The sequence below is a fragment of the Cupressus sempervirens genome, chromosome 5, assembly GCF_028749045.1.
Source record: "Cupressus sempervirens isolate cs-2001-9-10 chromosome 5, ASM2874904v1, whole genome shotgun sequence".
In the NCBI taxonomy this organism is placed as follows: Eukaryota; Viridiplantae; Streptophyta; class Pinopsida; order Cupressales; family Cupressaceae; genus Cupressus; species Cupressus sempervirens.
In genome coordinates, this window is record NC_143122.1 from 841,791,113 (window position 1) to 842,079,470 (window position 288,358).

The 288,358-nt window shown below is 37.3% G+C and overlaps 1 protein-coding gene across 5 annotated transcripts; it reads left to right on the plus strand.

The window, feature by feature from the left end:
* The first annotated feature begins 7,282 nt into the window (after nt 1-7,282).
* LOC149558498 (ureide permease 4-like) lies at nt 7,283-232,036 on the plus strand. Of its 5 annotated transcripts, none has more exons than XM_089832729.1 (9): nt 7,283-7,452; nt 7,745-8,726; nt 74,219-74,465; nt 114,715-114,853; nt 173,221-173,380; nt 201,673-201,743; nt 230,521-230,651; nt 230,778-231,152; nt 231,388-232,036. In XM_089832729.1, exons 3-9 carry the CDS (start codon nt 74,229-74,231, stop codon nt 231,541-231,543), a joined length of 1,269 nt encoding a protein of 422 aa, XP_089688855.1. In that variant the 5' UTR covers nt 7,283-7,452; nt 7,745-8,726; nt 74,219-74,228; the 3' UTR covers nt 231,544-232,036. The 5 variants fall into 5 exon arrangements, with proteins under 5 accessions (XP_089688855.1, XP_089688854.1, XP_089688852.1 ...); XM_089832728.1 differs by having other exon boundaries at nt 7,745-7,825; XM_089832730.1 differs by having other exon boundaries at nt 7,334-7,452; nt 7,703-7,825.
* Nucleotides 232,037-288,358: the final 56,322 nt, after the last annotated feature.

Consider the following 288,358-nt stretch of genomic DNA (forward strand, 5'->3'; position numbering starts at 1 on the left):
AATTGATTTAGGTTTTAGTTTTTAAATTGCTTTAAATTTTTTTTTTTTTTATATTAGTTTAATTTTTTCTTTAAATATTATTTTTTTAGTTTGTATAATTTATTTAGTCAATAGAATATTTGTTAGAGATGTCACTATTTTTCATTTTTTTTTTTTTGTATTTCTCTTATTAATTTTTCGTAATAAATTTTTTGATGGGTTTTTTTAAAAATGATTATTTTCTCATATGTGATAAATTGAAATTATTGAATATGTTTCTTAAGCAATATTCAAATTTCTTAAATATTGTAAATTTTATATCTATGTTTTCATCTTCAACTTTTTTATTTTTGTATTTTTATTTTAAGAAAACTTATATTTACATTATTTAATGTTCATTCTGCATTTTCCTATTAAATCTCATCTCCTATTGGCGCACTCGTTGCATATACAAAACCATGCGACTGCTAGCTTAAGTATTCTCTATAATAAATGGTACAATTGTCAAAAAATAAACAGGTACAATTGAGTATTTTTCACTTTTTTTATTACATAATTACAACCTAATTCATATGGTCACAAAGATTAAAAAATTATTAATTTTTACTAATTTGTTCATGTAAGGTACAAAAAAAATATTATTCTCCTTAATAAATTTTGAAGTAGCTTAGCTAAAAAATAAAAAAGTATTCAAGTAGATGAATATTATATATTATGTTGTAATTATTTATTCTAATTAGAACTAAATTTAATGATAAAAGTCAATATTATTTTTTATTAGTTAATCCACTCTTAAATGTTGAATATTTTAGCCATTAGGCTATTTGTGGGAACTTTGTTTCTAAAAATTAAATTTTTGACGAAAAATTTGTATGAGTTTGATTGGAAAATTGAAAATCCTTCCCGTTAATTATTTACCGACTAGTTTTTATCTCCCTCCACTTTTAACTCTTGTTTTGATATTTATTAGTTGTTATCTCCACTTTTAACTCTCTCTCTCTTTTTTTTTTTTTTTTTCTATTTATTAGTTTGATCTCCACATTAGATCATATTGTGATTATTCAGTTAATTGTTGATTTAGATTTTAGTTTTTAAATTATTTTAATTTATTTTTTTATATTAGTTTAATTTTTTATTTAAATATTATTTTTTAGTTTCTATAATTTATTTAGTCAATAGAATATTTCTCATATTAATTTTTCATAATAGAGTTTTTGATGAAATTTTTTAAATGATTATTTTTTTCATATTTGATAAATTTAATTTAAATAAATAATATTTGTTAATTTATTTAAAATATTTTAGTAAATATTATGTTATTTAAATTAAAAATTATTAATAATCTAATTTGTTCACATAAGATTATAATTTAAATATCCACTTTTAACTATTATTTTTCTTTTCTTATTTATTTAAAAAATAATTACTTGTGATCTCAACATTAAATTATGTTGTGATATCTATTTATTAAACTTTTGATTTTTTAAATTGATTTAGGTTTTAGTTTTTAAATTGCTTTAAATTTTTTTTTTTTTTATATTAGTTTAATTTTTTCTTTAAATATTATTTTTTTAGTTTGTATAATTTATTTAGTCAATAGAATATTTGTTAGAGATGTCACTATTTTTCATTTTTTTTTTTTTGTATTTCTCTTATTAATTTTTCGTAATAAATTTTTTGATGGGTTTTTTTTAAAATGATTATTTTCTCATATGTGATAAATTGAAATTATTGAATATGTTTCTTAAGCAATATTCAAATTTCTTAAATATTGTAAATTTTATATCTATGTTTTCATCTTCAACTTTTTTATTTTTGTATTTTTATTTTAAGAAAACTTATATTTACATTATTTAATGTTCATTCTGCATTTTCCTATTAAATCTCATCTCCTATTGGCGCACTCGTTGCATATACAAAACCATGCGACTGCTAGCTTAAGTATTCTCTATAATAAATGGTACAATTGAGTATTTTTCACTTTTTTTATTACATAATTACAACCTAATTCATATGGTCACAAAGATTAAAAAATTATTAATTTTTACTAATTTGTTCATGTAAGGTACAAAAAAAATATTATTCTCCTTAATAAATTTTGAAGTAGCTTAGCTAAAAAATAAAAAAGTATTCAAGTAGATGAATATTATATATTATGTTGTAATTATTTATTTTAATTAGAACTAAATTTAATGATAAAAGTCAATATTATTTTTTATTAGTTAATCCACTCTTAAATGTTGAATATTTTAGCCATTAGGCTATTTGTGGGAACTTTGTTTCTAAAAATTAAATTTTTGACGAAAAATTTGTAGGAGTTTGATTGGAAAATTGAAAATCCTTCCCGTTAATTATTTACCGACTAGTTTTTATCTCCCTCCACTTTTAACTCTTGTTTTGATATTTATTAGTTGTTATCTCCACTTTTAACTCTCTCTCTTTTTTTTTTTTTTTTCTATTTATTAGTTTGATTTCCACATTAGATCATATTGTGATTATTCAGTTAACTGTTGATTTAAATTTTAGTTTTTAAATTATTTTAATTTATTTTTTATATTAGTTTAATTTTTTATTTAAATATTATTTTTTAGTTTCTATAATTTATTTAGTCAATAGAATATTTCTCATATTAATTTTTCATAATAGAGTTTTTGATGAAATTTTTTAAATGATTATTTTTTTCATATTTGATAAATTTAATTTAAATAAATAATATTTGCTAATTTATTTAAAATATTTTAGTAAATATTATGTTATTTAAATTAAAAATTATTAATAATCTAATTTGTTCACATAAGATTATAATTTAAATATCCACTTTTAACTATTATTTTTCTTTTCTTATTTATTTAAAAAATAATTACTTGTGATCTTAACATTAAATTATGTTGTGATATCTATTTATTAAACTTTTGATTTTTTAAATTGATTTAGGTTTTAGTTTTTAAATTGCTTTAAATTTTTTTTTTTTTTTTATATTAGTTTAATTTTTTCTTTAAATATTATTTTTTTAGTTTGTATAATTTATTTAGTCAATAGAATATTTGTTAGAGATGTCACTATTTTTTTTTTTTTTTTTTTTTGTATTTCTCTTATTAATTTTTCGTAATAAATTTTTTGATGGGTTTTTTTTAAAATGATTATTTTCTCATATGTGATAAATTGAAATTATTGAATATGTTTCTTAAGCAATATTCAAATTTCCTAAATATTGTAAATTTTATATCTATGTTTTCATCTTCAACTTTTTTATTTTTGTATTTTTATTTTAAGAAAACTTATATTTACATTATTTAATGTTCATTCTGCATTTTCCTATTAAATCTCATCTCCTATTGGCGCACTCGTTGCATATACAAAAGCATGCGACTGCTAGCTTAAGTATTCTTTATAATAAATGGTACAATTGTAAAAAAATAAACAGGTACAATTGAGTATTTTTCACTTTTTTTATTACATAATTACAACCTAATTCATATGGTCACAAAGATTTAAAAACTATTAATTTTTACTAATTTGTTCATGTAAGGTAGAGTGAAATGATTTAAAATAATAAGAAGATTATTATCTTATATAAATTAACTTATAATCAAATGTAAATATTTAAATTAGGAATAAGATTAGATTGCGATCTCCATTATAGCATGTAATCATTATGAACATGAACAAAAGCAATTCATTATTTTCGAAAAAGTGGAAAGTTACAAAATTAAAATGGTAGAGGTTGTGTGGTATATTGCAATTCACAATGCAAATTAAAAATATTACAAATATTATAAAATATTCCAATTTTTTACTATTGCACTTCTTTTTGATGCGAATGGTAGTATTTAAAGTTAAGCTATATTAAGACTTCGTTGGTTTTAAAATCAAATTACAGTCACACTCGATTCAGCGCGCAATGAATGATGTTTCCTTTTAAATCAATATATTCAGCGGGGTAAATTCCCGTTACAAGTCAAATGCAAATCTAAATGCGTTGTCCGTCAAATGAATTTCCAACTTATGCAGGATATATACATAAAGTAGATATTGTTTGCAACTTGCCGTCAAATGCATAGAGTGTTCTTTGTATCTTTCCACCACTTGTGCCCTACACACGCCACAGTTTTGTCGTCTCGCTGTTTTAACCCTTTTCTTTTGTTCCATGCTAGATATTTCCGTTTTATGGATTGAAAATTTTAAATTATACTCAATATTATATGTTTTTTTACATTACAATAGGAAAAATTACTCCAAGCTGACTTTAAAAGTAGTATTTTTATGTATTAATTATTATTTTATTAACCACAGGTAGATTCAAACTCAAGACCTCTTCGACTTACAATTTACCATTGTTTTGTAAGCTCTTGCCTAAAATCAACCACTTTTTTATGGCTTGCTAATTTTTCAAATATAAAATTTAAAGAAAATAAAAATTTAATATATATATTTTATAATAAACGTTTAGATTTTTTCAAAGTGTAATGTAAAATAAATAATAATAATTACATATTATTAATAAAAACAAAAATATTTAGAAAAATATGTTGAATTTAAGAAATTTTTTTAGAAATGTTATTTCATAGACATATGGTTTCCAAGTTCATGATATTGTTATACTAAACCTTTCAGTGCGTGAGTTCCAAGAAGCTTCTAGAGTTAATTCAAGAAGCATTCTAATTTCACTTCATATTCATTTTTTGTTTCATTTTCCTACATAGTCATATGTAAATAATGATATTATTCTTGATCTTTTCTAATGGATTAGATTATGTACAAATTTTAATTATCAACATTTGAGATCACATTACATGATCTATCATTAAGATGCAAGAGATTCACGAGGTGAAAACTTTTCTAATGGCCCACAAATGTTATCCTCTTTCATTGTTTTTGTCCTATGCAATAAGAGTGTTTTTTGAATGATATCTTTTTATAAGATATAGCCACAAATATTACACTTTCTTTGTTATGTCCTATGTTACTAGTACACTATGAAACAATAAAATTAATGAGAATAAATCAATTATAAAGATATTTAGATTGTACAATTTCATATATAAACATAATTTAAATTTTATATGAATTTTATTTTTATTTAAATTAAAAAATAAAATACCCTCAAAATATTTTTTTTTTGATATTAATAGAAGCTATAAACAAGGGTGATGTTCCTTAATTACAACACCCAAAGGGTGGACAAAGCAAGATTATTAGTGTCAGCACATTGACAACACTAACCCAAAACTAAATAGAGCATATAGTTACTTAATATCAAAAATAAAAACCAATTAACACACCATATATAAACCGAGGATACTAATCCACAACATAAGTCACGGTCATCATAATATAGTTTAGTTTGTCTGCCACATAGGGCTAAACCAATATAAATTAAATAGAACCATAATTCCTATAAAAGGAACGACAAAAAAGACTACGACTGTAGAAACCGAGTATAAAAATATAGGGAACAAAGGCTCAAGCTAGGCCTTCTTTGTTAACACACTGGACTTTGACAAAGAGTTCCTTGAAATCATCACAAACTTTTCCTCTTGCAATAGACAAAGGGTGGTGGCTAAAGAGTGCATCACCTTGAGGGTGAACTTAGACAACTTCATGAACCTATTCTCCAAATTTTTAATAACATTTATGATATTACCAATTTCGCTCCACACAATCCCATAATTACTACATTCACCACTCATCACGCAATCTTGTCTCCTTTAGGCAACCTTTAGTATTGGCAAGTGGTGTCAATTGGGAGTTGGCTTTACTACCTGGACTTTGTTAGTCTACTAAGTCTCCTTATCATGGGTATTCTTTTCATGGTTCGTAGACTCACTAGTATCTTCCTCTTCAACATAATCCTCCTTAAGGGTCCGTTTGGTTCGTGGAATTTAAAAAACCCGGATTTGTACAAACCTTGGTTTAGCCAAATCAAGGTTTTGTATATCTTCATTCCGATTTTTGGGATTTTCTTGAAACCGTTTATTTCACACGGAAGATGCGTGTGAAGACACATTTTTATGCATAAGCTTGGAGTTGAAGGCAAATTTCAAAAAAGTAGTCCAATCTATTGTTTTTACACTCCTTAAAAAACAAAACCAGGTTTTGATTTTCAATTCCAACTTTTTTTAGGAAGTCGGAAAACTTGGTTTTGAGACAAAATTGGAAGTCTCGTATGCTAATTCCATTTTGCAAATTTTGAAACAAACGCACAAATTTTCAAATCCGGATTTTGAAAAAGCCAATTCCTGTCATCTTCTAGGAACCAAACGGAATTGACAAGAATTGGCTTTTTCAAAATTCGGATTTGAAAATTTGTGCATTTGTTTCAAAATTTGCAAAATGGAATTAGCATACGAGACTTCCAATTTTGTCTCAAAACCAGGTTTTTCGACTTCCTAAAAAAAGTTGGAATTGAAAATCAAAACCTGGGTTTGTTTTTTAAGGAGTGTAAAAACAATAGATTGGACTACTTTTTTGAAATTTGCCTTCAACTCCAAGCTTACACATAAAAATGTGTCTTCACATCTTCCGTGTGAAACAAAGGGTTTTAGGAAAATTCCAAAAATCGGAATGAAGATGTACAAAACCTTGATTTGGCTAAACCAAAGTATGTACAAATCCAAATTTTTTAAATTCCACGAACCAAACAGACCCTAAATGTCTTACCTTTCTCATGGAGTTTGGTAGCAAGTCTAGTAGAATGACGAGAGGTACTTGTTTCTTTACACTTTCCACATCAAATTAAACTTGGCCTTTTTGGTAGTTTTGACATTCAATTGTACATATGTATGACTTTTTTTTATCATTAGACTTCACAAAATACGCAAGTTTAAGAAAATTGTTAGAAGAATTCATAAGAATCGTAGTCTCTTGATATATATTGAACCGGAGACGTCCATAATACTTGTAATAGAGGGAGGGGTTCAAGAAGGTGGGTTTCTCGAACAATAATTTGACCTTAAAAAATAAATGTTATTTTTCTTAATGAGATATGCAACGCCTAGTCATATTAGAATCCGGATTTTTAAAATTTGGATTATCTTAGAGTAAAAAATGGAACTAGCACTGTCACGCTGTTTAAAAGACACTTTTTAAATTGGAAGCGCCAGAATAATCGATTCGGCGCGCATGCATCGAGGCCAATGAACTTGCTTTTCTCTTTTAGCTTCCTAAACGTGTAAGTCAATATATTTTGACGGGGAAAATTCCCGTTAGAAGTCAAATGCAAATCAAAATGCGTTGTCCGTCAAAAGATTCCCGACATATTCATGATATATACATAAAATATCTACTGTTTGCAACGTGCAGAAAAATACATAGAATGCGAGGTCAATATTTGTTTCAGAACTTTATTGCATTGATTTGCTTTCATAAATGACGTTTCCAAAAAGCCCCGGAATAAATTGGAACTGTTTATAGTGTAGAGTTATCTTTTATGTTGCTCAGATCCACTTAGAGGAGGCGGCGGAAGAATTTCAGGTGAATATTTGGTTTTGTTTACTGTTCATTGTTAGGATGTTATTTGGTTTGTGCATTTAATGCTGAGATAGTTCAGGATAAATTTATACAATACGGAATGTAACGGTGCACAGTCCAAGAATCCGAATCTTTTATATTTGCTTGTTTTAGTGCTGTTTGCTTTTTTTTGAATTGTGAATAGCAATTTCGTTCGACTGAGCAGTTCTTCAAAGTTTGCATTAAAGTCATACGACGCTTAGTGTTTTTCAAGCTGGAACTGCTTCTAAGAAATAAATTCGGATGGCGATCGCAGCTTGAAGAATGGGCTTGGAAGTCATCTTCAGATTAGAATTATAGCAGCAGTGTTAGTGACTAACCGCAGCAATTATTGAAGGTTAGCATATTTGCTTGACATATTTCTCCACCCAGCCCTGACGCCCAATCAAGATTTGAATCTATTTCTCGTTGCAGTGAGCCTCTCGGCCTTTTGATCCCCACAGCCTTTACACCCGCCAAGGTTTGATTCAAGGTCTCCTTGCACTAGTTAGACGTACTTTTCACTCCGCTCAGCCTGAAACTCAACAAGATTTGAATCTAGGACTCAATGCAGTAAGCATCCTGATTTTTGGTTCCACCCAGCCGTCACAGTCACCAAGGTTTGAATCTAGGTCTCGCTGCAGTCAGCCCTCTGACTTTCACTTCATCCAGACTTAGACAGTCACCAAGGCTTGAATTAAGGTCTCATTAGTATTCGGTTATTCTCCACTCAAAACAGCACCCTCGTACATGTATGTAGAGAACCAATTTTGCATATCGTAATGAGTTTTTTCTCAATTGTCACTGGTTTGATCCTCATATTTTGCCTCCACAATACTAGAAAAGTGTAAAAAACTGATAAAAATGCATTGAGATGTGCCAATTTATAGTTTTACAGCCATGTCATTTTGTATGGAAAATAGCTGGAGCTCTCATTGCAGGAAGTACCCCGACATTTCGCTGATCCCAGCCTTGACACACACCAAGGTTTGAATCTAGTTCTCGTTGCAGCAAGCAGTCTGACTTGATGCTCCATCCAGCCCCAGTGGATCAAGAGCCAGCAGCCATGGAGGAAGAGCTTGTTTTTGACGTAGGAATTCAGCTTTTAAATGAGACCATAAAGCAATATGTAATTCTTTTCCCTTTTTGGGTAATAACTCATTTTGTTCCATGGAGGAAGCGAAGAGGTTTCAGTTGAGGTTGAACAACATTTTTCTTTTTAGCACGTGGTTGAACCTACTCGTATACAGTTAATCAGGGTATGAGCTTCTACGTGCCCGGATTTGTATTCTCAGGTTTTGTTTCTACTTATTTTGTTGGAACTTTTGGTATTCAATTTGAATCCTAAGAGTCTCTGTAAGACTGTTTCAGCTGGAACCGGGCTTTAAGCCATTATGCACTAGAAGTCGATAGCTTTTAGATGATTTCAGTGTCTTTTGTAAAATGATAGGCCTCTTGGATTAATCCGTATAAATGGTTTTAGGTACTCTTAGGAGATTATCGCAATTTTTACTCATATTGTATGGTTGGCTTTGATCACAGTTGGCAAAATCGCAGTTCAATCTGTGATTAGATACAGATCGCCGAGTTTATTTGCTGGGCCATTTTTTCGTGGAAAAAATTGCGGATTCAAGAAATCGTCCGACCCTAAAAACACTCAAAGTAATCGGCGAGTTTTTCCTAAAAACTCACAATTTTTTACTAAAAACTCAACCGCGTGTGAGTTCCAGCTATATAGGCCAAAAACATTCTTTTTTTCAACACCAGTTTTGATTTGTGCATTTGGAGAATGCAATTTTGTACCCAGAACACATTATATATAGCTAAACTTTGCTTGTTTCTTTTGTGTTCTCTTTAATTAATTCATTGAATGCATCTTCTCATTGAAAATTTGCAGAAAAAATATATTTTAAATTAAATTTTAGTGGTTTTTTTAGGTTCCCAAGGTTTCCCGAGTTTTTTAACAAAATTGGCCAATTTTTTCCCGATAAAACTTTTAGGGGCTTGGTGAGTTGTTGGCTTTGGTGAGTTCTCCAACTATAACTTTGATTATTCCTTCTAGAGCAGTTAATTTATATAATGCATTGTGCATTATATGTAGGTCTCACTACTGAAGTCATGCCATGCTCTTCTAGCATTTCTCTCATTATTCATGTGTTTTCTTGTCATTTCTAAGCTGGCATTGATGATAAAAAGTTTCTGCCTTTTTTAGGCCTTTTGCCTACTTTAAATGGTCAAAAGTAGTTCTGTCGATTTAAAACAAATATTTTACACTTGCATGGCATGATTTTCCTAATAAATATCTGATTTTCCTAATCAAATATCTCTGCGAGACTTGGTGTGCCAGTTCATACTGTATCCTTATTTCTCCCTCTGATTCGCTAAGTGCTGGTGGAATACATAACCTACTGAGAATATGGGTGATTTTTGAAAATGTATATGTATGTAAATTCTGTTTCTTATATGCAACCTCGAAATATCTCATTTCTCATCACGTTGTGGTTGCGGTTGCAATTTCCATTTCTTGTTTCTTGTTTTTGGTAACATAGGTTCTAAGTAGCCCTCACCAATGAAATTGTTTCCTTCCCTTCATATCAAATCCTCTATTTCATTCTCGATTTTTTAAATTTTGAGCTGGTGAGGCTCAAGTATTGAAAATACATCCATTCTTTTGAGCTTGACAGGTGGATTTCTCCAAGGACATGCAAGACAATTTACCTTAGCCTTATGAATATTTATAGCTCATTTGTCTTACCTTTTCCTACCTGGCAACAATTTATGCCCTACTAAAATGGTTGCTTGATCAATATTTCAAACAATGTCTTTCCACACATTTTTCTTTCTTTCATAAGGTTTTTGAAAAGTAAATTTTCATAGCTTGTAATTTTTCTTACGATTCCATTACTACATGTATAATCTTAAAATGGACACACTTGTCTTTTAAAACCTTTTAGCACCCGCTCCATAGTGACTTCATGGACCATGGATAGATCTGTACTCGGTGCTCCCTATTTCCTATTTTCTTCCACTTTCTTCTTGAATCTTTCTACATCTCTCTTGAGCTTTATGTGGCTCGTCTCCCACCCTTGGGAACAGGTTGACCTAGGTCTACCTAGTCTTAGGAGGTTGACCTAGGTTGACTTCTTCCCCAGGGATTGTGGGGCCCGAAGTCTAAAAAGCCTCGAGGTTTTAATTAGTTTACTCCCACTCTCTAGTCGGCTTGTATTGTTTTCCTGCCTGAAAACTATTATATAAGGAGACTGGGAGGAGACTCGGAGGCTTCATTTCACACCTAAACCAAGACACTTGCCAAATACTTCAAGAGCTGCACTTATACTTTGCATTTGAGAAGTTCAAGCATTCAAGGAGTTCAAGCCTTTCAAGCATTCATGGAGTTCAAGCATTTCAAAAATTCAAGCCAGGGAGATTTTATCAAGCATTGAAGGATCCTTTGTGAGCATTTCCTCTTCAAGATCTAGCATATTTTTGGCCATCAAGAGAGGAGATCTACATTGAGGCATTCATCATCTTCTTCACTGATGCACGTTTACATCCATGGCTCCATGATGTTGTTATTGTAGATTCATTGCAACTTGCGGAGATAGACTACATTCATATATTGAATTCAACATCTACAACATACAACAAGACAAAATCCTTAAACTAACAAGGGTTTTCACAAGCAAGGTGAATATTTACATTTTTCTTGTTTCAATCATTTACATTGATATTTTTCAAGGAAGGTTGATTCCTCAATCTAGGGTTTTACCAAGCCAAATAACATAAACCTTTATTTTTTGTGTGTAGGACCAAGATAGTGTAATTGTGATCGCATATCTTAAAATAACTTCCCGAGAGCTTTCTGGAGATCTTGGTTCGACTTCATTGCAGTGCCCATGGAACACTGCGACCTTGTGGGAATTGTTCTGCACAATTACCACTGGGTCGACATGCTCCCTGCTGCTTTTCCAAAAAATCGGTTTCCGTGTTTTTCATTTTGTTCGGAGATCTGCAGTCAGATTCGCATTTGTAGATTCAGATCCACGCTTTTTGGAGCTAAAATACATCTTTTCCTATGCATTTCAAGGTGAGTCTTTCATATTGTATTTTCCTTCATAATCTTATCTTAGATCTATATCTTAATCGAGTTGATTGTATACACTCCACATCTAGATCTACATTCTTTAATCTATTAGTTCAATTTTGCATTCACATTATCACACATGGGCCAAAGAGCGTATTTCTCCTTTACAATTCAAATTGAGCATTAGTGTAACAAGCACTTTTCCTGGGTCTTAACTAACAACTATCATATTAAAGAAATACAATTATTACTTCATATGAATAGGAAGACTGTTATATTAGTTATGTTCATGTGAATGAGATTAATGTTTACAATTATTTAAACGAAAGTCTCATAACTAACAATTGAAGATATCATCAATGAATTTACCAAAGACTTTAAAATTTACATACTGTAGAATTCAAAACCGAAAAATGTATAGGAATGCTTCTACAAAACCCAGGTTAGTCCATAAAATACCTCCTAAGGAACAAATAGCTATATTGCTTTATCGTAATGACAAATACCAATATATCATCTAGGGCATCAAATACCACTGTATGAATTAGGGCATCAATTACCGTTGGATCATTTAGAGCATCACATATCATTGTATCAATTAGGACATCAATTACCATTGGATCATTTAGAGCATTACATACCACTGTTATCAATTAGGGCAATAACATTCAGTTAGGAAAATACATTCATATTCATTATTCAAATAAATGGAAGACTGAAATATCAATCCATCAGATAAACCTATCTCTTGCATATAGATATATTCCAGGTCCAGTTGGAAGATCAACCGATCTAATTGGTTGCCAATTACATTGACGATAAAATTGCTTCCATTTAAAGAAATAACTGAAAATGATGATATAACTCAATCCATCTTATCTTCTACTTGAATAGATATCATAAAAGTAAAATACCTGTTACCAATAAATGTTTGAATGCTTAACTTATCTTAGTCTGATGCACGTCTTGACATCTTGTGGAGAAGGGAAACATTGTTAGGGGCTTAACCACCCAACCACGAAACTTAAACTTATCCCTACACTTTCTCTAACTAGAAATGCCCTCCCTACCTAGAATAGACATGAAACATCTTGTTAGCCACTGAGCATCTTGGTACTTAATCCCACCGCTCGACTTAAAAACATAATAAATTAAGTGGACATGTATGAGCTATTTAATAATTCTTTAAAAGTAATAAATTTATTGAATCAAATTCTGATTCTGTTTTACTTGTTCTTGCAGAACTTTCTCTCACCTCTTCACCCTCTTTCTTGGCCATCCGACCGGGTGATTCCGAGGTGTCAAATTTTAGAGTAATCCAACTCTCTTGCTGAACCTCAGCTGGTATAAAGAATAATATATTTTTAGAACTATCATAATATAGTTTTTATGACTTGAGAACTTCTCTTTAAAGAGTTCAAGGAAATAGTTTGATTCTGCAATCCAATTGTAACAGAGACGTCTGTGCATAACATATACAACTGATCTCGATTTAACATGGAAATAATGGACTCATCGAATGTCTATTCGATTTTGCAATTCAACAATGATTCATGGAATTTATTGACACATCTTACTATTGTAAATTCGATTGCAAATATTTATATAACAAAATACAACTTGGAAAGGCTGACCACATAACCTGATCAGAAAGACGTGAGTTTGGCTTGACTCTATGCAGCCAACTCCTCTTGACGTGAGTAATCCAAAGTGCAGAGGTCAGAGTAAACAGTCACTACGATTTGTCCTCAATCATTTGCAGAAAACAATCATAAAAGAAAACATAAGAGAGAGAGGTATAAAATGTAGAACCATTGTTATTGGTTCTCCCAACCTATATATAAAAAAGGAGGCATTCGAAAATAATAAAAACCTCCAAGAAGCCATGACTCTTGAGCAGTTATAAAAAGAAGAATCGTCTTCTTGAGTCACTGATAAAAATGCCAAGTGTACATTCTCGCCTCTTATAAGGAAGTAAATAAATATGGAAGAGAACTAGAAGGTTATTAATTCAAAGGGATAATTTATAAAGTTATATAAATATATATATTTGCACAGACACACACACACACACATATATATATTATGATGACATCATATTTAATATTTATCCAAGGTTGTACCTACTAAGGTATGCATATTTAAATACGTGTATCACCTAGAAGATTATTTATCTCCGTATCTTCTCCAGGTGTACGCATATTTAGATATACGTATTTTAATAGATATAAGCTTGTATAAATTAATACTACGGTGTCACTTTATTTTTATATCTATGTGCACGTACATATATATGTATTATATTGAAGTGATGAGAATGTCAATCATAAACCATTAAAGTTATGTACTTTGATTAAGTTAAAATATTAAAATGTTTTAAAGATTATCCAATAGCTCATGCGTGTCCAATGATTGTATCCTGTTATACAAGTCGCGAGGTCCTCAACTATGGTGATTCAAGATTCATACCCATTTGCCCAGTGACGGTGATGCCCCTGTGCCCAATTCTTTTCTGACAATGCTTCCACCCCTTTGATGTGTTCCCTACAAGAAAATTCTCCATTGTTAAATCATATTACTATAACAAGTTATTATTAATAAATGATCATAACGACTAACAACCTTTTCAATTCCCTTGAATTCATGATAAATAACCAACTATCCTGAATAGCTTTAAAATATAATCATAACAATTAACTAGCATGTCATCTTTATATGAAATTATAACGATTAACCATCTTACCATTTCACATGATTATAGCAAATTTCATCTGTCAACTAACTTCACGTGAAACCTCAACGGCTATATGAAGATTTTAAATTGGGGCAAAAATTGGGATGTAACAATTAGCATACCTTTTCTTTTGGCCTTGCTAATCGTGATCTCTTTCCTTTTGTTTACTGTACGGGGTAAACGGTTTATTAATGCATGCATACAATGAACAAGAACTTGTAACACAGAAGTATTCCTTTTATTATTCGCATGTATGTAGAAGATACTACAATATTTGATATGCTTCAATACAATGATGATTACAAAATCCATCTCGGAGGTGTACATATACCTTTCCGAAGGGGTGACTCAACCGTCACGTGTCCATTTGGATACTATTCTACCCGTTGGCTACAATATAGATTTTATCGACAACACCTCTCACATATCCTTTGAATGGTTTAGTGACAAAAAATGGAGGTCTACATCCTATTAAAGCGTCTCCCTTTTTCCCCTAAGCACTATATTCACATTGATCACGGATTTATGATTAGGGCAATTATTGTGATTGTGTTATGGTTCTTACTACCTACACATTCACAATATGTTTCCTTGCAACTTGTTTGAAGAGTCGCAAAAAACATTCTATATCAAGAATGACAAACAAAACTAATCATATGTTTGTCCTCTCTTTATCGTTTATGCTTGTATTTCATATCTATATGCTATTTTCTGTTTTATATTAGTTATTTGGACTTTAAATTTGAGTATGGTATATTTTCCCTGCACTTTTATGAAACTGATGTGAATCAAACATACAACCTTCTGATTCTTTTTTTTGCTTAGTGGTCCCAATTTACTGATTCTGTCCACCTATTTGTCAGATCTGGAATCTATGAGCTTTATTTGCCTTTTTATCTTCTTTAGTCAATCACATAGTAGCACTGTATGCTAAACATACTCATTAGGCATAGTCCTATACTTAACCCTTTTGTTGCCATTGATCACTTTGAAGTTTGTATCTATAAATTTCAATATATCTATATACCTCAACGAGGAGGAACTCATTGATGTCATGTCCCTTCCAAAATGACACAGATTGCAGCATAGTAAAATCATTGACTTGTTGATTAAAGTAGTGCCCATACCATAAAAGCTGATGCAGTCAATGCTCTTAGTTGCCAAATCAGGTATGAGTACCAGGATACTGTATCCTGATATTGAAAAGATTGTGTGAGGGGCTGGCTACGTACATATTAAAAAAAAATTATATACGTTAAAATAAAATATATTAATTAAAATTTAAAAATAATAGTTAATAATGCTTATTGCATATTCAAGTTTTAGTTTATATTTTATAATTTTATGTTATTAGTAATTTATAATTTTATTTATTGATTTATAGTCATAGGAGACAACTCCCTGTATTGTCTAAAGAAAGTAACATATCCCAAATCACATTGACCAGTAATCAGGAGGCAAAATGTTTTTTCTTGGTTCTCGTAGGGTAGGAGGACACAAAATATTACATCATCTAAGTGTATTTGGATTGCTGCTTGATTTGTCTCACCAAATGTTTCTCCTCTTGGTTCTCATAGTGCGCAAGAACAGAAAATATTAGATTATATGAGTTTATTTGGCTTAATGTTTTATTTGTGTTGGCTCGAACTTACTCAGATAGCTGATTTGAGGAGGTGCAGAGAAAAACAAACCGCAATTGCAGAGACTTGACAACTATTCTTTGTGTCAATTCTACTTTCATCCTATTCGCAGTGAGCCTTTTCCTATAGACAATGAGCCTTATTATATTTCTGGGGCATGGCCATCCAGACAGTGAAGCCTAACGATAGTACCCTTTTTCATATTACAGTGAACATTTTCAGGCAATTAGCCTTCTTGTACAAAATCACCTGAACTGGTGTTCTTCATTTCATGAGAATTAGCTACTCTGTGGGTTTTCACCATTTGGGTTTTCCCCGTAAACCTTGGTGTTGATTGTGGTGGTGTTTTTATGCTTCCATGCTTGTCTATAGTACATTGGTGATTTGCTGTGCTATAATCGACAGATCTTAAGTGGTGATTGTTGATTCTTAAGTATTAACCTACAAATCAATTTTTTTCATAAGTGTTTGGGAATAACTTATTCACCCCCTCTCATTTATTCAACCTGTTTAACAATAACAATATCAATTTACCATAACATGGTATCAGTGTGGGTCGATGGGGTTTCATAAAATTTGGCAATTTTTTAAAGAAAAAATCAAGCCTCTTTTTTTTTCGAGTTTTTGAAATAAAAATCATTGGAGGTACTTTATGAAAATTTTGTGGTTTGTCTTTGAATATTTTTGCTGAATATTGCAACCCTGGTTGAGAGTTTTGATTGCATAATTTCTTGGTTTGAGCAAATTTCTTTGATTTTTGAGGGTTGCATGTAGTTGCATGTTGCTTGCATATGCTTTTTGTGAGTTGCATGTTCTTGCATGTTCTATTTTACCATGCGAAGTCTTGTGTTTTGTCGCATGAAGGTTTCTTTGTTGGGTTTATAAATTTTCCCTCAATAATTACTTGGTTAGATGAGTTTTCATTATTTTTCCCTCAAAAATTTCTGATGGGTTTTAATAATTTTTTCCTCAAGAATTGTCTATTACCTTTTTCCTCAAAAATAAAGTTTTGTATTCTGTTATACGTATCTCAGATTCTAATGTCTACTTTTGATCGAATTTTCACCTCAAAAATTGTCTAGTTTTTCTAATTTTTCTCCTAGAAAAATAGTGGCTTTTTTTAGTCTATTTTGGGGCATCGTGCTCATCTGCAGAGTTTGGAGGGCTTGCTGATTTTTTCTCAAAATTGTGCTAGTTGTTCTCAGTGTTCGTCTTTGTCTCTAGGGAAGAGCATCTTCGTTAACCAACATCAGGTTGGATGTCTTGTGATGATTTCTGGTCAGATGTTTTGCTGCTCTGGGAGTGTTAGTGGTAGCCTCATCTCAGTGGTTGAGTTAGTGGTAGACTCTTGTCTTTTTTCGCAAAGCCTTCTATAGGAGGAGGCACCCTTCTTTGTTCTTTTTTGGATGGAATTTGGCTTCTTGGTCATTAATATTTTGCAGATCCAGGGAGGGTCTCAACAATAGCATAATGTTTTAAATAATTTGTAACCAAAAGACAATAGTTAGACGACGACCATTAAGGGAGGGTATTAGAATATTATAATGTTCATCTTAGGTAGTCTTTAGTTTATTAAGTAGTTTCAATTTTTGTCTTTAGTTCACGATTGTTTTTTTAGAAACATCATCTTTGTAAATCTATATAAGGAGCTTTCATCTCCTTTGTTTAACAACAACAATATCAATTTACCTTAACAAGTTCAAAGTCATGTCAATTAGAGGGTTGCAAAGTGAAGAACTTCAAAGGATGAAAGACTATTTGAGGACAAAGTAATTTGGGAATATGAGCCATCACAATCAATTGAAGACTTAATAATGTTGAGTATCAAGAGATATTTCATTATCTCCAAGGAATTGATGAACTATACAAGATAAGGATGTTGAGCTGGTGCCCACTCATCTTTAACTTATTAGAAAATTCCAATTCCATGTTTCCAAGATCAACCAATCAAATCATGCCAAGTGTACATGTACAGTCCACCTAATGTTTCTAACCAACCTATTTTTTCATAAGTCCGTAAAACAAATGCAATTTTTGTATTGGCTTACAAGATTATGCATTTATATAATTGGTTAGCATTTAATTCTTGTAGCTGGTAGCCCCATTAGGGTTGTGTTGGTGCAATCTTGGCCATTGATCTTGAATCAATTTGGGCTATTTGTTGTACTTGGAGCCTTTATAAGGGGCCAACTTGAATCCTTTGTAAGGTGAAAGGTTTGTTAGAGAATTGTTGCTAATATACAACCATATTTGCTCTATATTCATTGTTGTCTTTGTATGGTGAAATGAGTGTCCATACCTACATTCCACATAATTGCCTAAGTTGAAGTAAAATAGTTGAATAGATTGGGTGATGAAAGATTTTGTTTTTGTGGAATGTATGGTGAAACAAGTGTCCATACCTTTGGTGTTTGTTGATTGCAAACAACATTGCAAGGTTAATCTGTGCCTAAATGTACAAATTTCGCTTCATTTACTTGATGATCATTGATTTGCATTTCTTATGGATTTGATGAACATTGGTTTAGTGAACGTCATACTCTTGCATCCTTTCAAGATTTCAGTCTTCTAAGTGTAGATGCTAGGAGCGGTTCATTCTCACCACAATATCAATGTAGTCTTGGATTAGTAGAAGTAGAAGTAGTCTAGCCTTCTAAACCCATAACACATTCATGCTTTATTTTTAATAGTAGTTGGAATTAGTTTGTGCACTTACATCACCATATCGTTTACAAATTAGATTGACAAGTCTTAGTGAACTAGCATATGATCCCTTGCATAGGCAACATGCATCAAGACAAGTGAGCTCATCTCAACATTAAAGTCGCTAGTTCATAGTTTGAGCCTTGGAGTTGCCTCTATGATCTTCTATGCAATCTTAGCATATGTGGTGAATTTGATCAAGAGAGGATACAACATTTTGACACTTTATTCTGTGGTGGTGTGGTCAATAAATACTCACCAACAGGATTTGGGGATTAAAAAGATTGTATCCTTATACAAAATAAAGACATTTGTTATTACATACTTGTTATCCTTCATACTTCCACCTAAGATTAACAATACCGTTCCTTTGAAATTTGCCCTAGAATAACAATTTGCAACAATTTAGGGTTAGGATTACATCTTTACCAAAGAAAAATAAATCCTTAAAATAATGTGGTCCTATATTTAGATACAACCAAGGGAACATATACATATATACATACACACATATCCGTCCAACTGTTAGTGTTAGATAATAACACATAATATTCGTACAATATTTATATTACTATTCAAACACATTAAGATTTGAAGGAAGAAGCACGATGGGTCCACTCGAAGCCATCTCAACAAGCCCAAGAATACTCACCCTCTTGGCTCCAATGCCAAGCAACACAAACATCCACTCGGGGTTGCCTACTTAGTGGGGTGCTTGTATCTGCTTTCCATATCCATGCCTCATCCCCCTAACTTTAGTAGCCATCATTGTCGAGTCGAAGAGGAGATAATAATGAGAACTCTTAATTGTCCTATCTAAGCCCATGAGCAAACCTTTGCCCTCTTGATCTCAATGGCAGGTAACATGCACATCTACTCCATAGTGACCTTTTAAGATGGAAACCTCATAATTTCCCTCTTCCTTGCACTTCCTTTCATGCAAAAAGGAGGTTTACAAACATATTGCTTGCTAACATATGCATACTAAATCTCATATAGATAAAAGATAATTTCTGATAGATAACGTACAAGCATTATTTATACCACAATAGTAATTATTAGGATTATTAGATGCTTGCAATAACAATCTTGAATTGATTAGATGCCTGTTGCCATTTTGTTCTTGATTTGGAAGTAATCTTCTTTCTGTGAATGTCGTTCTTCCTTCTATTCGATGATGCCAATTCTTGGAGGCTGATCTTGGTTATTTATACCTTCTATCTTGAAGAGGCATGGCTCTTACAAAGGTGAAATTTCTTGCATTGCTTACATAGAAAGCTAGATAGATAAATAGACAAATGTCATCAGGAAATAGTGTATCGGGTGCATCCCGTTAGTGTGTCGGGAGCATCCCGTTAGTGTATCAGGTGTATCCCATTAGTGTGTCAGGAGCATCCTGTTAGTGTATCGGGTGTATCCCGTTAGTGTGTCAGGAGCATCCCGTTAGTGTATTGGGTGCATCCCGTTAGTGTATCAGGATGTATCTCGTTAGTGTGTCAGGAGCATCCTGTTAGTGTATCGCATGTATCCCGTTAGTGTATCAGGATGCATCCCGTCAGTGTATCAGGATGTACTCCGTCTGTATTGGGATGTATGTCGTCGGTATCGGCCGACAGGGTGTGTATTGGGAATGTTCTATTATTGTAGCCGACATGTTGTATGTGGCCGACAGATACCTTCGGGAAGGTTCCTCGGATAGTATTTATATCCCCCTTCGGGATCATTGTAATCATCTGATTTGATAGCATCTGAAGCATAATGTAATATCTTGGCGTATGCAAATATAATTCTGCTATTTTGTTCTATTATTTGTATGCATTATTTTCTTTACCCAGTATAGTAAACATTTGGCACCGTTGCCCAATGGACCTGGAACGGTAGGCGAATGAAGAGTAATGCCGAATCAGCTAAACAAGAATAAGAACAAGCTGAAGGAAAAGGACGAAATACGCACAACACATAGAGATCTAATTTTGGCGCAGCAAGTCGAACGTAGGAGGTTCCAGAAGATTGCTGCTGACGGACGCAGAAGCATTGTTGGAGGAGACTCGACAGCGGGTAGAGTTGGTGGAAGAGGCAAGGGAGGAGTTTTTGAATTGGTGTTTGCCGAGGGAAGACAATCCAGACGAAAGAGAATCGACTCGCATGGCTCGAAGTGCCGAAGGAGCAAGAGCGTGGAGTGAACTCTTCATCCAGGATCCACTTCCAAAAGGAACAGATTCGCTTAACGGAGACCCTTCTTCACCAAACAGCACAACTGCCGAGATACCAAGTGTGAGCATCGGGATACCAAGTGTGAGCGTCGAGATACCAAGTGTCGGGATGGTGGGACCAAAGGAGAAGTTACCTAAATTTGATGGTGATGGAGCAACTGATCCCATCCGACATTGTAAAACCTGTGAAACGATTTGGAGGGCCAATGGCATAACAGATACAAACGAATGGACGAGGCAATTTCTGGCAACCCTATGGGGTGTTGCAATTGATTGGTTTACTGATACCGATCCACAAAAGTTAAACAGTTGGGATAACATTAAAAAGGAGTTCATCGCAGAATTTCAACTCTTGAGCGACGATAATGAAATTGTAGCAGAGATATTCAATACTAAGTAGGGGAAGAATGAAACAGTCCGAGTCTTCACGAGGAAGTTGAAGGACTTGATCAATAAGATGGAGAATAAGCCGGCTGATGGGTTACAGAAAAGATGGTTCATTGAAGGCCTTCACCCGAAGCTACGAAAGAAGATAAAGATCGTGCCACCATCGACATACACTGAAGCGTACAATCGGGCAATGAACTTCGAAAGTGAGCAGAAGACAAAGAAGAAGAAGAATAGTTCATCCGATTTAGATGACGACACGTCTTCAGGAGAAGATAGTAGCGATGATGAGGGCAGTAGCAAGAAGGTTTGTGCCCTTCAGAAGGACATGATTCAGATGATGAAGGAATTCAAGAACATGAACAAGGAGATTAAGGGCAGTGAGCTATGGTGCACGGCAAGAAAGAAGGCCATATGAAGGGATCTTGCCCGAAAGATCAATTTTGTGAAATTTGCCAGATTATGGGACATTTGATAAAGGAATGCCCTTTCAACCTGAAAATGAGAACATCGCAACAAGTGTTCTTGACACAGGAAGCGTCCGCGTCTGGAGGGAGCGGGAACAACAGTATGGAGGGTGCCACGTCGCGAGGATACAAAAATAATCAGCGCGGTCAAAACAACAACAACAACAATAGTGGCAACAACAATAATGGCGGGAGGAGTCAAATCCAGTATGATGCGAATGGCCGGCCGATAGTTCAATGTCGCGCATGCAATCTGTCGGGTCACTTCGCCTGTGAGTGCACAACGGCGAACACACCGAAGTTGTTATGCAGATGGTGTGGACCTGGCGATCATGACGATGCTAAATGCCCGAAGTCTGGAGTAAACTTGATTACCGTCGGGACGAACAAGGAAGAAGTTATGGCAATCACTCGGAAGCAGGCGAAGCTATACCTCGATCCGACGGAGTAAAAGAAGAGACTGGAGGAAGCATGGGTAGAGATCCAGAGAGCAACGCAGGCAGAAACGACACACTTGAAGGACATGCCTGGTACCTCCGTACGTAATTGTGCAGAACAAAACATTATACGAAAAATATTGCAAGTTGAGTGTTAGTGCCCAATGTGGACATGGTTTTAAAACTTTCAGTTTTAGGTTTTGAACCTCTTTGAAGTACTTTGAACTCAGTACAAAGCAGTTCAAAGTGGTTCGATAGTTCAAAGTGGTTCGAGATGTAGATTTGTTAGTCCAAAAGGGTTCAAAATCCTGCCTCAGTCCATACTTCAGTTCCAGATTCTGTCAGTTTAATGATTCCAAGAAAGTGCAGAATGGTTCATTTAGAAGAGTTCATAATCAGATACCATCAGTTCAAAGTAGTTCAAAACGGTTCAGCAGTTCAAATGAATCATTATGTAGGTTCAACATAAGCAGAATTCAAAATGATCCTAAGAGTTCAAAGTGTAATAATTCAGATGCTCGAAGTTGAACACCAAAACAGCTCCCAGTTGAAAGGTATGAAGTTTCAAAGTCGTAGTTTCGAATTCGTGCTTCGAGTTTTATTAGGCCAAACATCATTCCCAATGTTCAAGATAGAATTTGAAGCTCAATGTTGAAAATTTGAATCAATTTGAAAGTAAAGGTTCGACAAGTTCAGAATTTAAGATGCAGGTTCAAGAGTTCATTCATACCCCAAGTTCATAGTACGGATTGATGATTCAGCTATTAAGAATATATATAACATTTAATAAGTGTGGAGCTTTAGAACTTGATCATCTAACGACATTTCAAAGTGTACTAGTTTTCAAAGGTGACATTATGCTGAATCCTGTGGATGGGCCGAGACATATCTTTGAATCTGGACCCATAAATGTGCAAGAGGTGTTTGCATTTTTCGTTATAATCAATTCTTATCCTTGCAGAAGGATGATGTTTTCCCATTCATGATTCTAGTGAGTTGGAGGAAAATGAACAATGGTGGCATTAAACACACATTCCACTGTGAGAGTAAAGGAACAGGGTGTTCACTATGAGCAAATTGGTGAAAACATATCAAAGCAACAAAAGTGGAAGTTGTGTATTTATAGGTCACGATACCTTCATCAAATAAAAATATGTAAATGTAGTCAAAGTTACTCCTGTCACCAATCTACTTGGTAGTCCGTGACTCTTCATTAAGGCCATATATCAATATTGTTTGGGGTTGCCGTAAATCAGTGATATGTATACGCATGATAAATGCAGTGGTCATAAATCCAGAAGTTCGCCATCTATTCGACATAGCGGTGATGTACAAAGAGGGAAGATCGAAATGGAGGTCGCGGGTATAGCCTCCAACTCTCAGTTGGATATGCGAAAGCACATGTAAGCTTTCTAATTGTTTGATAAATGTCTCTGCACACATAAATGTCTAAGGCGGATTATCAATGAGGATAGCCGCGGGGATATATCTCCATTGCCCAAACTTCTTGAGGTTGACGCTTCAAGAATTATGCAACTGAGATTTCTATCATTTAAGCATGTGATGAAACACAGTCATGCGAAACATCCAATTGATTAGTATGATGAAATAGTAGTCTAGCCAATCGGAGGAGTCCTGGTACCTCTGTCCAAGGAAAATTAGTTTGGTGTGACGTCCCCAATTTGCAAGGTGTCATTAAACTAGAAATATGAAAATGAACATCGTGCCTAAAGGGAAGGGATGATACTCAGAGTGTTGGGAAGAATCGCATGGAATCACATGTGCGCAGGCCAGTACGTGGCAAAGGGCACTGAATGTAAAACCTTTTCGCAGATTGTTCTATGAAAGTGCCGCAGATGAATAGTCGGATCACAGACCCGCAATCTCTCTTGCAACAACAGTTTTTCATTAGAATATTGATCAAGTACATCTACATGCTTGGGTTTGTCAACATTCTAAGCCTCAAAGTCAGGAAACGACATCAGCTGTGAGATAAGTTGCCTGACCGAACTCGATAAAAGAATAGAGAGCCACAAGTTTCACAACTCATGGCATTCTCCATATGCAGAAATATAATAACCAACGGGTACCAGTGGAAATAATTTGTTCTTCATGAATGACATAGAGGTCAGCACTGGCAAAGCACATGAACTATTTGATAAATTGCCTATCCGAGTTTGTTTCCTATTAAGCTTTAAACAGAGGAATGACAGTAGGATTATCCAGAAATTCCACGGGAAGATAAGGGGTCGATATATGTTAACCTGTCAAGTGAAAATAGTGGGACCTGCGGCAACTTGAGGAAGTTATTATTGTAGGGATCCCTTGTGCTTAGTTTTCTTTTCATCGTAATGAGAAAAGGCTTCAACATTTCTCATAGCACTAGGGATATGAATTTAATATTGATGCTCACTTCCAAAGTTATAAACACCATGTGGATTTTTATGAAAAGTTTGAGTAACTTTTATAAATATTGAACTCCCAAGAATCAGTTATTTAAACTGTCAGGAAACCGAAAAGGCAGAGGGAAGCTTATTTATTGAAGATTTTCACATTACTTGGGGGTTCGAGTTTTCTAAGTTTTGGCTGGGAGACTTTGGGCTACAACAGAACAGAGGCTGTGAATACAGTGATAAGGGGAAGATTGGATTTCTCTGAGACTTTGTGCTACAGGGGGTCCCATTCTTTTTCCTGTTCCATTCGGGCTTCTTCCAGGTTGCAGACTTTGGGCTTCAGGCAGGGAGGAGACCTTCCAAAAAACCATTCTATTTCCTTGGGAGACAGGGAAAGGCAGAGTAGGAGACCTTCCAAAAAACCATTCTATTTCCTTGGGAGACAGGGAAAGGCAGAGTAGGAGAAATTTTCTTTCTTTTCAGAACTGTGTGTTTGAAATGAAGATTAAATTTTGGTGTTTAAAGTAATATTGTAGGAAAATTTTCTGTTTCCTTTGAATAATGACCAGATTGTAATGCGTGAAGGAGGCTTTGTAATCTTTTACAGTCAGGGAAGGGAGGCTGAAGGTTAAACATATTATACTTTGGTGATAATGTATTTTTCCTTCCACTGAATTTGGACTTTGAGTCAATTCCAGTTTTCTCTGAAATTGCAGTCTGTTGTCATTGTTTCTTTATTACACTGACATTCCAAATATTCTGCAAGGTTCTGATTTTAATTCTCTCAGGGAGATAAATGACAGCGTTTCATCCTTATCACATAATGCAATGACCAGCAAATGAACTTTGCGTCATCTGCTGTTCTTTGCTTTCTTTTCATGCTGTAGTATAGATTTCCGCATCTACATTGTATTTACAGGTAGATGTTTGATATTCTTTTGTGCTTTTTGGTTAAAAGCATCCACATTTGATTCATTGAATATCTTATACGGGGAGTTGTACTCGATAAAAATTCAGAGGAAGGTTATCAATCCCATGATAACCTATCCAACTGTTGGTGTTAGCTTGTCCTTCCACTTGGGCATTTAGGGTCAGATTTGCACATATTCTCTCGAAGGACAATCTGTTCACTAACACTGAGGTACCTGTCAGGATAAATGATCTGTTGCTCACTATGCCTCAACTTGTACGACACTCATGAATATAGCTCTGATTGCTAAGCAACCAATAGATCAAGAAAAGGAGAAACAAGGGATTGCAAGTGCGGAAGACCCGATGCTATTAGCTCTTTCATCCAGACGCTATCCAGCGGTTGTTGAAATGGGCATTCTCAGGACTGTGCTAACAGACACAATTGTAGACAGAGGGTCCAGTGTCAATGTGCTGCCAGAGGATACCTAAAAAAAGTTGGGACAGCAGACATTGTGGCCACCTACCTTCCAGTTGCTAACAGCCGATCAACATGGAATCAAGCCATTGGGAGTACTCACAGCGCAACCAGTGACGATTGGAACACAACCATTCCTGTTGGACTTTGTCGTATCCCACTAAAGCGGAAAGGATACGATGCTATTCTAGGTCGGGGGTGGTTGATACAAGCCAAGGCAAAGCATGATTGGAAGAAAAATACTTTATCACTTGAAAGCAAAGGCCGGAAGTATGTCATCGATCTACATGCTCAAATGATCGGGGAAGAAGCTCTATTGTCAGATTTCGAAGGAGAAGAGGATGAGAGGAGGCAGAGTATGGAACCAGATGAGGAGGGAGTCCTATGATTGGAAGGAGATGACGATTTGGATTCAGTAAATGGTCTTTACCATTGGCAGATAGAGGACTATGAACTGTTTCAGAGTTGCAACGTATTGACGATAGAAGGACACAGTGCTGATGAATTTCCAAAGGAATTCACCAAGATGAAGGAAGGAGATGCGCCACTACATGTGACACCTGCACATAAGTTCATTGAAGGGGAACCCATCAAATATAATGAAGCCACACTGCAGACCATGAATTTAGGAGATGAAACCGAACCACGGAACATACTGGTGGGAGATAACTGGGACCCAGTACTGAAGGCAGTAGCATTCAAGATATTTTTGGAGTATAATGATGTGTTTACATGGACATACAAGGACCTGAAAGGAGTACCCCCAGAACTGTGTGTGCACCGCATCCCATTGATCGAAGGCGCAGTACCTGTACGGAAGCGGCCCTACAGGATGAACAAGAACTATGCGGCACGAGTTACGGAGGAAATCAACCGGATGCTGGAGGCTGGCATTATCTTCAAGGTGCAGACCAACGAATGGGTGTCCCTGATAGTAATTTCACTAAAGAAGGATATCACTCAGATCCAGATATGCGTCGATTTTAGATGCTTGAATGCAGTCACCATCAAGGATCCATTCCCAATCCCATTTACGGACAACATCTTGGAGGAGGTGGCAGGACACGAGATCTACCCATTTATGGATGGTTTTTCCCGATACAATCAAATTTCAATTGCAGAGGAGGATAAGCTGAAGACGACCTTTGTCGTAGAAGATGGGGTGTACGCCTATAATCGGAGGCCATTCAGTCTGTGCAATGTGCCTGCGACATTCCAGCAGATCATACTGCACATCTTTGATAAGAGGTCCGTCGGAAACTTCAAGGCATTTTTGGATGATTGGTCGGTGTTCAATGCGGAGGAAAAACATCTAGCAGCATTGGGCGAATGTATGGAGAGATGTTGACGCGAGTGAACCTGAAGAAGTGCAGGTTTATGGTTCCCCAGGGAAGGTTGTTCGGACACATAGTCTGTAAGGAGGGGTTGAAGACAGATCCGAATAAGGTGAGAGTGATATTGGAGATGCAGCCGTCTACCAATGTAACGGAGGTAAAATCTTTCCTCGGACATATAGGCTATTACAGACGCTTCATCAAAATATTTGCCAAGGTAGCATATCCGCTGGACAGGTTAACGTGCAAGGGAGAATCGTTCTGATGGCAAAAGGATCAAGATGAAGCATTTGAAGGGCTCAAAGTACGGTTGGCTACGACACCCATCTTGGCGTACCCGGATTGGAGTAAAGAATTTCATGTACATGTCGACGCGTCTAACTATCGAATTGGAGCAACCTTGGAGCAAACAGGTACCCACGGGCTGGATCTACTTTGCTAGTCGACTACTATCAAAAGCCGAACAAAATTACAGTACAATTGAATGGGAGGCTTTGGGGATGGTCTACGTAGTATAGAAATTTCGTCATTACTTGCTGGCGACACCGTTCGTCTTCTATGTCGACCATCAGGCTCTTTTGTATATGATAAATAAACCTGTCATTCAAGGAAGGATCAGCCGCTGGTTACTCCTATTGTAGGAGTTTACCTTCAAGATCATCGTACGGTCGGGGAAGAAACACGTAAGCGCAGATCATCTGTCACGTATTAGAACAGGAGAACCGGTAGAAAGTGTGAATGATGACTTCCCTGATCCACAGTTGTTTCAGATTGCTGTACTATCGAAGTGGTACACGAGCATCGGCGAGTACCTGTCGATGGGACAGATTCCAAATAGCATGTCATCGAATGAAAGACGGAAGTTGGTGATACAGAGCCGAACGTTTTAGTTGATTAATGGGCTATTGTATAAAATGGGACCTGATCAGATCCTAAGACAATGCGTCCTAGAGGAAGGGATCCCACGGGTACTGAAGGAAGCACATGAAGGACTGGCAAGACGACACATGGGGCCGGAGACAATTGCACGGAAGATACTCCTGGCAGGACTATGGTGGCCGACGGTATACAACGACGCCAGGAGTGGGTCGGTTCCTGCGATACATGTCAGCGAGCTGGGAAACCTTTGAAGAGAGACTTCATGCCTTAGAATCCCTCTCATGCTCAGGAACTCTTTGAACGATGGGGATTGGACTTCATCAGACTTCTGAAGGCGAGCAAGACCAGAAGGTGCCGATACATTGTCGTAGCGACAGAGTACTTGACCAAATGGGTGGAGGCATGTGCACTACTAGATAACTTGGCGGTAAGCACAACAAAGTTTATTTATGAGCAAATTATTCATAGGTACGGGATTCCATTGCAGGTAACGAGTGATCGAGGAGGACATTTTGTAAACCATGTTATCCACCTACTCACCACGGAGTTTAAAATTTATCATTCGTTATCAAGTCCGTACTACCCAAGAGCAAATGGACAGGTCGAGGCTACCAATAAAATTTTGGTATCGATTATCTACAAATCCTACGCAGTCGAAGGTGAGGACTGAGAGAAAAGATTACCTTCCGCCCTTTGGGCTTATCGCACGGCATATAAAGTCACAATGGGGCACACTCCGTTTCAACTGATGTTCGGACAGGAGGTTGTAGTACCAGCGGAATTCATGATACCAAGCCTGTGGATAGCGTTGGAAACAAGTTGGGCAACATGGAAAGCTTAAGGGAGCGGCTGTACAAATTGAACAGGTTGGAGGAGAAGCGATTAATAGCGCAGTGGTCGACTGAGGTGACACAGAACAGGCGGAAGGCATGGCACGATAAACACCTGAAACTGAACAAGTTTCAACCCGGACAGTGGGTATTGAAGTATGACGGCTGCAATGAGATCAAGCCGGGCAAGTTCAAAGTTAAGTGGGTCAGGCCGTATCAGATTCGCGAGGTAGGTGACAATGGAGCAATCAAATTATGGATGTTGGATGGACAGGAAGTCCCCGACACAGTGAACGGATGCAAGTTAAAAATTTATTGTGTGCTCGGTAAGTCGACGCCATTCATGAATGTGAAGGATCAGTACAATTTTTCCTGCTTTATGTAAAAAAAAATAAAAAAATTTGAAAAGAGAGAATGGAAAAAGCACCATACGGTCTTTTGGTTGTACGACATTAAAAAAGTAGATAATGGGAAAAAGCGTCGTACAGCCTGTTGGCTGTACGGCATGGTGGTAGCATCTTGAAAATAGATGCCTTACGGACTTGGCTTGTTCGGTCTTTTGGGAGAAGGCGAATATAAAAAGGGCAAGGTTTGAAATGTGCGAGGGAAGATTGCAAGGAGGACAAAGATGAAGGGAAGACTGTGAGGAAGACAAGCATTTGCTGTGTGAGAGGGAAGATTTGCAGTAACGACAAACAATTGGGTGGAGGTATCAGAAGAAAGCCGTATGGCTTCCCCTCTAACAACAAACACCGTCCACTTCCAGTATATCACGCCTGTATGGCCCTTGCATTAAGCCATTCCTTATTTTTCATTGAAGACTTTGAAGGCACATTTTTGCACAATAAAATACCGTACAGCTTCCACTAAATTGTTCTCAGCGCAGAAGCAACTGCCATTGTATGGACGAGCAGGAGTGCAAATTGTTACCGTATCGTATGGCCTTTCACTGTACGACATTGCTATATATCATCGTACGGGAGCCTGGTGAAAATTTTTAAGTAGGGGTTGCTGCCAAGCCGTTTTCCACTTTAGCGTACGGACAGGAGCAAGAAGAAGAAAAGGTTTTGAAGGGCATTCAACATTTGTGATCCCAGAGGCATGGGTTGTTGAAGGCATTAGCTGTAGGCAAGACATGGTGGATACGTACGTGGAGGCATCGAGTCAGGCATTTACTCCAAGTTGTAGGAAGACAATAAGGAGAATATATAAGTCAATTCCGAAGGCATTTTTAGGCATTAGAAGCAGTGATCGTACGCTTTCAACCAAGGGCACTGTACGGCTTGGAGATAGGATTCTAGGCAGCGTTTTGGACATCCGTACGACGTATAGAAGGGAAAAGTAAAAAGGCCAACATCCGTACACATGTCTGGAAGGGATTTTTGCTACCGTACACACAAATAACTGACCTAACGGCTTTATTTCCAGCAAAATTGATATGCAATCAGCCGATAAGAGGGCTTGGAGGAAGCAATTGGAGCAGGATTCAGTTATGAACCAAGATGTGTAGGCAGGACCCTCTCAGGCATGACCACGGGGAAAGGACAAAGGCAAGCACAGGGCAAAAGTGCAGAATCATCTAGATGTGCAGACAATGCCACGAACTATAGTTTTCGAAGGGTTGAATGGATGGGACTGTCGGAAATGGTGGGATGAACATTCGAATACTCACCTGGTTAAAGCAAGTATCAGAAAGGCGTAGGTGAAGTGGGCTATCCGGATGCCACTTTTTTGTATTCGAGACTTCAAGGGTGTCCTGCATCCCATTATTGAGGCTTAGGACAGGCATTCTCGGAAGTGTTCAATTCCGTATCTAGGGTATGACATCGTGGTATCTTTTCGGCTAGCTGATTTTACAAGAGTATTTGGTATGCCAGGAGCTGTGCAAGGTGGAGCCAAGATTGATGGTAAACCCAAAAAGATGAGCAAGGAGACAAAGTTGCAGCTGATACGGATGGTGTGTAACGACGAGGTACAGTAGCAGCTGGATACCCTTATGGACACTTAAAGGGAAGAGGGCTGCGGAAGTCTGATATTCAAGAGGGTCATTGGAAGTGCTTGATGGATGTGGTAAAAAGCAGACTTACAAGATCCAGCAGGGCGTCCGACATTTCCTTCCCATTGGTCAGTATGATGAACGGGATCATGAACGAGAAGGTGTATGACTGGGCTTCACTATTAGCTACGCGTATGGATGAATTCATGACCCTGCAGCACAAAAAATTCTATATGCCGCACTACGCAATCAGACTCTTTTTGGAAGCTATGACCAGGACGATACCCCATGAGCAGCTGGAAGTTAAGCCAAGTTCGGCGGTACCTGGCGAGCCTCCGATAATGCAATGGAAGCATTTGGACTCACCTACAGGTCAGAAGAGTGTGGGCCAGAAGAGGGCACGACAGGAGATGGAGGAATTGGGTAATACAGATAGTGGCCGTTAGGACACATCTTGCGAGGAGGATGATGACTCTGAGGGTATAGAGGTGGAGCAGGATGAGGAGGAAGATGATGCGGATGGCAGGGTAATTTCAGCAATTCCACTTCGCTTTCCACGATAGTTGACGGATGCACCAGTGACTACTACTTCAGTTCCAGTATGTTCAACACCGTACGTACATAACATGGCAGACGTTCACATCCCAGGCTTTGGACAGTTTCGGCGTCCAGTGGTGATGACCCCGGTCACTCTCCATCCTGTATCACGGACAATAGTAGTGTCTGCACAACCTTCAGTGAGCCAGCAGGCAACATCACCAACGGCCACAACTATGGGTACGCAACTAGCAAGATTGTAGCCTCAGCCGACAGTTCAGGAACCGGTCCCCATACCTATAGTAGAGAGTGTGCCTCAGCCACTTTGTGTGGCGGAACCAGTAGCAGAGGGAGGAGTCAGTTAGCGAAAAATGCAAGAGCCGGTTCATCTGGAGGTGATTGGGACAGATGCAGTAGTTACCATAGCGGACACTCTGTTGGATGACGATCAGAATGCTGATTTCAGTATTCCGGAAGCGGAACCCCAGGTGCCGGCAGTGGACCGGATGAGTATAGCGAGTCGAGCGAGTACTTGAAACGATAGCTGCTTGCCCTTGTTGCTAGAGGCCCTTCCATTCAGTCTCCTATGAGAGAGCACACTTAGTTGGAAGCCATTTGTTCGAGCAACGAGGTAGTCGAGATACCGACATCACCAGGGGTAGAGGATTAGAGTCCAACAGCAGCAGAGAAAGTAGATGAAGGGGTACAGGTGACGGGCCCTCTACCCATAGCGGAGGAGAAGGATAAGGATGTTCATTCTAGCCTTGCTGTTATCACAGAGCAAAAAAAGTTCTTGGCAGAGTTGGTGCTTACAGAAAGAAGACGGGCGGAGGCTAGGTAGGAAGCTCAGGAGACGGCTGAGAAGGCTTGGGAGGAGATGGTCGACCGACTTGCCACCCAACAGAGTACGTGGGAAGCAGAGCGGATAACATTGTTAGTACAGCTCGAGGAAAGTGCACGAGGGAAGCAAAAGGTGGAACAGTAGCTAGCAGTAGTGGAGCAACGGTTGGTAGAAGCTCTTCAATAGAAGGACTCAGCGAAGAAGGCTCATGATAAAAAAGAAGTTGAGTACCAGGAGGTTGCATTGATGCTGAAGGAAGTAGCATAAGAGAACTCTCAGATCAAAGCGGATTTGAAGGTCCGAACAGATCAGGCGTACCAGCTTCGACGCAGCCGGTCTTCGCAGTCGGAGACTCAACCTTCAGGTTCATGATGTATAAGTCCATGTTGTTTTGCTTTATGAATAATGTAGTTAGTTGTTGGGTTTTTTGTTGTGTAGTCGTCGGGAGACGACTTTTCTTTTTGGGGGGGATGATGTCATCAGGAAATAGTGTATCGGGTGCATCTCGTTAGTGTGTCGGGAGCATCCCGTTAGTGTATCGGGTGTATCCCATTAGTGTGTCGAGAGCATCCCGTTAGTGTATCGGGTGTATCCCGTCAGTGTGTCAGGAGCATCCCGTTAGTGTATCGGGTGCATCACGTTAGTGTATCAGGATGTATTCCGTTAGAGTGTTAGGAGCATCCCGTTAGTGTATCGCATGTATCTCATTAGTGTATCAGGATGCATCCCGTCAGTGTATCAGGATGTACTCTGTCTGTATCGGTATGTATGTCGTCGGTATCGGCCTACAGGGTGTGTATCGGGAATGTTCTATTATTGTAGCCGACATGTTGTATGTGGTCGACGGATACCTTCGGGAAGTTTCCTTGGATAGTATTTATATCCCCCTTTGGGATCATTGTAATCATCTAATCTGATAGCATCTGAAGCATAATGTAATATCTTGGCGTATGCGAATATAATTCTGCTATTCTGTTCTATTAGTTGTATGCATTATTTTCATTACCCAGTACGGTAAACAACAAAGAAACAGATAGACGGACAGACGGACAAACAAACATACAGACAAATAGATAGATAGACAAATAGATAGATAATTAGACAAAGAGATAGACAAATAGACTGATATATAATCAGATAGATAGGTAGACAGACAAATAGATAGATAGTTGCTTACAATTAATGTACATGCAGTATTTATACCATGAGCAATTATTAGGATAAATAGATGCTGGTAATAAAGTACTGGACTGATCAAATGTCTACTGTCATTCTATGCTTGATCTTGATGTTATCTTCTTGCTTTGAATGCCATTCTTCCTTCTATTTGAAGATGCCCTTTCTTGGAGACCGATCTTGGTTATTTATACTTATTCTAGTGTATACTTATTCTAGTGAAGAGACACATCTCTTACAAAGGGGGAATTGCTTGCATCACTTGATACTTGTCTAGATAGATAGATAGTTGCTTACAATTAATGTAAAAGCAATATTTATACCACAAGAGCAATTATTAGGATTTATTAGTTGCTTGTAACTACAGTCCTGAATTGATCAAATCTGTGCTGCTGCCATCCTATGCTTGATATTGAAGTTATCTTCTTGCTTTTAATGCCATTCTTCTTTCCATTTGATGATGCCCGTTCTTGGAGACCGAACTTGATTATTTATACCTTTCATATTCTAGAGGTATGTCTCTTCCAAAGGGAAAATTGCTTGCATTGTTTGTTACTTGTTCTCCTACCTTTTGACTCATAAGGAATCACACCTTTCGGAACTAATCTTTTCCCTAACTGATCTCTTATTGAACTAATTTTTCGTTCATTCTTTTGCTATATGATAGACTGTGGCTGATCACTGGTATATACTATAACATATGTATGTTAATAATGATTGCTGACATAACAAATGTATCATTGCCTTTGCTATAACAATTGCATTTAAATAATGATCGCTACTATTGTTTGTTTGCTGGTGTTACTATAAAATCCGATCTTATAGAATCACTGCTGTCTTTAATTTGTCTTAATGCATTGTTGATTATTGTTATCATAGGTGTTCATTAGTCACTCCTTGTTATCATTATGTTACCTTTGTGAAGACTTAGCCACTTCTACTTATTAATTAAATTGCTGTTTAATATAGAAGACCTTCCTTGCTCACTCATCATATTATTTCTGAACAAACTCTCGAAATCCTATGTCTAAGATGATTTTCTCAAAACAATGATATTCTCATTATGTCGGGGGCATTATATTAAAAGAAAATGTGTTCTTGGTCTAAGTGCCATGATAGAAATCTTCCGATCACTAGAATTGTTAGAAACAAAATAAAGAGTGGGCCATTTGGAAGAGACATCATCAACTACATATTTTTCGCCTTCATATATAGGTAGTGAAACTTCTTCCTATGCTGATCTTGAAATGAGGGCTGTGCAAAATTTTTTTTGATCTTTATAACATGTACATAAACTAAATAGTAATAAACATAAATATCATTCAAACCACGACCTAGTGATTCATGTGGGGAAAACCCTTTTGGTAAAAAAACCCCACACTCCAAAAGCTGTCAATATATTATTCGGATATCAAATAGATAACAATATGCTTGCTGGGCAAGATTATCATGTAAGTATCATCAAATGAAGATTTGAAGGTGACTCAACAACTAACAAATTCTCATAATATATCACAATACCTAGCCACCATTCGAATCCCTCATAAAATAGGTTTACTTTGTAGGTCAAATAAAGCTAACATAATCAGTACTGCCATGTTTGTGGCCCAATGATAAATGGTCAAAATTTACAATGATAAAAAAAACATAAAATTTGGCTTCTGGGGGTGCTTTCGCTTTTGTAGGGATCATTACCTCTAGACCTTGCAAGGGGGGTATCATCCTATTGATGTTAGTTTTTTTACCACTACATAACATATTAGTAATTGAATATCTGATACAGAGTATCAAACACACAATTCCTCTCTTGAAAAGTTAATACTCATGGGACATGAGAATAACTCCAATGTTCCTTACACCTATGGATACTCAGTTTATCGATGTGATTTGTTGGTAATCACGTTACACCTATGGATACTCAGTTTATCGATGTGATTTGTTGGTAATCACGTAGGCGGCCTTACGTTGTTTGTTTGAGGATGACTTGGACTTTGATGGAATGATGGTGACGGTGATTCGGTGTGAATGCTAGATGATGTTGATGGAGAAGCTGATGATGATGGAGGGTGAATGGTCTTATGACTTGTGTCTTTCTAACTCTCTTCTTCAAGATTCTAACTCCTAAACTACTTGCTATTTTGCTCCCACTCCTATGAATGGAAGGTTAGCAAATGGACTGGGATTGAATCTAATGAAAGTTAACCAGTGGCTCCACCTCCATAGATGCAATGATTCAAAGGAAAATAAACTAGTTTACCACACAAGGCTTCCCAACAAGCCGCTCGGATGCTAGTGGTCTAGTATTGATCCCTATCAAACATCTTCTAATGCTACCATGCAACTATTCATCTACTTTACTCTTACTTAACAACTTGAAATGCAGCCAACTTTAACAACTTGAAACGAAATTTTACTCTTAACTATTTGGAAGTAGAAACCATGCAATAATACCAAAGGCTCTTAATCACCATGCAAGTCACAACAATGAGAAAGAAATAGCAAATTTTGGCATTATCTTTGCAACAATTTTCTCCGACCCTTACAAATGTGAGCAAATGGCCTTATATAGGGGCCAAAATGTACAACCGACGGTAGAGATAAAGAGGCAAAATCGATGATCCAGATTGAATCCTAGAAACCCTAATTAGGGTTGCTACCCCATCGGCCAATGAGAAGACGCCACCTCATCAATGGACCAATGAAAAAAATGGAAAAGTGGCAACCAATGAGAAGGCACCAAAATGGTGGCCAATTAGAATTGGACACTTGTCCTACCCTAGAAGAAAGAGAAATTACCACTTGGGCTTATATCAAATGGTCTTCTAATATAAATCTCCCTTTTTCTTCCATTCTTTTAGTTAAGGCGATGAACCTAGCTAGCCTTTCGTTGACTTCCTCCATCGGAGGGCAAGGTGTATGCTTTATCTTGAGCTCAACCAATTTCATCATGCTACTTGCTGCTTGCAGTGTCTTCTCATGGTCCTTCTCATACTCTTTTGCAAATCTAATAAATGCATTGAGGGAGGAAAGGGTGCCCAAATGTTTCTTCTTGATAGCAACCTTTCCTAACTCATCCAATCTTGATCCAAGTCTTGTCTCATCAATGTCCTCTTCTCTAATATCTTCAAAATCAGGTGCCACCCCAATGTCGCTCATCATGGGTGGAATGGAAGTGTTGACGCTTGGGCTGTGTTGTGCAACTGCATTCTGTATCTCCTCAAGTGTTCTTAACCTAGTAGTCCAGGCAACAAACCAAGACTCAACTGTACTCAATCCTCTTTCATCAACCAACTTAACCCTTTCCAAATATGCCTCTGGCAGTCCAATGAACACCTGTAGCTTGGGAATAGCCAAATCCTTGACTGTAAGGAAATCCTTCCACTCCTCTTCAAATATTTTGAACTTGTTTCTAACAGTCACTAATGACCGGAATGTCGAGATGAAGGAAGGCAAGAAATTTTGCCCATCTTGGATTGTATCATGGATCCAATTCTTGACTTCATGTAGCTGAGCTGATATTTCTTCTAGGTTGCTCCCGTTGTCTTGAGGAAGGGCTGCCTGGTGCAACTGTTGGATAGGCTGGGAATCTCTCCAATATTTGTTCTTGGCCTCCAACTTTACAACCCTTTCATTTGCCTTCCTCAACCTTTCTTTGATTGAAGCTATACCCTCTTGGATCTCTTCACACTTCATATCATCCGTGTTTCTTTCCAAGTTGTGTTCCACTATCTCATATTCTTGGGCCGCAATCTCATCCACTGCCTTATTGACTGTTGATATAGCAATCTGAACCTTTCGGTGACCATCATTGTTGCTCCCGATTACCTTTGCCACTGTCTTCGCCATTTGTTTTTGGTTCTCGCTATCACCCTTTCTATTAATCCTTGGATGTCTTCCACTGTTCAGGCAGTTACTACCTCGCCTCTTGGCATGAGTATTTGCCTTAACCATAGTGGTGCGGTGCATCTCCCGAAATCTGGATTCAGTTCGACTAACAAAGCATCACCAACGGCCTCGGCTGCTTGACTTATTGCCTCAATGTCAATCGGCCCATATTCTTCTCCACTAGTAACTGCCATATCATCTCCTTGTTGGTTTTCTGAGAGAGGGGAGTACTCGGTGCTCTCATTGTAACCACTTGATTTTGAATCAGAGCTTACCTCTACCACGACCCCTTTATCACTTGAATTGACCTCTTGGCTTCTAGCCTCAATTATGCTTTCTCTTGATGGTGTCGCATGCTGTCTCTTGGCTAGAGATTCTAGATGTTCTTTGCTCTTCTCAACCTCCAAAGCCCTCTTCTTGCTTCTAACTGTTTCCTGTTGCCGGCTACTTCCTTCACCCTTCTGTCCGACTGATTCTACTGGACCTTCTTTCGTCTTCATCTTCTCACAAGTAAGGGGTATCCTTTGACTTTGTAGCTTCCTTAATCTTTCATTATACCACGACTCGATATGCAAATCAAATGCCCTTGTGACTGCTTCCAAGGAAGGATCTTGATGGCCATACCAATCTATTGGATTCAACTTTGTTCCTTCTACTGTATTATAATCTCCTCTCAACACATTACCATCATCTTCCAATTGATTGGGAATATCAAGGCCTCTCCATTTGATATCTCTCATCATGTTTACCAACAATCTTGAGAAAGCTAGCTTTCTCACATGAAAGTCAACCTTGGCATTGGCCCAAAAGTCCTCTATAGTGGGAACATGTTTAAATGCATTTCCATGAGATACCTTGATAAGACCATTAGGATCGAATCCTTGCCTTGCTCTGTACCATCCTAGATGATACCATTCTAATTCCTTCTTCGTAGCTGCAAAGGTGACCTGATTGGGGCAACTATCATTGCCAATTTCGAATGAGAAAGTAATCCCTGTCTTACCTTCATTTCTTATTATTCTATCATAATGCTCAAGCTGCCTAGCCAATTCCATCAAAACTACCTTGTCAAGTGGTTATCTTGGAAGCCTCTTGGGACAAACTATACTCCCTGAACCAACTCCCATACTTATTTATCTTTGCTTCTGCTTCTGATGATAGTCTGCTAGCAGGTGTCCTTTGTAATACCCTTATTGTCTTCATGGCGAAGGCATCACAAAACATTTTGTAATCCTTATTGTTGTGCAAATGAAGTTGTAGATAGCATTCATGCACCAAATATTACCTCGGCCCATTGCCAACTTCTCGTAAGGCCTAAAGTCCCGGACTTTTATACAATCTAGCAAGTAGGTGAAACATATAGGACCCCATGTAGAATTGCTTTTGGTTTTGTACAGTTCTAAGTTGCAACTCTAGGTTCTCGCTTATGATTCTAGCCCAATCAAATCTTTTTTTTCTTTTTTCAATCTCATCAATAAAGAAGTACATCCAGCTTTCGAATTGCATACCTTGAGCTAGGCACATGGATTCGGCTGAGAAGCACAATGAGATCTCCATATTCTGATTTGAAGTCCGCCACTGTAAGCCTTGATGATCTGGTTATGCCTTTCTTTCCCTCGTGTAGCCAATCTTGTTTTAGATCTGTGAAATAAGCTTCTTGGTTATCTTGAAATGATTTGGCTGCCTGGTCCATCATCACCACTGTCATGCTCTTGTACTGGGGAATGTTAAATGCTTCTTCAATCGCTTGTTTGCCAATATTGGCCAACACCCTCTTTCCTTCATAAAAAATGATGGATTTACTGATTAGATCAAACCTGGATGCGCATTCTATAACCAGTTCTGGACAAGGCAATGTGGGAGGAAAAACTGTTGCGTGTACAATTCCGCTCCTGTATATCTTCTTTGCCAAGAGGGATTGTCCTTCCTTTAGTTTGCCCTTTACTTGTAGCATATTTACTGTTCCGATATTGGTATCGGTTATTCACCTCATTTTCGAGAAGAAAGTTGTTTTGGGCATCATATCCTCTTTGTCTTTCTTAGTGTTTGTTCCCTTAGGGTTCTTATGTGCACTAACATCTACCATCCTAAACACTTATTTCTGCCCCTTTGTTCTAAGTGATATGGACTACCCTTATCGATCTCCAAACTTCTTTCTATCGATGGATTCTACACTTATTTCTGCCTCGCCAAATGTCCTATCACCACACTTATCAATCTCCAATCTTTAACCTAGGGGTGGGACTACCACTTATTTTTGCCTCGCCTTTGCCTTAGGATGGACTACACTTATATCTCCCTCTCCAAAACCTAGGGTGGTCTAGCTTATTTGTGCCTCTTCAAATGTCTTATCATGGATTCTACCCTTATCAATATCCAGACTTCAACCTATGATGGGATGATGAAGTGGTGGATGATGAATGCAAGAAGAACCAAGGGAAACAAAACTAGACAAGAACGAAAGAGAGAAATCCGCTTAAGGACCCCGTTCAAGTCTAAATGATTTGAAGTTACCTTTACCAATAGCCGGGTCTTCTTTTGGAATTTAGGATCAGACTTGAGAATTTCTAATCCCTTGCAAATCTTGATGCCCTAGCTGGAAAAATCAGAATTTTAATCCCTTGAAATTGTCCACCATTTGCCCAAAATCAGATCTTTATCATGTGTTTCCTCCTCCAAGGAAAATCGCCCAAAATGAAGGTGCCCAAATTTGATGGATCTTGCTGCCTTTGAATATTGGAAATGATGCCAAGGATCATATCTGAAAATGAAGTAAATACTGCCCATAACAATCCATAATGAGGCGCCAAAACCCTAGATGCTTGCAAAATTGCCAAGTAGAGAAATCTGCCTTAAGCAAGGAAAATTGCCAAGAAAAAGTGCAGATCTGCCCTAAAAAAATTGCCAAACATGGAGAGTTCTGCCCTAGCAACAAAGAAATCTGCCTTAAGAAAAAAAAAACGCCAAGGAATGGAAGAGCTGCTCCAAGATAAAAATCGCCAAAGACAAGAGAAGACTGCCCCTTGCCAAAAATCGCCAAACACCAAAGAGGAGTGAGGAATGAGGAGAAAAGGGGGAAGGACTTCCTCTTATACCCAACTCTCTTGCTCTCCATAGCTGGCCAACTAGGACCCTGGGAGCAAAAAATAAATTAACTAGAACACAAAATTGGCCCCCAATTAAATGCTTTGCCCAAAATTAATTTTGCCAACATGAAATTTACTTTTTTAATTTGTCAATTAGACCAAGATTGCAAAAATAAAGTAAATAGAGCGTTGGAGATGCTAAATTTTCCGTTAATGATGATTTAGTAATTAATATATCATTAAAATCAGATTTTGGCTATCCAAAATAAATAAATTTCAAGGCAAATTTAATCCATCTAATGTCGATTTTGGCAATTCAATTCAAATCGATTTTGCTAAGCAATTTTAATTTTTTGACAAAAATAAATCATCTCTAGAGTCTAAAATCGATTTTGCAATTTGATTTCATCTTCACAAAAGATTTTTTTTTTCACCAAAGAAATTCAAGATTTTCCAAAAACCTAAATCTAACAAAATTTCATTTTTTGAAAATTATCTAAATTTACAGAATTACATACAATTTTTCAAACAAATTGTCTAAGTACAAAATTTACAATTTTATCTTGCCAAGTGTTGCTCTTTGAATTTTGTTTGGCCTAAGGATGAAATTGGTTGTTCTGGAAAATCAAGTTGAAACCTGGGTGAAAATAAATCTAACCATCTCCCCTCCGGCCTGAAGGTGTCCAAGACTCAAAATTTTCAAAAAAATCAAATCAAATTTTTTGGACAACTTCTAAAAAATTTGCCAAGGCGACCGAAAAAGAGGGGGTTCCCAAAATTTTGGGGCAATGGTGTGAGAACCTCACAACACATCCCCTGGCCCTACCTCCCTACAACCACTTGCACTCAATGTATTGTTAAAGTTGTAAGGTTGAGACATCATTTCCCTAACAACGTTCTGTTCAAAATTATAAGCTTGAAACTATTATGATATGTTTTCAACCAGGAATCTTCAACATGCGAAATAAAATTTGAATTTTTCCAAAACAAGTATGGTAGAAAACATCTCCGTGTCATAGGTAGAATATCCCTGTTCTTTCTACTTTTTCCTCCCAAATACTATGGTTGCTCCTCCCACAATATCAAAGCCCCAAATCCCTCTCCCAAAAACATTAGATTGTATAGCAAATGGTGTAAGAAGTCTAGAATGGCCACTTTAGGGCATTGAATTATTACCTCTTTAAGCTTGTTAAGGATAGTTTGTGCATGTTCTTTGTTTGCAATTTGTTTGAGTCTAAGAATTGAAAACAATTGTTCCTTTTCATCTTTCTTTTTCTATAGATCTAGCATATTGCACTAGGTGTTAGCCAAGGTCTTTGTTTTGATATGCTATATTCATTCTCTTGGAGGAGGGGTTTTTTTGGAGTTGAATTGGATTACGCATATTGATTTCTAATGAAGGAGATGAGAGGTTACCTTCTTAAGCTAGCCATCAGACAACACCCATGTATTACAAACTTCTGCTTCATCTACCACTAAGTATATTGAGGACTCCTCTAGGTGGGCCTTGTGCCTAGATTAATTGTTTATAACTTTGATACATTCGTAAGCAATTAGCTTTAGGAAGTTAGTCATCATTTGTCATTGAACAATAGTAGTCTATGAGTGTGATTTTGATCCTCCATAATTTATTGTTTCAGATGTTGTGTATGACCAAGTTTGTTATATTAGTGGGCTCACAAGGAAAACACACCCACTTGAATGATTTAGGCAGTGGTTGTGCCTTCATTATTTTTCCCTTTGTTCTAACCTTGTTCAAAAATATGGGTCAATGAGTTTGACTCAAAAAATAGAGCAATATCACAATTTGATTTGCTGAGAAAAATATCTCCAACTCATCAAAAATTAAATTATATATGCCATGCACAATAGAAGTCAAGAAACACTTGACATGAAATTCAATGAAGAGTGTCTTTTTCTCTAAGAACAACAAAACACGCAAAATCTTTATTTTGGGGGCCCCTCTGAAAATCTGCATGGAAACAAAGAGATAATGATAGTTGTTAGGATAGTTGACATCAAGCTTGGATTCCTTAGTTGTTTTCATGTGTCTCTATGTTCTATGGAAAGTGTTATAGGGAACATGAGAGCCAAAATATTTGATATTTATGCTATAATTGTAGTATCATTCCATAGAGGTGGACACATGTTGGTGGTTGTTAACTTGTTATAAAGCACAATGAAGGAATATTCTTCTTAGCCTCCACTTTGGGAGTGGGAGCATCTTTTCTTGCATGTCAATGCATGTTGACTATTGTCATTTGCATATTCTCTTGAGCGTGGTGCCAAAAATATGCATGCTGTTGCAAGATCTATTTCTGGAGGCAATGTAGCTATTGGTGAGTTATGATGTGCCAAGGAATTACAATTTTGATTGACCACAGGTTGGGTGTCCATGTGACAGCTGGGTGAAGTTAATTGTTTATTGACTGCGCATTATGCTAGGCATGGGTTGTTGCAGGTGGTTTTTGCCTCTCATTTCAGGTTATCACACTAGTTTTCCCTCCCACAAATTTCTATAACTTTGGAGCTATAAGATAGTAGCTTCATATGAGTTGTATGTATCCTAGTGTTACTGGATTTCTTAAAGAAGTGAAGTGTATTGTTGTGTAGTCTTTGTTGAAGATTAATAATATACTTGACCCTTTCATTTGTGGAGTTTTTTTCCAAAAAGGTTTCTCCACGTACATTTGGCATCAGTTAGGGCATTGCTGATATTATGTTTTTGTTCAATTTTAGATCACATATCATCTTATTGGTTAATCTTGTTTTCAAAATTTCAATCAATTCTAATTTTAATATTGCAGTTTAGTTTCACCTTGTTTTTCAACCATAGTGATAGTTGCAGGCTAGCTTCCAAAGTGATCCTATGACCACCATGATTTCCTAAACTTTAGAAAAGGGCATGCCATGATAGAATGACACATACTTCAAACAATTAAAAAAAAAAAAAAAACTTAAGTCCAAAACTCTCAAATAAAGATCATATTGTCACTAAAAACAAGGTTGACCATGATAATGATGACTAAAACAAAAACAAGAAGAAAAACCTCAGAGAATAACACAATAAAACCTATCAACACCATCAACCCAATTCCTTATACCACCAAAACTGCGTCTGGATATTCTACTTGACCAAGATTTTGAAGCTATGAAAGACAAAAAGACCTACAAGCAGGATCACAAAATAAAATAGAAGATACAAGTTTGAAGTTTTATGTCCATTTTGTTTTTGTAAAAATCCCGACTGGTTCTAACTTTGACAACCACCAATTTCCTTTACTATTCAGTTGTTTGACATTTTGTCAAACACTTTGTATGCATGCTTTATCTCACTGTACTTTATTTTCAGATTGTGTTCTTTAAGTTTGTAAGTTGCAAATAAAGTTATTGAATGCTTTTGACAATTCAAGGTTGTTATGGAAATGATATATTAGCTGTTTCAGATCTTTGACAAACATATACATGACTGACATTAACTATTACAGCTAAGAGACGTTAAGACAAACACTTGTCGCACATCCCAATGAGCACCTACAACCACTAGGCATATCTACAAACAGTTATAGTGCAATCTTGCGACCATTTACAATGACAGTACAATGCCAATATAGAACTAAAGATTTGCAATTACAAACTTGCAATTTATTACAATCTATTATCATGTAATTGCAATTAAAATTCAGGAATCTGATAATGATTGGCATTCATATTAGTTGCAGCAGACTCAAGGAGTTGTGATGCCCAACTTGGAGCTGAATGATCAAGAATGTGCCGTTGTTTGCAGGAGTATTTTGGCACCCAATCAAGACAATAAATCGCGAACACTTCCCAGTGCAGCCTTCCCCACTTCAGACATTTTTACACATAGGTGACAGAAGCCTTATTAAAACGTCCAACAGTGGCGTCTAATATCAGCAGGCTATGGACAGCTGAATATGGCAGCCAAATGCCTCTGCTAAACGCCAATTTCTGGCCGCCCAAGATCAATGTAAACACGGGCCAATAGACACCCAAAAACAACAGTCAATTAATCTCCAAGAACCACAGTTTGCAACAAACTCGGAGGGCAGATGAAATGCCAAGAAACCTTGGTCAACTTGCAGCAAATAATGAACAATTTTGGTATACAATAACATAAAATTTGTGATCAGAATAATCAAAATTGGTCACCAGATAATCAGAGCACAATTCACCACAATATTTCAGTGATTCAAAGTGCAATCAGAGAGTAATCAGTCCGTAAGAAACCCAAGAGACTGAATTCTTTTCTCCATGAAGTCTCTTTATAACCCAAAATGAAGTTTGGCTTCCCCAATACATTTTTTACTTAAGATGCTTCTTGCACACACTTATAAATTATAACACTTAAATGATAAATTTATTTATTAAGAGTGACTTAATAAACAACTTAGAACATGAACTCCATAAATTTACCCCATGAATTGCTAATGAAGCCAAACACTAGGTGCCTCTACTGCACTGTTAAAAATAGTAAATGCCCATAATTGACCCTCAAATCAATAGAGACCCTCAAATCAATTAGTCAGCTCACGAGGGTCACAATGATGAATTAACACAGCCCTATTTACCACATGGGGTAAATAGATTAATGCACATAGACAATGAACAAGAACAACAACCAGCAGTTCTCCTTTTATTATTCGCATATGCCAAAGACATTACATTATGCTTATGATGATGATTACAATGATCCCAAAGGGTGTATATATACTTTTCGAAGAACCTTCCCGAAGGCCCGTCAGTTACATAACAAGAACTTTCCTAAAGGGCCCGTCGGCTACACAATATTTACTGACGACATACATCTTGACACACACCTTGTCGGCTACACAATATTTACTGATGACATACATCTTGACACACGCCTTGTCGGCTACACAATATTTACCGATGACATCATCCCCCCCAAAAGAAAAAGTCGTCTTTGGACGACAATTACAAAATATCCAAGACAGATTAACAAAACGGAATACATTAACTGATTGACTACAACAAAATAGATTTGTATAGTGGTGAGTATTCCCGCCTGTCACATGGGTGACCCAGGTTCGATCCCCGACAATGGCGCCAAATGTTTACCGCATGGGATAAATAGATTAATGCACACGGACAATCAACAAGAACAGCAACCAGCAATACTCCTTTTATTATTCGCATATGCCAAAGACATTACATTATGCTTATGATAATGATTACAATGATCCCAAAGGGTGTATATATATTTTCCGAAGAACCTTCTTGAAGGCCCGTCGGCTACATAACAAGAACCTTCCTGAAGGGCCTGTTGGCTACACAATATTTATTGACGACATACATCCTGACACACGTTGTCCGCTACACAATATTTACCGACGACATACATCCTAACACACACCCTGTAGGCTACACTATTTACCGACGATAAGCTCGGCTATCGGGACTTGTTAAAATGGTTTCATTACAGTCCTCCCTCCTTGAGATTGCTTGTTCTCAAGCAATTGCTGGAACCAAAGGCAAATATCGATCCACCAGGATCCCGACGAAAAGTATGTGTAATGTCCCTAACATAATTTACAAATGCTTGCGACAGTAACTTGATCCATAGAGCTATCCTGAATATCCTATCACCATTGGAACGATCGACTAAACCAATTTGCAGTGTTAAACCTATCTCCACCTAGATCTCAATAGAGATGTAACTCACATCCATCCACGACAACGAAAAATGGATATCTAGTATCACTCGCTAGATCAAAACTCCTTCAACACCCTACCAATCTACCATGGGTATGTAGTCTATTTGTGCTACAGGAACTAGTATTCCCAAAAGCATTGGTACCATAACCTTGATACCCATCCTCCACAAAACTATCATGGATATGTTGACTATGCAAGTAGCTTGCTATTGACTTGCAACGACCAATCCCATCAATTGTAGATGGTGCAAACCCATCCCATAAAGGATGGTATGGCAATGTAGCCAACCCATACCTGCGTAAAACCAAATCTTCTACTTGTGGGTCAAAAGAGAAAAGATGAGCACTCCTCATTGTGTAATGGAGGTAAAATGCTCCAATCTCTGTCAGAGGCTTATCAATACCAAATAAGGAATCAGGAGGTGGCTTCAATCTATGACTACGAATAATTGGTTGGGTGGGATCTTGGGTAACCCTCTAAGCAAAACCCAATCACAAAATCCCTGTTGCAGCCAAATTCTCTACAATCTTTCCCACCAAATGTTGAATACTTTGAGAACCTCAGATGAGAGTACCCTTAGAAGCTTTGTATGGTTCCTCCTGTAACTTTGGACTCTCAAGTAGATACTCCATAAATGACTTTGTGTAGTAGAAATTATATGAAGCATCAATCTTCTCCCTTGCAATCCACAACAAATCCCTCTGAAACTATGGCACTACCATCTATTGCTCCTAGTTGTATGAAATGAAGAAATAGATTTGCTTCCAATAGAAGGAAACAAATCCTCATGAGAGCTCGTCTCCAAATCAGATGATACCCTGTCCAAGTCCTCTAGGGAACTTGATACAACAAGAAGCTCTTTGCAATCCTCCACTAATGCACTCATCCCATGTGTAGCTATTGCACTCAGAACAAGGATAGACGTAAGTGCATCCTCATTACATCCAACATCCCTATCCGTAGAAGCCAACTCACCACCAACCACCATTATATGTAGCTGAATTGGATTTGGGGTTGGTGTGGATTGTACACACTCCAACTCCACGGTAACCTCATTCAAACGTGGCCATGAGTCCTGGAGGGCCAACCAAGTACACTGCAAAGATTCCACAGTCACCTCAAGCTCATGCTTGTCAACCTCCTTTCCTATCAAGGTATCTATACTTGATCTCTCTCTCGAGAAGGAAATCTCAATCTGCTAACAACTGTAAATAATTATGTCTCGTAATCTTGACAACCTCTTGGAGAACATGAAACTCCTCAAGGGAAAGACCATCGTCATAGTGCTCATTTGTCACAGGAGTGCTCCAACCATAGATAGCCAACATCTATCAGGCAACATCAAAGTGCTCTAACATTGTGGCAATCATGCTATCGCTAACCTTTAACTACCTAATCAAATTGTAAGGAACCTGTAACAGCTGACTCTTGTACATGTCCTCTAACCCTAACTCGACATTGTGATAGGAAATTGTATCGGCACTACTGACCACATGATCACTAACATCATATGTGCTATGATCCTCACACACATCAACAACTGAGGCACTGCTACTGGGTACCTCTACCAATACCTCCTCCTTTGAAGTGGAAACCATTGCTGTGTTGAACTCCTCACATATTTTTGCTTCCCTCTCATCAATAGGTCCCTGTAAATCATGATCTTGGGACTTATTACCATCCAATAAATACTTTGAATCATCACCAACCATCTGATATGATAAACTAGACTCGCCACATGAAACATCATAGGCCCCACAACACTAGTATCAATATAGTCCAACTGAGACTCCTCTACTGTCGTTCGTTGCAGTATATATGACTCAGTGTTATGTGAATCAACAACATTAGGGCATAAATCTACATCACCTGATTCCTTTGTAATACTCAAATCATGAGTGTCATAATTGGGTAGCTCCATGCCTTCATCCAACCCACTTGAGAAGATTGTTGTTTCTTGCACTAACTCAACACTATAACAGTTGCCATTCAAATTAGAACTGTCAGTGCTTATATCCTTCGCATAGTCTTAAAAAACAACACCCTCATCACGAGAGTCTAAACTAACAGTGATGACCACAAGATCTTCTACACTCGTACTATCCACAACATCATCAACATACTCACATAAGGTACTACTATCGTAAAAATCAGACCCTTTATTACTCATATCCACACTGCTACTAATTGATGCAAGACTACCATTAGAGGTAGTTAGCATGTCCTTGGCATTTCCCGAAGCACCAACTCTGGAATCCTTAGACTGTTGTAACTCAATAGTGTTGTCCTCTACTGAAGCACACACATGCACATGTCCCTATGTAAAATCTCCAACATCATAACTTCAGATAGGACTATTCCCTCACTAAGAACAGGATCATCTTCATCATGATCACCAACTGCTGAAAACTCATGGTGAAGACTTTTGAATGTATAAGAATTTGCCTTAGGGTAAAATTCACCCAAGATCGAAGAACTCGAACACAAGCACAACTGTAAACCAAAAAGAGTATGATCAATATATCATAGCATGTCCTGATACATCACTATGTGTTCAGATAAGTGTACACACTAGGAGTGCCTGTATATAAAGGCCTCTAAGATGCATCTAGAATGTCTCTAGAAGGTGCCAGGACATAAGCTTGACAACTAAGCATGCGTCCTCCATTGTGCATGAATATACGCGCATCATTGAAAGGATAAGTATGATGAGGTGTCTCACGTGTAGAGATGTAGACACCATGTGCTCAAATGAGGTGCAAACTCCTATGTTGTCAACATGACAACTCACAAGAGTGTGCATACTCCTAGGTAACTAATAAATAAATATTAAAATAATGCATTAACCTAAGTAAACATAAGTGTAAATAATGAATAATTATTTACACCAACACCCCCCCTTAAGTGTGACTTAAGGGAATGCACTTAAGTTCATAAAAACTAGGATGAAATGCATAATGGGTCCCGGCTACTAGGCCATGTTAGGTACCTATGTACATAATTAAGTGTAATCTCCCATAAAATAGAGAAAGAGGGAAAACCTCATGGGAAAAACCCTCCCCCAAAAAGAGAGATGAAAAGAAAAGATGCATGGATGGATGGAGTAATCAAGATCCCCCCATTACAACATACATCAAGTATATACAAAAGAGAAGTAGAAGGACAAAACCCCATAAGAGGAAAAAGTTCCCCCCATGAAAAAGAAGAAGGAGACAAGGAAGTCCCCCCCCCCCCCCCCCCCTCTAAAAGTAGTGTGCCGATCAGTGAGAAATGCTCCAATGTAGAAGCTGATCCATGAGCATTGAATAATGTTCCTCCCCTTTGGAAGAAATAATGGCAGATGTATAGATGAGATGCTTCCCCTATGTGTAGAAAGAATCTCAATGATGAAAGGTGTCTCTGAAACTTGCTCAGCTGTCCCTGTTTTGATATTGATAGTGGCTCCTTCCAATATTGCTGAGAAGAAGTGCAGATCTAACAAAGATGGATGTAGAACCTGTTCCAAAGAACAAACTGTCTCCTCAAATGACAAAGAGACCTCTTGCAATTGCTCTACGTAAGAACCCACAATCACATCAGCTTGCAAAGATTGATCAAAGAGAATGGACATGAGGGTTAGAGCGAGCCCTCATAACAATTGTAGAAGGAACGTCCTCATCAAAGAGAAGCGGTATATCATCAAAGAAGTCTCCTAGATCGGCTATGTGTGACTCCACAAACAAACCTGAAATGTTAGTCAAGAAGTCATCACCTGAGGCTGGAACTAGAAGACAAAGTGTACCTTGCTATGCTGAAGTACATGAATCGGTCATTGTGGCAATAGAAGAAGAATTCGCCTCAAAGAGATGACGAATATCATCAAGGATGTCTCCCACATCTTCAATGTGAGACTCCAGTAATAGCACTGCAATGTCTAGAAGGAAGCCGTCACATGAAGGTAAAGTAGGAAGACATGAAGGTTCCTGTTGCACTGAATCCAAAGCATCTATTGCTAGAACAGGATCAGTAGGTGCAATAGGAGCATCTGGAGGTGTGATCTCATCTAGAGAGGATGCAGCTGCAACTGGAGGTAAAAGATCTATGGGCAATGGAGGAATGTGTGGATCTCCATACGTCTCCCAAAGATGAATCCAATAAACATATGGATCAGATGACTTAATGTCCTCAAGTGAATCCATAACCTCCATATCCATAAATAGAAAGAGAGTACGCCAAATGAGAAAAATTGTGTCCTCATTGTAGGTAAGTCCTCTCGCATATGGTAATGCATTGTGCTGACTAAGATATGGGATAACCAATTGACTCCATTCCTGATAGTTGTTTGGTGTCAAGATAATTAAATCTTTCTCTTCCATGATGTACTAATCAATGTAACCCCCAAAGATGCAAGAAAAATGAAAGAACCCCCCCTAATGTGAGATTTGGTGCTTGATAGGTGGTGCGTGTGCAATAGGCCACTTGTCAAAATGTACAAGATGGACTTTTGATTTTACTGGTTACAATTTCCTTTTGAGGCCTAAATCTAGAACTAAGCACTATAGCTCAGATATACAACAATTCTGGAAAGTAATCAAAGCAATACAATCTAGAAAAGGCCTTAATGCTGAAAGTGATATTTTTGTCCACACAACCCTATAACCCGACTGCATAATTGGAAAGTAGACAAAAAATAACGCACTTTCAAAAAAGCAAAACTTGAAAAGGAGTCCAGATGAGCCTGTACGGAGCGTTTCAAGTTGCAAAATGCAAAATTGGACAAGTATAGTCACCAAAAGATGCAAATTCTGACAAATCCTTGCACCAAAACCAAAAAAGAACACCACCACTGAAAAGTTCAAGAAATTCTACCCAAAATAAAAAAAAGCCACCTAATTTGGAGTCCGAATGACCAAGTTATGGCCTCTCAAACTTAGACTGCCAAATCAAAATTGCATCTGAAGAGGGGTTTGGGTAGAGAATTGCGAGCTTAAATTTGATGGTCAAACGACCGTTGCTGCAATTGGAAAATGCCTGGAAATGATGGTCAGATAGTCGTCAAATTTAAACCCGTGTCTGGCTAACATCAGTGAAGAATAGTTGCCTGGGTGATGTGGCAGTACGTATTGCTGATGTGGTGGTGGTATGGACGTACAGGTAGTTTACATGTCAATCCACGTGTCTGATGACTGGGACCTACATGGCATTGCTGACGTGTCAGTACAGTCACTGGAGTGTAGACTGGGTCGGCTTATGTGGTAGGGTCGGCAGCAGATTGAGTACCAAGTCACAGTTGTGGATTGTACAACTTGTCCACGTGTCTTCCTGATTGGGTGACGCGTGACCTACGGGTGAGTGGCTTGCATGTCAAATGGTCTGTGGAGGACGGTCCTTTTGGCGCCAACATGGACTTTGTCGCTGTTGGCGTTGGAACTTCGGAAAGTTGGAAAGTTAGGTCGGCGGCATCGGAAATGAAAAATGGCATCGGAGATTAGTCGGTTTTATCCCACCTTCGTGCAGAAAAGGATGTGCAATGTGTTTAAAGCCTTCTGCAGTGGGAGGTAAAACAAAAGCCGCCAGTGGAGTTTGTTCTACTGCTGTGAATAAGTATGAAGTTGGTTTTGGTTGTGACCGGAATATAAATTCTGCCGAGTAGATTGTAATCGCTGGTGGTAGGAAATTCGATCGTCGGTAATGGTGCAGGCTAGATTTAGATGCTCGGCTAGACTGTAACAATGCCACCGTATTGTAATAAAGCCTTGCCAAAAATACTTGTAGGGGCCAGGGTTTCACTACCTGATTCTTGCAAAAAAGTTTTCTTTGCAGAGTCGACTGGCTGCGAAAATATTTCGAAAAAGCTATCCAAAAAAGTAGAGAAAAAATCAGATCCGAAAAACAATTAAATAGATTGTAATGACCCTTGCCAATAGGCCACTAATAACCACTAATACTGAACTGTGTAATTTTGTCAAACACTTGGCATGCAAACCAAATATACTACTGAAAGTGAAATGCTGAACAAAGGAAATTGTTGTGCAATAAATCTACTCAAATAAGTAATGTAAAATAGTGCCAATATATTCATTCAATGATAACCAAATGCTTTTACATATGATATGCAATTTTCATCACAAGGCATTACAATTTGGCACATTACAAATAAACCCTTACTGGCTGAATACAACTGAGAATTTCTTACAATTACGAACTAAAATGAAAGAACCTAGATTGTGCAAATGCTGAAGGTGAATTAATGAAAATGCAACTCCAAATTGCGCTTTCGATTTGCTGACTGTACGACCTGCAGGTACAACCGTACATGTATGGATTGGTACGACAACCAACAAAAATAAATGTTGGGATGAAGGATGCCGAAATTGGTATTGAAATAATCGCCAAGCTCCAAGGAAAATTCTCCCAGAAAATAAAAATCAAACTCCTAGCCAATAGTGAGATATGAGCAAAAATGTATGTCTAGGTTGAAAATCAAACCCTGCTAGAACTGTCCAAATAAGCCCAACTTGAAGTAGCTGAATACCACTTCCAAAGTGCAACCCTTCAAAGGATAATTCACCTCCTCAGTTATGCAAATTCTTAGGAGACTCCGTTCTCAAAGATCAAATGACAATCTGCAGACCAAGATGGCACCACAAATGCCCAAAGAGAAAAATAGTGTAAACTCAAAACTCGGGATGTCCAAATGAGAGGCCAAGCACTCTATTTATGCACTTTTCTAAGAAGCCTCTAAGAACTTCTAGAAGTATCCATAATTTTTTTTTTATGAAATCCCTTTATAATGCACTTTTATATTAAAGTAAATAAAATAAAAAGTGCAACTCAATTCAAAATTATAATATTTTGGCCCCGCATAACACAAAAATATGATAAACCCCATCTCTCCAAGAGCAAATAAGACCATCCAATCCCCAAATAATCATCAAAATGACTCTCTCACCAAAACCATTTTCCTACGAGAGTCCATGATAGACAAATTCACTAAAAAATAACATGTCACTAAAAAGGGGACATGACAATCCGCCCCTCCTGAAATTGCTTGCCCTCAAGCAATCTCAAAGCTGGATGTTGCAAAATATCTTCTCCCTCCCATGTAGCATCCTCCTCGGTTAAATCTCTCCAGTTTACCAAGTACTCTCTGATAGTCCTCTTATGGAGCTGTCTCTCTTTGCTATCAATGATGCACTCGGGAACAAGAACCAATTTCCCTTCATCATCCAATGAAGGGAGAATTGTTAAGGCACAACATGCTGACCCAACGCCTTTTTGAGTCGTGACACATGGAAAACATTGTGCACCCTGTTGTCTGTTGGAAGCTCAAGCTCATAAGCCATCTCACCTATCCACTTGATAATTCTGAAAGGGCCATAGTATCTAGGCTTAAGCTTTTCTGACCCCCTCTTCTTGAGAGTAGACTGTTGGTAAGGCTGCAGCATAAGGTAAACCATGTCACCAACCTCAAAACTCCTCTCTGTCCTCTTCTGATTTGTATACTAATCATGCTGATATTATGCTTTGGCAATATTATCTCTAAGAGCATCAACAATGTCCTTGCTCTCCTGAAGCAAATCCCCAGCACGAGGAACTTTAACATCACTCATAAGTAAATCAACAAAGCTTGGTGCATTATAGCCATATAGTTCTTTGAAAGGAGTCATCTGAATAGACATGTGATAGGTAGTATTATAGCAATACTCACATAAATAAATCCATTTAACCCATGCTTTCTGCTGCCTGTGATTGAGATCTCTCTGTCCAAGGAAATGTCTCAAACTATTGTTGTCAGTCTTAATGCAAAACTTACCACCCACCAGATATTGCCTGAATTTAGCCAATGCATGCATAATAGGCAACATCTCCTTGTTATATATACTAAATGATCTCTCTGGCCCACGAAGCTTCTTGCTCTCAAATGCAATGGGGTGCTTGTCCTGCATCAAAACGGCACCAATACCCTCTCCAAATGCATCACATTGAAGCTCAAATGGCTTCGAGAAGTCGAGTAATGCTAACATAGGGCACGTAGTCATGATCTCCTTGAATCTTTGAAAGCACGCTTGTGCCTCAGGTGTCCAAACAAAGGCTCACTTTGTCAGCAAATCTGTCATAGGAGCTACATGACGTGAATACCCACTGACAAATCTGCGGTAGAAACCACACAACCCAAGAAACCCTCTCAACTGTGTCAGGTTCTCTGGAGTAGGCCATTCCACAATGGCACAGATCTTATTAGGATCCACCCTTACTCCCTCTGCACTAATGATGTGACCCAAATACAATAGCTCTGTCATGCCCAAATCACATTTGGACTCCTTGGTATACAAGGACTGTCGTTAGTAGAAACTGTGTCAGTCGACTTGATTGTTGTCGGTGTTTTTGTATTCTGTAGCTGACGTCGTCAATAAAGATTTTGTAGCCGACGGGTAAATAGTTTGTAATGGACATAATGTTTGTGGCCGACAGACTCCTTCGAGAAGGTTCGGCGGATAGTATTTATATTCCGTTTGGGATCATTGTAAATCACCATTCATCTTATCTTATGAAGCATAATGAAATGTTTTGGCATATGCGAATAATCTAATGAGTTCTGCTGTTCGTATTTTCATTGTTTGTATGCATTGATTTATTTTACCCGTACAGTAAACATTTGGTGCCGTTGCCTTATGAACCTGGAAAGTGGGAGGAATGAAGATTAATGCCAAATCAGCTTAACAAGGATCGAAATAAGGCCAAGAGAAAAGATGGAATCCGTATTGCGCAAGAGAATTTAATTTTGGCACAGCAAGCCGAACGCCGACAGAGATTTCAAAAGATTGCCAACGGAAACCGGAGCAAGGAAGAATTGTTGGAGGAAACTCGGTAGCGGGTGGAATTGGTGGAAGAAGCACGGGAGGAGTTTTTGAATTTGTGTTCGCCGAGGGAAGAGAATCCAGACGGAAGAGCATCGACTCGCACAATTCGGAGTGCCAACGGAGCAAGAGCGTGGAGTGAACTCTTCGTCCGGGATATAGTTCCGAAGGGGACAACTTCAGAACAGCCTTCTTCACCAAGGTTCGTAGCTATTGAGTCTGACGGTGTGGGAAAAGTCCGCCAGTGTGGGAGAACAGTCTGCCGGTGTGGGAGTGCAGTTCGCCAATGTGGGAGACTAGTTCGTCGGTGTGGGAGTGCAGTCTGCCGGTGTGGGAGACCAGTCCGCCGGTGTGGGAGTGCAGACCGCTGGTGTGGGAGTGTAGTCCATCGGTGTGGGAGACTAGTTTGCCGGTGTGGGAGTGCAGTCCGTCGGTGTGGGAGATCAGTCCGCCGGTGTGGGAGTGTAGACCGCTGGTGTGGGAGTGAAGAGTGCCAGTGTTGCAAGACCGAGCAACGCTTGTTTACAAAAACCAATCATGATGGAGGGACCAAAAGAGAAATTGCCAAAGTTCGATGGCAATGGTACGGCCGATCCCATTCGACACTGCAAAACATGTGAAATGATCTGGAGGGCAAATGGCATAATTGATGAAGACGATTGGATGAGACAATTTCCGGCAACCCTACGGGGTGTGGCAATTGACTAGTTTACTAGTACAGATGTGCAGAAGCTAGACAGTTGGAATAATATTAAAAATGAGTTTCTGGCCGAATTTCAGCTGTTGTGCGATGATAATGAAATTGTTGGTGAGATCTTCAATACTAAGCAAGGGAAGAATGAAACTGTTTGCGTCTATGCCAGGAGATTAAAAGACTTGATAAACAAAATGGAAAATAAGTCGGCAGACGAACTTCAAAAAAGATGGTTTGTGGAAGCTCTACGCCCAAAGTTGTGGAAAAAAAAGAAAATCGTGCCGTCGTCGTCATACACAGAAGCTTAGAACAGAGCATTGAACTTGGAAAGCGAGCAGAAGACGAAGACGAAGAAGAAGACTAGCTACTCTGATTCTGATGAGGACGAGCCTTCCGGAGAAGATAGCAGCGACGATGAAGGCAGTAGCAAGAAGGTCCGCGCCCTATAGAAGGACATGATTTGCATGATGAAGCAGTTTAAAAATATGCAGAAGGAGACAAAGAGTAGTGAGTTGAGGTGCATAGAGTGTAAAACCGACGGTCATACTAAAGGATCCTGTCCAAAGAACCAATTCTGTGACATTTGTCAGATCATGGGCCATTTGACAAAGGAATGCCCCTTTAACATGAAAATTATAGGATCTCCGCAGGTGCTTCTTACACAGGCAGCTTCCACTTCAGGAGGGAACGGAAATGCAAACATTGATGGTGCCACTCTAGGTGGGTACAAGAATAATAGCAGAGGGCAAAATAACAATAACAATGCAAACAATAATAATAATAATGGCAACCGAAGTTGAATTCAGTATGATGCAAATGGATGGCCGATCGTTCAATGCCGAACATGTAATTTGTGGGGTCATTTTGTGCGGGATTGTACAATGGAAAACACATCGAAATTATTATGCAGATGGTGCGGACCCAGTGACCATGAAGATGCTAAGTGCCCAAAGTCTGGAGTAAATTTGATCACTGTCGGCACGGATGAAGAGGAGGTTCTGGCAATTACACGGAGGCAAGCGACAGTGTACCCGGACCCGGTGGAAGAAGAGAGAAAACGGGGGGAAGCACGGGCGGAAATTGAGAAGGCATCGTCCGCGGAGACATCTCAGTTAAAAGACATCATTGGCACCTTGGCAAGGAACTACGCAGAACAAAACATCGTACGAGAGATCTTACAAACGGAGGTACCGGTCAAGATAAGTGATCTTCTCACAATGACCCAGTTACGAACAGCCATTTTGAATCATACACCGTTTTCGAAAGCAACGGAGGACATAGGAAGGGACAGTAGGGAAGTAACGACAACAGACCCAATGCTGCTAGCACTCACAACTGGAAGGCATTCGGCGGTTGTCGAGATGGGGATTTTGGGACATGTTCTGATTGACACAATTGTCGACAGAGGGTCCGGTGTGAATGTGTTACCGGAGGATACCTGGAAGTTGGGAAAGCCGACGTTGTGGCCACCTACATTCTAGTTGCTCACGGCAGACCAGCACGGGATCAAATCGTTGGGAACCTTAAGGGCGCAACCGGTAACTATTGGAACATAGCCATTTTTATTGGACTTTGTGGTCATTCCATTGAAAAGAAAAGGATATGATGCTATTCTGGGACGAACTTGGTTGGTGCAAGCAAAAGTAAAACATGATTGGAAATGAAATACCCTATCAATGGAGCGCGGAGGCAAAAGATTCATAATTGACCTGCACACACAAATGGTAGGTGACGAGGTAGCATTGTCAGATTCAGAAGGTGAAGGCGAAATTGACGACGAAGGAAAGAGGAGAATGGAACCGGACGAAGGAGTATTGACACTAGGAGGATCGAATGACGACGACCTAGACTTCGGTGAATGGCCTTTACCACTGGCAAATAGAAGACTACGAACTCTTTTCGTGTTGTAATATGCTAAGGGTTGATGAAGGTGAGAAAAAAGAGGAAAATGAGTGTCCGAAGGAATATAGAGAAGCAGATGACGCAAAGGAGGTTACGGCTGAAGAAGGGAAGGACATACAATACAAACCAAGAAAAAAAGAAAAATTCCACTGTTCGGTACACGGTGAACGGACCGCACAGGAAGAAAAGAATGCATCGCACCATAAAATTACTTGAAGGGTGCTGGCAGCAAGGAAATAAGCTAGATGCGCGATGACCGCAGGCACAATGGGCGATGGAGGTGACACAGAACAAACACAAGGCGTGGCATGACAAATGCAACAGGTTTCAACTGGGGCAGTTGGTACTCAATTATGACGGTCGAAATGAAATTAAATAGGAAAGGTTTAAGGCAAGATGGGTTGGACCATATCAGATTCGGGAGGTCGATGACAATCGAGTGATAAAGTTGGGGACGTTGGATGGGCAAGAGGTACCTCACGCAGTCAACGGATCCTACCATGCCAGGAAGATGCTGTCGCCATCACCGTCGCAGAATGATCAGATGATTCCCTCGTCGTTGTCATTGCAGAATGGCAACGCCTCAAGGCAAAATTAAGGTGCTGCAATTTTTTAATTGTTAATTTTTATTTTTTAAAAATAAAAAAATTTAAAAATTAAAAATAAAAATTGAGAAGTCCTGCAGATAGCTTGTTCGCAGACTGTTTCCCGCAGGTTGACTATCCCGTGGACACATGTTCCGCGGCCAGACTATCCGCGGAAGGCTTTTCTCCGCGGGGTCTTGCCTTTCCGCGGAGCTTTTTGTTCGCGGAGCCTTTATCTCTTCATGACTTCATTTTTTTCGCGTGTTTGGTCTTACTTTCCGAGGGTTACCTTCACTTTTCTGCAGATTTTTGCTCTCTCGCGGACTCTTTCTTCTCCGGGGATAATTCCATTCTACAGGCTTATTCCCTTCCCGCGCGTGATCTTCCTCTTTTCCCTGGGGCGTAGCAGACTTGTATGCATGAAGTAAGTGCGCCACTATTTTCTGGTGCAGGGTTGTGGTAGTAACATTGGCATTCATCCGCATTGCCTTCGGAAAAGCTGCGAAAAGTCAGTTGCAAATCAACGGCCTGAGACGGTAGAGAGGCTCCTTGGTCTTGCTTTCCACAGGTGTAACTGGTGCCGTTTTTCCTTGCGTGAGTATCCCTTGCTCCTCGGAAGCTTCCTGTTCTCACGTGGTCGAGCGGTTGTATGAAACGAGTGAAGAGTGGTTGCCATTCCATCTGAAGAGTGCTTCACTACCGGAGATCAAATCACATAGAGGAAAGGCTTTGATTGTTTGAATTCTGGTTGTTATTTCCGGTGGAGGTATTTCCAAAGAAAGGCTTGTTTGTGTATTGTTTCTCATTGCCGGAGGAGACGTTCCAGCGAAAGATTGTTGGAAATCTGTTTCTCATTTGCGGAGGAGAGATTGTTTGAGTTTTGTATCTTGTTTCCAGTGGGAAAACGTGTAGGTGTGTGTGAGGGGTTTAAAAAAAAAAAAAACTGACGAAAGATTGAAGTAGCTCGGAATGAGTAATGCAGGTGCCAAAAGGAAGGGGAAACATCAGCAGTTGCCAGAAAGAGTATCAAATCAGAAGAAAGTGACAGAACTAGTGTGTTCCATGCAGTTTTGTGTGGGTTTCAGAGTGCTAATTTGGTCCCAGGACCCCACGAGGGCTCTACTCCTCGAACCTGCTGGGGGCGTTGCCCTCTGGACCCCCAGTCGTTGCGGATATCAGTCGTGGGAAGTGTGACAAGTTGAGAAGACTTTAAGCTGCTGCAGGCATGGAGTGTTTGTGTACCAGAGGCACTGGGAGTAGGTGTCTTCTGCAACTTTGGGCGTAGGTCTTGGTGGATGCATAGAGAGCTCGGGAGGAGCTGATCATCCAGTTGGAGGCAGTGCAGTGACACTTGGCTCAGGGTATCGAGGAGTTGAAAACAGAAAAAGCAGCACAGGTGGCTATCAAGGTCAGCTTTATTAAGGAGGCAGTATTGTGTTAGCAGAGGCTATAGGCATGGGATGAAGGTGAAAGTGATGTGTCAGAAGCAGATTTATCTTGTTGTAATCAGTCCATTAATATATTTTGACTCAGATATTTTGTAATTGTCGTCCGGAGACGACTTTTTCTTTTGGGGGGGATGATGTCGTCGGTAGAAACTGTGTCAGCCGACTTGATTGTCGTCAGTGTTTTTGTATTTTGTAGCTGACGTCATCGATAAAGATTTTGTAGCCGACGGGTAAATAGTTTGTAGCGGACATAATGTTTGTGGCCGATGAACTCCTTCGAGAAGGTTTGGCTGATAGTATTTATATCCCGTCTGGGATCATTGTAAATCATCATTCATCTTATCTTATGAAGCATAATGTAATGTTCTAGCATATGCGAATAATCTAAGGAGTTATGCTGTTCGTATTTCCATTGTCTGTATGCATTGATTTATTTTACCCGTACGGTAAACAAGGACTTCGATTGCAGGATCCCCAAAACTGTCTCCAAGTGCTCCATGTGCTCCTGCCAAGTCCGACTATATATCAGAATATCATCTGATGGAAGACCCTGTTCATGGTGGACTAAAAAGTAGCTGGCGCATTGGTTAGCCCAAATGGCATGACCACAAACTCAAAGTGCCCACAATGACATCTAAAAGTAGTCTTCTCAATATCCTGCTCTCTAACTTTGATCTGATGGTAGCTGGATCTCAAATCAATCTTCGTGAAGTGACATGCACCATGATGCTCATCAATCAACTCATCAATTCGTGGAATGGGGTACCTGTTCTTGATGGTCCTCTTGTTTAGCACCTTGTAATCAATGCACGTCCTCAATGTACCATCCTTTTTCTTCACCATCACAACTGAAGAAGCAACAGGAGATTTGCTAGGCCTGATGTGACCCATCGCAAGAAGCTCCTTGGTAGTTTTCTTGGTCTCATCCTTCAGCCTCTTAGGATACTTGTATGGTGTAATCATCACGGGTTTAGCACCCTCCTCCAACTCAATGATGTGCTCAATTCCTCTGTCTGGTGCTCTGCCAGGGGGAATGTCACTAAAGACTTTGTCATACTTCACTCTCAACCTCTGTATGTTTGGATGATACTCTGTCTTATGCTGTCCCTCCTGTGTAGGAATGAGAGTACATACGGCTGCCCACTTAATGCCATCATGTCTGGTTAACCTCTCCAGCTGTCTGAAGGAAATAGTCCTGATGTCTCCATTCCTGATAGCTCTCAAAATGTGTTGCTTCCCATCCACTTCAAACTTAATCTCCATGTCCTTCAATCTGAAGGTGACCTCTCACAATGAGCGCAACCACTCCATCCCAAGAACAATATCTAGATCACCCATGTTGACAACATGGTAGTCCGCCTTGAACTCAATTGTTTAGGCGTAAGGGCAAATTTTTAACCGTCCTGTTACACTTAAGAGTGTAACCATTAGCAACTTGTACTCGTAGTCCCTCAAACTCCTCACTCATAATTCCACAACATTCAACAAAACATGCATCAATGAAATTGTGCGTAGCACTTGTATCAACCAAAGTAATAACTCTCTGCCCTGCTAGAACACCACGCAGTCTAAAAGATCCTTCCTGTTGAATGCTAGACAAGCATGCCTCATGTAAGTACAACTCGGGCTCCTCCTTAGCCTTTGGAGCTTCTACTTCTTCCTCGAGCTCTGCATCACTATGATCAACCTCATGTCCAGAATTATTTGAATTTGAACCCTTGTAGTGAGCCCACATAACCCTGTTGGCCTTCCCCTTAGGCCTCATAGGAAAATCATGATCTCTGTCGTAGGGACCCTTGCAGAAGAAACATAACTTCTTCCTGCGCAAGTCATTTAGTGTCTCCATATCCAAAGGTGGAGTAGACTTACCCTTGGTGTCACCTTTTTTGCCCTTGTTTTTATCAAACTTCTTATTGTCTTGAATTGAAGAAGTGTTCCTGGAGGTGAACCTGCTGGAGGGTGCTGTGAGCTCCATGCTCCGTGCCTTCCTCATAGCCTCCTGCAGTGAAGGGGGATCGAATGCATTTATCCACCCCTTTAGAGGTTTAGACAACCCCTCTATGAATAGTATAACCAACCTCCTCTCAGACACATCCTGCACCATCATTGATAATCTCTTAAACTCACTGATGTAGACCTCCAAACTGTCTGTCTGTCTTAGCTGTTCGAGATCACGGAAGAAGACCTCCAGGTCTTTCTTATCAAAACGCGCTACCAATCTATCTACAAAATTTTGATAGGATGTCACCTGATTATGTTGTAATGTAACCATACCATGTGACCACCAATCATGTGCTGTACCCTCTAAATGCAAAGTGGCATACTTGATAGCATCCGTCTCTGACATAGGCCTCAATGCTAGTAATGTATCTAACTTATGGATCCAGGCTTGTGTTGTCATCTGTCCATTGCCATCAAAGATGGTAAGGTGAGCTTGCTAGCAGCTCGCTGCAACTCACTGTCTTGACCTCCTCTAGGCCTGCAGTTCTGCCTACAACTCCTCATGTCCTCTCTTCTCTGACTTAGGTAGTGATCAAAATTCAACAACTCACGAACATGTGGAGGTAGTGCTTGCCATTCTACATCTGCAACCCGAAGTTCATCCTGAAAGTCCTTTGGCATATCATCCTCTACTGCCTCCTGGGTCGCCTCTCTAAGGAATGTAGGACGTGAAGGTCTGTTTGGAGTCCATGACCTGTGCCTAAGAGCACCCTGTGAACTTGCTACACTCTTGTTATCCTGCTCTGGTGTCCCCCTATCCTGTTTCTGATTACGTCTGTCCTGTGGGTTCATGCGCTCAACCATGGTGATGAGTACCTGCAAAGCCTGAGTCATCCGTTCTTGTCCTATAACCATTGCTCTGAAAAATTCCCTCGTTTCCTGATCCTCATTCCTATAGTCTCTTAGTGGTCTACGCTCATCTGTCACCCATGGTGTCTAGATGCCTATCAAAATCTTGTTCTCTGTCAAACAAAGTTTGCCTGCGAGTGTAAAATTTGTGAGAGCCAACCCCAGGTGGCTGCATGTGATTGCTAAACCCTCAAGATGGCAAGATTTAGCTCTGATACCACTTTAATGACCCTTGCTAATAGGCCACTAATAACCACTAATACTGAACTGTGTAATTTCATCAACACTTGGCATGCAAACCAAATATACTTCTGAAAGTGAAATGCTGAATAAAGGAAATTGTTGTGCAACAAATCTACTCAACTAACTAATGTAAAATAGTGCCAATATATTCATTTAATGATAACCAAATGCTTTTACATATGATATGCAATTTTCATCACAAGGCATTACAACTTGGCACATTACAAATAAACCCTTACTGGTTGAATACAACTGAGAATTTCTAGCAATTACAAATTGAAATGAAAGAACTTGGATTGCGCAAATGTTGGAGACTTGTTGCCCGGTTATAAAATTGTTTCAATTTTATAGGCCATGGTTAATATTTGAAACTTGCCTGGTTTTAAGCCTTAAATTGGCCATTCTATATTTGAATTTTGTGAGTCTTTAAGCCTCCATGTCTCCTGCTCGTTAGCAGCTCCGCGCAACACTTGAAATTGTTGAAATCCGACTTCTGAGCCTCAAGTTATAAAAGGTTAATGGTCGCCACCCAAACACGTGTTTCTTAACCTTTAACTTCTCAATAGGTTAATGTTAACCACTAAAAATACGTTTTTCTTAACCTCTTCAATAGGTTAATGATAGTGTTCAAAAATATGTTTTTCTTAACCTCCAAAGAAAAGGTTAATGATAACCCCCAAAAACACGTTTTTCCTAACCATTAACCTCTCAAAAGGTTAATGATAGCGTCCAAAACATGTTTTTCTTAACCTCTTTGAGACAATCATTAACCTTCTTTGTTTAGCTGATTAAGGTTAAGAACTGGAAGTAAGATCATCTAAAAGACAAGTGCGGATATTGCACCTGGTTGATCTTAAGGTGGAGGAAATGGAAAAAGATGGCCGGAAAACAGTTGTGTTCACAAATAATTTCGAAATGGTTGGAGATTTTGGTGTTGAGAGTGAAAATTTTCAATCTGTTTACCAACAGTGTCTAAATTGGGCTTCAAGTAAACATGAATGTGTCCACCGTTAAGTGCAGAGGTAACGGACAAAATGTACTTATCATCAAAATAGCCTGACCACCGCCAATGTATGGATAGAAATTATCCACAGAGTAAGAACGAGATTGGGATTCAGGGTACATATGAATCGGAGGGACAATCACTTGGGTCTTCTGGATCGAATCAGATCCGTCGTGTTTCGAAGCCAGACACGAATCGGGAACCTCACTATGGGGATTCAAACACCAGTTCATGTTGGGGACGGAGAATTCCTGATGTCTCTTGCAGTAGCAACACCGGGAGTGAGAATGAAGGCCATAATTGACACAGGCAACGATCTGATCTGGACACAATGCAAACCCTGCCGGATATGCATGAAACAGAGGAGGTCACTTTTCAATCCGAGGAAATCAATCACATACAAACGTCTCCCCTAGTTTTGGTCTTAGTACACCTGGTGGCGGTAATGAGACTCAAGGCCCAAGTTCAGGAAATGGAACTAATATAGTTTCAACAGGTTCCAAATCTAAATCTAATATCGGTACATAGCTAGAGCGTGGTTGGTGTAGTTGCTGCTATATGCATAGTTGGTATAATCTGTTGGTTTGTTATGAAGCATTGCCGCAAGGATTCAAACCGTGTACAAAGCCCCAATACGGTGGTAATCCACCGACCCTACACAAAGTCCTCTAACCGGGAGCTGCTAAAAATCACCATTGCTCCAAATGGGACAAGCACATGTGCAGGAAGTGAGGTTCTTAGCCGGACGAGCAACGGTCCCAGTGGAAGTGACTTGCATGTTGTAGAGGCTGGTAGCATGGTCATATCAATCCAAGTGCTTTGTTATGAGACCGAAAATTTAAGTGAAGACAATGTCTTAGGCCACGGCAGGTTTGGAGTCATTTATAAAGTAATCTGCAATTTATGCACTTCACATAAAACAAGCAAAACTTTGGAGAAAACATGAAATTCAGAAATGATGGCATAGACCAATCTAATTGGAATTGTACAAACTTTGAAATAGCAACCGAAGCACTACGAGTCGGTAGTTCACATTCAAGGACCCAATTCATAGTCAAGAGCAAAATGAGCCATAGGAAAATCATCCTTCCCGTGTGCTACATGAAGACACATAAACATATTTTTAATAGAATTCCATATAGACCCGGGTAGGCAGTGGCACTGAGTGCACATGTGTTGATGAAAAGTGGACAAATTATGCCCTGATTATATGTAGAGATCAATCATTGTCTAAACTCTACAAATAAGCTTGCATCATATTCATATGGTGTATTGGTGACACTTCAAATGTTTGATAGAATGTTGCAAAGAGATGTCACTTCATAATCATGCCAAGAAGTACTCAAACAAGAATATGGATATTGGGAAAGTCACTTGGTACCCGCAAGACAAGGAAATTCATAATGAGGCATGTCACAAACTATTTGACTAAATGCCCAATCCGGAATGCAAGGTGCATAACCTACAGATGACATGATATTGATTCTATGGAATTACTTAAAGTTTCATCAAGTTACATATTTGAATGCATCGAGCAGATCAACCAAGAAGAAATGACATGCAGCATGGCGTGGAGAGTTGTTCTTTGCCTATGAAACATTGCAATGTATATGAATCTGTGCCATGTGTGGGGAATGTCAATGTTTATCAATTGACATTCCTTGGGAAAGAAATTGAGGCTGAAATGATAGATATAACATGTCAGACTGACTGTCAAGCAAGAAGTGTTGTCTTGCATTAGAATGATGAAGAATATGAGAAAGTGCCAAATAGATGTTAGTGTCTGAGTAGAAGATGCAATATAACGAGATGTAATCTCGAACTCCACAAATTGAACATTCCCTCCATATTGACAACCTCATGCTCTTGATCTCTTAATGAAAAGTGGGATATGTTTTCATCAATAAAGTGATGTAACTTGTATGAATCATTGAAATATCAAGAGGAGATCAGCAAAGATTAATTATTCAATCTTCCTCTCAGAAGGTGTGAGGTCTAAGTTTCAAGTCATTCTTGGTTAATTTTGTAGAGGTTAATTAACCTCACCCAAATCACGTATTTGGGAGGTAGTTACTAACCACAGAGGGGTAGTTATTAACCTCTGTGTCTATATAAGGGCTCTTTTGGGTTTTGTAAAGGGACTTTTTGGTTGGAAAAATAAGGGAACACTATGCTGAAATTTTGATCTAGGGATAAATTTTGGAAAGTATGTACACTTTTTATCTCTGAATTGAAAAATCTCTATTGCTTTCTTGGTGCAAGAAAAAGAAACGAGATGTGCTTTGGGTTTCTTATTTTAAAATCCAAATTGTTATACGTCGTGGTAGACATTCTCATGGTGCTATGCGAGTGTTTACAAATGATAATGAATATGCTTAATAACATTGGTTGCTTTCAAGTGTAGTTCTTGGACACCACCGTTATCGATCTTGTTAATCACAGAGGGTTGTGAGGGCGTGTGGTGCATTCGTCTTCCATGACTCTCTCTCCTTGAACTTTGAAGTTTGAATTCTTTATTTGAAAATCTGTTAAAAATTATATCATACGAGGGAGCTGCCCCTCAAAACGCAGAGGAAGGCCGGATATCAAGGGCCTATCCAACTGTTGTGAACGATTTGCCGCATACACTCCATTGGGCAAATTTTTCTGTGACAAATCTGTTTACCAACAAGACTGAATGCTGAAGGTGAATTAATGAAAATGCAACTCCAAACTGCCCTCCGATTTGCTGACTGTATGACCAATAGGTACAATCGTACATGTACGGACTGGTACGATAGCCAACAAAAATAAATGCTGAGATGAAGGATGTCGAAATTGGTATTGAAATAATCGCCAAGCTCCAAGGAAAATTCTCCTAGAAAATAAAAATCAAACTCTCAGCCAATAGTGAGATATGAGCAAAAATGTATGTCTAGGTTGAAAATCAAACCCTGCTGGAAATGTCCAAATAAGCCCAACTTGAAGTAGCTGAATACCACTTCCAAAGTGCAACCCTTCAAAGGATATTTCACCTCCTCAGTTATGCAGATCCTTAGGAGACTCCGTTGCCAAAGATCAAATGACAATCTTTTGACCAAGATGGTGCCACAAATGCCCAAAGAGAAAAATAGTGTAAACTCAAAACTCGGGATGTCCAAATGAGAGGCCAAGCACTCTATTTATGCACTTTTCTAAGAAGCCTCTAAGAACTTCTAGAAGTATCCATAAAATATTTTTTATGAAATCCCTTTTTAATGCACTTTTATATTAAAGTAAATAAAATAAAAAGTGCAACTCAATTCAAAATTATAATATTTTGGCCCCGCATAACACATAAAAATATGATAAACCCCATCTTTCCAAGAGCAAATAAGACCATCCAATCCCCAAATAATCATCAGAATGACTCTCTCACCAAAACCATCTGCCTACGAGAGTCTATGATAGACAAATTCACTGAAAACTAACATGTTACTAAAAAGGGGACATGACATAGATTTGAAAAATGACCATACTCGAGTTGCAAATTGGGTCTCTAAGTGCCAGTTTGTAAATTTTTTTTACCTCACGATTGACTTTGGCTGAGGGTAGCCGAATTTATAGCCGATTTTCACCGAATCGACGTTCCGCAATGGCAAGGTCAGATCTGGCTCTAGACGCTCCCAGTGATAGCGATACTTCGGATTTTAGCCAAAGTGCTGAAGCATGAATGGTCTTGAATGGCTATGTGAAGAGAATTTCCTCGAGCTTTGATACCATGTAAGAATTTGCCTTAGGCAAAATTCACCCAAGATCGAAGAACTCGAAAAAAAACACAACTATAGACCAAAAAGAGTATGATTAATATATCATAGCATGTCCTGATACATCACTATGTGTTCAGATGAGTGTACACACTAGGAGTGCTTGTATATAAAGGCCTCTAAGATGCATCTAGAATGTCTCTAGAAGGTGCCAGGAGATAAGCTTGACAACTAAGCACATGTCCTCTATTGTGCATAAATATACGTGCATCATTGAGAGGATAAGTATGATGAGGTGTCTCACGTGTAGAGATGTTGTAGACACCATGTGCTCAAATAAATATTAAAATAATGCATGTAGAGACGTACGAACTCCTGTGTTGTCAACATGACAACTCACAAGAGTGCGCATACTCCTAGGTGACTAATAAATAAATATTAAAATAATGCATTAACTTAAGTAAACATAAGTAAGTGTAAATTATGAATAATTATTTACACCAATAGGATGTCTCACTTAAACTCTACTTTATTTTCGTGCATTCTTGGTAAAGACCTTTGAAAATGGAAACAATACACCTAGCTGCCCTGTCAACTATCGCTTGAAATGAAAGTCTCGCTTTCATCTTTTTCTGATTTTGTTTAAGCTTTTCCATACTTCTCATCAGGGCATTTGTTTGCATCTTGAGATTACCCTTGTTATTCAATTGGTTTCTGCATTTATTAGATTTCCTGTATTTGTCCATAATTGAAATGAGTACAAGAGTGCTGGTCACACAAATAACATACAACAAAACCAAGATAATAAATCTTTGCCTAACGCATAGGACGAGATGAAACCGCCTTGATACCAGTGTAAAGACCCTTGCTGGTTCTAACTTTGACAAACACTAATTTTCTTTACTATTCAGACGTTTGACATTTCATCAAACACTTTGTATGCAAGCTTTATCTCACTGTACTTTATTTTCAGATTGTGTTCTTTAAGTTTGTAGGTGTTAGGAATAAACCACAGACAGAAATAACAATTACATGTAAATATAACCAATATCAGAAAATAATAGTGTTGATGCAAGTTTTGTATCACTTACATAACATATTAGGATTTGAATATTCAATATGGGATATCAAACATGCAACTCCTCTCTTGAAAAGTTATTACTTATGAAGACATAAGCAATAGCTCCAATGTTCCTTACACCATTGGATACTCGCTCAGTTTTATCGATGTGATTCGCTGGTAATCACGTAGGCGGCCTTACGCTATTCATTCGAGGATGACTTGGACTTTGGTGGAATGATGGAGATGACGACTTGGTTTGTGAAATGTGCGGAGGCAGATAATGTTGATGGTGGTGGTGATGGGGGATGTGTCTGCCAGTAATGATGTTGATGGGATAGCGATAGTTGTGAAAGGTGAATGGATGTGTTCTAATACTTAACTTACTCCTCTAACTTGCTTCTCTAAGCTTCGACTACCCAACTACTCACTATTCTACTCCTACTCCTATGAATGGAAGGTTAGCAAATGGACGGGGATCGAACCTAATGAGAGCTGACCGGTGGCCTCACTTCCACAGGTGTAATGATTCGAAGGAAAAATAAACTAGTTTACCACACAAAGCTTCCAAACCAGCCGCTAGGATGCTAGTGGCCTAGTATTCATCCCTATTAAACATTTACCAATGCTACCATACAACTATCCACCTACTTTACTTTCACTTGAACAACTTAAACAACTTGAAATGAAATCTAACTAAGTGGAAGTAGAAAACATGCAATAACACCCAATGTTCTTGATCAACATGCCAATCGCAACAATGAAAAAGAGAGCATTTTGGTATTATCTTCGCAACAATTTCTCCGACCCTTTACAAATGAGAGCAAATGGCCTTTTATAGGGGCCAGAAATACAATGGACGGTGGAGATCAAAACAAGATCAACAATCCAGATTGGATCCTCAAAACCCTAATTAGGGTTGCCACCCCATTGGCCAATGAGAAGATGCCACCTCATCAATGGACCAATGAAAAAAGTGCAAAAAGTGGCAACCAATGAGAAGGCACCAAAATGGTGGCCAATCAGAAATAGACACTTGTCCTATTCTAGAAGAAAGGGAAATTGCCACTTGGGCTTACATCAAATGATCTTCTAATATAAATCTTCCCTTTTCTTTCATTTTCTTAGCTAAGGCAATGAACTTAGCTAGCCTTTCATTAACTTCTCCCATAGGAGGACAGGATGTGTGCTTTGCCCTAAGTTCCGCTGACTTCGCCATGCAATTTGTTGCTTGTAGTATCCTTTCGTGATCCTTCTCATATTCTTTCTCAAGTCCAATAAAAGCATTGAGAGAGGAAAGGGTGCCCAATGCTTTTTCTTGATAGCAACCTTTCCCAACTCATCCAATCTCGATCCAAAATCTGTTTCACTGACATCCTCTTCTCTAATATCCTCAAAATCAAGTGCCACTGTAAGCCTTGATGATCTGTTAACTCCTTTTCTTCCCCTGCATATCTAGTTCTGCTTTAGATGCGTGTAATAGGCCTCTTGGTTATCTTGAAATGATTTAGTTGCTTGATCTATCATTACAATCGTCGTGCCCTTGTACTAGGGAATGTTAAATGTTTCTTCAATTGCTTGTTCGCCAATGCTGGCCAACACTCTCTTCCCTTCATCAAAAATGATGGAATTACTGTTTAGATCAAATCTGGATGCACATTCCATAATCAATTCTGGACAAGGCAATGTGGGAGGAAAGGCCGTTGCGTATACAATTCCACTCTTGTAAATCCTTTTTGCCAAAGGGGATTGTCCTTCCTTCAGTCTGTCCCTCATCCGTATCATGTTCACTATACAGATATTGGTGTCAATTATTCTCTTCATTTTCAAGAAGGAAGTATTGGGCATCATATTCTCTTTGTCTTTCTTAGTGTTCGCCCGCTTGGGATTCTTATTTGCACTATCATCCTCCATGCTCGTCGCCCTATTATGGGATGGTAGAGTGGTGGATCAAAAGGCAAGAAGAACCAAGCGGAGCAATCCTTAGACTAGAACGAAAGATGGATGTCAGCTTAAGCACTCTTTGCAACTTTAGATGATGAAAATTCACCTTAACCGATAAACTTACAACGACTGTTCGGAACCTAGGATATGACTTTCAAGTAGTTCAAATCCCTTTGCAAATAGAAATTTACACTCCTAAAACTATCCAACACTTGCCTTCTATGCAAAAATCAAGCTTTCATATGTATCTCTTCTCCCAACAAAATTGCCAAAATCTGGTATAAAAATGTAGTCCTAAGTAGAAAAAAATCAGACCTTCACCATGAATTGCTCATAAATCATAATCAGATCTGTCTCAATAAAATGCTAAGAATGGAAGATTTTGCCTTTGTCTCAAATTCGCCCATGCATGAAGTTTGAAATCTGCCTAAAATGCTACCTAGGGCACAAATCACAGCCCACAAATGGAGGAGAAAACCACCAAAATATGCAAAAATCTGCCCACAAGAAAAATCGCCAAGGTCTGAAAATGGAGAAATGCAAGCAAAAATTGCCCAAGCATGCAAAAAACTGCCCTCCACTAAATTCGCCTCCACAAAATTTGCCCAAATCTAGAAAAAATCCGCCCCTCCACAAAATTCGCCCACATGGAGAGGAAGAAATGATTTGTGAAAATGAAATGGGGAGGAGACTACCTTTATAGCCAATTTTCTTTCTCCATAAAGCTGGCCTACATGGTCTAGGAGAAAACAAAAAACAAAAATTAAATTCAAGGCCCACAATTAAATACTTAGCTAAAAAAAAATTAATTTTGCCAAAAGAAAATTGCACTTTTAAATTTACCAATTAGCTCCAATTGCAAAACGAAATTAAATGGCCTTGAGGTTGTTAAATATTTCCATTTAATGAGGGTTTAGTAATTAATACGTCATTAAATTTGGATTTTGGCTAACCAAAAGCCATTTTTCAATATTAAATTACTAAATTCATTAAAAATTTAAAAGTTTTCAAGGCAAATTAATCCAATTAAAGTCAATTTTTGCAATTTTCTACCAAATCAATTTTGCCAAGGTAAAAAAAAATAAAAATAAAATTAAAATTGCATTTAGAACTAAAAAATCAATTTTTTGCAATTTTCCTCATTTCAACAAAATTAAAAAAATTTCACCAAAGAATTGAGATTTTCCAAAAACTTAAGTTTAAAAAATTTCTCTTTTGAAAATTATCCAAATTTACAGAGTTAAAACCAAAATTTCAAAAGAAAACGTCTAAGTACAAAATTCACAACTTTATCTTGCCAAGTTGAAATTAAATTAGAAAATTATTCGGCCTAAGGACAAAATTGATAGCTCTAGAAGATCAAGTTGAAACCGGGTGAAAATAAATCTAACCTTCTCCCCACTGGCCCTGAAGGTGTCCAAGGCTCAAAATTTTCAAAATTCAAAATTGTTGGACAATCCAAAAATTTGCCCAGGCGATTAGGAAAAAGGGGGTCCCCAAAAATTTTGGGGCGATGGTGTGAAAACCTCACAACAAATAGATCACATAGAAAAGAACACAAGAGCCCAAGATTTAACGTGGTTCACCCAGTCCCTAGGCTACGTCCACCAAACAACAAGTCCAATATTATTATGATCCAGTGATTACAACCTGATTACAATCTGTAATCTCTTACAGCTCAATACCGCAGCAAGAACCAATTTTCGCATCACTTTATGAAACAATCCCTAACCCTAAGCCCTTTTATACAAGTATTTTTACCGCTTTAGGATTATAATTAATAATTACATGTCGGCCCAAAATCCTGATAAAATAGGGCCCAATTTCTTTTTCCTAGGGCGATGCCCCGAGTTGCAAAGAATTTATGAAGTATGTATAGTACTTTCTTGATCAGTCACCACAAACCAACAGTAGGCTGCAAATAAAGTTAGTGAATGCTTTTGATAATGCAAGGTTGTTATAAAAATGATACACTGGCTGTTTCAGACCTTTCACAAACATATACATGACTGAAATTAACTATTAAAACTAAGAGATTGAGACAAACACTTGCCACGCATCCCAACGAGCACCTACAACCACTAGGCATTTCTACAAACACTTATAGTGCAATCTTGCAACCATTTACAATGACAGTACAATGTCAGTATAGAACTAAAGACTTGCAATTTATTACCATCTATTATCATGTAATTGCAATAAAAACTCAGGAACCTGAAAATTATTGGCATCCATATTAGCTGCAGCAGACTCAAGGAGTTGTGACTCCAAACTAGGAGCTGAATTAACAAGAATGTGCCATTGTTTGTAGAGGTATTTAGGCACCCAATCAAGACAATAAATGCCAGCACATTCCCACTTCAGATGCTACTACATATAGGTGACGACAACCTTATTAAAACGCCCAACAATGGCGTCTAATAGCAGCAGGCTATGGATGCCTGAATATGGCAACCAAACACCTCTGTCATACATCAATTTCTGGCCACCTAAGATGAATGTAAATGCAGGCCAATAGACACCCAAAAACAACAGCCAATCAACCTCCAAAAACCACAGTTTGCAGCAGACTTGGAGGGCAAATGAAGCGCCAAGAAACCTTCATCGACTTGCAGCAAATAATGAACAACTTTGGTATACAACACCAAAATTGTGATCAGATTAATTAGAAATGATTACCAGATAATCGGAGCACACTTCACCACAATATTTCAGTGATTCAAAGTGCAATCATAGAGCAATCAGTCCTCAAGAAACCCTTGTTGAAACCCTTCAACAACCTCACAAAGTAATAAAATCAATAGCCAAGAGAATGAATTTTTTTTTCTCTATGAAGTCTCTTTTATAACACAAAATGAAGTGTGGCTTATTTAATACAGTTTTCACTTAAGATGCTTCTTGCACACACTCTTAAATGATAAAGTTATTTATTAAGAGTGACTTAATAAACAACTTATAACATGAACTCCATAAATTGACCCCATGAAATGCCGATGAAGCCAAACACTAGGTGCCTCCATTGTACTGCTAAAAATAGTAAATGCCCATAATTGACTTGCTATAAATAGCAAGTCTATTAACTGAGACCCTCAAGTCAATCAGTCATCTCACGAGCATTGCAATGAAGAGCTGACCAAGCCCTGCTACTGGGACCTGCTAAAGTGGGGACATTATAGTTTTGATATATTAATGCCACATATACCTTTTCCTTCGTATTTTGAAATGCCCAAATTTGATTAGTATCATACTTTATGCAAGACTTGTTGTTATGTATCTTACTTTATGCAAGATTTGCACTTGCTGCAGGATTCTGAAACAAAGTGGGTTGGGGGGCTCTGTTTATTGTGGAACCATTTGAAGATATTCATATTCATAAAACATGGTCTGTTTCGTGATACTATTGGTTAATCTGGTTTCATTCTTGGCTATTGCAATCAAGTTAGGAGGACTTGTTTTTAAGTGACATATCTGCAAAAAGTTTGTCTTTTTTCTCAACTAGACCATTTCTTCAATACAACACAAATCTCCCATTTTTTTTGCGTGAATAACAAGATTTGCAAATTATTTATAATATATGGTTTTATTCATACTGTGTTTTGGTTTTCCTTTCCTCCCATGGCTATATTTAGGAATATGAAATGTGGTGAATGAAAAATTTGCTTCACTTCCTAGCTCATATATCACTCTGAAGTCATCATAATATATGCTTCAAGGGCACTGATGCTCAGTTTATATGATTGGTATGGCAGGTTTAGCAAGATGATTATAGTTGAAGACATGCCTTTGGCAATCATACTGATGCTTCTATCTCTATTTTGCCTGGGCTCATGGCCTGTATATTTTAATATCTTGGAGCGACGGGGAAGGCTGCCACAACACACATACCTTGATTATGCTGTGATGAATTTCATTGTTGGGTCTGTGTTTGCATTATTCCTAGGACAATTTGGAGAGGAAACTCCAGACATGCCTAACTTCATCACCCAGTTACAACAAGTACGGAAATACATTCTTCTTTGTTGTTCAGCTAAGCTTATCTCTCTATTGACTTTGTGGAATTCCCTTTTTATGTTGATTTTGATTTTCCATAGAAAGTTATGCATTTAGTTTGGGAACAGGGCTTAAGAGTTGCATAATTTGACAAACTCTTCTTTCAATATCTACACATTTACATATTAAGCCATGTGACTGTGGTTCACATCAAAGAGAGAAAACTTTTATTTAGATACCTCTAGGTCTAATAATGCTTGAGTTTTCAGTTTATTTTTTACTGGAACAACATAGGACATCGGTGCATTTCACTTGTTATTGATAGTAGAATGCAGAAAATGGAGATTTGGCTCTACAAGAAATGACTTGGAAGCCAAGTGAAGTTAATAAACATGTTTTCTCTTGCAACTCAATTATGAGAGAGGAGGACAATTTAAAACATACACTAAAGAGAAATGGCTTCCTAAGCCAGCTGACAGGTAACAAGAGCAGCATAAGGATTTATTTACAACAGGCTAAAATGTCTTTGTGCCATAGTTTGCTGTATCTGAAAAATTAAAATTAACCCTCTGGAATTAAATAACAGGTATCCAACATAATCAACTCTGTTCCAAGAGTTGTTACTGCTTCAGGACTGGATTATGATTCTTTTCCTAGACAAACAGTCATCATAATCACAACCAATATGAATACCTTGGTTTTGGGATTGAAATTGAATTTCTTCAAATGGTAAATAGATTGATCTAGTCCGAGTTCTCATCAAGCTCCTCTAATTCTGCTAAAAGAGTTTTAAGAAAATCATCATCCTTTGGTTCTTTGTCAGAAGTTGCTGCACAAAAAACTTCCACCTTCTAACTCATTAGGATCTAATTAGGGACCTTGGATCACCTTATTATCATCTCCCGTGTTGACATTTGTTTGGTTTTACACCCCAAACTTGCATGCACTTTAGTAGTGGTGTTTGCTTCACTTCTTTGCATAATACTTCTTTAGAGTGGATGCAATTTTTCTGAGCTGATTTGCCACCACCAAAACTTGTAAGCAAATCATCTAAACAGCTTGTAGATCAATATCTCAATCCTTTGTCTCTACCTCTTGTTATGGTTGGTCGTCGTCTAATTTCTGGGGCATATTGTGTTGTACCTTCAATCCAAGGTGCTTAAGTCTAATAATGTGGAATATCCATCATCATCCTGAACATCAAATAATTGATGATTACATAATCTCAATTGCTCTAAAGTGGCCTAGCTTGACTTTCAAACTTGAAATCACATCTGTTGATTTTGTGAATGAACCTCTTCCCATAATGGGCAACTCATATCCTTTGCTTCTTTCATTGACTTTCCTCATTACAAAGAGACTTGGAATAACTGTCTTCTTAAGTACCAGGGTGTTTTTACCTTGCATGCAGTGAAAGTGGCAATGGTCATTATTGACCTTGTAGGACATTGTATAAAAACTCCAATATTTTGTTCACTCAATCCTCAATTTCAGTTCCATATTTGATGCAAGATATTCACTAAGACCTTATCAAATAACTTTTATAGTTGGCTAGCTTTTGATCGATATGAAATTTTGTTTTAGTGATTGATCCGTGGACTTATATTAAATGTTAGAGCTCGTTGTCTCTGATTGTTTGAGAGAGACAACCAAACCTAGTAATTATATGCTTATAGATTGATAGAGAGACCTAGTTGTCATTGGTGCTGAATTACCTGAAAATGCTCTAAATACTCTCTTTTTCAAATGCCTGGTAGCCACAATGATATAGCGATATCTTCTTATTGTGCATTAGAATGTTCTAATGCAGACTGATTCCCTTGATTTCACCGATTTTGGAGGTAACATTACTAGCATCAAATGTAGAGACATGATATCCTTTTGCTATAGTTTTTCATCGTCTGTCAATAATTTTCCTTGCATTGTGAAGTGGTGTAAGCCACATACAGCTACTAAAAGCCTTTCCTAAATGATCCCTTTATGCTTGAATGGTGTTTATTATCTTCCTTTGTAAAGTTTTGGAACTATGTGAAGGGCATACTCAATCATCACATTGAGTCTCAAAATATGGTGAGGTCTTTAGTTGCATCATTCTTGTTTTCTAACTTAAACTTTCATATTCCTCAATGGAAATTTTATATGAAGACTCCTTACAGGCATTTCACAAAGAATTTCATGGTGGCATTTGGGTGGTGTGACTCAAAAAAGACTAGTATCTTGAAATTTATTGTATGATTCCAATCATTGCTTCTCCTAATGTGACTTGTGACAAGTGATCGGTTGTTGAGTGAGACTTTCTAGGTTTACCATGACTTGAATGCTGAACTCTTATACAAATGTCAACTACTACTTTACCTTTTGTTAAATGATAAGCTTGTTCACACTAGACGTAGTCATGTGGTAATGCAATATAATTGACAATCAAACTATTGTAAATTATCACATCACTATGCAAGTGGATAGATACCTTTAGTCTTTGTGGATCTGTACCTACTAATAAAAAAATTGGTGGCTAGATGGTTGACATGCCTAGACCCTTTTTTGGTTTCTTTAGGGGGTGTGTTCATATTGAATTCTTTGCCAATGATTGTATTTGTGAAGTTTGAATCTCCATATGCACCATTGCGGGTTTCTTCTCTAAGTTCATAAATAGTAGCATAGGATTTATCACTTGGTCACCATGTACTTGAGGTTCTTCTATTATATTTGCTCCTTCTCTTGGACTATCTTTTCTTCTCTTACAATCACAATCCTTCGTTCTAGGATCCTTACAATAAACCAACCATCTTGACTGGTATGGTAGCTTCTAGCTCCTTTCTTGTAATGTTTTTATTCAGTCATGACCTTGTGGAAATACTTTCTTGCTAGTTACAACATTGCCATTTCTTTGGCATAAATTGTTCTAGTTCTTCTCTAGTTTCCAAAGATTTTTATTTTTGTATGAGGGTTCGGGTATATTACTACCTTTTGTGGTTGGGTATTGGCTAATGCTGTAATAACCCCAATAGGTTATAACTGCTTCAAACACCAAAAATCTTTATACTTCAGTTGTTTGACATTTCGTCGAACACTTTGCAAGCAAGCTCTGATACCACTGTAATAACTCCAATAGGTTATAACTGCTTCAAACACCAAAAACCTTTATACTTCAGTTGTTTGACATTTCGTCAAACACTTTGCAAGCAAGCTCTGATACCACTGTAATGACCCTCCTCAAATCTGCCCTCAAAAAATGCTGATGAAAGCTCAAGGAATTTCATCAAACAATTCACATGCAAGGGACGTATGACTGATATAGTATTTCAGCTAGCTTCAAATGACTTTTTCTTCAATTTGCATCAATGAGAATCTTGTGCTAGAAGACTACAATGGACTACACAATGACCTAACATGAGTGTGCTACTAATTTTGACAATATTCAGTGCATATATATGATCTAAGCATGAGAAATGAACGCCTACAGCCAACTGGCATTTTTACAAACAGTTGGTATGCAAACTAACTAGCTGATAAATAATGATATTAAATTGTTTAAATTGCACCAGCAACTATTATCTTCTTAATTGCAATGAAAATTACAATGCTCATGAAATATGGCCAAGACTTTGGCATTTACATGGATTACAAAATGATAATGCTGGTATAATGCACACTTACAGCTGAAAGCTTATAACACCCTAAAAAACAATACTAACAAAGAACCTGGTTGTAGATGGCTGTAATAATTTTCTTCTATGTTGGCCCTTTTACTTTGCTTTTTTCGAACTGCTTTTTCGGCCTGCTTTTTCGTACCCGCTTTTTCAGTGTGCTTTTTCGGTTCCGCTTTTTTCGGACAACTTTTTCGTACCCGCTTTTTTCAGCCTGCTTTTTCGGTTCCGCTTTTTCGGACTGCTACTATGTTGAATCTCAAGACCATATCTTTCAATGGCGTCAAGATTTCTAGCTTGAAGGGATTTCGTCCTCCAAACTATTGAGACATAATCTCCAACAAATTTCCCAATTTCTTTGATATTTCCAAGCATACTAAAAAGAAGCCCTTCCCTTTCTTTTATAGTGTTCTCACAAGAGCTCAATCCTTCATTTTCTCAATGTGGGATAAAACATCACTCCCTTTATGTAACTTATGTCTCCAATGTGTTATAAAATAAAGGGGACTCTTTTAATTTAAATATTTCCCACAAACTATAGTCTATGCATTAATAAAGTTAAATATTTAAATTTAACTTTATAAAATAGCTTTATCAATGCATAACAAATCTTATCAATGATAAACAAGTCTTCTTGCCGATTTTAAACAATTACCATCGACATACCGTTGCCACTGGATGTCCGACCATATCCAAGATGACTTACTATAAATAGTAAGTATGCCCAAAGTTGCCTCAAAACCCCTCAGAAAGACCTGCAACTGGAATTGTCTAGGCCAAATGGCCTCTAAGTCCCTTTAATGTCCTGGTTAGCCTACGGGACCATGGGAAATAGGCTAACGACAACATCATTCTATGAATGCTAGAAAGGGGACATTATAAATGCTTCATTCTTTAGCCCTACATCAATCATGTTGATATTGGCTTTTTGCTTCTAGCAATTGATGTCTTTGTGATATCTTGGTCCACATTATGTACTACATAATCTTTTTTTATTTTGGTAAATTTTTAACATTCTCCTGCAAAATGGCTCAATTCATTATATTGTTATCATTATATGATTGTTTGCCCATTGGATTCCTTTTATATTCAACTTGATGGAGGGCCCCTCCGCCAAGCTTTCACATATCACAACAACATAGGTTCACACAAAATACCTCAGGAGGATAAATCATTCATTTCTATTTTTTTAAAGAAAATAAAACTAGCATTTGCATCAAAAGATGATGCAACAATTACGCTGATAGTAGTATATCTATACAGTAAGTATAAATGAGCATAGTAATTAAAATTTATAAAATCATAAAAATACTATTCCAAACCTAATGGTTTATTAGAAGTAATTTTTTAGTATCAAATTGCTCATGGACAATTTTAGCTTTTTAATAAATTGTTACTGCTTTAATTCAATATCCATGACAAGAAAAAATCATAGTTTACTTTTAACTGTTTATAATATTAATAAATATTTAAATTGATTTATTAACTATAAATTTATTATTCTTGTTTAGATTTTATTTTATTTTCAAATGTGAAATTACTATCTTTGAGATATTTCCATTTTTCACAATAAAATTTTACAATTATCTTTTTTTTTTCTTGTTGACTCAATGTTTTGATTTGATTTAACATTAAAACAAGAAAATTCAAATTAATCTTATCATTGCTCATAAATGCTTTACATGATTTGTTGGGCAACAAACTACCAATATTTCTCTAAATAGAATCACAGGAAAATAATAATATTACCAATTAAAACATTTCAATTTTTTTTGTAAAAGAGATTGTAAAATATCAAACAATATACTCCACAAAAACCGATTTAATACTATAAACCAAACAGCTCACTCCTAACTCATCGACCTACTGAACGATTAAATAATCACAATTTAATATTGAAGATTTATACATTTTGCACATTTATATATTTCGTAATGTCTATATAGTTAGGCTAGTTCATGTTTTTCCCAGTCAAAGTATTATTGTATGCTTTGAATATTAGTCCGTACACCCGACGTATACTTTTGACTTTTAAATTATTTTTTTAGTTGCTTACTTGTTCAATGAAACCCCTTAATCAGATTTACACTTACCGTCTTGTTGAAGTTAGGAGGTCAATTCCCTTGAAGAATTGTCGTTTGTTCTTCCTCGGACCAATAGGTGCTGCAACATTATACTATTTTTGAGGTTAATAAAATTGTAGTTTTTACTTTTTTCATAAGATACCTATTGTTCTCTAGTTTCACCATTAAATTGCTTGCGGCGCGTTATTTCAAGATGTAATACTGATGGATTTTAAAGTTTTGCCCCAATCAAAAAATTGGGAATTGATTAGGAAAGGACATGATGTTCATGAATTCCAACAATTTAAAGATCAACTTCCACTCTCTTTCGACAGCAATTCCAATGCTCACTCGGAATTCATCTCTTGAGAGAAATGGAAGTGATCAGGGTAAGGAGGATTCTTTAGAGAATGGGGATTATTTTGGGAGTCCAAAGAAGAGTTTATGAAGGATGGAAATTAAGAAGGGGCTCAAAGAAAAGTGTAGACAAATGAGGGGGATTTGGGGAGTAGGATAGAGCGCATGAACCTGTGGAACAAAGGGATGTAGGTTTCGGAAGCATCAAAAGAATATGTTAATGGACAAGTTGGTTGATGTTCCTCATCCAGGAGAAGCTTTGGAGAATGCTCGCCAACCAGTCGAAATGATCAAAAAAGTCATGATCCATGCTGCAATATATTTTCTGCATCTAGGACATGAATTGCTTTTATTTTGCATCCTAAATTTGGTTACAAACATATTTTCTTTCCGTATCTCATCCAATTGAGCTAAGATTTCAACTAGAGTTTGTAAATCCCATAAATTTTTCTTAAGAACCTAAATACTTTGGGCGGAATCATAATGAAAGGGCTTTCAAAAAATCATCTGGCAAGAGATGTACTTGAAAATTTGGCGTTAGATGGTCCTTAGTTGAAATCCATCGCCTATTTTACCAATCTAAGCAGGAGATGCATTGCAAGTGAGCTGTCCAATAGACCAAGCATGAGTGAAATTTCATTGATCGACTGGCCTTTGTCAAACTTACCTCCAGAGTTCCTGACAGTTTCCATGCTACCTTTGTCCCATATCATGAGCTTCACCCAAAAGTGCTCTCCCTAGATCTGATTGCCTTAAGATTTGTAGAAAAGAAGACAATATAAATGATAAAGTGGGTCAAACTTATAACCTAGTTTCATATCTATTTTTCTTGGGCTGACAAGTTTCTACCATGTTTTTTTCGTGAGCGAGACATTACATTTTATAGTTAGAATTTGTTGTATAATAACCTATTGGCTAAAAATACAATATTCAGAAATTATAGTACAACAACAAGATGGGCTTCTCTCATTACAATGAAATTCTACTCTATCAAAAAATCTGCAATTCAAATCCACAATCTGCACTATTGGAATTGTCCTCTCCACTTATATAATATGACGCCAATATCTCCCACCATGTTCCTCCACCGTGGAATGTTTTGGGAAGACAAACTCCCCTTTTTGGGTGCTAAGAAGTCTAGCCATTTTGTTTTTCATCCAAGAAGATATTTATGCTAAAGGCATTTATTATTTGAAAGTGAGGAGCTGATCGTTTCATCCAATGCCAGACAATCTTACATAGAGAAGCAAGACTATCAAAATAATCCAAGATTCCGGAGCATTCATTCTTCAATTTTTTTTCCATTTAGTTTTTTCTATACCCATAGTTCTTATGGCTGGTTTGACTAGGCTTCTACCAGTTCCATTGAAAGTGGTAGAAACGTGTTCCCCCTTCACTACTTTAGTGAAAAGAAATGACAGAAAATAAAAATATTAAAACTAATGCCGATGATAATGTTAAATAACAATATTTTAGGAGAGGAGACCGTAGCATTGGTGGATTCAATTTTCGCCTCTGCAAGTTGCAAGCAATGATTATCCCTAATCCTCATAAAAGATAGCTATATACAATGGTAATCAATTAATATTTAAAACATTTTAACCACTTTTGGTGAAGCCTTGCAGGATGGGTCATTTTGTTTAGCGATCCATGAAATATTCGAAATGGATATTTGCTTTGTTGCTGCTATAATGTTTAATTATATAAATTATATTTTCTTGTAGATTTTTCTTTGATCTTATAGAGCTAGACAAAAGTTGAAGAAGAATGTTGATTCTTTTTGTATTTTTCAGAATATAGGTATTACAATGAATAAATAATAGTAACTGATAAAATAAAAGTGATATAAATTATATGCAACAATACATACTAATCTGGAAATGATTCTAAAACCATACCGACAGAGTCTAATTTATTTCAGAATAGTACCTATTATGTACTTCAAACAACGTTGACACCAGCTGAAAATGGAATCCAGCTACAGCCAAACAAGTTCAAATGATAAAGCCCAAAATGTTGCAATAAAACAACTCCAATTTGCAGCAAATAAACACTCCAGAATTCCTCATGTGAGCTGCTATAAAGAAATGCCAGGCTAAACCAAAGTGGCCGCCTTTCTCAAAAATCCACTACCTGCAAAGTGTGATTGCAATACTAGAAATCGATCCCTTGCCTTGATCAAACTGTATGCATAAGAACCTTCGAATCTGATCTTGTTGAGGGTTACGTCCCAACAAATTTGCTCTTAGCATTAGGTTTTTCTCTAGAAGAGCATTCCTCACGGAGGATGCAAACCGTAGTGCTGAGAGCAGATTTGTTGGGACTTAGCTCGTGCACTCGAATCACTAGTCCCATCATAAGTAGCCAATGAAATCTTCCTAGTAGCTCTACTAAGATCGTTGTTCTTCTGTGGCCTATTGCCTTTGTCTCCTCTGAACCTGGCAGTATCCCTGTGCTGTGAACAATACTGGGGAAGAGGGAAAACATCCCTAACCTCTAGGGGTAGATCTCTCCACTCAACTGTGGCTGCCACGAGGGATTTCTGGAATCCCATCTCGAGTGGATCAATTTCTGCTGGCCACTCACCAGGTAAAAACTGTGGAAGCAAGGCTCTATTTGTAGCAGGTATATGAGGTCGTTCCTATCTTTGGGAATGAAGGGAGCTCCCAATTGATGCATGAAATCTATGACTTCCAGCAATTGACACAGATCTGTTGCATCCCTGCTCGCCTCTTCGCCTATCCAACTCCATCCGCTTCAAATTTCCCTGTAACCTCTCAAGTGTCTAGACTATTATAGGCTGAGTATTGATGATAGTCCTCATCAATTCTATTTCATCCTCGTCAGTGGTGTTCTGTCTATTTCCTCTTTGTTTATTTGCCATAGTATTGATGAGAGTCCTTATCAATTCTATTTTATCCTCGTCAGTGATGTTCTGTCTATTTCCAAAAATCAAGGAACTGCCTCCTAAAATCAAGGAACTGCTCTCAATTGATCTTCTACTACCTGAAATACCAAATACGGACACTGAAAATCCTGATTGAGTCCCTGATCACCACTGCTAGTCTAAGAGGCTTCATAATAGGCTAACTCTCATGTCATTACTAGATAGAGCTTAAGAGGGGACATGACAATTCATGGGTGTAGGTATTGATTTAAAGATTCTCAAAACCTTCATTTCTATTAAAACTCGTTTTATCCTTTCCATGTGCCGAATATTTTGCCATTAAAATATTTCTTCTTTTAGGATAAGTTTTGCTTGGTCAAAGTTGTTTTATTGAAGGAATCAATATAAATTATTTTTTATTCTATTTAGGTTGAGGTGTCATGTATGAAATGTGAGTTGAATTAATAGGTTAAACATAAATTGGATTCTATTTTAAAAATATTTCAAATTAAATAAAATTAAAAAATATTTCATTTTAGGTAAAGATATATATCATAGTTTCTAAATATTGATTTTAATATTGAAAATTTAGGTGCATAAAGATTGTATTTTTAAATACTTTTTTGACATAGATTTATAGAATACATTAATATAAATTTATTCAAATTTAATATCGGTTACAATGATATGAAACAATTTACATATTTGTGTATTCGATTATAAATGTGGCAAATATTTAAAATAAACTATTATTAAATATTGGAGTAATTTAAAAAATAAATAAATTATTTTAACTATTTTATATAATAAATTTTGAAGCTGGCATTGGCATGTTTGACGATTAACTTGTGGTTTTTGCTCTCACCACTAAAGTTGAGTTCTATTAACTTGTGGTTTTTGCTCTTACCACGAAGGTTGGGTTCTATCATTTAATATTTAAATATGGATAAGGTTCACCACAGATGTAATGCCCCACTGAGAAACCCTTGGTGTAAAGTCAAATACTTCACAACTATGGGATTTTTTTTTACAATGAGAATATCTAAATGTATGTTCATTAACAAATAACCAATGGCTCCTATAAAACTTACCAATGTTAAATCGACCAAGACTTAAATTCATTGTAAAACTTGAGTCATACTTCATCTACTTTGCTTGGTACTCTCCATGATACATTCCTTGTAACTTGTACACCTATCTGTAGGACTACAAGCATGCCAAAAATGTCATTAAACATTAAATACATGATTGTGATAATATTTTTTTTGTTAAGATTAGAACATTATATAGACAACAACAAAACAATGCTAGGACTCTCTCCGGTTAATCTTGCATCGCCTTTGGTCTCTCATGAATAATCTTATAGCCATGTTGTTTATCTTAGATCTCTAATGATTTTAAAATGGGTGCTTGTGTCCTATATTCTTGTGAATTTATGATTGTTTATCGGTCCAAGATTGCGACTTCACCTGTTCAAAAGTGTTTATCCCTCTTTAAGAAAAACATAATGAAGTATGAAATTATTTTACTTGCATGATTGTTAATCATTTAATATTTGAATAAAATAATCAAATTATTTCAAAAGAGCAAAAAATATCTAGTAATTCAACTTAAAAATATTAATAATAGTTATTAAAAAATATTTAGCCAACATCCATTTTATAAAATTTGAAAACTACTTATTTCATAATTATTTAGCTGACAACTATGTTATAATATTTGAGAACCCGCTTATTTTATGATTATTTAAACAAAATAAGACAAGATCTATCATATTTGTGAATATTAGAGTTAAGGCATAATCTTAACATTGTGAGGTCTCACTCTTATGTTCCACAATTGTGAGGAGTGCAATAATCATCATGATATACCTTTACTTATTATTGTATATTCATTTATATTTTTTGCTTAATTATATATTTATTTTGTATCTCTCTCTCTCTCCCTCTCTATGTCTCGCTTTCTCCCCTATAGCTTTCTATATCTACCTTTTTACTTTTATACCTGTTGGTTATCAAAATCACTGGTTAGAAACCTATGAGCCTTGCCTGCTCGATGCTGGGTATCTAACTGATTTTGGCCAACGTGACAGGATTAAATCCTCTGTGCTTTTGGTTCCACTAGACCAAGGCCTATTTACCTAAATCTTAGATGGCAAAACTCAATTCCAAGATGATTTATAGCGGATTACAGCAATCAAATAAACTCCTTAATTGGCAAGCATCAAGGAAGACTTCAAATTGCGATTAATAACTTCAAAATTTACAAGAATTGTATGCTGAAATAAGAAAGTTAAAACAAATTACTATATGAAATCAAATCTTCAAAGAAAAAGGATAAAGATATGCCAACATTGAATTCAAGATTAATGAGCAAGTTTATGATCAGTGTTGAATTCTAATTGGGTGATAGAGTCAAACATATATTCCTTATATACAACTTTATAGTATTTGATGATAAAGTATTTGTTAATAACTTAATCAATTTGATGTCACAAATTGCCACATTGTAACATATTCAGACTAGTCTATTATGATTTAATCATTATGCGGACACAATAGCTACAAACAATAGGATTGAAATTATATCCTACACTATTTGTATTGATCAAATTTGAATAACAACAAACAATTTAATGTACTTATCAAATTGATAAATTAGAAACAAACGGATAGCAAAACCATAAAGGCCGAGTTCTATATATTCCAACTCCAAAATAAAAAGAATTTCTTATTGATTTAATTGTTGAACAAATTGTGCTGAAGACACTCAATCATCTGATGCTCTATTCAGCACAGTTTGATCTACAAAATGCTAAATTTTTTTACAATCTTCTTTGCCCAGTTCGTAACTTTAGCTTCTCCTTAAAAAGATAAGAACTTCAGTAATGCATCTGCCGAATAATGACAAGTTTCTTTTTTATTTTATATGAAACTTTACTTGATTGACATTTCACATATATATAGACTACAAAGAGTCATATTTTGAAAGGTTATGTCTTTTTATGAAGATTCATACTTAACTGACACAACTCTTCATAACTAATGACTGATCGACCATTTTTAAATTTAAAAAAAAAAAATACTGACTTCTCACAATAACCGAGTGCTAATCAAACCATTAAAATTCGAGCAAAGGCATTCCGTCCAAGCTAATAAACTCCGGCGTTTGTTTTTTCCTCATGATTACATCTTCACAGGCCTTGATATTTCGCCTTAATCTCCTGATCCATCCATCATTTCGTGAACATCTGCTAGAACATGTTTTTGGCAGCTTGTGCGAATGCCATGCGTCCATTACTCCACACGAATCCTCATCTACCTGCAACAAAAATGAACAAACATTAGATATGTATCACAAATAATCCGTTTGATATGAATCCCTGCGGGCGTCTTCTCTGTGCATGAGGACCTCTAGACTTCCACAGCAAAGAAAACACTTCCGGCATGCGCCCGATTTCCTTCTCTATTCTCAAACAATATTTAATATATATCCCTCAAATGTGCCCAACTCTCATCCTGTATGCTCGATAAATTTTCATCCCATTGCGCACATCCCCAGACCTTCAAATGTTCTCTACTCCTTATTGGTGTTCTATTGACATGCTTATACGATTGTTTTGGATTCAGATCTCGATCATTTTCTGCTAGTAGCCCTGGGATTGAGTCATAGTGACCCCTCCAACAGTCATGATATCCAGGCTCCTTCAATTCACATTAATATGATGCTGCTAATTTCATCAGGTAACAATAATTCCAATGATCAAAAGGTTATAGAAGATGATTATCATTATTTCTGTAGTCGCTGAAGACACTACTATCATACTTGTTCAATATCTATACTCTCTCATTGATGAGATATATATATTAAATTAGTCACATTCCAACCCGATTGTATGCCATTGTTGTGATGGAAATCTCTCTTATACTCTCAAGCAATTGCCATCTTTAGTTTTGTCTGCGGTGATTGGATTCTGTGTGATTATCGCTGCATATTACTGCACCCAATAACTTCAATATTCGGTGTCATTGTCAACTCTTAATTCCCAGGAACATCGTATTTCTTCCAGATGTCAACACTTACATGTTTAATTATATTTTTGCTGAATGTCAATTTCTGAAACCTGTAAGATTCTGATTGATACATCTGCCTAAACTTCATATTATACCTGTGACAAATCCACTTCATCTGATAAAAAACTTTTTCCTATTAATATTCCACTGTCATACTTATCGTAATTTCATGTAGTAGGACTGCTATCTCAAACAGGGGCTGTAGAATGTTTACAAGTATTTGTAGAACAGCCTTTAATGATGATAGTATATCTCTTTGATTGACTGTCTTTTCTTCACTGTTTTCGAAACAAACATCGCTTCATTAAATAAAGCTTTGCCTTTAAAGGTAATCACTCTTTGGATATTGAGAATGAAAACCAATTAGGAAGATGATCGACAGGAAAATGTAAGGAAACTTTGAGTTTAGATTTGATTTCCCATGCCTCTTGTTGCCATGTAAGTCATGTACAAACATTATTAAGCATGAGTTGTCTATTCATTTTAGGCATCATTAATTTTAGTATGAATAAAATACATCTGAGATCTATTTTGAAAGCCATGGTATACTTGACTTTTAGACTGCAGAACAATACATATAGACCCCTGCTAATCATGTAAAATCCAGTTGATATGTAGTTTCCTTGTATACTCTTGTTGCACAGTGAAGATTCAAATTACTTCGATCATTATTGTTAATTTTTTAGGTAGATAGCTCCATCAGGTCAGATATACGCTCATTGGAAGCTCTGTCCAAGACTATTTCAAAGTCCTCTGAAAAAATGATTTGTACATTTTTTGTACACTGCCTTGACCACAAGGGTTCAAATACAAGATTGAAAAACTTTAGAAAAGATTTTCAGCAAGTTCATTCGTCGGATAATGATCAATCCGATAAATCTGTTCCTCGAACAAGTATTATTTTAGAACTTTTTGTAAGTTCAACAGATAACTCGGAGTGTCGACCAAAAGATTTTTTCAAAGATTACTCGAGTCCATCCATTAACAGAAGATGAAGAACGACTAACACACCTTGCCACATCCACAAAACATTTGGAAGAATGAACAAGTAAAATAATCTATTTGCCACTCTCCTTGCCTCATGATTTTTATTACTTGAAACATACTGGTTGAGTACAAGTAGTGAATAAGAATTGGAAATTCTATTTTGTCCATGGTATTTGGATTTCTAAAGTTTTCCAAATTTTAGAGTCCCATCAATGGCTCTTGCTGGGGACGTATACCCCTTGTGGGTATAGCGAGATTTCAGTTGTCTCTGGAGGAGCAGACCGTGCTTTCCTTTGTCCTGATCCTTAGCGTTCCATTTCAAGACCCAATCACCTGCCTTAAAAGATCGCTTAGAAGATTTCTTGTCGTGAAGGAACTTGACCTGTTGCTGTTTACTTATATTTTGCTCCTGTGCTAACCTTCTGACCTCATCTAGCTCAATCAAAGCATTTAGCCTATTTTCCATAAAATTGAAATCTTCTAATTGTTCTTCGGTAACAAATTTGTAAACAGGTAACAAGTTATTCAAGGGAAGTTTGGCCTCTTTTCCGTATACTAGATTAAAAGGAGAGAAACCTGTTGATTTCTTTACCGTGATTCTGTCCGCCCATAACACCAAATTCAGCTTTGAATCCCGGGTGCGTTTGTTATTATCTAGCATTCTTCTGATGGTCTTCAGGATGTTTTTGTTGCTAAACTCCGCTTGTCCATTACCCTGGGGGTGATATGGAAATGAATATGAAACTACAATGCCATATTTTCTGCAAAACTCAGCAAATTCATTAGACCTAAAACACATACCATTATCTGCTATGATTTTTTGAGGAACTCCTAATCTAGTCAAGATGTTTTCAGTAAGAAACTTAATAACCACTTGTTGACTGTCGATTAGGTATAGCTTCTACCCATTTGGTAAAGTAATCGGTGGCTACTAAAATCCAGCTATGTCCACCACTTGACTTTTCACTAATTTCTCCTAGAAAATCAATCCCCCACATTTGGAAAGGTTCTTCCGCTTGCATTGTCTTTAGTGGGAGAGCGCCATCATACTTTAATTTACCGGAGAATTTCTGACAATCTTTGCATTTTCGAATATAGGCATGGCAATCCTTGAAAAGTTGAGGCCAATAGTAACTTGCTCGCAATGTCTTATGTGCTGTAGTCCTTGCTGAAAAATGACCCTTGCAAACCCCTTCATGCATTTCCTTGAGAATAACCTCTGATTGCGCAATATCTAAACAAAACAATAGAATCCCATCTTGATTTTTCCAATACAAATCACTCTGAATTAAAACATATTTTGCAGCTTATAACTTAATAGTCCTTTTCTGATTTTCATTCAAATTATCTCTACATTTAGTATGCTGCAAATAATACACTATATCTGAATACCAAGGGCACATCTCAATGCTAACATTTTGATCACCATCAACTTGGTTAACTTGTACAGCTTCCAAATTTGACTCTGCCATAAGCTTAGCCAATCCCTGCCCTCTAACTAATTTTGTAATCTGAATATCTATATTGAATTCTTGGATTTGATTTATCCAACGACATCCTCTCCCAGTAGTTTTAGATTGTCTAAATATGTCCTTAATGGCAGTATTTGGCACATAGGCAATAACTTCAGCTCCTACTAAATAAGGTCGGAAAGATTTCACCGCCTTAACAAGAGCATAAGCCTGTTTTTCATTTGTGTCATAATTTAATTCAGTGGCTTGTAAGCTCTTGCTAAAGAACGCAATTGGTTGTTCATATCCCTCATCGTTCTTTTGTAACATAACTACGGCTATGGTATGGTAAGAAGCAAATGAAAATAATTGGAATGGCTTCTTAAAGTCAGGAGATTTCAGAACCGGGGCTTCTTTTATAGTTTTCTTTATCTTAGCGAATGCCCCTACAGCCTCACTATCCCAAGCAATTTTAGCACCTTTCTTAAGCATCTTAGAAATAGGTTTAACAATTTCAGCAAAATTAGAAATGAACCTTCTCACAAAATTGATTTGCTTGAAGAAAGACTGGATTACCTTAGTTGTTTTAGGTATCTGAATATTATCAATGGCCGCTACCCTTTCAGGATCAATTCTTACCCCTTCCTTAGAGACGATATGACCTAACAATTTTCCTTTAGTTACCCCGAATTGACATTTTTTAGGATTCAAAGAGATTCCAAATTCAAGGGCCCTTACAAAAATCTTCTCTAAGTGCTTACAAAGGTCTTCTGCTTTCTTTGAATAAGCGGTAAGGTCATCCTGGTAAACAACCATGATTAAGTCAATTAATCCATCAAAAGCAATATCCACCGCCCTTCGAAAGGTAGGTCCCGCATTTGTTAGCCCAAAAGGTATCCTAGCATAGACATAGATACCCCAAGGTGTCGTAAAAGCAGTCTTATATTGTTCAAATTCTTTAACTTTGACTTGATTATAACCTGAGAATCTGTCCATCATAGATAGTAATTCATTACCGGTTACCTTTTGTAATAAAATTTCCATGTTAGGTAATGCATAATTGTTTGTAAGGGAAGATATATTCAAGTTTCTGAAATCTATGCATAACCGTATATCTCCATTCTTTTTTCTTACTGGGACTAAATTCGAAACCCATGTGGAGTGCCTTATAGGTTTTATAATTCCAGCATCTCTTAATTTAATGAGTTTGTCTTTCATCTTTGGAGCTAAGGTAGGATTAATTGGACGTTGTCTTTGTCTAAATGGTTTGGCATCAGGTTTTAAAGGTATTTCATGCTGAAACAAATCTTCTCTATATGCTTTAAGCTCGTCATAACTCCAAGTGAAGATGTGCCTATATTTTCTTAAAGAAATTAGGTCAGCCCTTATTTTTTATGACAATTTCTTCCCTATGTAAACCCTTTTGGGAGAATTTTCACTTCCCAAATTTATTTCGTCAATTTCATTCTGGATCTTAGTAGATTTGCTATTCTTTGGACTTTCCTTTTCATGAAAAATTTGTTCTAAAGCAACTAGACCCTTTGGTATTTTATTAGTTTTTCATTGCATTATTTCCTTTCCAAACAATGTTTCCTTACTGTCTTTTTCTTCTATGCACCCATTCCAATCAATGAATTGATTTTCATAATCTTCCTGACAAGTCAAAAATTTAATGATATCCTTATCGTCCTCCAAAACTTGCCAGTTTTGAACATTGTCTGGTATTGAAGGTCTGCTTTTCATTTCAACCTGAATAACCTCATCAAATGGGATATCTATTTGCCTAACAGCTAAGTTAGCCATTATATCAGCTAGGTAATTAATTGATCTATCGATCCATTTAATCGAAAAAGCATCAAAAAAATCTAGTAAATCCCATACATAATTTTGGTATTGTTTTAACCTTGGGTTCCTAGTTGAAAATTTATGCCTAATCTGTGAAACAATTAAATCCGAATCCCCTAAGATAGCGAGCATTTTAATCCCATATGCTTTTGCAATATCAACACCAATAATTAACGCCTCGTATTCAGCAATGTTATTAGTACATTCAAAATTTAGTAAGAAAGAAAATTTAAAAGTCTTACCTGACGGCGAAACAAAAACAACGCTAGCCCCATTCCCTTCCTTACTACATGCGCCATCAAAAAACATTTTCCAAATATCATTACAATTTTCTTTTACATAAATTGAAACTGGACCCACAATCTTGGAAGTAGGTTTAGTTATGCTTACCTGGAAGTTGTCCATGTCTGAATGGCAAAAGTTAACCTCGTGATCCGGAATGTAATCTTCAACCAAATAGTATGACTGGGGTTCCCTTTTGATTTGGATTTCTTTACCTCCCACAGGTATGGTAGCATAAGATAGATCTAATTGCACATGACCTCCAACCAAATTTGACCATTGCCTAGATAACAACATACCATAACTTGCTGATATTTCAACTACTATAATGTCAGTTTTGTATGATATATGCAGAAATGATGGAAAACGAAATTCAACATTTTTAATGATTCCAACTACAGGTACAGATCTATTATCCATGGCATAACATTTTCCAAAAGGAGTATCAACTTTAAGACCTATTTCCTTCATTACATCAGCAGACATAATATTGACTGCTGTGCCAGAATCAATCATACAATTTTTTACCAATTTATTGTTTATCAATAGGGTTGAATAGAACGGGTCCACTTGATTTGACCTTTTATTTAATGCTGTTCTTAAATACACAATAGGTGTTTCTTCATTATTTTTAACATCATCCTTATTGTTTATATCTTGCACACTAGACAATATCTTCACAGTCTCGTCCATGTAATCAGAAAATTTCATCATCTCCATTAGCGGCACATCAATTTTTAACTGAGATAAAGCACGACTCATAAAACTATGACAATCAAATATTTTCTTACGATTAGTTTGCACGACTGGTTGCTTGGTCATCCTATAAGATTGATTACCTTCCTTTTGTTTCGCTTGGGTTTGATTACCAAGTTTCTTAGATGCTTCAGTTTGTTGTTCATTTCTCGCAAATATATCAGCGGGACTTCCTTGATCAACATTATTATCTTTATTCCTTCTTTGGTACGTATGCATAGCGTGCTCAACTACTGCAATAGTATAGGATCTTCTTTCTTCTGGTGTTAATCTGCGAAAGGTAGGATTATCTTCCCCTCTGAAAAGACTTGTTGGGTGCCTCGTTGCTGGTTAGAGCCCCTGTAATAACAATCAGCCTTTTGGTCTTCATCCGCAGAGTCGTCTTCATCTCTTCTCCATAGTGGCTCAGATGTTATTGTGTTGACTATTGGTTTTTCTTCACTTTCCTGATTTTCTTCTTCAAAAATAGCTTGTGCAACAATACAATGATTAGGATCGTGGGGCAGCCTGCAAGCATCACACCATGGTCCATCATCAACAATATTCACTTTCTTCAAAGGATCAGGTGTATCTTTAGCATGACTCGGTCTTTCTGGTTTTCCATCTTTCCAGTTTGTATTGTAAGGCATATCATGCAATCTTACTCTGTCATTTCTATTAAAGGATGGCCTCTCATTTCGGCTTTGTTTGACTTTTATCTCCTTCAGCATATCCATTATTTCTTTAAGTTCGTCCTTCTTAGGGTTTTTTGGATTATACAGTTTTGGATCATCCCTCTTATTAACTCTTCCTGCTACCTTCCTATCATTTTCAATAGTCATGGCAACTTTGAAAGCTTGGGGCAGCGAAGAAGGTCTATGAGATCTAATTTCATAGTGAGTTTTACTATCGAAGACATTTAAGTAAAAATCAACTAGGAATGAATCCACTAGCCTAGTTTCCTTTGGAATTCTGTTGAGGACTTTATTAAACCTTTTGTTGAACTTTGACACTAATTCATTTGAGTTCTTTTTAATGCTTGTTAATTCATCTGACGCGAAAGATGTATCATTGTGATCCTCGAATTGCTCAATAAATTGATTTGCAAAATTACACCAGCCAAAAATTGATCTATTTGGCAAACTTCTATACCATTCCGCAGCGTCATCGGTTAACGATTGAACAAACAATTTCATGAACACATCTTCATGATCTTCTTCAAAATCTTCAATCACATTTTTTAGGTTAATAACATGTCTTTCAGCTGATTTAGTTCCATTTCCTAAAAATTTTGGGATGGCATTCCTTAAATCATTTGAAATAGGATTCGGATATCCTTGAATCCCATTGAAATCAAGTTGTCTATAGCGTTCAATTGCCATAGGTTGCCTCATCACTTGATTTTTATTGCCTTGATTTTGCGCCGCATATCCTTGGATGTTTTGATTATTTTTATTCTGATTTACCCCATGAGGTTGCCTAGTATTCCCACCATTTTGCTGAATTCCTCTATTATTTTGTCCATTGCTCCATGCTTGCTGATTATTATGTCGATTAAAATTATTATCTTGATTTCTCTCTCTTTTGTTCTCATAGAGCGGATTATCATGACTAGTAGCATATTGTGCTTCCAAATTCTTTCTGTGAGGTGGGTTGTACTTAGGTGGGTATTTTGTTCCGATTTTTCTTACCTCCATCTATTTGACCTTTGTTCATTACAAGCTTTAGGCGGGGAAGTAATAAGGTCTTTTGATATTCCTATTTTTGCTAGGATATCATCTGGCTGTATTTTTAATGTTTTTGCTAATATTGCGCTATTACCATTCGTAGTTTAAGCCATTTTCTTTATTATCATGTCCCACTGCATTATTTGTTCCTGTTCATCATCATCTTCTATACGGGTTATTTCACATTGAGGCTCTTCATCAATCCTAGGAATGTGGAAGAATGGATTTTCTTCTTCCTTTTCTGGGCTATTATGACTTGATTCACATACTTCAGGTTGTTTGTTGGCTCTTTCCTGAAAATTTCTATGCCTTGTATAAAACATGTTTGCCTTTTTATTTTTTCCTTTCTTATTTATTGGTTTCTTATCAAAAGTTAATTGTTTAAGTATCTTAGGTTGGGGATTAACTGATCTTCTACCCCACATACACTTTAAAATTAAACAAATGTTGATCAAAATATAGAGTCGCCACTTTCTTTTAAACAAAAAGAAATAAAGTTATAGGTTCTTTATCCAGCAGAGTTTATGCCAATAACTTGAAAACAATATTCACAAGGGTTATGCTTGAATGAAACTCTAAATTGGTCCTGGAGTAAATAAACCTTACTTTCAATTCCTCAGCAGAGTCGCCAATCTGTTGGTTATCAAAATCATTGGTTAGAAACTTACGAGCCTTGCCTGCTCGATGCTGGGTATCTAATTGATTTTGGCCAACGTGACAGGATTAAATCCTCTGCACTTTTGGTTCCGCTAGACCAAGGCCTGTTTACCTAAATCTTGGATGGCAAAACTCAATTCCAAGATGATTTATAGTGGATTACAGCAATCAAATAAACTCCTCAATTGGCAAGCATCAAGGAAGACTTCAAATTGTGATTAATAACTTCAAAATTTACAAGAATTGTATTCTGAAATAAGAAAGTTAAAACAAATTACTATATGAAATCAAATCTTCAAAGAAAAAGGATAACGATATGCCAACATTGAATTCAAAATTAATGAGCAGGTTTATGATCAGTGCTGAATTCTAATTAAGTGATAGAGTCAAACATATATTCCTTACATACAACTTTATAGTATCTAATGATAAAGTATTTGTTAATAACTTAATCAATTTGATGCCACAAATTGCCACATTGTAATGTATTCAGACTTGAATCATAACGATCCAACTCAGCTTGTGTTATCCATGAACTATCTTTAGCTGGTTTGTTCTTCCACTGAACAAGGTACTCCAAGTAGTCCTTTCCTCTAGTGCTCTTACTTACTCTATTGTCCAAAACCTTCTCAATACTTTCAGTCTTTCTAGTGGGATAATCTAGGTTATCTTTTAATTCCTCATCTGATTCAAAGTACTCAAAGATGTCTGTAATATTGAATATTTGTGAAATATCCATGTCCTCTGGTAATTCAACTTCAAAAGCATTTCCACTGTCAAATTTCTTCACGATCTTACAAGGATCAAACTTCTTCATCTTCAACTTACTATAGTTATCAACTGGAATCTATTCTTCTTCAAGTGAACCATAACTTCATCTCCAACCTCAAAAGATTCGTCTTCTTCCTTTATCTTCCCTCTGTTTATATTCTTGATTCCTAGTCTTCAGGTTCTGCTTCACTTCTTCATGAAAATTCTTCATGAAATCTACAAATTCCTCAACTTCAACACTCCTCTTTATTTCAGTACTCAAATCCCTCAACTTAGTAGTTCCTTTAGGATGCATTCCATTTACTATCTCAAAAGGTGTCTTTTTAGTACTCGTGTTTATAGAATTATTATATGCAAACTCTGTTTATGCTAAAATCAAGTCCCAATTAGCAAGCTTATCGCCAATCAAACATCTCAGTAAGTTACCCAAACTCCTATTCACAACTTCATTTTTTTCTTCTATTTGTGGTTGAAGTGTAGAACTAAATTTAAGCTCAGTATGCAATTTCTTCCAGTGTCCTCCAAAGATAACCAGTAAACTTATTATGCCTACTTGAAACAATAGTCTTTGGTAACCCATGCAATCTTACTACTTCCTTAAAGAATAATTCAGCCACATTTACTGCATTAGATGTCTTCTTACAAGGTATGAAATGAGCCATTTTTGAAAATCTGTCAATCACTACTGGAATAGAATAATTACCTCTCTAAGTTCTAGGTAAGCCAAGCACAAAGTCCATACTAATATCTTCCCAAGGTTTATTTGGAATAGGCAATGGTGAATTCAAACTCAAATTTTGGCGAGTTGTCTTTGCTGTTTGACAAGTGTTGCAACTCTTAACCATTTTCTGAACATCTTTATATATCTGAGTTCAATAATATCTATCAGAGATCATCTTCATTGTTTTGTCAATTCCATAATGTCCAAAAAGTCCTCCACTATGTTTCTCCTTCATGATGTTATCCCTCATAGATCCTCTAGGTATGTACAATTGAATTCCCTTAAACAACAGGTCTTCTTGAATGAAATACTTAGTCCACTTATTTTTCTCACTTATCATTTGATTCTTATAAGCCTTCCAAGGTTATGCAAATTAGTATCAGTTTCTTAAAAATTCTTTAAATGATCAAAACCAAGTACCTCAACTCTCATATTTGTTAACAAATTCCTTCTTCTGCTCAAAGCATCAACTACTTTGTTTGATTGTCCACTTTTATGTTTCAACACAAAAGAAAAGTTCTGCAAATACTTTACCCACTTTATGTGTCTTTGATTCAACTTATTCTTGACTTCCCAAATACTGTAAAGCTTTGTGATTAGTGTACAACACAAAATCCTTAGGCATCAAATAATGTCTCCATTTCTTCAAAGCTTGAACAATAGCATAGAATTCCTGATCATAAACCAAATGGCTTTTCTTAGTATCATTCATCTTCTCACTAAAGAAAGCTACAGGTCTTTCCTCTTGACTCAAAACAACTCCAATGACACTTCTGCTAGCATCACAATCAAACTAAAAGGAATTAATAAAATCAGGGAAAGCAAGTGTGGGTAATTTTGCCTTGCTTTTGTTTCAATGTTTCAAAACTCTTATGTGCTCCATGTGTCCATTTGAAATCCTTTTTATTCCCTCTCATATTCTATGTCATGGCATTACATACTGAATTGCAATTTCTGATGAACTTCCTACAACTTCCCCAACATTATTGGTAATAGCCCAATCAAGGATAACTTTTACCTTTTCAGGATCCATCTTCAAACCATCAGTAGAAATCACAAAACCAAGGTACACAATTTCTTCCTTCATGAATGAACATTTCTTCAAGTTAATCAACAACCTCTCTTCTTTCAATCTCTGTAACCCTTGTCTAATATGCTCAAGGTTGTTGAATTTAGAGGATTGCTGCAAATGTACTAAGCACTGCCATATTGATATGTGTTTTCCAAATGGCAGGGACCTCTAATTTAAATTGAGAATAATCCATGAAGAGAGATGTCCAATAAACTTATTTTTATATATATCATATATAATTATATATAAGTTTATCTGATAGAAGCTACAAAATATCAACACTCCCTCTTAGCTAGGGAGGATAAACACGCGTATTACCTCAAAGTAATATCAAGCTAGCAAGGTTAAGGATACATTTTGATATCACATTTCATATCAAGAGTATTAGTTTCCTAGAATATCAACATATGATATTCACAAAATACTCAATAAGGTTTGATATCACATTTGATATCATGTGTATTGTTCTCCCAAAATATATGATATTCCCCAATAATTCAAAAATGTTGATTACACATCTGATATCACGAGTATTGGCCTCGCAAATTATCAATGATATTCACCAAGAACTCAAAAGGTTTTGATATCACATTCGATATCAAGAGTATTGGTCTGCCTAAATATCAATGATATTTACCAAGTGCTCAAAAGGTTTTGATATCACATTTGATATTGAGGGTATTGGTCTCCCATAATATCAATGATATTCACCAAGTACCGAAAAGGTTTTGATATCACCTCTAATGTCAAGAGTATTGGTCTCTTAGAATGTTGAGAGGCAAGAGATTCACCATATACTCAATTTGTTTGATCTTATAATAGAAGTTACTTTAAGATCGTCACCTTACAGTAACTTCTACAAATACAAGTCACATCATTTGGAAGTCGTCACTTCCTCATGATGTACACAGGAGATAGGCCCATTAGAATCATAGTCATACATGGACTTTCGAACTCCCTCTGAATATCAATCATTTGAGCTCCTTATCTAATGATGCTTTTGATGGAGCGTCAACCTCCCTCTTTTTCCTGGAAGAGCATTCTCAGAGGAAAAGATCAAGACAAATAGCTCTTTTGATGTTAATAAGAATATTAAAATTAGTTAAGATGTTAGTAATTCAACTCATTATTATTATTAACAATAACATAAATAACTCTTTATTTTATATTTTCAATAATTGAAATAAGATAACATAATACATCTTACCTTTGATACTCTCATAATGAATCTCTTTCTATATATATATATATATCTTTATACCAAGAAATTTACCTTGCTTTTACCTTTCTCTACCCACATATATGTTAGTGGACTTCTTAATATCATTTACTTCCCGTTGAGTTAGCGGAGAGACCCTTGTACTAGCATGCCATGGTGTCGAGCGGAGGAGGGATCTTATTTAATTCCGTTGCCTGTACTGTATTCTGTCCAAACTTGCTACCTTACCTGTAATGTATTCTGTCCAAACTTGTGACGTGGAAGGATGGGTTTATTACTTCTTTGCTACCTTCGATGGTTTTATACATACTCAAATTGCATAGTTTCGTGCATTGTTAGGTTTGATGCTCTTTAATAACTATTTGTTATTCACTTTTCCATATACTTATTTTTAATTTTTTTTTACTTTACCCAGCGATGTGGGCACTTCATATGCCAATTGTTGGTATTTTGATATGCAAGGCTTGTGCTTCCTTACCTTGATCAAATGACAATACCTTATTCTCCTCAACTTAATGTGCGGTGCACACACAATTTTTTTTTTTTTACATTGTATTAAAGACCATTCAAATGTTTTTGTGTGCTCTGCTCCTTATCGATATCAAGATAAATTGTGGCGATTGAAAAATGAAGGATTTTTGTTATCGTATCGATCCAAATACTAGATGTGGGCGCAAAATAACACCAATGTTTGAGTATATGTAATCTTAAAACTAATTACTTGAGAATATATCAGCATTGATTGATATTCCCCTTTCTTCTATAAGGTTGTCTCCATTGCCTTTATCTGAAAACTCTATACTCCCCATTCTATGTTATTCTAAGTCGTCCGACCTTAGTGAGGAATATATTTTACAATGTCAAATTCTTATCCATTACCCCTCAATATCAATATTGTTCTCTTTGTATTTGGCAGATTATCAATATTAGATATCTATTCCTTCTATTCAATACGTCCATCCTCTATGTCTAGCTATTCTACTGTATATGTATTTTGTCTCTTGTTTCTCATTGCTATACCAACAACACTTACGATGATTTGTATTATATATTTAAGGAGGTATATTTCTTGTCTAAGAGATGCATGACACTACTGATACACTCATTTGGCAATAGAAATTTCCTTCCATATATAGTCGACGTCCTCTTTGTTGTTTATCATTTTCTCTAAATTGTGTGTACCATTGGTCTAAGAATCCTTGTTGTATTCTGAGTTCCATATTTCCTCCACCCACTCCTTTACTAGCAAGGAGGGTATTTTGATATTGCTATTGGGATTTAACTGTGTAGCTTTTGAGTCAAACTCATTGACCCATGCTTCATGAGTAGTGATTCAACACGAATCCATCTCTCATGAGAATAAATGGAACACTTAGCACTCATTGGATCTAGGTGATGCTCACAGAGGTGAAGCACCGGGCTATCACAATTTGACTTTATGTGGAAATATCTACTACTTATCAAAGGAGGGTATTGCTAAATAGGCATATAAAAAAGACTTGCCAGTGATATTGCTCTCAGTAATGACTTGGTGGTATACGCAGATTACATATTATTGCTATAAATTATGTGAGATACCTCCTGTCAAATTATGTATTGTCACTGCATATTTTCAAACCCTTTTCGTTAATCAGTTTTCACAGTCTCGTTCCATTTCATAGGGATATTGACTCTTTCAAAGATTTTTTACATCGCAGAGTCGAATATTTGTTCATATCTTTCATCACAAACACAAAATCTTTCTATTATGTATTTGACCACTAGATCACATATGCAGTTTGGCTCTTATACCATGGTGAATTTAGAGGATCACTGTAAATGTACTAAGCACTGTCATATTGGTATGTGTTTTCCAAATGACAGTGACCTCTTATTTAAATTGAGAATAACCCATGAAGAGACCTGTTCCATTCACGTCTATTCGTTAATTAGATAATTAATATAATAAACATTTAATCATTGTTATATATATTATATTAATTTCTCTCATATAGCAATAAATTTATATATATAAATTATATCTCATATATAATTATATATAGGTTTATCCGACAGAAGCTACCCAACATCAACAAAGGTGCTCTTCCTTAGTCATACTGAATATTAGGATGTCATCAAGATATATGATCACAAACTTACCTAAGAATTTCTTCAAAAGCTCATTCATTAGCCGCATGAAAGTACTAGGTGCATTTGTTAAACCAAAAGGCATAACCAACCATTCATACAAACCTTCATTTGTCTTGAAAGCATTTTTCCATTCATCTCCTTTTTCGATTCTGATATGATGATACACACTTTTCAAATCAATCTTTTTGAAATTTATTGCTCCACTCGAACAATCCATTATGTCATCCATCCTAGTTAATGGAAATCTATACTTCATTGTGATCTTGTTTATAGATCTAGAATCAGTGCACATTCACCATTCTCCATTCTTTTTAGGTGCCAATATTGCAAGTACAACAATAGGACTCAAACTTCCTCTGATCAGACCCTTATCAAGTAATTCTTGCACTTGTCTATTCAATTCTTCATTTTCAGTAGGTGTCAGCCTATGTGGTGCTTTATTAGGCAAACTAGCTGTAGGTATTAAATCCATACAATGACTAATACTTCTTATAGGAGGCAAGCCATCAGGTACACTATCATAAATAATATCTTGAAATTCAGTCAACAAAGATTCAATCTTAGGTTCATGCTCAAGTTCCTCTTGTTTCTTAGTCTTCCTCAGAATCAAGGGAAAACAAACATTTTGTTCTTTCACATCCTTAACAAATTGATTTCCTTCCACCAAATATACTCTAATTGTGGTAAATGATTCTCATTAGGTTTCTCTGCCAAAGGCAACAATACTTGTTTCTTCCCATCAAACCAAATAGTATACTGATTCAATCTACCATCATGCAAAGTTGTCTATCATACTGCCAAGGTCGACCCAATAGAATATGACAACAATCCGTAGGCATAATATCACACAAAATTCATCATAATAATTTCCAATCTTGAATTTAACAAGGCATTGTTCTCTTACTAGTAACTTATGCTCCTTCTGGATCCAAGCAACATGGTAAGTCTTAGGGTGTCTCAATCTTTGTAACTGCAATTTGCTAACTAGCTCCTCTGAAGCCAATTTATCCGAACCACCACTGTCAATGATTACATTTTCCTGCAATCTTACATCTGTTCTTGAATAAACATTTTCTCATAACACGTCCTTTATTAGTTTCCTCATTCCATAGGATTCTTCTTAACATCAAGTTCTCATCAAGCTCATTAGTTGATTCAACCACTTCTTCACATGCTAAAGCATTTCTGTTGCTACCTCCAATCTTCTTTCCATGATACATTCGAAGGGTCTATCTCCTTCTCCGCACTTGAAACAAGTGCCCTTAAACCAAGATCTCTCTTCCCTTTTACCATCATCATCATTATTATTATTATTCTTAGAGTAACCAACATAGTTACCATTAATGCAATTACCTCTCTTACCAGCAGGTTCCTCTTTCTTTTCTGCTTTACCCTTGTCTTGGATTTTATTGTTAGATCTGCTACTTTCCCCATAGGTTCTGCCTCTGCTTCTTTGAAATCTTTTATCTCTTCCTCTTTGTCTTTGATCATGATTCTTTGCCAATAACTCCTCAGCCTTTAGGGCGCACTGTTATGCTTCATCCACACTATCCATCTTAACAAAGCTAATCTCATCTTGAATTGATGTCCTCAAACCATTCAAGTATCTAGTCATTTTCTCAACCTTGTCATCCTCATGTCCAAATCTGATGTCCAATTTGTAAAATTCCTTGGTATATTCTTTCACTGTCATATCCTTTTGTCTTAAATTTTGCATTCTTCTCGATAGATTAACTTGGTAATATGTAGGAAGGAACTTCTTCTTCAACTTGCCAATCATCTTTGCCCATGTCTTGATCTTTTCTATTCCTCTTTTCTGTCTTTCAATTTGCAAATGATCCCACCAAAGTCAAGCATGACCCTTCAACTTGGTGACTACTATCTTTACCTTTCTATTCTCAGGGGTACTTTCATTCTCAAAGAATTTATCCATTTCAAAGATTCAATCCAACACAATATTAGTCTTAAACCTTCCATCATAACAAGCAACTTCAACAACAGGTATGGTGTTTGCCCTAAACAAAACACTTAGAATCCTCTCCTCATCTTATTCCACTTCAAGTTCATGATTAGGATTAGGTACCACTTCTTCATCATCACTAACATCCTTAAGATGTACACCTCTTCTCTGGGCTGTCTCAACAGCTTCATGTCTTGCTGCAATCTGTTTTAACATATCCATAATAGCATTATTTGCATTTCCTCTACCTCGAACCATCTTGACAATAGTTCTTGCAAGAATCGTAACCTTTTGCATGTCAATGGTCAGAATTCAGATCTCCCAACCTACAAGCAATCCAGTTAAGGTTCTCCATGATCCCAAACTCACAAGGAAAGAAAACTTTGGTCTGATACCACCTTGTTACATCCCAATTTTTGACCTAATATAAAATATAGCCATTGAGGTTCATATGAAGTCAGTGGACAGTTTAATTTGTTATAATCTTGCGGAATGGTAAGATGGTTAGTTGTTATAATTCAAGTGAAGATAACATGCTAGGTGATTATTTATCACGAATTCATGGAATTGAAAAGGCAGTTAGCTGTTATGATTATTTATATCTTATTATGATAATATGATTTAATTGCGGAGAATTTCCTTGCAGGAAACACGTCGAAAGGGTGGAAGCATTGTCAGAAAAGAATTAGGCACAGGAGTATCATCATCGCTGGGCAGATGGGTTGAGGACCTAGCGACTTGAAACAGTATACATCTGTGGGACCCCCATGAACTATTTAAATAAATAATTTGAGAAACATAAATAATTGAGTTAAAATATAAAACGTACCTCAAAGGATTTTAATTGATCTTTCATCATATTATTATAATAAATATTTATATACGTGCATATAAATATAAAAATGAAATGGCACCATTATATTATAATAACTTAATATAATGATGTCACCCCATTGATATACTTACATGAACGTATGCAAGTATATATTATAATAATAATACTCAAGATATTATAACATTCAAATTATAATAATATTCAAATTATAATCTTCCAACTCTTTTTCCATCTTTTATTCTTTTCCTTGTTTGTAATTGATTTAATACTTGGAAATTCGAATTGGCTTATAATCTTTTTAAACCGATTAACACTTGGCATGAAAAATCAATTTAATATTTGGCAATTGGAATTGTCTTATAATCTTTAATTGGTGGAAGCCAAGAAGTTATGGCATATCCCTTTATATGGAAGTCGTGAGAGGAGTCGAGGACCATAATACATATTTCTGATTTCATTATGCTGCTACGTTTTCAAGATAGCTTTGCCTTTATAGACCCAACTACCTTCTGCTACGTTCTAGTCTCTTTTTGCCCATCATACACCCGTTTTCTACTTATTGCAAGAGCCGGATTTACTGTTAATTCAATCAGTATTTCCATTTTTTAGTAGTGTTCACTGTAATTCTAATCTGTAGTTTCTTTTCACAAGTAGCGCCTTAGAACCTTGTTGTGTGTGAATTGATCATCACAGAAGACAGAGTATCTCAATATTCTTTCGATAAATTCTTAGCAACTGAAGAAGAGATGGATTATCAAGTCGTTTTTGCAGATACATCAGCAAAGACTTAAAATTATATCAGGTTATGTGTTAATCATCTCCATTTAATGTTACTCCAATATTTTTTATTCCAATCAATTTCTATATCTACAACTGTATATTATCTTCATTTGTAACTATATAACTCTAGGGAGTTGCTTACCAATAATACTTGTGAAGTGTCCATAACATGGAATGATAAGTTATTTTTGCCAATAGACTTTGGAATCGGATGATATTTAATTCTACAAGTTTTAAAGAATAAATTCTCTCAATCATAGATTGTGAAATGCTCAAAGTATATAATCAATCTTGCTCCAAGCATTGCTGAATATTTCTTATCAATTTCTGCTGGGTTCCGTTCTCCATAACAACTAAACTGTAGATGTAATCATCGGATAGAACCTCTTGAGAAAGAGTTATTTAAGATGCAATAGAATCATGATTTAAATATACAATATGGAAATCATAATTAATGATATTTTTGCCTGTTTTAAAGAACATATTCTTTCAAGTCACAGTTTGTGATAAGCTGGAAACATATAATATTTTTTTACCAGTTAAGGAACAACAGAAAGAGCGGGTTGCTCTGAGCTTCAAACACCTATGATTCACTCGACTATATAGCCAAGGAAAAGGGTGAAGAGGTGAGAGAAAGAGATTTGCAATTAACAAAAAAACAAAATCGATTGTGACCTAACAATCTTTATCATTTTTAATATGAATTATTTAATAGCTCATGCATGATTCTGTTTATTGTATTTTCTTGCTGTCAAGTCGAGTGGTGAGAATACATACTAGTATGGTCAGTGGATCACAAGATGTTCCTTGTCTATTTCGGTTAGGGAGGGCCTTTCTCGTTATAGATTGTGTGGGGATAAGTTATGGTCCGAGGTTGGGTGGTTAAGCCCTTGACAATGTTTCACCGTTCCACAAGTTGTCGGAAGTGCAATAGACAAAGATAAGCTATGCATTCAAACGTTTGCTGGAAATGGGTAAATTTGCTTTTATGATGTATAGGCAAGACTAAGGTAAGATTAATTGAGTTATGTCATCGTTACAATTATTTTTACATTCAGTTGCGAGAGACATTTATCTAATGAATTGTTATATCAACCTTTTATTTATATGAATAATAAATAGGAACATATCTTCTAATATTATGTTACACCACAGAAGGCAATTAGAAGGAAAGGAATAATACAGTGATATTTGAAGCCCCAATTGATATAGTGGTATTTGATGCCCTAAATGATCCAATGGTAATTAAAACCCTAAGTGATACAGTGGTATCTGATGCCCTAAATGATCCAATGGTAATCAATTACTTAATTGATACAGTGGTATGTGATGCCCTAATTTTATATAGTGGTATTTAATGGTAATTGTCATTTGAGTTTTTTTGATATAGTGGTATTGGATGGAAGTCGTTATATGATATTGTTATAGTAGTATTGAAGCATCCCTACAATGATTTCTTGGTTCAAATTTCATGGTATGTGGATTTTAATTTCTACAATTCATTGATGGCATTTTAAGTTCTTAGTTAAGAAATTTTGTCTAACTAATTTTAACGGTAAATCTCATTCACATGAACATGACTGATATAATTGTCTTCATATGAAAATGAAGTAATAACTGTATTTCGTTGAGTATGTTAGTTGTTAATTAAGACCCCGGAAAAAGTGGTTGTTACACACCTGACGCAAGGTAGATAGGAGGAGGGAACCAATTCCAGTCTCCTTACACCTTGCAAAGAGTACACACGAAAGCAAACACATATTAGGTAGCAAAGAACCAACTTTATCCATGAATAGTTACTGATTAATTAGACAACTCGCATGATAAAATATATATGCCAAGTTGTAAAGTCTTCATGGTTGCGACCAATACAAAGAATTACAATATCAGAGCTCAAAGCTCGTTATCTATCTACCAACTTATTTCCCTAAATCTAATACAAGTCCTTAAATAGCCAGCAAGGCCTGCCAGGCAATTAATTACAAAATAGGTTCTACCTTGGAGGAGAAAACAAAACAACCAACAAATAACTAAAAGAGAATTCACACACTTTAGGATAGGTTCACACGTGATCCAAGAGACGTTCCTCAACTATGCAAGATGCCATGTCATCATAGGAGATTGCATAGAAAGCAACTCCACGGTACACTGGATGAAACAAGCAGTGAAAAGTGAGCGGGGGAAGAGTCATGGAAATCCAAGCACAAAAAACACTAGATTTTGCACACTTAGGGTAAGGATCAACAATGGGTCCAGATTAAGATTCGAACCGTGCACAACTTGAACCTACGAGTAGCAACCACTACTCACGAACAAGAAACTGGTATAGAATAGAAAGCAATATTTTGGCTACTACAAGATTGCTCATTGACCCAAGATGCTCCTACATCAATTCCCTTGTAGATGTCACTGACATACTGTTGTGAGGTTCTCACACTATCGCCCCAAATCCTTTAGGGACCCCCTTTTTGATTGCCTCGGCAAATTTTTGGATTGTCCAAAAAAAATTTTGAGTTTTGAAAATTTCACGCCTTGGTAGCTTTGGACCAAATGTGGGGAGACTTAGCTTATTTTCACTTGGCTTCGCTTGATTTTCTAGAGCCACCAATTTCATCCTTAGGCCAGACAAAATTTTAAAGAGAAATATTTGGCAAGATAAAATTGTAAATTTGTACTTAGACATTTTCTTTTGAAAATTCGGATATAATTGTGTAAATTTGAATAATCTTTCAAACTAAATTTTTTTGCTAGACTTAAGTTTTGGAAAATCTCAAATTTTTCTTTGGTGAAAGTTTTAATTTTGTAGAAATGGGGGGCTAAATTGCAAAAATCGATTTTGGACTCTAGGAGCAATTTTATTTTATTTTTGTCAAAAATTTCTAATTGGCATAACAAAATCAATTTGGAGAAAAAATTGCAAAAAATTGGCTTTAATAGATTTAAATTGCCTTGATAACTTTTTGCCTTTAATGAAATTGGTAATTTAATATTGAAAAATGACTTTTGGATTAGCCAAAATCCAATATTAATGACATATTAATTACTAAATCCTCATTAAATGGAAATATTTAACATCTCCAAGGAATCATTTAATTTCTTTTTGAAATTTGAAGCTAAATGGCAATTTAAAAGTGCAATTTTCCTTTTGGCAAAATACATTTTTGAGCTAAGTATTTAATTGTGGGCCTTAATTTTGTTTTAATTTTATTTTTTCTCTCCTCTAGGGCCAAGTCGGCTGGCTTAGAGGGAGAGGGAAGTTGGGGGTATAAAAGGAGGCCTCTCTCCCATTTCTTCCTCACATTTCATTTCTTCCTCTCCATGCTTAGGCGAATTTTTATTGAGGAGCAGATTTTTGGTGATTGGGGATTTAGTTTAAAGGCAGATTTCTCCACTCCTTGGTGATTTTTCTCTTGGGACAGAATTCTCATTTTTAGGAGACTTTGCAAAGGGGCAGATCTCTTCCATTATTTGGCGATTTCTGCTAGAGCAGACCTGATTTGTATGCCATGAGCAATTTGTGTGAAGGTCTGATTTTCTCCATTTAAAGACTGCACTTTTCATATCAGACTTAGGCGATTTTTTTTGGGAGAAAGGATACATGAGAAAGTCTGATTTTTGCTTTATGAACAAGTGGTGGATAGCTTTAGATGTTTAAATTTCTGATTTGCAAAGGATTTGAAGTTCTTGAGGTCTAGTCCTAATTCCAAAAAGTTGCTGTACGATTATTGGTTAAGGTGAATTTTCATCATTTAGAGTTGCAAGGGTTCCTTAAGTTGACATCCTTCTTTCGTTCTAGTCTAAGGATTGCTTCCTTTGGTTCTACTTGCCTTCTGGTCCACCACTCTACCATCTCGTAATAGGGTGACGAGTATGGAGGATGTTAGTGCAAGTAAGAATCCCAAGCGGACAAACATGAAGAAAGACAAAGAGGATATGAAGCTCAAAATGCCCTTCTTCTCGAAAATGAAGAGAATAACCGACACCAATATCGGTACAGTGGACATGATATGGATGAAGAAAAGATTGAAGGAAGGACAATCCCCCTTGGCAAAGAGGATAAACAAAAGTGAAATTGTACATGCGGCAACTTTTTCTCCTATATTGCTGTGTTCAGAATTGATCATGGAATGTGCATCCAGATTTGATCTAAATAGTAAATCCATCATTTTTGGTGAAGGGAAGAGAGTGTTGGCCAACATTGGCGAACAGGCAATCGAAGAAACATTCAACATTGCCTAGTACAAAGGCATGACGCTTGTGATAATGGATTAGGCAACCAAATCATTTCAAGATAACCAAGAGGCCTATTTCACGCATCTAAAGCAGAATTGGATTCACGAGGGAAAGAAAGGTGTTAGCAGATCATCAAGGTTCACAGTGGCAGATTTCAAACTAGGATAAGTGATCTTGTTGTTCTTCTCAACTGGATCATGGGCCTAGCTCAAGGGATGCAATTTGAAAATTGGATGTACTTCTTCATTGATGAGATTGAAAAGGGGAAAGGAAGGTTTGATTGGGCTAAGATCATAAGCGAGAACTTAGAATTGCAACTCAGAACCATACAAAACCAAAGGCAATTCTACATGGGCTCCTATCTGTTCTACCTAATTGCTAGATTGTACAAGAGTTCGGGACTAAAGGCCCTAGGAGAAGTTGGTAGTGGGTTGGGGCAATATTTGGTACCTGAATGCTATCCGCGACTCCATTTGCATAACAAGGATTACAAGATATTTTGTGATACCTTCGCCATGAAGACAGTAAAGGTATTACAAGGGACACTCGCTAAGAGACTTTCACCGGAAGCAGAAGCAAGAATTAGGAAGTATGGGAGTTGGTTCATCCAATTTCCATAGTTTACATACATTAGAGTGGCAGGAAGTACAATTTGTCCCAAGAGGCTTCCAAGATACCCACCCGACAAGGTAGTTTTAATAGAATTGGCTAGGCAACTTGAGCACTATGATAGAATGATGAGAAATGAAGGGAAAATAGACGTTACATTCTCAATCATAATTGGCAATGATAGTTGCCCAAATCGAGCCTCCTTTGAAGCTGCGGAGAATGAATTGGAATGGTATCATCTAGGATGGTACAGAGCAAGGCAAGGACTTGATCGTAATGGTCTTATCAAGGTATCTCATGGCAATGAATTAAAGCATGTCCCCACCATAGAAGACTTTTGGGCCAATAACAAGGATGACTTTCATGTGAGAAAGCTAGCTTTCTCAAGGTTGTCGGTGAACATGATGAGAGCTATCAAATGGAGAGGCCTTGATATTCCGGATCAACTAGAGGATGATGGAAATGTGCTGAGAGAAGACTATGATACGGTAGAAGGAACAAAATTGATTCTAGTGGATTGGGATGACCATCAAGATCCTTCCTTGGAGGTAGTTACGAGGGCCATAGATTTACATATAGAGTTGTAGTATAATGAAAGACTAAGGAAGCTGCAAAGGCAAAGGATTCCCTCTACCTATGAGATGATGAGGCCAAAGGAGAGACAAATAGAATCGGTCGGACAGAGGAATGAAGGAAGTGGTCGGCAATAGGAAATGGTTAGAAACGGCAAGAAGTAAGTTTTGGAGGTAGAGAAGGGCAAAGAACATCCGGAACCTCCAGCCAAAGATAGCACGCAACGCCATCAAGAGAGTATAATTGAGGCTAGAAGCCATGAGGTCAATTCAAGCGATAAAGGGGCCGCGGTGGAGGTGAGCTCTGATTCGGAATCAAGTGGCTATAGTGAGAGCACCGAGTACTCCCCTCTCGGAGAACCAACAAGGAAATGATATGGCAGAAACTAGTAGAAAAGAAGATGGACCAATCGACATTGAGGCAACAAGTTAGGCACTCGAGGCCGTTGGTGATGCTTTGTTAGTCGAACCAAATCTAGATTTGGGGAGATGCATTGCACCACTATGGTTAAGGAAAATGCTTATGCCAAGAGGCAAGGTGGTAACGACCCATACAGTTGAGGACATCCAAGGGTTAATGGAAAAGGGTGATAGTGAGAACCAAAAGAAAATGGTAAAAATGGTGGCAAGGGTAATCAGGAGCGACAGTGATGGTTACCGAAAGGTTTAGATTGCTATTCCAATAGTCAACAAAGCAGTAGATGAGATTGTGGCCTAGGAATATGAGATAGTGGAACATAACTTGGGAAGGAATACTGATGATATGGAGTGTGAGGAGGTCCAAGAAGGTATAGCATCAATCAAAGAAAGATTGAGGAAGGCAAATGAAAGAATAGTAAAGTTGGAGGCTGAGAACAAATATTGGAGAGATTGCCAACCCATCCAACAGCTGCACTACGCAGCCCTTTCTCAAGATAGCAGGAGCAATTCAGAAGAGATATCAGCTCAGCTACATGAAGTCAGGGATTGGATCCATGATACAATCCAAGATGGGAGAAATTTCTTGCCTTCCTTCATCTCGACATTCCAGTCATTAATGGTTGTTAGAGATAGGTTTAGATTATTCGAAGAGGAGTGGAAATATTTCCTTCCCATCAAAGATTTGGCTATTTGTAGGCTACAGGGATTCATTGGGCTACCAAAGGCATATCTACAAAGGGCCAGGTTGGTTGATGAGAGAGTATTGAGTATAGTTGAATCTTGGTTTGTTGCATTGACTATCAGATTTAGAACACTTGAAGAAATACATAATGAGATTGCACAACACAGCCCAAGCGTCGATTCTTCTATTTCAACCATGATGAGCGACGTTGGGGTGGCACTCGATTTTGAGGATATCAGAGAAGAGGATGTCAACAAGACAAATTTTGGATCGCGGTTGGATGAGTTGGGAAAGGTTGCTATCAAGAAAAGGCATTTGGGCACCCTTTCCTCTCTTGGTGTTTTTATTGGATTTGCGAAGGAATATGAGAAGGACCACGAAAAGATACTACAAGCAACAAGCAGCGTGGCGAAGTCAGTGGAATTCAAGGCGAAGCACACACCTTGTCCTCCTATGGAAGAAATTAACGAAAGGCTAGCTAAGTTCATTGCCTTAGCTAAGAAAATGAAAGAAAAGGGAAGACTTATATTAGAAGATCATTTGATGTAAGCCCAAGTGGCAAATTTCTCCCTTTTTTCTAGAATAAGACAAGCGTCTATATTTGATTGGCCACAATTTTGGTGCCTTCTCATTGGTTGCCACTTTTTGCACTTTTTTCATTGGTCCATTGATGAGGTGGCGTCTTCTCATTGGTCGATGGGGTGGCAACCCTAATTAGGGTTTTGAGGATCCAATTTGGATAGTTGATCTTGTTTTCATCTCCACCGTCCATTGTATTTTTGGCCCCTATATATGGCCATTTGCTCTCATTTGTAATGTGGTTGGAGAAATTGTTGCGAAGATAATACCAAAATTGCTCTCTTTTTCATTGTTGTGACTTGCATGGTGATTAAGAACATTGGGTATTACTATTATTGCATGTTTTCTACTTCCACATAGTTAGATTTCCTTTCAAGTTGTTAAAGTTGGTTGTATTTGAAGTTGTTTAAGTGAGGTTAAAGTAGATGAATAGTTGTATGGTAGCATTGTTAAATGTTTGATAGGGATCAATACTAGACCACTAGCATCGTAGCGGCTGGTTGGGAAGCCTTGTGTGGTAAACTAGTTTATTATTCCTTTGAATCAGTGCACTTGTGGAAGTGAGGCCGTTGGTCAGCTCTCATTAGGTTCGATCCCTATCCATTCGCTAACCTTCCATCCATAGGAGTAGGAGTAGAATAGTGAGTAGTTGGATTGTTGAAGTTAGAAAGAGAAGTTAGAGAAGTAAGTTAAATATCGATGCACATCCATTCACCTTCCATTACCATCGCTTTCCCATCGACATCATCATTGGTAGACACATTCTCCATCATCACCACCATCAACATTACCTGCCTCCGCACATTTCACAAACCGAGCCACCATCATCTTCACCCATCAAAGTCCAAGTCATCCTCAACAATTTGCATAAGGCCGCCTACATGATTACCAGCGAATCACATCGATAAAATTGAGCGAGTATCCAACAGTGTAAGGAACATTGGAGTTATCACTTATGTCTTCATAAGTATTAACTTTTCAAGAGAGGAGTTGCATGTTTGATATCCCATGTCGAATATTCAAATCCTAATATGTTATGTAAGTGATACAAAACTTGCATCAACACATACTTGTATCTATCTATCCTCCATCAACCATACATAAAAGAGATAGAATTGAGACAAGGAAATGTACTGCTATAATAAAAAATATGCCAACTTTTTCTATAGATGTTACACTTTGGGGTCGTCATTGTGAAATTGAAGGCAAACAAATCTTTGATATGTTCTTGCACCCAAAACCTGTTATTCTTCTAATCAAGTTTGGTCTTTTAATCTCATGGCATGGAAGATCACTTGATACAACCTTTTCCACTATAATTTTGATCAATCCACATTTGTTTGAACCGTCAAAATTATAGACATAAAATCTTTCCTGCTACAAACACTATATGTGCAAAGGCAACAATAAAAAACTCCACTTGAAATTTTTTATTACCTTTCTTGTCTACAATTAATAGACAACAAAAAATGTAAGAAAAACATTGTTCAAAGTTAAGCCAACACATTTTGATGCCCAAAATGTTCTACTGATCTCTTTGGATGTGATTTATGTCATTATTGATACTAGTTTGCATTTGCACTATTGTTTATTCATTTTTACAATTCAGGGATAGGAGAATTTGTACATATATAGCATTTAAGTTTAAGTTTCTTAAACTTTAAGTTATATTTGTATAACTAGTGTTAGGATGTTTGGGATAGGTTTTAACTTCATAGAAGTTGAAATGTAGTTTCTAGATTTTGGGGGTTTTCAAAAAATTCCAGGGTAAGCCAAATTTCAGGATTCAACACAGCTTTAGTAATGTTGTCTCCCATAACTTGTTCTGACTATTTGAGGTCAAATTGAAGCTGGAACAATGATTTTCTAATGATTCTAACTCATTTTCTCACAAATCACTTGGTTTCAATTCTATATGCTTGAGTCTTGACAGACTTAGCTTACTTCCTCACACCCAAGACAAGCATTACTTTCCAAGAAGCTAAAATTGCTCAAACTCACACTTAGACTATTTTGTTATGATGTGTTTACTTCTAGTTTTAAGGAAACTATTTACTATGATGTATTTACTTCTAGTTTTATCGAAACTAACTACAATGATGTATTTACTTCTAGTTTTATAGAAACTATTTACTATTTTGCTTCCTGCCATCAACATTTCACATGAGAATCCGATTTTGTACCAACTTTGCATTTATATATATCTAAACTTTGCTTGTTTCTTTTGTGTTCTCATTAATTAACTCATTGGATGCATCTTCTTATTGAACTTTGTAAAAAAAATTACTTTTAATTAAATTTAAGTTGTTTTTTAGGTTCCTGAGTTTTTCCGTAGTTTTTTTTTGGGCTTGGTGAGTTTTTGTCGAGTGAGAGTTTTCCAATTATGATTTCAACAACATGCATAAAATGGACTTGCAAGATGAAACAAGTGAACTATATATTTCTTTGCTGAGTGAAGGGGAATGTCTAGAAGTGATATTTTCTTATCTAGATTTGCCCATCATAAATTATATTAGTCACAAGCAGCTTGTCACTACATGGAAGGCATTGTAAATGCGTTTACAGCCATTTTATCTAGCTTTAGTATGTAGTTTTCTTATAATTCAAGATGAATTCTTTGCAAATATGATTGTGGATGTATAAACCTAGAGGGCCATTTCTTATGTTCTTGAATTTGCATTGGTGTGCTTCTCCTTTACATGATTTTATGTTTAGGATAAATAACTAATAGATTATAAAATGATACTTCCCTCATTTGCGCAGTCCTAACTATGTTATATTTCTTTTCAATTGTTGGAAGTCTAGATTGAAATTAACATCTTTCGACAAATGCTTGTAATTGTTCTGTACACTGTCATTAGCCTTAAGGAACATGACCTACAATATATGACAATCTTTATGATAATGTTTGTTAAGGAGATGAGATTTATGCAGAGTCCCATTATTTATTTTCTGATGCAGGAGAATTGGCCTGCTGTTGCTTTGGCCATGACTGGTGGATTTGCATTATGCTTAGGAAATATATTGATGCAATACTCTCTTGCCTTTTGCGGTATTTCATTAACGGAGGTGGTATCTGCAAGTTTGGCAGTGGTTGGTGGTAATTATATATTTTTCCTTTTCCTTACTGGTTTTCTCTTTCACATTTACTTTGACTTCATGTGCCTATCTTTCTAGTGCCATCAATCTCTACATTTGTTACACATTCCAGTTTTTGATTTACAACTATTTGAATGACTCATTGGTTGTGTGCTCTTTCTTATATTGATTAGTTGCACTTTTATTTAACCAGCTCTTTTATATTTGAATATGATGCTTACTTGAACTTATTGGTTTATGTGCTGGCAACAACAAAAAGGCTGATTTGGGTAGCCATAAAGTAGAGTGATATTGTCACGTCCCCTTCTTGGGAATGAAATTGTTAAATTTGTATCCTTCTCTATTTCTAGTAGAGAAGGGACAAAAGAAGAGATCATTTAGTAATAGCATTTTAAGTTGCACCCAAACATCTTTCTGAAAGTGCAACCTAAATATTATTATTAGTCACCATCTAAATGAGGCATTATAAGGTCCATGCAATATTTTATTAAAAAATATTCTGAAACCCATAATGAGAACAGTGAATTCAATTAAGGACCCAAAAGGAAAGGCAGGCATTCAAAGAAAATTGTCCATTCAGTCATTGTATTGAATGCTATCTTCATATTTTAGCATTCAAGAATGAAAATCTTGGGGTGTCAGTTTTGGAGAACAAAAGTCCTTTTGCTCTCCATGATGGATTTGAAGATAAAATCCTCGTCTAATGGTGGGATTCCATTTGGGGATCTCACTTGAGGTTATAGTTGCAATAATGCAGTTCATATCAGTCGAGCAATTTATGCTTCAAGAAAATTGTAAAATCAACAATATTATTGAGGGTTTGAGGTCACATATAGATGCACCCAACTTACCTTTGGTTATCTAGCTTTTTGTATATATTGTAAATGCAGTTTGGGAAAGAATTTCATGGCATATTAATACCTCCCAGCCATTGTTTTACAACAATGAACCAAGTACTAGCTTGTTTTACCTCTCCTGTGCATTTTTGTACTTTTTCTGGGTTGTTCCCTGCTTGTTACCAGTGCAGGCTGACATTTTATCAGTAGTTTGATTATCATTGAGTTGATTCCAACCAATGTGCCTCCTATTTTAGATTGTACCACATTATTAAGAGGTATTATACAAGGGATTTCTAATTACCATATAGGCTGTGTAATGATTCTTGATTGACTGCTATTTTAAGTTGGACTAGGTTATTATTGAGTTATAATTGTTATAAACTCTGGATTGTCCATGGTTATATCCTTCTGTGACTGATTTCTTTGTACCAAGGAAGGATCCTTAGTCCTTACCTTGGCTTCTCTGGCTTCGTGTCTTGTTTTGTTTCTTCTTAGACACCGTTTGGTGCTCCTGCTTTGGGCAGCTCTTTTGTTTGTATACCAAATTTTACAAGCTGTGAGAATGAATGCAGGGCATCATTCATTTCTTAATCACATGCTTACATCTGAGATATAATAACAACATTACATATTTGCATACCAGTTACAAGGGTCTGATTTCTGATCCTCACTGATGAGGAAAGCATACTCTCTACCTTATTTCTGATATCTACAAGCCAAAATAGACGACAGAAAACTTAGACTTCTGAAAGCAGATTCGAGTCTGGACTCTCTAAAACCTGTCTTGAGTGTGAGCACTTGTTTCCCTTTTATAGGCAAAGCATTGCTCAAGGCAACTCAAAAAAGTTTAGTTCTGTTTGAAATCTGTCCATACGAGATAGACACCTGTCTCTCTTCTTGAAGCCTTATCAAGAAAGCATCTCGCACAATAACCATATGACAAAAAGTGGTGTGAATAGTAATGTGAGAGGGACACAAACATTATTACAAAGCATCTTTTTTGACATGAAAAGAGTAACTCGTAGTTACTTATGAGGGGTAACTTGACCTTCTTTAAACTATGGTGTGATTCATATCCAATTTTTTGCTAACCAAGTTTTGGATGACTTGGATATGTGGCAACCCCACTTATTAGGTTAATAAACTCTGCGTTTTGGTGAATGAGCTTCTCAATCAAATCCTTCCTTAGTAGAGGATGATGATGAAGATCTGAAGCATAATGTTTTCTCCAGGCTCTCCTCCATTGATTCTTCTTTTCACAAAATACTTTGATCAAGAAGAATGTATGCATATCGTGTACCAGTGTGAGGATCAAAGGGTGAAAGATGGGTTTGGTACTTAATGAAGATCTAGACAAGTTTTCGGGTGTGTGGATGAGCAAAATGATGCAGATTCTGTAATTCCATTGTATTTTCCATTACTTGTGTAGGTCCATAATGGTCAAAGAAGAATTGATTAATAGGATTTGATAAAAAGGAGTGAAAGGTCACTTTATGTAAATAGCCAAAATTGTAGGTAGTGGGCATGAGTGCATATGAATGAGGATATAATCCCTTGAAACAATCTTCAATGGGGTTGACATGAATCAACCAATGATTTTGTTGAGGAATGTGTGTACTACCAAGGATGTGAACTGGCCATTCAAACGTTGTTGCGCTAGTAACAGTATGTTGCATATATTGTTTGATTTCTTCATCAACAGGTTGATAGGGTTCCTTTTGAATGATAGAATCTGACAAAAACTTCCTTGAAGAAACAAAATGTTGATCTCTTTGTTCTTGATAAACCTTTTGGCTGAGGTCAAAAAGGTTATCATTCCATTGAATATTACTGGCAAAATTATATTCTCCCTTCTTTTCCCATATCATCTTGACATTATTGGGTGGAGGTTGAATATTGTTGAATTCTTCAACAAGAATCCTTCTTCGTTCATCATATAACTCCTCATCAGTCCATGTGTCTCCGGAGAGATCATTGAAAACCAAGGTCACCGGGAGACGGGGAGACTTTGAGGTCTCCGGTACTGGTACTGGTACCGGTACGGCAATTTTTCAAATAGGAGACGGGGGTACTTGGAGACGGCAATTTTTTTTTTTTTTTAAAATAAAGTTTTAATAGTTTAAACTTAAAGAGTCTAATACTAAAAGTAAATACAAAATTTCAAAATAGTAATACCGTAAGACTAAAAGACTAAAGTAAATAATAAATTAATAATACTAGTGTTGTTACATTAAAAATTAAAATAGATTCATAGAGTCAAACTGTCAAAGATTATAATAATAATAAGCGGTCAGATACAGAAGTACATTATTGAAATAGATTTTAAAACCTGACAAATTGGCATTGCTACAAAAAATTTGTGAAAATTATTGAATTATTCAACATCAATGCATGCATAGAGACACACTTAGGACTTCTATTTTCTAACTAAGAGTTAGGATTGCTTAGTTTAAAAGGGAGTAAATCATTTTGTAATAGTGTTTTTTTTCCAGTTACACAGATTCAACTAACAAAGATTCCTATATTGGTACTAGGATATTGCCAACAGCAGATAAACAGGTACGAATAACAAATACAACTTATACATCAAACTGAAACATGATATCCTCTTGAAAAAACAGAAATATGGGACCAAATACATTCATGTTAACATACATAAAACCTCTAGTCCATCACTGTTATCGCTGAGTCTTTATCAGCAAATAGATGCTTGGTTTTCATGAGGAATAATACTATTATCAAGCATTTGCATATCAGATTTCTGTAACATACGTAATACTATCTTCTAATGCACTAACAATAGTTTTTGCACCCTAATTCCTCAGCCGCATAAATTTATGTGATTTGGGATCTTTACTGCAATCCTGTACAGCTTCCAATATGTTGTCTGAGACTTGTATTGTGTTCCTATAGGTCACGTACATCACCAAGCAGTTGTTACGGAATTCATATAGTACCTTAGATTTTTGCATTAAAAACACTTAAATGAGGGCTAAAATATATAAAATTATTTAATATTATATTTTACATTTATATTTTATCAGGAGACTTCGGGGAGACTTCACTTTTTGGATTAGGAGACGGGGAGACTTCAGGAGACTTCGTCATGAAGTCTCCAACCTTTTTTGAGGTCTCCGGAGACGCGAAAAGTCTCCGAGACGCGTCTCGGTCTCCGAGACGCCACTTTTAGGGGGGAGACGGGTCTCCTGGTAACCATGTTGAAAACCCAATTGAGGTTATGTATTACATCTTCTTGTGATTGTTCGTGTTCTGTAGGGAGATTGGGTTGTAGCACAACTTGTCTCTCGTTTTCTCCTTGAATAATTTCATTGACCCCAAACATGTTGCAGCATTTGTTGCTGATGCCTTTTGGCAAGGTCTCCGCGAACTTCTTCATGAAGAATGACTTGTTGTTGAAGATATGCCTCCATAGAAGTAGGCTGATTGTAGCAGGTAAGATGGATATGCTGTAGAACATTGAGTTGACTATATTCTTCATTGCTGCGAAGATGAGGCTGTAGAAGCTCTGGCCTAGAGCTTGTATCCACCATTTCACTCAAACTATTCACAGTGTGAGAGGATTCCTGACATCCTTCACGGCTAAGAAAATTTGCAACAACATTTTTAGCACCTTCGATGTGTTCTGTTTCAAACTCAAAAGTGTCAAGGACCTGTGCCCACCTGAGAAGGCATGCTCAAACAACTTTATTTTTTCTTCCTTTTTAAAGCAGTGTAACCCGGAGACTCGCACCCTCTCCCAAACCTTGAAGTACCCGTCTCCGAGATGTCCTCGCACCGGGTACTTGAGTACTTAAGCACCCCCACCTTCGCCATTCGGCAACCATGCCGCTGCTAGGATGTGTACTTGAATTTCTATTTGAATTTTGATTTTTGAATGTTACTATTGGGTATGTAATACGTTACCATGTTGAATGTCAACGGTTCTAATTCATGTTATAATTTTGCTATGTTCAAGTATTTTAATTTGGTATGTTCTAGTGAACTACTGAAACATCATTTCATAACTAGCATTTCAAGTTCTATATGTATACTATACAACACCCCTCTTTGGCTCGTCCTCCCCTTGCCACCGTCCCTTGGCCGTCCCCCCGCCATCCCAAAAATGAGGTCCATTTTCCTAGCATCTTGGAAACTCGCTCCGACATCCCGCCGTTCGGAAGTACCCTCGTATTGGTGTAACACTGTTTTAAAGAAACCAAGAAGGTGTTGTAAATCAGTTTGAAGAACAAATTTCTGGTAACCAATAAATAATTGGAATTTCCAAAATGCATTTACCACTGCCAGCAGTTCTTTATGAGTTGAGTGATAATTTACCTCAAATCCTTTGAATGTGCCCGATTCAAATCTAACAATTTCTTCCTTACTTTGTCTATTGGTAATTACCACTTTGAAGAGAATTGCACCCCAAGCATCTTGGCTTGCATCTGTTTGTACAATTTTCTTGCCATTACGTGGTATTCGAAGAGGTGGCAACTTCTGACATTGTTGCTTGATTTGTTCAATTGCATGGTTATGTTGTTCTCACCATGGTGGAGCATAAGTAATTTATTCAACTCCTTTCGTGCCTCTGCAATATTCTGAAAATAACCAGCAATGTAGTTAACCAATTCTAGAAACCTTTGCAGGCTTCTTTTATCTTTCACTTCTTCTTTCTGAATGGCTTGGAGCAAATGAGCTTGTGGCTATAGCTTGCTATTAGGTTCAATTCTGGTTCCGATAAATACAAGATTTTTTGTACACTGAGTTTGGTAGGATTGAGACAAAGACCATGTGTTTGACATAAAGACAAGAACTTCTTCAAGTGTTCAAGATGAGATTTATGATCCTGGCTAAAGATCAGGATATCATCAACATATGGTTGAATGAATTTGGCATAGGGAGAAGATATCCCGTCCATAATTCCTTGAAATATTGATGGTTCAGTTTTGATGCCGAAAGGTAATACTATCCATTCAAACAGACCTTGGGGACTGAAGGGGCTGTTTTATATCGATCATTTTCTTGAACACGAACTTGCCAAAACCCTTTAGTTAAATCAAATTTACTGAACACATTGCATCCTTGAATTCTTTGCCAAATATAGTCTTTGTTTGGCAGGGGATGCTGATTGCTTTCTAAGCATGTTTTGAGAGGTTTATAATTTACAACAAGTCTCTTTTTTGGAAGTTCTTCTCTGTTTTCATCCTTTTTTGGAACATACATTGCATGATAGGAGAAGAGACTAGTACTAGGCCGGTTTAATTGTTTGGCAAAGAGTTCTGAGATTTCTTTTTCACACAGCTTGTCAATCCTGGATAACATAAGGTAATTGTCTTTTCTTTTTGGAAGAGTCCCTTTGCCATTTGAATTGCATTTGAGTCTAAGAGAGCACTCAAAGTTGTGAATATATTTATCTAGATCTTTGGTTAAGACTGTATTTGCAAATGTGGCTTGAATTTGGGCGAGCTTCCCCTGAGTGGAAAGAGCCTGGTTGGCAAACCAGACATGTTGACCAGGCAAAACAAGTTCGGGTGGTGGAGGAAACGCCAACTAAGGAGAATAGGCACGAGTTTGATTAATTTGAGGGACTGAACCAAACTTGAAAGTGATGTTGGAACCATGGAGGGCAACGGTGTAAGGACTACAAGCTTGGAGTGTAGAATTGCCATTGATACAGTCATAGTGTTTAATAGGAAATTAGAGAAATGTAACAAGAAAAGTTGCACTAGAGAATTGGATAGGATAATTAGCTTTGAAACGAATATGATTACCATTATGCGTGACAAAGCTAATACTAGTATTGGTAGGAATCCAACAATCATTAGGAAAGCACTAAGATCTAGCAATATTGTAGTCGGCACCAGAATCAAGTAGAGCGCAGAGTTCATATGACTTGATTCCTGGGAGTTTAATGGTAAGTAAAAATGCTGGGCAAGGATTAGAGAATCCTTTTAAATAAGCAAAAACTTGGCTATTGCTAGATTTTGGTTTCATAGATTGAGGTTGGGTAGCAACTGGCTGAGAGTGTTCTTCATGGTATGGAGAACTAGCAAGCTCTTTTTGTTCAGCTTTGTCTTTGTCAAGCTATGGCTGTTCCATTTCTAGCCAAAATTTATCGAAAGAGCTGAGGGAGCTTGACCTAGGTTGAAATTCTTTTAGTTCATTGAAAGATCCTTGATGGATCTCTTCTGCTGATTTGCTGTAAATTTATATTTTTAAATCTGTTTTCCCTGTTTATTAAAATTTTCTTGCAGAGCTAGATAGAAGTTGTAGAAGAGTTTGATTGTTTTGTAACTTTGATGAATGAGTTTTGAAAATGTATTCCAAATATATTTAAATCAAAGTTGGTTCAAGCAGATTTTCCTGAATATACACCTAATAAGTAACCAGATGAAGATTTATAATCATCTCCAGATGAATACAACCAAGGACAAAGCCAACTTGAAGGCATGAATGAGAAAAAAGGGCCTAGAAAGAAGTTACGGTCAGATTCCAGCTCTTTCAAGTGCTGCACGTGGGAAAGAATATGGCTGCCAGGCACAACCGTACAGCTGGAAAATGCCCACACGTGGACAAAATGTCCAAACCCTAGCTAAAACTCTGACTCAATATGCGTTCCCTTGAAGAAACAATGCACAATCTCCAAGATGCTTTTGACTGCTAAGAATTCAAACCACTGTTTTGGGGGCTACGTCCCAAATAGGCAAAACAAGTGGGTTTGGCATCCCAAATGCTGAAAGCTTAATCAGAGCCCCAAAACCCAAAGCCAAAATGTAATATCTCAATAATGCCCTTGAACTTTGTCTTTACCTCCTTATAACCCATCAAACTTAGCTCGAACCCTAAAAGTGTCTCCATGTGGCGTTGGGTCATAAAATAATATATTTCTCATTTTTAAAGTGGTCAAGTATCCAGAAAAAAACCTTTTTCCCAATAAAAAGAAATCCGTTCACCGAAATGCTCTGAGTCAAAAGAGAAATATTTAGAAAAGTTCAAGACCTTTCCAACGAACTATTACCAAGGGATAAGCGATCCAGATGAGGCAAAAAAGCCCTTATTACCCCAAAATGGCTATAACTTAGCCTTATTTAAATCATTAAAATGCTAACTTAGGAGAATATTTAAATATATTAAAATATTTACCAAATAGCAAACTGATAGCCAAAACACCTCTACAAGGTGAAACCGAACTTGGCACCTCCTATGACTGATGCCAAATAATCTGAGATAACTGATAGTCTCATTCCTTAAAATTAGGGATACTCCTAAAAAATAGGAACGTCTCCGAATCTCCCGAAATTGAAAGCATAGACTGATCTCGTAGAGACTCAAGACTATAAACCATCTCCACCTCATAAAATGTAGGAAACTCCTACAATTAAGGAACTGCTCTCCTACTGTTTGAAACTCCAGATCCGAACACTGTGTACCTTGACTGAGTCCCTAAACACCATTGCCAACCTACGAGACTCTAATGATAGGCCAACTCTATCGTCTTTGATGTCCACTCTAGAAAGGAGACATCACAATCCTCCCTTCTCGGAGATTGCTTGTCCACAAGCAATGAACAAACTCCTGTTGAGCCACTCTGATATACACTCCTAGGTGTGTGAAATGAAGCAGCACATCAAGGATCGCCCAATCAAATGCACTGCATAGGATAATACCAGGATCCCACACCGGATGAGAGTGTTCCCACAACCAAGGTGGTAACATACTGGAATCCCTATGAGACAAGGCATCAAACAAAACAACACCCGGATTCCAACACCATCTAAACCAACACCCATCCATCGGGTATAAACAGGGATAACTGGAAACCTCTATCATGCCATATCTCTTTGCAACCACTGTGATACCACCATGAAAGTAATAATCGTGCAAAGCATCATGTCTGCTAATACCCACATCATCCTGTAACCATGATCTCGGATGAAGTCTCTGTAATATAGATGTGATAGTCCATGTCGGGAACTGCTTGACATAATGTTGGATCGTTTGTTGGTCCCACCAACCAATCCTCCCAAACTGCTAAGTCAGGTGCCTACAATCAATAACTCTATTCTTTGAAGATGGGAGCGCACTATTACAACACAGATAGTATAAGTCCTGCTCCAATATCCCCATAGCCTTATGAAGAGCATGAAAATCTGCCATGGAAAATCCTCCACTATCTTGCTCATTAGTCATAAGAGCACTCCAACTGAGTGTAGATAACATCTGTCGAGTGACATCAAAGTGCTCAACCACTATGTCTACCCTCTTGTCATCAACCTTGAGTTGTCTAATCAAGCGATGAGGAGTCTGAAAATGATAGTTCTCAAGCATGTGTACGACGTTTGAATCTATGCTATAGTAGAATACTATGTCGGAGTCATGTACATCATTGTAAGGAGTATCCAGTATGCATTCATTGATGCATGTATCCTCATTTATAGTACTACAACCTTGTACCTCTGAGACCACCTCCTGTATCAATGATGAAACTGCTGTCACCACACTATGCTGACTCTCATCAGCTCCCCATGTGTCTGCACATACAACCAAATCACGATGTTGGGATTTAGTGTCACTATGAGTACACACTACTTTGATTTCTAGGGTATGGTCTAAGAAATCAGACTCGTCATGACATGAAGTCTCATCACCTAATGCCTTTGAAATACCTATGTCCGGATTACTCTCTTGTGCAAACTCACCAAAATGATCATAACCCTCTGTAATACTTGTTGTTCCATCCAAATCAACGCTGGCCTCTTCTTCCGTTGGAAGAAATAAAGATCTAATGGATGATTCCCTTTGTTTCCTTGCATCATCTATTTGATTATGACATTCTTTGACTCTTTGGAGATGTTGTCTTGCTTGGGCAGCAAGTATCTTTTCTTGCATAGCTCTATCATTGTAAGGAGTATCCAGTATGCATTCATTGATGCATGTATCCTCATTTATAGTACTACAACCTTGTACCTCTGAGACCACCTCCTGTATCAATGATGAAACTGCTGTCACCACACTATGCTGACTCTCATCAGCTCCCCATGTGTCTGCACATACAACCAAATCACGATGTTGGGATTTAGTGTCACTATGAGTACACACTACTTTGATTTCTAGGGTATGGTCTAAGAAATCAGACTCGTCATGACATGAAGTCTCATCACCTAATGCCTTTGAAATACCTATGTCCGGATTACTCTCTTGTGCAAACTCACCAAAATGATCATAACCCTCTGTAATACTTGTTGTTCCATCCAAATCAACGCTGGCCTCTTCTTCCGTTGGAAGAAATAAAGATCTAATGGATGATTCCCTTTGTTTCCTTGCATCATCTATTTGATTATGACATTCTTTGACTCTTTGGAGATGTTGTCTTGCTTGGGCAGCAAGTATCTTTTCTTGCATAGCTCTATCTAACCAATATTTATTGAACCTTTGACAATGTTTTATATCATCTACCCCAAAGTACACAAAATCAAGCTTATGATGACTTGTACCATTCTTAAGTTGAATACCATCATCAACATCATTATGTCCATTTGAAATAAATGTTACCTCATGATTTGAACTGCTGTTGCAAGTTTCAGAATAGGCCTCACACCTTGGTGTCACATTTCCAACATCTCTAATGGTTTGTCTCCTGATTGTAATCTCTTCCATTGTGACTAATGGCTTCTTTATTATCATTTAATATTTCTTTATCTTTTTGTTGCTGAAAGGAGCCTGTAGATACCCAATTATCATCTGCTTCAGGTACACCCATAAATTCTGTAAAAGAAAGGAGGTTGCGTATTTCTTTAGGAAGAGAACAATATTGATGGTAGCTGCTCATAATTGTAACATTGAATGTCTTGGGAAGAGGCATCTTACTTGTGCTTGTTAATGACGATGAAACCTTAGAGCACCCATTTTTATTTCTAGCCATGGTAGGTTCCTAGTCTATTCCAAATCCTTGCTCAGGTTGAGCTCTCCTGAGCGTATAAAATCTGTGTATCTCAGCTTTTGGATGCATAGATTTGTATTCAATCCACCAACTAGTGACTACTTAGATGCTAATATGAATTATCAAAACTTTCTAGCCAACACCCAGATGTCAAAATGAATTATCAAAACTTTTTATCCAATACCCAGATGCCAAAATGAATTATCAAAACTTTTTAGCCAGTACCCAGATGCTGAAATGAATTATCAAAACTTTTTATCTAGTACCCAGATGCCAAAATGAATTATCAAAATTTTTTAGCCAGTACCTAGATGCTGAAATGAATTATCAAGACTTTTGCTGAAATCGTTTGTGACAATTTCTCACAAACTTTACAGGCTGGCAAGATGTAAGTTCTGATACCACTGAAAGATCCCTGGTGGATCTCTTTTGCTGATCTGCTTTAAATTTATATTTTTAAATCTGTTTTCTCTGTTTATTAAAATTTTCTTGCAGAGCTAGACTGAAGTTGTAGAAGGGTTTGATTGTTTTGTATTTTTGATGATTTTCAATAAGTAATAACAGGAGTACAATAACATGAACCAGTTCTGAAAATATTCCAAATATATTTAAAACAAAGTCGCTTCAAGCAGATTTTCTTGAATATATGCCTAATAAGTAACTAGATGAAGATTTATAATCATATCCAGATGAATAGAACCAAGGACAAAGCCAACTTGAAGGTGTGAATGAGAAATATGAGCCAGTAATAACAGGAGTACAATAACATGAACCAGTTCTGAAAATGTATTCCAAATATATTTAAAACAAAGTCGCTTCAAGCAGATTTTCTTGAATATATGCCTAATAAGTAACTAGATGAAGATTTATAATCATATCCAGATGAATAGAACCAAGGACAAAGCCAACTTGAAGGTGTGAATGAGAAATATGAGCCCAGAAAGAAGTTACGGCCAGATTTCAGCTCTTCAAGTGCTGCACATGTGAAAGAATATGGCTGCCAGGGGCGACCGTACAACTGCAAAGTGCCCACACGTGGATAAAATGTCCAAACCCTAGCTAAAACTTTGACTCAATACTGCGCTCCCTTGAAGAAACAATGCACAATCTCCAAGATGGTTCTAATTGCTAAGAATCCAAACCACTGTTTTGGGGGCTACGTCCTAAACAGGAAAAGCAAGTGGGTTTGGCGTCCCAAATGTTGAAAGCTCAATTAGAGCCCAAAAACCCAAATCCAAAATGTAATATCTCAATAATGCCCTTGAACTTTGTCGTTACCTCCTTATAACCCACCAAACTTAGCTCGAACCCTAAAAGTGTCTCCATGTGGCGTTGGGTTATAAAATAATATATTTCTCATTTTTAAAGTGGTCAAGTATCCAAAAAATGACCTTTTTCCCAATAGAAAGAAATTTGTTCACTGAAATGCTCTGATTCAAAAGAGAAATATTTAGAACAGTTCAAGACCTTTCCAACGAGCTATTACACCAAGGGATAAGCAATCTAGATGAAGCAAAAAACCCCTTATTACCCCAAAATGGCTATAACTTAGCCTTATTTAAATTATTAAAATGCTAACTTAGGAGACTATTTAAATATATTAAAATATTTTCCAAATAGCGAACTGATAGCCAAAACACCTCTACAAGGTGAAACTGAACTTGTCACCTCCTATAACTGATGCTGGATAATCTAAGATAACTGACAGTCTCATTCCTCAAAATTAGGGATACTCCTCAAAAATAGGAACATCTCCGAATCTCTTGAAATGGAAACCATAGAATGATCTCGTAGAGACTCAAGACTATAAACCATCTCCACCTCCTAAAATGTAGGAAACTCCTACAATTAAGGAATTGCTCTCAACTGCTCTCCTATTGTCTGAAACTCCAGATCCGAACACTATGTACCCTGATTGAGTCCCTAAACACCACTGCCAGGCTACAAGACTCTAATGATAAGCCAACTCTATCATCTCTGATGTCCACTCTAGAAAGGGGACATGACACTCATTTTGAACACTAGCAATTTCTTTCAGAACGTTAGTTTTGATATTATATAGAAATGCAAGTCTATTTGATAACCATTCATGACTAGAATTTTTCGCAAAAGCTTGTTGAGCAATAGGATTACGAACATATCCATGTGTAGATGGTTGAATGAGTTCCTTAGCATCTTCCGTATCTTGATTACAATCAAAGGAGGCTTCTTCTTGCAATTCAGGATATTCTTCCAGTAGCTTAAGTCTGTCTTCATCTAGCTTGGAGAGTTCTGCTAGAACTTTCTGGTGTTGATGAGGTGTTAGAAACCGAGCCTTTCTTGCTTCCAACTGAGAGGCTTTAATCGAGATTTGTTGAAGTTGCATCTCTAGAGAGATATTGAGCCATTGTTGATTTGTTTGGGAAAGAGAATTTCCTCTGCCATAAGAATAGTCATGTCGAGATTTATCATCTCGAGAATCCATAAAACACATGTAGGATAGTTCTAAATCTGATGAATGATCGGATAGGGAATGAAATTCATCAGTGTTAGAATCCGATTGTTGCAAATAGTGTCTTATTTGAGAATTTTGTTCATTATCAGACTCACTTCTATACAAATATCTTCAAAATCAGAGGAATCTTGGATCTCTGCCAAAGGCAGAGAGTCAAGATTGGCTTCTTGAAGGGCACAAACGCATTTAGAGTTCTTATGCTTATTGTCCTTTTGTTTGCATAGTGTGGCCCCTTGCAAATATAACAAGTAGGAGTGAAATCCTTATTTCTAACTTTCTTTTTGTTTCGTAAGAAAGTTTTTTAATACTTTTTCTTCAAACTCATTTTTTCATAAGGTCTGTTGGATTTGTGCCTCTTATAGGGCTTGACCTTATTTTTCTTATGGTAGCAACCATAATTGTTTTGAGTACAATGACAAATGCCGGATTTCAGATATGGCAGAACTTCCCTTTTTTGTCTCCTATGACATCATTGATTGTCATGTCTGGAGTATTGAGAATGCTATTCAGAATCTTTTCTCTGTAGTAGGACTTTAATTGAATAGGGAAACCTTCTAAAAAAGTATTATACATCCATACATTGTTGTTGGTTTGTCCCAAAGTAACGAGAATCAGAATCGGATTGAAATCGGCAAGGCCGAATTAAATCGTGTATCGGCCATGAATCGGGTATGAATCGGCAAATTAAAAAAAAAACCCTTTAAATTTAGAGATTTTAACAATTTAAAACTTATATCATGCACCCTTTATTGAATGTAACTTAAACAGACTATAACATCATCAAATAGAAGTTAAAACTTAACATACATAATCATGGAACATAAATGATAAATCCATCACATACGTAACTATGTTACATGTAAATTGTAAATTGTAGGCTAGCTGAAGTAAATAGAAACCATATGAACATAATGATTCAAATCATAGAATGTATGTAAGGTGAAGATCCATAAGACATCAAATCATAAATATATGTAAGAATCTAAGATGAAGATCCATGAAATGTATGCGTATCAGTATCAATATCTATAAACAAAATGAAAAAACAAGGCTCCAGCTCAAGCCTCATCATCATCCTCAAGCTCGGTTGCACTCTCAGCCTTAGCCTTTGAGTATCCAGTTTGCCTACTAGAAGGGCGTCTAAGGTAGGTCCTAGAGGACCACCGAGCCATATCCCCTGCATGTAAGATGGGCTCACAAACAACATCATTACAACCTGTGTCTGTGCATGCGCGTGCATCTACTAGTGCCTAAACGTGCTCTAGTTGCCTCCTCTGCTATGGCCATAGCCTTAGCCTCATCCAATTGGTCAGCCAACTCACGGTCTTCCTCAGTGAAGACTGCACCACAGCGTCAGTGAGCCACTTTGATTCTGGATCAATCTCCTCTAGAATGATCGGAGAGGAGTCAGCGCTCAAAATCTATCTGATCCTAAGATGAAGGTTGTAATGAACAAAGACAAGATCATTCAACCTCTGCACAGTCAACCTATTTCTCCTATTCGAGTAGATATGCTCAAACATGGACCAACTGCACTTACATCCAGAAGCGCTGCTTGGTTGACTCAGAATACAGATGATAATTTTTTGAAGTTTTGGGTTGTGGGCCTAAACATTTGCCACCATCTATCTGAAATAAGGTAAAACGAAAAAAATTAGTCTCATTTACAACTTTAAAATTACATAATCAACAATTAAAATTTAAAATGCACAGCATATAAGTCATAAACTTTAGATGCATGAATATATTATTTAATTTTTACTTGGTTGTATTGTTGTCCGAGCATCTATGGCCATCCTGCCAGAGAAAAGTGGCCCTGCTTTATTATTGAACTTGTCGAGCTCAATGATTGCAGCTACGCTATCCTCATCACTACTCAACGTCTAGACCACTATATATAAGTTGGTGAGAACCTCCTCATCTGCCTTGAACGAAATGTCAGTTTCAAAAAGTAAGCCGCTGCATGGATGGGTTGGTGGAGTTGATTCTGCCATCTCCTATCAATGATATCCCAAATAGGGGCATACTACTCCTGCACTCTTGCATACTGGTCTCTAATGGTCTCCTTGGCCCTATCCATGCCCTCATATATGTAGCCCATAGAGGACTTCTTCCCATTAGCAGTTCGTAGGAGAGATACAAGGGGCTCAGTGACCTGCATATAAAGTAAAACGAAAATTTGAGTCAAAATTTGAATATAAAATAATACAACTTAAAGTAAAACTAAATCATTAGACAATTAAATATTAAATAGTAAATACAGTAAACTGTAAAATACTAAATGTTAAATTCAATATAATTAGCAGGTTTCCAAAAACCATCATCATCAAATATGCAATTCACCACATCTACCCTTGCAGCGGTCGTAGCATAGGAAGATGAAATCCACTCCCACCCAACAAACATGCTCCTAAAATTGTCCCTTGATGTCAACAAGGACTATAGTGTGATGAAATTCGAGGCAAACCTCGTGATGCCTAGATGAGGTAACTCCTTGCCTCTTGTGTACTTCCTTATTGTGCTAAGGACAAATGAATGATTATAAATAAATTTGCATATATTTTTTGCCCTTTCGACACATGATTTGACCCACTCAAGCTTGCCAATTTCCTCCAACATGAGGTCAATGCAGTGTGCCGCACAAAGTGACCAAAATATGGTGGGGTGCCTCTCCATCAATAGTTTACCTACAACAATTTTAAGTTAATTAGAAATTCAAACATGTTAGAACTTAGGAAACTTAGAATTAGAAAAAGTTCAAAATTCAAATAAATTTATTTTCAAAACTTGAAAAGTTAAAAGTTTACTTGTAGCAACATAACTTGCTGCATTATTTGTCACCACTTGCACCACATGTTGTTCCCCCACCTGTGCTATGACTTCTTTGATAACCTCACATAAGTATGTGGTGTTTTTCATGAGCGGAAGCATCAATGGATTTGAGAAACATGGTATATCTTACAAAGCAACGAATTATAATGGATCATTAACAAATTAGCAATCAACAAATCAAAATTTGAAATATTCAATCACGATTCACAATTATGTATGTAGCAAAGTAGAATGATTAATCACCTCCACATGAGGAGTGTTCTATTCCTCTTATCTGTCCAACCATCAGTCATGATGGTGCAACCCTTTTCGATCCATTCCTTTCGGTTCTCCTCAAGCTCAACCCTCATATCCTCTACCATATCATCTAAGAGGTATCTACTCAACTCAGCCTTAGTTGGGGCTTTAAACCTCGAACCACAAGTAGCAACTGCATCTATCATGTTTTGCCAATAAGGAGCCCTATCACAAATAGATTATGATTAGAAATTTAGATGTCAAATCATTATGTAAGCTTGTAAAGTGAATCTATGATTAATCAATGAATCATAAAACAAGTAGATATAATTAAAGTTTTACTTTTAAGTTTAACCTTAAAGAAAACAAAGAAAAAATAATCAATTATTTGGCTACAACAAATGGAATGTTGCAAAAGTACCAAGATTTGCAAATCTTTCTTCTGGCAGTATCATGAATCTCCTTGTTCAAACCCATGCCCTCAAGTGTGGGTTGTGAGCCAGGAGTAGTGCAGGGCACAAAGTAACTGTCTATTTTGTTTTTCCTCACTCTAGGCTGCAGTAAGTTGGAGTTGGAGTCAGTCTCAGTATAAGACCGACTAGCACTAGCACTCGCATGAGCACTAGAACTAGGACAAAAAGGAGGCTTGGAAGAATCCTCTCCAAGACAACCTATGGATGCAGAAGCTGATGCAGAGGCAGATGTGGCTACAGGAGCATGGGAGCCAATAGCCCTTAATCCTTCAAGTTGCATTTTCTTATTCAATTTTTCCTATTCATATTTTTCTAATGCCACTAAACAAGTGCGTTTTGCCTCAGTAGTTTGTTGAGTGCAAATTGTAATATCATGTCTAGGTATAGCAGCAATGTGGTATTTGAATCTATAAATACCTCCATAATTTATTTCTTTACAGAACATACATTTCGTTTGAAATTTGTTTCTCTAAGAAACTTTTCAGTATATTTCCAACATTTATCTTTTTAACCCATTGCGGAAAATGAAAGCAAATGGCTGCTGCAATAAGAAAATTCAAGTAAAATATCAAAGTTTGAAACTAATAAACAAAAGCTACAAAACAACAAACCCTAGTTTGCAATTTAGTAAAACTAAAAAACGTTCATGATTTACAAATGAAAACTAAAAACATTTAACAAAAAATGCATAATACACTAACATGCAAAAAAACTCAGTACTTACCTCTTGCAAATGAGTTGAGGAGTGCTGATATTGACTCCTTAATGCTCCCAATGCAATTTATGGCCTCCCCAGATGGACTTCTGATCTCTTTGGTGATCTTCTGTCTTGCTGGTTGGAAACCTGTGGTTTTTCTTTTCTCTTCTTCTCTCTCACTTTTTCTCTCTTCTATTCATGCTTAACAATTAGAAGGCCCTGGGTTAAAACAAAGAGGAAAGGCCAAAAAGAAAACAAAAAAAATGTGTTTTATTAAAAAATTAAGTCAACTTTATGCCATGCCATACAACCGATTCATGGAGCTGATTTGGGCGATTTTTTCCATGAATCAGCGATTTAGGCAATTCATGGAAAAAAATTGCCTGAGCCGATTCACGACTCTAGAAAAAATCGCCTGGCCTAAATCGAATCACCAAACTGGCGATTCAAGAGATTTCAAGGCAATTCTGGGAACTACGGTTTGTCCTGAGAGATGGAAGTTTGTATATTACTCACTACAATACACATCAAAGTGTTTCATGTCACAGATGCAATTATCCTTGAACCATTTATAAGCGGTTCGTCTCTCATTGTCATGTTGCCCAACAAACATTCTATATAAGGCTTCACAAACAACATTGACTCCAGTGCTAATGAGATCCTCTTTATATTCTGTGGTTAGTGAATCCCATGCAGATTTGGCTATGCCGGTTAGGGAATTTAAAGCTTTTCTAATAGCTTGTTCTTGAGTAATGCCGTCAATTGTATATATGGCATTGTCAATCCGTGTTCTCATTGCATCTAGCGCTGCTTTATTCTTGATTGGATCATATTCATCAAAATTGATGAGTGGTGGAGAATGCTCAGAGAAATTATGGATTTGATCATAAGGACCTCCGATGTCTTGCTTGACCATATTGACAGTACGCCATGTCCGAGTGGTAGTATCAGATTCATGTGGTTGAGGTTTTGGTATATGCAAAGTAAGGGCTTTACTTTTGAATTGATTTTGCATTCGAGCAAGGTCTTGGCTAGAGTCTGGGAAAGACCATTTTTGGGCTTTGGTAGAATGAAGACTAGTTTGAATATCTGTTGTATGTTGTTGTGAGGTTCTCACACCATTGCCCCAAAATTTTGGGGACCCCCATTTTCGACCTTTGCCTCGACAATTTTTCCCGTGATGTTGATTTTTGGGTCGCCTTGACAATTTTAGCCTTGCCTGGATTCGGTAGAATGGCAATTCGTCATTAGGCCCCTTAGGCATTTTCGTTTTGTTTTCACCCAGTGTCAATTTCGATTTTCATGGACTGGCAATTTCTTCCATAGGCCAAATGAATTGCAAATGACAATTTTTTTTTATAATGATATTTTGGCATGACGAAATTGTGAATTTTGGGACTTAATGGATTTTGGAAATTTGGTAAAATTAAAAAACTTAAAATGTTTTCAAAATCAAATTTGGATATCATTGTTTTGAAAATCTTGAAAATTTTGGTGAAAACAATTTTTTTTGGATGAAATGGATTTTGATTTTTTTTTTTTAATTGCCTAGATGAATTTATCTTTGCGAAATTTGGATTGAAATTGCAAGTAAAAAAATTGGATTTGATGGAAAAAATTCGTTTGGAATGATTTAAAATTGCCTAACATGATTGGTGAAATTTTTAGATGGCAATTGAGTTGAAATTGAAATGTGGTTTTAGGCTTCTAAATTTCGTTTTAAAGGTATTTTAATTGCAAAATTCATCAAGTGGAGAATTTCGATTCTTAATGGCTAATTATTTCAATTTACCTTTGCAATTTACAATTTTAGGCAATTTAATTTCTATTTCATTCAATAAGTTAATCCACTAATGGAACAATTAATTACAATTTAGGTTTAAGTGGTCCATTTAATGTCATGTAGGAGGTCGGCCCCTTGATGAGAGGCAAAAAGTTCCTATAAAGGAGACCCCCCCCTTTCTCTCCTCTCATAATTGCACTCCAAGTTGGCAATCTTCTTCAAGGCAGCACTTGTGATTTTTGGCAGCACTTCTACATTGACAATTTTGCATGCAAACTAGGGTTTCAAGGCAACTTTCTTGGCATCCATACTTGCGATTTTTTTTCAGCCTTCCATGGTGGTGATTCTTCATGCAAATTAGGGTTTGTAACGGCTTTTGAAAGGGCACATCAGATCTGTTCTTGGGCAGCGAGCTAGGGTTTTGAGGCATGTGTTAGCATCCATTTTGGCGATAGAGAGGACAATTTTGGCATTGCTTCTTCAACACTCCATTTTGGCAATTTTGGGCAAGCATTTTAGGGTTTTGGCGCCTCCATTGTAGACTGTTTTGGGCAGCATTTGATTCATTTCCAGATCTGATCCTTTGGCGTCCATTCCAGTCATCATAAGACAGCAAAATCCATCACATTTGAGCAAATTCATTTTGGGCAATTTGCATGTGCATGTTAGGGTTTTATTGGCGGCAACTTCTAGGGCATTTTGGATAGAATTTGGATAGTGTTGTGGAGGTTTGACTTACTCTAAGGGGTGCGATTTTTGCCTTTGAAGTTGGGAAATTTTATTTGTGAGGAAGTTATTTGGTCCAAGACCCGATTGGTGGCAAGTGTATGGGCAATCTCAAGAAGACAAAATTTTAATTTCTTGCTAGGGCATCATTATTTGCAAGGAGGCTTGATTTTTTTAAGGTCTGATCCAAACTTCAAAGAGGACCCAATTATTGGTAAAGGTAAATTCAATTCATTTTAGAGCTGAAAGGTGGTTCTTAAGCGGATTTCACTCCTTGTTCTTGTTATTAAGTGGATAGAAAGAAGGTTGGAAATCGATAAGGGTAGTCCACATCACTTAGAACGAAGGGGCAGAAATAAGTGTTTAAGATGGTAGATGTTAGTGCAAGCAAGAACCCAAAGGGAACGAACACCAAGAAAGACAAAGAAGACATGATGCCGAAGACCACCTCCTTCTCAAAAGTGAAGCGAATAATTGATACCAATATCGGTATAGTGAACATGATACAACTAAAGGACAGACTAAAGGAAGTACAATCCTCCATGGCAAAGAAGATATACAAGAGCGGAATTGTACACGCGACAGCCTTTCCTCCTACCTTGCCTTGTCCAGAATTGGTGATGGAATGTGCATCTCGGTTTGATTTTGTTAGTAAGTCCATCATTTTGATGAAGGGAAGAGAGTGTTAGCCAACATTGGTGGATAGGTGATCGAAGAAGCATTTAACATTCCCTAGTACAAGAGCATGAGAGTGGTAATGATGGATTAGGCAGCCAAGTCATTTCAGGATAACCAAGAGGCTTATTTCATGCATCTAAAGGAGGATTGGCTAAATGAAAGAAAGGAGTTACCAGATCATACAAGCTTACCATGTCAGACTTCAAATCAGAACATGGCGATCTCATTGTGCTTCTTAGCCACATCATTGGCCTAGCTCAAGGTATGCAATTCGAAAACTAGATGTACTTCTTTATTGATGAAATTGAAAATGAAAAAAGGAGATTTGATTGGGCTAGGATCATAAGTGAAAATCTAGAATTGCAACTTAGGACTGTGCAAAATCAAAAGCAATTCTATATGGCATCCTATCTATTCTATTTGATTGCAAGATTGTATGAAAATAGTAGACTTAAAGCCTTAGGAGAAATTGGTAATGGGTTGTGGCAATGTTTGGTGCATGAATGCTATCCACAGCTTCATTTGCACAACAACAAAGACTATAAAATGTTTTGTGACACCTTTTCCATGAAGACAATAAGGGTACTACAAGGGACACTTGCTAAGAGGCTCTCATCGGAAGTAGAAGCAAAGATCAAAAAATATGGGAGTTGGTTCATCCAGTTTCCGCAATTCACATACATTAGAGTAGCAGTAAGCATAGTTTGTCCCAAGAGGCTTTCAAGATACCCACCCAACAAGGTAGTTTTGATGGAGTTGGCTAGGCAACTTGAGCATTATGACAGAATAATGAAATTCAAGGGTGAGACAGGGATTACCTTTTCATTTGGAATTGGCAATGACAGTTGTCCTAATCCTGTCGCCTTTGCAGCTGCCGAGAAAGAATTGGAATAGTATCATCTAGGATGGTATAGAGCAAGGCAAGGATTCGATCCTAACGGTCTTATCAAAGCATCTCACGGTAAACATGTCCCTACTATGGAAGATTTCTGGGCCAGTGCACGAGATGACTTTCACGTGAGGAAGCTAGCTTTCACAAGGATGTCTGTGAACATGATGAGGGAAATCAGATGGAGAAGCCTTGATATTCCCGATCAACTGGAAGATGATGAAAATGTGTTGAGAGAAGATTATAATATAGTGGAGGGAACATAATTGAATCTAGTGGATTGGAATGATCAGCAGGGTCCGTCCTTGGAGGCAGTTACAAGAGCAGTTGATTTGCACACTGAATCGTGGTATAATGGGAACTTGAGGAAATTGCAAAGTCAAAAAGTATACCTTATGAGAATATGAAGCCAAAGGATGGTCCAGCGGAATGAGTCAGACAAAAGGGTGAAGGAAGTAGCCGGCAACAAGAATTAGTTAGAAGTAAGAAGAGAGCTTTGGAGGTTGAGAAAGGTAAAGAACATCAGGAGCCTCCAGTGAAGAGATAGAATGCAACACCATCAAGGGAAAGCATAATTGAGGCTAGAGGCCAAGAAGATAACACAAGTGAACAAAGGGCCACAGAAGAGGTGAGCTTTGATTCAAAATCAAGTGGTTACAGTGATAGCACCAAGTACTCTCCTCTCTTAGAGAATTAGCGTGGAGACGATATGGTAGTTACTAGTGGAGAAGAAGATGGGCCAATTGATATTGAGGAAGTAAGCCAGGTGCCTGTGGCCGTTGGTGATGATCGGCTAGTTGAACCAAATCCAGATTTGGGGAGATGCACTGCACCACTATGGTTAAGGCAAATGCTTATACCAAGAGGTGAGGTAGTAACTTCCCAAAAAGTTGAAGACATCCAAGGATTAATGGAAAAGGGTGATAGCGAGAACCAAAAACAAATGGAAAAAACAATGGCAAAAGTGATTAGGAGCGACAGTGATGGTCACCAAATGGTTTAGATTGCTATACCAACATTCAACAAGGCATTGGATGAGATTGCAGCTCAAGAATATGAAATAGTAGAGCACAACTTGGGAAGAAACACAGATGACATGGAATGTGAGGAGATCTAGAAGGGCATAGTTTCAATCAAAAAAAGGCTGAGGAAGGCAAATGAAAAGATCATGAAGTTGGAGGCCGAGAACAAATATTGGAGAGATTGCTAGCCTATTCAACAGTTGCACCAGGCAGCCCTTTCTCAAGACAATGGGAGCAACATAGAAGAGATATCGGCTCAGCTGCATGAAGTCAAGGATTGGATCCAAGACGGGCGAAATTTGTTGGCTTCCTTTATCTCAACATTCCGATTATTAGTGACTGTTAGAGACAAATTCAGAATATTTTAAGTAGAGTGGAAGGATTTCCTTCTAGTCAAGGACTTAGCCATTCCTAGACTACAAACATTCATTGGGCTACCAGAAAAATATTTGGAAAGGGCCAAGTTGGTTGATGAAGGAGGATTGAGTACGGTTGAGTCTTGGTTTGTTACCAGATTGACAACATGGGAGGAAATACAGAATGTGATTACACAACATCGCCCAGGCATTGACACTTCCATTTCAACCATGATGAGGGACTTATGGGCAGCACTTGATTTTGAAGATATCAAAGAGGAGAGCATCAATGAGATAGAGTTGGGATCAAGATTGGATGAGTTAGGTAAGGTTGCTATCAAGAAGAAACATTTGACCACCCTTGCCTCCCTCAATGCCTTTATTGGATATGCCAAGGAATATGAGAAGGACCATGAGAAGACACTACAAGCAGCAAGTAGCATGATGAATTCAGCTGAGCTCAAGATGAGACACACACCTTGCCCTCCCATGGAGGAACTCAACGAAAGGCTAGCTAAGTTCGTTTCCTTGGCTAAAAGGATGAAAGAAAAAGAGAGATTTATATTAGAAGATCATTTGATGTAAGCCCAAGTGGCAATTTCTCTTTCTTCTTGGATAGGACAAGTGTCTAATTTTGATTGGCTACCATTTTGGTGCCTTCTAATTGGTTGTCCCTTTTCCTTTTTTTTCATTGGTCCATTGATGAGGTGGCATCTTCTCATTGGCCGATGGGGTGGGAACCCTAATTAGGGTTTCTAGGATCCAATCTGGATCGTTGGTTTTGCCTCTTTATCTCTATCGTCAGTTGTAAATTTTAGCCTCTATATAAGGCCATTTTCTCTCATTTGTAAAGGGTTGGAGAAAATTGTTGCTAACTGTTAGTGAACAGATTGTCCTCTAAGAAAATATGTATAAAATAATTTCAAATGCCCAAGTAAGAAGACTAATCAGCACTAACAGTTGGGTCACTTCACTATTGAAAGAGTGTAAGTGCCCTCTGAATTTGTCCTGGTACAGCTCCCTGTATATGATTTACAATGAATTTGAATATAGATTCTTTTAACCAGAAAGCGCAAAAGGATTACAAACATCTACCTGTAAAGACAAAGTAGATGTGAAAAGCTAAATGACTACAAGAATATAAATGGCAAATGACACAAAGTCCATTTGCATGTTGCATTATAAAGAGAAAGAAAGATTTGAGAAAGCGAAGAATCAGAGCTTTAAAGACACTTTGAAATCAAATATATTCAGAAAACCATGATATTGAATGCGTTAGAGAAAATTGAAAGTTACACAAAGATAACCATCAATGGAAAGAAAATTGCTCAGATTCAAAATTATGGTATGCAATTATCTCCTAAGTCTCCCTTCTCTAAAAATGCAAAGACAACAAAGATCTCATTACATTATGCATCAAAATCATAGTCTAAAAAGGAAACATAAATTCCCTCCCTTGTATTGCATTCAAAATCAAAATATCCCCTCTTTTCCAACAAATAGTTCAGAAATAATAAACAACACTCTGCTCTTTCTCCCTTGGCAAAAACAAAATAAAACTTGAGATAAACTCCTTTGTTCTGCAGCCCAAAGTCTCCGGCCCGGAAAGGAAAAGTTGAACCCTCGTTATCACTTGCTGTCACATATTTATTCTTTTCCCTGTCGGTTTCAGTTCAGTTTGGATAATTGCTTCTTGGAATAACTCCTTCGATGCCTTGGAATTATTTTCTTTTTGGATTCCAGTCATGTATCTTTATCACCTATCGGGTTTATATTACATTAAAATATCATAAGCATTGCTTATGATATGTGAGCACAAAGTCCCCGTAAAATGTGATGACAAGTGAACCGTAATGTGGCAAACAGGAGATTCATCTTACAATGACTCGAAAAATGTTTATGACATGGGATTTATGGCCGACGACTATCCATTCATTTCAAAATAAAAATAAAAAAGAGGCCCACTTTCATTGCCTGACTATGTTGTACCTTCTACCATTTTTCACTGTCACTATTTGGACACCTTGTTTTATTGCAATTTTTGCAATTTCACTATGTTCCCATAGTTTCACCATGGCAACAACCAATCCCTGCAAGTAACAAGTCGGCATTTTCAAGCAAAGGATCATATCCTCACCAATTAGTAAATCGAGGACTCAGGCCATCTAATAGATTGATGAATTCCCTTTCATATTCGATACTGGGAGTAGCCAAAATACAATCTTTTTTAGAGAATGTGGTCCCAAGGTTCACAAAGGAACGTGTTGATTCACCATTATTTACCAAGCTAGTTAGATTGCTTTGATTTGGTGTAATGTTCTTGAACAAAAATAAATCTATTTAATTGTTTTTGTGTAACGGGCCGATTGTTTAATTTAACTTGGACCCAAATTTAATTTTTGTCATAGTAGAGTGTGTCGCCGTCTGCTAATTTTGTACACCCTCGGAAAGCTTTTTCCGATGGGTATTTAAGCACGGCTTGTAGTAGTTGATAGGCATGCTTTTGGATTTCAATTATCTGTACTGTGGATTCCTGTTGGAGTTCGGCAATTATTCGCCATTTCGGAAGTGAAAGACCTTCCCTATTTGGCCTGCGCGGTTTCGGTGGGATTCAACCCTCACCCTATTCTGTTGGTGTCCCCCTCGATCTGTAGTAGGCAATTCGAAGACTTAATTATACAAATATCTCTGTTGGTGATTGCTCTTGGTTTGGTATTAGCTAATTGTATATGTATTTATTGCAATTAAAGTGACATTGTTTGGTTTATGATCATTTATAGGAGCCCCCTGTGCAGTTCGAGATACTCATTCTAGCTGTACGGCTTGGTATTTTTCCATACAACTCGTTACCATTCATTCCCTACAGCATTCAACATTTTCATATGCCATATCTTTGTATATACATCCGTACGTCATTTCCTATGCCAGTACGGCCTTGACCAACCACTGTACGGTTATTCTAAGCACCGTACGGCCTTTCCAAAGCAATCCTCAACACCGTATGGTCAAGCTCGTTTTACAGCTTCTTTCATGCTTCTTACCGTACGGCCCACCTTTTATGTTTGTTGAGTCACACTGTACGGTCCTCCTTGCTCCCGTACGGACACACTCCAAACTCTATACAGACTTTCTGTAGGAAAATTTTCCATCCAGTTCGGGGATTAACTTGCCTTGGAACAGTATAGTGGTATCAGAGCAATCGATCCTACTAGTCTGTGATCGGTGAATGCAAGTTTATTGCCAGAAGAGAAGGACACATTCTATTGATCGAATGGCTAAAGAACAAGAACGGGAATGGGAACCTACAGGGGCCGAACTCATTGCACTTTTGAGGGATCTTGCACGGAACCAGGCACAGATCACTGATAATCAGCGGCTTATGGAAGAAACTCTCAAAAAAGTTGGCGGAAAACAAAATTTCTGGAGAACCGAATGGACAACGCAGATTCGGTGGCAGGCAGATCACACCCTCACACTGCACACTCTCGACCATCCATGCCGACTTTCCCACCACGGACTGAGACACATCACGGAGAGAGACTTCCAACCTTCGAGGAAATACAGGAGGATTGGCGGAATGCAAATCTTGAAGAAGACATCTCCTACAAGGATTACGTAGATCTAAGAATGAGATACACAGGAGGTGGAAATAGAGGAGGATATTTTAACGATGACCTAAGGAGAAAATTGAGTAAGGTGAACTTGTCTCCATTTGACGGTTCAGGCTCCATTTCAGCGTAGGCATGGGTAATGAAAGCCGACAACTACTTCCAGCTAAATCCTATGCCCGAAAAAGAAGCGATTAAATTTGCCGCATTACACTTGGAGGGCGTTGTGCATGAATGGTGGCACCACGGCACTATCACTCTTGGGCATGATCAAATAAAGACTTATGTTGAGTTCACGGAGAGACTAATTGAACGATTTGATGGAAAAGACCCCGAGCTCAATTTCAAAGATCTGGCACAGCTGAGGCAAACGGGATTAGTAGATCAGTTCATCATAGAGTTTCAGAGACTTTTTGTGTTGGTGACAGACATTTCTGAACGAAGGCGGGTCATTGTCTTTATGGATGGACTGGCAGAACCACTGAAAGGTTGGGTAAAAGGATTCAACCCGTCAACCTTGACGGAAGCAATCAGTAAGGCACGAAGCATGGCATTGTTGTTAGCATTATCCTCATCCTCTCGGATTCATTCACATCTGAAACCGTCGACATTCCCGAGGGACAAACCTCCGCCCAAGAAGCCATCACTGGATGAAGCATCCTGATAAGAACTCCGAAGAAAGAAGTTTTGTTTTAATTGCAAGGGGCCTTGGGAACTTGGCCACCGATGTCTCGAGAAAGGGAAAATTCATTACATCGAAATGATGTCCGATGAAGAAGATGAGCAGGATCGAGAGGAAACGCCAGTGGAAGACATCCAACCTAGCGGTGACATTGACATGGCCAACTTCAACCATACGGAGAGGATTGCCGCTTTAATAAAACGTGGAGGATCCATTGCCTTGGCTAGCAATCCGAGGTGCATAGTTTTTTGTGTGCGAGGTACCCTTCAGGGACAAAGGATCATAGTGATGCTTGATAGCGGAGCTACATTGAATTTCATAAATTCATCTTTAGTACAGCGAAGAAATCTTCCAATGGAAGCACACGTGGGCTTTCAGGTCAAAGTTGCCGGAGGGACTTTCTTGCCCTGAACGCACCTAGTTCCTCAACTGAGTATCATGATGGCAAATCACACGGTGACAGAGGACTTTTTTATAGTGGATCTGGCCGACATGGAGGTCATCCTCGGCATACAATGGATGGAGACGCTTGATGAATACACTCAGAGTTTCAAGCGAATGGACTTCACTTTCGTGGCTAATGGGAAGAAGGTGGTCCTCTGAGGGATGGCAAATGAAGGACCGAAGGAAGTGTCTGCGCATCGGATAGAGGCAATCCTATGGCATGATGATGCTGCGTGGGTTGCACAATGTTTCATCTCGGCGGAACCTATTAAGGGGCACCGAACACCTCCACAGGATAAAGAGCTTTAGGATGTTTTAAGTAAGCATGAAAGGGCTTTCATAGATATTCCTCCTGGCATACTGCCGCATCAAGGATTTGAACATACAATAGAGTTGGAACCAGGAGCGAAACCTGTTATAACCACACCGTATCGCCACCCGAAGAAGTTCAAAGATGAAATTGAATGAACGATCCAAGAGTTACTTGATAAGGGATGGATCCATCCCAGTTCTAGCCCATTCACATCATCAGTAGTGTTGGTCAAGAAGGACGGAACATTGCGTATGTGTGTGGACTATCGCGCACTGAACAAGAGGACAATAAAAAACAGGTACCCCATTCCGAGGATAGATGAGCTGCTGGTTGAACTATATGGTGCAGTCTATTTCTCAAAAATAGATCTCCATTCTGGATACCATCAGATCCGAATGAGGGAAGAGGATGTGGAGAAAACGGTCTTCCGTTGCCTTTACGGACACTATGAGTTCCTGGTCATGCCGTTCGGGCTGACCAACGCACCTGCTACATTCCAGTCATGCATGAACCGCATCTTTAACAAGCAGTTGTGTAAGTATTTGTTGGTGTTCTTTGATGATCTTCTCATTTATAGCAGGACGTGGGAGGAGCACCTGAAAGATTTGAACGAGGTTCTAAGTATCATGGAAGAATAGTCCTTGTTCGCCAAACAATCCAAATGTGAGTTCAGAATGACAGAGATATTGTACTTGGGGCATATTGTCAGTCAATATGGGGTTCAAGTGCATCAGGAGAAGATCCAGGCCATCCTCGATTGGCCTCCCCCAAAATCACTCACAAATCTGCGAGGGTTCTTCGGATTGTGCACCTACTACAGGAGATTTGTCTAGGGTTTTTCTTAGCTTAGCGCACCTTTAACAGATCTGATGAAGAAAGGGGCTTTCCAGTGGAATGAAGAAGCGCAACTCACATTTGATAGGTTAAAAGAGGGCATGAGCACTTGTCCGGTGTTGGCATTGCCCGACTTCACTCGACCATTCATTTTGGAATGCGACGCGTCAGGGGAAGGCATTGGAGCAGTTTTGATGCAGGACAGACACCCCATCGCCTATGAGAGCAGGAAGCTTACACTAGCCGAGCGCCTGTATTCCATCTATGATAAGGAAATGTTGGCCATTGTTCACGCACTGACCAAGTTTCAGCAGTACCTGGTTGGTGCCAAGTTTGTTGTCCATACGGATCACAACACTCTGAAATATTTCCTGGAGCAGCGAGATTTGAACAAATGGCAACAAAAATGGGTAAGCAAGGTTCAATCTTTTGATTTTGATATTGAATATGTAAAGGGGAAAAACAATGTTGTTGCAGATGCCTTGTCCCGAAGACCCACCTTCTGCTCACTAGAGCAGATCTCAGCCGACTAGAAGGCACAATTGCTGGTGGAATATTCCAAGAATACTTTTGCTTGTGAGATAATGGATGGTTTCACATCCACAATGATCGTTATAAGGTGGTGAATGATATCATTTATTATAAGGATCGGATCTACCTTGTGCCTGAATCAAAGTTGAAGAAAAAGATCCTGAAGCACGTGCACGACTCCCCTCTGGCTGGTCATCTCGGCTTCCTAAAAACTTACAGAAGTATGAGGGAGAGGTTCTCATGGAAGGGATTGAAATGGGATGTATTGCAGCTTGTCAGAGCATGTACTGTTTGTCAACAGAACAAATCCGAACACACTCTTCCTGCTGGACTGCTACAGCCTTTGCCGATTCTCGAACATAAGTGGGAAAGTATATCCATGGATTTCATAACAGGTCTTCCCAAGGTGAACGGAAGGGATTGCATCTTCGTGGTAGTTGACCGATTGACAAAGTACGCTCACTTCTTCGCCATCCCTTCGGACCTTCAAGCTGCACAGATCGCCGATTTGTTTTTTAGAGAAGTTTTTCGCCTACACGGGTTACCCCGAAACATCGTCAGCAACCCGGATAGACGCTTCAACTGTATCTTTTGGACAGAACTGTTTCGGATGGCAGGAATTGAACTATCACTGAGCACAAGTTACCACCCACAGACAGATGGCCAAACTGAAATTGTGAACAAATGGCTTGAAGGTTATCTACGGAACTACGTCTCGGCACAACGACGTGCATGGGTAAAATGGATCCACCTCAGAGAATACTACTACAATACCACTTATCACATGTCGATTGGAATGACGTCGTTCAAGGCTCTATACGGGCACGAACCACCCTCCTTCCTTGATACAGTGTTGAGCTACAGTTGCGCTCCAAAGGTGAAGGATTGGCTTCGGGAAGGACAGGACATTCTGAAGAGTTTGAAAGAAAACCTATAGCAGACACAAAACCGACAAAAGGTGTATGCTGACAGACATTGATTAGAGAGGAGTTTTGAAGTGGTGGATTTGGTCTATCTCTGACTACAGCCTTATAGACAATCCTCACTGAAGGGAACAGGGAAGGAGAAACTAAAGCCTCGGTTTTATGGTCCCTACTGCGTGATCCGTCGCATTGGTGAGGTAGCGTATGAACTGGAGCTTCTCGAAGGTAGTCACATTCATAATGTCTTCCACGTTTCTTGTCTGAAGAAGGCTATCAAGCAAAACATCTCCGTCACTACAGATCTTCCACCACTCAATGAGGAGGGGAACCTCATCTTGGAACCTGCTAAGATTCTCGAACTATGCGAAAAAGTCTTGTGTAACCGAACGGTGAGAGAATACTTGGTACGTTGGCGACATCTATCGCTGGACGGTGCAACGTGGGAAGGCGAACACATCCTTCAGCATCCAGCACTGCATTTGCTTGAGGACAACCAAATTTTGAGACGGGAGGACTGTAATGTTCCTGAACAAAAATAAATGTATTTAATTTTTTTTGTGTAATGGGCCGATTGTTTAATTTAACTCGGACCCAAATTTAATTTTTGTCATAGTAGAGTGTGTCGCTGTCGGCTAATTTTATACACCCTCGAAAAGTTTATTCGGATGGGTATTTAAGCACGGCTCGTAGTAGTTGATAGGTATGTTTTTGGATTTCAATTATTTGTACTGCGGATTCCTGTTGGAGTTCGGCAATTATTCGCCATTTCGAAAGTGAAAGACCTTCCCTATTTGGCCTGCGCGCTTTCGATGGGATTCAACCCTCAACCTATTCCGTTGGTGTCCGCGTCGATCTGTATTAGGCAATTCGAAGACTTAATTATACAAATATCTCCGTTGGTGATTGCTCTTGGTTTGGTATCAGCTAATTGTATATGTATTTATTGCAATTAAAGTGGCATTGTTTGGTTTATGATCATTTACAAGAGCCCCCTGTGCAGTTTGGGATAGTCATTCTAGCCGTACAGCTTGGTATTTTTCCATACAACTCGTTACCATTCATTCCCTACAGCATTCAACATTTTCGTACGCCATATCTTTGTATATACATCCGTACGACATTTCCTATGCCTGTACGACCTTGACCAACCACTGTACGGTTATTCTAAGCACTGTACGACATTTCCAAAGCAATCCTCAACACCGTATGGTCAAGCTCATTTTACAGCTCCCTTCATGCTTGTTACCGTATGGCCCACCTTTTATGTTTGTTGAGTCACATCGTACAGTCCTCCTTGCTCTTGTACGGACACACTCCAAACTCTGTACGGACTTTCTGTAGGAAATTTTTCCATTCAGTTCGGGAATTAACTTGCCTTGGAACATTACATTTGGAGAATCAATAGACAGATCACCATCATCCCTATCGACTACATGTATCATTTCACTAGAAGGCTTCACTTGTACCCGATCTCCTATCTCTTTAAAACCTTCTTGTTTTTCCCCAAATCGGGTTCGGGTTGGAATGTTTTTAGTTGATGAGTTTAGAGAACCTAGAAAATAACCAAGGAATTCCCCATCAGATTCAAAAAGTTTCTTGACCTGCACAATGGACTCCATAAATTTTCCAAAAAACACTGATTGGTAGGAAACTTCCATTTTTAGCCTCAACACCATATATTTGCGAAGATGTAATCATTTGACACCAAAGACCATAAAGTGCTTGCATGCATTTTGTTGCTGCCTTTCGAACAACTTGAATGGCACTGCACAAGGCCACAAAAATGCATGGTAATGCATGGGATTCATGCTATGTATTCCACTCTTTTCAGATAAATCTTTTGAAGACAACGTAAAACACATAGAGCTCAAAGAATTGAGACTCTCCATTTGCACAACAACAGGTATAGTTGATCCTTCTGCCATAAATTTTTTTTTTGACAAGATTCTAGCGTTTTGAGATATGAGTCTATACTGAAGCCGTAGTCATGATTTGAATCTCCATCAAAGCATCCATATGAGCAATATTGACCATTCCCAATAAGATTTCTCGATGATTGACTCTGACCCCCACTCTTTTTTTGTGGTGACTTTCATTTGTAATTCTTTTTGCAATCGGGCACTCCTCATTCTTCATATAGGTTTAACATGGGCGAAGCCATGTGGAATGCAAGATGTCCCTTTACAAAAATTTGACTATCAAAGCGCCTACGGGCATTCTGTCAAACAATCATGATGTATTGTCTCCTTTTTATTCCTTTTGTTGGCAGAGGATGGGGATTCGGGTTATGCGTGTTTTCTTTTGGGTGTGAGTGCAGTCGTCCTTCGAGACATTCCTTGCATGATCCTTCCATAGGGCTGAATGTAACTGCGGACTCTATGAATACTTTCACCATCTTGTTAGCATGAGATGAGGTTAGAGTATAAAAGAATTCGCATTGGGTTTGGACAAGAGTGTTATTTCTGGTGGAGACAACCTTGATTAGCTGGGAAAGATGATTTATAATCCCATAATGTTCTCTCAGACCAAGCATGGATTGAGACAAATATATTCCAAATGAGCAAATGCCCTCAGTTTACCTCTGATTAACATTGACTCAAGCAGTTTCCCATTTAAGGCATGTCTCTGTAAGGATGTATATATATATATATACTGACTCATCATTTTCCTGGTTTGACTTTTATTATTCCATGCACTCATGGTGACTCCAATGTTCTTAACAGATTATTGTCATTTATAAGAGCTCATTGACACACATCCAAGGTGTTACCTGTTCGGCTTCAAAAGTAATCATTAGTCAAGATTCCCAATTAACCATATAACTTTCGAATTCATTCTTTGAATTCAAGAATCACATGCATTTAACTTTTTAAAATCTGCATCTTGGTCTTTCGATTGAAGATCTCTACAAATGGAGACTCTCTATTAAAAGGAGTCATGCTCTGTTTTATATTTTGGTTGCCTTGATATGCATGTTAACTTGGAATTACAGACCATGGTAATTTGTCCTCACAAAGTTGTTCTATCCAATCTTGAACTATAACCTTGCAGCTTTTGATATAGGTTGAAATAAAATCTTGACTTTGGGATCCCCTCTTGGAGTCGACCCTCTAGTCTCTGACTAAATCTGTGAACCCTGTTTTTTTTGAATTGAACTTGGATTTAGCTATCTAAATTTTAACCCAAAATTTTATGAACTCTGGTCTTTGAGTCTTCCAACTCGTAGATTACCTTTGAGTTATTATGAATCAGAACTTTCCCAAACTTTTGAACTTGATCCTTTAAAAGGGACTGCACTCTTGAATTAATGAACTCACTCCTTGAATCAGATTTACAAACCTATGAAGACCATGATTAACTTCAAATGTAGATACCCAAACTAGTCTGAACTCGGGAGAAGTTTATCAAGCCGTTTTGAATCCAATTTGAAATGTCCCTCTAAAACAATGAACTGTGGCTTGAACTATGAATTGCTGAACTCAAATGAATCAGAAATAAGCCTTTGAACTTGCCTAAGGAAATTGCACCACTTCAAACCACTGAACCACTTCGGACTACTTTGAACCAATTTAAACTGTCTTGAACCTGTCACAACACAAACTTTTTTGAACATGGAATAAGCCACATTGAACCCTGCTTTGAATGAATTGAACCACTTTGAACCACTTTGAACCAAGTTGAAGTGGTTCAAAGAGGTTCAAAACCTGAAACTAAAAGGTTCAAAACTTGAAATTGAAAGTTTAAAATCCGGGTCCATATGTGTACTAACACTAACATAATGCCAAAATCGCTACTCTTTATCATTGTTGTGACTTGCATGGTGATTAAGAACATTTGGTGTTATTGCATGGTTTCTACTTCCACTAGGTAGAATAAGGTTTTCTTTGAAGTTGTTAAAGTAAATTTCATTTCAAGAAGTTGCTAAGTAAGATTAAGATTAAGATGGATAGTGGCATGGTAGCATTAGTGGATGTTTAATAGAGATCTATAACTAGGCCACTAGCATCCTAGCGGCTTGTTGGGAAGCCTTGTATGGTAAGCTAGTTCTTTTCCTTTGAATCATTGCATCTATGGAGGTGGAGCCGCCGGTTAGCTTTCATTAGATTCGATCCCCGTCCATTTGCTAGTCTTTCCATTCATAGGAGTAGGAGTATAATAGCAAGTAGTTTAGGAGTTGGAGTTTTGAAGAGGAAAGTTAGGAAAGCATAAGTCATAAGAAAATTCACCCTCCATTACCATCACCTACTCCATCAACATCATTTGGCATTCATACCGAATCACCATCACCGTCATTCCACCAAAGTCCAAGTTGTCCTCAAACAAATAGTGCAAGGCCACCTACGTGGTTACTAGTGAATCACATGGATATACTGAGTTTTTCTTATGTCTTCATAAGTATTAACTTTTCGAGAGAGGAATTGTGTGTTTGATACTTCGTATCAGATATTCAATTGCTATATGTTATGTAGTGGTAAAAAACTGACATTCAACACATGTGTTAAGATAGCTTGTTCACGTTTTGTGGTTACAGTTGACATGGTCTGGGAAAGATGTTGACCATCGGCTAGTTGTCGAGAGTGAATTTGTGTAGTAGTTTGCTCAATGTGGCTAGTGGCCTTTGAAATAGTTTGCAATTGTTGAGATTGATGGGTTTGATTGGTCCACCATGCTTTGGCTGAAGTGCGAAAGGTATCATAATTGGAACGCAAAGTGGCAATATCAACAAAAATAACAAAGTTGAGGTGATTGGTGAGGCGTGTCTCAAGGGACTGAAGGGAAGCTATGATAGTATGAAAATTAGCATTAAAACCGGCTTCAGTCTTTTGACTCTGAATTTCAGCGTGAAGGAGATGCTGATGCATATCCTGTTGAAAGAGCAAGGCTTTGCAAAGACAAGGATTAGCATAGTTAAGCATTTTAGTCTAGGTAGTAGCATCAGGTTGACCAGGGCCAATAGCATGTTGAGGCCAAAAGGGTACGCTGAACTTATCATCTGAAGTTTGCAAGATGAAATCATAAAAAGGTGGAACTTGGGGTTACGTAAACTTTTCATTAGTGAACATGGTTTGCTGACCAGAAATTAGCATGCGGCAGTAAAAACAGGTTTAGTGAATTGACAATTGTTACATTGGAGAGTGCCATCATCTAACTCAGTAGACTGAGGATGTTCACACATATTGACAGTTTGTATTTAGCTACTGATACAAAATGTTCCTCAAAGGACTATTGACAAATGGTGCAATACAAAGGACCATTAGAATTGGGAATATTATTTCCATGATTACATGAGGGCCATCAAAGGACTTTTGGCTCAATGTCGAAGCAGATCTTTGGAGCAGCTAGTTATTAACATAGGACTGTCTATAGAAAAAGGGCTTGATAAATTGGAACAGTTGGAGGGCCTACTATCATCAAAAGATATACGGGCTTGGCTCCCGTTTTCTTGAATATTGGCTGTTGTGGTCAGGTTTCAGGGTCGATCCATTTGCTTAAGTGCTTGTACATCAATTATCTATTCCTTTGGAACTTTGATGTCGGTCAGGTTAATCATCTTTGGTACTACTAACTAAGCACCTTTAGTCTTAGTTTGCCAGAGTAGAGAGTATTTGGCTTTAGACTTATTAGTCCCATAAACCCTTGTGGTTTTTTGTTGGACATTAATATTATTATCTCATCTTATCTCATCTTATCTTATTTTGTTGAAGGACTTAAATGCTGATTATTTTTGTTGATATCATTAATTATTTTAATTAGCAATCAAATTTGAAGGTTCGCCAATGAATTTTGGCATTATTTATTTTGGACTCATTAGTTATTTGTTTATTTTGATAAATAAATGATGAAATACAATTATGTTTTTATTTGTTGATCATAATTGGTCTAGTTACATATTTTAGCATTTATTTTGAGTTTCTAATAATAAATCCAAAAAAATGAATTTATCGCCAGGGTTCTTGATTAAAGACATCGTAGAAGTCTCTTAGCTTTGATCTTGCTTTGATCATAGGGTAGAAAAAAATACTTTGATTCAGATCTTCATTTTCTTTTGAAAGAGAACTTGTATTATCATAGGAAATGAGGAAGTTTCTAATAGTTGAATCAGATTAAGAAATCATTAGAAATAGGGACTAGATGACATCAACTCTTTACACAAATACTTGTCCAACATTGAAGGATATAGATGACATCAACTCTTTACACAAATACTTGTCCAACATTGAAGGATATAGACAAGGAATTACAAAGATCCATGGGCGATTCCATGGTCAGGTTAGTACAAGCATTGCATAATATTAATTATAGTAAAGAACATCAAGGAGAAGGAATTTTTTTAACTAAACTTCAAACAACCCATCTTGTAAGATCTTCCAAGTCAAATTCTTGCAGAAAAGGGGAACAAGTGGAAGAAAACCAATTAGAAGAAGAAGATTTATTTTGTCATCAAACAAAATTGACTCGATGAATTTTGTGTTGAATATGAAGAGCTAAGCTAGGGAATTTTTAATGATTTGACTTTTTGGATTTTTAATAATCTAAGGATGAGGAATGGTTCAATGAGGAAACCTCAAGAAAATGAACCATGTGAAGTCCAAAACCATTTGAGTAAAGATCATCATTCCTACGATCTTTATTCCTACGTATGATTGATCTAACTAATGTATTGCTAGATCTTGGTTCTAGAAATTGGACGGCTGCTTCTCATTGAGTCTCGTTTGAAGAAGAGACAATTAAGTTTATTGCCCTCTACTTGGGAGTAGGAGTAGGAGTTTATTGCTCTCAAGTAAACGACTCTATTTCCACCCTAAAGAAATGCAACGAAAGATTGATAGAAAGGATTTTTGGGAAAGAGCTAGAGATTTTTTTGAAGGAATTAGCACAATTTAACCAATATGAAATGATGGATAACTAAGTTGCAAACTTTTAGAGGCTTTTGGTAATGGTCTTTGGTGTATGAAAATGAGACTTAGTTCTAGTTTTGGAATGATTGATCAAAGTTGTCAAAGGTTTTATTAAAGAAATATTATAATAGTCATTTAAGTTGTCTACGTAGTTTAGTTAGTAGCTTTCTATTTTCACTAAGCCAGTTATTTAGTTTAGTATCCTTCTATTTTGTCTTTAGTTGATCATTACCATTATACAAAGATCTTCTTGCAATCCTCTTTATTAGGAGTATTTCTTTCCTTTGTTCAATACTCAACAACTAATTATCATTTCAAGGTATCAGAGTGAAGGTAGTTGTTTGGAGAATTTTTAAAATCATGGATTCAATATTTGATTTATTTCCAATGTTTTAAATAAAATTGTGAGGTTTACTTGGAAAATTCTTGAAAGTTTAAGGATTTTTTTCTATGCCTATGATTTCAAGTGTGCATGCTCTTCCCATGCTTGTGAGTCACTATTGTTATCTTCTCCAAGATAAGATAAGATAAGATAAGATATTATAAATCATTAATGTCCAAAAAGACAAAAGGGTCTAAGGGACTGAGATTTACAACACAGAAACAAAAGAGAAAAGGACACCAAATGGTGCCTGTTGAAAGAGCTAACAACTAAGGCCAAAGAACAAAATAGCATAGAGAGGGATTCTCTTGAACACAAAAGCAGGAAAAGATAGTAAAGAACAACCAATACAAATCAATCATCCAACGAGGAGTGACCCAGAACTGAAGGATAACCACTAGGGAAAGAAGGGATCCGATAGTCTTCGAGTACCCTTGGGGGTGGAGGGTTACTAAATGTGAGTATGATCTCTGTGAGGTCATACGAATTTGGTGTGAACATGAGTAGACTGGCTCAGTGAACTCTTGGTCCCTTTCGTGGGGGCGACCAACATCAAGGTGGTGATGAGCTGATCAAAGCCATGAATCAAGGGAGTCGGACTTTGCAAAGTGTGATCCTAAAGACGTGTGGGCTCATTAATGTAAAACACCAAACACTGTTGGTTAATTTATCTAAAGAAAGAGGCTAAGGACTAGCACTCTCTGGAGAGACAATGGAATCTCCCTTGGATCTCATAATAGATAGAGCTATGGAATAAGAAGTGTGACTTTGTCTCCACCAAACCCGTCTCACAAAGCATAGATATGGTTAGTGAGTATATTTGAAATTAAAATAAGGAAATAATATATTGAAAGCATAGATTAAAATATACATATTAAATATATGTATATATTTAAATATAAATTTGAGTTAGATATTTATTTAATGTTATATTTTATGCAGAATTATTATTATTGAAAATAAGTTTACTTTCCAATATTAGTATTATTTAATAAAAGAAATTACTTATGCATGTATAGTGGAGTTAATGAATGAATGGATACTATATCATGATCCAAGTATAACTTGGTGGAGGGCATTCATTGTGAATGTCATGGTACGATCCAAGTACACTAAGTGGAGGGCATTAATTTTGAATGGCATGGTACAATCCAAGCACACTTGGTGGAGGGCATTCGTTGTGAATGTCATGGTATGATCCAAGTACACTTGATGGAGGGCATTCTGTATGAATGTCACCATATGATCCAAGCATTCTTGGTGGAGTGCATTCTATATGAATGTTGTAACATGATTCGAGCCATACTTGGTGGAGAACATTCGTTACAAATGTTAAGCTTAGAAAATTATAGAGATATTTAATAACTTAAGATCCATATAATAAATACATGACACATGTAATTAAGGATAGAATAGTTTGGTTTTCTTATGATTTTACCAATTAGTTTTGCAATTATTACTTGTCCCTATCTAACCCTAATAGTGAGGATATTACAACAATAGGGAGGCGCAAAGGGACCTGCATTGCGAGCGAGAGGTAGAAAGACAGCTTCTTACGACGAAGAAGGTGACTACAGGCGAGCCGCAACTAGGAAAATGAAGGGGCCTAGGAGGAAATAACAGTGCAGACGAAGCGGTGGAAGGATTTACAGTCATCAATGAATCACTAGTTCAGAGGTTAGGAATGCAAGCAGTGGGGAGTGCAGGATGAGGTGAAGCGATGGGGAAGGAGAGGATGATGGACTCCTGAGTAGCAATGGCACGGTGGTCGAACGTGGCAAAGGCGCAAGAAGTGTCAGTGAAGAGCAATTGGTGAAGGGATTGCCTGAGGTGGGAGGCGTAAAGGTCATGATCAGCATCAACAAAGGAGAAAATGGTATGAGGGGGAAGCAACACAGGGGAGGGGCAAGGGGGGAGGGGGTGGGGGAGTGGCAGGGGTGGAGGGAGGTGTTGATGGTGAGGCTGAGAAGGGAGTGTTATGCTAGGGGGAGATGAGAGATAGAAAATCAACTAATAGAGGAGATGAAAGAGGTGTAAGAGAGCGCGTAGTCTAGCACACTCGCAACACCGCAGTGGGGCCAACAAGTAAAGAGATTAGAATTAGGAAAACAGACAAGAATGCTTAGAATCACCAAGTCTGAAGACTTGCATACCTATAGCAAATGACAGCCATATCAAGTCAGAGGGCCATCCCTATCATTAGAGATGTGTTGTAAACCCATAGAGTGAGGCTCCAACTTCGTAGTGCACACTGAATTAGTCACCTGGTCATGGAGGGGGGTCTATAAATATTTGGGCTTGGTGTTGAAATCCCCAAGAATAATGATGTCTCTCATAGTTGAGAACCTGTTGATATAGTCCTACAAGACAACATAATGGTATCCCTCCTTAGAGCTGTGTATAGTATAAAGCAAGGTGGCCTTCCGTGGTGGAAGAGTCCATCCTAATACAAATCCACAAAAATCTAGTGAAGCTGTCAGAGTATATGATAGAAGTTGCATTGATGGGGTGGTACCTAACGAGACAAGTGACACCACCAGACCCCCTGACCCCACACGAAAGCCTAACCTTGTCCCCACAGGTGGACTACTACTGGAAACCCAAGATACGAGGAAGTGGGTGGGCGGGACTCTCATGAGTCGGTAACCAAGACAATGTCGACAAAACCAATGGCATCATGAAAGAGACCCAACAAGGACCATAAAGTACCATTGTCATTTCATTAGTGGATTCGCAACGAACTGTGAGGTGTAACCCACTTGTCCAAATGCCACTATAGTTGTTATTTGGCCATAGAAGTCGTTCCTAGCTCCCAACTGGGAGGAGAATCACGAATGATGGCTCTCAGGTTCTTGATAACATCCCACTTACTAATTTGTCTTGCCTTTGCCACTAGACCTTGTGAATGCTTAACTTGGACACCTGTGACCTAGTGTGATCCTTGTCATGGTGTATCTTAGTTGGAAGAGGAAAGCTTCTTCCTAGCCGTAAGAACCCACATATGATATGCAATTACAAGAAATTTGAGGAAAAGAGTACCTTTGTGTCTGAGGCACACAATATCAAGTGTAATATCTATGATACCCAGTTGGTCATTGAGGAAGGAATACCCTACTGGGAGAGGCTCATGAGAGGAGGGAGGAAGGTCCCAAACTTGTAAATTGAGTTTGCGAGCCCATCTAACACACCCATCGACCAATCCATCCTAGACAAGTTTTTCAACCCCTGAAAGTGGTAACAATTCGGAGTACTGCAAACTGATGCCCAAGATTTCAACTGTTGTTCCATTTTAGGCGCAAGAATAGATTGCTTATTGACAAGTTCTTCCTGTTGGTCTTTGAAGTCTCGTACCTGCTCTTTGTTGGAGTCTACTAATAGCCTATGGTCAACCAAAGAACAGTTTAAGGTGGAAGAGAGGCCAACTAATTGTGATTTCAGTTATGCAACTGCGGTGGATAAAGAAAGAATCGTGTCTTAAAAAACTGCATTTTCGGTCTCTAGTTTTGTCACGTCAACAATCCGTTGATGTGACTGGAGTGGGTGGTGGGTCCATGATTCAAAACAACAGCCAAAATTTCAAGGTTGCAAAGAAGCAATAAGAACTATCTGCAACCAAACACTAGTAGTGTGGCCACAAACTAGTTGCAAACAATTCACAGTTGTATGAGCAGATCAAGGAGAAGTTGTGCAGAATACCAACCACACAACTACAGGCACAACCACTGTCGGGATTGGCACACTCTTGTAGGAGAGATGCCAAGTCAACTTCAAATAGTATTAGGTTGTAGAAAGTTGTGCAAAACTATTGTCAGTCACAGTCGAGATTGACACATTCGTATAGGAGAGCTTCCAAAAATATGCCAGGTTGACTTCAAAAATTTGATCTTTGTCTTATGTCCATTCACTGTGAATTGTGAATAATATTGGCAAAATATATAATCTTTTCTAGCTCTTGCATGTTCACATCTTGCTTGGAATTGACACGATTTGCTTGAAATTGACACGGTTTGCACCTATAGAGAACATAAGTTGTATTAGGCATGAAAGCATATTAGGTTGTAGGATGACTAAAAAAGAATGCTGAGAGAGCTCAAGTTGTGCATGTTTATTGCAACACGTTTGCCCAGGATGTCTAGGTAATATGTGTTGAGAGATCCGTTAGTCTGTGAATGTTGTGATAACGTGATTGTCCAACCAGTTCTAAGAGATCCTTGTTGTGGTAATGTGGATGTCCAACCAAATAGTCGGGCCACCAAGGAAAGAACATATAGAGCCGTGGAACAAGAAATGGAGTTGTGAAAGGGTGCAAAGTGAGGTAAACAAGCAGGGAGGCCCACGTGACCAAGATGGAAGTTAAACCCAACACAGAGAAGATAGATAGATGCACAACTCCTGAACAAGGATGCAGTGGAAAAATGGTAAGAAAAGAAGCAAAACAAATGCACATGGAGGCACAATGAAGGAGCAAAGTAGGAAAACGGTGAAAGAAGTGGAACGATGGTAGAGTACAACGACAGCCATTGTTGCGAGCGCAAGATAAATTGGGATGGTGTCGAGTTGCAAGGATCTTCCCAGGAGGCATACAATCAAATCCTGCATTAGAGTTGAGAGAGAAAACTTTTCTTAAATTAGTCTTTGACCCCTTTGACATCTTGACCAAGAAAAAATCTATGTTTTTCCTTTGCGTTTTTTTAGGATCATGAGTCATTTTTTTCTAGTTTGCGAGTCATTTCTACTTGTTTTTTCCTATCAGCTTGATAGGATTTTGTTTTCCCATGAAAGCTTTAGTTTACCATGCCTAGGATTCACTCATGACAAATGTTTTTGGGCTACAATTCTCGGCCACAATTATGTCTAGGGTTTTTCTCAAACCCACATGAAAGTGCCATTTTTTGTGTGTAGGTATTTTGGCATGAGTGTTTTCTTTTGACCTAGGTTTTGACCAACTTTTCTCCAAAAAAATATGGTTGGTTTGCATGAATTTTCCCCAAAATGAATGGTTTTTATTTCACTATATTTTTTGGTACTTTTTTATATTAAAGATAGTTCAAGGAAGATTATACAACTGAAACTATACCAGCATATTGTTCAGCTGATCAACACATATCTCATTGTGTATCAAGTAGCTATACAAAAAGACTACATCACTTATAACACATAAGACTATTTAAGGGATGAAATATCTAAGATCTGCGAGTGTTTTTGCATGACAAAAAAGAAAGCATAAGTAGAGCAGGTCATCATGTGCTCCATGACCCAACCGCATTATTGCTACATTCAGAAACATCATTTTGAAATCTCCCCAAGGGGGATCAATGACGAGAGGAATTTTTGTAGCAACCTCACACCCTGGAGCATTTGGTTCTTTGGGAGTTCTATTTATCTTTTCAATCTCATCCTTAGAGATACCTTTGTCGTTAGTGAACTGGTTTAGGATTTCAATCTCTTTTTGGTCTGGATTATCCTTGTATGTGTTTAAGTAGTGTCTTGATGTGATGTCTGATTTATATATAATGAAAACGCCCTCCTACACAAGTATCATAAACCTGCTCTTTGGAATCTCCAATTTATCAAGATTTGCAACATTATCAGTTGATGGGTGATTTTAATGCTAAACTCAATATGTATCCTCATCTTGTCTTGAAAAACTTCTTCATTCATTTTTTTCCATGAAAACGATAAAACTTCAGCAGTCAAAACAACCCAAAATGTATTCGACTTGTGGTCAAGTGTATCAACATTGTTAGAAATAGAGATTACTGAGAGAGGATTACAACACTTTTTGCCCAACAATAGATTTCAACACTTAACCATATACTTGGATAAATGAACAAACAAGTAAAGTACATAATACAGTGAAACCCATAACACCATGTTTGTTAGCTAGGGAGACTCTGACCAAGGGAAAATCGTAGTGGGGATGGTGCCTACAAGATAATACACTAATCCAAAATACTGTATTAGGATTGTTGACCCTAATAGGAGTCTATTACATTTGTTTAGTACATTAGTCCTTGTTAGAGGCCTCAACCTTGTTAGAAGTTGTATTACGATGGAGCTCACTGCTCATACAATGATATACAATCTATACAAGAGATGTAGATACTGTACCAAAACTGACTTTATTGATATGTTCAATATTTCACTAGTCATTTTATGTTCCTTGCATTTTGATCATGCCATGCAATATTTGAGCACATAGAATCATCAATACATCAAAATACCATCATACATAAAGCTCGTATGACATAATCATAACAAAGTTAATCTTCGCATATCCAAAATGCCTTCTTATATACCCATCTAATTATTCTGTCGAGTCAGCCTTAAAGATGAAACATGTAACACTTATCCAACATATTATCAAACTAATGCTTACTGAGGATTAACGTCTAGGATGTCGTCCCTACGTTGCCAAGTAATTGAATTGATAGGAGAATTCAATTCTTTAGCAAAATTACTTGCTCTTTGCCATATACTCTGTACTTTGCGATAATAAACTGCTTTCGCATTCCCATCCAAAACATATGCCAACTGTTAACTTAATACTATCGAACATACTTTTATCATGTACATACTTTGTATTACCAATATCCAAACTTGTGGCCATATATAAAACTCCAGTGAAGCTCGCTGACTAAAACTTTGCTTCAACTGGTAGTATTCTTCTAATATATTAACCAAAATCAATACTAAACTTCAACTCCATGCAGCGTTACGTGATGAGTGTTGCCATAAATGACAACATCCATGCATCCATACTTGCCAACTTGCAAACAACCTCCCCCTTTGGCATTGATGGTGACGCTAAGTGAAAAATCAACTAAGTGTCAAAACTTCAAAACTACAAAACTGATCAGAAACATTATCCACAACAGAATTCTCATCTTTTATGCCTGGTTATGCAAGATCACACTATATTCCTCTTTAGTTCATATTGTACTTGCCTTTCTGCACACATATTTTTGAGTGTCTTAACTCCCTTTTGACTTCAATGGCAAAGGTGAGTAAACTATGTCTCCAAAAGCTGCTTCATACATACCTTAAGATATCTGCAAAATTTCTTCTCAAGGTCTCAAAATTTGTATCCCAAGTTTTCTTCATACTTTCTGCTACTTGTAAGATGCCACAAATAGCATATTCTGCAATTTCTCCTCCATTTAAATCAAGTGGTCTGAATACCTTATAAGTCTTCTTTGAAGATTCCAATAACTCTAGTTCCTTTTGCATTATCTCAAAGCTTGGGGGTCAAAATACTTCGCGATAGTGCAAATATCCCCAACATTTCATCCCTTTCTTTATGGAGAATATTGATGGCATCAAATGTTTTGTTCACTGCTTTGTCCATATCTACCACACTTAACTCTTTCTTTTCAAATTCATTTGATAGCTTTTCTATCTTTTCTTCATCTTCTTGAATATATTTGGTGACAACTTAAACATACTTGACTGATTTTGGACAAGTTATGTAGACTTGTTTACCTTGTTGTACGCAACCTCTTATTTCCTTGATGCATTCATCTATTACTTGAACATCATTACCAATATTTGCACAAACCTTATGAAATTGTTTAGCTTCAAACTCTCTTTCAGCCCTTGCCTTGGCAGACTCAACAAGTGTAGTATAATGGGTATTAAAATCCTCTATCACTTTTGCCAAATTCTCTGCAGCTTTGTTAATTTCAAGTATTCTTTGTACTAGTAAAGTCTTTTGTAGCCTATCAAGTGCTTGTTCCAAAATTTTTGCATGTCTTTCAAATTTCTTCATAGATTGTTCTTTTGCTTTGGCAAATGCTACCAGTGATACACTCATTAGTGCTTTTTGACGTAGGGAGGAATGAAGAACTAGGGCCAAAGGTACACCCAGCTATCCAAACCACCTTGCAAGTGTTAAAACAACGGAAACACAACACAAAGGACAACAACCAAGGGAGGAAGAAGAGAAAACATTTATTGATTCATCAAATAATCAGCATACATGCTCAGCTGTAAGGCCTTCTAGGTTACAGCCATGTATCAATCCAATTACAATCCTTGATGATCCCATTTTGCATCCTTGCTCCCACTCTCTAAGTTTTGTCCCCTTAAAACTCAATCCTAGACCTCCTTAAATGTTTGTGCGGCCACAGGTCGACCTATCACAAAATTAACCTTACATTAAATGCATGCACAACTACAAGTCGGCTTACATCAAATATTAACTACCAATAACAAAATTAAATACGTGCAAGGTCGGCCTAAAATGGAACCAAACACAAACAACTCGGCAAACGAAGGCTCCACGAAATACTGACACTCGGCATCCAAACAAACCCTCGGCAACCAAAGATCACCCGACAACCACACGAACTCGACAACCAAAGAACTCTCGGCAACAACTATAAACTCGACATCAACCAAGAAGCTCGACACCCACTAAACGCTCGACACCCATTGGGAATTTGGCAAATGAATGATAACTCGGTAGTAACTGGAAGTCGATAGCAGTTGGCAGAAAGAACAAAAATATAGGATTACAAGGCAACCCAGGATGCTTCTACATCACTTTCTCATCCATATCTTCCTTTACCAAGCTTGAGATATCCTAACTAAGGTGACTTGCCAACAATGATTGTAGTGATGAACTTGGTATAATAGTTGTTGAAACATTTACCTTTTCTCTTATTTCTGTCATATCTGTCATTTGTTTTGATGGTGTAGGTTCTTGATTTGTCTCTTTAGTACTAACATCTGCTATGAAAAATGAAGGTGTACCTTCATTTGCCATCGATTTAATTTCTGCTTCTATAACTGTTTCATCCTTTTGTTCTTGTTCCTTGTATCTGGATCATCCTCATCAATTTGATTTTCTTTCTCTACAGCCTCTGTCATAATCTCTCTAATGTCCTCAATGCCCATTACATTGTCCATGAGCATATCTTGATCTTCTTCTTTGTCTTCAGGGGCCCAGGGGATACATCAACAGTAATTGGGATGCCAACCACATAGAAGTTTAGTTGTTTCATAGTGTTGTAAAACTGATTAACATCATCTTTCTCCTTTGTAGGGCTTGTCAGACAGTTCCCTTATGATAGCATGAACTGATCTTTGTGTGAGCTCAGTGTCATGGTCTGTAGTTGAACTAGGTTCACTTAGTACTTCAATCAATGCTTTCCCTGTCTCATTTGCAACTTCTTCATGTTGTCCTTCCATAATTTTGACCAATCTTATCTTTGTTCTCATTTTAGGTCCTGCCTTATCTAATACTCTTTTCATTTCCTTGAAAGTAATAAGTGTGTAGGAGCTCCCACAATGTTTCCTCTCTTATCTTCTTGTCTTCCTCTAATACTCATTGCTTCCTTACTTCTAACTTCTTGTAAATGGCTTCAAGAATAGTTCCTTTAATCTCTAAAAGGTTCCTTTTGAAATTCAATAAATAATTGACAATAGAATTTTCAATGATGATTCAATCTTCTTCAGCATACCTTATAAAATACCTCTTTAATTGATTCAATTTTCCTTCCTTCTCTATTCTTGTGGTGATCCTCTTAATGTCTAGCTTCCACTTCTTCCTTTCTTCTTCAATGTTAACATTTGCTACTTTAGGAGTTACCGCAACTTCAGGTTCATCCTTAGATTTTTCTTCTTTCTTGCCTTTGTCTTGCTTCTTTTTATCCGTGACCGTAGTTTTCTTAGGGCTTAGGCCTTGGGCCTTTGCTTTTTGTCTTATAGACCTGGTAGATGCCTTTTCAACAGTGTTATCTGACTTTGCTGCAGGAGTCCTTGTAGAGCTCCTTGTGACCTGGCTAGGTTGAGGTGTGTTAGCCGACTGGATGGTTCCGGCGGTATTTTGTATTCTGTAGCCGACGGTCCAGCAGTGTTTTTGTATTCTGTAGCCGACGGTCCGGCGGTGTTTCGGTATTCTGTAGCCGACGGTCTGGCGGTAAATAATTTGTAGCGGATAGAATAATTGCGGCCAACGGACTCCTTCGGGAAGGTTCGGCAGTAGTATTTATAGCTTGTCTGGGATCATTGTAATTCATCATTCATCTACTATTGTGAATAATAATATAAGTTATGCTGTTCATGTTCTATTGTCTGTATGCGTTCATTTCCTTTACCAGTACGGTAAACAAGGTGTGACCTCAACTTCAGTAATCTAAATCTCAGGTGTATCTTGCATCTCAATTGCCTCTATAACTTTGTGCTTGATAGATTCTACACTTATGCTTTCCAACTTATTCCTTGAGGGAACTTCGCTTTCCTTTTTAATCTCTTCCCATTCTTTTTTACTAATACCTTCTTTTATTGCTATCTTCTCCATTTGTTCACCTACTCCAACATTATTGAGGCCATCAGATCTTTGAGATGCAACAGACCAGTAGATGAAAAGGGTTTCCAGGCAGAACTTTTCAAACTTGGTGCTGTGGTTGTTGGATCTTACCTTTCTACACTCTTTAATAGAGTGGTTTGCATTGGGTTTCCTAAGTCCTAGTCTAGACATGTGGTTTACCCTATTCAAAAGTCTAGGCCGACTTTTGATCCGAGTAACTATAGAACTATTATGATCGGACATACTTTTGCCGAACTTTATGCCATTGCTCTGAACACCATGTTCTCTAGCGAGCTTGATAGAAGAGGCTGTAGAGCTAAAGGGCAGGCTGGTTTTTGGGCAAACTAGCAGACTATGGATCATGTATTCACGTTGTGGGCTATCATTGAGGAGGCTAGGCACCGCTCTTAGAAGGTCTATTGTTGTTTTGTAAACTTCCGTAGGGCTTTCGATTCGGTTCTTAGGTTGGCTTTATTCAGAGACTTCATGAGATTGGGATTTCAGATATGTTGCATATTGCTATTATGAGGCTTTATGAGAGGATAACCTGTAGGCTTAGGACTCCAGAGGGTTTTTCTGTTCCGATTCAGAGCACCATTGTGGTGAAGCAAGGTTGTCATCTTTCTCCGACATTGTTTGGTTTGTATATTGATGAGTTGGAGGATTTCCTTGTGAACTCCTCTCATCCGGGAGATGGGTGCTATTTGCATCAGGTTTTGATCTCTATTCTCCTTTTTGCTGATGATGTGGTTCTCTTGGCCTCTTCTCCTGACAGCTTGCAGAGACTCCTTAATGGTTTGGCTTCTTTTTGTGATCAGTGGTAGCTTGTGGTCAATTTGTCTAAGACTCGAGTTATGGTCTTTAACTGTTTAAAGACCTCTCACCTTCACTTCTTCTTTCAAGGCCAGGAGGTTGAGATTACATCCTCTTACATGTATCTCGGTGTGAAGTTCTTGGGGTTACACTTTATCTTGAGACCAGCTATTTAGTCCAGAGTTAGTAAGGGCATGGGTTCCCCGGCCCAGCTTTGCTAGAAAGACGGTGCTTCAGGCATCATTTCCAGGATATTTCGTCCAAGTTGTCCCTTTTCGACTCCTTGGTTTGTCCGACAGTTCTCTATGGCTCGGTGGTTTGGGGGCCTTCTCTTATTGCTTCTGATTGGGCTTCTGTAGAGAGTGTTCAGATGTTGATGTTATGACGTATCATAAGATGTCATAGACTCACCCCTCATAGCATTGTCTTATCTGAGTTTGGAGCTCATCCTCTCAAATTTGCCGCCATTTTTTACTTTATTTGGTTTCTTCATCAGCTTCGTAGTTTTATGGAGTCGGGTGTTGACTGGCATAGATACTCTTATTTGACATACTGTTCTTCTGTTGAGATTATGAGATCTAATACCTCTACTAGGTCTCATTGTTGGTACACCCAGGCCACCTCTTTGTTGGGTTCGATTGGTATTGAGATAGATCATCTTCCTCCTTACCAGTTTTCACTTGATGCTCTTGCTCATCTTCTCCCCTCACATCAAGATTTGAACGAACATGTCAAACAAGATATGGATCTACATGGTATTCTAAGACTATGGATCATTCACGGGTTTACCCCTCTATTACTGATTTCTTTGTGACAAAGAAGGACCCTTAGTCCTTACCTTGCCTTCTTTCTTGTTTAGTTTCTTGCTTTTGTTTCTTCTCAGTCATCGTTTGGTACTTCTGCTTTGGCCGGCTCTTCTGTCTGTATGCTCAGTTCCATAAACCTTGTTGGTTTTTCGTGGACATTAATATTATTATCTTATCTTATCTTATCTCAACTTTCCTCTTTGTTGTTCCTATATAAAGTTCTTCTCCAACTTGACTGAACTTTTCTTTATAAGTAGTCCATCTTATTGCTTCTTTGTCTCTTGGTGAGGCAAGCATTACCTCTGCATACTGTTCTAACACACTTTGTTCAACCTCGTAACCAAGTGGATGAATCAAGATTTCCATATACTCAACAAGATCCATGCATGTGAAATCTGTTTTTACCATAAAATAAATGATCTCTGCATACTTCTCTAGCACAGATCTAATGATTTTATATCTCTGCTTCATCTCTCTCTGAAAGCCTTTAAACGTTCCAAACAAGTCTGAAGTGATATCTCCTCTGAACTGCATGTTGCAATGCTCAGTGATGAATGCCATGGTTGGTTTGTCATCTGTCCATGCATGAGGGTACATATTTGGAAACATGTGCATGATGTGAAAGAATATCAGCAATATTAGTTATCCAAACCCGAATGTTTGATTCTTACCATGTTTAATTCTCTTTACGTTCTCAAATAATTGCTGTCTTAATATCTCACAAACGTCAAAATGTTCCTTCTCCACTACCATTTTATAAGTTCTCTGTATGACACTAGCTGAAACTGAATTGTACCTTGTACTATAGTGCATCTTGTATTCTAGAATTTTGGCTATAACCCTCACATCCTGTTGTTTAATATCTGACAGAGTCATTGCTCTCTTGTCCCACTTAGTTCCAGCATTAACTTCTACTTCTTTCTTCACCATTTTAGTGGCAACAGGTACTATGCCAACATTATACAAACTAGTGACAAGGTGAATCAATTCCTTCGTGATCATAATTGGCTTATCTCCAATCCAAATGAATAAATCATGGCTCCTATTAAGAACTATCCTTATCCACTTTGGTTCATTGAACTCTTCATAATCCATAAATTGCAGTACATTTAGGTTTTCCAAATGTGCAAACTCAGGTTTTAGGGTCTTATCTTCTTTGCATCTCTTACTTAGGTCATTCCATATATCCTCATTACCAATGCCCTCAAATTTGCAATGTATGTAAGCTCTAATGTCTTCTACGTCTAGCATGTGTTTGGGGGTTTGTGAATACGCATGAAGGGTCCTCTTCCATAGACACAAATGGGTGTTTCTTGAATTTATATTGGGGCCTATACTTAGCATTATAGAGTTGTGGCTTATCCATGATCTATCTATTCCACTAGAAACTGCAAATGATTTAGAATAACAACTTTGCAATGTGTAAAATACCTTTTGAATGATTGTGTTAAGGATTTCTGCAAATGCTTCCAAATCACACTGATCTCCTTCCAGTTCCTTATCTTTGGCTCTTTGACGACTTCAACTACTCAAATGGTGATAATGAACTCAAGTTTACCCTTTAAATCCTTAAGCATTACTTCTGTCATTAATGCGTTCAGTATATAGTACAAAAAGATGATATCTCTTTATAGAAGATAATCTTATAGTGAGCATCTAGATCTTCACATAAATATCTGCAAACTGAGATACAAGATCTATAATGCCCTCTATACCTCATATTAACTTCTCATACCTTTTCTCTTCAAATTTGGGGTTTGATGATTTTTTGATGAAGTGCTCCCCTTATAGCTATGATAATAACTCTTTAGGTTGAAGATGAGTTATTCCTGCTTTGTCCCATCAAACTTGGAGCTATCTTTGAGTTGATTTGGTTTCTACATTGTTTCTGTGGTTCTACAAACTTTGCGGATGGTTGTCACCATTACATCTACCTGGACTACTGTTCTTTTGTTGTCATTGCTGACTCTGACATCGTCACCAAGGCCCGTTTGTTCCATCATGATTTTGCTGATTTTGAAAATTTATTTAGCCATTGATATTTCAAGCTAATCTGAAAATGGTTGCTTAAATTAGTTACTTTTTTTGAGTTCTTATGAATGGGAATATTGGTTATTCGTTATGTTTCATGTAGAATGAAAAATGTTGGTTAATTATAAGCTATTACATGAATAGAATGGTTAGTTATGATAACTAGTTTTCATTTGAATGATGTGGAAGTATGCTTTCACCAAGTAATCTCTTTTTGTAGGATGTGTGGCGATGGGAGGGAAGCATTGGTAGAGAGGGAAGAGGGCACAAGGGCACTAACTTGCCACTAAGCTAACATGTATGAGTCTAAATGTAAGGGCTTGTTGATTCACAAGATGAAACTCTAAGAGTATGGGCCTGTGCGACAAAGCTGGGTGTCTAAAGGTGTGGTGTAGGTGAAGCCTTAGGCCAATCCAAGGAGTATCTGTTGGGCCTGTGCAACAAAGCTGGGTGCGGGTGCACACAAGTGTGGTGTAGTTGAGGCCTTGTGTTGATTCAAGGTGTATCCAATGGGACTATGTCATTTGTTGGGCATGCATAGTTGTGGCGTAGGATCCCGTCGTGGGACGGATCCAACGTGTATCCAATGGGACTGTGCTATACGATGTTCCCACTAACATAGTTGTGGTGTGTAGCCGAGCCAAGGTGCAAACTTGGGGTTGTGCTATGTGATGTTCCCACTAGCATGGTTGTGGTGTATGCGAGGCGTGGAGTCGAGCTGAGGTGTAACCGCAAAGGGTAAGTGCCGACGTACATCAAGGGTGGCTTAGGTAGTCAACCTCCCTCAAGAGGGACGAAGCAGAGTAACCCTTCCCTCTAGCCTCAGGATAAGATAGAGGTGACACATAGGTTTAGGAGTGAAGAAGAGTAACTCCTTATCATATCTTGGTGAGTTTTGGCGGTGAATGCAAGGGTCCCTATCTTAGTGAAGCAGATTAGCTGAGACAATGTCAGTCATGATTCAATGGGATTTATCTAGGATGTCAAAGTTGGGGAAGTAAAGTACCTAGTCTTGTGCCAGGAGGCAAATGATTTGTTTGAGTACAAAGTATTGGGGCTCATGGTGAGCTTATGTGAGGAAGTGTTACAGAGCCTATTATCGGTGCATGGGTGTCACACATGGTCCACACCCAGGTTACTTGGTCAATCGGAGATGCATTGAGATAAGGTATCTCAAGGGCCACGATGGTCCAGTATGGCAATTGGGATATGGTGTTCTGGGGAAGTTCTTGAGCTAAGCCAAGCCATGAGACAGATCCCCATCGAGTGACTAAAGAGGTAGTTAATGTGGCACGACTCAAGAGGCGGGTTGTGATGGATGGCAAGGAAAGGTATCTTGCGGTGCATGACTGAGATGGGTGAAGTGATTTATAGGTGAAGCTATGGTGGCATAGCCGAGTTGGAAATGGAGTATAACGTCCAAGGGATTGGTTGGATCATGGAACAAAGGTATTGTACTCAAGTGTGTATGCATTGTAAAGGAATCCATGAAGTAAGATTGCTTGTGTACATGGGGGTTGGTTTTAGTGTAGTGGATGCATGAGTAACAAGGTGTTCACCAACTAGGCATGTAGACAAGACATGGTGGTGAGGTGGTCAGGACCCAGTGTTTGGATTCTATGTTTGGCTAAGGCAATTAGTGATTCCATGGGGAATAGGTTGGTGCTTCAAGGTTCATGGTGAGCTGGGGGAGACCAACATGGGAAGCTAGGTTGTAAAGGACTCAAGGGATGTTCTGATGTGCGTTGGGAGTGCCAAGTATACTAAGGTAGTATGCACAAAGAGCAAGGGAGGACTCAATGGTCTAAGTCATTTAGAGTGGATGCATTGTTCGATAAGGGAGTTATGGTGATTCTGGATGCAATATTGTTGTGCGTTGCTTGGGAAACATGCATAGTTGAGCAAGGGGAGCTATGGGAGTTCTGGGCATTCAAGGAGTGGCACAATAGTGATTAAGGGTGACCAGGAGAGTCAAGGAGTTGAGATCACATATGGTCAATGCTGGAGTAAGGTTGTCTTATGGGGGACTTCAAGGGAAAGACATAAAGGGGCTTAAGAACAGGGTTCAACATGGGTTGAACAAGAATAGAGCTTGGAGCTCGAGGATGCTTGCATGGTGCAACAAAGGAAGTAGAACTATGGTGGTTTGACATGTGCTTCTATTCCGCGGGGGTGTATGTTAAGGCAGTCAGGTGTGTCGACACTTGATGAAGATTGGAGTAAAGGTGTAGTTTGGGTGAACGAAAATGATTGGACCATGAGGGTAGTGATCGTGAGTGTTGTGCGTGGTTGGAGATTCTAAGGGAGAAGGCTCATCCCGGGCATGAGCTAAATCCAACCCCATGACACTAAACCACAATGCTCATCGGAAAGCAGGTTGGACAAACCAGATTATGCCAAGTGTCCACCATAACCTCACTAGGTCATCAAGTCTAAAAAGATACATAAATATTATTAACTTGAACATTAAGCAAAGTAGAACAATTGTTATCTTTGATTTGACAATTTGGATGCTCTGCAATCCTTCTTGTGACATCAGACATGATTTATTATAATGATAACCATAGTATTTATGTACATTTGTACATGTTACATATACGTATATGTATGGATGCATATATTTAAATATAATGTATGTGTAAGAATACGTATATTTGAAATATAATGTGTATGTATGTATATGTATAAATAATATGTACAAACATGTGTAAATAATATAAGTACTATTATAATAAATCATGGGAAGGATTTTATGCTCTTCTTTTTCTTACGTCAAATTAAATTATTGCATTAAGTCTATCGACCTCTCATAAATCCCTTATTATTTTGGCCCTTTGCATTATTAATTCAAGATTGTAACTCATTCTTGCCACCTTGCAAATTCTCTCATGCACTTAAGGCCCTTGTAACCGAGCATTTCTCTATTAAGAGGAAGATCGCAGCCAGTCAAAGGCCTGCTCACAAAAACACACATCAATCCTATACTTTCGTCTGCTATATTCATCTCAATAAAATTACATTATATCAAGTGATGTTGATAGAGGCCAATAAGTCCAACACTGGAAGCTCGCAGCTTGGGTTTAAGAAATACATTGCTTGCATCATCTTGTCAGGTCGTATTCTCTAAGTGTCTTTTATTATTCCTTATCAAGTTTCAAATTCATATAGCATTGTAACCAAGTCATCCATTTGATGATAAAGTTTAAGTTTATATCTTGAATCTTTGCCAATCGGTACTCAACCATTGTATTTTTTATTCTATTTCTTTTCGTGAGAAAACTAGCCCAATGAACTCTAGTGGCCAAGCACGAATAGATTGAGGAATGAATACACCGGCTTGGCTCAAAGCCATGACATATTTTTAACTGGTCTTTTAATACAAATGAGGTTTTCTTTATCAGAATTAAATGAAATTCTGTACAAGTTGTATGCCCTTGTATAGGGTCATTGAGTTACATATGCCTTCGAGACAAGGAGTACCCTTTGCAGTAAATAATGAATTCTTTTGAAAGCCATGTTTTACTCTTGATATCATTATAAAATCCATCATAGGGAAGGGACTTATTACTGTATAAACAACCTGCAAATTCCATGATTGACGAACAATCACACCAAGGATCATCTAGGATGGCCAAGCATGGTCAAGATGAAGGGGGTAGACTGTGAACATGGATTGTGGAAATATCCCTGCAAATTAAGAGATTGGATCAGTAAGAAATTAAACATCAAAAAGGGAAACTTAAGACTGAAATTGTAAACTGAGTCAGCTCATGGTGGGTAATTGGGTGTAGTGTTGTTTGTTAAGTCAAGCTGTGAGAGATCGAGCACATAGTGCCCATGTAAATCCCTGGCCAGGGTAGGATTAGTGGCAAATGATGCTGCTATGATCAGTAGAGATCATGATAACTTGTAGTCGGATGGATAGATTGATAGGAAGGTTCCACAGTCTAACTGGATTTGTAGTTGACACTCTAACACTGGGATGCTTAGGTAGGAGGATGCAATGGTGTTCCCGTGCCTTGTCCCATGCAAGGTAGGATCATTCTCAGTTGAGAGTGAGAGTAGGATACACTAAGCCCATGGTTGGGTGGTTAAGCCTCTAGCAATACTTCTCCTCTCCACCAAAGCCAAGACTTGCACAAGGCAGAATAGGTTTGCATTTTTAGCCTGATATGAATGAGTGGGTACTTGAATCTCCTTTCATGCTCATTTAAGTTCAGTTAGATATGTATTTATTTATGTTGCAGTTGCATTTATTTCCTTTCAGTTATATGAAGTGATATTTAAATGTATTAGCTAGTTAAAGATCTCTCTTTCATGAAATTTAATGTTTAGTTTAATTGAATAAATGAAGTAAATCTCCATTTGTTAGTTAGTTCCTTTCACGAAAATCAGTTAATCTATTATAATGTATGTGACTATGTAGGTAGCTTATTTTGAATGTTATAATATAGGTAAATTAAGGAGTAGAAAAGTTGGATGTTACGCTGTTGTTGGTATGCCTAGTCCACCACTCATTTGAGATCGATTGAGATTGATATTGACAACCTACCCTCATTCCTGTTTTTCTTGGATGCTCCCATTCCTGTTTTTGCAATGGGCTCACTTGGCAATGCCACTCCTCTAGTAGTTTTCAAAGTGTACTAAGGCTCTTGTTCGCCTTGAGTAGTTTCCTTTGGTGTTGGACTTTTTTTTCTCTGGAGAAGCATCCCTAGTCCTAGCTCCCGGGTATCCTTTTCTCACTTGGTTTCGTTTCTTTTCTTGTTTTCTCTTGTCTTGCTCTTTCTTAGTCACCATTTGGTACTCTTGTTGCTTGTTGTCTCCTTGGTTGAATGCTTTTAGTCCCTTAGATCCTTTTGGCGGTCTCTTTTGGACATTAATAACTTTATCTCATCTTATCTAGCATAATTATTCCTTTTAACACTGGGTGTAAATATGTTGTTCGCAAACCTATTAAATCTGCAATACCTAATTGTATGTCCCAAATTATTACAATTATAATATGTAATAACTGAATTCCCATACCCTGGCCCATTCTAGTTAACTTGCAATCTGCAATTTTTGGCTATGTGTCCAAAGTTATTACACTTGTAGCATGTGACACCATTGTTTATGACATTGTTCATTCCCAAAGGTCTTCTTGCTGTCATGTTAGATCTTTCATTTGTTCTTCCACTAGATCTCTGATTAGGTTTCTTTGCATTCATGTGATTTATGTCCATAAAGTCGACAATTGAAACAATATCCAATAAAAGGTTTTGTATCCGTGTTACCTTTGCAATCTTTCTTCATGTGCCCATATTTGTTGCAAGCATAGCATATTCCTTTGAATGATTCCCTATGTTCCTTAGATTCCTCAATCTGATTTAAATCTTGTTTAGGTTCCTGGTCAACCAAGTTTTCAGATTCCTTAGAAAATTCTCCTTCTATATATCCAATCCCTGTCATGTGTCCTTTAGGCTTCTGTAGCATTAGTTGCGAATTTATCTGTTCTTGAATATAACTTATCAAGATGTAATTATGTCTCAACAAGCTCACCTTTAACTATGGCTTTTGATGATGATGACATCCCTAGAAATGGCACATCTACTGTGCGTGAAACCACTTTGGGTTCAAATGATCCTGAACTTGTAGCTTAGGTTCCTTTAAATGACTTCCTCTGTTCCTTAGGTTCCTCAATCTGATCTAATATCTGATTTGGATCTTGTTCAGGTTCTTGCTCAACCAAGTATTCAGATTCCTTAGAACATTCTCCTTCTATATATCCCATCCCTGTCATGTCTCCTTTAGGCTTCTGTAGCATCAGTTTCTCATCAAGTTTATCAATACTTGAATATAATTTATCAAGATGTGATTGTCTCAACAAGCTCACTGTTAACTATGGCTTTTGATGATGATGGCATCCCTACAAATGACAAATCTAGTGCGTGTGGAACCGCTTTGGGTTCAAATGATCTTGAAGTTGTAGCATATGAAGATGGAAATCTAATAGATGATGATATAATCGATAATCCTTTCGTTTAATTTTTAGGAAATAAACTTTGTTTTCTATGCTACTATTGTTATGATTTTTATTGGAATCAGGAACATAAACATATACGATATGGCTTATTTGAATAATTGTGAACTATCAAATGACATATAATATTTACCTTTGGCATTTGGCATTGATCAATCATATACATAAAATGATCTAATTTTGTATATTTCTTTGAGTTTATTTGTACACACACACATACATGCATGAATGCATCCAACCCACACCCTCCCCCCAATTTTCTTCCACAGCCACATACTGGTTTCCGGTACCCACATCCATACTCGGATCTGAACCAGTAACATAGGCTGCAGGGCCTTAATTTGCAGTGTTGAAATAATCTTGTGTTTTTTTCTGCATATGCTTGTCAAGAGTGGAAGTGAGATTTTGTTCAATTTTAGGAAATAAACTTTGTTTTCTATGCTACTATTGTATGCCAAAAGTGATATTCACATAATAACATATAGATTTCTATTTAGTGCTAGAAGGTGTAATTAGGTGCATTGGTTACATAAGTTACAACTGCAGAGAGCTGGTAGTATTGTCAAATTTGATGAAATCTTTTTGTATGATTGTTTTATTAGATATTTTAATTAGATGCCTCTAATCTTGCAAATGTAGGATGTATATGTCATGTTCTGCTTCTAATAAAAGTCTTTTGGCAGGCATTACTGTTGTACTACATAATTTCAAATGCTTTTTGTGCTGGTGTACTCTTTGAATTGTGAAACTTGTACTTAAAAGTGATTGCTTAATAGAGACTAAAGTGGAGGAATTGTTTGTGCAGGGACAACTATAAATTATTTTTTAGATGATGGATTGAATCAAGCAGGCATACTTTTCCCTGGGGTTGGTTGCTTCTTGGTGGCTGTAATTTTGGGATCACTTTGCCATGCTTCAAATGTAGCAGATATTGATTCAAAGTTGGATTCTTATAAATGGAAGCTGTAAGTTACATTAGTTTCTGTAACTTACATGCTATACAAGTAAATGATGCCATCCTGGAATCTTAATCTTTAATCTCACACATAAATACTTCTCAAAAGAGGAAGGGTATAGCATTGACAGTACCCCTTGATTTCCATACTCAATTTTCTCAATGAAAAAAATCATACGAGAAGCCTAACTTCTGTATATTTAAAGGAAAAATGAGGGGAAGATGGGAGAGGAGAGAATCATGTAAGTCATGGAATTGTGATTAATGAATCTGTTGTATTATCACTTGTGGATAAGAATGAACCATGACTCTTGATCTTGAGGTCATATAAAGATACAATAAATAGACACAAGTAAACCAAGTAAAATTAACTAGCAGTTGCACCTAAAAGAGGTGCAATGTTTTATTCAATCGATAGCAAAATATATTTAGTATTATCTTATTTTAGCAGAAATCGTTAGGAATGTGCAATTCTTTCCCTCTTTTTTTCCCTTTGACTAAGTGAAGGATCACATCAATGGCAAGACATATTATACCATTTGAAAAGGTGGACTACATGTTCCAATGTTGAGAAATTTTTCATTCTCTAATACTAATCATACTTTAATTCACACATTAAATTGCAATATGTTTCCAACAGCCCACATGTTGTGTGGTACTTTTTGCATAGCCTCTCCTGCCATTTCAATTTCTCAAATTTGCTCAGCTTACACCCTATATTATCGCTTAGTTGTTTGTGGTGATGTTGTTGAAGAAGCTTCCAAGATTGTTTTGATACAATCTCAGCTAATTCGCTAAAGCAAAATCAACTGTGGATGCTACTTTTTCTTCGTCTTCTCCTCTTCCTTTTCCTCTTCCTCTTCCTTGTATTCTCCTCCTCCACCACCACCTGCTCTCTCCTCCTCCTTTTTTTTCACCTCCTCCTCCTCCTCCTCCTCCTTATTCTTCTCCTTATCCATCTCTTGCTTCCCCTTCTCCTTCTTCTTCGTTTGCTTCTCTTCCTCTTCCTCTTCCCCCCCTCCTCCCCATCCCATCCCATCCCTGTCCCACTCCTCCTTCTCCTCTTCCTTGTCTTGTCTTTTTCTTCTACATCTTACTCGTCTTCTTCTTCTTCTTCATCTTCCTCTTCCTTCCTTCCCCCTTCTCCTCTCTCCCCTTCTCTTCTTCGTCTTCCTCCTCCTCCTAATATCAAGAATTAAACATATCATTGTTCTTAGAAAATTTATAAAATTATTAGATATTTTTCAAATATATTATTATTTGAAGTATTAGAGTTATATAAAAGATATGTTGTAATATTTTTGGAAGGGTTATTCGGAAATAGATTTTTTTTTTCAGGAAAAGTTATCATTTTTGCTTGGTTTATAAGACTAATTATTTATTTAAAATATCTATGTTTGAAATATTATTTGTAATATTTTTGAAGTTAGAAAGATAATTATTTTAGACTCTAAAATATTGAATTAAGTTGAATATTTTATTTAATCATAAGATTTGTTGAAATTTATTCTCTCTTTTTAAATTATATAAATAAAACATCTTATCATTTAACATGTTTAATGTGCATTTATAATGTACCATTGGAGGACTTGCCAAAATTCAATACATCATAGAAATTCTACTATCCATACACAAAATTAATATAACTATAATATATTTTAATATATAAATGAAAGATACAATAAATACATAATTGAATTTAAACACAGTAACAATTATAAAAATTTCATCACGTTAAACTATGATATGCTCTCTCACACTAAAGGTTGAATCCTATATACAATGGAATCTAGAAAAAATCCCATGACATAAATCTATTATATGCTTCCGAGTAAACTTCTATCAAACAACGATATTTTGAATGAATTAACTGCAGACCGCCTATTTTTGGTGTCCCGGTGATCCGCTTAATGTTTGGGGGTGTGTTTTTTTTAAATGTTACTAATACCTATCCTTGTTGGTGGGCCCAGTTTCCTACCTTTTTTCTCGTCATCCTGTTTCGAATGTTGGACTCCACTTGTTTCAGCTCAATAAATAGCAGCACCATTTTTTTTCATTTTCGCTGCTTACCCCGCTCTATCATAACCCGGCCAACCTGCCCAAACACATAAAAAATATACAGACATGCCAAAGAAAATTCCACTTTATGTGTCCACCTAACTGGCAGTGTGAGCATTGAAAGTTTCCGTAGTTCTGCCGGCAATATAAAAAATATAACTGCCGATAAAACAAACTTACTGCGTGAGACATCACGATTTTCCGTGGCTACTCTCAACATAGGTGGCCTATCAGCTAAAAAATCACCTATTAGATACCTGGTACTTGTGTACACTAACAACGTTTTGAGGATGAAGTTCATTTCAACCTATTCAGAATGCTGTTAAAATATACTGTATGTTTTCATAGTTTTAATGTTGAATTTCTGAAGTCCTTAGACACATGCTTTCTTCATGAATGTCATCCTAGGAGTCTTCTAGGCCAATTTTTTCACATCTCTATGTAGGAAGAGATGAAAAGATTTTCCAAGATAATTGCATTTTACATGTAATATTGTATTTTGTCATTAAAATTAAGGCTATGAACTTTTAAATATTGGATAAAGATTTCAAACTTCAACAATCCATAAATTTTGTAAAGACAAACTTCTTCAAGAAAACCATATAAATAATTTAAAAAATTGGCTGCTGACCAATTTAGATCATCACTCCCTAAGTGGAGGGAGTAGACTTGTTATCCTCAATACTAATGAATTTCCAGGGTTTGCAATGTATCCTTTCTTCATTTTGGCTGGTACTTTGTTTCTAAAAATCTCTTTCAGCTATTGTTATTTTGTTGGACCAAATAATTGTTGGAGGCTCTATTTTGACTTTTCCTATAACCGCTATTTTCCAAAATGGTGAAAATATCATTAATCACACACTTGTAGAGGACCAAAAGATTAGGTTGTATGTTAAGGTGTTTGATTTGAAAACCATCACTTGTGTTTCAAAACCATTGAAGTGCAATTTGTTAGCAGATACAAGGTAACTTAGCCTACACAAGCAAATAGGTACTATGATATTGATATTAGTATTCAACAGTTTAGTTTTTGAATCAAACTTATTGAGCCTTGTTTCATTAGTAGTGATTTACAAGAATCTATCTCTTGTGAGAATAAATGGAACACTTAGTACTCATTGCATCTAGGTTATGTCACAAAGGTGAAGCACTAGGACTTCCTAAGGTGTCACCCATCCCAGTACTACTCTAGCTCAAGCATGCTTAACCATGGAGTTTCCTCCGAGGTTAAGCCCGTTTGGTTAGGAACTCCATTTGCAAAACCTTCAACAAATGTTGTGCCTTATAAACCTTTCATTATAGAGATCCTTTAGCTCATTAATTGATAAGTATGAGAAAGTTCTCACAACAAGTCCATGGTTAAGTATTCTTGTGATGGAGTAGTATTGGGATGGGTGACCTCCTTGAAAGTCCTAGTGCTTCACCTTTATGAGCATCACTGTTACATCCCAATTTTTGACCTAGCTTGAAATATAGACGTTGAGGTTCACATGAAGTCAGTTGGCAGTTTAATTTGATATAATCTGGTGAAATGGTAAAATGGTCGTTATGATTTCAAGTGAAGATGACATGTTAGTTAATCGTTAATTGCGAATTCATGACATTAAGATGAAAGGTTAACTGATATGATTATTTATAATTTATAATTTAATTACAGAGAAATTCCTTGCAGGGAGAATGTCGAAGGGGGGTGGAAGCATTGTCAAAAAAGAATTAGGCAGGGCATCACCATCATTGGACAGACAAGTAGAGGACCTAGTGATTTGAAATAGGACGCATCTCTGGAACTGCATGAGTTGTTAATAATTAATTTAATTAATTAAGTTTAAATATAAACGTATTCAGAAAGGATTTTAAATTATCTTTCATCATATTATTTTTTTCAATAATAGTTTATATATATGTACATTTGAAAGTAAAAATGTTTTGACATCTTTATATTTTAATAATTTAATAAAATGATGTTTTAAAGTACTTATAAGATTTTAATAATTTTCGAATTATAAGAATATTTGAGTTATTTTCCAATTACAACCTTTCAACTCTATTATTTCTAATTTAACATTCAACATACTCAAGGAATACAGTTACTATTTCGTTTCATAGTAAGACTGTTATATCATTTATGTTCATGTGAATAAGATTTATTGTTAAAAACAATAAAACAAAATTTCTTAACTAAAAATCTGAATTACCATCAAATGAAATTACTACAGAAATTGAAAACCACACCTCAGATAACTGAGTTCGAATCAAACCAGGGATGCTTTTGCAACCACCCGGGTTAGTCCACAGATACATTATAACAATTTCATATGACATCTATCATCTAAAAACCACTATCTTAAAAATCAAATTAAATACTTCTATTATTTTAAATTAGGGCATCACATACCACTGTATCAATTAGGGCTTTGTTTACCTTCAGTTCATTTAGGGCTTCTGATACCGCTATCTCACTTAGGGCTTCCAATACCACAGATTCATTTAAGGTTCCAGCTGTCACACAATCAATTAGGGCTTCGGATTTCTTTTCCTTCCGATTGCTTATCTATGATAGTAACTTAAGATTAGAAAATATACTTATAATCATTATTCATATATATGAAAGTAAAATGATGATAACAATAAAATACTTCAATTTAATCTTACCTCCTCATAATTAAAAATATAATACCTGTTTTCGATAAACAATTAAATGCATGGCTTATCTCTGTCTGACGCATGTCCAACATCTTGAGAGAGGTGAAACATTGTTAGCGGTTTAACCACCCAACCTTGGACCACAATATATCCCCACACGATCTCAAACGAGAATGGCCGTCCCTACCTGGAATTGACAGGGAACATCATTCCATCCACTGGGCATCGTGATTTATAACACACCATAAAACTTGATAGGAGGAGATCCCATAACAGGAATACGCATGAGCTATATATATTAGTTTGTTTATGTATGATTGTAAAGGTTATTGATTTCTTTCTTGCTTTTCTTTTTCATAGGTTCATAAACACCTCTTCACCATAATCAGGCCATCAGGCCGGTGACTCTTGCATGCCTGAACAATTAACCCTTTTGATTTGTATTGTACCTTTTTCACGTTATTCTGGCTCACAGCCTGGTGAATTCCTTGTTACTCAGTTTTATGTAACTCATCTCTGTTTTGGTTACTAATTCCAAATCCTATAGTAAATGCTATCAAGAGATAAACTCCTCAAGAAAAATTCAAAGTGATTATCCATTCAAATATTAATCCAATTATTTGATTTGAATAGCAATTAAGACTAAAGAGATTGACTGATCAACAACAGTTTATAATGATTTTGTTATTGGAAAGAATTACTATGGATATCTTCTTCTGGTTTTTGGTCACAGCAAGAATCAAATCATTCTACAAATGATTAGACAATTCTGGAAATGAAAAGACCAACTAGTAATGAAATTTGTTGGGTCATATATATAGATTAATGATTCAAAAAGAAATAATAATTTCCCAAGACGTATGTAAAATTCTATACGTTTTCCTATAGGAAAGACTGCATAAAAAGCTGACTATGGGTGATTATGGTTTTAAGAATGAATATGTTCATGAAAAATGCATTAAATCTCTGCCTATTAATACTGACTAACAACAGTCATTGCAATCCATGAAAATAGATCTGCCTTGCTTCTTTGGTATACCGCTCAGCAATTTAAAAGAAAAAGCCGACTACAGTCGAGTTAAATCTTAACAGAGATAATAAATGATACATGACCTGTGAAACAGCTCTTCCTTCCACAACTCGAAACTCCTGATCACACACTGAAGGTATTTTCCTCAGACTTCCTACTGCCGGTGGAGTTTAGGAAAGAATGGAAAATCGGGACTATGAATAATGGTTGTTTATTCTCTTGAGGACGTCTGACTCGACCTGGTATAATTTGTAGCAGATAAGCGATGAAGGAAAGAGTGGAGAAAAGATCGGTCTCCAATACGATTCATAGCATCTTTAAAAGGTTGGCCGAGACTCTTCAACTACCACCAGTTATCAAGAAAAACTATTTGAATACCCATCAAATCAAATTTTTTTAAAAAGAAACAAAGTTGAAAAATTATATAATTCAATTTGTCAAGAGTTAAATCGATTAATTATGCCAGTTAGATTATTAAAGAATATTAAATTAGACATAATAGAGTTGAAAGGTTGTAATTGGAAAATAACTCAAATATTCTTATAATTCGAAAATTATTAAAATCTTATAAGTACTTTAAAACATCGTTTTATTAAAATATTAAAATATAAAGATGCCAAAACATTTTTATTTCCAAATGTACATATATATAAACTATTATTAAAAAAATAATATGATGAAAGATAATTTAAAATCCTTTTAGAATACGTTTATATTTAAACTTAATTAATTAAATTAATTATTAACAACTCGTGCAGTTTTAGAGATGCATCCTATTTCAAATCGCTAGGTCCTCTACCTGTCTGTCCAATGTTGTTTGTCCAATGATGGTGATGCCCTACCTAATTCTTTTCTGACAATGCTTCCACCCCCCTTCAACATTCTCCCTGCAAGGAATTTCTCTGTAATTAAATTATAAATTATAAATAATCATATTAGTTAACCTTTCATCTTAATTTCATGAATTCGCAATTAATGATTAACTAACATGTCATCTTCACTTGAAATCATAACGACTATTTTACCATTTTGCCAGATTATATCAAATTAAATTGCCAACTAACTTTATGTGAACCTCAACATCTATATTTCAAGCTAGGTCAAAAATTGGGATGTAACATACCATTCCCCTTGGGGTTCATCGTCCTCGATGAACTGGAAATTGCAACAAACAATATAAAGGAGTATTTTAAAATTGGGATGTAACAATCATTATCATTATCATGAGAGATGGGATCTTGTGAACCACTACTTATGAATCACAGTACCTATTTACTTATGTAGGTTAATGTTACCTAGTATTTGGAAACATGTTGCACTTCTATGATTTTTGACTCAAGAGCTACACAATCAATATTGATAGCAATATCATAGTACCTATTTACTTATGCAGGTTACAGTTATCTGTAATGGGCACCCCTGGATGTCCCAAAAAACTTAACCAATTTGTTGAAAGGAATTTTGTCAAACAGTTTGCATGCAACCTCTTATTTCTCCGTTTAATGTTTTAAACCTCTTATAACTCCGGAAATCAAACGTTTATTTGTTTGTTGTGTTTTGTGCATGGAATTGGTATCATACAACATAAACAAGAAAGAAACTACAATAATATGCAAAGTGGAAATGAACTGCTGCTAATAAAATGTTATTTTCAGAATTCATAAAACCAAATACATGGCAGATTTAACAACTCACTAATTACTTCAGCAGTATTGACATAATACTCCAGCCCATGCTTTCGAACTTGCTGCTACAATACTTTGTCCTTCAATTAGTCCACTACCTTCGTAATACCATTCCCTCAAAGCGGCATAAGCGTCGGACAAGTAATGAAGAAGATATGAGCAAAATACCAAATCTGCCTGTAGCCGGAAATGCAACTAAACTGCCTGATAATGAAGCCAATAACAAAGAATTCCAAAGGCCAAACCCCAAAGGAATGACGTCTAGAATGTTACAAGAGAGGATAGACGTCCTCAAATGCCAAGAATGGAGCTGCAACTCACACACCAATTTCTTCTCATATTCAACCTGCCTAATGAAGCCACAAATGCTTCCTTTTATTCTATTTCCAAGGGTCCGCTCAACTCATATGGGCAATGTGGGATAAAAGATGTGTAATATATAAAACATATATTAAAATACCCCTTATGTCTCCCTTGGGTACACATCACCATAAAATAAATATTAAAGTAGCACTTTAATATTTTACAATTAAATTAGACGTTACTTTAATAAAACTTCAGGCATTAAAATGTATTAGCAATCAGACTTCGAATAATGCGAGTGATAGCTCATCGGAAAGCTCTCACCGAGGAGTATCGAATCCAATCACCAAAATTGACCTACACTGTGTCCTTTCGACTTACTAAAAATAGTAAGTATGCCTGAAACTGAGTAAATCAACTTCGTTTTGGCCCAAACTGGAAATGACTAGGCCAAAACACTCTAGGATCCCTTTAAACCCTTCGTTAGCCCTCGAGACCATGTAGAACAAGGCTAACGCACACACACTTGGTCAACTACTAAAATGGGGACATTACATTATCCAATATCTGGAAACATGTTGTACTTCTAAGATTTTAAAACATCTGGTGATGGTTTTAAAATAAAACACCTTAACATATTGTGTCTTCTGTGCGTGATTATTGACTTTATCACCATTTTGGAAAATCGGGGTTATAGAAAAAGTCAAAAATAAGGGTCAATGGTTTGACTCAAAACCTACACAATTGAATTTTGAAAGTGATATGACAATTTGACTTGTGGAAAATACCTCCTACTTATAAATAGGAACTTCTAACAATAATATTGAGAAGCATGGTGAGAAATTCATGCTCCCAAAGAAAGATCCCAAAAGACCATAAAAAAAGCGTCAGATTTCATGTACGTGGTTCCATAAAGTAGAGAATTTGGCAGTCTGTGCACAACTAGAACACTGTTCCACAGCTAAAATGTGAGTTTCCCTTGGCGATACAGTAGATTTTAAGTCATCAAATGGCATGCATCTAAGATCTATAACTCTTGCCAAAAATAAAATGAGCGCATCTCGTGACGAGGTAAACGCATGTTCTTACAGCATTTTATGAAATCCTAAAATTTGAATGCCACATCGGATGACAACCATAAAAAATAGCTCCATTGTCTCATTCGTCCTCTTGAGCTCTATTACACATGTAACCTCACGTCATGTCTCTCACCATTAGAGAGATGTGAGAATTAAGTCATAGATTGTATAAAACTTAATTTACATCTTGATTGAAGGGCACAAGGTTTTAGTTTTAAGATTAGAAAAATAAGATTTTGTGGTGAAACTTGCATTTTATGCATTCAATTATTCTTTGATTATAAGTAACATAAGTTGCTCATTTGGGTGCAGATGCAGGTACAAATGAATGGTAATTATTTATTCCCTTGGAGTGGGTATTTATATAGGCTCTAAAATATAAATTTTAAAAGAAAATTATATTAAATATAATTATAATATATTATGTATACTTATATTTAATAATGCATTAATAAATCTTAAATATATACTTCTATGTAATTTAATTTTACAAATAATATTGAATGAAACATATTTTTAAAAACTATTTATTATGTAGAATAAAAAAAGAAAATATCAATAAAAAGGGTTAAAAAAAAAACGTATTAAAAGCATTACAATATAAATATAACAATTTATATTATATATAATAAATTATAAAATAGTAAGTTACACTATCCAAAGTTACAGAGTATGATGGAACAGTGGAGAGACAACGATTTGGTGAGCAGGGAGCGAATGATTTGCTGAAATGGATTGGACCGATACCTGGACAGTAGATAAAAAACATCGTTATCTAGCTTAGATACTGATTCTCTACTGAAATGGCCAGATGCTGGTTCTGATGCATCCGGATGCTTGGGTACGTTAGGATGCTGCACGGATTATCCTAGGAAGCGCATCCTGGGACTGTGGGTTCTTGGTGGATGCGCTGCAGCACATCCAGCAAGAACCCACAGGCCCAGGATGTGCTTCCTTGGAGCCAAGGAAGCACCCAAGCCCATCTAGAGAGCACGTGCAGCCAAAAGGTCTTTTAGGTGCCAACTTTAGCATTTCAATTGATGATGATGAGAATGTGGATTTTTTTGAGAATCCTTATGATTTTGAATGACTGAATTTGATTTGTGAATCTTGAGTCTTGAGTCTTGATTGATTATTAATTAACATTGAATCATGAACTAAATTTTGATTTTGTAATTTAAATTGCATTGGAATCTTGAATTTGAGTATTTTAAAATTTACTAATTAGTTTTTTCAATTTATATATTTGTCACTTTGTGTTAGTGAAGTTTGAAATTAAACTATCAATGGTGAAGCATCATGCTATGGAATGGTTTATTTTTGTATATTTCTTGCATTTCTTTGCATACATATATCCTAACATACCCAAACGCATCCAAAGTCCCTCCAAAAAAAATTTTGTATCCGTGCATTAGCATCAGAACCAGCATCGGTAATTTAGGTATCTAGGCATCATCATTCAATTCAATGCATTCCTTATTCTTGTCATTGGGTTGCCTTGTGATGTACCAAAGACATTCCAGAAGTGAACTGGTAAGGGGCCCAAACCTGGACTTGAACTCATGATGAACCCAGACGGGCACAGTGGGCATTCTTGCTGGAACGGGTAACATATGAATCAATTATAGCTTTTTGTTTATTTTCCTGCAATAGATTTATAAATTATACAACTTCTATTTTGCATTAGGTTTTATCAATCAATGGTAATTATCAAAGTAACGAGAATCGGAATCGTATCGGAATCGGCACGGCCGAATCGAATCGTGAATCGGGGGTGAATCGCCGGTGAATCGGCGATGAATCGGCAAATTTGAAAAAACCCTTTAAATGTAGAGATTTTAACAATTTAAGACTTATTTCATGCACCCTTTATTGAATATAACTTAAACACACTATAACATCATCAAATAGAAGTTGAAACTAAACATATATAAACATGGAAGTTTGTGTTTACCACATGGGGCAAAGAGTTTTTATAAGACAGCTTCACATCCAACACCTACTCCAAGTGCTTCAAAGCATATCACCCCTCTCGAAAGGCTTGCTCTATTGTTCTCTCCACCACAGACACTCCATGCCTGCAACAGCTTCAAGTCTCATCAACTGGTGAGACTTCCCACGACTGATAACCGCAGCGACTGGGGGTCTAGGGGGCAACGCCCCCAGCGGGGTCGAGGGGCAGCGCCCTCGCGGGGTTATAACAATTAGAAGGTCCTTTAGGGTTATAACAAAGAGGAAAGGTAAAAAAGAAAGCAAAACACATAAGTGATTTTTTTATTATTTCCAACTAAACATGCATGCTGTTGCCAGCTGATTTTTGGCGATTTCTAACGGCGATTCAGGCGATTTTTTGAGTGAATCGCCAATACATGCGATTCAGGCGATTCACCCGATGAAATCGCCGATCACAATTTCCGACTCCAAAAAAATCGGGGTGCATGAATCTGATCGCTGAATCGGCGATTCACGCGATTTCAGCGCGATTCTCGTTACTCTAGTAATTATCATGCTTGCATATTGTTGGAGTTCTTTTAATTTTCTTATATAGTCTGTAAACTGCATTACATAATCATATGACAGATTGGCCCATATGGCATAATCAGAGCAATAACAACTTACTCAAAAAGTAACTGTATCTATCTACTGGACTGGAGCATAACAGGCTGCTGTATATAGTCTATATTGCAGCTATACAGGAGGTGACAAGTTGCAACTTGTTGACAATGTTATACATTTTGATAAAGACAATGCTATTTCTTGCCGGGCATATACTCTTAAATTCCTCAGGACTCTACCATGTACGGTTCTGTATAAGGACTGAAATACAAACCCTCGCTGATATACAAAACATGATTGATATAATTAACATGGCTGATATACAAAACATATGGAAAACCATTTAAAAACTTCTTCTCTCACTGTATCTATCTGCGCCTCTCCAGCCAATTGACAATATCTGATAACTTTTCATTAGTATCTTGCACTGTGTGCTGCAGTATTTCTATGTTGAGTTGTATATGATCCAACTATAATTCTGATGGAGGGGAAATAGCTGAAACACCCTCATTTGATCTAACTTCCTCTATATCAGAATTTCTGCTAGAATTGAAGAATATCCTTGGTCCTTGGTGCTCTATCTTCTTGGCTGCTTTACTGGGTTCCGCAAACTAATTGTGCTTTTGGGATATTCTATCAACTCTATGTGGAAGGTAGGATTAGTGCTATTGTCATAGGTCCATGCATGTTTGTATTGTTTCTCCTGCCTGTTTATTATGACTGTTCCATCCCCCGGTAGTTTGAGGAACTTGGCATTCAATATGTCCATTGTTATGTTGCTTTCTATTGAGTATTCAATATTCTTGCGATTCTGATTATATTATTCTCAGTGACATTTGATATTCCCATCTTGCTTATAAATCTTTATAAAGATGTTGTGTAAGGTGGGGTGAGTCAAAATAACTTAAGTGAATTTTCAAGTTGTCCATCTTGCTTATAAATCTTTATAAATATGTTTTGTAATGCAGGGTGAGAATCAAAATAACTTTAGCGAATTTTCAAGTGTACCGCATAGGTTAATTGAGTAATGCACACACAGACAATGAACCCGAACAGCAACAACAATACTCCTTTATTCGCATATGCCAACAAATTACATCCAGAGCATAAGATCAGATAAGATGATTTACAATGTACCTAGACAGGGTATAAATACTTTTCGCCGAACCTTCTCGAAGGGGTCCATCGGCTATATAATAATCCTAATCTACTCGTTGGCTACAAAATACAAAATCTTCGACGGCATAACCCAATCGGCTACAGAATGCAAAATCTACCGATGACATCATCCCCCCCCCCCAAAAAGAAAAGTCATCTCCTGACGACTAACAAATTAGGAGACAACCCACATACAACAAAACAAAAAATACTAGAGAGAAGGTGGTGCCCCTGAAGAATGCTGTTGTCGATGCAACTCATAGACCTGCTTCATCCGGATGCTCAAATCCTTCTGTATCCATGAATTAACCTCTACGGCCTCCTTCAGAAGAAGCGCCGCATCCATAGCCTGTGTCCTGGCTAACTGCAACTCCTATTCTGCTGCATCCTTATCCCACACAGCCGCTTCCTTATCCCTCAACAAAGCTGCTCGCTCAGCTGCCCATGCTGCCTGTTGACTGGCCAAATCCACCGCTAACTTCTCTCTAGCCTCCCTCTCAACCACCAGAAATCTCTCGACTACAATCCTGTCCGCTGCCCTGTCCACCTCCGCGCTCTTGTGAGCATAATAAACCTCCTTATACAGTCCCACAATCTCATGCGCCAACTTCTCCAGTGGAGTGTTGCGGGGTCCCAACTCCGGCTCGGTGGCCCAATCTGCCAACATCTCTGGTGTCTCAACCACTGACCAACCCCTCTCCTCAAAACATGAATGGAACCGCTGTGGACAAATCCCCCTGATGTAAGCTCGAACCAAATGCCACTCTCTCCGCCGAGTCATAGCCTGCAATGCCACATTGTGTCCCTTCTGAATCGCAGCTTTCATAGTCCTGAGATAGTCCTTGCACCTATCCTCCTCCGACTCATAATCCTCCTCTGCAAAATCCTCCATTGTCCATTCCGCATCACTATTCTCTTCCTCATTTGCGGGAACCATGCCCACATCCAGTGCAGCCTCCTTTGCTTTTGGCGCAACCTCGGCCTATGGCACCCCCACCTCTTGAGGCTCTGATACTGTAGCTGATACTCCTAGGTGCTCGGAGGACTAGATGGACGGACCAACCTCGGCAAGGATGAGTCAGAACTGCTGTCTCAAGAAAGCACTGGCTCTATCCATCACCTTCAGTTTCTTTAACTGTGCGGGCTCCATACTCTCCTTCTGCTGTACTAGCTCGGTGGCTGCTAACAAGGAAAACGAAATGGTGACGACTGCATCACAGTCAATCACATCCAAGCGAACCTAGGGCTCATGCTCTAGCACTGGCAACTCTACCCTCTATGGGACTGGCTGCGTTGGTGCAATTGGAACATCCGCCACTGCCGTGGACAAAGTAACACCTGGAGTGGTTGTTGGTGCAACAACATCTGTCACTGATGGGACACCCTCAGCCACTGCCGTGGACAAAGTAACACCTGGAGTGGTTGTTGGTGCAACAACATCTGTCACTGATGGGACACCCTCAGCCACTGCCCATGGGACATCTGCTACCACCGGTGTGGTCGTCACTACCAGTGCATGACGTTGACCAAAAGAAGGAATGTGTGACGTGGGAGTGGACAAGTGCATCAAAGTTGACAACTGTGGCAGGGTGAAAAATGTGGGCTCACTATTTGTTGGTTCGCTGCCAACTTTTGCGGAAGTTCTCTCTTCCTCGTACTCCACCCCGCTACTCTCCGAAATCTCCTCTCGTCTGCTGTTAGTGTCCCCATGAGCTGCCTACAATCCCCGAAATACCTTCTTTTGTCCCACTATTGTCCCACTCGCGTCCAGATGTCTCCAATAAAATATCGGAGGTTCTCCCTGTGCCAACTTTCCTTGAAGTGGTGCTTCAAAATCGTCCATTGGTATTTGATTAACCGCTGCCTCCAAAAATAAGCCAATTGCATGATGCGGCATAAAGAATGTGTGGTGCTGGAGTGTCATGAACTCCTCCATCCTGTCAGCAAGAACTGTAGCCCAATCATATACCGTGTTGTTCATTATGCCATTCATGAATACTATCTGCGGCAAAGCTATATCTGAAGCCCGGGTTGCCCCTGTCAGCTTGCTCTTGATAACGTCCATAATGCACCTCCAGTGGCCTTCCCGAATAAGATCCCACCGAAGTCCCCTACATTTAGACCCCTTTATTACTGACTCCATCTCCTCCGGTGTAAGATCGCAGGCCACTAATCGAATCCAGTGTTCCTTCCATTCTTGAGAGAGCTTGTGATTCTTGATTTCCACCTTCTTACTGCTAGGACGAGGAATGCCAAAAACCCTTGTGAAATCCGTAGGCTTAAAAGAAACTGTCATCGGATGCTTTTTGTTCAAAAATGTGCTCGTTCTATTGTGTCGATTATATGCTTCTATCATGGTCTGCAAAACTGATTCAAATAATCAGATGGAAAAAACTGGAAGCTAGATGGCCCAATGCACCTGTGCCCGCATCAAAATTTACTTAACTAGGTTGGCATCCGGAGTTTCCTACCACCACTTCCCGCATTTTCTGCCATTGAGTCCCTCAAATTGCATAGTAAGATGTGTGAGTTTTTCCCTTACTTTCCGTTTCTTGCTGCTGAAAGCAGATGGCCCTGCAACTCGGATTCCAGACACCAAAACCCTTGCATTCTTCTACACTGTTTCCGTTTGCCTGTCGATTCCATGCAATAACGGCTTCTTCCTCCTTATATAATATAGGGTTCCTTCCCGTGGAGAAATCTGTCTCAAAACTTTCCCTTTCCTATGCCCCTTCCCTTTCCTGCCAGTTCTCCTTCAACCGACCAGCCGTAGGTATAAATTTATGGTGTCCCACAGCATCTATGTGGAGTCCGCGGGCAATACATTCTACTTGCTGCAAATTTTGCCTACTGCTTGGTGATCAGTTATCCACGGAAGGTCATGAAAGGAGTCCGTGGCCTTGAAAAAATGTTCACAGGAACATAGAGCACGCCTAGTGGAAAGAAAACACCCATAGGGGAGGAAACACAAGTAACAGCTATTCGAATAGCTTCATAGATGAGGGCTTGAAGCAATCAATTGATGGAAGCATACAAACTTTGCCAATGATAGAAGAGTCTAACTGCTGATGCTATACTGTACAGTTAGGGCATGAATGTTATAAAGCAAAATCTATAATCAAGCAAAGTGATTCGACCAATATCTAGCATGATTGAGCATCTGTGAAAGGTCATGAAAAAAAGTCTATGGAAAGATGCGAACGCTGGTCGCGGAACATATAGGAGATACTCGCGGAAAGATGGAGGAAAACGGTTGCGGGAGGACACTTCACGGGAAGGTACTGACTGGCAAGAAGGTAACACCTGCGGAAGACAAGACAAAGGACCTTGCGGAAGGCGAGACACCTCGTGGAAGACAAGGCACCCCGTGGAAGACGAGACACCATGTGCGGAAAGAGACGAAGTTTGCGGGAGAAAATAAAATGGGAGGTTCGTGGAAATAAGGAAGCTCCACGGACGCGAAAACACATCCGCGGGAAAGAGAAAAGTCCGCGGGGACATCAACCCGTAGGAATGGGGATACCCACAGGGCCACTTGTGAGATGACGCCCGTTGGGCAGGTGTCTGCGGAACAGCTTGCCCATGGAGCAGCAGTCCGTGGGTACACTCACTTTTTTTTTTTTTGGGTAATATACAACACCTCAATTTTGCTTCCAGGCATCACCATCCGGCAACGATGAGGGAGTCATCTAGCCATTCTGCGACGGCGACAGAGTCTTCCTGGCACGATATATTTTCAATTTGGATCCATTGACCGCCTGAGGCACCTCTTGCCCGTCCAAGGTCCCCAATCTTATCGCTCCATTATCGTTGACCTCCCAGATCTAGTATGGCCCAACCCATCTAACCTTAAACTTCCCTGGTTTAATTTCATTCCGATCGTCGTACTTGAGTACCAATTGCCCTGGCTGAAACTTGTTGAGTTTGAGATGCTTATCACGCCACGCCTTACGTCTGTTCTGTATCACCTCTGTGGCTCACTGCGCCAACAATCGCTTCTCTTCCAGCTTATTCAGGTTTTGCAGCCACTCCCTTAAGCTTTCCATGTCCCCTTGCTTATTTGCCAATGCTATTCGCAGGCTCGAAATCATGAATTCCGCTAGTACCAGTGCCTCCTGTCCGAACATTAATTGGAATGGCGTGTGCCCTGTTGTCACCTTGTACACCATGTGATAAGCCTAAAGGGTGAAGGGTAACTTTTCCTCCCAATCTGCACCTTCCACCGCACAGGATTTGCAGATAATTGATACCAGGATTTTATTTGTAGCCTTGGCCTGTTCGTTCACTCTCGGGTAATACGGGCTTGATAATGAATGACAAATCTTGAATTCGGTGGTGAGCAGTCGGATGACATGATTAACAAAATGTCCACCCCTATCACTTGTTAACTGTAGTGGAATTCCATACCTGGTAATGATCTGCTCATAAATAAACTTGGTTGTGCTGACGATTGAGTTATTCGGTAGTGCGCGTGCCTCCACCCACTTGGTCAGGTACTCCGTGGCGACAATAATGTACCGGCACCGTCTAGTCCTACTCACCTTTAAGGGTCCAATGAAATCGAATCCCCACCATTCAAAGAGTTCCTGTGCATGGGAGGGGTTAAGTGGCATGAAGTCTCTCTTCAGCGACTTCCCAGCCGGTTGGCAAGTGTCACACCCGACGACCCATTCCCGTGCATCTTTGTGCACTGTCGGCCACTAGAGTCCTACTAGCAATATCTTCTACACCGTGGTGTCAGGTCCCATGTGTCCTATGGGACCCTCATGTACTTCTTTTAACACTCATGGTATCTCTTCTTCTAACACACACCGTCGAAGAATATGATCTGGCCCCATTTTGTAGAGTAATCTGTTGATCAACTGGAACGTACGGCTGCTGATTATCAACTTGTGCCTTTCCTTTGGTGGCATTCCACTTGGAAACTGTCTTGTCGACAGGTATTCCCCAATGCTCCCGTACCATTTTGGTAGTACTGCAATCTGAAACAGCTATGCGTTAGGGAAGTCGTCATTCACACCATCCGTTGGTTCCTTTGTTTTGATCCTCGACAGGTTGTCAGCACTACATGTTTCTTCCCTGGCCTTACAATGATTTTGAAGGTAAATTCTTGCAACAGAAGTAGCCATCTGTTGATCCTTCCTTGAATGACAGGTTTATTGATCATGTACAACAAGGCCTGATGATCCACATAGAAGATGAACGGTGTGGCCAACAAGTAGTGACGGAATTTCTGCACGGCGTAGACCATTCCCAATGCTTCCTGTTTGGTCGTACTGTAGGTATGCTCTGCTTTTGATAACAGTTAGCTAGCAAAGTATATCAAGTGATCCAACCCGTGGATACTTGTCTGCACCAGGGTTGCTCCGATCTCGCATAGTTGGAGGCATCGACATGGACATGAAACTCCTTATTCCAATCGGGATACGCCAAGATGGGTGCCGTAGCGAGTCGTACCTTCAACCCTTCAAATGCCTCATCCTGCTCTTTGTCTCATCTGAATGATTCTCCTTTGCAAGTTAACCTATCCAGCGAGTATGACACCTTGGCAAAATTTTTGATAAACTTTTTGCTTTACCTTCGTCACATTAGTGGATGGCTACATTTCCAAGATGACTCGCCTTGTTCGGGTCGGTCTTCAATCCTTCCTTACAAACAATGTGTCCGAGCAATCTTACCTGCAAAACCATGAATCTACACTTCCTGGGGTTTAACACTAGCCGTGCCTTGCGACATCTTTCCATACATTCACCGAGTGTTGCCGGATGTCTGTCCTCCGCACTGAATACAGACCAATCGTCGAGGAATGCTTTGAAGTTTCTCACGGACATCTTGTCAATGATGTGCAATATAATCCGCTGGAAGGTGGTAGGCGCATTGGATAAGCCGAATGGCATCCAGTTGTATGCATACACCCCATCTTCGATGACAAACGTTGTCTTCAATTTGTCCTCCGCTATAGAGATTTGATTCTATTCGGAGAACCCGTCCATAAAGGAGTAAATTTCATGTCCGGCGACCTCCTCCAGGATGCTGTTTGTAAATGGAATCAGAAAGGGATCCTTGATTGTAACTACATTAAGACATTTGAAGTCCACACAAATCCAGATTTGGTTGTTGTCCTTCAGTGAGATAACCATAGGTGACACCCATTCACTTGTCTGCACCTTGAAAATAATTCCGGCTTCCAACATCCGGTTGATTTCCTCTATAACTCGTGCTGCATAGTTCTTATTCATTCTGTAGGGTTGCTTCCGTATCGACATTGCTCCTTTGACTAGTGGGATGCGGTGCACACACAACTTCGGAGGTATTCCCTTCAGATCCTTGTATGTCCATGCAAATACATCCTTATATTCCAAGAATATCTTGAATGTTGCTGCTTTCAATATTGGATCCCAGTTATCTCCCACCAATATGTTTCTTGATTCAACTTCATCTCCCAAATTCATAGTTTGCAGTGTGGCTTCATTATACTTGATTGTTTCCCCCTCACTGAATGTATGGGCAGGTGTGACATCCAATGGGGTATCCCCCTCCTTTATCTTGGTGAATTCTCTTGGGAATTCATCTCCCTTCGGACCTTCTTGAATTGTTAGTACATTGCAGCTCTGGAACAACTCGCAATTCTCTATTTGTCAATGGTAGAGACCGTTGACCGAATCGAAATCATCATCCGTTGATCCTCCTTCCAACCTCAAGACTCCCTCCTAATTTGGTTCCATACGCTGCCTCCCTTCATCTTCCTCTTTGAAATCCGATGACAAAGCTTCTTCTCCCACCATCTGAGTGTGCAAATCAATGACGAATTTTCTCCCTTTGCTTTCCAGTGATAAAGTGTTTCTCTTCCAATCGTGTTTAACTCTGGCTTCAATAAGCCATTCGTGGCCCATAATGGCATCGTATCCTTTTCTTTTCAGTGGGATGACGACAAAGTCAACCAAGAAAGGCTGTGTGGCAATTGTTACCGGTTGCGCCATTAGAACCCCGAGAGGTTTTATGCCATGTTGGTCTGCTGTCAGTAGCTGAAATGTGGGCGGCCATGGCGTCGATTGTCCCAACTTCCTCCAGGTATCCTCGGGTAAGATGTTCATGCTGGACCCGCTGTCGACAATTGTGTCCGTCAGCACACTTCCGAGAATCCCCATCTCGACGACCGCTAGATGCTATCCGGATGCAAGTGCCAACAACATTGGGTCTTCTCCATCGGCGGTAATTTCCTTCACTTTTCCTGGTTCTCTTGTTGTTGGCGCAATATTTGTGATTGCCGATTTGAGTTGAGGCATTGTAAGAAGCAAATCATTTATCTTGACCTATACCTCTGTTTGTAAAATTTGCCGTACGATGTTTTGTTCCACAGCGTTCCTTGTTGAGGTGCCGGTGGTGTCTTTCAGTTGAGAGGTCTCTACCTGCAATGCCTTTTCAATCTCCGCCCGCACTTCCCCCAGTTTCCTCTTTTCTTCTGCTAGGTCGGGGTACACTTTTGCTTGCCTCTACGTAATTGCGAGAACCTCCTCTTCATTCGTGTCGACAGTGATCAAGTTTACTTCGAATTTTGGACACTTGGCATCTTCATGATTGCCTAGTCTGCACCATCTGCATAACAATTTTGGTGTGCTTGTTGTTGTGCACTCCCAAGCAAAGTGACCCCACAAATTACAAGCTTAGCATTGAACAATCGGCCGTTTGTTCGCATCATACTGAATTCAACTCCTCCTGCCATTATTATTGTTATTGTTCACATTGTTGCTGTTTTGCCCGTGTCTATTATTCTTGTATCCTCTGGACGTGGCACCCTCCGTACTTGTATTCCCGCTCCCTCCAGATGCAGAAGCCTCCTGTGCCAAGAACGCCTATTGAGGGCCTCTGACTTTCATGTTGAAGGGGCATTCTTTTGTGGAATGTCCCATGATCTGACAAATATTGCAGAATTGGTTCTTCGGACAGGACCCTTTGGTGTGACCTTCTGTCTTACCCTCTGTACACCATAGCTTGTTGCCCTTTGGTTCTTTCTGCATGTTCTTAAATTCCTTCATCATACGAATCATGTCCTTCTGGAGGGCTCGAACCTTCTTGCTGTTGCTTTCATCATCGTTGCTTTCTTCTTCGGAGGATGCATCATTGTCCAACTCAGAGGAGCTACTCTTCTTCTTTTTCGTCTTTTGCTCACTTTCTAGGTTCAGTGCCTAGTTGTACGCTTTAGTGTATGACGACAGTGGCACGATCTTCATTTTCTTTTGCAATTTCGGGTGTAGGCCTTCAATGAACCACCTTTTCTATAATCCGTCAGCTGGCTTATTCTCCATTTTGTTGATCAAGTCCTTCAACTTCCTAGCATAGACTCGGACTGTTTCATTTTTCCCTTGTATTGTATATCTCTGCTACAATTTTGTGGTCGTTGCGGAGTAGTTGAAATTCTGCCATAAATTCCTTCTTGAGGTTATCCCAAGTGGTTAAGTTTTGGGGATCTGCATCAGCGAACCAATCAATTACAACACCCTGTAGGTTTGCTGAAAATTGTCGGACCTATTCGTTTGTATCTGTTATGCTATTTGCCCTCCAAATCATTTTGCATGTTTTACAGTGTCAGATTGGATTGGTCGTACCATCACCATCAAATTTCGGCAACTTTTCCTTTGGTCCTGGCATCACTACTGGATTTTGTGCACAGGTGTTGTACGGTCCTGCAACACTGGTGCTGTTCACTCCCACAACGTGGCTTTGCACTCCCACACCGACGATCTGCAATCCCACACCAGTGGTCTGTACTCCCACATCGGCGGACTATTCTCCCACACCGGCGGACTGTTCTCCCACACCGGTGGTCTGCTCTCCCACATCGACAGTCCCAATAGCTACGAACCTTGGTGAAGAAGGATCTTTTGATTTTGTCCCTTCTCGAAGTGTATCGCGGATAAAGAGTTCGCTCCATGCTCGTGTTCCCCCGGCACTCCGAGCTGTGCAAGTCTATTCTCTTCCCTCAGCGAATACAAATTCAAAAACTCCTCCCTTGCTTCTTTCACCAACTCCACCTACTGTCGAGTCTCCTCTAACAATTCCTCCGCAGTTCTGTGTTCGTCAGCAATCTTCTGGAACCTCCTTCTGCGTTTGGCTTGCTGTGCCAAAATTAATCTTTTTGTGCAATACGTATGCCATCTTTCCCTTTTATCTTATTTCGATCCTTGTTAAGCTGATTTGGCATTAAGCTTCATTCTTCCCTCCTTCCAGGTTCATAAGGCAACGGTGCTAAATGTTTACCGCATAGGTTAATTGAGTAATGCACACACAGACAATGAACCTGAACAGCAACAACAGTACTCCTTTATTCGCATATGCCAATAGATTACATCCAGAGAATAAGATCAGATAAGATGATTTACAATGTACCTAGATGGGGTATAAATACTTTCTGCTGAACCTTCCCGAAGGGGTCCATCGGCTACATAATAATCCTAATCTACCCGTCAGTTACAAAATACAAAATCTCCTACGGCATAACCCACTCGGCTACAGAATGCAAAATCTACCGATGACATCAAGGTTTGTATGATAAGCGATCTTGTATGTATCAAAATCACAAATTGTATCAAATGAGTCAAAAATTTCAAGAGGAAGCATTTTCAATTAAATTTGATTTTTGAACACATATGCATTGTGGATTATATAATCATCATGCAAAGCCATCTGGATGGTGGATACGGTAGCTAGCCGCTAACCAATAATTATTATGAATTTATGATAACTGTCTTTGGAAATCACCATCATACATTTTATATCTAAGAAGGTAAATATTTCACACTTCAACAAATTCCTCCTCCCTCACCTAGCAAAACATTGGTGGTATGGGGTATGTTCCTTGCACTGGTTTTTTTCTCTGGAACAATTTTCTGAATAGTTTCAAATTAGTCCTCAGATGTGTGAAGTTCTCTACCAATGCACAGATAATAAAACCTTTAGAATCCTGTGTTAAATCTGTAACTTTGATCACCATACCGGTCTGATTGTGCAGATTGCACAAGTATTATCTTGCATGAAATGCCTTATGAAGGCCTATTGCTCCTTGTCTAGGCATGATTGGTGGCTCCTTGAGATAACTGTGTTTAAGTATTAACTTAACTAAATCTTAGTTAAGTTTGTCTACAAACCATTACCTTCTTAGATCACCAATTATGAGAATGCAAAGTGGGCCGACCTAGGAAGGGTCATGTCCCTTGGAGGGACTTGTCATGTCCCTTTTTTGGAGGTAATTTGATTTAATTAATTTAATTAATTAAGTTGTCCAAAATAATGAATATTTTATGAGGATGACTAATTAATTATTTTAATTAAATAAATAAGTGGTATTAAGTTAATTATTTATAAAGTTATCAAATAAACAGATATTAAAAGGCAACTTTGTATTTAATTAATTTAATAAAGTGACTTGAATTATAAAATATTTTATAAAGTCACTTAATAAATAAATTATTGTTCTAGAAGTTTTTGGAGAAAGTGAAGGAAAAAGAATAAATAGGCATCCTGGGCTTCATTCTCACAAGGCAGATTTCTTGTTGTTGATATTGATGTTTGTTGATGTGCATTGTGGAGCCTAGGGTTTCTACAGTAGTCACAATTGGCCATTGAAAACGAAAACTCTCAATTGGTACGCAATTTTGAGGGTGTGAAATATCACTTGAATTATTGCAGCTAGGAGGAAGATACTTCAGTCTTCTATTTGTGCTACATCGAGAAAAAATATTTGAGTACAAAACGCAGTCCGAAAAAGCAGTCCAAAAAAAGCAATCCGAAAAAGCAAGAAAAATTATTACAGCCATCTACAATCAGGTTCCTTTGGATATTCCATGCATTTTTTCTTATCATTTAGATGCCTATTAGAAGGTATGGCTGTAGGTGAAAGTTTGTAACAAATTTAAGCATTATTCTTGTGGATGTAAGCCAAGAGTCTTGGCCATTTCATACTGGCATTATAGTTGACATTTTATGTGCAATAAAGGGGACATAAGTTGCAGGTCTGATATAGTTGTAATTGAATATGTGTTTATCATTCATGATCAGCTTATTAGTTTGCATACCAATTGTTTGACAAAATGTCAATTGGCTATAAGTTCTCTTTTTGGCATAAATAATGTTATAATTTTGCATACCCAGTGTTTGTGTTAATACCACTTGGCTATAAGTGCATTAAAGCCATCATAGGTTGCATCCAAAGTGTTTGTCATAATTATTATTTGTTGTGACAGCATATTGCAAGTAATTTTTAGTTATATATATGCATTGAATATTGTCAAAATAAGTTGCACATTCATGTTAGGTCATTGTGTAGTCAATTTTGAGTCTTTTTGCAAAAGATTCTCATTGATGCAAATTGAAGAAGAGTCATTAAAGCAAACTAAAATACTATATCAGTCATATGACCTTTGCATGTGAGTTGTTTGACAAAATTTCTTGAGCCTTCAATTAGAAGTTTTCAATCAGATTTGAGCAGGGTCATTACAATGGTATCAGAGCTATTGACTTGCCATCCTGTTGGGTAGATTGGACATTGAATCAGTTAGTTAATCATGTTTGCTTCAAGTACCCAGAAGCAGTGGGACAAGGATATGAAGAAGCTTAAACAAAATATAAAAAGGTTGGATGAAAGTCAGAAAATGATGAATGAATTGATGGCTTCCATATTTAAGAGGACTACATCACAGAACAAAGAGGAGGAACAAGAGGTCTCTACAAGTGAGGTATCTAGAAACCTTTACAAGGAGTTTGCAGCAGTTGGTGACCAACATATAGCCGAATCTAGGGAGGACAAAAATCAGACCAGCTTGGAGGAAGATGTTGGGCACACAATATTTCAGGAGGACTTCAAGGATGAAGCTAGAGATACTCCGCATGGTTTACACAGTTTGAGGAACCAGCTAAAGATGAATGAGGATGAGGTAGAGTCTGAGTGGCAAGAGTTTGTTTCAGCCAAGGCTACCTTGTCCGTTGAGGGAGTTACTTTGTCAGTGACGCCTGATGATATTTGTCAGGATCTGGACTCTCAGTTAGTTGTAGAGGATGAGAGAGCTGGAGATTGTGATGATTAGATAGTTTCAGCAACAGCTTCTTCGGAGTTAGATGAGGATGAGTCCGATACTTGCGTTCAGGGTGTGGAGGTGTACTCAGATGTAAGTACACTGAGCGTTGGTGATCTTGAGGGGAGTTCATTTGGTTCAACTTTCTCTCATAGTGTGGACAACGTATTCGAGACGGTTCATAGGAGGCCCGTAGTGCAGAGTCACCATGTGATCGGCCAGTTGAGAGTTGGCGAGAGAGATATCACTATTGCTCTTGAGCATTTTGATACCGCTCGTCAGTTGTTTGCCGTTACTAGTTGGGGTGCTTCTATGAGAGATGAGTCCAGCGGTGGTTAGTTTTCTTTGGCAGAGATTCATGCCTTGCGTGAAGCTGTCAGGGTTTTGAGACAGGATTACTTACAATTGGTAGCCGACCGTGATTACCTAGTTGAGTGGGGGAGTATAGCCTATGAGGCACTCTTGGATCGTGAGGAGGAGATGAGTGAGCTTACCCAGGAGCTCATAGTGACTACTGAGGCTTTGGAGGACACACAGCGAGAGCTATAGGAGTCGCAGTTTTAGTTAAAGGAGGTGACCATGGAGTTGGAGCATTTGCGGTCTAAACCAGCCCCAGAACCAGTTCATTTGTATATTGAGGTGGTTGGTGGTGAGTACACTCCTGCAGTTGTTACTGAGGAACATGTTGTTGGGGCTGACACATGTTCAGGATTTGGAAGTACTTGGTCCTAATGAGTTTGGGATACCAGTGGAGTCGAGTCTCCAGATTGATTCTTCTCACACAGATGACAGTGTGGTACAGTTGGTCGTGCCACCTTTACAGAGGGATCAGTTGTGGTGTGCAGGGGAGTATGTTGATGCTTCCTCGTATAATTTTTACTGCATTGAACCATTCATGGAGTATTTGCTGGATAGTGCACGTGTTCGTCTGGACTCGCATAAAGTGTCAGAAGGTGTTCTCATCCGAGGTACTAGTGTTATTTGCAGATTGGTTGGGGAGATTATAGTGATCCTTTCTACTATGCTACCTCACAGGGATTTTGAGGTGGGGTTTGTTGAGTGGATTGCACAGGGTCCTATACAGCCTACAGTCACTCGGAGTCAGAGATTGGAGCCATCTGTTGATTCCCAGTTCAGTGATGGTGAGCCAGTAGCAGAGTTTGGGGGTTCCTACCAGCATTATACGGTGGGGTACACTCATCATTTTTCTTTTGACCTAGAGATAGAAGACTTGATTTCACGCAAGTGTAGATCGGCTCTAGTTTCTTACCATCCATTATGGGATGGATTGGCACCATCTTTTGCAAATAGAATTGGTAGTTGCAAGTTACATAGCCTGCAGTATCGACACACCCAGGACAGTTTATCAGAGATTGGATTTGGTGGCAGTGACTTAGGTACCTATGGCTATTGTCATATCCACAGTGCAGTTGGGTGCGAGTGTCAATTAGACAGGGATTTGAGTTTTGATAGAGTTGATGTTTCAGTTGGTTTGAGTTCTGCAGAGTGGTTTTTTCTATCGGCATCTACAGTTGGTCTTCAGATGATTTTGTCAGTGATGTTAGTTGTTTGGGTGTTGAGTGCAGTTTTTTAATTGCTGATTTTTGTACTGTTGATGCTGATGATTTCTTCACGGGAGTATGGTGAGGATTGGGATATTACACAGGTTTTCACTTGTGATCCAGGTGGAGGAGAATGGTACTTGTTGCTAAGATTGCTTGGAGACAAGGAATTTCAGGGGGGGCGGACTGTCATGTCCCTTTTTTGGAGGTAATTTGATTTAATTAATTTAATTAATTAAGTTGTCCAAAATAATGAATATTTTATGAGGATGACTAATTAATTATTTTAATTAAATAAATAAGTGGTATTAAGTTAATTATTTATAAAGTTATCAAATAAACAAATATTAAAAGGTAACTTTATATTTAATTAATTTAATAAAGTGACTTGAATTATAAAATATTTTATAAAGTCACTTAATAAATAAATTAATGTTCTAGAAGTTTTTGGAGAAAGTGGAGGAAAAAGAATAAATAGGCATCCTGGGCTTCATTCTCACAAGGCAGATTTTTTGTTGATATTGATGTTTGTTGATGTGCATTGTGGAGCCTAGGGTTTCTACAGTAGTCACAATTGGCCATTGAGAACGAAAACTCTCAATTGGTACGCAATTTTGAGGGTGTGAAATATCACTTGAATTATTGCAGCTGGGAGGAAGATACTTCAGTCTTCTATTTGTGCTACATTGAGAAAAAATATTTGAGTACAAAACACAATTCGAAAAAGTAGTCCGAAAAAGCAGTCTGAAAAAAGCAGTCCAAAAAAAGTAGTCCAAAAAAGCAATCCGAAAAAAGCAAAGAAAATTATTACAGCCATCTACAATCAGGTTCCTTTGGATATTCCATGCATTTTTTCTTATCATTTAGATGCCTATTAGAAGGTATGGCTGTAGGTGAAAGTTTGTAACAAATTTAAACATTATTCTTGCGGATGTAAGCCAAGAGTCTTGGCCATTTCATACGAGCATTATAGTTGACATTTTATGTGCAATAAAGGAGACATAAGTTGCAGGTCTGATATAGTTGTAATTGAATATGTGTTTATCATTCATGATCAGCTTATTAGTTTGCATACCAATTGTTTGACAAAATGTCAATTGGCTGTAGGTTCTCTTTTTGGCATAAATAATGTTATAATTTTGCATACCCAGTGTTTGTGTTAATACCACTTGGCTATAAGTGCATTAACGCCATCATAGGTTGCATCCAAAGTGTTTGTCATAATTACTATTTGTTGTGACAGCATATTGCAAGTAGTTTTTAGCCATATATATGCATTGAATAATGTCAAAATAAGTTGCACATTCATGTTAGGTCATTGTGTAGTCAATTTTGAGTCTTCTTGCAAAAGATTCTCATTTATGCAAATTGAAGAAGAGTCATTAAAGCAAACTGAAATATTATATCAGTCATATGACCCTTGCATGTGAGTTGTTTGACAAAATTTCTTGAGCCTTCAATCAGAAGTTTTCAATCAGATTTGAGCAGGGTCATTACAGGACTTGCCCTTTGGTTGATGTATTTATATAGGTTGTGGTTGAAGTTTAAGGACACACAAAAATAATAAGTCTGCTCTTTGATCAAAACTGCCCTAAGATGACTTGCAGAAAATAAAAGCATTTCCAAAATTATATTTATCAATTCACTCAAGTCTGTATACTGAAGATTATCTACAGCAAGCATAAAACTAGAAGGTATAATTTAAGTCTGATTTATAACAGAATTTGTAGAAAATTTACATCATATTTCACTCTATGTTTAAGTATATATGTTTTATGTGAGTTATTGAGAAGAGTTTTTGTGCTTTGTTTTCTTTATAAAAGATGTGCTTCTCAAGTACACAATTAATGAAGATTTGTTTAAGCTAATTTTTGTGAGAGTGATATTTGAACACATTTTATTATGAAAAGGCTTGATATTCTTCTATCTTTAAGATTTTAGTTGTCTTGGAAACAGTTCCTTAAAATTCTATATACTTTCTTTTTGACAATTGTCATTGAAATGTTTACAAATTAAGAAAATGAAATTTTGTTCATGCTTTTGAAATGGTTCATTTTCCATTTTTGGTTCTTATTTAGTATTTCTAAAAGGTTGAAGGATTTCAAAAGATAAAATTTTCTAATTTTCATTTAACTAAGTTTTGTTATGCTGCTATCTTAGATCCTTGGAAAGCCAAGATGAAATATATAGCGATGGAGACTCGTCCTTGTCTGACTTGCTTGTTCATAACTGTGAGTAAATTAATCTTTATTTGTTAAATTCAGTAATGGTGCTTGCAATTAGTTTTCGAGAATTAAATACAACTTTCTTGTGCTATTTTTCTTCATATGTAATAAAATATTGTATTTAAGATTATGTTTCATTCTCTTGGATTATAACTTACTTTGTTTTATCTAATCACTATATTCCCTAGTTTTGAAGATTTTTTGATATCAATTTTTTTATTATCCTTCCATGTATAGGCAGGGTTTTGTATTATCTTCATTTTCTGTGAATGTTTTTGTTTGTTCACTTCAAGATAACTCAATTTAGAACATTGTGTGACGAAATCCTTTTTTCGAGTTTGTCAGGGTAGATGAATTAGATTGCTACTTTATGCACACAGGGGTATGTAAATAAAATGTTGAGAGTAATCTGGACCTATCCTGCTGATCTTGAAGGTAAAAGCTCAGGATTTGCAAAGTGCTTATTTCACAAGGAAGTTTTCTATAATGCAACTAATTACCAATATGAATTAGAAACAAATACTTTTCAATGGTTAATACAGAGATCAATGAATCAGTATTTAGAATAGGATTGATTTGACAATGCAAGATCAAAGGTAGCAATCCTTAAAAGGATGCAAAGTTACTGATTAAGAAAACAGAATAAGTGTTAGCAATGTTGAACACAGATCTTCTGTTTACTAGCTCATTGAATCTCAAACAATAGATTGATTTCAAAGCTGAATGAAAGGTTCTGTTGAATAAATCTTGTGCAAACATATATCCTCAACGGTAAAAAGGATGTGACTGCCGGTTTTGCAACTCATTTGAAAGTCAGGCGCCGTGATTTGATGAGTTAATTATCTGCCTTGTCCTTTATTTGCTTGGTTATCAGGCCGTTCTAATTTTAATTTCAATTATCGTCACCATGGATGAAGACTTTCTTGCCCAATCAGAATGGTCAATATTAATAATCGTGTGGCATTCATCCGCAAGGTTAAAGTATATTGTTCTTAATTCATTATTAATGTTGCCATATTAATTGGTTTAGCCATTAAATAATGGAATTTATTTGTTTATTCATCAAATAACAAAATTTAGTTATTAATGATCAACATATTTGTTTTATTCATCAAGTAATGAAATTCATTTATTAATCTTCTTATTCACATATGAATGAATAATGAAATTCATTTATCTATTTATTAGCCAGATAATAATAATCATATTACAGTTAGGGGGACATTATAGACTCAAGAGAATGGTACACCATCCTTTTCCCTTGGCAATTGAGCTCAACCCAAATATTCTCGTAGTTTCAGGATTGGAGATTTTTGTGCTGATTCTTCTCTATCCATTTGTCATTGCAAGAAGTTTTTGCTTTTCATAGACAATATAATAATAATATTACAGGTAGGGGGATATTATAGACTCAAGAGAATGGTGCACCATCCTTTTCCCTTGGCAATTGAGCTCAACCCAAATGTTCTCTTAGTTTCAGGATTGAAAATTTTTGTGGTGATTTTTCTCTATCCATCTGTCATCGCAAGAAGTTTTTGCTATTCATAGACAATATTTTGTCCTCAAGAAAATTAAGTTAATGCAGCAATTCTGATTGCAATCTTATTAATAACAACCCCAAACCCCTTTCCAAAATTTTGACGAACTTTCGAATTGGTTCTCAAACTTTGAACTTGGAACCAAATCCAAACCAACAACTTAGAATATTGTTAATATTGGAGGTTAATCCAGCAATTGGGTTGTAATTAACTGCTCAAGTTTACACTTCATTGTAATTCAATAGTGCTAGTTGTTGGAATTGTGACAACTATGAAAAGAGATGTGAACATTTTGGACTTGTTTGTGGCATGATTTGGGGACCTCTAGCTCTGAGAGTTCCAAGGGGGTACAAGGTTTTCCAGGTTGAAACCCATACAAATGGGGCTTTAGGGGTGATAGAACCCATAGAAAAATTATATGGTTGGAAACCTACTTTTCATAGAGAGTAAATTTGGGTGGTCCATCAAAAAGTTCTAAATTTCCCAATATGTGTTTGTATTAAAAGTAGTATATATTTTTATGTGGGAGCCACATGAGGGTTTCACCGTACATTTTTCTTTGAGAAACAAGAATACCGATACTTTGACTCATGAACATTTTCCTGGCATACTACTAGGGTTTCACCACATAAGACCCTTGTGTTGTTAATGTGATTCATTATTTTGTTACTATGTAGTGTGGTTCAGCACCCTAGGGTCTTGGTTCTGATTGCAATCTTACTAATATTGTCATTATTGAGGGTTAGTCCAGCAACTGGGTTGTAATCAATTGCTCAAGTTTACACTTCATTGTAATTCAATAGTGCTATTTGTTGGAATTGTGACAACTTTGAAAAGAGGTGTGAACATTTTGGACCTGTTTTGGGTATGATTTGGAGACCTCTAGCTCTGAGAGTTCTAAGAGGGTACAAGGTTTTCTAGGTTGAAACCCATACAAATGAGGCTTTGGGGGTGATAGAACCCATACAAAAATTATACGTCTGGAAACCTACTTTTTTGAAAGAGTAAATTTGGGTGGTCCATCAAAAAGTTATAGATCTCCCAATATTTGTTTGTATAAAAAACAATATATATTTTTATGTGGGAGCCACATGAGCATTTTACCATACATTTTTTCTTTGAGAAACAAGAATATCGATACTTTTGACTCATGAATGTTTTCTTGACATACTAATTGGGTTTAACGACATAAGACCCGTGTGTTGTTAATATGATTCACTATTTTGTTACTATGTAGTTTGGCTCAGCACCCTAGGGGCTTGGTCCACTGGTTCGAACTGGGTTCAAGTCCGACCTGAATACGTTTGTGGGTTCAGACAGGGACCACGACATGTGGTTTGATGCCAACCGAATCCAATTCAAACCCAAGAGGACTACACCGTATTTTGTTGAACCAAGTTCAAATTCAACTAGAAAAATGATTGCGAATACATTTCTTTTGCAAATTTTATAAAAATTTGAGATCCATAACTCTAAAATGGTGATTTAAACTAACTTGTTTGGGTTTTATGGATTATTTGGTGTGCAAATAGATATTTTTCTCTTGGGGTGGGGCAAATAAGTGGTTGAAAAAGCTTGGTTGATCAAGAGATTGTTGGAAGACTGATTTGTGAATCTTCATCAAGTGTTTGTGGTTCATTCCAACACGTTTGCAAGCTTCTAATTGGTGAAATAGGTGTAAGTTTTTTTGTATTTGACTTTTTTTTTTATTTAGGTTTTAATTTTTTTCATTTATCTTTGATTGTTCATAAGATCTATCTATTTCCTTTTCCATTCTCTAGTTTTTAGTTTGAATATGCATAAAATTTCTTGCCATAGGAACTGCATCGGCATCTACCTCTTCCTATGTCAACTATAATGAACAACAAAAAAATAGATCCAAATTCTGATTCTCCTTTGTGAAAGTATGTTGATATGATAAGATCCCTTCCAAGAGGCGATGGAGTCCGTTAGAAATATCAAGGTTGTGATTTACTAAGGAATATTTAATATTATCGAGTGGTAAGCCATTTGTGTAGATACACTAGAAGACGAGTCAAGAAATGCTCTGGATAAAAAGATGCTTCTATATCAAATAAAATAGTATTTAAACTTATCAAGGACCATGAAGAAGCGAAAGAGAGAAAAGCACGTAGACAAAATTTGCCCATGAAAATAAAATAAAAGGGAATGCAACCCCCATCTTCAAATATTGTGATAGAAGACCAGCCCTTCTATACTACTACAACTAAGCTTGAAAGTAAAACTCAGCTCCCATTCCTTGCAAAAGAATGGGACCTTTGTAAAATTCATTTTAAAATGAGAGTTGAGACATTGTCAACCAAGATATAGCAAGATGCATATATGCATGAGGGTTGTCTTTTAAGTATTGTTTGCTCACCATATTGGAAGGAGATGTTGAAAAGTGTCAATGAAGCTCTAAGAGGGTTTAAGGGCTCCAATTATGAGAAAATAGTAAATGTGTACCACCTTGTCAAAAAGAGAAGTCAAGGGGGTTGAGGATGCATTGAAGCTTGTAAGGGATTCATGAATTGAGATAGGGTATTGATTGCTTTAGATGGGTGGAAAGATGCAAGAAATCGTTCCTTGATCAATGCCATAATGGTGCCCCCTAAAGGGGTAACGTTTTTGAAATCTGCAGATTCCGAGGGGCAAGTATCTAATAAACCCTAGTAGTCATACCTCAAACAAACACCAATCTTTTCGTTATAATTTAATGGTTTGTCATTTCGTCAAACACTTGGCACACAACTCTGTTAAAACTATATATTATGATTTAAAATATATTTGCTCTCTAAATGTTTTGGTATGTATGATCGTTTTGCAAGTAAAATACATCCAATAGTAAACGCTGAAACTAAATGCTAACTTTTCAACAAATACCAAAGATGAATTTTGCCAATACATCAACTGTTGTGAATTGGAAATTACAAACATCAAACATGGAATTCTGATTTTTTCAAGGTAGGAGTATGGAAATTATATTCAACAAATAATGAACCTATTTTTTCAATTTGATAGTTTGTCCTCGACTCTTACAGCTGCTTAACTGATAGCAACCCCTATAATGAAAACCAAGCCTTCTTACTTCCAAATGCAGCCCTCTAGATTGCAAATGCAACGCTCTCCAACTTGGACACTGGTCTGAAAAGGGTGCAATTCGGCCCAAAGAAATTATTGCAGGCCTTTGTAATCTAGCCATAGGCCTTAGAAATTGCAACACAGGCCCTCAAAATTGTATCACAACCTCTATAAAATGAACATGCCTGTGTACATGACAAATTGCTGCCTTGGAATGTGGCAACAACTCCAAATTGGATTCCCAAAACGCAGATTGAAATGTCATTAAATTTCCTTCAGCAATGCCTCCTAGCAACAATCCAATAGGAAGACTCCACAATTCAAACTAAGCAATTCTCAAAAATTTAATCCATAATACTTTAGCTATGAATTAGATACATACTCAAAATCAAAACCCTTATACCTCAGCAAGGCCATAGAAAATTAGAACTTCAAGAAAACGTCACAAAATGACAAAGTAAATAAGATAATCAAATGATCGGATGCTTTTCTCATTAAATGGGCTCATATTTATAATCTCCAAATGGCACAAGTTTCCCAAATGAACTCCACTTAAGAAGCTTCCTCATCACAACATTAAAATACAATAAAGTGCCATTATAATATAATTTACTAATTTCTTTTGGCTCCCAAAAATGACCTTTTCCACCATAACAACAAGGCCTTTGTTTCTTGTGCCCATGATTTAAAACTTTTCAATTGGGTTCCAACGAGTATGATATTGCGGTGACCAACATACAACATCAACAAAAATAACAACCTTAGGATATTTAGATGTATAACTATGTTCCCCCAAGTTTTTAGGACGGGGAAGACAAGGGATAGGTTTTTGGGATGGCAAATTTTTTTGGCGATTTTGGGGAGGAAGGAGGGACGGCAAACGGGGATGGCTATATATATATAGAGGGAAATTTTAAAATTTGCAAATACACATGTCATTCATATGAAACTAAGCACAAAGCATGTCATTTAAACATTATAGAACCTTAATATACACCATTTGAATGCCATCTATGAAATATTAATTGATTCCAGTACTTAATTGTTAATATGCATATCAATATGCGAACAAAAATATTTAAATATAAGTTTAAGAGTGAACAATATCATAAAAATCTGAAAATCTAAATATGCCCAAAGGCTAGAGGGTTGCCATAAAGTATCAATGTATCATCATCATGTTCAAGTTCAACATAGAAAACAAAATATAGAAAAATTAAGTAGACTACTGCTCCTATTCCCGTGCCACCATGTAGGAAACAAAGTTTTTATGTTTTTTTGGTTACTTTTTTTTTGCATGTAAAAAATTTGGGACGATTGGCCATCCTCGGTACGGTCGAGGGACGTTTGGATGTCCCCTTTCCGTGCAAGGTATGGCAAGTCATTCCCCTTTTTCTAGCTAGGTGTCCTCGAGTACCCGAAATGTCTCCTGCCTGTTTTGCACTTTTTGGGATGGTGGGGGGACGTCCCATACCTGTCCCCTCGTCTTGAGGACATCCCTGTCTTGGAAACTTGGGATTTTTGCCAGAGACGTGTCCTTTGGGTACGTAGATATATAATAATAATAATTCACTCATCTTGCAAAAACAACTAAAAAAGCATCAAAATCGAAATTTGACAACACCAGAGCGATCCTAATGAAGAAAGACAATGAATGAACCTGATGGAGTGACTTACTATAAATAGATGCTCCCTCCAAGATTCTTGGAGCCCAATGCAAAAGCCTGAAATAAAAACTATGAGCATCACTCAACCCCTCACTCAGTCAAGCTCATTGGAACCAACAATTTGACTTACTATAAATAGTAAGTCCTTCAAATGGAGCCTTGGAAAGCCTATAACCCCAAAATTAAGACCCTCAAATCTCATTGTCATCTCTTGAGGGTCACGATGGTGAATTGACCAAGCCAACTGTAGGAGCTTGCTAAAAATTAAGATTGCTTGTCCCCAAGCAATCTCGAAGCAAAATGAACACCATAGTCCACCTCAATCCCAAGGGTAGAACTACGTACTATCCTTGGAGTATAAAAGCAACTCTTGTAGCATCAACACCAAAATAAATGATGTCAATCACATAATCATTTGGAAACTGACTGTAGGCACTGATGGCGATAACAACTCATTGGAACTCAAGCCAACTTAAATACCAACTCTGTTAACATCTAAGTCCCTATCAAACTGACACTCACACCCAACTACATTGTGGAGATGATAACGACTATAAGTACTTGAATCACTATCACCAACTCCAACCTTTGATGGACTGTCTTAGGTGTGTGGATATTGCAAGTGGTCTAACTTGCAGCTATTGATCCCATATGCAAAAGATGATGCTAACCCCTCCCATAATGGATGGTATGAAATTGGAGCCAACCCACATCAACGTGAAACTCAATCCTCTACCTGTTGGTCAAGAGAGAAGTGATGAGCACTCCTCACAGTGTAATGCCAATAAAAACTCCCAATCTCTATCAAGGGCTCATTAATATGAAATTGGGAATTAGGAGATGGCTCCAATCTCTGACTCTGAACTACTGGTCGGGCAAGATCGTGGGCAACTCTCTCAGCAAACCCAACCACAAGATCCCTGTGGGGAAGCATCGTAGACAAAGTTTCTACAATCTTTTCCACCAACTTCCGAATAGCACGAGAGCCTTGAATAAGAGTACCCTCAAACACTTTGTACGAATTCTCCTGCACATCCGATCTCTCCGAAAGATACTCCATGAAAGACTGTGCTAATAAAAATTATATGTGGAAGCACCAACCTGCTCCCCCACGACCCACAACCGATCCCTCTAAAAATGTGACATTGCCAACTGTCCAATTCTACCAATTGTACGAAATGAAGAAATAGATTTGCTTCTGACAAAAGGAGCAAATCACCATGAGAGCTTGTCTCCATTGGTGCTCTCACCTACTCTGTACCTACTGCACCCAAATCCTGGACGAATGCGATTGCCACATCATCACGTCCCTCATCCCCAACCATAGAAGCAAACTCGCCACCAACCACCAAAATGCGTAGCTGAACTGGATCAGGGGTTGGTGTGGACCAAACATGCTCCAACTCCACGGTCACCTCATCCAATTGTGAGTGTGAATCTTGAAGAGCCAACCCAGTACACTGAAGAGAGTCCATAGTCACCTCAAGCTCCTAGGTGAGCTCATCCACATCTTTCCCTAACAATGCCTCATACAAGTGCTCCCACTTCATAAGGTAATCCCTATCAGCAACTAAGTGTGAGTAATTATGCTTCAAGATCCTAATAGCCTCGCAAAGCACATGAATCTCTGCTAGGGAAATACTACTATCACCGTGCTCATCTAACATAGGAGCACCCCAACCGGATGTAGCTAGCATCTGACGGATAACATCATAATGTTCAATACCTGAAGAGATGTCACTATCACTTACCTTCAATTGACTAGTCACATGATGTCTTTGTAACCCCTACCTCAGATGCAAGCTCTCTGTCTCACCAACTACATTGTGATGAGAAACTGAATCAAAACTACTCACCACAAGATCACTCACTGCATGTGTACTACCATCCTCACACACATGTGCAATCAAGGTACAATTGCTTGGTACCTCAACCAATACCTTCTCTGAAGAAGCAGAAGCCCTCGCTGTATTGCACTCCTCGCATGACTCTACTTCCTCTTCAATAGAAAGACCCTGTGAATCCTGATCCTGGGACCCATCCAAAACCTCCTCAGAGTCATCACCCAATATATGACAAGGAATATCATACCTAGTGTAGCTCATAGCATCCTCAAACAGATCATTAGAGGTGTCCATACTATCTGTATTCCCATCATCTTACAGAGCCTCAACTGTTGTCGCCTAACTTTGCACACATGACTCTATACTAGGTTGTGAATCAATAACGCTAGAGGGTAAACCAACATCTGTTGACTCTGCCATAACACCCAAATCATCAATAACACAACTGGGTGACTCTATACATGCACTAGTCCCACTTAAGGGAGCAACTGCCTCCCGTAAAGGAGCAACACTGCAACAACTGACATACAAATCTCCAATAACAATCCCCTCCTCGAGAGAGTTAGAACAATTAGTAGTAACTACAAACCCAATAGCACCTGCACAATCCACAACAACCACTCTGGAATCCTCAACCCGCTGAAGTTCTGTTTTGCTGTCCAACAATGGCACTGAAACATCCACGTCTCTGTGTGTGGAGAAATGCCACTAGCTAAAAGAGCAGGATGTGCTCGGGGGTTGCTAGGCTAGGCTACTTACTTTTTTTAGGCTCTACTGCTCAACCATTATCAGAATTACTGATAGGACTAGCGGGTGTCGTACTGAACATAGGTACATTTGCCTCCTGAATGCCATCCGGTGAGTACTCAAGCCTTCTTCCCTACATCCTCGATGCTGATCTCCTTAAAGCAGAAATCATATACCTTGTTGCCCTATCAACCATCTTTGGATCCGATAGTCTCGCAGCCAATCTCTGTTGATGAGGCTTAAGTTTCTCCATACTCTCTCTCAAGGAATTTATTTTCCTGCTATTTTCCTCACCACTACACCATCTCTCGAAACTACTAAGCCTCCTGTATTTGTCCATAGCTAGAAAAAGCTAGAGTGCAGGTCACTCCCAAAACAACTGATCTGAAATAAAAATAACTTTCCTACCCCATAGGATGGCAGGAAACTGCTCTGATATTACTGTAATAAACCTTGGTAATCATACTTCAAACCAACACTAATCCTTTCTCTAGAATTTAATGGTTTGACATTTTGTCAAACACTTGGCGCACAACTGTATTAAAACTGTATATGATGATTTAAAATATATTGTTTTCTAAGTTTTTGGTATGTATGATTGTTTTGCAAATAAATACATTCAATAGTAAATGCTGAAACTAAATGCTAACTTATCAACAAATACCAAAGATAAATTGTGCCAATACGTCAGCTGTTGTGACTTGGAAATTACAAACATCAAATATGGAATTCTGATTTTTGCAAGGTTGGAATATGGAAATTACATTTAACGAATAATGAACCTGGTTTTTCAGTTTGATAGTTTGTGCTTGATTATTCCAGCTGCTTAACTGATCACAACCCCTATAATGATGACCAAGCCTTCTTACTTCCAAACGTAGCCCTCCAGACTGCAAATGCAACGCCCTCCAGCTTGGACACAGATCTGAAAGGGTGAAATTTGGCCCAAAGAAATTATCGCAGGCCTCTGTAATCTAGCCGTAGACCTTAGGAATTGCAAAGCAGACCCTCAGAATTATATGACAGCCATTATAAAATGAACACGCCCCTGTATATGACAAATTGCTGCCTTGGAATGTAACAGCAGCTCCAAATTGGATTCCCAAAATGCAGATCGAAATGTCATTAAATTTCCTTCAGCAATTCAACAGTCAATATAGTAGAAAGACTCTACAATTCAGACTAAGCAATTCTCAGAACTTTAATCCATGATACCTCAGCTATGGATTAGTTACATACTCAGAATCCTACAACTGTGAATAACTGCTATATGGATGAACTTGCAGTAGATAATTTGATGAAGACCACGTACAATAGTGTGCTCTTCCAGCTCAATGCCAAACGCTGCTATGCATATGCTAGATGCAGTCTTACAAGGTAACTCCAAGCTCCAATAATGCAGGTCGCAGCAGCCAGGATAAGGCCAAAACAGTAATGCAGACCCTCGCCAACAATGTGAGGTATTTGCAGCAAACAAATGCATTTAATGACATCCAAATTATAGAGGTTTGATTGGGATAATGGACGCCCAATCACACACTGCAGATTTAAATTGCTACCCAGCTGTGTATCATTAACAAATAAAATCCAATGCCTAGTTGTGGAGAATGGACGCTAATGTGCAGCACTGTCGCCTTCCAAAAACACAGTAATCACAGTAGAGGAAGACAATAATCGTTCTCAATTGAATCTACAATACTTCAGCTGTAGATCCCAAACCCTTATTACTTCTGCAAGGGCACAAAAGAATCAGAACTTAAGGAAAACATTACAAAGACGACCAAGCAAAATAAGATAATCAAATGATCGGATGCTTTTCTCATCAAATGGGCTCATATTTATAATTTTCCAAATGACACAAGTTTCCTAAATAAACTCCACTTAAGAAGCTTCCTTGTCACAACATTAAAATATAATAAAGTGTCATAATTTATTAATTGCTTTTGGCTCTCAAAAATGACCTTTTCCACCATAACATAATATTTTGACATCAAAGGCCATTGTTTTTCGTGCCCACGATTTAAGACTTTTCAACCTGGTTGCAACGAGCTATTATATTGAGGTGACCAACATATTGTTGTCTGGAAAAAGGGTAGTTAGATAGTTACCAGTGCGGCAACGGTTGTGTCATTTCATTGCATCGTTTCGTACATTACAAATGTTGCAAACACTTTTGTCTTTGGCATCATGATTAGTGTCATTGTCATTGTAAGGAATATCATTGTTGTGTACAGAAACATTTTGATAATGAATAGTGATTTGCATTGGGTATCTGTTTTCTTTCTTGTTCGCCATGGGCTAAACATTTAGTGTTGTTGCTAGTTCGAATTCGGGATAGTATGGAAGGATGAACATAAATGGGAAGAATAGTACAAGACAACCGGAAGACAAATGATGACGACGAAACAAAAATCTTTGAAGGAGAGCACGAGGCAATACAGGACTTTCACATTTTGTATTGCGAAGGCCTGGAAACTTTCGTACGGAGGGAAGCCACCGAGAACGGTGTTACGAAAGATAGTGTGGGATGATATGCATGTGAGCCCCACCGCGAATAAATTTCTAGACCAACTTCCCTCGTTTGATCGCACGAGCCTATGTGGCGCAGAAGAGACGTCAGGAGGAAGCGGAACGGGAGGAATGCCATCAGGAGACTAAAGAAATTCTATGAGGAATGAGCCGTAAGGTGACAGAGAACTGAACCATGAGCCGTTGGGCCATGGTGTCAAGGGCACTCATAAATCTGTAATTGTTGCATAATTCGACACATGATGTATACAAAATAAATAAATAAAAGTGTTCTGTTTGATTTTCTTTTATAATGGTATTATATGCCAAATGCCCAATCTTGAGGGAAGAAATTGACAAGTTACAATTTGTACGAGGGGATGCCAAATGCCAACGGAGGATAAGACAACTCACTAGGGAACGAACTGAGGGGCAGCCGGAGGAATCACCTAGCGTGGTGGTTGTAGTAGGGTTCACAGGAACCAACGAAGGGTGCCTCAGTTCGCCGGAACAGCGTGGACGGAGCAATGAGGAGTTGCTTGAGAAAACATGGCATCGGTTGGCAGTGCTTGAGGAGACAAAGGAGCAATTTCTACATTTATCACACACACCACTACGAGAGCGAACCTATGAAGAAGTAGAAGAAGAGGCGAGGCCGATAGAGGACATTGGGGCGAAAGGAAGTGCCGGAGCGGCACTGCATGGTGGTTAGAGTAACCCGCCAGGATCAACTTCTAATAGTTTAGTGACATGATCTAGTGGTAATCAATAGGCAAGAAGTGCTATGTCTTAAAAGCAGAAACTCCCGAAGTTCACGGGCGATGGAAAGGAAGATCCTGTACGACATTGTTGTACGTGTGAAACGATATGGATTGCCAACGTGGTCATGGATGTGGATGAATGGCTGAACCAATTGCTTGCTAGCTTACGAGGGGTAGCGGTGGATTGGTTCTCCGACATGGACAAGGCAAAGATCTCCACATGGAATGATCTCAAGAAAGAATTCAAAGCAGAATTCTGACTACTTCAAGACGATAACGATGTTGTAGCAGAAATCTACAACTGCAAACAAGGGAAGAAGGACACGGTTCAAGCCTATAATTGAAGGCTTAAAGATCTTCTTAGCCGGATGGAAAATCAGCCAATGGATGAGTTAAAGAAATGCTGGTTTGTAGAAAGCCTCCGTGGGGCATTAAGAAGAAAAATGATCCCATGTCATACATTGATGCATATGACTGTGCCTTGAATCTGGAAAGCGAAAGAAAAATGGCAAAGAAAATAGAAGGAAATCATCATCATCTTCTGAAAGTGATGAATCCTTCGACGAGGAAGTAGTGCAGATAGCGAGGAGGAGCCCTGCAAGAAAGTGCAAGCACTCCAGAAAGACTTGGAGCGGATGTGCAAGGAATTCAAATCAATGATGGGAACGGGTGGCCACATGGAGGAAGGAGAAATTTGGTGCACAGATTGCAAAGAAAAGGGCCATTCAAAAGGAGCGTGTCCGAAGAAGGCGATGTGTGATATCTGTCAAGTCCTAGCGCATTCTACCAAGGAAGGTCCGTTGAACATGAGGACTAGGAGCCAACAAATACTGTTCACACAAAACAACCATCCACGTCCGGCACAAACATTGAGACTCAGGGCAACACTAATGCCACATCCGGCAGCTATCGGAACAACCGCCGAGGAGGACGGGGTAGAAATGACAATAGAAATTAAATTCAATATGATTCGAAAGGAAGGCCCATATTCCAATGTCGGGCATGTAACTAATGGGGCCACTTCGCCAGAGAGTGTTCGAAGAATGACACTCTATAGAAGTTATGTCAATGGTGTGGTCCAGGGGACCACGAAGATGCAAACTATTCGAAACAAGTAAATCTCATTAACATCGACGAAGAAAAGGTTATGGTTGTTACCGACAACTAGGCTAAACAGGCTACCTATCCTGACCCCCACAAGGAGAAGCAAAGGTTGCGGGAGGCACAGAAGGACATAGAGAAAGAAATGAAAGTTGCGAAGGATACGAAAGAGGTTGTTCGCCGACAATCGGAGGGAGAAAACAACTTAGTCAATCAGATCCTACAAATGGAGGTGCCCATCATTGCCCAAGATCTATTACAAGTAGTACTGCAACTCAGAAAGACATTGTTGAATACCCATGCAACCACGGTGGAGACGAAAGGACAAGCAACGATACCAGGAGGGTCGGCGATAGACTCCATGTTGCCACAATAAGCAGCGGTTGACATCCGACGGTAGTCGAGATGGGAATCCTCGGAACCATCCTGACGGACACCATCGTGGATAGTGGGTCCAAGGTGACGAGGAGATGAGGAAATTGGGGAAGCTGACCCTGTGGCTGTCTACATTCAACCTACTCGATGCTAACCAGTAGCAGATAAAACCCCTCGAGACCTTGTGGCCCAACAAGTAACCATCGAGATAAAACCCCTCGAGACCTTTTACGTGGATCACCAGGCATTGGTGTACTTGGTGAACAAACCAATCATCCAAGGTAGAATCAGCAGATGGTTGTTGCTCCAAGAATTTACCTTCACCATCATTGTGTGACCCGGGAAGAGTCATGTCATTGCCGACCAGCTCTCTCAGCTCAAGTCCAAGGAACCACTGGAAGGGGTCAACGATGACTTTCCGGATGCACATCTATTCAGAATTGCCATTCTTCCAGAATGGTACAAATCTATCGGAGAGTACCTGTCAACGTCTCAATTTCCAAGAGAGATGTCACCAGGCGAACGGTGGAAGTTAGTTCTCAGAAGCCAAACATTTCAATTAATAAACGGTCTTCTCTATAAGATGGGTCCTGATCAAATACTACGGCGATGTGTCATGGAGGAAGAAATACAAAATGTTGTAAGGGAAGCACATCAAGGACTAGCAGGTGGCCACATGGGACGACACAACAACACGAAAGGTTCTACTTGCTGGGTTATGGTGGCCCACACTGTATAATGATGCACGGGAATGAATATTGAGCTGCAACATATGCCAGAGAGCTGACAAACCGCTCAAGAGGGACTTCATGCCATTAAACTCGTCCCATGCCTAGGAGTTGTTTGAACGTTGGGGACTAGACTTCGTGGGTCCCCTGAAGGCGAGTAGGGCTCGACGCAGCCGATACATAGTGGTAGCCATGGAGTATCTAACAAAGTGGGTAGAAGCACAAGCACTACCTGATAATTCTACAATAGCAAATCATCACCCAATACAGTATACCTATTCAGTTGACAAGTGACAAAGGTCACTTCGTCAATCACGTGATTAGATTATTGATAATAGAATTTAAAAAATTTCATTCATTCTCAAGTCCGTACTATCCGCGAGCCAATGGTCAGGTCGAAGCCATGAATAAAATTTTGGTGGGCATCATATACAAATCATGTGGTGGCGAACAGGCCAACTGGGAGGAGAAGTTACCTTTGGCGCTGTGGGCCTACTGTATTACATTTAAAGTCACAACAGAACAGACACTTTCAGTTGATGTTTGGTCAAGAAGCTGTGGTACCAGCCGAATTCATGGTCCTAAGCTTGAGAATTGCAATCAACAATAGACTAGGAGATATGGAGAGTTTATGAGAACGCCTCTACCAATTGAACAAATTGGACAAACGCAAATTAATAGTGCAATGGGCGACAGAAGTGGCACAGACCCGTCGAAAAGCGTAGCATGATAAACATTTGAAAAGGACGAGGTTCTAGCCAAGCCAACTCATGCTTTGGTACAATAGCCGTTACGAGATAAAACCAAGCAAGTTCAAGGTTAAGTGGTTGGGACCATATGAAGTAAGAGAAGTCGGCGACAATGGATCCATCAAACTGTGGACCTTGGACGGGCGTGAGATTCTCGAGGCCATCAATGGATCGAAGCTAAAAATCTATCAAGAACGACAAGGAGGCGAAGTAACTAATAATTGCCCAATCAGACCGAGTTAAAAATAAATAAATAAAAATTAAATTTAAAAGAAAATAAATTAAAGTCCTGCGGACGCAGGGGTGTCCTACGGACACAGAGTGTCCCATGGACATGTGGCCGTAGACACTTGTGTTTTGTAGCAAGGGTTCTGCGGGCAATGTTTTAACTTCCGCAGGTAGCATGTGTAAGTCCCACAGACAAACTTGTAACTCGTGTAGACTATGTTATAAACCCCTGCAGACAGAATGGAATCAATAAAATACTCAGCAAGATAAAAGGGAACCATGTCGGGTAACAAACCAAGGTTGTAAAGGGAAATCGCAGCCGCGGAGAAGGTAGAGAAGAGAACAGGGAAAAGAGAGATAGCCATCAAGTGTAGAGCTACAAGCACAGAGCATTTACTGTGGAGAAGGGCAGTCTATGGTAATCACTATTAATGCCGGTAAGAAAGCAAAAATAAGAAGCCAAAAGAAGAATAAGTGTTGGAGGAAAAGAAAGAAGCCACGAAGAGGAATATATTGCAAGCACATCATCTGCGAGAAGAAAGAATATCTGCAGACAAGTAGAGGACAGCAAAGGCAATTCACGTGGGAATCATTGTCGTATGAGAATTTTTCCACGGGAGACAAAAGAGAAAAAGAGTAAGAGAAACCCTAATCGTTTCTTTTAGGTACATAAAAAGACAAAGCAAGAAACCATTATTATGGAATCCGCATGAAAAAGAAAGCAGTGGAAAAACCAGTTGAAAGCAAACATGGAAAAGAATGCGAGAGTGTTGGCTTTTGGAATCTGAGTTGCAGGGCCAACAACATCCAACAGTAAGAAACAAAAAGTGCACGCTGACCTCTCACACCTCATGGTCTAGTTTGAAGGACCGAATGACAGCGTCGGAAATGGTGGCAAGAAATTGCAGATATAGAGGTAATTAAACAAATTTTGGTACGAGCGCAAGTACATTGAGCAATACAACTTGTATTTTCCATTCGGCTGTTTGAATCAATTTTACAAACTATGATAGAATCGTACAATAGGAACAACAGAACCAGTACATTTGTTTACAAGCAGCACCGTATGACAGTTTCCTTCAAATCGAGGGATTTTAGTAGGGCCTATGGCATTCTTGGCCAAGGAGGAAGGAAAGTGGAGACCAAGACTCATAAGTTGTCACAGGAATGTAAAGAGTATTGGGTGAAATTAGTAGGCCGCGACCTCACACCAGAGGAAATGGAGTCTATGGTGAAGGGTGGCAAGAGTCGAGGATTGCAGAGAGATTTTATTCGGGAGGGCCACTGGAGGTGTATCATGGATGTAATTAAGAGTAGGTTGACGGGGGCAAGTTGGGCCTTAGATATAGCTTTGCCGCAGATTAAATTCATGAATGACATCATGAATGGTATTGTGTATGATTGGGCCATGCTCCTCGCCAATAGGATGGAGGAGTTTATGACACTCCAGCACTAGACATTCTTCATGCTGCACCATGCCATCGGTTTGTTTTTGGAGGCAACCCTTCATCATGTTCCACTTGACGATTTTGAAGTCCCACCAAGGGGGAAGTTGGCTCCAAGAGAACCCCCAATATTCTATTGGAGACATTTAGACATAGGTGGGACCGTGACCAGGCAAAAGAAGGTGTTGCAAGGGTTGGAGGTGTACGGAGACACCGATAGCGGAAGGGAGGACACTACAGAGAGCAATGGGGCCAAATTCGTGGAAGAAAATACTTTGGCGGAAGTTGGTAGTGATGTGGCGGCCAGTGGGTCCACATTCTTCACCCCTCCCTAGTTGCCAACTTCGGTGCACTTGAGTGCCACCACTTCACTCATTCCTCCGTTTGGCCAGAGACATGCGCTAGTCGTCATGACTCCACCACCGACTACGACAGCTTTGACTCCATCGACAAACACGATAGATATTATTCCACAGACAACTAGGACAGATGTGATTCCACTGACGACCACAAGAGAGGTTATGCCTTCACAGAGTTTTTTGCTAGACTCAGTTACACTAGCAAAACTAGCCGTAGAGACAGTACAGTTGCCAACGCTAGAGTCTGAACCTTAGATTCGATTAGATGTGATTGGCTCTAATGCTATGGTCACTATCTCTTCCTCTTTGTTGGCCGATGCCCAACCAGCCTAGCTAGTTGTGCTAGTACAGCCAGTTCCACTGGTATAGCTAGCATAGCCCGATGAGAGCAGTCGATGCAGGTAGCTCAACCTGAGAAGATTGAGGTAATGGACAGAGCTAGTGCATTCCTACGAAAGTAGTTTTGACTCATTCTTGTAGAGGTCGGTCCTTCCATTCAGTCCCCAAGGCATGGCGGGGTATCCCTAGGACCACCTACCATTTTAGAGCCACAGTAGGTGGGAGTACCACAGTCCAAGGATGCGCTCGAAGAGGAGGCGACACCGGATGTGGAAGTGGCTACGGAAAGAGAGGCATGGATGGATACCAATGGGGACTAGATGCTTGACGATGTGGCGAAGGACTATGGGTCGGATGAGGATAGATGCAGGGAATACCTCAGAGCTATGCGGGTTGTGGTGGAGTAAGGACGCGTCGTAGCATGTCAGGCTTTGACTCGTAGTAGAGAGTTGCATTTGATCCGAGCTTATATTTGGGGGATTTGTCCTGAGTGGTTTCGTTCCTGCTTTGAGGACAGGGGATGGCCAGTAGTTGAGACACCAGAGATGTTGGCTAATTGGGCCACAGAGCCTAAGTTGGGATTGTGCAACACTCCGATGGAGAAGCTGGTGCACGAGGTAGTGGGGTTATATAAAGGCATCTATTATGCTCAAAGGCGTGCAGAGGCAGACAGGGCATCAGAAAGGATTGTAGCTAAGAGATCTGTGATGGTTGAGAGGGAGACTAGAGAGAAGCAAGCTACTGACTTGGTTAGCTAGCAGGTAGCATGGGCAACCGAGCGCGCAACACTTTTGCGAGACAAGGAGATGGCCAAACAAAGACTATAGATGGCCGAGCAGGAATTGCAAACAGGTAAGGCCCAAGCTATGGATGCAACGCTTCTTTTGAAGGAAGCAGTAGAGGTTAATACGCAGACTCAAAAGGATTTACGCATCTAGATGGATCAAGTGTACGAGTTGTGCCAACAACAGAGCTCTTCAGGGATGCAACCTCGTCCCTAGTCTATATTATTTCTATGTTGTATGTTGTTGTCTCCTATTTTGTTAGTTTTTGAAGTCACCAGGAGATGACTTTTCTTTTTTGGGGGGGATGATGTCTGGAAAAAGAGTAGATAGACAATTACTGGTGTGGTGACGGTTGTGTCGTTTCATTTCACCGTTTCATACATTATAAATGTTGCAAACACTTTTGTATTTGGCATCATAATCAGCGTCATTGTCATTGTAAGGAATATCATTGCTGTGTATAGAAACATTTTGATAATGAATAGTGATTTTCTTTGGGTATCTATTTTCTTTCCTATTCGCCACGGGTTGAACATATACAACACCAACAAAAATAACAACCTCAACATATTTAGATGAATAATAATAATAGATCACCCATCTTGCTAAAACAATTGAAGAAGCATCAGAATCAAAATTTGACAACACCAGAGTGATCCTAATGAAGAAAGTGAATGAATGAACTTGACAGGATGATTATAAATAGATGCTCCCTCCAAGATTCTTCTAGCCAAACTAGAAGCTCGAAATAAAAATTGGGAGCATCACTCAACTCCTCTAACTCAACTGAGCTCATTGGAACCAACAGTTTGACTTACCATAAACAATGAGTCCCCAAATAGAGCCAAAACATAGCATAGGCTGTTGGAAAGTCTATAACCCCACAATTGAGACCCTCAAATTCCATTGTCATCTCACGAGGGTCGCGATGGTGAACTGACCAAGCCAACTACAGGAGCTTACTAAAAATTGGGACATTGCAAACTAAAAGATGGGCAATTTATTGTTAATGTTCTTATCTCTTGCATTGAGTCAATGGGACCTAGAAATGTTGTTCAAGTCATAATGAACAATGCAAAGAATTTTAGAGGAGCTGGTTTGTTCGTTGAAGAGTGATATCAACATATCTTTGGGACACCTTGTGCGGTCCACTCACTCAATTTGATGTTGCTAAAGATTGGGAACAAAACTGGGTAGATCAAAGATGTGTATGTAGAGCCTAAGGACATCTAGTTGTTCATCACAAACCACAAAATGACATCAAGGAATTTTCAGATTATTCTCAAGTTTGAAGCTATTGAAGGTAAGTGAACTTGAATTTGAAGTAGTAATTTAATAAAAAAATTAATAAATTAGTATGTTACATTTTCTGATTTTCATAATTTGATTGTGTAATGTATATTCTTTTTTTTAAAATGGCTTTGTTTAAGTTTTTTTTTTTGCTCTAATCTTCTTGAGTTGACTTATAAATGTGAAAGTGGCACTTTGCAATATGGTGATCAGCAATCATTGGTATATGGAAGAAAAGCAACATTGAGAGGGCAATGAAAATTGAGCAAAGGATATTGGATAGGTCATGGTCGAAACGTGTGGAGCATCATCATCAATTTCTCATCCATCGATCCGACATGTTACGTATAGAATCTATCTCTATCTTTGAATCACAGTAACTAGCTAAAGCCAGAGCTTGAGATTCTAGAGTTTCCCATGCCTACTATATTTCGGAACTCCCATGGGAAACTATAGCCTTCAACACCAAAATAAACCAGTTAGATTTATTCTAGTTTGAAATAATTCCCCTTTTCTTAGTTAGTTGCCCCTTCCCGCCAATTTTTTTTCCCCTTCGCTTCCCCAAGCCCATTATGAGCTTTGCTTTGCTACACTAACATGGATATGCCTTGCGTTGGAGAAGTGTATGATGGCATTAACTCCGTGCTTGAGAGGATAAAGAAAATCATAAATGACAAGGAGCAAAAACCTAAGGAGACCTCCAAAGAATTGCAAGCAATTGTTGTAGTATGATGGAACAAGATGAAAACTACTCTAAATTTACTTGTGTATGCATTGACACTAAAATAATATAGCCACTAATATCACAATATGCTGGGAAGGCTGGCACCATATAGAGATTTAGAAGTATCTGAATGTTACAAGACAACATTTGAAAGACTCTTTCTTGATGATTATATGTGAGAATTGATCACAAAAGAGTTCATAAAGTTTGTGAATGCAAGAGGCCTAAGTAGTGATGTTCTTTGTCATTGATTTAGGAAGGATGCTAATAGTTGGTGTACCTCCATGGCCAACAATTCCAATTGCTGCAGTATTATGAAGTAATTGGTAAATATTTGCTTGATATTAACAGAGACCGAGAGATCAATATATACAAAAGAATAAAATGATGTTTGCTTAGGAAACAATCATAAAGAATAGAAACATTCTATTCTGGCTAAAAGAAAGCTAAAGAAAGCTAATAGATAACTATAGATTAACTATTATTAGAAAAATTCTAATATTTACAATAGATTACAAATAGATAACCATTTACTAATAATAGAAGCTTATCTATTATCGTAATACCCTCCGTTAATGGTTAATTTATCCACAACACCAAGCTATCCTTTGAATCTAACAAACTTATCAGGACGAAGAGGCTTGGTGAGAATGTTTGCAGTCTGATTCGTGGTAGGAACATACTGCAAGTCTATTGTCTCGTGTTCAACCAACTGTCATATATAGTGACAATGAACATCCACATGCTTGGTTTGTTCATGGAAGACTGGTTTCTGTGTTAATTTGATAATGCCTTCGTTATCAACAAAGTGGTCAATCCTGTTGGTGATATCTGCATATCCCCAAGCATTCGACGAACCAAACAACTTCACAACTTGCCTTGACTGTCTCTCTGTATTCAACCTCTATAGATGAGAGAGAAATTGCCTACTGCTTTTTACTAGTCCATGTGACGGCACCAGATCCCAAATTGAACACATATCTAGAAGTTGACTTTTTATAGTCAACAGAGCCTGCCAATCTGAATCTGTGAACCCATTGAGTCTAGAATTAGAACTTTGAGAGTAATGAAGTCCAAGATTTGTAGTGCCCTTCACATAATGAAGCACACACTTTGTTGCCATCCAATGATCAACCTTAGTAGTTATCGTAAAACGTGAGATGTAGCTGACAGCAATGCTGATATTAGGCCTACTAGCAGAGAGGTAGATGAGGCTGCTTATGTAGTATCATCAATGGGAGGAGAATCAGACTTGGCTAATAACTTGAGACCTTTCTCCATGGGTGTAGATGCAGGCTTGCAATCCTGCACACGGAATTTGTCTAACAAGGCCTTGGCATATTTGGATTGTGAGATGAATATACCAAAATGTTGCCAAACCTCAACATCGAGGCAATAATGCATGAGCCCAAGGTTAGTCATATCAAAAGACTGGCATAAATTTTGTTTAATTCCTTGAATCAAAAATGTCAAACTGCTAATGATGATCAAATCATCCACATAAATAACCAGAAGGATGATGTCATTGTCAGTAGTCTTAATGTACAAATTTGACTTTGAAGAAGTCCTTTGGAAGCCTTGATCACTGAGGTACTTATCAATTTTCATGTACCATGCTTTAGTGGCCTGCTTCAAGCCATAGAGAGCTTTCACTAATCTAAGAACCTAATGTTCTTTACTGGCAACCTTGAAACCAAGAGGTTGCATCATGTAGACCTCTTCGTGGAGATCACCATTCATGAAAGCACTCTTGACATCCATCTGATGGACCTTCCAGCCAAATTGTGCTGCCATGGCTAGGACTTATTTGATTGTGCTCATCTTGCAACAGGGGCAAAGGTTTCCTCATAATCAATACCCTAACGTTGAGAAAAGTCATTTGCAATTAAACGAGCTTTGTACTTATCAAAAGTACCATCAGATTTGTATTTGATTTTGTAAACCCATTTGCAGCCAATGGGTTTCTTCCTTGGTGGAGGATAAAAAAGAATCCAAGTTTTGTTCTTCAGCAGGCTCTGGTGTTCAGATGTCATGGACTGTTCCTACTCTGGAATTCCTTTAGCCTTGGAATATGTTTGAGGTTCAAACACACTATGAATGTTGGCCATGAGAGCAAAGTTAATGGACTCTATAGGTTTGCTCTTTTTTCAAGCAGTTCTCCCATCAATGAGCTCATCATCACAAAAATCAACAAGTGTCTTAGCCCACCACTTAGGTCGTAGAGGAGAATGACCAACATTAGTATCAGGAGATGCTCTATGATCAAGTTCCTCATTTGAAGAATCTGGATCAAACTCAGGTGAAGCATCTACAAATCTGGGTGATCTTGCAGGAGAAGTTGGAGGTGTTTGTAGAGGGATCACTGGTATAACTAGAGTTGTAGGGGCTACTGGAGTCCTCCCATTAGGTGGACCTAATGGAAGTCTAACTTCCAAATCTTGATCCTTCATAGATTGGTCTTTTGAATTAGGAATAGGAGAAACAGGCATGAATGGTCCACACTGCTCATCAAAGACTACATCATGACTGTACAAGAGACGAGATGTCTTAGTGTTGATTAAGCAATAGGCTTTGTGAAGACTATTGTATCCAACAATCATGAGTTTTTGACTCTTGGTATCCAACTTGGTGCATGACGCATCAGGGATCCAAACAAAAGCAAGGGAGCCAAAAAATTCCAGGTGACTGATTCTGGGCTTGCGACCTAACTAGGCCTCTTCCAAAGTCTTACCTTTGACCGCCATTGTGGGTGACCAGTTCAAAAGGTAAATTGTTGTGTTAACTACTCCTGCCCATAATTTCTTTGGAACATGTCTGTGTTCAAGCATGGAACAAGCCATATCGGTGATTGTTTTGTTTTGACGTTCAACTACATTGTTCTATTGTGGTGTGTTGGGTGGTTAACTAGTGTTTGATGCCATGAGTATCCAGGAAGCTAGAGAATTCATTAACACAAAATTCCCCCCCATTGTCTGACCTGAGAGTAATAATAGATTTTCCACTCATTTTCAACTAAAGGTTTAAACTTCTGAAAGACAGGAAATGCATCTGATATCTTTTTAAGAAAACATTTCTACAGTTTTCTGCTGAAATCATCAACGAACAATAGAAAATACCTGGACCCAAGAAGAGGAGTGGTGATAGGACCGCAAATATCAGCATAAACAAGTTGAAGTACCTGAGAAGCTCTCCATGAATCACCACTGGTGAAAGGTGTGCGATGTTGCTTCCCAGCCTGGCATGCATCACAAACTCCAAGCTGCTGAGTTTGAATCTTTGGCAAATCGAGGACAAGCTCTTCTCGAGCAAGTTGAGAGAGATAATGCACATTTAAGTGCTCATACCGTTGATGCCAAAGTGTGCTAACAAAAGACCACCGAGCAGCCATAGCTAAGTCCCAATAATCACCAAAATCAACTAGTTAGAAAAGACCATGATCCCCAAGACCCACTGCAACAATAGATTGAGTCGCCCTATCAGTGATGGTACACTAATGTGAACTGAATGTCATACCAATTGATTAAGTAGATTTAGTTCCATCCCTGAAATGTAGTACACATCGATGAAAATAAGTTTCCTCTTAGCAGACTGAAACTGAATGATGTCGTTGCCGATAACGACGTACTCTTCTCCACCACCAAAAATAACAGAATCTAAGTAAGGCTTGTAGTCAATGAACTAGTCTTGGCAATGGGTGAAATGATGAGAGGCACCTAAATCAATGTACTGGACATATGACTTCACATGATCTACAGGTCTTTTAGCCATGAAGGCATAAAAGGAAAATTTTGTCTGATCAGTGTGCTTTGCACTATTTGCTTTGGGTTCTAAGCTTGATTTCTTAGATTGTGCAGCTAAGTGTTTCCAACATTTAACCTTCATGTGATCAAACTTGTGGCTATAGTTGCATAGAATATCTTCTGGGAGCCTTCTGAGGCTAGAGCAGAAGATTTCTGCTAAGACTTGCCTTTATCCTTCTGAAAGGATTTAGCAACAAAGGCTTGCTATATCTGATTTAGTTGGAACTGCTATTGAATTGTTGTTTCCATCGATCTTGTTGAAGCAGAAGTGTGTAGAGATTTGTGAACTTCAGATCAACACCAGAAGACGTGATGTTGAGAGTCTCGATAAAATGCTTGTAGGACTTGGGTAAACTCCGAAGATTGATAGCACAATGTCCTCTTCCTCCATTTTGTGACCAATGGCAAGCCACTGATCACAAATTTCCCAAATCCTATTCAGGTGGGCTTGAAGCGATGTTCGCTCATCCATGATAATAGAAAACAGAGTGTTCTTCAAGAAGAAAGCTTTCCTTTTGTCAGAAGTCTCATGAAGATTTTTGAGATGTGCCATATCTCGACATTGTTTGCCAGATGGAATCTAAGTGATTGATCATCAGTTATGTTTAATTTGAGAACCATCACCGCCTCCCGATTATTCAAATCCCATGTATCTTGACTAGTACCATGGGCAGTCGGACACTGTGTAACACCTAGAACAATCTAATTAGTATTGCGATATTAAAAAATTGCTATTATCTGTTGCTTCTAAGTGCCATAATTATTCGAACCAAATATTAGTCAGAGATGTCATAGCACATTTTTCAATGAAAAAGTGTGAAAATCTATGAAGGCACATACTTTGAGGCAAAAAATTGAAGACCCAAAAAAATTGAAGGGGCACACACAAGAGAGCTCGAAAAACCTAGATAATGTTGTCAGTTTCTGGATCCGTTGGCTCGAAAATCGAGGCACCCAGAAAAAAGGACAACCCAGTTGAGATCTTGAAAAACCCACCAAGAATATGTAAATTGTTTTTGATCCAATACAAAAAATTAGGGTTTTGAACAAAAATGACCCTACTACAAAAAAAACCACAAAAATGGCGGGAATGTGTAGAAAAAATAGATGGCAATTGCAGAAAAATGGCCGTAAGAAGTAGATATCACAGAAAATAATTTTGAAAAATATTGCTCTAATAATTTCGAACAAGAAGTTATAATATTATTCGAAAAAATTCAAAGAATTGGCTCTGATACCATATTACAACGTAATTGGTAAATATTTGCTTGATATTAACGATGACCGAGAGGTCAATATATACAAAAAAATAAAACGATATTTCCTTACGAAATGATTGTAAAGAATAGAAACATTCTATTCTAGGTAAAAGAAAGCTAGCAGATAACTACAGACTAACTAAAATTAGAAACATTCTAATTTTTACAATAGATTACAAATAGATAACCATTAACTAATAATAGAAGCTTATCTATTATCGTAATATGCAGGCCCTTGCAATCAAAATTATTTCTTGAATAAGTTTTATTTATAATTTTAGTTTACCTTGTCTTCATATGTTGCTAGTAATTTTATAATTTTTATAGTTTTATTCGAAGTTACTAATTCTGGTTCTGATGCGGGTGCGAGGTTCTGATGCGCGATTGTTTTTATTTGGGTATTTTGGGTGCATTTGGCAGTTGATTTTTTGAAATTTCCTATGCCGTTTTTGTTTATGGCATTTTCTTCATAGGTAACAGCTGGTAACAGGCGGTCTGAAAATGATTAGTGTCGATAGGATATATAGGGGGCCACGGTGTCTGAAAAGAAAAATGCCTCTTGGCCCGATAAAACAAGATTGGCTTGGCGGTCTTTGACAAAGAATAGGAACAACGTGAAAAGGAATGAAAAGTTTGAAAGCAGAATCATGATAGAGTTTTCGGTGATATTGTTTTAAAAAGGGTTGTGTGCACTACCTGTCAAAGTCACACAAAAAATGTTCATACCGAGTCAGTAAAACAATGGAATAAATAAGTTCATTTTGCATGTGTTAACACTCTGAAATATACTAAAAAGGCGAATAAAATCAGATACAAACTGGTTGACTAAAAGGATAACCATGTATGAAAAAGGAGGAAGATTGCTCTTTAAAGGTGAGAAGAGACAAACTGTGATAATATGCTAGTGAATGGCAGGAGCTGACAACTGGTAAAGGCTTTTAACTATTACGACAGAGCACCAGTGCAGCACTCAAAAGCACCAGTATCTTAGGTTTTATTCTAATTGCTTACTTTGTCTTGTCTTCATATGTTGTTAGTTCATCTACATCATGAAGAAATTGGAGTGCATATTCTTTCATCCACTCAATAAAGTGCAATAGGTTGCAATCAAAAGAGTAGAGAACTTAGTATATGCACATTCCAACTTGTCTCTCCTTTCCTGCAAGTAGGATGAATACAGAGAAGGGGATACGAAGATGTTGGATATAAATGCAAAGCATACAGACTTGGATGCTTCTAGTTCCCAGCTTGCAATTGATGTATTGAATGACATGGACGGTGATAATGTTATTGCTGCAGCTGATATAGGCCTCCGCACTATTTGTGAATCAACTAACGGCTTGGCATTGAAGATGATGATGATGACGACGACGAAGAAGAAGAAGAGTAAATTATTAAGCCATTAGTCGAATTTGAAACTAAAACGATGATATTTGATGTTATGATTTATCATTTGATATTTTAATATTTTGATGTTGAACTTTCTGTATATGATGCTATGATTACGTGTTTATGGTTTTTTTGTTGTTTATATGATATTATGTCACATTCTAATCTTAATTCATGCTTATAGGCTGTGCATATATATATATGTTTTTGTACTAATGAATGCAAACCCCATTTCAAAAAATTTCTGTACAGTTGAACTGGTTCTTCAACGTATCTGAACCTGAACTCGAACCGGCAACTTAGTTTTGATATTTCGTTTGATCTGTATTTGCTTCACAACTCTTTTTTGTTGTAATATTGTATGGTTTAGGCTCACAGTTTTTCAACACTATCTGTAGAAGCAAGTAGCAACTAAGACTTCAGAAACAGTAATAACAGTCAGATGTTAAATGCGGGCAAGATATGAAGCTGTAACAGATTTTATAAGTCTGAATGTTTTGCATATGGGATTCTCTTGAAAGACATGAATGACTGTCTATCTTCTCTTTAATATGTTCTTATCTATATTCATCTTGATCGGATAATACAGTATTGCAGAAGGAACAGAACTATAATGGAAAATGAAATAGTGGTTCTTGTGCAAGTGTAGCACTACTATTGTGTGCAATATATGGTGGAGCATTGAATAGGCTTTACCAAGAACATTGTTTGAGGAATTTGGTGAGACCACAGACCATAGAACTTGGTTACCAGACCATAAAATTGGTTCATCAAAACTGGCAGTCATATATTAGATGCTGCTTGAATCAGGCCACTAATATTAAAGCAAAAAGTTAGCACAAGTTTTCTTCAATACTATGCAGGCCCTTTCATTTGTTATGCCATGTGAATTCTCCTTCATAAAAATTCAGGCATATGTGATCAACTTTTGTTTTGGGGGTTAACAGTTATCAACAACATTCGAAGTTGTGAACAGAGAGAGAAAAAATGGCATTGAGTAAAGAAGATTAATAAACAGTGAAAATAGATAAGTAGGATCAATAGAATCCTGATGCTGATAATAAATTAAGATAAAGTAATGATAACATGTGTTGGGAAAAATTGTTGAGAAGTCAAGAAAGATAGTAAAACATATATAGAAGATATATGGTAAAAAACTGGGAAGTAAAAAAGATTTGCATAGGTAATGCTCTGAATATATAATACAAGAATAGTATTTAGCATGCTTGTTTTGGTGAGCAAGATCAGGTTGCTTTCTATAGAGTTTTTAGGTCATATCTGTATTGTCAGGAAGTTTGTTTCTCCATGTTCACTATACAATAAAAGCTCTATCAGATTTTTCTGAGGGCAGGGACAGGACCAGAGCAGCACATAAAATACACATTAAAAAATCTACAAATTTTGATTTTATGAGCTTTTTTTATTTCCTTTTATTAGATGAACACCATTCTGTAGTTTGCAAGCCATTCGGGACATCTTGGTATTCTCAAGATGATTGAGGGATGTCTCATACTGTTTGGGACACCATGAAGTGCCTAGGACATGCCCAGTAATCTGCGACATCTCTCAACCATCACAGGGATGCTACACCGACAAAATTATCTAAAACAAAAAAAACAGAGATGTTTCTGTACATTCTAGTGGGCTGAAATGTTCCACGGGCAGCTTGTACAATTTCCTAGATCCTAGGGACAGAAGAGGTATACTCCATCTCCATCTGCAAGTCACCAAAATGCAGGCAATGTCCTGAAGACATCTGGAGGACGAAAAACACATCCTTGGGCTGCCTGAAATTTGATTTATTTCATTAGGGTATGAAGAAAGAACTATTGACAAACATACATATACCCAATAACATATTTTGGTTTGCACGAGTTTCTCATTTATATCAGCGAAGCTTCTGGTATATTGTCCAAGTCATGACTTTGGCAATGCCATTTTACTATTCTGCTTTAATCCTTCATTAAAGAAACAAGGCCTTTCCAGATGGGATTGGAGATCTGAATGTCTTCAACAAATAGGGCTTGAGTGCAAACAATCTAATGCTTGATTTACTGGTATGTTAGGTCAAGGTGAAGGCAATATCAAGGGAGGTGATCATTTTGTCAGAAGTGTACAGGAACAGCAAGGACAGAAACAGTATAAAGCAGGAAGCAATGAGTCATTGGAGCTTATTGAACATCAAAGAGCCATAAAGGTTGGACTGAATAACATGTTGCTATGAAGTACCTGCACATGCAGCAAGTTATTATTATTGGGTTAGAATCACATGCAAGTTGCAACCATTTAACATTAAGATGTCATTTGCAAATATGTTTTGCAGGTTAAAGGTTCTAGCATTCTTCTTGGACTGGTGCTTGCGTTTTTGACAGGAACCTGCTATGCCTTATTCTCTCCTCTATTTAACCTCGCAACAAATGACCAGCTGCATTTATTGAAACCTGAAGTATCCCATTTATCTGTTTACACAACCTTCTTTTATTTCTCTACTGCTTTCTTTATGATTGCAATATTGGTGAATGTATGGCTCCTCTACTTTCCAATTCTTGGTGTTCCAACATCGTCTCTGTCAAACTACTTATCAGACAACAAAGGTCGCCATTTCGCAATTGTAGCAGGTGTTGTTTGTGGGTTGGGTAATGGATTTCAGTTCATGGGTGGCCAAGCTGCAGGGTATGCAGCAGCTGATGCTGTGCAGGTATTATCTTATCATGTTCCCTATCACAATCATGATTTACTGATTCTTAAGAAAGAAAAAACAAACGACTGTGGCCATCTGTTATACTTTTCTATGTTCATGTGTTTGTGGTGTCTTGCACTTCTAAGAAAAATTACGATTTGATCCATTTAAGGAAGTCAACACTCAAGTCTAGTGTTATTTACCCCAAGACACAGAATTCAAATTTCTTAATTAATATGTTATTTCCTTGCAGGCATTACCCTTAGTGGGCACATTTTGGGGTGTAGTCTTATTTGGAGAATATAGGAACTCTTCAGCAAAAACTTACATACTACTTGCAGGCATGCTAACAATGTTTACAGCTGCTGTTGTATTCCTTGTAGCTTCATCGAGGGCAAGAAAAGTTTGAGATGGCTTAAAGCTTCCTTGTCAATTCTATTTATTGGAATTTATTTTCTTACCATTCTTTGAGCCAGTTTAGGCATCAAAATATCATTCTCCATATTGGTGGCTTCTGACATTGATTAATGTCACAAGCATACGGTCACAGTCAATAATTATGTAATGCCACATGAAATGGATGAATTCTTATCTCATTGGTGGTAGTGAAAAGGTAGTTTGTTGGGCACTTGTCTGACGATAGACAATCAAACTGCCTGTGCTGCTTGAACTAAATGAATTTAAGCTTCTGCAGACAATATTTTTTGTGGAAAGGTCTGTCTACAAACTGATATCAAAGGACTGAAACAATTAATGTTTTGACCCTTGGGTTACACTTTGTGACCCATTATCGGGATAACTGATGAATATAGATTGCAGATATGGAGCTCCTTGTATACACTACTCAATACAAGTACATGATGTTGACTTGAGATAAATGAATTTGCCATGATTGTTTAGAATTTAGTCCAAACTCAATTTGTTGGATTCTTTGGGAACCTTAAAACTGTGTCCTCAAGTAAGATATTTTCTGAGAATATTGTACATTATTTGGCTATCATGCTTTCACATATCACCTAAATAAACATTACTACTTTTTTTTCTGTACTTTGTCTTCTTCCATTAGCAATCATACACAGTGATGCAAGTTTATGAATTGTTATGTATTTTGGGGAGCCAGTTGCAAATTAAAAATGTCATGAAACTGTTTGTGAAATGTGTACAAATGTAATATCCCCATTTGTTGCTAGCATCAGAATTTCAGGGATTAGCCTAATATTGGATCCTCGTAGGCTAATGAGGATGGTTAGAGGGTCTTCTGAGGATTGATTCATCTCCAACATTCAGGGATTTATGGATTTGGCCTTCGTTAGATATCATTTGGACTCCATTTGCCCTACTTACTATGTCTAGTAAGTCGGGAGTAATAGAGATGGACCCTTTCTATTTTTTAGAAAGTGTATTTGGTCACATGGGGAATTATGAGGAGAGATTCCTATTTCAGACGGCATGGCAATCAGACAAGTATTTCAAGAGATATTAAAGTTCAAGTGACTTAAGTGATTTATTTAAATATTTTAATGTTATTATAAAGTTATAAAGTGACTTAAAATAATAAAGTCACTTCAATAGTATAAAGTGCAAATATAAAGTTACTTTATAATTTAAAGTCACTTTATTACAAAAGTAACTTAAGTGACTAAAAGACAAAATTGGCTTTTTATCCCACATTGCTAAGTTGTTTGTGTCTTCCCTCATATCAAGGTTATAAAAAGCATAGAGTTACATTGGGATTGACACCATGAAAATATGATATTATTCAAATACAAATAGTTGCTTAAATGTGACTGGATACTTGTTGATGTCAGTTTTGTACCACTACATAACATATAACAATTGAATACTTGATATGGAATATCAAACACTCAACCCTCTATTGAAAAGTAAATACTTATGAAGAACATGAAAAAACTCCAAGGTTCCTTACACTTGTGGATACTAACTTATATTAATGTGATTTACTAGCTAATTACATAGGCGGGCTTACGTTGTTCTTTCAAGGATGTCGAACTTTTACTCTGATGATGGTGAAATCTAGCTTTGCAATGTATACTAGCGCCACTAGTGTTGATGGCAATGATGATGGAGGGTATGTCCACCAATGCTCAAATTTTCTAACTCTCTTCATGAATGAACTCCAACTACTAAACTAATTGTTGCTTTACTTCTATTCCCATGAATGGAAAGATTAGCAAATGGACGGGGATCAAATCTGATGAAAGCTTACCAGCAGTGCTACCTCCATAGATGCAATGATTCACGGGAAAAAAAAGACTAGATTACCACGCAAGTCTTCCTAACAAGCCGCTAAGATGCTAGTGGCCTAGTTTATGGATCCCTATCAAACATCCACTAATATCACCATACAACTATCTATCTATTCTTACTCTTGCTTAACAACTTTCTTGAAATAAAATCTACTTTAACAACTTCAATGGAATTTAACTTTAGCTATTGGAAGCAAAAATGATGCAATAACAACAAATGTTCTTAATCACCATGCAGGACACAACAATGATAAGAGAAGCAATTTTGGTATTATCTTAAGCAACAATTTTCTTAAATCAAATTTAACTTTTAACTATTGGAAGTAGAAACCATGCAATAACACCAAGTGTTCTTAATCACCATTCAAGACACAACAATGATAAGAGAAGCAATTTTGGTATTATCTAAGCAACAATTTTCGTCAACCAAATTTAACTTCTAACTATTGGAAGTAGAAACCATGCAATAACACCAAGTGTTCTTAATCACCATGTAAGACACAACAATGAAAAGAGAAGCAATTTTGGTATTATCTAAGCAACAATTTTCTGCAATCCTTTACAAATGACAGCAAATGCCCTTATATAGGGCCAAAATTACAATGAGTGGTAGAGATTAAGAGGCAAAATCAACAATTTAGATCAAATCCCAAAAACCTTAACTAGGGTTGCCACCCCATGGACCAATGAGAAGACGCCACCTCATCAATGGACCAATGAAAAAAAAGTGGCAACCAATGAGAAGGCACCAAAATGGTAGCCAATCAGAATCAGACACCTATCCTATCCAAAAAGAAAAGAGAATTTGCCACTTAGGCTTACATCAAATGATCTAATATAATTCTACTCTTGTCTTTCATCTTCTTAGCCAAGGCAATGAACTTGGCTAGCCCGTCGTTAATTTCCTTCATGGGAGAGCAAGGCATGTGCTTCATCTTGAGCTCAACTGAATTCATCATGTTGCTCATTGCTTGCAGTGTCTTCTCATGATCCTTCTCATATTCCTTCGCATATCTGATAAGGCAATGAGGGAGGCAAGGGTGCCCAAATGCTTCTTCCTGATGACAACCTTTCCCAACTCATCCAATCTCGATCCAAACTCTGTCTCATTGACGTTCTCCTCTTTGATATCTTCAAAATCAAGTGCAACCCCAACATCACCCAACATGGTTGAAATGGAGGTATCAACACCTGGGCTATGCTGTACAATCTCGTTCTGTATCTCCTGAAGTATCCTCAATCTGATGGTCAAGGCAACATACCAAGACTCCACCGTACGCATTCTTCCATCCACCAACTTGGTTCTCTCCAAATATCTCTACGGTTTCATCTTCTCATAAGTAAGGCGTACCTTCCAACTTCTCATTGTACCATGACTCAATGTGTAGATCAATTGTCCTTGTAACTGCCTCTAAGGAAGGATCCTGATGATCATCCCAATCCACTGGACCCAATTCCGTTCCATCCATTGTATCATAATCTTTCCTTGGCACATTTTCATCATCTTCCAGCTGATCGGGGATATCAAGGCCTCTCCATCTGATTGCTCACATCATGCCCACTGACAGTCTTGAGAAAGCTAGCTTTCTCACATGAAAGTCATTCTATACATTGGCCCAAAAATCTTCTATAGTAGGAATATGTTTGAATATTTTTTTGTGAGATGCCTTGATAAGACCATTAGGATCAAATCCTTGTCTTGCTCTATACCATCCTAGATGATACTGTTCTAACTCCTTCTCTGTAGCTGCAAAGGCGATAGGATTGGGGCAAATATCATTGCCTATTCCAAATAAGAAGGTAATCCTTGTCTCATCCTTAAGTTTCATCATCATGTCATAATGCTCGAGTTGCTTGGCCAACTCCATCAAATCTATTCTATCAAGTGGGTACCTTGGAAGTCTCTTGGGACAAACTATACTTCTTGCTACTCTGATATATGTGAATTGTGGAAATTGGATGAACCAACTCCCATACTTCTTAACTTTTCCTTCCATTTCCCATGAGAGCCTCCTAGCAGGTGTCCCTTGTAATATCTTTACTGTTCATGGCAAAGGCATCATAAAACATCTTATAATCTTTGGTGTTGTGCAAATGAAACTGTGGATAGCACTCATGCACCAAACATTGCCCCAACCCATTAGCAATCACCCCTAAGGCCTTAAGTCCAGGATGTTAATATAATCTTGCAATCAAATACAAAAGGTAGGACCACATATAAAATTGCTTTTGATTTTGCATTGTCCTAAGTTGCAACTCTAAATTTTCACTTATAATTCTAGCCCAATCAAATTTTCTCTTTCCTTTTTCAATTTCATCAATAAAATAGTACATCCAGTTCTCGAATTGCATACTTTGAGCCACACCCATGATCTGGCTGAGAAGCACAATAAGGTCACCATACTTTGATTTGAAATTTGAGGGGATGAGCTTTGACGACTTGGCAACTCCCTTCCTATGTAACCAATTATGCTTTAGATGAATGAAGTAGGCATCATGATTATCCTGAAAGAACTTGGCCACCTGATCCATCATTACCACTGTCATGCCTTTATGCTGGGGAATATTGAATACTTCTTTGACCACTTGCCCGCTGATGTTAGCCAACACTCTCTTCCCTTCATCAAAAATGATGGACTTAGTCACAATATCAAACCGGGATGCACACTCTATTACCAATTCTGGACAAGGCAAAGTAGGAAGGAAAGCTGCTACATGTACAATTCTGCTCTTGTAGATCTTATTTGCCATGGGGGATTGTCCTTCAATCTATCCTTCAACTGTACCATGTTCACCGTGCCGATATTGGTGTCACTTATTCGCCTCCCTTTCAAGAAGAAGGTGGTCTTAGGCATCATCTCTTCCTTGTCTTTTTTGGTATTCATTCTCTTTGGGTTCTTGCTTGTACTAACATCCATCATCTTAAACACTTATTTCTGCCCCTTCTTTCTAAATGGTATGGACTACACTTCTCAATCACCAAACTTCTTTCTATCGATGAAATCTAGCATATGTCTGCCTCTCCAAATCCTATCTCTACACTTATCAATTTCCAAACTTCAATCCTAGGGGTGGGACTACCACTTATTTCTGCCTCTTCATTACTTTAGGATGCACTACACTTATATCTCCCAATTTCAATCGTAGGGTGGTCTAGCTTATTTCTGCCTCTCCAAGTGTCTTATCATGAAATCTACACATATATCCCAACTTTAGCTTATCAATGGAAATGATGAAGTGGTGGATGAATAGTGCAAGAAGAAAATAAGGGAAATGAACCAAGCAAGAACAAGGAATAAAATCAGCCTTTAATACCAATCTTCACCTCTAAAAATGAATGGGGAACTTATCTTAAATCTTCCTTCTACCAACAATTGGGCCTCTTCAAGTTTAGATCTAATCTCAGAATTTTCAATCCTCCAAAATATGATGCCCTAGCAAATGGATTACTTACAAAAATCTGCTCTTTTCACCAAATTTTGACCTTCTTGCCAAAATCACCTAACTAGAAGGAAAATCGCCGCCCTAGGGTAGAAATGTCTACTCTAAATCAGAATTTCCTCCATCTCAAATCGCCCACACTTGCCAAAAATCAGACCTCAAAGCACCCTGTCTCTCCACCAGTTAAAATTGCCCTAGCTGAAGGAGAAATTCGCTAACCTAGGAGGAAAATCAAACCTCCAAAGATCGCCCAATCTTGCAAAAAACCAGATCTTCACCCATAAATTCGCCTTAGGGCAGAAATTGCCCAGCCTCTAGGAAGAAAAATCGCTGCCTTAGGAGGAAAATCAGACATCCAAAATCGCTGCCAAGGACAAATTTGCCCCTTTGGGAGAAAATTGCTCAATCTCTAGCAAAAGAAGTAGAAATGAATGAGGAAATAAGAGGGGGAAGCCCTTTCTTATATCCTCGTGTTGATCTCCAAAGTGGGCCGACCTACCTAGAGGGAAACAAAAACTTAAGTTAGACCCCTCAAAATGGTCCAGTTTAAAATAAAACATGAAAATAACTAAGCCCTATAGCAAAATTGGCCCTTTTAATTGCTAGTTCGACTCAAAATTGCAAAATAGAAATAAGGTAAGCCTAGGAAATTTCAAAATTTTCATTTAACAACATTTTGGCAATTAAAATTGAATCTAGCAAGCCAAAATCAGTTTTCAATTCTAAATTACCAATTTCTTTATAAAACCCCTAGGCAAAATTTCAACCAAATTAATGAGATTTTGTAATTTAATCCAATTTCAATTTTGCAATACAATTTCAATTTTTTAACAAAATAAATCCTTTTTCTGGCAATCGAAATTCAAACTCTTAATTCAATTTCACCATCAAAAATTCTTTTCATCGAAAAATTTCAAGATTTTCCAAAACGACTAAATCTAAAATTCATTTTGAAAATGTTTAAGCTTATACAATTATATCAAATTTTCAAAAATCCATCTAAGTCCAAAATTTTCAAATTTGTCTTGCCAGATATTATTTTAACCATAAAAAAAAAATGTTGAATTCTGTTTGGTCTAAGGACAAAATTACATGTTCCAAAAAATCAAGTTTAGCACCAAGTGAAAATAAACCAAATCCCTCCTAGAGACCAAGATGTCCAAGCTGTAATATTGTCAATTCAAAAACCTTTGGACAATTCCAAATTTTGCTAAGGCAACCAAAAAATTCCCAACACTCCCGAAAATTGCCAAGTCTTGACGGAAAAAGGGGGTCCCCAAAATTTTTGGGGTGATGGTGTGAAAACCTTACAACAATACTCTTGAGGACCAAACCCCTTGAGGTAGTTGAGAAGTTGGATGTAGCCCCAGCCTCTCATTGGAGTATTCATTCATTCCAAAAGTGAAGGACATTGTGAGACGTCATTGCGGTATGGATTCCGCTTCGACGGAGTAAGTTCATTTACATTTAGTAACAGTTGTGAAAGTCTTCAGTATTTGGCTCAGCCGATTGACAGTACAGCACTAAGGGCCAACATCCGCGAGGGCATCGAACATAACCGCCAGACCAAGGCATGGCATTCAGGGCACAGTTAGTTATTCTCCTCACTGTGAAAGGAAGCTGGGAATATCACACGCATGGAAGAAGAATGTGCAACTAACACTCCCATACCATGGGCAACATTCCCTATCCACAGGCAGAGTTGACATCATTAGTAGAGTGCAGGAACACTGGAAGAGTGTATGCAGTGGATTTGTCGGGAGTTACAGCAGTCATCACGTGAGCTGGCCACCATCACAGCGATTTGATCCTCCACGATAAGCAAGGGTTCTTCTGCATGTGCACCGCACAGCTATGGTTGCTTAAAAGGCTAACCCTTAACTTCGGCAATAGTGATATTGGAGCTGGTATCTTCAGAACATATGTCCATTGAAGAGCACATTAATGTGAACAGTACAGACTGCTAGAGACTGCGGTTACCCCAGGTTCCATTGTTATTTCGTTTTTGGTGATTGTAAGTCAATGTTTTAATGTTCAAACATGAATAAGAATATATGATCTCATTCAGTAATTATCCCTGCATATTCATTAGTAGACAGATCGTTGAACTAGGTTTGATGTAATTGGAGAGTAATATAATTTCAGTACTTCTTCCTTTCAAGTTTTCACATTATATAGAATTTCCTTAGTCTGCAACCACTGCAACCTACAGCCAGCACCAGGTGGGAGCTATGTGATGTGGAAGATGTGATTGATGCTGGAGATCTGTGTGTGAACAATACCTTTTGCTTGTATGCACGTTGCCAACCATCTGTAAGTGATAAGCTGGAGGGATAATCAGGTCTGCGATGTTTAACACCACTGATTTTGTATTGAGTGAAGTTCTGGAATAAATCTAAGAACATTATATTATTATTAGCAATCATTGGTTCAGGTCTCCTTTTTAGTCACCATTTCAGAATTAAATTTGGTTCCTTCGCAAGAGATTGTTGTGTTATTTCTAGTTGTATGGAAATCTGATAAACTTGGCAACCGTCCTCAAACCAAATAAACATTTGCATATTAAAGAAACTAATCAGCATTCTCAGCATCTGGGTTGTACACTAACTGTTTGAAAAAATTCCTCGAGTCAAAGTTTAATTTCTTATATCAGACCAAGGGGGATTATTACAACAAAGATTAATATTCCTTTGATGTATGTTGGGGTAAATTTTGTTAAATAAAACAACACCTATGTGAATTGTTGAAAGATTAGATGGTGTATACTACAATTTTTTCAGTCAAGAAGGTATGCTGGTTGATTAATTCTTTTGATAAACTATTTATTTAGTTTTAAACTAGGAATTTGGTTTGGATAAATTCTCTTGGGTGACAAATCAAGGTAGGTGGTAGCCTATGGAGAAAAGGCACGTCCAAGTAAGGATATAAGATTTATACCTAGGAACATCCTATGAGGACTTCTGGGTGGGTATTAATGTGATTTTTCTAGATCTGTCAGGCCCCGCAGTGGTTATTTACGTTAGTGACATTCTTCCACGAGTTCACTGCGACAGTCTAGGGCTCCTATCTATTCACAGTCTTTTCCTTCTGTGACTGACTTCTTTTTACCAAGGAAGGACTCCTTGTCTTTGCCTTGGCCTCTCTTTCTTTTCTTGTTTCTGTTTAGCTTTTCTCAGACACCGTTTGGTGCTCTTGCTGTAGTCAGCTTCATGGTTGTAACTATCAGTCCCATAGACTCTTTGTGGTCTTTTGATGGACATTAATTATCTTATCTTATCTTATCTTATTATCTCATAACATGTGGGAATAGCTTGAGAATCTGCATTTAATCATCAAGAGTCGACAAGAGCCAAAATAAAATAAAAATAGATAAATATTCAACTTTCTGTAATAATATAAAATTTTAAATGTTTATTTCTGAAGATTCAGGGTTACACAGATGCATCACCCCCTCCAAACCTTGACCCGTCCCCCTGGCATAGCCGGTACAATGGAATGGCAGGGTTTTCCCTAAGTGATCCCTTGTCGCCAAGAAAACTGGGGTGCTTTACCAGGATGGCATCCACAAGGTGCTTGAGATCTCAGGGATGAATGACGACTTCTGAGATATCCTTAGTCAGGCGTCCTTCAGCTGTCTGCAAAATATTTAAACTAAAAAAATTCTATTTATAAAATGGAAGTTTAAAACTGTTGAATGGCTGCATACAACTATGGAATGAAAAGGTACCCCTGTAACAACTACAAATACCTGCATACAGCTGTAGGAGTGCAGACAAATATAAAATGAGAGCATACACGTGCAAAATAAGAAAATGCTTTATTGCATAGGCTTGTAAAGTGAAATTCTAAATATGCCAAGCGAGAGCATACAGTCGCAAAATTGTATATTGTCATTATCCTTTCATTAATAACTTTGTAACCTTTTGGTGGGGTTGTTGGAATATAAACATTGAACATTAAAATCAGATATTTTGTAATTTCTAATTCTGGTATACTAGAAACAATAAACATGATACATTAAGTATTGAATTTGATACACTATATGAATGTCTAAACGTGTTTTTATATGTCAAGTGAAACTAACCTTGTAAAAGCTTGAATATCAAATGTGTGCACGCCCATGCATGCACTACCATTTTCTGCCATCTCTGAAATGCATCCTCTTGTCCCTTCCCATCCCCATCCGCAAAATGCTGTCAAACATAGACGATTTCCAATTGCATTATTGCTTCCACTGATTCATTTTTTCTTTATATTGTATCTCTGTGTTTTGAAAAGAAAAACATGTCTGGAAAATCATCTGTGATAAAATGTATTCCGCAACACAACACAGTAGAAGATTGCATAACCTTGTAAAAATTTGAGATTCATATTTATATGCACTACCATCCCTTGCCATCTCTGAAATGCATCCTATTGTGCCTTGCCGCCCCTACCCTCAAAATGCTGTCGACCATAGAAGATTTTCAATTTCATTATTGCTTTCGTTGATTCATTATTTTTCGACAATGTATTTATGTTTTTAAACAAACGAAAACATACAGCTGGAAAATCGTCTATGACTATAATAGTATGTACTCCAAGTACATAGCAGAGTTTAAGGATTGAATATATGTCCATATGTATATCCATATATGCCTGCAGCTGACAAGAACTTTTCAACATAAGGTTCTTGGCTACGTTGTAGAATGGAGCTGTTAAGCATGTATAATCTGAAAATATTAATTGTAGAAGGCTCTTGGCATTCCTCTTTATATTAACCTACAGCGGTAATTGGGGTGGCATCTGCAGCTGTATGAATGTCATCCGATTCAGTTAATTTCTTAAATGCTTGGTAATATAGATTTCTATTGAAATATCTTACCGGTTGTGAACCCTGCAACTAACTGTTCTAGGTTATGCAATAATGATGAATATATTCTCAATATTAGGTAATATGGTGCATTAAATGAGGCCCTTATCAACTAATCAAATTTGCTTCCCAAGGCAAAGAGGAAGAAAACTATCCATTATAATGTCAATGATGCTGCATTGAATGCCTAATAAATTGCTTTTCATATTGAATTGCTTGTGAGCATGATCGTAATTGACTGAAGCCAATCGGGCGTCATTACTTTTTACTTGTGCAGGTCTTCTGCATTTTGACATTTGATTAGACAGCCAACTAGTCTGTCTCTTTTCTACGAGTTTCACATGAAAGACTATTGTTAAAGAGATTTTAAAAAAAGGAGTTCTGGCCACCAAACAAAATGCTCAACAAGTAGATCCATGGACTCTATGAAAAATATAACCAGCAAGGATCCTCGATGATTTCTAGCATTTACTTTAGAAATAGCATGATCTGAGAATAAGTTTTTAGCAGCTGTTTATCTTATTTTGGCTGGTAGTCATTCGCCTACTTATTTATAATTTTTTCGTGGAATTAGTGACACATGAATATATATATTTTCTGATTTACGTTATACATCTTCAATTGGTATTAATAATATTAACAGCAATTAGTTATTAAAATTGTGTGGAGCCCTTATTCCTAAACATTGTCTATTCATCAATGTAGAAAAATATACAAAAATAATAATTTCACAATAAAAAAATGCACGAAACTATGTCAATTGTTCAAATTTAAGTAGAAAACAAACTTAACTAATTGCATGGAGGCTTGCATGAGCCATACATTTTCCTCACAAATACATATGATTAAGGTTTGTTGTTGAGACATTAGTGTAATGCATCTTTCGACTAGCATTGAGGTTGGGAAGACTCCTAGTCCTTTTTATCTTGCTCTTTTCACTTCATTTGGGCTCTCTCTCTTTGGATGGCACACTTGCACATCTTTTTGGTTATCTTGATCACCCATAGCTTCTTACATCCCTCATCTCCATTGTTGCTCGAATTGAAGTTATACCAGCTTATGAATTTTGTGCTTTTCCTTGCTGCAACAAACTCCAATTGCTGGTGTTGAAGGGAAGTTCTTTGTCTTTGGTCTATCTATTCACTTCATTTGTTTTTAATCTACCATAGTATCTAGTACAACTTTATTGTATTTCCATTATCATTTTTTTATCAATCAATCTATCTTGGTTGCATGTGGAGGTGGAAACACTAAGACAATGGTTCAACTGTGGCAAACGTCTAAATCACAACCACCTGAACATTTTGCCTTTTTTGGTTTGTGTCCAAGCACAAAAATGAAGAGCACAATGCATGCAAAAGGCTTTATTGTTTGACCTTTGTGACCATTCCTCCATGTTTCTTTAGTCTATTTCACATTGACACCTTTTTTTTTCTTCTTCTTTTAACATGTTAAATATCTACAATACCAAAATTTGGATGATTTGTTCTTTTTAGTGTGGACTTCTATACCCTATCCATGTTGGATGCTTGTGCATCATGTTGTCATCCTTGACTTGCATGTGCAACATTGATAGTGAGCATAAGAAGTTGTTTAGGTGCTCTTAATTACTAATAGCTTCAACTTTTGTGGTTGAAATGCTTTTACAATTTTAGTACCATACATTTATACACACATTTTACTAGTCTAGTGAGGAAACTTGGAGGTCATAGTACCTTAAAGGTTTTCTTGGGGTGAAGACTAGATTAGTGAGTCCTTGAGGGAACAGACCACCATTTGCATTGGTTATGTTTTCCTCTAAGTTTTGGTGACTCAACATGAACTTGTCTTTAGTTAGAAGCTTGTGAAAACTCTTGCAAAGTTTTTTTGTATATCTCTTTCTTACTCATTTTTAAGGCTGTTAGTGTGTTGTTAAGCTCTTTTATGAGCTTTACATACCTAACTACTTCAGGGATTATGGTAATAAGGACTTCAAGACCAAGTATTCTAATCAAACAATAGTGTCCAACAAGGCTTGGTCTAATGCTCTTAGGGCTCGTTTGGTTGCTGGAATATGATTTAGGAATGAGAATTTGAAACCCTTGATTTGGGAATTTAGAACTTGAAATCCAAATTATGGTTTCTGGAATTTGTTTTGGGACTGTTCGGTTCAAACTTAAAATTATTTGATATTTGAAATTTTTTATTCCAAGCCCGTTTGGTTCAAAATATGAATATATGGTTCAAAAAATTAGTATAAAAGTTATAGTGAGAGACGATTTGTATCTCTAATTTTTTCAAGGACCTATTTAGGATGCTTTCAATTTCGCACATGCCAAAAGTGTCAATATTCATTGCAAAATAAAAATTCAAGAAAAAGTTTTAAAAAAAATAATGAAAGAATTTAGATATGTGCGGTACTAATTATTTTATTTAATCCAAACATATGAGCAAGTAATAGCAGAAATTTTTCCCCCCATTTAAAAAAATTAAATTTCAAAAATTTGTGCAAAAAAAGGTAACCTCAAATGGGTGTCTAGATGTCAAACCCAATTAAATTTTAATTTAGTTGAAATCCTCATTTTCAAAAAATGGGATTTAAAATGAGAATTCCAAATAACAAGTATTTTGAGGAATTTGGAATCCTTGTTTTGAGGGTCAAATGGGGATATCGAATTTTGCTTTTTCCCAATTCCAATTCTGATTGTGCGGACTCAAACAATGGGTTAGATTTTTTTTAGAATTTTGAATGCCAATTCCAGCTACCAAACGGGCCCTTAGGGATTATAGATCCTAATGATCATTGCACTTCCTAATATCTTTGTTCATGTTTGGGAGGTTCAACTATATCCACTTGTTAGTCTAATGGTTAGTGCAATACTTTGACTCCCACTTGTGATCACAAGTATCCTCTAATAGTTTTGTTTGACTAGATTCTATCACTTGAGGAGAACCTAAGGGATTCAAAGGGTTCCTTAATCAAGAGAATGGCCTCATTAGACCAACTGTGTTATCAATTTCTAAGAAATATATTTATCTTTGATCACAAGGGTCTCAAGTTGCTCACGCCACTGAACATGATTGTAGCATCTCATGTGTCTCTTATACTTAAGTCTCATGACACTCAGTTTGATGCTCAAATTTATGCCACTATGCTTGAATTGTTGGTCCATATGGTGAATTGTGGACCTATCATTGATCCAAATATTTGATGGTATTATTTTGAACATTAATGTTTCTTGGACTCCCTTGGGGTATTCCATGTCACTTTCTAGCTCTATTATCACTACTTCCACGATATGTGCTTCTGCTAACGGTGATTGTGCTTGTGTTGGTGCAAACGTCGATACTAGTGTTGGTATTGATAACGTCTTTAGTGCATAGGTCTCTTTTGGCATGTGTAATCTGCCTCCACTTGCTCTGCTTAGCACTCCTTTTGTTCATGTCATATTGTAAAATATAGGGTAACTATAGGAACAATTCACAAATCTCATAAAGCAATGTGAATCCAATCATTTCTTCCTTCATATTGTCACCAAAGATCACTAACATTGCACATAGTTAGAGTTCCCCTATCCTAGAGGGTTGAAGTTCCAAAATATGATCAATAAAATGGTGATGGAGATCCTTGGTTGCACATAAATTCCTTTGCTACTCCCTATATAACCAAGGCTATATTCTAGTCAAACTTTCTCTCAATATCTCAAATGGGGCACATTAGAATGGTGCAATTCTCTACAAGATTATTTTATTTAGATCTTTGACTAGTTTCAATGAATTTGTTTCTCACACATTTTTAGGCTAAGAGCTTGCTATGTTGATATGAAAGAGTTATAAATATTTTGGTAAAGACCGGTTACAAGCTAGAGATAGGGAATTATGTCAGTTGATTTTTGTATTTTGAGTATAAGTCCTTGACGAACTAGAATTATTGAATGTGAGCATAAGGCATGGTAGAAGACTCAGTCTAGTGCATGTTTTTAGATTTGTGTTTCATTTGGTTCATGTTGTGTTGGTCGCTAGCATGCAACATTTGGATAATTTCTTTTGGGAGTCAACTGGATGGTGTAATGAGTATTAAGCATTGGAAAGTGTTGATTATGGATCTTGGCACATGTTTTGATATTTGACATAAGTATTGTGCTTGCCTTAGCATTGGTTAGTGTAATTATTTGTGCATTGGGGAAGTCCTAGCAAATCAACCTAATTTCTTGATTGCATCTTGTATAAAAGAAAGTAATTTCCTTATTGTAATGTATGGGAATATATGTCAAATGGAAAGTTTGAATGGAGTTTTGGGCAGGAATTCCAAAAATTATGACAAGACATCATGCACAAGTGGATCACAGGGGAATGTCGGTGGAAAGGTTAGGGGGTGTAGGGGATCGTTGGAGGCAAGGACATCACATCGGGGTCTGGTGCCTCTGATGGTCAAGGTTGGAATGGAGGCCCGCAAAATGGTGGTTTCCTCGTTGAACCATGGGGGCTCCTAAGGGGGTTGGGGTTATGTAGTTCCTGAGGGAAACAATTTGGGGGGTGCTCATGTTACCTAGTTGAAGTGGTTGTCCCTCTTTGGGATAAAACCCAATGGGAAATCATCCTTCCTGCCTATTGCATGCGAACCAAACATGCATAAAGGTGAGTTTGAAATTTTTGTTCCTAAGCCTTTAGTTGATCACACTATTTCAGCTATGGAGCTTACCTTGGTTGGGAAATTTTTAGGGCCAAGACCCAACATTGAAGTTGCGAGATTGATGGTTAAAGTGAAATGCAAGCTAAGGGACAAATTGACACTGTTGCTCTTCCTAGGGGATTTTTGTCTCCCATTTTCTCTAATAAGGACACTCTTGAATATGTTTTGTGTGGATGTTTGCAAGGAACTCTCTTACATTTAAGAAATGAGGACCTAAGATGGATTTCTACTATAATTTTTTTGACATGGCTTTGATTTGGGTCCACTTTCCCAATCTTCCTTTGGAGTTATAGAACGAAGATGTGATGAAAGGTTTGATCACGTCCTTCAGTGAGCTATTATTGATTGACCCCGTGACCGCCTCAAAGTCTAGGCTAGTTTGTCCTTGGGTATGCATCAATGTTCACCAACTTTCTAATTTGCTTGAAAAAATTTATATTGTGTCCAAGCTTGGTAGATGGTCTGAGGAAGTGGAGTTTAAAGACTTGCCATTTGCACATTTTTATTGCAAACAAATTGGCCACTGGGCAAAAAAATGCCTTGTGAAGTTGAAGCAAGAGGCTAAAAGGATAGATGAAGCTAGAAAGAAGCCAAAAAGGACGAAATATGGAAACAAAAGAGTTAGGATGATTCAAAGGAGGCTTTTCTAGAGGAAGTTGTTGGAAAGAATAATGTTTCACCTAGCGGTGTTACGACATTGGGTGTCTTGCCTAATCCTAATGCTCGAGTTGGAAATGGTATAATTACTTCTAAAGTGATTGGGGATGAGGCAAACATTCTTAAGGATGACCTCACAACACTTGAGCATGAGGGATCCTAAGCTAAGGGTGATGTGGGGCTCGAGGCATGTGAAACTCCTAAAGTCAATGACAAGATTGAGGACTAGGGAGAGGGGAAGATCAATTAACAGAAGAGCGGATAGCTCCTAGTTGTTGTTTTTGACTGTGGAAGGAGCTTTGGAAACAAGGAAAGATGACTTGGAAGTGTCCTTTAATGAAGCCCATCAATGTATTGTTTTGGGAGGTGGAGATTAGAATGATTCTCTTGAGCTCGGGGAGGTTGATATTGTCAAACCATTTTTACCTTGAAGATGACTTCTCTTCTAGTAACTAGAAGAAAAACAATAGGGAACGAAAACAGTAGAATCATTCTTTTGAGGAGCAAGATAATTCTTCTCAAAAGAATGGAGCAAGAAAGAAAAATGAAAAAGTTGGATGATCCTCTTCCTCGGGGATGGCTAACTGAGGGAGGACAAGAGATAATGCGAGATCTTCTAAAAGCATACAAGGAATAAGAACTATAAAGAAAATGAGGGAGATAGGAAATTTGCATAATATTGCAGATGACACACAAGCTACCATATTGGATTATCTCCCTACAAAGTGAAGATTATCTCTTGGACTATTCGAGGGTTGAATAGCCCTCATAAACAAGATATTTCAAGAAACCTAGCTAGGGACATAAGTCTGACGTGGTGTTGATACAAGAAACAAAAATGGATAGAGATAAAGTGGAAAGGTTTAAAGTTTTTAAAATTAATGGCATAGTCGGTAGTAGTTCTAACGGTGCTTTTGGCGAAATTTTTTGGTTTTGCAACCAAAAACTAATTTATGGCCAACCTCTACTCATTGAAAATAGCATCATGATTGTTGAGCTTCATCACATTCATGAAACTTCACTTGGGTTGTTTCCAAAATCTATGCCCCAAATAACAAGAACCAAAAAAAGAAATATTGGGACAAATTGGTCGCCTATAGAGCTTCTTTTAAGAAGTTTAGTTGGTTGGTCATGGGTGATTTCAACACCCCTTTGAATGATGGGGAGAAAAATGGAAGAAGCCAGAACTAGTAGGATGGTGGGTTTGATCTCATGGATTTCATCAATCAGGAAGCCTTATTGTTGGATGTGGATCTTAGTGGATTAAAATTTACTTGTTCTAATATATAAGAGATTGGGATATTACTTGATTCAAGTCGGATTGGATGGGGCTTTGATCTCACATGACTAGTTACAAAGGTATTTTTGTACCCTTTCCTCCTCTAAAATTGGATCTGATCACTTCCCTATCGTCCTTTATGTTGATCCTATCTTTGGGAAGAAGAATTCCCCCTTCAAATTTGAGAAATTGTAGATGCTTCATCCTAACTTTGAAGATCTTTTAGATCTTGGTGGAACATTAAGTTTGATGGTATGACTATGTTCAAAGTGGTGAAAAAACTCAAAATTGTTAAATTTTGTGTTAGGAGATTGAATAGGGGTTTTTTTGGAGATGTTTTTAATGCTAAAGCTAATATTTAGTTGGACTTAAAGGATGTCCAAGACAAAATTCAATTGGATGGTTACACTTACCAACTACTGGATTGAGAGAATGAAATCCTTGTTAATTACCATGATCTCATTGCAAAGGAAGAGAGCTTTTGGAGACAAAGATCTAGATCTACCTAGTTGAAAGAAGGTGATAAGAACACTAATTTTTTCCATTTGACAACTCTTAAATATAGGGTTGCAAATAGGAACTCTTGTCTTAATATTGCCAATGGTAGATTAAGCAAAGATGAACACAATTCAAGTTAAATGATGAGATGTTTTTCCTCTCTCCTTTCTTCTAATAACCAACTTAGCCAGACATATTAGAGGTTGTTGGTTGTTGTTATTCCAAAGGTGGTCATTGATGATTAGAATCGCCTCTTGGGTGTGATTCCACTTACTATTGAAATTCATGAAGTTGTTTTCTCTTTTTAAGGGGACAAATCTCCTAACCCTAATGGCTTCCCTATGTTTATTTTTCAAAAAATCTGGCATATCATAAGGGATGATGTGCCTGATGCAATGAAGGGTTTTTATGGATGCTAAAGCTTATTGAAAGAAGTAAATGCCAACTTCCTTGTTCTTATCCCTATGAAAAGTGGGGTTGATTCTATACAAATGTTTAGACCTATCAGTCTCTATAATCGTCTTTATATAATTGAAAAAAAGTCCTCACTCTTAAGATTTTGAAGTTTCTGCCAAGTTTGATTTCTGTCCAACAAAATGATTTTGTTCTTCAATGGAAAATCTTGGATTGTATTATTGTTGTTCATGAAAATATTCACTCCTTGGTCAAATCTCAAAAGTAGGGCTTTCTTATGAAAGTGTTTGTCTCTAAAGTTTGTGACAGCTTGGATTGGGCTTTTCTGTTTAAGGTTCTTTAGGCCTTTAGCTTTAGGAATCATTTCATTTAGTTGATAAATCAACTTATCTGTACTCCTACTAAAAATTTCATGGTTAATGGGCCTTCTTAAACCATCTTACGGTTCAAGATAAGGGGGGCCTATTTGTCCTACTCTCTTTGCAATTATGGTTGAATGTATTAGTAGATAGATGGATTATCTTGGTTTTGAAGGTGTCATCCATGGGCTAAGGCCTTCTTCTCATCCTCAATATTGCACACATGAACAATTTTTTGTTAACACCATTCTCATGGGAGAAGATTATGTTAGGGAGGCTAGATGAATTAAGGATGCTTTGAATACCTATACTTGTGTGATTGGGCAATTCATTACTTGGTACAAAAGTTCTATCTACTTCATTAATACCTTGGATGGGAGACAACAAAAGATATCTAAAATTCTAGGTTGCTCCATCTCTTTTGCACTTGGTTCCTATTTGGGGCCGCCTTTATGTATCAAGCCTCCAAATTCATTCTAGAATGGTTTGGTGGAAAAATTTAATAATGAGTTGGTGGGATGGCAAGATAATTTGCTAAGCCAGGAAGGTAAGGTTATTCTTCTCAAAAGTTGTCTTCAAAGTCTTCCTACCTACTCTCATAGCCTTTTTGAAATTATAGAAAAATATGATTATACCATGGAAAGAATTCATAAGAATTTCATCTTGCCTGGAACTAAGGAAAAGAAGAGACTGCCTCTAATTGCTTGGGATCAACTTTGCTAGCCTAAATCTAAAGCGGGGTTAGGAATTAGACCAATTAAACTTCTTAATGAGGATCTTGTGGTCAAACAAATTTGGAGAGTGTATGGGGATGAAAGGGAATGGAAATTAATCTAGAAGAAGAAGTATCTCTTTAATACCCCACATTGGTTGTTATCCTTATGTCATGCAGTGTTAAAAATGATTTTTTTATTTAGAACTTTGTGGAAGAAGCTAATCATTTGGTTGGAATCGGTTCTAGATGGAAGTTGGGTGATGGTAAGTACATCAAATCCTAGGAGGATTGTTGGTAAAATCATTCTTCACTTAACAATCTTACAGACAACATTCAGATATGCAAATTGATCTTTGGTAACATTGTTGTTGACTACTGGAGAGAAGGGAAGTGGGTCAACCTCCTATCTATTCATCCTTGATTGTTAGACATCTAAATATGGCTTAACGCCTGAAGTATTAGAATGGATCAACTTGATTCTCTCATATGGGTTCTTAATCCAAATTTGGGGTTACTTCATTTCTTCAGGATTACATCAACTCTATCCCCATGATGTAATCAATAGTTTTTGGGCTTCCTACTAGTTTAAAGTGCTCATCCCAAAAGTTGAAATTTTTTCTAGATTATGATTCAAAACAAGATCCTCGCTATTGACTATCTGTGCAAAAGGGTTATATTCCCTCTTAATAGATGTTTACTTTGCAAGAATAACACTTATTCTATCGCCCATCTTTTCTTCCAATACTCTTATGCTTGTGAAGTATGGGAACATATTCTATCTAGCTAAACTTTCCTAGGTGTTCCCTGGGAATATGAAAGACTTTATTTTCCAATGGTCCTTCCCTTCTTCCAATAAATATGTTAAGGTTTCCTAGATGTTGGTTGCTCCTCATTTTTGTTAGAATTTCTAGAAGAAACGTAATCATAGAGCTATTGGGGATAGAGAAACTTTTGCTTGGGTGATTGCAAAGAAGACTAAGGGATATTAAGGAGAACTTTCTGTCAATTAGGAAGGATGTTAGTTTGGGAGATGAGGGTTATGATCCTAATTATTTCTTTCTATGTAACTTCAATGCTAAAGACAAAAATTTTAGTAGAAGGGAGGAAGTGGTTTGGTCTTCCCCTCTTGATGGTTGTCTGAAGGGGAACATTGATTGGGCTACCAAAGGCAACCCAAGACAAGTTGGTTACTATGTAATTACAAGGAATATGTATGGGAATGACAATGGGGTTGTGGCCACTCCACTAGGAATTCAATCAAGTCATGTAGTGGAAGCTAATGAGGCATTATAGATTATAAAATTTTCCAAAAAGGACCATTCTAACAAGCTTTGGCTCGAGAAAAACTCTAACAATATTGTTACATTTCTACTTGGAAAAACTCTACCTTCATGGATAATTGAGAACATTATAAAGGAGGCTAAAGCTTTATTAGACACTTTTGAAAAAGTCATTATAACCCATACAAAGCTAATAAGGCACTAGACCACATAGCTAATTTGGTTGTATGTACTAATTATAGCATGACTTATCATGAGTATATTAAGTTTGATATGAAACTTAAGGAAATAACTAAGGATGATTTGACACATAGTGTCATTGGAAATATAACTATGCATGATGGAAATGACAGACAAGTGTATTAGTCTATGGGCCATTATGAACTTGAGTTAGGCTACGAACATCTTTCCTTCTAATTAAATCTCACATGCTTTATGGGTGATTGGTGGTATTATTTTTATTGCTTGAATTTTGAAGGGCGATTTGATCAATGTTTGTGGCTGCAAAAATCTTATGTGTTTGTTTCCATAAAGAAATGGGGGTGGGGCTCCAAAACTTCAAGAACCTAGGTCTTGCAGTGAATGGAAGGATGTTCAAGTTGTCTGGGAGAAGCTTCAAAATGGGAAAATCACCACCTACCTTGAGCGGCTCCATGGCTATGAGGAGGAAGCCATCTCTGAGTTTTTCAAGGGATGGAAAGGTGAAACTATGTCTATGTATGGTGTTACCTTCGATTTAAATGTCCAGTTCACCTCAGAGATCATTGATCTTCCTTACGTTGGAAGGGATTTTTATATGGATAGGAAATTTTCTGAAGATGCAGTTAACAAATTCCCCAAGAATAGTGAAGAGAGAAATTCTTCAGTTAAAGTGAGTGACTACTATTCCAGTGATCAAATTAAGCCCATATGGAGGAAAATGTTAACTTGCATCATGGTGTATTTCACTTTGAATGATAGGTATACTAGAGTTCACAATTAACACTTCATTTTATTAAATCTTTTGCATTACAAAGATAATATTTATTTTCCTTATTTCATCCTCAAATATTTATACAATTGTTTGGTGGAGTATAATAAGAAGTCCAAGAAACATGTTCTACATGAGGGGCTTATTCTATTGTTTGCTAAGTATTATAAATCCCAAACCCCAAAACTTGCCATAAAGGGAAAAAGGAAAGGGGAAGGTGGTATTTCTAGGGGAGTGAGTGAGAAATGTCCATGAGTCTCAAAAGTAAAAAAGGAGACGCCCCTTTCTATTAAAAAAGACAATAACAATGTTATGGATATTTGGGAAGATTTTGAAAGGAGTGTTGAGAAAAACATGGAAGAGGGGATTGGGAATATGTGGTGTGATGAAACCATGGGGATGGGGACTGTGTTACTCCTATTCACATTCATTGTTGTCATTAGTGCAAAAATTTAGAAGGTGAATGAAGCTACCAAGTCACAATGTTAACCAAGTCAAGGCTAAACATAAGCATAAGTATGAGATAGTTATAATCAAGCTCTATGTACATCGAGCAGTTATATGTTTTTTGAGCATACACTAATATGAGCCAAACAAGCTTAAGCGAGTCATGAGGACACTAAATGCCATCATTACTACTAAGCATGAACAAAGTATACATCGAGGAAGAAAAAATTATTTGTACAGATCAAGGAAAGTATTTGGTAAGATTTATTGGGAACAAAGGAATGATTGTTTATGAGTCCTAGGCAGAATGAGGTCCAATAAAATAAAAGAAGGACAATATGATGGAAGGGGTGATTCTAGATCATTGATTTAGATTTATAGTAAATTCCAAATCCCTTAATTAGGTCAAGGATAGAAAGAGGCAAAATATATTTTATTTAAGGACATAAAAAGAACAACTGAAAGTTGTTGATGAAATTGTTGGAGTTACTATTGAATTTTTTATTGAAGATATGAGAGGGATGTGTTAGACGAATGAGAAGTTAGTTCTACTACAAATCAAAGTTTCTAACAACAAAGGAAGGATTTGTTATATAAGTCATTGTAGGTGATAATTAATTGAGCATATCAGAGATCTGAATAAGCAAAGTAAGTTGCATCCAATCATATCAAAGTTTCACTGCTATTTTATTATGATTATAGTAGATAAATCCTTTAACGGGGTAGACTTAACAATTTGTTTGTAAATCTTTTAACCAACTAGACACATTGTTTTTGTGTTGTAAAATCCTTGAGAAAGGTATATCTTTATAGATATGTTGTATTACTACTAACACAGTAAGTCACTAGAAGTGACAAACATTATAGCCCTAACAAGGAAATGTCTTTTTGCAGTAGTGAAGGATTTGTGGGTATCATCCCCACCTTAGTTGTCCCTCTAACCAAGGGTTTCTACGTGACCAAATCTTCGTGTCATGTTTTATGGTGTTATGATTTATGTTTACATGGATATTATGAACTAGATTAGTTACATTTACTTTTATTTCAACATTTGTGCATGTTTATCAAGTGGATAAATTGCAAAGGGCTAATGAAAATTGAAAGGGTATCAAGTTTTAAAGGACACTAATTCATTCCCCCCCCCACCTCCTTCTCAGCATCCTACCTTTCCTAAATACTCCAACAGAGTGATGATGAGTCTACTGCTAAAGGTGTCTATTCGTCTTCAAATAAGGATAAAAATGATTCTAAGGGGTCCAAAGATAAAGGTAAAATCCACCCTCCTTCTCTAGATAAGAAGAATGTGAATATTAATGAAGTGCATAATCACTTTGGTAAGGGGACTAAGGTCAAGGAGAAGAATCATAGTATTTCTAGCCAAGGTAAGAACCCCACTTTGAATTTGGTTGATTATCCTACTATTGATTGTATCGTGGGTCATTTTGACCCTAATAAGATGTTGGAAAATACAATGGCTCACCCTATGTATGAGGGTTAGAAGGTTGTGTTGAAAATATAAGGTAGGCTAGGTTACTACGAGGGGAGGGGTGAATTAGTAACCAATAAAATCTTTAAACTTAATTCACCAATTAAACCATCACCATATAATCTGATCTAGTTGCATGCATGAAATAATGAAAGCAATAAAATATTTATAACACTTTGACACAATATTCGGTAACCCATAAACCTTCCAAATGGAAGTAAAATGGGGGGCAAGGAGATGATACCCACAAGATTTAGTACTGCAGTATAAAGTTAGCATGTTAAAGCTTACAATTGATCACTTTTGATGATCTACCCTATTAGGAGCAATAAGGACTGTTAGGTCCACCTTGTGAAAGGATTTACAATATACAATGAAGTATACACTTTGTTAGGAGATTTGGAATAAGACTATTAAGTCCACCTTGTTAGAGGATTTGACTAATGCACTTGTCAGGATAAATCAGTGGTTGATCTATGATCTGCAACTTTGTTTTGTTGAATGTGATTCCTTGAATTACAATGATCACCTTACTGTGATAGATAAGTCCATTTTTTCCTTATACTGTTTTTAGCCTTCTTTAATTCGCACTTATGCTTCTTCTTCTTCTTGTTCACATACTTATTTTGATATGATATAATACATTACATATATATCTATCCACTTAATTACCTTCTAGAGTCGGCTACAATACCAAATTCAATAATAATTCACTAAGTCAGCTAGCTACTGGAACTCGGGCTCTGAAGACAAATCAATGATGTTCTGACACTTGACAAACACTATCAACACTCGACAAACTCTGGCACTCAGTTGATGTTGAAGCTTGATCCATACTGATCACTTTGAGTAGCAGGAACTCGGTCAACACTAGATGACTTGGTGAACATTGAAGAACTCGATAGATACTTTACTACTCAATTGATGTTGCATGGCTTGGTCAACACTATCTTCATTCACTTCGTTAACATTGTGAGCTCGGTAGACATTGATATACTTGGTTAACACTAAGATCTTCATCACTTACATTGGAAAGCTCAGCAGACTCTGTTATGCTCAGGTAACACTATACTTTGCCTTAGTAGCTCAGTAGACATTGTAAAGCTCAACAAACACTGTAATTTGTCTCAGATGCTTGGTAGATACTATGAAGCTCGACATGAACTGTAATCTATCTGATTAGCTCGGTAGCAACTGAAACACTTGGTTGACACTGCTAGCAACATGATAAGCTCGGTAGCAACTATAGAGTTCAGTAGTAATGTAACCAACTAAGTGTTAATTCACTAATAGACAAATGATTTGACCATAAGGTCAATAGGTTAATCATCATTCTCTTGTGTATGACCCTTCCCACATGGAATTCCTTTATAATGCTAAAACTAAAGCTAATGGCTCACTCACTTTGGACCAATGGATATACAATGAGATACATGGTCTCAAGAATAGGATTGGCATCCTAGAAACTCAGTTGGAAGAGGAAATTAAAGCCAAGAAGAATCTAGAAGAGAGATTTTCCCAAATATGTGAGAATATGAAGTGGTATAAGAAGGGATTGAAGAATATTTTGTATGATAGTGAGGGTAAGATAAATACTTTCACTTAGAAAAGTTACTGGTCAAATGAATAAGGAAAGGATCATGTTGGAAGCTAATTAGGGTATTTAATGGAAGGATGCCACCCCTACTGCTTAGGAATGCCCTAAGAAAAGGACCAGGGAAAGTCTTATAAATAAAGTTTGTGTCTCTTCCAAGGCCATCCATCATCTCAAAGAAATAGTGGAAGAGGTGACAATCCTTGGGCATAAGGCAATGCAAGCTTTGAAGGAGCTTGGCTAGCTTTACTTTTTTATTTTTGTCCCATGGACCCTTATGTTTTGTTTTCATATTTGTTGCTCGTTGATTCTTGTCTTTGTTGTTATCTAGTTGTTGATTTTTTTATTTTTGTTTCTACCAACAATGTTTCAAATTGTTAAGACTTTATTAAATATCATATGTAATCTTTTACAAGGGATTTCAGGTCCCCATTTAAAACATGTTTTTACCTTAATCTGAAAAATGTATGGAAATGTGAATATATGTATGAGCCTTGATGCTAGATATCAGAGAAAAGATGAAGGTTGGTCAGATGCTTTGATAGAGATACAAGTGAAATCTATTATCATTCCTTTTGTACTTTATTAGAACCATTTAAAGACAATTAAGTTTTTATTTAGTTAATTCATCAAAGGTGGATTTAACCTTTTCATTTTAGACAATAAGTCCTTTTGAAGGTGGCTTTAACCTTCACCATTTGAGCAGTGAGAATTTTGTTATCTATAAAATCCTAACATGTTTTTGAACCTTTGAATAGGAGTTTTGTCCTTTAATAGGGGCTTGTCCTTAAATAGAGACTGCTTTACTAAATGCTTTATATTGACTCCTAACATAGTTAGATCTCCTAATCGAGACATTTTCATATAAGTGCATTATCTTATGGGTATTATCCCCATCGGGGTATTTGCCTTAACAAGGTTTTCCTTGAGAACAAAAATCTTGTATTCTCTGGTATTGGTTTATATCTTGATAATATTGTTTTGCATTGATATATCTTTTATTAGTGATTTGGTTGAAGAGTGTAAAGTTTGTAAATATTGCACACAATTGATTCAATCTCCCACCCCTCTCAATTGTGTTGTTTTAATTTTTATTCCTACAATTGGTATTAGAGCTTATGATCCTATTTGAGAAGAAAGCTTAGATGCTTGAGAAAATGTAGTATGGGGAGTTACATGAAGGAAAGTCCTAAGTTTGATGGTGTGAACTATGATAGTGGGAAGAGCAAGATGAGAAATCATTTGATTTGTCTAGGGATTGAATACTAGTTAATTAAAAATAATATAGAATGCATTTAGATTGGAGATGGGTTTGAATCCAACACTATGACAAATAGGAAGCAATTTACATGCAATATGGTAGGTAGATAATGTTTAATCAATGTTTTATTAAAGGAAGAGTTAGAAAGGTTAAGGGACTTGATTTTGCACAAGATCTGGGAGAAGCTGGAAGTTATATTCGAAGGAGAAAAATATAGCAAGAAAGCTAGGTTGCAAAGGTTGAAAGTGATGTTAGAAAGTATGAAGATGTGGGAGGATGATACTATCACACTATATGTTCTGAGGATAAAAAAGGTTGTCACTAGAATTATGAATTCAAGAGTAGTCATCATAGAATATGGAATCAATGCAAATATCTTAAGATCGAGAACACTAGCTTATGAGAATAAATTCTTGGTAATTGAAGAGATCGTATTGCTTACAAATAATTTCACAAGGGAAACTTCAATTGGTAAGTTATCTTCTTTTGAAACTTCTAGATTACAAGATGTTTTAGCTAAAGTTAATTGTACATTTAAGGCTACTATTTGTAAGCATAAAAGGGTAATGACAAAGAGTGTGACCATTAGAACAAGTAGAAGTCATAGACATATTGGCGAATATTTTGAGGATTGGGCATAGATAGAGGAAGAAGAGAGAAATTGCATGAACTTGAAGCATTGGTCACAAAAAAAGAACACAGAGATAAGGGAAAGTATGAAGGCAAGTTGCCACTAATATGTTTTTCATGTAACAAAATAGGTCATTTTTCTTCTAGATGGTGTGTCAGAGTTCCAAAGTATAAGGATGGGTCACAATTCAAAATATCTTAAGGAATTATGTGACTATGCTAGAAAGGATGGTTCTCATAATGAGTCTGAGAAGAGTGGAGAAGAAATCAATTTTGTGTCACAAATAGTGTATGTTCTCATCATATGGTAGGTGACAAAGATCAAAGGAAGAGGGTCTATAACCCTTGATGGTAATATAATGTTGATGATATTTTGTTGATGGACTAAACAATAGCGTGTTAAATGTGGGGAAGCGTGTTGATAAGGGATGTCACTTGCAATTTAAAGATGGAAAATGCACAGTCAAAGATCAATCAAGAAACATGATTACATTAAGTGCAAAATAAAAGGTAATTTATTTAAGATGAATCTTTCAAAAGTAAGTTATTATGTTGCAAACATAGATGATAGTTGGCTATGGGATGAGATTTTTCCATGTGAATTTTGATAAAATGGTGAAGACCAGTAATTCTTATGTAGTCAAAGCTTTACCTAAGATAGTGAAGCCTACTATTTAACATGATATGTAAAGAATGTGTTATGTGAAAGAGGAAAAAAGGTAGTTTTTAGAGAAAGAATTATACTTCTAATGGTATTTTGGATTTTATACATACATATGTTTGCGGTCCAAAAAAGGGAAGATCATATTATGGTGAGAAATACTTTATACTCTTTATTGATGATTATTCTAGGATGATGTAGGTTGCATCCCTTAAAAAGAAGTTTGAGGAATTTAATAAGTTCAATATTTAAAAATAAAATCTTGAGAATGAATCAGGTTTGAAGGTAAAGTGTTTAAGATTAGATAGAGGTAATAGAATTTACATTAGATAGGTTTAATGCACTTTTTGAAGAGTGTGGGATTTATAGATAAACTTCTACACCTAAGACTCCACAACATAATAGAGTAGAAGAGAGATAAATTAGTTCATGGTAACCCTTGATGTAATGAGGACCTAATAATGGCTCAAGATGTAAGGGATCCTTTGGAATAGGTTTGGAATGTAATAGACCCAAGTTGTAAGGCCATTGACCTAATAGGCACTTTATAAGCCATTATGGTTAGCCTTGACCAAAGGTGTCAATAGGTGACTAGGACGGGTAGGATATTTATGTTAGGGTGTATTGTATCATAATTGATCCACCTTGGATGTTTATGGGATGAAATTACTAAGGAAAGAAAAATTTGTCATGTATGATGAAAAGTTGTCAATGTAGCCAGTGACAACATTTACACACTGTGTTGCAAATTTTGTGCAAATATTCATAAAAATTTAAATAATGGTTAGATATTTTTGAGTAGGTGTTGGGATAACACTAAAATTTCTCATGGAATTAAGAGGAAGGGGGTTGTTGGATACGACATAAGAAAAGCAATAAAATTATGAAGTTCTCCTAGTTTTTTAGTTGTTTTCTCAAATGTATATGGCTACATAAGAATTCAAAAGAATGAATATTTGGCATGGTTGTGTAGGAGAGTGAATTATCTTTCTATTGTAATTGGTTTGACATTAATATCTTATTCCTAGAGCAATATCCAATCAATTTCTTACAAATTGAGTGTAAACCCTTAAGAACCTAGGGTTTGACTAAACAAATATGATTTGGGGCACTTTCCACCATTGGAAATTTACAGTCTTGGGTGCAAAGTGAGCTATAACCATGTACCATAATACTAACTAGGTTTTAAACTAGGAGGCAAAAGATTTTGGGAGAAATAGGAAGCTCTAACCAAGTATCTCTATTTGACTAGTTAAATAATGGACAAATTAGTGCAACAATCAAATAAATGCATAAGTTGGTCAAGTTTTAATGGTGGAATTGGTAGTTTGGGATAGAGAAAGAGGTTTTTGAAGAGTTAACTTTTTTTCGGAAAGTCCATTATAGGGTATTTGCTTTTGAAAATAGTCCTAATTAGTCTTATTAGGTCTACCTGAGTGATATTAGTTTGGTTAGTCATTGGTAGGATAGAAATCCAATCTTGGAGTATGTTGTCAAGGACCCAAAATGGTATCCAAAACCATTATTTATTTGCCAAGGTTTTTGGAAAAATCAAAGTTTGTAGTAGGAAAACTATCAAAGATAAATAGTGATAGAAAAAATCATCAGAGAGGGTATGTTGGAACTTGGAGTGGAATCGGTTCTTTCAAGAGCCATAGGGAGAAATAAGGAGGGATTATAGGAGAATCTCTTGAAATGTTGAATTCTTAAATGGGGTTACCAAGGGGACTTGGGAATTGCAAGAGACTATAGGAGTCTTGGGAAGGAGAGATCTATAAGTGGAGTAGGGATCTAAGATAGACCACCATCAAATTTCATAGGGGAAAGGTGTAAAGAGTGCTCCTCAGTCTCTCTCCATCATAGTAGTATCAGAGTAAGAATTAGATCACTTGGGAGTTGCAATCTTAGTGTATGTCCATGGAGGGGGTAATAGAGGGAGAAATAGAGGGTGCATATGGAAAAAGCCAAGTTAATGGTTTTGCACTTTCATGTTGAAACTTCATACAAGGAGAAAGGGTTAAGGAGACAAGGAATATGATCTCATCATGGGATATGATGAAAGAAAGGATTGCATCGTAGTTTCTACCACCTAACTATGAGGTGCAAATGTATAAGAAGTTGCAAAATTTAAGACCCACCTATACTAAGGAATTTCATAGGCTAATTCTCATATCCAAGAGATGGGAAGAAGAAGATGAGAAAGTAGCTAGATATTTGAATGGATTTAGAATGAGAATTCAAGATGAAATCATTGTCTTAGCACCTGATGTTGTGAACAAATGCATTTAGTTGGACTTGAGGGTGGAAGAAAAGTTGTGGAGCAATGGTGGAGGTGGACCAAACAATAAAGTGAGATATGGAAACAATTTTAGAAGGAGAGGAAACCTTGGGGAAAGAAATCAACCTCAATAAAAATAAGGGAAAACTCGTCGAGGAGAGACGTCTAGTGACTCTAATTCTAGAGGCAATTGGAGAAGAGAAGACCTAATGATAGGGATAGATGAGAAGGAGTAGGTAGAGAGAATGTTGTTTTCTTAAAAAAGTGTTTTAACTATGGGCAAGAGGGGCATTCTACACAAAGGTTTCCATACGTGATTCTGAATAATAGTCAAGGAGGGGAAAGGATAACACATGTTTTCAAAGATGATGACACTCAAAGTATTCACTCAAATTCTAGGCCCATAGATCTAGAACTTGGGAAATGTCTTACGATGATAAGGACTTTTTTGAAGGGACGTACTCTGAAGGAACCACCTCAAAGGAAAAATATCTTTATAACCACTTGCAAAGTTAGATGAAAGGTATGTGTACTTTCTTACAATGGAAGCACCAATCTTTTAAGACCTTTTAGCGCTTGTCTTGTAGTGACTTCATGGACCATAGATGGATTTTTGATCGATCTTCTCTTTCTCCTATTTTCTTTGACCTTTCTCAAATCTATACGCACTCCCTTTCAGCCTTCTGGAGGCCCTGTCTCTTCCCCTCTCTCAAAACAGATCAACCTAGATCGACCTGTTCTAGAAGAGTTTTACATGTGTACTTTCTTAAAATGGAAGCACCAATCTTGTAAGACCTTTTAGCACTTGTCTCATAGTGACTTCCTAGACCATAGATGGATTTGTGCTTGATCTTCTCTTTCTCCTATTTTCTTTCACCTAACCTGAATCCATATGCACTCCCTCTGAGCCTTTTGGAGGCCCTATCTCTTCCCCTCTCTTAGAATAGATCAACCTAGATCGACCTATTCTAGAAGAGGTTGACCTAGGTTGACCTATTCTAGAAGAGGTTGAACTAGGTCAATCTATTCTAGACAAGGCATAGGGCCTGAAGTGCCCCAAAGTTCCAAATATTAAACTTTCACTCTATGTTTGATTTATATGATTTTCTAGCCTGAAAACTACTATATAAGGAGACTTTGAGGCTTCATTTTGCAATCTTAAGGCACACATACACATGAAAGATACACTTACACTTTGAAATCAAGGCATTCAAGGCATTTAAGCATTTCAAGCAAAGAAGTCTTTTATCAAGCATTGAATGATTCTTTATGAGCATTTCCTCTTTAAGATCTCACATATTGTTGGTCATTAAGGGAGGATATCTGCATTGATGCATTCACCATCTTCTTTATTGATGCACATTTACATCCATGGCTCTATGATATGGTTATGGTAGATCCATTGCAACTTTTGGTGATATCCTATATTTACATACCAAATCCAACATCTACAACATATAATAAGGAAAAATCCTTATTGACAAGGGTTTTTATAAGAAAGATGAATACTTACATTTATCTTGTTTTATTTACATACATTTATATTTTTTATTTAAGGTTAAATCCTCAATCTATGGCTTGACCAAGGCAAGCCCTCATCCATCCAACAATAAAAACTCCAATTTTATGTGTGCAGGAGTAGGATAGTGAATTTGTGGTTGCAGATCTAGAAATAACTCCCTGAAATCTTTTTGAAAAATTTGGGTTAACCTTGTTATAGTGCCTCAATAAGATGGTGACTCCACAAAAAACCTTCTAGGAGGATTTCCACCAAATTAACCTTTTCTCTAAGCCTCAACCAAAAAATTCATTTATTAGGTTTTCATTATGTTCTGAGATTTATAGTTAGATTTCAATTCGCAAGTCTAGATCCACACTTTTCAAAGAAAAAAACATTTTCGTCTACATATTTCAAGGTGAATCATCTATCTTTTATTTCAATTCATAATTATATCATAATTTTTTATCTTAATTGGGCTAATTGCATACACTTGGGATCTAAATTTACAATACTTGGTCAAGTAGTTCAATTTTACATACACATTATTGCATATGGGATAAAGAGAATATTTCCTTGTATTGCATTCCTTTTCGCAATTCAAATTCTGTATTGGCCTCTGTTCCTTTATTTGGTCCCTTCTAATCTAATTTGGATTCAAGAAGGAATCATGCTTAGAGATTCTCACCTTTCCCTATACACATATTTTGAATGCTTTAGTGAATGAATTGAAGGCCTATATCCTTTTAAAGTACTTTCATTTCACCACTAAACATCTTGGTGAACTCAACTTTTCAACCTTTTTTTGTGGAGTTAGATTGTTTATTTTGTGTGTTTACCTTATTTTTGTGAACCCAACATCTTTCCCTCTTTCTTGGAGTTAGATCTTTCTTTCTTGGTGTTTAACTTCTTTTGGAAAACCCTTGCATTTCTTCATTTATTGATCTTAGAGGTAGATTTAGCTATATTTTGTGTGTGGTTAGGTCTTTCTTTTTACGCTATTTCTTACATTTGTATGGTTAGATCTCATTAGAGTTTCCTTTTGTGATCTCCCTTTTTACGAGCTTGATTACACTTATTCCAACCTATAGCATTCCCATTGGGAGAATCTGTAGACTCATGGGTTCATTTGATCACGATTCCTCTTTTCCCCCTAGGACTCATGATGCCACTAATATATTTCAAGACTTCAATCCTATAATGAAGGATAACTCTTCTCGCTCATCTCATGCTAAAGTTTGAGCCTTAAGAGTTCCTCCTTCCCAAGTTGATAAACTCTCTCACTATTTTGATAAATTGGAGAATTGGCTTGTGCAAGAACATCAAAATCTTGATAGTGTTTCTGCTATAGAGGCTATTAAGAAGCTTCTTAATAATGATGATATGATATCTCTAATTTGTGTGGTAATCTCACCTTATTAATACTCAAGATAAACCTTTGTTGGAATGTTCTCAAGAGATAGGATACACTCCTCCTTCCACAACTGTTAAAACTTCTATTATAATTTCGTCTACTCTTCCTATCATTCATGTGTATGCACTACCTCTTGTGATGAATTCTACACATCTCCACTCCTCTAAGTTTTGGTCTTCCTAACCATTCACTTCTTGTGAGTGTTCCTCCTATTTATGTACCTTCTTCATTACCTTCATATAATGTAGTTCATTTCATGTATTCCAATCATTTACCCGTTCCTTCTAATCCCCCACAAACATCTTTGCATGTTCCTTATGCTTCCTATAATTTTCTTAACTCATCTAATATATCTTTGCCTACTATCGTATCTTCTGATGCTAGCATTAATAGCTTGGTTCAAACCATCACTGTGTTGCAACAAGTGGCTCAATCATTTGCTTTGTTATACCACAACATGTTGAGGTACCTCAACTTGAGACTTATAATGGTAGAGGTGATCTTGGGATTCATTTCAAGACTTCCTAGACTATATTTAGTGATTTTTCTCATGACTATAGGCTCATGGATAAGTTGTTTCCATACAACTTTAGGGATAGAGCCTTGCAGTGGCATCTCTCTTTACCCCCTTATTCTATTGATTTTTTTCAAATAATTGCCAATGCTTTCATTTAACAATTTTAAAATAATATTTTTCCTCATATTTCTTTGACTAATTTAAATCATTGCAAAAAAAATGTTAAAGAAAAAGTTACTGATTTTATTAGTAGATTTAAACACTTGTATGGTCAAATATTTTGTCCGGTGCTTAATCATGATATTCAACATATCTTTATTTCTAATTTATAGAGAAACATTAGAGACAAGATTCTCCTTATTGAGTATACCTCATTTTCTCATCTTTATGCAGTGCTTCACCATTACTAGTTACAAGTGAATCAACTTGAGAGCTCTACTTTGATGGCTCTTATTACTAGTGATAAGAGTGATGTCATCGGTAATCAATTTTTTTTTTCCAAACCTAACAACTTCATCAGAATCTAGTCAACCAACATGGTTGTTGATCAAGTTGCTACTACATCTAAAGGTATGGCTACTTTTTCTTGTGCATATCATCCTAATTTTAAGTACACTCAATTGTTTGAACCTTTACCCAAGATGATGACTAAATTGATTCATGCTGGAATTCTTAAGCTTCCTCTTCTCTGTCATATTGACATTGGAAAGCCAATGCTTAAGTAATATGATTCAAATATTTTTTTGTTAATACCATCATCAACTGGATCATGATACTCAAGTGTGTTATGCTTTGAAGAATTCTATTTTAGATCTTATTGATTCTAATGTTATATCTATTGATGCTAAGGTTAATAGTACAAATAAATCTATTGAACCTCCTAACCAGAGTTTGCAAATATACACCAATGCTTTACCTGCACATTCAACAAATGTTATTAATCAAATTTCTTCTTCTTCTGAAAATAATATTAGCTATCTTCTTAAGATAGGAAAAGCTAATCATGTGGTTATTCATGTTGAGTCTCAACCTCAACCTCCAATTTCTCCTCCACTTGAACCTAAACGATCACCTCCTATCACCTTTAGCCAATCTGATATGTTTAAGGCACCTAATGTTCCTCGTTATAGTACTACTAGGGTTTCTCATATTCCCTCATGTGGTATTTTGATTGATCCTTCTTCCTTTGTGAATGTGATCACTGAAGAGCATCTTTTTAACAAACACTTGCATAACGATACTTGTGACACTTCTAGTGTGTGGATTCAAACTTGTAATGGTTTTCTTTATTTTCCTCAAGGTTCTATCACTCTTTCATTCACTCTTGCTAGTAGAGTTGTCTATACTGCATTTTTTGTCATTCCTACTTCCGATTAATTCCAAATTAATCTTGGTATTCCTTGGCTTTCTTCCATGTAAGATGTAGCTTCCCCTATTCATAAGTGAATTAAATTTCCCCATAATGGAGAAATCGTCACCATTAATCATTCTCTTATCAATCTTCTTGTCCTCAAGATTGTATTGAGATTGATTTTATTGGCCATCTCTCCCTAAAAACTCACCTGCTCACCCTAATAATCTCTATCACTCCTATCAACAATACAAGGTAGCTAAGATTCTTGAGCTTAGCCTTGCTAAGGGTGATCCTCTTGTACCTATCTTACCTACCCCATATGTCCCTTTCAACCACCATTTCTAAACTTGTTTTACCTTCTTCATACATTTCTTCAACTATTATTTCTAAGCTTGTAGTTGTTCCTTCTTTAGAACATGTGGTAGTTGATCCTAATACTTCTAGTTTATCTCACTAAACCATTTGTAATCAACATTCTTGTAAGCATTGCAAGAATCGCCAAGCTAATGCTAAGTTCCATACTCTTACTTCTTTCACTACATCTTCATTTCATCCTTTATCTTCCTTTGATCAACCAATTCTTAACCCTTCTTAATAAGTTAATCAAGGTAACAATATGAAAATGGATAAATATGGTGATTTTATTCATATTTTAGATTCTATTAATCTTGATTTGGAAGATACTATTGATGATGAACATCTTAGTACTGGTGATGAGTATATTTATATTCATTATGATTTTCCTAATATGCTTTCTATGTACCTTACAATCACTTCTAGTAATAAGCATAGTGACTCCCATTAGAGTCCTTGGTTGGATGCGATTGTGATTCCTATTGTGTTGGAATTCATCCCTCTCACGAGTCACCATCCTTCCCCTAACATTTTAGATTGAGATTGGGGGTGGGGGGGGGCACACATAAAATTCTTCAAGTTGACTTCCTTTATCATGTTAATCTTTCTATTTACCCCATGTTGTGCTCTTTGTTATATGTTTTGTCTAGATTGTTTTAGATGATCCTTGTTGTTATCTTAACGCAAGAGGATAAGTAATTGAACTTGTCATACACATTATTCTATTTGTATCCCTCTTCCTTTATATGGTGTTTCATATTATGTTGTACACCTTCTATTGTTCATACTTGTGCCCTTGTATTATGTTCTTTGTTGCTTGTGACATGGTAGCATCGATTCTTTTTGGTACCTTTGTGACACCGACTATACTGTGTAGAATTTGCAAGTGTTACCTTAAAATAGTATCCAGACTATGCCACACCTATGCACCTATGCAAAATGCACATTCAATCAAATTGGATGCTCCCAAGTATGCTTAAGCTTAACAATGTGGTGCATGACAGAACAATACCAAAAAATAAAAGATTCAATAACAGAGTTTAAGATATGGTGGGGAAAAATGCCCATAATCCTTTATTATATACAAGATAATATTACATAAAAAGGATAGGATGTTGTATTAAAAAATGCATATCCCTCCACAATTATGACCTTTCCAAGGAAGCCTTCACACAAGTCCTATTACAAAGAAAAGAGCCCTTGACTTGAATACAAAGTATGCTCTGAAACTCATCTAGCAAGAGTACCCAACTCGCTCCTCTACTCCAAGTCTCATCGCTAAACTAGTCCTCTCCTTGAATACAAATATAGAACATGATGTCCAAATGAATGAGCTTGACCTCTTTAAATAGAGACTAGATCAAGTATGCATCTAGAACTAGTTGTTTCCAAATTGGGTTGAACCCAAATGTCTCACCTCCTCAATCATAGCAAGTTTATACATTACATTAATTAAGAATCCATAACGGCTACCCAAGTCAAATCCAAATAAAAATCTCCAAGGTAACAAAATAGTTACACCACCCTATGAAGCACACCCAATATCTAATGCTAGAAAGAATGGGAACCCCACCATGGGACCCAAATTACCCTTTCTCTAAAAACATATAGGTTAGCCTCACATCTTGGTGCTCAATCAAATGTAAAGACCCAGTCAGCTCACATGAACAAGAAATATACCATGTTGGTTCCCCAACAAGGTAAGATTAGATAGTCTAGTCAGCCCAAAGTGAAGACCCCTTACATCCTCCCCCACTAAACTAGTGGCAGCTCCCTTGACACCTGTGCATCCTACTTTGCATTGGGAGGTCAACCATGAACTAATTACTTGGGTTTAGAAGGGTTTCATTCTTGAAGGAACTCCATGATGATCTCCTAATCAAGCCATAATATTTCACAACACTCCCAAGTGATTGTCTCTTGGCCCTATCCATAAAAAAATACCAAGAACTCTTGGATGCCACATTTTTCTCAACCTCATGTTCTCATTGCAATTGCTTGTGTAACACATCAGTCTGGACTATCAATGACATTTTTTGGCCCCCTTATGTTGAATGTTTCTCACTAAATCCTCCTCATCAACATGATGTCACCTTATTTGAGAGACTTCAAAGAAAGGATGGGCTTCCACATGAAAAGGAAAATTAAGCTTGTATGTTACCAAGTTGATCTACTAGACCACTTCAAAAGGACCATCCCATCGTCTAACCAACAAACCACTCAACCCCTTGGGTACTTTGAACTGATTCAGATCCATGCATAGTAATGTATTGTCCCCAATATTAAACTCAAGTTTTTGCCTATGCTTGTCAGCAAACATTTTCATCTGATCAAGAGCCCGTGTCAAATGATACCATCCCAAATACACTCGTTCATTCCAAGATTAGAGGAGTTTGGTAGCATTTGCATCTACATCCTGATATCTGGCCATTACAATATGGGGTGTAAGTAGTATTTGTCTTGTTGTCAACTTAAAAGGACTAGGAAGACTCACTCTTTTGCAAATTATAAGAGAATTGAGTTGCATCAAGAAGCCTCATCTATTTTCTCTAATCCAATGCAACAAAATGCCTCAAGTAATCTTCAAGGATATTGTTTATCCTCTCAGTATACTTTTCAGTCTGGGGATGGAACCCATAACTCATCAACAAGAGAGTACCCATTCTCTTGAACAAATCTTTCCATAACGTTGAACTATGGATCTCAGTGACTTATAATGTTGAAAGGGATGCCCAAAAACATGACCAAATTCTTGAAAAACAAATAAGTTGCATCCTCAACTGAGTAGGGTGTCTTGCATGCAATAAAGATGGCATACTGAATCAATCCAAAAAAACCATTATGCTAGAAAATCTAGTAACATTAGGGAACTATGTACTCAAGTCTATACTCAAACTTTCCCAAGGTCGAACCAGAATGGGAAGAGGCTATACAAATATCGCGGGTTGCGTCCTCACTGCTTTATCTTGTTGGCAAGTGAAACAAGTTCTCACATATCTATAAACATCATCCCACATGTTGGGCTAATAGAAACCTCTCTCCAATAATGTTATTGTTCGCTTCTATCCTAGATGGCCTGCCCAAACATAATCATGACACTCATGTAGCACCTCTCTATAAACATTTCTCCATTTCAGAAGGTAGACTCAACTACTGGCATAATGCAAGACACCATCTCAAATCATCCTTGTCTAGCCTGCTTAGACTTGCAAAACAATCTTCCACTCTTGGGAGTTATTGTCCAAGACTTCCTTGATCTTCTCAATCATCTCATCAAACAACATCACTTGGCTCTGTCCCAAAACTTCCAAAGTCCCAATATGTATCTTTCTGCTAAGTGCATTGGTAACTACATTATGTCAGCCTAGATTGTACACCAACTCAAAATTGAACTCTGCTAAGAATTCTTTCCACCTCGCCTGCTTCAAGGTGATCTTGGACTATGTCTTGAAGTATGTTGAGCTTACATTATCCATTTTGACCACAAATGGGATGCCCAAAAAATAGTCTCTCCAAGTCCTCAAATAATGCACAACAACATTCATCTCTTTCTCATGTGCCAAATACTCTCTTACTCTCTCTCTCTCTCTCTCTCTCTCTCTCTCTCTCTCTCTCTCTCTCTCTCTCTCTATATATATATATATATATATATATATATATATATATATATATATATATATATATATATATATATACATACATATGCATCAGTTTGGATTTCAAATGGTTTTCCATATCTTAGAAAATCTAAGACTAGCTCCTCAGTTAGTTTCTCCTTCAAAGTGTCAAATGCATGTTGTTTATCTCCCCATTTCCAACTGCTTTCCTTCTTCAAAAAGTCAGTGAGAGGGCTCATTATCTTGGAACTCTACAAACTTCCTATGGTAGTTGGCTAGACCAAGGAACAACCTCACCTCGTAAATATTATGAAGTGGCTCTCAATCATGAATCATTGCTAGCTTCTTCGAATCTAGGCAGATCTGACCACGTCCAACAATGTGTCCCAAAAATGACACTTCCTCTTGTGCAAACGTGCACTTCTCTCTTTTCACATATAGATCATGCATCTTAAGCAACTTGAGCACTTCCTTGAGGTGTTCTTTGTGCTCATTCAAGTCTTTGTTGTACACAAGTATATCATCCATTGTGTTGAAGTTCTACATCCTTTGGGGGATGATGGTATTTTATACTTGATAATATTACATATTATCATATGATCATACTAACCCAAAGGTTGGTAGATCGCTTTTTATTCTCTCTTTTTGTTATGTGTTTAGTTTCCTTGATATGCTCTCCCTCTTGCAGGAATTTCATAGTGGAAACATTCTTAGTGGTTACATGTATGCTTCTGCTAAAGTTATTGCTCTCGTTAAGGCATTTTCTATTGCTTTAACATGGGGGCATACACTATGCTCACTCTTTTTGGTTGTAATCATGGAGTAGTAAATATGGCTTTTGGGTATGGGTTAGAGTACTTTAGCCTTGTACACTTAGTATAATTTTTTGGTTATCCTCAAATCTATGCATTGTTGCTTCATCACCTTTTGCATGCACTATTGTTTTCCTTTGAAGTATTGATAGTTCTTGGTGGCTTGGTTTTTATTTCAATCCCTTTGGACCTCTCTCTAAACTGTTGATAGTTTGGGAGGCTCGATCCTTACTTACAATCCTCCTTTGGACTATTGATAGTCAGAGAAGCCTAATCTTGTTTTTATCCCTCAAGGACACTCACATCCTTATGTCTGGGTCATTTTTTTATTCATTTTTTTTGGAGATGGAGTTCCCTTGAAGATGGATCCCTCGATGGATTGACTAGCTAGCTACACACAGTTTCTACACCATTTAATTCATATTCAATGGGTTGACTAGCATGTCACACACACACACACACACTTGTTAGACCCTTCAAATCCATCTCGTATAGAAACACACACCCATTTGTGTGTGTGTGTGTGTGTGTGTGTGGTTCACAATAAGACACACAAACCTTATTGGGCAAGTAAGTACACTTTTGTAGCACTATCTCTTTTATTGTGAATTTGGATTTGATGAAGACTTGAGTCCCTTAGTGGCTTGATGGTTTCTTTGTCTCCTAAGTCATGATAAGATCAACTCTTTTCTTTTAATCTAATTTACAATGAGTTTGAGGAAACTCATACTCTCGCTAAAGTAGGGGCTAAATGTACCATCTTAAAATAGAAGCACCCATCTTTTAAGACCTTTTAACACTCATCTCATAGTGATTTCCTGGACCATGGATAGATCTGTGCTTGATGTGCTCTTTCTCCTATTTTCTTCCACCTTTCCCTAATCTATATGCACTCCCTCTGAGCCTTCTATAGGACTTTTCTCTTCTCCTCTCAGGGAATAGGTTGACCTTGATTTGACCAATTCTAGAAGAGATCAACCTAGGTAGACCAATTCTAGAAGAGGTTGAGTTGGGTCAACCTCTTGTCCAGTGATTGTGAGGCATGAGGTCTAAAGTGTCTCAAAGTTCCAAATATTAACCTCCCACTCTTTTGGGACTCAAAATTGAAGCACTAATTTTGAGTGCCATCCTAAAAATTGAGTCTAGTCAAGCCCCTATAAGAGCTTTTCATGCATATGTACCTGGCTCTCTTTTCGAAGCCTATTAAATGTTTCATTTTTTTAACACCTTTCATTCAGTATATGCATGTGTTTCATGATGATAAGTTCCCATTCCGGACCATTCTATGAAGTGTCATTTTGAGCATTTCTCAAATCTGCGTTTTTGCCTAAGTGTCAAACAATGACAAGGAGCTTAGTTTGCAATTGAATATCTTGTACCTAGTGAAACTTCATGACTTGCCACTTAGGGAGTGTTTAGTATGCATTTCAGAGAGCCTATGTTTTAGATTTCAAATCATTTTGGTATGTTTTGACTAAGTTTTGAATCTCTCAAAGTTGGTTGTTTGTTGTTGTCATGTTGATGCATATTGTTTAGAATTTTGAGAACCCTTGTTTGACCGATTATAACTTTGACCCAACTGACCCTATTGAGAAAATTATTTTTGCATTGCATTCTAGGGTTCAGACACATGCTATGTTCCAGATTTGAGCCTATGAGGAATCTATTAGTATCTAAAAGTGCAAATTGATCAGTCGCCCTGTTTAGGATGTCATAACTTTGACTCCGTGATAGTTTGAGCCAAATGGAATGTACCATTGTGTTCTACTCTAAAAATACTTCAAGTGTGTTAGTTTTCAAGTCTTGACAAATTGATCTGCTCACTTTCCGAGGCCCATTCCATTTGTGAAAACCACTATTTTGCTAGCATTCCTAATTGTCCAATTTTGAGAACCCAACTATCAACGCCTGTCGAATTCACCCAATTATTTGTCATGAGCTCAAATCACAAACTCATACTCTCCATGTGATAGTAAACAATTGCCCTAGATTTCAAGTCCCCAACTAATCTTATGACCTATTTTCAAAGCAAAATCCAAATGCAATTTATTGTTTCTGTCATGTTTGATTGTGGGCAGTTTGAGAAGCACAACTTTGCCAGTCGATATATTTTTGATTGAATGATTGTCATAAGGTGAGACTTTGCGGACTAAAAGAGTTTTCACTAGAGAACATAAACGCAAGGTTTCAAGGTCCGATTGATTTTTTAAGTTTTTTAAGGCCAGTTCCAAAGACTCCTAGCACAAAAATGAGACTCGTCAGCAAATGTGGAAATGAGAATTTGAAGAAGAATCATTGTTCGAAAGTGAATCTAATCATTTCAAAAGCCCTAGTTAGTGGATTCTAAAACATTCAGGTATTTACAATACAGAATAATTTTAGTCGGACTCACTTTGGAGTCCAGCTGACTTCATCAAACTAGTAAAACATTGAGAAGTTTGAGGATGTTTTAAAAAAAGTTATAATGCTGATGATCATTAAAAAGGCATGGAGAATGTATATGTCATCTTGACGATAAATGGTTTGAAGTTACACACAATGAACAAAAAAAATGAAAATGACACAATGTTGAGCCATTCTTCAAGGGTACATTAAATACAAGTTGGATATGCCAGAAAAGGGGAATATGGCGCAAGTTTATGCTTGACTTTGAAGATGCCAGTGAAAGGAATGGTATTCACTTCCTTGAGGTCTCCTAAGCCATTGAAGCTTTCCAAAGATGGAACATGATATGTGAAGCGACCATATTAAAGGTGGGTACAGATGGATGATTGCTAACGGAGTTGTAAATTAACACCAATGCTCACTTGGCTTCTTATAGGAAACCAATGACTGTAACAGACATACAAACTTTTGTTTGTTTAAATCTTTCCTAGCTTGTTTGAAATAACAAAAGGAGGCGAGTAGATGGTTTTGACTATTTCCTACCGTAGTAAGACACACAACCATGCCCAACTTGGACGTACGACTTTCAATTGTAGGGGCTGTTGACTATAGGAAAGCGGTCTGAAAACTTTTTTGATGAAAAAAGCGTGGATAACAGATTTTACTTTTATAATGTCTTCCATTGTATTGGGAACGATTTATGCAAGATGGATGGAGTCAACCTGTTAAAAAGAAAGGATCGTTGTGTCCTTTTCAAGCGTAGAAAGGAAACAATGCGTGCCTTGGTATTATGCAAAACATGGCGCAGGAGTCCCAAGGAGACACGCGGTTTTTCCATCTTTTTCCCAGATGCCCAGTTCGATCAATTAATTGTCTGAGTAGTGCTGCTCATGTCCACCACCATAACTATGTATTAGTCATTCTTATTCTTTGCTGATGAACTTGCCTTGGCCATAATTCTACTCGCAGAAACCATTTCTGGCAGTGTTGAAAACACTTGGGTAAGGGGATTGCAAAAACATAGAGTTGGAGAAGTATATCCAAACCAAAAATTGGCAGTAATATATGTCGGCCAAGAGAATCCCAGAAGCATATCCTCTGAAATCGATGGGGCAAATCATTTGAAATAAAAGAGAGAGAAATGGTTCACCGAGTGTTGGTAAAGACGGATTTGGAAAGGGAGGGCAATTCGGTGTTGTTAGCCACTGGGTGTGAAGAGATCAGTGATTCGTGAGGCGCTTTGGAGCCCTAGATGAAAGACAAGTGAATATGAATGAACTCTACTCTGATTCAAATCAGAGCCATGGGGGACAAATAGTCATGTGAGGAGAAATTTTAGACAATGCATACGCTCCCAAGCATTCCAACGGTGTAGGTCCATTTCTTAATGCAATGAGAGACTTGTGAAGGCACAGTCGAGCCATTGGGATGTCTTCATTCAAATAAACCAAAGGATGACATTGCTTCACCATGTGTCGATAGTGTAGAGTAGACCAAGTGTTCAAATGCACTATCACACATTCATCCTATATTGTGCTCTTTGGTTGTTTTTATAATGAAGTACTCACTTACCAAATCTCTTAAGGTGGGCACCTTATAGACAAAAGAGACAGCTCATGTGTGGGTCCCAGTTGGCCGAATTGGTGTAGTAATAGATATTTTGAACAACTGGGTTGACAACATGGATGACATGGATCCAATTGGACCAATAAGCAGTTGCCAAGTGGCACACATTTTAAGGTGGTGACATGGCAAAAGAGACATGTGTCGAAGTGTTGCATTCTCATAGATTATGTGGCGATTGGTGATTCAACACATGAGAATGCGACAAGCTACCATGTGGCAGGAGTACTGAGGTGGCACTAGTGACGTGGCGAAGACTTCGAGACGAGTAATGTGGCAAAAGTGGACATGTGTTGCATTCTCACATTCTTGTGATGATGTGGCATAAAGCTGACTGTGCATGTGACAAAGAGAAAAATTGACATGTGGCAGAGAGTGATGATGTGTTGGCTTTTCAGATGGACACACCAGATTGCACCATGTGGTTGTAATCAATGACTGTTGCATAGTCGCTATAGGAAGTTTGTCACTAGTTAGCTAATGCAACAATGTGATGACCAATTAGGTGGTGACATGTGGCAGTGTGGTAGAGGAAGGAAAGTAGCTCACAAGCCAATCAAGTGGTGCTATGTGGTGCCTAAGTGGTAGAGGTGTCCAAAAGGTGCCGATGAGGCAGGATAATAGGACAGTGTGGACCAATAAGAAGGTGATATGTGATGATGACGTGGCAAATTGTTTTGTGGTACGCTAATGTGTCAGGATGACAGTGGAAAAATAGACCAATTAGTGACTGCCACATGTCAGGCTTGGTCCTTAGGTTTGACTTGAATTCAAAATGAGAGGGAAATTTGGAAAGTTCAAAAAAAAAAAAATTATTCATTTTCAAGTTTGAAAGTGCATCATCATTTAAATAAAAATGAGTTTTATCATAAAATTTCAACTTTAGCATAAAATTAAATATTTGCAAAGTTGAAAAGGTCTTGAGTTAATTTCTAAACCTAGTTTTCAAATGGCCGCCCTGTCCATTTTTCTTAAGCAAGTATAGGCTTATCATATATCGATGGAAAGCTCTCAGAGTTCGATTTTCCATATTTTTTGTTAGTTTCTGTATAGGTATTAGTGGGTAAAAATTATACTAGGTTTTGTCCAAGGTGCTCCTTTATGCAACTGTATCGTGGTAAGGTAGTTCAAAATCAATTTCTAGAAAAATGGTGAAATGGGGATGTGCAAAATTTGGAGAGGATCTTGGTAGTGATTTTTTTTTGTCTCCAGATCAGTTTGTTAGAATTTTTGGTAACTTTTGACATCAAATCTAATAGTTTATCAAAAAGGGGCTTTTCTCATCATTCTTGGAGATATTTTTAGAGTTTGTTTGGAATAATGAAGCATTTGATCCGATTTTCAGTTTTAGAGAGAAGAGAGAGGATTTGCAATAGCTTTGGAGGGAGATTCAAGTGGCCAAATGTCAATTCTAGATCAGATCTAAGATTCCTTCCTTGTCTATATCTTTCTTTCTTCTTTCATTGTACATGGTTGATTCCCATAGTTTTGAGTAAGTTCTCAACTAGGTTTTCATCATTCTTTCAACATCTCTCTCTTGTATGAACAAAAAAAAAGAAGAAAATTTGGTGAAAGTTTTGATCTATTAGTTGTTTCATGAGTTATTTACATATATCTTTAATGTATTTGTTTCGAGGAAATGAATAAAAGAGTAGCACAGTATTTTAGTTTCATTTTGATTATTGTCTCCTATCTCCGCTATCTACAATATTTTGTGGTTTATGAACAAAGAACTTAAATCCAATTGCAACTCCTTAAAGTTGTATGTCTTGATAGGTTTTGCTATTGATTCAAGAAATCAAAAAAATGCTTACTTATCCAGACAGGGTTGCAAGTTTTATGAGAAGGATATTATGAGTATGAAATTCATTTTGAGCACAGGTGTGTGATTCACAAAGTGAGAAGATAGATCACCAATACCTGATGTATGTTGTAATTTGAGGAATATCCAATGGATAGGGCACTAATCAACTATAGGATCAATTTAGTTTGTTGTTGCATATGTGGGGTTTTGTTGATTCAAAAATTAAAAATCAATTATCCATTTTCCCTTTCTATTTAGGAGCTAAAAGGATACCCTCACTAAACTTATGGATTTCATAGGTTTTGTAACTTGCTATTGCATACCTTTTTTATTGCATAAGTATAGGAGAAATAAGGGTTTAATATGTTTTGTATAGATTCTGATGTATGCTTTGAACTGGTACCATATGAACAAATCTAAAGGTCTACCCAACTAGGTTTTGCAGAGTTTGAAGTAGAAGGAGTTCAACCTTATAGTTGGCCCGAGTTCTTGACAAATTTTATCCATCATAGGAGATAGTTTACCTTAGATGCAATCTTGTCTTGGTTACCTAGTAGTTGAAATCATTGTTAAATTAGGAGCCAACACACTCTTCAGTCAACTTGTATTATTTTCTTGCACAAAAAATAGTATATTAGGAGACTTGGAGGCTTCATTTTGCAATCTTGAAACACACATACACATACAAGTGACACTTACACTTTGCAATCAAGGTATTCAAGCATTTAAGCAAAGTCAATTTTCATCAAACAATGAAGGATTCTTTGTGAGAATTTCCTCTTCAAGATCTAGCATATTGTTGGCCATTAAGGGAGGCGATCTACATTAAGGCATTCATCATGTTCTTCATTGATGCACATTTACATCCATGCCTCCATGATGTGGTTATTTTAGATCCATTGCAACTTGTGAAGATATCGTACATTTACATACTGAATTCAACATCCACAATATACAAGAAGGATAAATCCTTGTTAGAAAGGGTTCTTACAAGAAAGGTGAATTATTACATTTATCTTTTTTTATTTAAATACATTTACATTTTCACTTAAAGGTTGAATCCTCAATATAGGTCTTGACAAAGACAAGTCCTCATCCACCCAACAATGAAAATCCTTCTATGTGCAAGAGTAGGATATCAATTTTGTGTTTGTAGATATGGAAATGACTCCTCGAAAGCTTTTCGACAAATTTAGGTCAACCTTGTTATAATGCCCTAGAAAAATGGTGCCTCTGTGGAAAATCTTTTAGAAGGATTTCCACCAAGTCAACATATTATTTGAGCCTCAACTGAAAAATCAATTTCAAGGTTTTATTTTTATTTTTCATTCTACTTAGAGATCTATAGTCAAATTTCTAGTTATAGGTCTAAATCTGCGCTTTTCAAAGCGAATACACACTTTCCTGTACATATTTTAAGGCTAGTCATTAATCTTTTATTTCAATTCATAATTTTGTATCTTAATTGCGTTGATTGTATACACTTGACATCTAGATTTACATTACTTAATCAATTAGTTCAATTTTGCATACACCTTATCACACATGTGTTAAAGAGTGTGTTTCCTTGTATTGTATTCCTTTCAACAATTCAAATTCATTATTGGCATTCCTTCCTTCATTTGGGACTTGCTAATGTAATTTGGATTCAAGAAGGAATCATACTTAGGATTCTCCCCTTTCCCTACACACATATTTTGAATGTTTTAGTGAATGGAGTGGAGGCCTACATCTAATTAAAGTGCTTGTATTTCACTATCAAATAGTATTTAAGGTAATTTTTTATTCAGGGTCTAGATAATTTGGTTCCAAATGAAATGGTTGAAATATTGAAATTGAAAAGGATTGTTGACACTTTCCCTTCAAAAGCTTCATGGTTAACAAAGGGACAACATAGCATTGTGATTGAACAAACATGGGTTGAGTTTCAAATTGGGGATTATAAGGATGAGTTGTGTGATATATTACACATGGATGCATATCACCTCTTACTTGGCCAACCATGGTAGTACAATGTGAATGCACAACATAATGAAAATAAGAATATCTATAGGATCACTAAAGGAGGAATCATTTACACCATGAATTCATTGCATGATGCAGGGGAGTATGAGACATAATCTAGGATGCTTTTAGTGGAAGCGAATGAGACTATTTAAACCTTAAAGGAGGAAAAGAAACGGTATTTCCTAATGGTGAGACCAAAGGAAAAACTTGATCGGTATAAGAATAAGGAGGAAGATTGACCAACAAAGATGAAGGAATTATTGTAGAGGTATGATGGAGTTGTAAAGGAGGAAATACCTAACTTTTTACTAGCAAGAAGGGATGTTTGTATTCATATTGACCTCATTCCTAGGGAAACTTTTCAAAATTAGGTTGTATATAAGATGGATCTTACACAAAATGAGGAGATTTCCAAGAAGATTCATGAGTTATTGGATAAGGGAATCATTAGGAAGAGACTTAGGACTTGTTCTATTCCAACTGTGCTTGCACCTAAGAAAGGAGGGAAACATAGGCTTTGTAGAGACTCAAGGGGCATAAACAAGGTTATAATCAAGTATATATTTCCAATGCCCAAGATTGAGGATTTAACAGATTATTTGGGGGGGGCTTGTTATTTTTCTAAGATTGACTTAAAATTTGATATCATCAAATTAGGATTAGGGAGATGGACGAGTGGAAAACAACCTTCAAAACTAATGAGTGATGATATGAATGAATGGTAATGTCCTATATTAAGTAAAACTTTCATGAGGTTGATGAATGAACTTCTCAAACCATTTAAAGGGAAGTTTGTAGTGGTTTGTTTGGATGATATCCTCATATTCAATAAAACTAGGGATGAGTACCTTAAACACTTGGATATGGTGTTGAGAAAACTTCATTGGGAGAAGCTACTCATTAACCTTAAAAATTATGAGTTTTTTAAACATGAATTGATCTACTTGGGGTTTTTCATTTCAAAGGGAAGTCTTCAGATGGATCCTGCAAAGGTGGAATCCATATTGAGTTGGCCTACACCTAGGAGCATGGGGGAAGTGAGAAGTTTTCATGGACTCAACTTTTTACAGGAAATTCACTAGAAATTTTAGTTAGGTGTGTGCACCAATGTTAGACACCATCAAAGGAGGGAAAGAGTACACATTTTCATGGATAGAGGTTGTAGATAAGGATTTTGAGAGGTCTTGAAGGTAAAATTGTGTCAACAACATGTACTTATTTTCCCTGATTTTAGTAAGCTTTCCATAGTTGTATGTGATGCAAGTAATGTGGCGATAGGTACATTACTAAGTCAAGAGAGAAGAGTAATTGCATTCTTTTCTAAAAGATTGGATGAGGCTAAAAGGAAGTAATCATCTTATGATTTGGAGCTCTATGATTTAGAACAAGCCCTTAGGAAGTGGAGACATTACCTCCTTCCTAAGAAATTAATTGTATACAGTGACGTGACCTAAATTTTTTGAATAGCTAGTAGAAGTTGAGCTATAGGAATATGAGGTGGGTGGATTATATAAAGGCCTATACTTGAACCATTAAGCACAAAAAGAGGGTAAATAATAAGGTAGAAAGTTCCTTAAGTAGGAAGGTAATGATAATATAGGAGTTTTGGTTGTAAAGTGTAGGGGTGAAGTCCTTGAAGGCCATGTATGAAGGGGATGAATATTTTAATGATATTAACAAAGTTTCTTTCAATGTATCTAACTCATGTAATGCACACTATTTTGAATATTTGGTGCAGGAGGGTATTCTTTTTAAGGGGAGTTGAATATGTGTTCTTAGATATTCAATGAGAAATAACATCATTAAGGAGAAACACTATGGGAGTTTAGAGGATCATTTTGGAGTAGATAAGTCCCTTGAATGGGTGAGAAGGTACTATTACTAGCCTAAAATGTAAGTTGATGTCAGGAAATATGTGGAGGCTTGTGTAATTTGTTAAAGAGGTAAGGGGACAACTACTAATGCAAGATTGTATCAACTATTTCCTATTCCTTGTAGGGCATTATATAATGTAAGTATGGATTTTGTGATAGGACTTACAAGAGCGCAAAATGGACATGGTAGTGGCTTTGTTGTAGTGAATAGACTGAATAAGATGGAAAATTACTTTCCATGTAAAAGTACCAATAATGCATCTCACATATTAGACATATTCTTCAGGTTAGTGGTAAGGATTCATGGGCTACCTTCAAGCATAACTTTAGACAAGGATATAAAATTTGTAGTTCACTATTGGAGGACCTTATGGAGAAAATATAATTGGGCACCAATTTTTCCTTCAGTTATTCTTGTCATCCACAAATTAGTGGGTAAACTAAAGTAGTCAATAGATCATTGGGGAAATTTCTAAGATGTTTTACAAAACAACATAATTAAAAGTGGGATGTCATTCTTCACTATGAATAATTTTGTACAATTATTCAATGAATAGTTGTATGAGAAGGATTCCATTTCAAGTTATCTATGGAATAAATCCTAGGGGGATCGTGGAACTCAAGGAATCACCACAAAAAAATGAAGGTTAGTTCCTAAGGAGAAATATTTGTAGAATCTACAAAGGAAGTGCATGACCAAGTCAAGGCGACATTGCAAAAAATGCCCTCAAATACAAGGAGATGACATATAAAAAAATGAGGGATGTGCAATATCAAGTAGGGTATTTTGTATGGGCACACTTGAAGAGATAAAGACTACCACAAGGAAAACATACAAAAACTCTACTGAAGAAGATAGAACCTTGCAAAATTGTTAAGAAATTTTCTTCTAATGCATATAAAATATAGTTATTACCTGATATAGGGATTTATCCTATTTTTAATGTATCTAATTTTCCATTCAAATGTGATGTCTTTGCAAGTGAACAAAAATAACAAGGAACACTTGATGAGAAGAACTATAAGAAAGAATTATCACTCGCTCAACCAATGGATTTAGAGTGCATATTGGATATTGAAGTGGCTAAGAAGACTAAGAGGAAAAAATACAAGAAATTCTTGGTGAAATGGAAAGGGCTACCTATATTAGAAGTTGTTTGGATAGATGGACAAGAGATCAAGGGACGTGGAATCACTTTACATTAACTCATCTCGAGATGGGCTTGAGATCTTTTGCTTGAAGAATATGGTGCAAGGGAACCCTTGATGTAATAAGGACCTAATAATGGATCAAGATGTAAGGGATCCTTTGAGATATAATTGGAATGTAATTAACCCAAGTTGTGAGGCCCTTGACCTGCTAGGCACTTTATAGTCCATAATGGTCAACTTTGGTCAAAGGGGTTAGTAGGTGAATAGGATGAGTAGACCATTTATTTTAGGGTGTATTGGATCATAATTGGTCCATATTGGATTTTTGTGGGATTAAATTGCTAAGGAAAGTAAAAGTTGTCTATGACAACATGTACACATTGTGTTAAAATTTTCGTGAAAATGGTCATAACCATTCAATGCTGGTTTGATACCATTAGTAGGTGTTAAAAGAATATTATAATTCATCATCGCATGAAGAGGAAGGGGGTTATTGGATCTAACATAAGAAAAACAATAAAATTCTAAAGTTTTTATGTTTTTTTCAATGTTTTCTCAATTGTGTCCATATTCAAAAGAATGAATGTTTGAGATGGTTGTGTATGAGAGTGAATTATCTTTTTATTGCAAGATCCAAGGGATTTTGTAAAAATAAGTTGTAAGCCTTTGTGAACCTAGGGTTTGACTAAAAAATTTTGATTGGGGGCACTTTCCACCATTGGAAAATTATGGCCCTTGGTGAAAACTGAGGTCTAACCATATACCATAAGACTTACTTGGTTTTAGACTAGAAAGGATTTTTGGAGAAATAAGAAGGCCTAACTAGGCATATTTATGTTAAAGAATTGGGGAAATGAGTGCAACATTCAAAAAAATGCATGATTTGGTAGATGTATAATGGCAGACTTGGGAATTTGAAATGGAGATAGAGGTGTTTCAAGGTTTGACTTGGTCAAACAAGTCCATTCTAGAGTAGTTTCTTTGGAAAATAGACCTAATTGGTCATATTAGGGGTGATATCAATTTGGTGAGTCATTTTTAGGAAGGAAATCCAATCTTGGAGTATGATAGTGAGGGCCTAAAAGGGTATACAAAACCATAATCTTTTTGCCAAGGTGTTTGGGAAAATTGGAATTTATAGGAGGGAAACCACTTGAGGAGACCTAATTGGCTATTAGGCATAATTAGGACATCAAAGACTAATTTAAGGTCTAGAGGAAACTAGTGATTAGGAACCCATGTAATTTGGTTCTACATGCCATGATAGGATTGTAGAAAGGACCAACTCATTAGAGAGGGTATGTTGGCACCCAGAGTGGAATCAGTGCTTTTAGGAGCCAAAAGTAGACATAAGGAAGAATGAGAGGATAACCTCTTGAAATGTTGAGTTTCTTAAAGAGGTTATTAAGGGGACTTTAGAATTACAAGATACTATAAGAGTCTTAGGAAGGATAGATTTAGAAGTGGAGTAGGAATCTAAGATAGAACACAATCAACTTCCATAGAGGAAAGGTGTGAGTTGTGCTCCTAAGTCTCTCTGCATCATAAATAGAATTATTCTAAATATTATAAAAATAATGATCTTGAAATAAAAATTCCATAGATACATCAGAGAGAATCGATTAAGTTACAATGGTCTATACATCAAGAATAGTTTAGATCAAGCATAGTACTAATAAGACCTCATATGAATTATAGTTTGGTCATGTAATTTTAGTTAGATACTTCAAAATATTTGGTAGAAAATGATATATTAGGAGAGATGATGATATATGGAAATTTGGTCCTATATGTGATGAAGTAACATTTCTTGGTTACTCCACCAAGAGAGATGTATAGATGTTATAATCTTAGATTGAGGAAGATAATTGGAATTGTTGATGGAAAGATTGATGAGACATTTTCAATATAAGAGAGAGTATATGATTATGATTTAGATAATGAATGGAATCAAGCTTCTACAATTCAAATTCATAATAATAATAATAATTAGGAACAAGAATCAAAATAATCCTTTGAGATTGATATTGGGATTCAGGTATGTGTTGAAGAGGCAAGGAAAACTCCTATAACTCCAAGCTATGTAACACTGAATCATTTTGAAGATGAGATTATTGGTGATTCTAACAAAATTATTATGAAAATTTCTAATATGATAAATGAAATATGTTTTATTTCACAAGTAGATCCTAATTCTATTGATGAATCTTGCAAACATGAATCTTGGATTAAAGAAATACAGGAAGAATTGGATTAGATTAAAAAGAATAACACTTGAGAATTGGTTCTTAGGCCTAAGAAAAGGAATTTTGTAGGAACTAAATGGGATTTCAAGAATAAGATGAATGGGCAAGGGAATTCGTAAGAAATAAAGGACGATTACTTTGTAAAGACTATTCCCAACAAGAAGTTATTGATCTTGATGAAACATTTTCTCCTATGACTAGACCTGAAGTAGTTATACTATTTTTGGCTTATATAGCTCATAAGGACTTCAAGGTTTATCAAATGGATGTGAAAACTACTTTCTTGAATGGTGAAATTGAAGGGGAAGTGTGCATAGAATAACCGAATGGTTTTCTAGTGTCTGGTCAAGAAGACATGGTATGAAAATTGAAGACAACATTGTATGGGTTGCAGCAAGAACCAAGGGATCGGTATGCTATATTGGACATGTATCTTTCACATCTTGGTTTCAAGAAAGGCAGTGCAGATAGTAATTCATACTTAACGACTAACTCTAATGGTATCTTGATTGTTCAAGTTTTTTTTTATGATATCATATTTGGTGGTAATGATGTGATGAGTAATAAATTTGTTAATTAGACGAAAGTGAATTCTAAATGTCAATGATAGGGAAAAATAAATATTTCGTAAGTTTGTAAACTAATTAGAATAAGGAAGGAATCTTTATATCTTAAACCAAATATATTAAGTACTTGTCAAAGAAGTTTGGAATGGAAAATTATAAGCTAGTAGGAACATCTGTGGTTACAAGTTATCTACCACTGATGATTCATGAGATACACTTTAGATAAGGTATAGATCAATTATTGGATGATTTAAATATCTAATTCACACAAGACCAAATATATCTAATATAGTTAGAATTGTTGCAAGTTTTTAGGAAGAACATAAAGAAACTCATTTTGCAATTGTAAAGAGAATATTTTTTATATTTCAAAGGAACTTTGGATTATTGTTTGTGGTGTGATAGATTGATGATTTCACTTTACATGCTTTTACTAATGCTAATTGGGTAGGAACTATTGATGATAGTAAAAGTACTAGTGGAGGAGCCTTCATTCTTAGAAGCAAATTGGTTTCTTGGTTAAGTAAGAAGTAGGATTGCATGTCTGAGTCCACAATTGAGTCAATATTTGTTGCTACTACAATTAATTGTGCTCAGTTGATATGGATGAAACACATTTTGATGGATATTGGTATTGTTAATTGTGATAATACAAACACAATTAACATGTCAAAGAATATAGTTTTGCATTCAAAGACTAAACATATCTCAATTATCACTTTTAGAGACATAATAATGTAGAGAATAAGTGAAATTGAAATATGTAAATACAAAGAAACAAATATTTGATATCTTCACTAACCCTTTCCTAAAGAAAACTTTGAGTATCTCAGAGGTATGCTTGGGGCAATGGCCCCCCTTGTGAGAACTAAATGATGCAAGAGCCCATCAATCTAGAGGTTGTCAAAGTTATATCATAAGTTTGGATTTGATTTTTGGGTGATTCTCCTCATGGGGAGTAATTGGTGCAATGAGAGATAAGCTTAAGAGATCTTTGAACTTATTCAAAGAAAGAAGTTTTGGTGATTAGAGAGCCTAGTTTGTTTCATGGCACTTGAGTTTCCTATGGGTAACAAGCATGATGCTTGGATCACGGGAATTATCAAAATGAAGGATTATTTTAGTATTTGGCACTATTTGGCACCCTTTGTATTGATGTCAAAGGAGGAGATAATATGTAAAAAAAACCTCCATCTGAGGGAAGTATTTCTTAATGGGAGAGAGCTATGTCAAAGGGGGAGCATTGTTGAGGATATTGAATTTTTTTATTTCAATGCTACTTTTAGATTGATGTATTTTCACACCAAAGGTAGAGATTTTTTGACAATGAAGGAGATTTTTAAGATATTTGATATTGATGATATCGTTGATTGTAATTATTTCTACATGAGGTGTTGACATACATGTTTTGTCATTGATTTTAACATGTATTCATCAGATACAAGATAGACATACTATGATTTTGTGAGTTATAGGCTATTGGCTAGGAAACACAAAAATATACGACATTCCTAATAATGCAAGCTTAGATTTATGACTTGGAGTGTGTGTAAACACTATGTCTATGGGTGTAGAGATTTCTACATTGATATGAAATATTTATAGATTGTTTGGTGAAGATTGATTGCAGTCTAGTGATAGGGAAATATGCTAGAGGTGATTTTTTTTTATTTTGAGTATAATTCATTAAATAGATGGAATTATTGTATGGGAGTATAAGGTATTGTAGAAGACTTGATCTAGTACATGTTCTAAGATTTGTGGTTCATTTTATTCATGTTGTGTTTGTCGCTAGTGTGTTTCATTTGGATAATTTCTTTTTGGACCCAACTAGATGGTTTAATATGTATTAAACATTGGTGAGCATTGATTATGGATCTTGGCATGTGTTTTGATATTTTTAATAGGTACTCTTTGTTCCTTAGCATTGGTTAGAGTAATTATTTGTGCATTAGGGAAGTCCTAACAGGATGAGCTAATTTGTTGTTTGTATCTTATATAAAGGAAATTAATTTCCTTGTAATATATGGGAATGTGAATATATGTGTCAGCCTTGATGATGGATATCAATGCAAAGTTGAAGGTTGGTTACTTTAATAGAGGTATGAGTGGAATCTATAATCATTCCTTATTTACTTTCATAGAACTATAAAGGAAATTGAATTGTCATTGAGTTAGTTCATCAAAGGTGGACTTAACCTTTTTTTTATTTTGGAGCATGAGTCCTCCTGAAGGTGGCTTTAACTTTTACCCTTCGAGAAGTGTGGTCAAGTAGTGAGTATTTCGTTCTCTATGAAACTCTTAACAGGGTTGTGAAACTTTTAACAAGGGTTATATCCTTTAATAAGGACTAATATACTAAATGATTTGTATCAACTCCTAATAGAGTCAAGTGTCCTAATAGGAACATTTTCATATTAATACATGGTCTTATGGGAATCATCCCCATCAGGTTTTTTCCCTTAACATGGTTTTCATAGAGAACAAAAATATTATGTCTGATGGGGTTGGATTATATCTTATTCATATTGTTATGCATTGTTATATCTTTATTTAGTGATCTAGTTGAAGAGTATTAAGTTTGTTAATATTTCACATAACTGATTGACCCATCCTCCACACCCCCACACCCACCCCCCCCTCAAATGTGTTATGTGGATTTTTATTCCAAACAATTTTTTTTTTTCTTTCTAGAACCATGTTTTTTTGTTCTTCAGTTTTTAAATAGCTTTTGTAATGGGCTTTGCATCATCTTATTGTGTCTCTGCCCTTATGTACCCATCAAATATTTTCTCATTAGTGGTCATCCCTTTGTTTGGTTATAATAGGTATGTTTTCATAGTTTCCCCAATGCTTAGCTTCTTGAATTTGTGGATCTCATTATACTATAGTTTTGGCTCCTTTCCTCGTGCACCTAGTTTGGGAAGTCTTTATCTGATTAGGATCTATGACGATTACATTTGAATGCTAATACAATTTAATTTTTTTTACAAAACAAAGTTAAACAAACATTACAAACTTAATTTTTAAATACATAAATGTAAATTAAGTTTTAAAAATGCAAAAACTCAAATTAAAAGAATGGGAGAGAAGAGAACGCAAACATAACACAATATTGATATAAAGTTTGTCTAAATGGACTATGTCTCTAGGCCCTCCAAGTGGAGTGACTGATCCTTTGTTTAGTTCTTAAGTAAGATTACAATAATTTGGTGCCAATCTAACAACAAATGGTTGCACTGTGCTTCAAGCTCTCTCCCAAGCAAGATCACAATCTTTGATAGCATAGAAGAACACTTAGAATAATTTCTCTTCAAAATCCAACTCCAAAAATCACTAACTCACACTCCCTTTTCACCCCTTTTTATACAAACAATTTACACAATATGGTAGATAACCATATGATTTACAAAATATCTCAATCTCCCATTATTAACAACAAATCCTTCAAAAATAATAATATCTCTTAAAAAACCCATTAAGATAACATACCTCTTAAAATTTCCACAAAAATAACCTTGGAATATTTTGTGGTTGTTTTTTAACTATTATTATTATTTTGGGATGGTGGGAAACCATCAACCCGCCTTTTCCTCTTAAATTGGATGACAATATTGTTTAAATGTATCATTGTGTACTTTAGAGGAATATTGGTTAAGGAATGGCAGTAATACTTTGGCAAGATTTGAGGTCATGAGTTCCATTCCCTCTTGGCCATTTTATTACTTTGTTTTGGAATTTTAAGTGGTGGAAGATGTAATGTAAATAAATAAGGACCAAAACATTTGAAAATATTCGGTTTGTGGAGAAGAGGTTGTGGGTTCCAATCCCCCACCTCAAATTTTGCTAAAGTTGCAAAATTAATGTGGTCAACCTTTAACTGGTCAACCTCCCAATTTTACCTCAAACTTCAATTGCCAATAACTTGAGCAAACAAACTTTGATGGACTCTGTTCAAGTTGTGTTGGATTCTTTTGTGAGATATTTGATTTGATGCTATTTTTGGAAGCATTGGGAACTTACAATTTTTTAGTGTGTTGGTTAACACTTTGTCTTCCTGGGTTTAGCTTATACCTTGACTTTTTATGTGCTCAATCTAGGGGAAGAACAAGCTGAAATCAACATATTGGGTCAATGTATGGGTTATATCATTGCCCTCTATATTGAAAGGTACAACTCCCTTGAGTGAAAAGATTTGCAATAAATGGTGTTTTTAGTAGATCAAAGGATTTGGGGGATA

Coding starts and splice junctions, on each gene's coding strand:
- LOC149558498 (XM_089832725.1), top strand. CDS start 11,364: ATGGAACACTGCGACCTTGTGGGAATTGTTCTGCACAATTACCACTGG. Junction 173,381..201,672: donor GATTCTTATAAATGGAAGCT/GTAAGTTACATT, acceptor CTGCTATCTTAG/ATCCTTGGAAAGCCAAGATG. Junction 230,652..230,777: donor AACATCAAAGAGCCATAAAG/GTTGGACTGAAT, acceptor TATGTTTTGCAG/GTTAAAGGTTCTAGCATTCT.